Here is a 279,998-nt window from a genome sequence, read left to right as displayed (position 1 = left end):
ATCCTATGCCTTTAAGCACCTTTTAAGTGTCACACGCACAGTTACTCCGATGGGTGCCATTATGGGTTCACTATTTTGCCCAAGGACACTTTAGCAACCAAAGTGGAAGAGCCACGGATTGCACCACAGACGTTCCGATTGGTGGAGAACCCACTCTACCTCTGAAACCACATCCAAACAGAAAACCAAAAGCCATCAGAACATTACTGAACAATACAAACTTTGAGATAAAACTTGTGGGTTTTACAGTAAAATATTGGCAGCGGGGTCTCCAGCACTTTACTTTTAAATTGTACAGTGACCACACTGTAATTTATTTGACTTTTTTTTTAAACTGCTGCTAAAATAAATATAGTTACAAATGGTTTGGTATTATTTTCAGCACATCACGTTATTTTAGTTAGAGTTAAGACACATTTTGCTTGTAAACTTTTGCACTTGCATAGCAAGAGGTTTTTGGTACAGGATGTGTTCATGATGTTTCAGAGATAAGCGTAAAAAGAAAAATAACAGGAAACACCTGGGGGCGTAGACGGTGAAAGCGGCTCGTTAAAGGTTGCCAAAAGTGTCGTTTACACACATAAATAATATTGAGATTAAGTATATATAAATGATAGAGCCCAGAATATGATAATTTGAACCAATTTTGAATAATTACGAGAACAATTGATGAACATATTAGATTATTGAGGCGTAGCAGAGAGAGGTGTTTTCGTTTTCTGTCCTTTACAGGAGAAGGTTCCAGAACCACAGCAAAACCACGAAGGGGTTGGCGAGAATGTGGGAACCAAGAGAAGGGTCACCCAAAAGAAGCACAGAGCACAGAGAAACCTCTCAGAAGAGTAGTTGTTTAGATTGAAAAGAAAATTAAAAGTTTGTTAGACAGAGATTACAAAGTGAGCATAAAGTAATGAAGAGTAATGGGAGGATTAGCTTTAGTAATAGTTTGTAGGATTTCTATGTTATGTAAATTGCCCAAACACAGTGTTTAGGCCGGATATGCCCTACCCGTTAAAGGGAGGAAGGGACAATTAACTGAACTGTAAGTTGTGTGCTTAGGAATCAGGAGTAACTTATAAAGAGGAAACTGGTTAACTATATGGAGACTGTTTCCTAAAAATTGATAGAAGTAATTTAGGACGTTTTATTAGGAAAAGCTAATTATATCTGATGGGATTTTAAAGTGAGCACTGAGGGAAGTCAGAAGTGGGTTTAAACTGGGATTCTGGTTAAAAAGGGGGTGGTACGAACGTAAGGTAGGACGGCTCACAGCCCGGCGTAAACGCGAGGTGCTGTCTAAGAGCGTGATTGATTTGTTTGATTTATTTGTTGTGGAAAGAAGTAATTATGCCACAATAATAAGGGAACATTGAAAATATACAACCCGTTGAGGGGACGGATGACATACATGCTTGGGCAATGGAAAGGTTTTATTTTTCGGCATGATTTCTTTTGTTATACTTTAGCTATTATTCTCACATGCAAGTAAAGTTAAGGGGATAAATCAGGAATTATGTCGTGTTTCTTAGGAAACTGTCACGAAATTAATATATTGTTAGTGCTTATTTAGTGCTTATTGTTACTTGTTTTTAATATAGTTTGCTTCCAGTCTAAAAAGGGCCAACTCTGAGTAGAATCTGAGCCAAAAGTAGGGGAGACCGGGGATAGTTGTAACATTTTTGACATTTCTGTCTGTAAATTGGAGCTCTTTTAAGGTAGTGGATTCAAAATGTAATGCAAAGTATTTACATGTCTCTGCTATTAAATAGTGCAGCTATTTCCTCTGCAGCACAATTACCCATTGCATGGTATGGTCTCAAACACAAAGAGTGAAATGTTACAATTAACCCCATAGTCTGGGTTAGTTGTAACATATCCTGAGGTGAAATGTAACACAATGAAATAAGGGTACTGACAAAACATTAACATGTAATCTTTGGTTATTCAACACATGAATGCACTTAGAGCCATTTATGTAGCTATGTGTGTGTGACAGAATGCAGAAATCTAGCTATTGAACATATTCCAACCCCCCAAAAAAGACAAATTATGGAATTTTCTGCAACTGAATATTTCATTAATTTTGGTTGGTCTTCCTTAAGTTTGGCCTCATTGGCTCAGTGGGCATTATAACCTACAACTCTTGCACCAACTTTTGAACATAACAATGAAGCTGAAAAAAATGTAGTTGTTCACCAGCATCACAATTCCATTACTTTTTATCATGGCTTACCTTGGTGTGGTTTGCAAAGTGCTTCAGAAAGATGAGGAAATCTGTTTCTTGCACCCATCCTGATTTATTTCCACTACCAATACTTCCTACTGGTCCATCTCTGACACAGTGGTCTGCATAATGTATGTGTGGGAACACAAACAGTGGAGGAATTGTGTTGCCAATGGCATTAACCGCATATACACAAGCGACCAGTGAACCTCTCTCTGCTGATGTCGTTGCCCCAACTTGTTTAATATAAGTTAAAGTAATAGTGTGGTAAGTTGTACCATCTGCATTATTGTTACAACTAACCCAGACTGTTGCTGTTACAACTGACCCAGACTCCTATAGCCATGAACTAGCTAACATTACAGCCAACGGCTAAAACATTAGAACTAAAGACCTATACAGAATATATCCCCATAGACATCCAAATAACATAATTTAAGTTTGATGAGTTTAACTGCAACGCAGATAATGCTATTAGAAATTGAAATAAAGTAGAAAAACCTACTTTTTGGCATACAAATTACTTTTTCTCGTGTTAAATTGTCTGTGTTTGACAAAATGTGCTGATTTTTCACATGTGATAGCAGAACTGAATTGGGCATGCACAGGATGAGTCACATCATTTGAAACTTAGCCCCGACTGGAGAAATTGGAAGTGTTACGTTACAACTATCCCCGGTCTCCCCTACTGACAGGAAACTGCATGCTTTTGCAGAGAACAGGAAGCGTGCAGACAGAAAGTGAAACTAAGCAGAGTTGTTTTGATCGAAACTGTGTGTGACGTATAGCAGAACTATATATATGTATTTTGCTTGCTATGCTTTCAGAACTGGGGTACGTCTTCGTCTCTGCAGTTCTCCATTTCCGGAAATGTAAAATAAAGATCATTTTTTGAACTTGACCACTCTGAGTTGGAAGTCTTTCTCTGTCGGCAAAAGAATTTCAGAAAAAGAACGGAATTTAATATGATCCATACTGAATGCTTACTTTATGTATCAGTGCCAAAAGCTCCTCAGTGTTCACTAATGATTGCATTAGCAACAATCAAGCTAACCTTAACCTTGCTAGCAGATGAGAAGCAGTGATATATGTTTAACATTGCTTTTAATAATGCCAAATTTAAAGTTTCTAAACATAAAGACTAAAAAATTAAAACTTACCACCACTAGAAAACCTTTCACTCACTGCTGAAAATTCTCAGGACCGTTAGAAACCCATTATGCATTTGTAAACTTTAAATTTGTAGTATAGGCTCTATATTAACTAAACTGCCACAAGCTCCCAGAATGCATTGCTATTTACAGAATATGACAGTATTTTTGAAAGACAGCCTGCTTACTGTAAAATCATGTTAGAATTCATACAGCAATTTGTTACGGTACAGATGACATAACAAAGGGAATACATGATTAGGAAATAGGAAGGGAATGAGACACAGGCGTATACAATCGATAGCAATAAAAAGAATAAGGGAGGAGAGGACAGCCAGAAAGCAAAACTAACACAGGACGTGAAAGAAAACTAACCTTTAAAGTTAAACAGGCCATCAAGTAGACAAATCATGAATGCAACGAGACAAAGACGGGCACAAACAGAAGCACTAAGGAGACCAGTACTGCTACTAAAAGACACACAAAAAACGAGATGATGCAAAAACTAAAACTCATTACTGAAATACAGATAAAACGTACAGACACCAAAGGCTAAATAGAACTGAGACTCATAATATCCTAAAATAACAAATTAAGAGAGAGCAAGCAGAGATTCAAATCAGCCAATCAGATGATGAAATTCAGATGCATCGTATGTCATCACTCTGTCACTTTGACTCAGTTAAGCAGTAGTCGGTTACCATGGTGATGGCTTTCTGTGTGACTGACTGTAACCAGCTGTCATAAGTTCTCTGAAATGGGCTTGGCACTTCTCTTGCATAACAGCTTATCCAAACTGTAACTCAAATCGAACTAGTTTAATAACCCAGAGTACCCTAAGAAGTTGATCTGTGTTTTTCCTTTTTTTGTGGGGGTTAGAGTCCCTCGTGTTAAAATTGTGGTCATGGGTTGCGGTCTCTAAGAATCCTCGATCGAATTATAAATGATCTCTATGGTTAGTTAAATAGCACTCCTCTAACTCAAATGCCTACAGATCACAAATTGTAAGTCTGTCAGCTTCGAAAAAAGACATTGTTTGGAAGAAAATGAATTTTCCTTCAATTTGGTGCTAAAAATTAAGCCTGCAGAGTAGAAACTGTGGGCTCAGCAGCAGGTCAGAGAGGAAAAAAAAATGAAAATAGATATTCTGCTTCTCCAGCTCTGTTGGTTAATTTGTCCGTAGTATCAGGTGCAGTTTTAAATCTGAAAAAATCAATTGGGACTACTTCGATTTCAGTTCTTAATTCATGAGGCAAATAAGCAGAAACGGATGGATAATGCATCCACACAACCAGGAAAATATAACCAATCAGAATAGAAGTCAAAACATTTAAGATTGAACTCATAATACTTGTATCAACATAAGGTCTGCTAATAAGGACAATACAAAACAGTGGCACATTTACTATGGCAATTACACATACAACAATTAATTAAACATTCCAGTGAATATAAGAGTTTATTACTGTATAAGTGAGAAGCGCTTACTTGCATACTGTGTATTATTTATGTTCAGCCAGTTATTAAAAGTCTTTCAGAGCTCAAGTTGTAATTATATATTATGTGGGGTGATGACTTGCAACGAATAAATTAATAATTGTTTGTCATTATTATCGCTTTCGCTCCCTTTATTGTTATTTAAGTCCAGCTTTCACGCCCTTCATCGCTCTCCCATCACTCCTTCTTCCATCTTCTCACCCTCTGCAGCCTTCTCTCTCCCTGCCTTTCATTACTTTGGCTCTCTTACACTTCATCTCTCTCTCCCATCATGCCTGAAAGACTTTTCACTCGCTAATCACCAAAATGCACACAGGGCAACATCTACTGAAAATGCAACTTTAACTGAAGCAGTTTTCATATCATGTAACTCTTCAACAGTCCTTACAAGGGCTGGTGGCCGCCCCAGCTGACACTGGACACAAGGCAGGGTACACCCAGGACAAGATGCCCATCAAGTCATTATCCTCGCATTCATACAGACTTCTAATTTAAAGCCACTAACTTCATCTAACATGCATGTCACATACTGTATGAACTCCTGCAGAAATAAATGCCCACTACAGCGGGGAAAGCACTCCACAGGTTAGCGCCCCAGGTTCAGGTTCACACCCAGGTAACGGTACTACCCACTGTACTGCTGTTAAATAAAATACATGAATTTAAATTTCATTTCCCAGCGAATGTGAGCGACATTTGTTTATCCTTCTCAAAGAAGCACATGCATCCACACCTCCTTATTTTCGGTGTCCTTGTGAACTCACAGTTCCTGTTTGAAACCTTTGCAGTCTAATGATTAAATTATTGCTCTTCACCCTCCACAAAACCAGCCACAGGCATGCATGTTATGACACTGTGCACACCAACAAGCCAGGCTGGAGGAAAGCAGAGTGAGGAAAAAGAAGCTGGAAAGATTGAGATGTGACTCAGACCATGAGTTTGCAATCAATTAGGGGCCTAATAGATATTCCCCGGGCCTCTATGTTTCAAGGAGAAAAAGGGAAACTTATTTTCAATACCCTGACAGCTTGATTAAACGTTCCACCCAATGACATTAGAAAAGGAACGGGATGGATATTTTTGTGTTGCTGTAAAATAAGCAGCCATTATCCCACCAATGTAATAATAATGTTCCACAGAAACGCTCATTACAAAGCGTAATTAATGAACAACCAAATCCTGCCAAGCCCAACTCCAATGGATTCCAGGCTTGATTTCCCCATGCTGTTCCATGTGGGCAAATTTAACTGAGATAAGGCTAATGAACTGCTCTGCTTTCTGCTAGAGAAAAACAAAGCTCACGCTGTTTGAGACTTCTTTTTACACTTTCGACAGCCAGAGAATAAATTAAAGGAAGTTATATTGTGTCTGGTTCGCTTTTTTCCACCCGACTGTAGATGAACCAAGTCCAAGTCTGACTGATCAAGGACCAAATCTCAAATATTCCCTTCAAAATGTTAAAGAGAAAGTGTAGACTATAGTCTTGATGGAGAAAATTAAGAACACACTTAGATATGATGAGGCCTGAAAGTTAGAGACTGCTCACAATGATACTTAAATTTTATTTTTTAATTTAATACAGAATGTTTAATTTTATAATATTAACCTATCAGTTTGAATAAATCTGTGGAGGCGATTTCAGAATACTTTTTCCTTTAATAATGAAAGCGTGCACTCAAGCGGCATCTTCTCCAAAGGTCTGTGCAAAAGCTTTCCCAGCACGATGTGAGAATTTTCTAAAGAGCTTTGCGTGGTGTCAGGAATACTTGACTTGCTCAGATTTTAAGTGGCACCCAAAATGATCAGCAAGGTTTAGGTCAGGTCACCGCGACTGCTACTTGTCCTCTGAGATAGCTACAAGGCAGACTTCTCGAGTTCTTTAGTACTAGTCTCGACAGCGTAGACAGAATTGTTTTCACCTTTTGAGTTTGTGTGTGATCATATCAAACTATGATGAGGACCCGGGAGGTTTGAAGTACTTTGGCAGGTGTCTTTTTCTCTCGCTGTCTGCAAACAGATTTTTCTCAACACAACAGGGCCACAAATATACAGTCATGAAACTTTATGTTAGGGTGGGTAAGATCAAAAGGAAGACAGTTCAAAGATTTGTATAGTCTGAGCCATGTGTACTGAGCACTCCTCTAATAATTTAGTAATGACTGCTGAGTACTCCAGAGATGGTGAGTTTTGGTTAACCAGAACTTGAGGTGTTCATTTTCTAATGCTGTGATTACTTTGGGCTGCCCGATTGTTTCTTTGGATGGAACTTTTTCAGTCCTAGAGGGCCCTGTAATGCTAGCTCTCAGTCCAGCCCTGATTTGACAGTGACCAAGCCCCGTATGACATTCTGACACTTTTACTTATTTCTGATGCCACATTATCTGGGTAAACTGAGGACAGGTCATATTAAAAGTAAGTAAATAATGGCTACAAGTGGATGGGAAGTGCCCTCAAGAAGCCTGTCATTTTAAAGTTTTGTGCTTTTAGCGCGATAATTAATCTATTAAAGTTGGCTGAACTAAGAGTTTATAAGATCTTCGTGTCTCTACCCTTATTTTCTGTGTGGAATGGCTATAAGAGTGCCGATTGACATCTGTATTATGCGATAAGCCAGTGTGTGGGAGTTTAAGGCAACATGCATTGAATCATATTTAATAGTAGGACCTTTGCCTGTCTAAATTTTACATGATGTCTCTGTCTATATGATGTCTTGATCTTATGAAACACATTCACACATTACTACACATTACATTACTAAACATTTATATCTGTTCCCAAGGCACCATTTTTCTTCTTCTTAGCAGCATGAAAATCAGCTTGACCCTTCTATACCCTAGATTGCTCATCATTAACAGTATGCAGTGTGTTACCATTGTGCGGTATATCCTGAATAACAGCCATGCAATTTACTGCACTCAGGTTCTATTTAAAGGACTGCGAGTCCAGGTTTGAGAGTCCAACTGAGTTGTATAACTGTAATTTATAGGAGGCAGGGTTGGAGGGTCAGCTGCCAAACAGCACTGCATTAATGAGATTTGATCAAACCCCCAGCACAGACGGTAAGCACGCACTGACATTAAGAAGTTAATGTTATTTGAGCAGTTTTCAGCAGCCTTCTTTTCCCCTGACTCTGCACGTAGTAAGGTCCACAGCTATGCACTGAGCTGTACACTTCTAATAAAGGTTGAAGACATGGAGCAGGGCTTTGAAGTCTTTATTTGAACCAGTTGTCAAACTGCAAAAGCAAGAGAAAAAACTGGCGATGGTGAGATTCAAAGAGCTAGTTCTGATAAAGTAGGATTTGCAAAAGTAGCTATTAACTGCCACGGAAACACAACACGGTAATTAACTACACGGGTAAAAAGAGTAATTAACAATTAACCCAACATTAATGTAACAGCTACTTACATTATAACACTGTATTCACAAAACAATAGTGACATACAGGTAGTTGTTGGCTTGCTTAGCGGTAAATTGATCAAAAAATGGCTAATCAGGAATCACATAACACCTCAGCTATAACAAAAAGAGTGCCTCTAAAGACTATTCTAGTAAGGGCATTCAGGGTTGGAGTGTAGATGATTTGCTGCTTAATATTTCATTGAGATTCCCTGCTTCTGCTGTCTGAGTTCATGAAGGTTTAGCTTTTAACAGAAGATTAAAAATTTAAAGTAAATGAATGAGCAAGTAAAATACTACACTTAAATATTAGGCAAATCTTTAAAAGGCTAGAATTACTGGTTATATGATCGAAACAGAGAAAGGTTAAAAAGAAAGGTGGAAGAAACTATGCTATTTAAGCTAGCTAAAATAGTTAGCATTTTAAGGCTAGCTAAAATGCTGAAAAAAAAACCCAGTTTGAATAACTGGTAGACCTAAGAAAGGGTGAAAGGGATGTTAATGTTTGTATTTTGGAGTTTATTAGAGTTGTGGAAACAAGTAGTTTACATTAAATTCATTTACAATACCAGAATCCCCACCATTTTGCTACTATGTATACCTATGGGGAACAAGATTTAACTTCTGGTGCTTTCAACATAATTATAGGCAATTTGTTTGTCTTTTATGTTATCCTAATTGCTTCTTTCTGTAATTGTTGTCAAGGGTTTTAATTTGACGTGCTATGCTTCACCCCATCTATCAACACTAAACGAGATATGGCAAGATTAAAGGTTGATACAATAATTTACGTAATGTAGTCTAGCAGATATTTAACTCAACTTTGGCCAGATATTTTATCTAAACACTAACTTTTCATTTGAACAAATGTCCACTTCATATTAAATAACATTTATTTTAAAGTCAGTTCAAACGAACATATCTGGATTAGGTTAAGTAGGACTGTGTGGGTACACTGGACTAAAAGATGGAAAACCTTGGTTTGCAGTGGTAACTGTTTTATGTAGGAGTAAAGCAAGATGATTTTAAAATCTAAATCTGCCCCATCCAGCATTGCCCATAAATTAATCAGAACCTACTTCCTCTATTGTTTATTCCATTGTTCTTGAGAATTTTAAATGAGCTGTAAACATGAAACTGAAAAACAAGCGAGCCCTGTGTGATCGATAGTACGATCAGCAGCCAGAGGAGATCGGTTTACACTATCACAACTGGCTCACACATTACTGAGAGATCTCAGTAGGTATAGCCCACTACACTCACTGAAACCGAATGAAGTTAAATGCCTTGAAAGATGACAAAAGACCAAAGATCAAATATTAAGGAAACACGCTTTGCTTCAGAGATTATATTCATGAGATTTTCCTTCCGCTCCACATTTGTTCTGACGCTTCTTCCTCTTTGTCTGAGGTGATTCAACCTAAGTCTAAGTTGAATTAAGGACATTCATTTCTTTTTCATTTCCCTTTTTCCTTCTTAATAAAAATGTACCTTGAAATCTTTGTTTTTACCTGTTTGAGAATTCATGGTAGATAATCTTTTCTTTTGAATGGTGATCAAGCAACTCTCGGTGGTGGAGATTTTTTTTCTATTAAGAGGATGAAAGATTATTGTACGATTCTTGCCACGGTGAAAAGAGACCTTAGGCAGCCGGCGTTATTAGTGTGAAAAGTGAACATTGTCTACCTCAGCGTGTCTTGACTGGTCAGTCTCAACCACAATCAGTGAGGTCTGTAAGCCCTTTCTTTCACCAATCCTCCGTAACTCTAGTTGATTTGGCTGTAATCGTAATGACCGTGAAGAAAGTACTAGGTTTGCATGTACTGAGAAAGGCACAAATCACAGTGATGATGCATATGCAGAGTTGTGCCCAATTACCAACACCTCTCATGCAAATGTGGTTGTTGCAATTTTGATGCTCTCTGAGGCTGGATTGTGCACGAAACACCTCATTAAATGGAAGAACAAAGAAGGATAATCATGGAAGGCCTGAAAACACCCAAAGAATGTTTAGTTCATTATGTCACTGCTGGTCATTTTAATATTACATTGCTCATTGCTGATGTTTTTTCCTACATTTTTGTCCACATCATCTTTTTGTACCCTCCAAATGCAGGTACTCACATATACCATTAAATTCCTATAATTAGAAGTTAAAGCGCAACTTTAATGCTGTGTTAGATGCTAGAATATTCCCTTTGGACCTATAGTGGTGTTTGATAATTACAAGTAAAGTAAGGAACATTTATATATGTCACATAAAAACCCCCAAACTGCATTCATCTCAGATGATCTGCAGCCTTTTTAAGCTTTACTTTAGTACCTCTAATCCGATTTAACCTATGGCGCACACAGTAAGTTACATAGTGTCTCATCATCTCACTATTATTGAAATCAGTATGCAGTTTTAAGTTCATCTCTGTTTATCAGACCAGCTGAATGTGTGATGGCTTTAAGTCTTTATATAGTTGATGTGAAGTTTCCTTTGGCGATTTGTGTGCGAACTTGAACATTGACAAGCTGCCATGAATAGACAGCTGCAGAGCTCCTTAGCTACATCAACATAAATATATACTAGATTTTCTTCAGGCAAGGGCCAATAAAATCTCCTGAGAAGATTTCTGCAAATGTACAGATCTGATGTCTAAAGCTGCAACAAGTTGCTCACTTTTTGATGAGACTCCGATGAGCTGCTTAATGTTGTAATACCAGCACATGGTCTAACGTTAATACAGCCTAGCTTGTCAGTCCTGCAGCTAGTCTAAAGTGATTCAGCATAGACAGAACACTCAATGATTATTAATGAGTGGAAAAAATATATATATTCCTCTCTTCACTCCCTGTTTGTCTCGTCAGTGCAGTAGAAATATCTGAAACATTAAAGCCGTCCATAGTGACACACTTTGAATGTCAAATATTACTGCGCGCTGATGAAATGTTTATAGCCTTGCTGTCAGCTTCATGTATGTACAATAGCCAAATGGTTACATAAACATGTAAAACAATTTATGATGCATAACCAGACTCGGTAGTATATCAAATTTTAAACATAGCATTTCAAATGGGGTTTTATGTTCTTATATAAGTAATATAAGACCACAACTTAAGAAGGCACAAGCAGACAGAGCAAATACAAATTAGGAAAACATAAAACTGACAACATATTACAGAAGTGTTCACAACATCAGCAAATAGGAGAGCTGCAAGTTTAACAAATAAAATTCATTGGATGCAAAAACTGATAAATCGATTTGGGTTTGTTATTCAATGCTTTATGACTCCTTAAGTTGTCGGTTTATTAGTGTAGCTAAAAATATGTATGTTTTTTAATTTAACATATCTTATGTGTGCCTCCACAGTGGACTTGTTAACATATTCGCTTGGCAAGCAAAAGGTCGTGTTAAAATCTCAAATCGAACACGAGGAGCTACCAACTATCGCAACCCCTTGTGAATAAAGGAACAGCTGCTACTACTGATAATTAACATATTTATCTGCTGTAATCCTAACCTTGCTTTTTGTGTATTATTGGGCTGCCAATTCAAATCTTCATTTTACGACATACAATTAAATGCTGAAAGTTGTTAGATATTGTGTGTTGGAGGACATGAAGCTGTGAATTTTCACGACACATTTCTTTTTGTAGCAATTTTAGTGGATTTTAAATAAATTTGACTTGTGTCTTAAAATTTAAAAAAATACTTTGAAATTGCGACGATCAACAGATAGCAAAATCGATCAGTCTGTCCTTCTTAATAACTAATTAATATTAAACTTTTCATCATTACTTCTTTTCCCTATATTTACTACCAATTTGCAATTTTCTCCTTTAGTTTCATCAAAAAATGTTGCCGTTTCTGCTCGACTCAACTCTTGAATGATATTTGGTGTTAGTTTTGAGTCAGCTTCCATATTGATTAATTGCCATTTAAATTGTTTCATTTACCTGATTGGTCAGATCACATTGCTGTGAGATTTTTGATGAGATTTCATTGATTGCATACCTGATCTGCCATGACAAGTAAGAAGATGAGTTATTGGGGAGCACACACAAAGCCAAAGAAGTAATACTGTACCTAATCACCTGCTAAATCGCTACAGTTTTGGTTCGTTTCTGATGCTCTCTAATCGCTTGCTACATCTTCTATTTAAACTGCACAATCTCTTTCCAGGGTTTTTCTAATCCGGTTATATGGAGAATGACTTGGCAAGCTTTAAAATTCTCCTGTGGGTTAAATGTCTAATTTTACTACACACAATACACATCCCACATTTTGAGAAATGCCCGACACATTTAGCAGAACAAGTGAAACACTTTGAACCTCCCGAAAAGGCAAACTGGTGCGTTAAGGAGTTGTTACTTGGCAGAGGATTGCTTGAGAGTCTTACATTCTCCCACAGAACATGCTGTTAACTTGTGCCGAACTACACAATGTGCCAATGTTATCTCTTATCCAGTAAAAAGCAGCATTAAATCCTCCGAAAAATGAGGTGTTTTAATCATTAACGCTTCTCCTGGCAAGGTCTACATGCACCTCCCTTCACCGGTGGCCTATTCTTCAGCAGCGTGACTTTTCCCTTCCTTCTACATCAATTTCAAATTCTCGACACTTAACCTTGTCAGGATGGAAAAGATTACCAGAAAGATACCCCCACTGAGTTGCCAAGGGCAGCTCTGTTGTGGGTACAAATGGGATATTTTTGCAATTGTTGGACCTGATTTCATCCAGCAAATGTATTAATATCTGTTGTCTGTTATCATAAACCTCATTTGAAATGAGGATGGAATAAAGCAGTGAAAGAAAGGAGGTGACTTGCATTGTAATAATTGAGCTGAAACTCCAAAAGATGCTACTAATCTCCAAATTTCCTCTTTACTGAGAACAGTTTGTACCAAAAAATAACCTTTATATTTAATAAAAAAAAACAGTTGCTGCAGATTTGTGAGCTGCACATTCATGATGCAAATATCATATTCCACCAAATCACAGGGGTGCTCTGCTGGATTCAGATCTTGGAGGCTTGGAGGCTAAGTGAGGGCAGTGAACTCATTGTGATGCTCAAAAACCAGTTTGAGATACTGTGAGCTTTGTGACATCTGTGTTATCCTGCTGGAAGAAGGCAGAAGGTGGATACACAGTGGTCATACAGGAATGGGCATGGTCAGCAACAATACTCAGATAGGCTGTGGTATTTAAAAAACACTCAAAGGGCTCAGAGTGTGCCAAAAAAAAAATCTCCCCACACTGTTACATCACCAGCAGCCTGAAGCATTAATGCAAAGCAGGATAGAGTCATGATTTCATGTTGTTTATGTCAAATTGTAACAGCACGATGCAGGTGTCACAGCAGAAATTCAGACACATCAGAGCAGTCAATGTTTTTCCAATCGTCTGTTGGCCAATTTTGATGAACCAATTTAAACTGTTATTTCCTGTTCTTAGCTGACAGGAGTAACAGGTGGTGTGGTCTTCTGCTGCCATAGCTCACTGCCGCATTTTGCACATTTTCTCTCTTTTGGACCATTCTGTAAACCCTAAAGGTGATCGTCCAGGAAAGTTTCTGAAAGACTCAGACCAGCTCATCGGTTAGCTTTACACTAATAAGGTGATGCAGAACAAAATAGTAGAATGTTTATGAATGGCCACATGAATCATGTTTTACTTGGTGAAGGCATCATAGGGGAAATTACCCTGGAGCATAGCACAGACAGCTACGCTTTGCCGCTGTTAAATTTATACAGGACTGAAGAATCTTATATCAAGCACTCATTATTACTTTTTCCACGCAGAGCTCTCTTTATTTGTTTTAAATTGACAAGAAGTGCAGCTGCACACCGATGAATGTGTCACGTCATTCTCATTTTTCTCTACAACTTTATAAAACAACTCGCTTCTTGTTGTTTTACCGCAGAGAGGCACTATCGCAGTGAAGCTATTAGTACCCACATGTTGTCACTGCCATGCGGGAAACCACACTTTTCACCTGCAGTGAACTCCGAATGGAGGCAGACGTGTCAGCTCTTTCATATGAGGGATTCTCGCGACCAGCTTCTCTCATCTCGTCGCCCCTGTTGCCCCAGATTTCTGCTCTGGCTTGGCAGGCGTTTTCCAAACCCTGTAGAAAATTCTCTGTGAAAAATGACCAGCAAGAAGAAATTAAAGAGAAAAAGAAATCACAGAAAAGAGGTGAGAAAACTGCCTGAGGGGAGCAGATTCATTTGACTTGAAGATTAAGCTGACCAGAGTTTAAGCAAGCAAAGCATACCTGAATTGTTAAGAAAGCACAGAAAGATCTCTCTCTGCATATGGACTACCCAGCCGCTATCTATTCTTCTCTTATGCTTTATGTTGAATGTCTCTTTCGTCGGGCTCATTGGGAATGAATCAGATGATCCTGTTTAAAAGATCACTGAACCAACAGAGAGGAAACACACTGGCTGATAAACGCGTAGACTCAAACTGTTAAACGTCTACAGTGCAGTGTGCATCGGTAGTGATTCGTCTCCACAGTAGCCGCAGCACTCCCTCCCACTAAAGTCAGAGCCCAGCAGAGTTCCTGTGCTGCCCTTCAAGACATTTTACTTTCCACGATCCTTCCACAGGTGACTTTCCTCATATCAGCCCCCAGCTGACTTGACAGGAAGCAGACAATGTCATTAAAAACACACTGCATCTGCCGAGGGGGTGGGGGGGAGGAATGTTAAGTGTCCTGAGATCTGCCACTTAATGTGACAAGGGCATTTCAACACCCGGCACAGAAAAGGGACTTCAGCCTAAATGATGCTGCACTGTAGGCCATGCTGTGAGCTTTACCTCTAAATGTTCTTCAATTATCTTTTTTTTCTCTCACAAGTTCTGTATTCAGGGAGATAAATTAAAAACACAGTTTAAATAACCTTGTAATTTTTAGGCCACTGCGTCACTGCTAAATCTGGCCTACATGGTTAATACTACAAAGAAAACTACATTTTTTACTTTTTTTGGTGCATATTAATTTTTTTCCCATTATCTCTAATGACAACATGTAACAGTGTATTAAACAACTCGATTACACAGCTCAGGACATGAATTTTGATAATTTCCAGCATCCCAACCTCTGCACCAGGACCAGGAATAACACAGTTGTTATTATCAGTCAAGTTAACCTTCCCTGTCACCTCCTCAGCTGCTTCTTTTGGGCCTCTGTGCTGAAATCCTGGCACAACTAATGTCAGCATTTGCATCTGATGAACACATTATCTCACTAGCACAACCATTTTTCCAATTTAGAGTCATTCCACAAATGTAATCAATCAATAAATAAGCCAACCTTAAAGTGCAAGAAATTAGTCTTCTCTAACTGTTCTGCAGTTATATCTTTATGGGTTACTGGTGAATGGCTGTATGACTCTTTTATTTTTATTTTAAAGCTGTTCATGACACCCTCTGATCGCATCAGTTCATATTTTACATTCAAACTGTTAAATTATTGAATTTTATGCTGTTTGTAAGCCTATAAATACAGCCTTACAATAAATACATTTACAGCTATGTAAATTAAAGTTACTTATTTACTTGCTTTGCTACGTTACTAAGTAGTCTGGCTCTGCCTCAAGGCAACACATTTCTCTGTCATTGCTGAGGTTTTCAGGTAATCTGGAGGGTATCGTGAGACGAAGTACTTCCGGCACTAACCATCCATAAAACTTTACATTAAACAAGCAAAGTATAACATGTTGATTCATGAGCTTTAGTGGATTTAGTAAAGAGCCACGCCAGCTGTTTCCCCCTGTTCCCAGACTTTATACTAAAGATAAGCTACAGTAATCTGTGGCTGGCTGTAGCTTTATAATGGGCACATATGAAAGAAGCTATACATTAATCCTCTCATCTGACTCACTCACATGTATAATGTTCAAATTTTTTTCTAGAGTAGAACGAATTTACTTATCAAAAGTTAATATTGTCCTGGAAATATATAAGTATGTATATATGTAAGGATTTTTCTTTACTGTAGTTAGCAATTGCATCTTTATCTAAGTCTATTTATTTTGTAGGTATACTGCTGACCTTTTATTTGATCTTACATCTTTATTAATTCTGCTTGTGCCTATCGTGAAAGAAAGACTGCATGTACGATGTTGACATTTGGCATTTAGTATCGGAATGCAATTCTTTTCACAACCATACAATTTGAAGCTTAGCTCTAGAGGAATACCAATACCATTTTCCCCCCAGGTCTGATGAGAGTACCTCATACTTCCTTCTGTGGATCTACTGATGCTGAATACTGATCTGAGTGTATATATATTAGTCATGCTGCCATCAGGCGTGAGTGAATTTACTGAATGTGAATGCTAGTATGTATAGCAGTTTATATTTAGCATGTAGGGTCTCAAGCTGTCACTCCCAGTGAGCAACCTTCCTTAAAGTTACCTTTGGTTAAGGATTTAAATAATCCTAATGCTGGCCCAACAAATGACTTAAATTAGAATTATGCAAATAGGAATGTATACACAAATGTTTTGTGATTTTCTTTTTTAGTCACTCTCCACATTCATATTGATAAGAAGCTCCTCAGCTGTTTTGGATTTTCTGCTTTCTAGACGCTTCCACCATGTGGCCTTGCTGATATCTTGAATTCTAGCCATGCACGGAGGATGAATCAAGGTCACACTCACATCACATGGAATTTTCTGTGTGTGCAAAAGCATGTGGCCATTCCCTGTGCCCATTAAGTACAAGGCACTATCAAGTGAATCCTATTTGTGCCCATTTCTTTGATAGTCAGTGTCCAGATGTATACATGTATGCAGTGCTCAGAGGTCCTGCTGGTATGCAGCATTAAGATAGCCAAAGAAGATCGCCTTTCAAAATGAGAGCATGAAGAATTTTCTAATTGCATTCACAAAATCAAAATAATAAAATATCAAGGGTGTAGTATGTTAATGTCAGATGATTTAGCTTAGCATTAGCATTCCGCAAACTCACTTGTCTCTCAATTGTTCCCGAATCAGGATTAACCACTCCACCTAAGTGAAATATGACATTGGTAGTCATTTTGCATACTACCCAAGCTTTGATGCCCTCCTCATCTGTGTCACTGCGGGACAGGAATTGAGTTTCCTCTGGAAAATAGACACATGCTGCTCCCTTTCATGTTTGTCAACAACCCCTACTGATACTGCAATGATGGGATATTGCCAATCTTGGGGAGACTTCTTCGAAAAAGGATTTTATGACCGAATAAAGAGATCATCCTACATATATGTGAGCATTAACTAAATCGGTCAACGACTGGAATATATCTTCATAGGTTAAGCTGAAAGTTGTTTTCACATGACAAAATTATTTGACTAGGCCAACACTAAACCAAGCTTACAAAGGTAAAACCTAGTACTGGGTTTGGCCCAAAAAATGACATCACAAGGATGCTGCAGACTTGTTAGAAAGGAGTGGCACCTGGTGTGGCCTTCTGCTGCTTCAAATTTCAATGTGTTGTGTATTCAGAGATGCTCTTCTGCACATCTGGTTATTTGAGTTACTTTTGGCTTTCCTGTTTGGCCATTCTTTGTTGACCTCTAATGTCAGCAAACCATTTTCTGCTACCTACTGAATATTTTCTCCTTTTTGGACCATTCTCTGTCTGCAAACCAAAATGCATTGAGTTGCTGTAATGTGATTGGCTGATTAGGTATTTGCATTAATGCGCAGTTGAAAAGGTATGCATAACAAAATGGCCAGTGAATGTATAAACCCAACACGGACCACATGATTAGTTCAAAGGACAGAAATTTTTTAGTTTGTAAACAGACTTCAAAGGCAACAAAAGGCCTCTTTTGAATTTACTTGTTCCAAAACATAAAGTGTGGATCTTACTATTGTGCAATGCTGCTGCATCATCAGTTTAGTCAGAATTTAAAAAAAAGTCCTGCTTCTAATTATTGAATGATATGAATAATCTACACAGAGGGATGTAATTCTGTAATAAAAGCGCCGTGCAAGTGATTATGCGAGAAAAAGAAGCTTTGTTCTGTATTGCGATCTGAGCATCTCAGTGTGAGTTCTGGAGAAAAGTTGGACTAAATCAATTTTATGTTTGTGAAAGGACAGCTTATTAATCGAGAAAGCTCATGTAAGCCATTCACATCTAATGCCTCGCTAATTCCCAACATTTGTTATCATGTGACCTTCTTGTTTCTGTGTCATATCAGCTAAATCATCACCATGACAAATGATTACCCTGATAGTTTTTTTTCCTTCCAATTTCATCTGAGCATCAGTGCAATTGGAGAGAACCTTATGTTCCTGGAAACAGTTTGTTTTGAATAAATGACAGACTGCGTTTATGAACTGCGCTGAAGTTGTTACCGAGTGGTTGGAGTGGATTGAGGGCCTACAAAGTGCATGATCTCCAACAGAGATTTTTATTGAAAATCCTGTTTGCGGTAAGGCAACAAATTATTTTCAAACAGAATATAATGCTGCTGCGATTAGGTTTCCTTTAAACCACGCCGCCTTTTGTTTTGCAAATTGTGATCAAGTAGCCTTGTTCACCAAAGGAGATAATATATGGCTAAAGATTAAGTATAAATCATTTTCTGTTCTGTAAATACTGAGGGAATACAAAGAATGTTTCAGATCTTCTGCAGACTGCAATTAAATCTAGCATAAGGAGAGAACTGTAAAATGTGATATAGAAATGCAAACACATGTGTACTCTCAATATTGCCATTAAATAGAATAAATGCGCTTTCCTGCAACATCTGCTTTAAAAAATTAATTTGTTTGGTAAATTATAACTTCTGGATAAATATAACATTAGTTCTTGAGAAACCTTTTTTTTTGTAGCAGCAAATAACTCGTAACAAATCGGCTACAACAAACTCTGTAGAGCTATCAGTCGAATGTTTTTGTCATTGCTTTGTCAGTTTTTCTTGTACTTCACTGAGATATACAGCAACGAAACATGAGTGGAGTTCACTGAAAGGATCAGAGGCATCTATTGACCCATAAGGGTGCTGTTCAGCATAACCATGAAGGAAGAGGCTCTGAGGGTCTGCTGGCACAGCGGCGCTGACAAACTTCCGATTGCACTGGTGACAGAATTTATCATTCTTCAACAGAAAAATTGGATCCCATCCGAGATGACTGTTGAGGAGATGACAAACATGCTGGTTGAGCAGAGCAAGAGCACTCAGAGAAGTGCAGCTCAGGGAGTTTGAACTTAGAGGAGGCTGATGATGCTGATGCTATGTCCCTTTCCATGCTAACGTGAGAGGTCAACGAGAGCACTGCCATGACAGACAGTGACTTCAAACCGCAAAAGTTGCTCAGCTCACCCAAAGTGAACTCCCTGTGTTTACAGCATAACAAGCTCAGAAGTGTGGAGCAGCAGGTGTCTAGATAAATACACTACCAGATAAATACACTAACACGGAATTATGCAGCAAAGAAAAAAATGATAAGTAAATCAAAATATGTCTTATATTTAGATTCCTGAAAGTAGCCACTGTTTGCTTTGTTGTCAGCTCTGCCTTCTCTCAATGAGCTTCATGATATAGTCACCTGAAATGGTTTTCACTTCACAGGTGTGCCTTGTCAGGGTTCATTTGTGGAATTTCTTGCCTTCTGAATGGGGTTTAGACCATTAGTTATGTTGTGCAGAAGTCAGGTTGGTACACAGCTGACAGCCCTATTTGACAACTGTTAGAATTCGAATTATGCCAAGAACCAATCAGCTAAGTAAAAAGAAATGACAGTCCATCATTACTTTAAGAACTGAAGGTAGGTCAGCCCGGAAAATTGCTAAAACTTTGAATGTGTCCCCAAGTGCAGTCGCAAAAACCATCAAGTGATACAGTGGAACTGGCTCACATGAGGACTGCCCCAGGAAAGGAAGACCAAGAGTCACCTCTGCTGCTGAGGATACATTAATCCGAGTCACCAGCCTCAAAAATCGCAAGTTAACAGCACCGTAGATTACATCCATTAGGTTAATATGATGTCAGCTCACTTTTTACAGTTAGTACAACTTCAACCCTTCCGAAAAGGTTTTCCAGAACATTTACAACTATGTTCATGGGTGATGTGTAGTGCCGACATGGGACAGTTTGCAATTTCGTTGTACTATTGTATAAGGTATGACTGTGCAATGACAATAAAGAGGTATCTTATCTTATCTGATCTTATCTTATCTTAGACCATTATTCCAGAAGAGCATTTGTGAGATCAGACACTGATGTTGGATGAGAGGGCCCAACTCACAGTCTCCGCTCTGTTCTATCGGGTTGAAGTCAGGACTCTGTGTAGGCCAGTCAGTTTCTTCCACACCAGACTAGCTCATCTGTCTTTATGAACCTTGCTTTGTGCACAAGTGTGCAGTGATGTTGGAACAGGAAAGGGTCATCCCCAAACTTTTCCCCCAAAGCTGGGGGCACAAAATTGTCCAAAATGTTTTGGTATGCAATGATTGACTCGCTTTCACTTTGTTATAATAGCAGTAATAGTTTACTGTGGAATATTTAGTAGTGATGAAATTAAATGACTGGCCTTGTTTCACAGGTCACGGTCACCTATCACGGTACCAGGCTGGAATTCACTGTTCTCCTGAGAGTGACCCATTCTTTCACAGTTTGCAGAAGGAGTTTGCATGCCTAGTTGATTGATTTTGTACAACTGTGGCCATGGAAGCGATTAGAACACCCGACTTCAATGATTTGGATATGTGAGTGAATACTTTTGGAAATATAGTCTATGTGGTGAGGAGTGATATCTGTGAGAGGATCCTGTCCTCTTACACTATGGAGTGCATGACATGATATGGGTCCTATTCCCTTTTAGGCATGGGACACTGCAAATCAATAAAAACTTGTATGGAATGATCACCTTTATCCTTAATGTTTCAGCCCTCATTGGACTGGTCTCTTCCAGGAGAAAAACGACCTTATTCAGACCATTAAACAGCTTTTTGAGAATGAACCAAACATTATGCTCAGAGTAACCAGATATCAGCAAAATATTTGACAGCACTTTGTTTACCACAGGCATCTAAACATCAAATGAAGGAATATCTTTTGGAAGAATGGTTTTCCATCCTGACAGTAGCGCTCCAAAAACTCGGAGAATCATCACCAAGTCGCATTAAATCTGTCGGTGCAGCTGGTTTTACCTTCGCTTTGTCACTGTTCTCCTTACACCGGTGATGCAAATGCAGAGCGAGTGCCTTATTACACATTTTATAAACACCTTAAGGGGTGTAAACACGGGAGGATATAAGCAACAGTGTGGCGTTCAGAGAACATAAAATATTAATGCAGTTTAACAATATGCAGCTAAGACAGGTGACTGTTAGCAATATGAAGCGGGCAGGGACCAGGTGAACAAATCTAATTATAATCTAGCGTCAAACTGTCAGCAACAAGGAGACGGGCTCCAAGGAAATCTCTTCATATCTGAAAAGAGCTTTTTTCACATATACAGTACATAAATACTGCAATGTAAAGCTTGTAATGTACCTTACTCCTATGATTTTTTCATTCTCTTATTATTTAAAACTTGAAATACACCATAAAAATTGATATTAAAAAAAATAAATATATAACTAAAAATCCAAAGATTATTAATCTGAGACTGGTCTAATGAGTTCCCAGTAAACAGCATCATGAATGATTACTTCAATAGGGAGAGATCACTTGGAAGAATTAAAGATGATTTACTGAGATAGAGAAATGAACGTATTCTGCAATTAGATGACCCATGATGGATCATCCCAGCAGTGATATGATTTAGGGCAGGGTCCCCAGGAGTCTAGACGCTGGTGGTGGTGAAGATGAACACTGAGGCTTGGAAGGAGATCTGGCTGAGGTGTCTGAGGTGGAATGGGCTGCATTTAAGACAGTCTGAAAGGGAGAATGACACGTGTGAAAGCGGTAGTCATGTAAAGCAAACAGAAAAGCAGCCAAACACCCAGGAAAGTAGGCAGATTACAGATCTTCATTATTGACGCTTCAGATCAGCATTCAAACTCTAAAGGAGGCCTAAAAGTCACGAATCTTAAGCTATTTACTGTTGTACTTGCAGATCTTCTGTATAGATGACACAGGGGAAGAAGGTAACATGGTAGCCAAGTAATTAAAGCCTTCATCTCCCTGAATGATTAAAAAGGAATAATTCTGTTATAAATAGCACATTAAAATAATCAGCTCATATTTCACACCTGCAGTGTTACAACTCTGTTGACAAATCGTGCATGTATAAAGTAACTTGTCTGAACTTGTGCACTTTAAAGGATGCCTCTTCTAACACTGGTGGCTTCTTGCACAGTGGCATGCAGCAATGACAGTAAATTGAAAAAGCTGTCAAGCTGTCAAGCTGACAACATATCAGCCTTTCAGTACGAACAATACTTTTTAATGTAGCAGGGTGACGACTATTTTTAGCACTCGTCTTATATTTGTAGCTCTCGCTCCGTAAAAAGGTACCACTTCCTAAACTCAGAAAGCACATAGCAGACAACTGCTTAAATAAACATGAACAAGGGAAGCCAGCGGCACAAAAGGAGGGAGCAAAGAAAGGGGAGACGCACTCGAGCTCACATAGGTGCAGCTGCATGTGTATTCCAACTTGTGCACCACAAGGGATGACAATGAAAAATCCAGACACAGATTCAGCATTTAAAATATATTAAAAAGAGACCACAGGAAAGGAAAAAGATATCACTACACGTCTAGAAAATAGAACCAGATTTGACTGACGGAAACAGACTGCGACACATACAACATTTTGAGGAATATCCTTGAAGTTATAAATAAAAACCAAAACGCTCAAGTTTGCTGTATAATGCACCTTAAAACTGCAAGCTGCGTGGCTGGGCGTGTCAGGATTATGCATGTAATATGCATTATCAACCATCCAAAATGGTGTGACTTGTGCTGCTGGGTTAATGGGTGGTGTGTCATTGCAAAGTAAAGAAAGTGACTCCATGGGAGACAATGCTTCGGCTTGTATTGCACTGTGCCATCTGGGTTACGTCTGATTGCACTCAGTTCATGCACTGTGGCATCCCCTGTTCCCTCTCCTGGACTGATTGATTCGCTGTGGCAGTGGCTGTGTAAGCCTTAAAAAAAGTTAGCTCAGGTAGTACACACCACAGGTTCTCAGTTTGGCTCTTGCTTTATTTATGAAGGTGACTTATCAGTTCCTATATCCTCATAAAATCATACTAATTTCCTGTCTTCTTCTTATTGGGTCACACTCTATTTGCATGGCACGTTTGTATTTTACAGTTAAGAACTTGTAGTTCTGAAGAGCCTCCACTTGATGCAGTCTTGTAAAAAGTGAGTGGCTCAAGCTGTAATTTCCCTTGCAGACAAACAGCAATTGGTTCTATGTGGTACAGTGTAAGATTGCTCACAAAAGCCTTCCATCATACATCCATTGTGACATGTGGAGTCCAGGGAATGCAGCAGGGCTTTTACAGCCATCTAGAGTGTGTGTCCAGCACTTAAGCACACGGCCATCTGATTTGTGCTTTCCCTGTCCGCTGGCAGTGATCCTACTGTACCCTTCATTTTCAGCACTCATTATTATCTGCTCTGAAGCAGCAACATCTGTCATATTGATCCTTCTTAAAGCGAATGAGCGAAAGGCTTATGTAGTGGAACTCTGTCAAGATTTGATGAGTAGGAAGTTGTTATGTTGACACATTAATAAAAATGGAAAGAAGAGAAAAACTGCAGTTTTCAAACATATATATATACATATATATATATATATATATATGTAAAGGTTAAAATTATGGATGATTAAGGATGCCACTGCTTTGAGTGACAAGGAGGGCACTGACAGATGGCTACACCGCTATCTGTCTCCAAGGCGCTTCTCTCAAAATGCAGTGGCTACGTCCATCGTTTATCTGTGACTCCCACTCCACCAAGCAAAAAAGGGAAAAAAAGCTAAATAAATTCTTTTTTCTTTGCTCACACCTTTTCCTCTTTTTAATTCCACGAACTGCCAGTGAGATAATCCCTCTTCAGACTACTCTAGACCTTTGTCTAACATACATTAAGCATCATGAGTGTAATTGACCACCTAACCACATAAAATCCATTTTCGGCTCGGTTCATATTTTTGTAAAAGTGCTTGAAAATGTGGTCATCACTGCTGAACTCAGTGCATCTTTTTTTTCCCCCCTGCAGCAAATACAAAACCTATTTCAAAAGCAGATTCAATGTGAAAATGTCCTAATGCAATAATGATGCAGCTCTTCAAAAATGATTTATTTCTTCATGATAATAACTGTTAATGAGTATTTGGAGTATATATACTGTATGTCTGCTGTGGTCATCAAAATAACAGTTTTCCCTTTTATAAATTAGCTTCTGGGTCTAAGTTAATAAGGAAAAACACATTAAATTAGTCTGTGTATTCACTTGTGAGATTGACAAAGTCTGATAATACTCCTGATTATAGACTGACATTAAATCAACACAGCTCCAGTTTGTACAATTTTCATGTAAATGTAACATTTAGTAACACCTTCACACATTTGTTATTTAAATGAAACCCCAAAACTCCTGGTTAAAATTTGATATTGCATATTAAGTATATTGGTTGCCGATAACTCTGAGTCTCAGGGTCTATGGGTCAGATCAGCAGGTGAAGCCAAACCTACACTACTGCTTATCACACTGTTTTGATTCTAGCACTGAGACTCACCCATGTCAGTAGTGTTCCTGCAAATACAGGCTGTATAGCAGATAAGCGTGATGGAAAACTCGAACATCAGCTGCGAGCAGAGGAGTACGGAGTGAAAAGAAAAGAGTGATGGGCTGCAGATGAAAACTGAGGGGAAACAGATTACCCTCGGCTATGGACTACTGGAGAAAACTGGCTGAAGTTAAGCAGCATGAGTGGGCAGGTTGCAGAGGTTAGGTCACATACTGACGATTGGAAATAGAGACTTATGCTCAGTATACAGCAGTTTAAACAACAGCAAGACTTGACAACCTGACAAGAAGTGCCAGGAGATTCTGCCTTAAATAGACTCGAGCAATTAGGAGCAGCTGCTGAGTAATGAGGACAATGCAGGGCGGGTGAGGTTGCGAAAATCCAGATAAACTGAGGTGCTATCATGATGTGCGAGGACTAGATGGCAGCATGATTAGAAATAAAGTTTGTCTTATAAGGACTCCTGTATGATGGACCCAAAGCAGACAGCTAGCTTAGCAGAAAAGCTGGAAATCATAGACTGTATTTAAAAGATGGCTGTAGCCCCCGTGACATCACCTAGTGGTTGCTGAAGTTTTGACTGTTTTTATATTGAGTATTTTATAACTAAAGGTGACATATGAGGGGTAGATGTGACCAATAAATCAAGCTAGTTTGACTCTAATAGGGATTATAGTTCACCACATAACCATTTTGTTCTATTCATTAAAACCGGCACTTATTCATTAAGTATTTTCTCACATAATATATCAAGGGTCATTTACTCATGGCCTTCTTTTTGCAAACAGTGGTCACACTCTGCTGGCTGCTAAAAGCAAAGGTGGTTTAAAGCACTTTTGCACTGGCATAACTTTTCAGCTTGCTAATTTTTACCTTTTTAAAAGAACAAAAAAAAAGTATGTCTGAAACTGAAGTGCAAAAGTAACAAGCCGTGTCTTGTTATTTCTTGACTGGAAGCAATAATGTCCTGAGGTCCTTTTTGTCAATGTTTTGCAAAGCTTGCAATGTAACCGGAGGAGCTACATCCGCTTGCTGTTGGTTGCAGCTTTGTAATTACTAGACGAAATTGACACTGGTATCAGTCTTTTTCTTTGAAAAACAAGGATATTTCTCAGAAATCCATGCTTATGTTATAAATTGGTTATTAAAAAAGACTCTAAATGCTGAAACAGTAACGATGCACTGTGAAGATTGATACTGAATTTAGCATTGAGCCTGATTGCATCAATTAACACAAACTGCCTCCACCATGAAACAGTTGCTAGAAATAACTGAATGTAGAAATACAGAATTTGACAGAAATATTTCCACGCCTTCTCTCTCTCTGATCATATGACCTCACTCCACTTTGAACTCAGCAGTTCTGAAGTCTGCATCTTGACAGCCTGTGCATAGGGAACATCCTGATTATAGCACAGCCCCAACCAGAGTCTGAGGTCAGGACCACAATCTGTCTTGCAGGCTGACTTCGGAGTCTCTCAGGATCAGAGGGATGTAGCTTGTGGATGCCCCATCAATGACAGCAACCCTAAGGGTTTCTTTGTATGTGGGGGGGAATACATGAAGTGTCCCTGTCATTCCTGCACATCAGAAGTATAATAGAGTATTAAAGAGTCTTCTGAAGAGCGATTTTTCTGGGAAAATTCCCTTGTGGCAAGCATATGTAGTCTAAACTCCTGTATTAAGTCTGGGCATACATCTCCCAGCAAAGCTTTGGACTTACCGATCGCCTTTCATTTGAATGAAAAGCACATTTGTTTTCATCTAAACTGATCAAACATCTTGAAAATAATAAGTCATAAAATAATAGAGTTCTTAATGTTTTTACTAGAACGTCTTTGTAGTTGTATAGAGGTGCATTTTCAGCATAAAAATACTCCCAACAATGATGCATTGTTACCTATTGCAGCTTTATCACGTTAAAATGCTAACTAAGCACATTAACAGGAGTAAAAACAGTTTCTTACAAAGTATAGCTAATACCTTTTATTCATGTTTGAAGGATTGAGGGCTGTTTCATGCACAAAGTTTCCCAAATATTTCACATGAGAATGTGAACTGCTCCCTTTCCTTTTCCAGCAAAACTTGGCACCTTCTGGTTTTATTCAAAACAGCTGCTAGATGACAACCTGTGAGGCATTTGTTTCTCAGACTAGAGACTCTGATATATTTGTCCTCTTGCTTAGTTGTGCAACTCTGGTTAGAGCCAAGTTGTGCTGTTCTGTGAAGGGCACAATACAAACTATTATATGGAAGCTTCACTTTTTTTTTTGGCAATTTACTCCCTGCGGAGTAGCCTGCATTTTAAGAATACTGTGATGGGCTTTGTGATGGGAGATGATAGTTGAACACACAAAATTCGATGCGCCAGACACTCAGCTAGCCAAATTTATTGCTTATTTAATCAGCAGAACAATTTTCAGCTGTGCTAACATAATTGGAAAATGTTTTTCTAATGATCAATCAGCCTTTTAACAATGATAAACTTGCATTAGGTACCACAATGTGCCACTGGAACACAGGAGTTGATTGCTGAAAATGGGCCTCTGCACTGCGTAGCTATTCCATTAAAAAAAAAAAAGAAGCTCTATGATTAATGATTCCTTTAATCATGAATTGTCATTTCCAATACTTGTGATTAATTTCAGATTATATTAGATATAAACAAATGTTTTCCTTTACAAACACAAGTGTATTTCAAAGTGACCCAAAACTTTTGAGCGCTTTGTGCTTAATTTTAGTTTTAAATAAAAGTATTTATAATTTATTTCCCTAAACAGTACCTGTCTTTGTAAAGGTAACAAAATATAACAGTGACAACACTAAAAAAACATCTTAAAGTACCACACTGGCTGCATATATGGAGCTAATTGGGAAAAGAGCTTTGTGGGTATTGATCCAACCTCTTGTTAATAGCGTGGCCATGTAAGGATGAAACACACTACTCTGTCTGTCAGCCTTTTTTTTTTCACCTTTGTTATTTCTCCTTTGCCAAGAGAATATTTTACACTGGTGGAGGTAGCATACAGTCATTTGAAAAATAATTCAGTAGCTTGTAGAAACACCAATAACTTCCAGCAGTCGTTTTCTGTATGACTTTATCAGTCTCTCACATCGTTGTGGAGGAATTTTAACTTCTTCTTCACACTGAACACACAGACGTTCATTTATGCAAAACTCTCTGCAGCATTTCAGTCAGACTGAGGACTTTGAGTGGGCCACTGCAACGCTTCTTCTTTCACCTTTTCTTTTTCAGGCATTGTGTTAAAAATTTGCTGGTCTGTTTCGGCTCATTGTCCTGTTAGATACCACCATTCTTAGCAGTTCGTATGAGGTTTTTGTGCTGATATCCTCCATTTGTTTTTTGCAAAGTAGTGATGTGCATTATGGCCACATATCTCCACTTTGGTCTTGTCTGTTGAAAAGACATTTTTCTAGATCTCTTGTGGTTTGTTCTTATGCAACTTTGCAAACCAAGGCTGTGCTCCGTGTTCCTTTTAGAGAGAAGAGGCTTTCTCCCGGCAATCCTTCCAAACATGTCATACTTACTCAGTCTTTTTCTAGTTGTACTTTCATGAACTTTAACATTTAACATGCTAACTGACGCCTGCAGAATCTTAGATGTAGCTCTTGGGGTTGTTGCAGTTACTCCAAGCATTGCACACAATGCTCGGAGAAACTGTGACAACTCCAAGAGCTTGGGGTGTATTTGGGGACATCCACTCGTAGGAAGATTGTGGGATTGAGCTAACACACACCTGAATGCTCCTGACCAGCAAACTGAGAAAGCTTCTACTTTTATAAGAGTGCTAACACTTGCTGATGCTTAATTAAGAAATTGTGTTTGATTAGCAGAACTTGGTTAATGCTTTGACTCTGATTCTTATGGAACCAGTAGGGGTCCATAGAGTCCCGTGAAAACTTTGTTTTGGATGACTTCAGACCCACTTTCCACCTCTTTGGTCCACCTATGTTACCCAAATTACTACCTTGAGCCTTTATTCCTATTCTTGTAAGGTACCTTGTAATTATTATGTTGCTTGGCTTTGCAGCTAACCGCTAACAGCAACAGCACACTGCAGGCTAACATGCTCGAGAGCACCCTGTTTGGCCTTAGATGTAATATGAACATGGACCTACCCTAGGACTGTGGCCTGATGAATCACTAAGGATGCAACACCTTTATCCACAAGTATTTACATACCTTGAGAACTGATTGACGTGCATGCTGCTTGGTATGTCACTTGATGATGCATGTGCCCGTAGGAGCGTCATGATTGAAAACCAGCCCAAAAACGCTGCACATTACTCAAGATATACATTTTTTGAGGACCCATTTTTTACCACTTTGGAAGCAGGAAATTCAAACTGTCAACTTCAAGGAAGCAGCAGCGTCCAACCAAATGAACCAAATGAACAGTGTGTTTTCGGATGTCTTAATTAGTTCTCCACCATCCATATGTTTGGGCTGGTCATTAAGCGAGTGTAGTGTCAAACTTTGTCTGAAAAATAGTACATGATATGACAATGGTGTGCCTAATGATCTGAGCGTGCGTTAAGATGTATAATGTTTTTGCACTGTGGTTTTTAGAAACCTCCACAAAATAAGCCTGCTGTTTTTGTTCACTATGGAGCTCATCACTCACACTCTCCCTTGATATTACTAGTGCATGAATGTCATTTTTTTCTTCCAGAGGAAGAAGTGTAATGCTGCAGTGGCATTATTAAAACTCCTGTCTTGACTTTTGGTTTGAACAAGTGAACCAAATGATCACATACATTTTACTTTACGGTGTCACACTGAAAGAATAACAGAAGTTTTGCCATCAGTGTGAGAAATTTTGTGAAAAAAAAAAATTTTGCTTAATAATTCCGACCCGCAAGGTCTGGGCAGCAGTGTAGCAAGGGGGAGCAGATGGACTATTGTTGCTAACATAACAATAGCACTGCCCCATTGATAAACTCCCAGCATTTTAGCAGCTACATTGTTCTGCTAATCCCTCTACATTTAAATGGAAGACTACACAAGATGATATACTGCAAGAATGCCTTACGGGTAAAAAACAAAAAAAACAAGCCCTTGTCTGAAATCACATGGATAATTGACCAAGCTGGGATATCACAGTGACATAGTAGCAGGACAGCTAGATTACCGTTTAATAAGGAGAAAAAAAATCAGCTGTCAAAAACCATAATTGTTAAATGCCAAGTCTTGTCAGCTCCTCAGACTGAAAGAGAAAGGTCTTCTCTCCGCTCGCCATTTTGGGCCATTGTTCAACAATCATGCAGTGATGCCACCTCTTATGTTAATAGCAGCGGACACAAAGACAAGATTGGCTGGGTTTTGTCACGCTGTCTTATCTTGACTCTCTTTTTCCACTTATAATTCTAAATTGTAATACTCTGGCATTGTTTATATGTGCAGCATAAAACATTCTTGAAAATGACAACTAGGGCTGAACAATTAAGCAAATGCCAAAGTGGCAACAATTACGATTCTGGGAATGACCACTTGATCCTGGAATCCGTAAGTAAGCCTATCCTCAAAGAATGCTTTTATTACCTTTAGATTAATTTTTCCCCTTTTTTAAAAGTAATTCACCTGTTTTAATTGTACTTATTAAGCAATGCATTGCAACTGTAGCAGGTAGTCATCTGCTCAACATCACCAATGAATCTGAGTCAGAGCTGCACTTTGTTTTTGGTGTTATTGACTTTTTAAGCATTTTTTCATGCAGTCATCAGGCTAATAGGACAGCTTGCTCTGTGGTAAACACCTGACAAATCACTTAAAAAGTCTGTTCTCCTGTTTATAGGTGAGTGAATTTTTAGCATTATTAGCACTAATTAGCTCTTCATCTATGATTCATCTGTATCAATAAGCTGAACTCAATTCTGTTCAGTGTTAATTTTATCTCTTTATAAGCTTACTTGTGTGGCGCTCCAGAACATCCCAGTTCCCTGGTGAAAACTAATTGCCCACTCCTGATCAATAGACTCCTTTCTAACTCTCCTCAGTTGTTTATTAGCTCTGCAGCCCACTGTCCAACCGTAGACAGTATGAAAGATAGATATAGCTAGCATGACATCACCCACTGGTTACTGAAGTCCAGCTGAGATGACCATTTTCACCATCGCCATCTTACAAAACAGCCATTTGTACTGAAAACGTGGAGTGTGCCGTAGCTAAGCGCTATCGTGAAGCTAAACATAGCTCCCCTGACATCCTGCATTTGATTGGTCTTGAACATATAACTCTTCCTGCCATACGGGGCAGTTTATCTAAACTGCTGTCTCAGATGATGCATTGCAGTTTATCGCTCAGCACAATGACACCTGCTTGTCTGAATGATGATTTTTACTGTTAAATGTATTTTATGAACAAGCTAATATGACACCCCTAAAAATACAGATTGTTTCTGATAAAACTTCAGTTATAAACTCTCTACTCTGTTGTAATATTTATAATTGTTATATTGTTTAGAGGATGATTACAAAGGGGAATTTGGTTCTTTTAAACAAATAATGAACAGATTGAAGTATATAAACATTAGCAATGTTAGCATGTTTGTTAGCATTGCTAAATAAACTGTCAAAGTATCAAAGTTTTGTGTTTGTGCTACATATTAGCTTTGGGTATTCAACACTAGACTTTCATTAGCCAGTGAGTGTGCGCTTTCTTAGCACAGTGACCCTCCATCCTGAAACATTGTTTCACCAAGATTTATAAAACAGACATTTTTCGTCGTCCAATATTACCCAAAATGAGTGATTGAGTCAATTAACTCAAGAGAAAAATGTTTACAGAGGTCAAGGCAGAAAGCTGTTCTCCCATCGAACTTGTATATGTCCAGAAATCTTTTGCCACAGCTTTTCTCTTCTTGTAGCAACAGGAGGTAGATTGGCCCATCTACTAATCAAAAGGTCAGCAGTTCAATCCCCGGCTGCTCTAGGCTACATGCCAAAATATACTTGGTCAAGATACTGAACACTAAGTTGGCATTCGTCAGAGTGTGAATGTGTGAAGGTTAGTTTAAAAGCATTTAAGCACAGAAAAAGTCATTTCTATAAATGAATGGGTGAATGAGGCGTTTAATAAGAAAGCACTTTAGGTACTCCAATAAAGTAGAAAAGTGCTATACAAGTATCAGTGCATTTACCATTTGCATAATTATGATTGCATTCCATTTGGGTTACTTCTGGTCTTGTGCATGCCAGTTCATTGAAACTGTGAGTCCTTATGCAGACATTAAAAACAGATACATGAAGCTTCAGCATTCATATGAAACATACTGCAGGAGATCCTGTCTTAACTACTAAATCTGCTGCATTCACAATGTCAGCAGCTGTCACTTAAGAACAAACAAAACATATTTCCTTTCAGGAGAGAAACTGCCACTATCAACATGGCCACTGGCAATGTTAAATATCACCTGATATCCCACATCGAGGGGAGCCTGTGAGAGATGCTAGGAGACATCCACACTGGGAGCTCTGCATTACACATGCTGGCCTGCTGTCGTCATAATCTCCGTGCCATCTGGCGGGGAACTTCACAGTCCCCTTGCACCCCTGGCTCATTAGTATTCCTCTCACACTGAGCAGGAGAGACCAGTGTGTATGTGACATTCCTCAGAAACATAAAAGAGTCAACACCTGCGAGGATTAATTGAAGAGTTACAGGGTAAGGGCCCACCTCCAACAAACCCGACTCATTTTAGGTAATGAGAACACTTAATTTTTCATCCTCCTCATTTTTGTGCTGCAGTCCCTTCACAATGCCGGCGTCTTCTCCCGTTTCCCACAAAATGGATCCACTACTTTTGTTACATGTGGACTACTGATATTAGCTGATTAAGTATATTCCTTTGGGCGAGTGCTGCCTGGATCCCTGGCTCAGATGTTTTAGAGGGAGAACCCAGTCTGCAAACAGTGAGACTGCGACTCTAAAAAGATGCTTCAAACAGCGCTTCCAGCATTCACTGTGAGCTGTGATCAAAGACTGATCCCGGCCTTTTCAAATCCACACGGCCTCTCATTAGTGCCACATGGGAAGAGCCTTCTCTGACAGCAATCTATTATTTCCAGCTTTATATTTGACTACAATCGTGAGCTGTTTAGAAAGCTTGCCATTGTGTCGTGGTGATTTTCACATTGGTCGTTATGTAATTTTTTCAATAAGAAGATCAGTTAACATGTGGTTCAGAGCTTGTATGTAAGTAGCATGGCCTTGCAGCTGGCAGTTTTCCATGAGATATGATCAGGGATTTTCAGAGCTTTGGTGTCCAGTGGTGACTGTATCCACTTCAAGTGTTTGGTGGATTATTGGGTAGAGACACTTCAGGCTTCTTTGTTAAAACAGCAAAACAGTATCTACAGATTTTTTACCCAAACTACCTAAACTAACTTAACTAAAAAAATAGATGCTACATTTTCACTAACAGAAAATGTGCAAAATGTGACAAACTAATCTGCTCAACATCTAAAATGGTAGAATATAAGGTATAGGTGTAATTTGGCACTCCCAAAGTGCTATTCACAGATATTAGACCATTTGAATTAGATACGGGAGACAAATTAGGGCCATGGTAAATTCCTGGGCCACCACTTCCTTGGTGTGCCATTGCACTGATACTCTGCTGAAACACCACTCTTCCAAAAGATATTTCCCACTCTGCTGTTTTGCTGATGGTAGTGAAGAGTGTGCCTAAGACAAAATCTCTCATCGTATTCATCTGGGTTGAGATAGAGTGACTGCAAAGGCCATAACAAACAATTCACATCATTTTCATACTCATCAAATCATTCAGTGACCCTTTCTGCCATATGAATTGGGGCACTGTCTTCCTGGAAGAGACTATTCCATCAGGATAAAAATATTTCATCACGGGATAAATATAATCACTCAAAACAATGCTGCATTGATTTGCAGTGACCATTCTAAGTGTAGCCAAACCATGCTAGCAAAATACCCCCTTAAGTTGATAGTTTTCCCTTCTGTATTATTTGGGTTGTTCCAGTGTGCACCCAATGCCTGCATTTTAGCTTAATGATGACTCTGCGTACAGCGTAGTTGTTACTTTAGATGGTAAGGGTAATATACTGCATTTGCTTCACGCTATTTCCTGCACATATTACTTTGTTCCTGATGGTAAAGCATGAAATAAATGTGCATCCGAATGATGCATTCAGAAATGTGATGAACTGTATTTTAGTAGGCAGTTGTGTTCCATTTTTGGCAGTCCTTAGTCTTATTTCATGTTTAGAGTGCTGTGAAACATAATCTTTTGCTATGAAGGAAACAGCATGCACACTATAACTTATACCCTGTATGGAAATATCAGCATTTAATGTGCTCTTCACTTTATTTATTCACTTTAAAAATAAGAAAAGAAATACAACTGTATTCGCACACCTGGGGCACCTTTTGTGATCAGGTAAATATCCTATGCATCCATCAGCATCTGAAAATTCAGTGAAAAGTATGGTGAATTCTGTCTTACCAGCTTTTACTGTATGCATTTGCATTTAGGATGCAAATTATTTTCTATTTATGGTAATTTTATCTTTCCTTTGCAGCTGCCTTGGCTCTATTTCTCATCAGGGATCAATGAAGTTCATTTTAATCTTCACAAAAGCCTTCTTATAGACTCAAGATAGTTTTATTCTGCAAAAAAAAAGTGATGAAGAAATCTCAATAATACCCATTTGTAAGTGGTGTACAATCTACCTTGCCAGCAGTCATTGCAAACCTGAAAGGGAGGAAAGTGAGATATAGTGAATTTGACGTAAATGAGGCATAAATAAAGAATTGCGTTCAGCTTGTATGCTGCCGTGCTTCATTTCCATCCACCAACCTCATGGCCATTGTTAGAATTCATCACAGTGGAAGGTCTTCTTTTGTGCTCATAGCCTATGGATACGGCATAAGGTTTATCATAGGAAATAATGAATAACGAGTATAATTCTGCACTCAGTGAGAACATGGAAAATCTTTGAAGAACTCTTATCATTCACAGTATCTGAGTCACCTTTTTCTTCACATACACAATAGTTCCATTACCAAAGCTTTCCCCATTATCCTCGGCTCAATTTACATCTTTTTTTGTGAGATCCATTGTTGAAAACTTGCGTGCACACACATGCACAAGCAAAAAATACCAACCTAAAAACACGGTAAATTTTAGATTTAAAGGGAAAGGTACCATTCATCACCACTGATACTTTGTATATTGATACGGCAATCAATACTCCTATACCACTCTCTATATTTTGAAGTTTCGTGGTTGTGGCTCCACCTATAACACACTGGCAAGTTCACCAGTCATCTTTCATTTCAACATCATAGGGTATGAAGGTGTTTGGTTATATGCCTCAGAGGTAAAGGGCTGTGGTAATATTGATATGGTTCAGCACTTGTAGCAAGAGAAGTAGTAGCAGCTTAACTGTGCTCTGACGTTTAGTGTTTAGTTTGTGTTTTGTGTTTTGCTCTTCCTGTTTGAGGGTAGTTCTTCCTCCCCACAGTTGCCAAATGCTTGCTAAAAGTGTGGTTGTTGTATTGTGTACTAACAAAGCACTTTTATCATATTAAGAAAGCCTTTATTGTTAACCAATGAGCTACATAAATAGAATTTCACTGAACCAAACCAGAATCCTTGTACACTTATTAAGTTTGATGATTTCTAGTTCCAAAGGCTCCCGTGGTTTGCAAAATCAAATCAGCTCCAATAAAATGATAAAATATTAAGTTTAACATTTGAAAAAGGGGAGTTAGCTCACTAGTTTTTGTCTAAAGGTGATGTACGATAATTTTCTGACTGAGTATTTTTTTAAAAACTGAAATGTGCAGGCAACATCTGGAAGGTTAGTAGGTTGGCCTAGCTGACATATTGTCATGGCTTGGGAGTTATGGGTTTCATGAACACAGCACAGTAAAGATGTGGAATGATGGTTAAATTTTCCTTGATAAAACCACCAAAATCGGGTTGGTCATCATTGTGTTACTGTGTGGTTTGGATTACTCGCTATGCCAAAGGTGTGATCTTAAGCTAACACTGAAATCTTTTCTGAAGCATTCAAGTATTTGGTGTCTTGGACACTGTGAGCCCAAAGGCTGTAGAGTTTTAAAAAGATGTGTCGCACGTCTGTAAGGGGGGGCTTTCCTCTATTAAGTAAAACAAAAGATTGCAACACGTTAAAAAGCCAACAGCTTAAACAAGTGAAGCAGGAGCTTGGACCCAGCGAAAGCTTGATATCTCATCATTCGACAAGCGGATTACTGAACATACAGTACCTAAACCAACTTGACCCTTCTATTGTGAAGGACGGATAATCCCTCACAAAAAACTTAGTGACAGCCCTGTGACAGTCTGGTACTTTATTTCTTGTTTTGCCACATCTGCTGATTAAGAATGAGATTTATGTGCCATAATGCTATCCACAGGCCCAGCTGTAGTTGTTGCTTATCTAATGGCAATATTTAAATAAGTTCATTAAAATGGGCTCCCAAGTTAACAACTACAAACTTTAAAAACAACAGCAAGTGTTGCCATTTTTAGTCTGGCAAAATCCCATCAGCAAGAGACCAGAAGGCTGCACGATGGCTTACTAAAGCAGCCAAACATGGTCCAGTGCTTTTCTTATAAAGAATCTTGTTTTTGGTGCTTCCTGCATTTTCTGGTGATACCCTGTTTATTATCAACTACCTGCTTATTTGCAACTACAATTTCACATACAGTAGAAAGTGCAGCAAAGAGAACTCGTACTTTTGAAATCTGATGTATTTCCAACAAATGCAACGATCTCCTGACAGCTTTGTCGTTATTTGTAATCGTTCGACTCGACTTCGATATTTGTCCAGATTTATTTCAGAATGCCGATTAAGTCACGAAAATGGATTAAGATGAATAAAGCCCATAATTAACACTGTTATCTTAGTCTTTATTTTGTCACAATTGTATGTCAAATATATATATGTCTATATGACATATATTATATGACATATATAATTTCATTTCTTTACAATAGAGAAACAACATAGAGATAACACACTATTTTGGTTTCTAAGTAGAAGCTCCTTGTAATAGTGGCATTTTTTTCAATACACTGTTTAAGTCAAGCTCCCACTCAAGTCATGGTTTTGTTTTCCTTTTGAGTCACATTTATTCACAATGTGTGTTTGTTTGTCTCTTTTCCTTTTGTAATTTGATGTCTTTTGTGTCAATATTTTTTTTTTCCCCCTCGGGAATTCAATCTGTTCGTGTTCTTTCGAAAACTGATGGCCATCTGTTATTGGTCCATGTGGCCACACAGATGGTCCCACCTGCTAACCATACTGAGCCACCAGCAAAGGTATACATTTATTGGAAACGGTGTCTTCTCTTTACAGAGTTAATCCAATCAGCTCGCAGAGGGCTTGGCATAAGTGTTTCCAATTCCTCTGCAGATGGGTCCTTTGGTGGCCAAGTTTGCCCCTCCGTACACAAGAGATGTCTGACCTTGGCTCTGTCCCCGGGCTTCTCTTTGGCCTGCTGCCTTCCATCCTCTGGTCCCGCTGCCTGTGTGCAGAACTCTGGGAGAATACTGGACACTTTTCCCCTCTGACTCCCGCGCCGTCTTCGTCTCAAGAGTGTTTGTGCCACCGTGGTGGATCTCACTGTGAGACCCAGACCTTTTCATGGGGCTGCAAAGGCTTTTCTGTTTTAACTCCTGCGCGAGTTCCACTGTAATTTCAAAGGAGCAGGGTGTTTGCGGAGAGCCGAGATTCTTCTCCAACCCCAGGAGAGAAGCGGCGGCGGCGGGGGGCTAACGCTGGTGGGCATGACACTGGTCGCCAGCACGACGCTTTCAGGGGGAGAGGGAGGATTGCTAACGGGGAGGCCCGTCTTTCCAGCCAGCACGGGGTGCCACTTAAAGAGCCCCGCTTGGTTCCGGTCACTCGTGAACGGGTGGCCGGCCTCAAGGTCACACGCTTGGAGCGAAGGGATGATGGGCACAGATCGGGTGCGGAGGGAGGGTGGCAGGAAGGTTGTTCCTTTATCGAGGCGGGTGCAGGGGACCTCAGTCCATCCTTTTCTGGCTGTGAAGTGAGAGAGTGAGGTCCTGCTCAGGAGGGCGCCGACCCTTCCGCCGGCAGAATCACACCTTTGGGCAAAGAGAAAAGGATGGAAATGTCAGGGTGAGAAAGTCATTTATAGTTTGACCTTTTCATCCTAGACACTTTCCTAATTTTAAATTAATAAAAAACCAAGATGACATTCGTTGTGTTTTAGAAAGATGCCAGTCTGTCAAAGCTTCACCGTATCATTTCACACCGGCACAAAAATATCTTGTACCAAACAAAATGATCACTATTTAGGTATTGTTGTTTCATAATCTATGTGTAATTATGTATAATCCTTGGCATGAGCGGCGTCTACTGTTGCTGCATGAATGTTTAACTGAGAAATCCCTCTGCTCATCACTGCCTTATCAGAGATTTAAGGCTTTAGCAGCACAGCAGGTGGATTCCTGACCCCGCCCTGTGTGACTGTTGTATGTAGAAACAATACACGGAGCCACTTTACAACGCTTCACACGTCTTCTAATTTCATTTTATTGTAGTTTTCACACAGACAGCAACTAATCAGATGGGCCCACGATGTAGCATTACGCGGGGATGAACGGGGGAGTAAGTCTCAGCAGGTGCATTTGCATGATGATGCATCCTCCTTCAAACGTAGAGAGCGGAAGCAGATAAGCTTGAAAGGCATTATCGTCGGCCATGACAGTAACACGGCAGAGAGGGGAAACTTATCAAGTCAAGTGGGCAAGTTTGTGTATGTTTGTTAATGTTGTTACCGAAGCCTCGGCTCCCATTTAGGATCACATCCAGTGTTATTGTCAGCCTTGAGAGACTGTTGGTAGCGTAACCAAGTTTAAATAATTGAATTACCCCCCCACCCCCACCCTTGGTATTAGAAGGGCAAATGCAAGCTGGAGGTAAATCCGACAGATCAAAACAAAACCTAAAAATAACTCCCATAGCAAATTTGCCTTCAATTCTTCCCCTAACCGTGATGGGTAAATATGTTTTGACACCAGATAATGAAACTGACAATACTCTGTGGGGATTTGTTGTCACAAAATGGAAAACGCGGAAGAGTGTTCTCGTGTCTGTTTGTGGTTCTCGCCTCTTTATTAACACTTTCCACCGCGCCGCACTCGGTGCCTCCATCTTTACTTCTCGGCTCAGTCCTCCTCCTCCTTTCCTCACTTTCCCCTCTCGCGTTCTCTCACTCTCCTTTCCACCTCCCGTCTCTCATTTCCAGAGATGAGAGGGTGTATCCATGGCAACACGGGAGACGTGGGGGCTGGAGGAGGAGGAGGAGGAGGAGGAGAGGGAGGGGGCTGTAAGCTTGGTGTTGCGTGGCTTGTAAGTCGAGAAATAGGTCATTTCAACCTCCAGAAGGCCAGCGAAAGCCATATTTGAGTGATGGATGTGTAGGGGAATTATCAGTGGCTAATGAGATCTAAATTGTTTAACTACACAAATGCAATCTTATCCCCAAGAAGATGACAAGCCCTCCTATTTCAGCTCCTCTCCCAAACACTTGACAAAGCGCGGCAGATTTAATTGCCTATAGCTTTACAGATTTCGCCGTTGTGAAAAAGAATTCTCGTCAGCTTCTTTATTAGTTTGTTTCGTTACTCCTTATAAGTGCGAGCGTGCATGTTTGTGAGTGTGTGTGTTTAGAGGGAAACTGCTCCTGAAGGATCTTTCTGCACAACCATTTGAAAGAACTGCTGAGCTCCGTGGAGCTTTGTTTAAAAATGTAAATTATGGAAATAGGTCACATAAAGAGTTTGGCAGCTTGCAGTGTAACTTACAAGTCACTGTAATGCTCAATCAGGTTGGCATGCTAATAGGAACATTGCTAGGCACTTTAAAGTGTGTGAAATGCACAGGGGACACTGCTGCTTTAATGACAGACGTTTCTGTTAACAGTGCTATTGCTCAAGTTCCACACAGTGACAGCAAATTAGGCTGCTTCTGAGTCATATGCTAAATAGGACTGTCTTACTCAGGATTAAAGATGCTCTTGTCTGCATCTGTAAATAAAACCTACACTTATTTAATGTTTACAGTGTTTTGAAGGAGAAATGCCAGTGGAGCTGCTTGACATTATGCATCAATGCACCGAGGAATACAAGCACCTCAGTGATAAATATTTTCCGTCTTTGGTGGCCGTTACGCAACAATCAGCCTGAAAAAAGGCCAAAAGAAAAGTTATAACTAATGTGAAAAGCTTTGTTTTAACATAAAAAAATCAGTATGTCAGAGAGGATTTCACATCGGGGTACATTTTAGCAAGCGTGACCAGTCTGTACTTTTTAAATGTGTTTTAAGTCTGCAGACTAGGCTGTGCCAAAAGTCCCTCTCGCTTCTAATGCCTCCTGAAACACCACCAGTAGCTGCGCTTCGCTCGGGATGGCCGTCAAAATAGGCCGGCTCGCTTCACTCGACATCAGCGGGAGCATGGGGGCAATTCAAGATGTGCAAAAGCCTGGAAGTAATCCATTTCAACATGTAGCCTTGTTCTAAGAGGCCGCAGTCATCTAATGTGGCTTTATACTCAGCTTGTAAATTACAGAAAATTAATTATTTTGTTGATATGTGAACCATGACGCTTCCCATGCTTGATCATTAGCCAAAATCAAACCGTTTTGGATAGCTAGAAATTTGTGTGAACCCGTGCATCATTTGGTAATTAGCTTTGGCACAGCCGTTGTATTTTTAACCCTGTTAAAACATGCAGATAAAACAAATTTTCATTCACAGCAGCAGCCCAGTGGCAGCGAGGATTACACACATCTTCCCCAGCACCATGATACTGTTGCGCTTTTGGGATCAAGTGTGTTCTCCAAATTAATTGTGACAGTCCCAGCTGAAAGAGGAGGGGGGGGGGCACTGCAGATCTCATTTATTTCCCTGGATCACATTTCATAGGCTGGTTCACGGATTTGAACTGAGAGTCTTCCAGTCATAAACTCATTTCTCCCTAAATTATCCCTCTGCCACTCCGACTTAACCTTAGTTAGTCCAGAGGTCTGTATCACTGAACCGGCTATTTGACCTCGGCGTGGAGGGAGGCGATGAGAATTTCCTCTTTGCTGGCTCAAACAAACATGACAAAACTAATAACGAGACATAGAAATAGTTTCACCTTCTTATGGACTCCATGTCCGATGACTCATCCTCCTGCAAGTGTTTGTAGACATGCCCCGCCACTCTGGATCCGTCAATAAGATTTGTGGATATTTTGTGTTTCCCTCTGGAAATGGGTGGAGTCCTGAAGTAATTAGTCTCTCTCCGTTGTAGGGCTGGGCTGAGGGAGAGCGAACTACTCCTGAAACCAGACAGCATGCAAAAGAGATGGGTGAAAATCATCAGGTAAAGACCGTTCACTAATTCATCTGTTGTATCAGCTATAGATGTCCTTTCTAGGGTTTCGTGATGTAAAAATGGTCCGGAGTAAATCGACCTTTGTGCTTGAGACTTGAAAGGGAAAAAAAAAAATCCAATCCCACATTCAACTGACTCGACGCGGAAATTACCCCGGTATCGAAGCTTATGAGACAGATGTATCAGATACACGTGAAAGGAATCGTAAGTTATCAATAAGCAATACAATTTACATAAGAATGGAATCATTTCCATTCATCCATCCATTTTCATCTGCTTATCTAATTCAGGCTGAAAGGCTCGGTACACGGCCGACAGGTTGCCAGTCTATCTCAGGGCTAACACAGACAGACAGACAAACATCCAACCTCACATTCGCACCTATGGCCAATTTAGAATAACCAATTAACCTAACATGCTTTGGATTGTGGGAGGAATCCGGAGCGCCCAGAGAGAACCCACGCAGGCACAGAGATAACATGTAAACTCCACACTCTTCCCACCCCCGCAAGAGAGGAGGGAAGGAACTATGGGAGAAATCTCAAGCTGTGCCTAAAGGAAACGTGAATGCGCTTGAAACGACACCAAAAAAAAAAAATCTTTAGTGTAAATGTTTTAATTTCAAGATTAATATGCATTCCCTACGCTTTCCTTTTTTCACTCCCTTCTACCTGTTGAAAAGGGGGCTTAGATTAATTAACATTCACAAAGAGCACATGTAGCATAGAAAGATGGTTTTCATGCCAAGCATTCATTCATTCTTGGAATCGGCTCACCTAAGAAGAATACAGCTGTTTTTTCATATTAAAAAAATACACCCGTGCTTTCCCTGCAATATGTGCTGTGAAAAGGTCTAATCCCAAGGCAAATGTGGAGGTTAGCAGAGTGATGATGCTCTGTTTTTGTTGCCTGTGAATGTAAAGATGCAGGACTAGTTTCTCCCTGGGTTTTATTGAACAAATCTCACAGAGATTTTGCCTCGAACCAGGTGCTGGAGAAGAGGCTGTGTACTTACTGTGGTGCATTCTAGGAGAGGTGTGCTACACTATTAAACAAATACTTTTTCATGTACTTTGAGGGCTGCTTTAAAATTAAAAGATTAATATAAAAGGTTTTGTTACATACATGCTTAAATGAAAAGCCCTGTGCTGCTAGAGAGGAAACAGTGCAAAAGTCTTGAGACTCTCCTGGTTTTTAATGTCAATATTTTAAGTCGGTATTTGGTACGACCACCTTTATTCTTCAACACAGCAATAGGGAAGCCTTCTTTGAGTAACCTCACCTATGGTTATGAGCTTTGGTTAGTGAATGAAAGAACGAGATCGCGGATACAAGCGGCGGAAATTAGCTTTCTACAAAGGGTGGCTGGCCTCTCCCTTAGAGACAGGGTGAGGAGTTTGGCCATCTGGGAGGGGCTCAGAGCCGCTGCGCCTCCACATCGAAAGGAGACAGTTGAGGTGGTTTGGGTATCTGACAAGGATGCCTCCTGGGCTCATCTTGGGTGAGGTGCTCCGGGCATATCCCACCTCTGGGCAGACCCAGGACATGCTGGAGAGATTATATCTCTCGGCTGGCCTGGGACCGCCTTGGTGCTCCCCCGGATAAGCTGGAGGAGGTGGCTGGGGATAGGCCGGTCTGGGCTTCTCTGCTCAGGCTGTTGCCCCTGTGAGCATCCCCCGGAAGAAAATGGATGGATGGATTCATGGACTGAACATTCAACATTTTAAACAATCATTTTAGAATTAACATCTGTGTTTACACATTTCATCACTTGTCTGTGATGGATGCTGGAAGCTGGGAATCACCAAGAAGACAGTGTCACTCCTTGTAGAGTTTGATTATTTCACTAATTTTTGATTTAGCCATTCAACGCAAATTACAGGACAATCACTGCAGGTTTAATATTACATTTTAAAGTGACATTTTGATGCAAAGAGCCATGCACTAGCATGGATAAGCAACCGCTAACATGCTAACGAAGTTTACATACAGACCTATATCGTTCAGAACATATAGAAAACATTGCTTTAGTGTTTTCTTTCTGTGAACTTCAAATAAATGCCATGTATTGTTAGGGGTTATCCTGCACTTTGAAAATGACCTCTAGCCTACATACTGATATCCTACTGCTGTTAATGATAGAAGCAGCTGCCTTTAGAGACTGAGCTTCCTGTTTAGGCACACAGTTTTTAAATTGGTCTGTGGGCAGTAGGTGGTCTGCCTCAAAGCAGATCCCTGAATTTCTGCAGTAATGAAGCAATGGTATTAAATCCAAGGTATACCGAGCCATAATGCAATCTGATGTGTGAGCACATGATGCAAAGACAAACAGCTCCCAATGAATATCTAATCATAAAATACACCAAATTATTTTGAAGTTATTATGAATTTCTTTAAGACACCGTGGCTCCCCTGATCGTTTCCTACCAGCAAATCCTCTGTGATCAATATATCACTTGATTGTGTTAGTTAATCTGAACCACTGAAAAGAGCTGAAACATATTATTATTGTCGTGTAAATAACTTTTTTTTGTATTGAACCATTAAACAAAAATCAGCACCACACGCTCTCACAGCTTGATTTTGGCTCTTGAATAATTTGGCACAGCACAAAAATGGCTTGTGTATGAAGTGCTGCATTGTTTGATTCTTCTTGTTGTTGAAATAGTAATCAAGATGTTCAAACTTTAGGATTTTCTTTTTTTTCAGTCATTAAACTGAACTCCCTGATTCCTTTTTATTTCATGCAGTAAGCTAAATAGTCCAGTGGATGACTGCTTAATAATTGATAAACGACTAGAACACTGTGGAAAAAAAAAAAGCTCAGCTACAGTAATTTCCTGATGTCCATGGCTGTGGAACAATAAGCATACATAATGTTGGCTCTAGTGTTTGCTGGCTTTTATATCGACTGATGTTGTAAAAAGTTGATATGAATACAGCTAAATATTGTCCGTTTTGTTGGCTATTAGCATGCTGATTTTTTTTTAATTAGGATTAACCGAGAACTGGAAAAAAATTCAAACATGATTTTTTGGGGCTGTTGTAATTACTGAATAAGAAAAGTTGAACCTTTTAAAACAGAAAGGCAGCTGCTTATCTCCACAATTCAACAAGACTGTGCAACCCCCTGATGTTAAATGGGTAAGCCTGGTTGGTAGGGTAATCCAGTACTTTTTTAAACCACTTCCTCCCTCTGTTAATGCCTTCACCGGACATACTGCAGAGAAAGAGAAACGGCAGGAGAACAGAGGGGGATGGCATGTGACAAAGAACCTGAGATGAGTTAAAAAAATCGAAAAAGTATGCCACATTTTCAGAGTAAACACCATTTTCTACTAAACCAGCAGGAAACACCCACATAGCACTTCTGATATTCACTATGGATACTGATTATGTCCCCTACTCAACATGTACAAGTCACACTTGCTGGCTTTCAGTACATTGATTAACCTTCTTACTACAATTTTCTCATAATACAGTCATGACAAACGAATCACTGTAATCAATTAAAATTTAAGTGAAAACAGCAATTGACTTGTGGCAGCAAGAGTCCACTGTTTTCATCAAAGCAACTCGTACATATTACCGCATTCAATAGGACACGCAAGTGGGAAGTTACGAATCGAAATGATTTTTTGACCTCTAAACCTTTGATGAATGATGGTTGCCTTAAGCTTTTTTTCTGCAATCAACAATGCGAATCAACAGGCGTGTAGTTCAGTTAACTGCAGGAACAGAAGAGCAGGAAAAACAAGCTCAATACATCCTTTGTCAAATATTATATTAGGTGAACAAAAATAAAGATCTAATTGCTTTTGGCATTGATTTGCTGGAGAACACATGGCACAAGGTTTTTAGTTCATATTTAACCAGCATTGTATTACCAGTCATTTTTGGGTGAATGACTTAAATCGTGGAAATCAGGGCTGAAAAATCTCAGTTCTCGTCAGAGCCAGAAATTCCCAGCTGCCATCAAAGGCAGCATATGCCCACCAATAGGCTGAAGAGAGTGAGCTATGCTGTTTCGATTATTTTCCAGCAATGAGATGAACCACAGTTCAGAAGCAAGAATAAGTAAATCCACAACAACACGTTTCTTTTGCCCAGAGACATTAATCTAGGGACAGTCATGGGATTTTGTGCAATGGCAGCCAACAAAGGATTAATTCTACTTACGCTGATTTACCTTACAAGACAACTGGATTCACACGAGATTCAGAATCACCAGAGAATCCATCTTACTAAGTTTGTCAACTACTGCATGCAGTCATAGCTGAAATGAAGTCGGTACGGTGAAATAGGAGCCATATGAGGAACTATGGGGTGTATAAGGTCAACTAAAGGTCTTTTTTACCTTTGATAATGGATCTTATATGTAATTACCTAACAAGGAGTTTGTTAAGTACCTGTAGGAGTCCTTTATAGGCATATTTTCTTTAATAAATCTTGCTAGCTTTCAAAGCTTTCAAGCTACTCCAATTATGTTGTTTTTTCCCCTCTTTGATGTTCCTTGGCTGTCCTTTGGTTTGTTGATCTGCTGTTTGAGTTTAGTCCACGGTGGGACTATTGCACAGATGGTTCAACCAATCACCTGCCAAGTCTTTTTTGAAGAAGACTGTCCTTTTCTAACTATTTTTTACGGAGAAGCTCTCTGCAACAAACCATGTTTCACAGATGTTGATAAGATCTTCTGGATTTTCCACTAGTGCCAACATTGGATGATATTTGTGGGTTTTAAATAAATATCTTCTAGAGCAAACACTCACATCGACTTCAAGGCAAGATATTGCTAATGCCTTTGGTGACGTGTATTAAAGGATAACGTTTGCTTGTGCAAAACTACAAATCCTGTCAGCCTTAAATATGCTTAATGCTAATTACCGAAAGTTCAGACGCACAAACGTATCAATGCTAAGTTGGTTAAAGATTACGTTACATCTGTTTTAAAATCGTATTGTGACATTTAACAAAATCTCAGCTCAACAGAGGCAGTCTGCATTACAAGTGAATCAGTTTGCATATAATGAAGCCTAATTATAAACCAATGAGACACAGGTAACCATTTTCAGCAGTATTGATAGGCCATATTGACACATTTTTATGGTGCAGTTCTCCTGATAGCTCACGTTGTGGTCCACTTTCAGGTCAATAGCTGAAAGCATCTCAACATCATCCATCACAGTCTAGTTCTCCCCTGCCTCGGCCTACTTTGAGAGCAAGCTGAACAGATGATTGACTGTCAGCTGCCCTTCATGAGGCACCTGCACGACACTGCGGAGAATAAAACACCAGAGGGAGATGGTACCATCCCCGCAGCCACATATGACAACCTTTTTTGTGAAAAACTTTCCTCTTTGACACAGCACTGGTCCATTAAAACAGAATAACTGCTGCCACAGTGGGGCTTTCACTAAAGGTGGCATCGCAGGCAGCCACACATAAAAAAAAAACTTGCTCGGTATATAGACACAAGCTCACCATTCACCGTTTTCTACCCTAACACAGGCTCTTTTAATCACTGCACATGCTGTATTCTGTGTTTTTGATGCACAATATGGAAAATCCATCACGCTAAACCGTGATGTTTGATCTAAAATGAGGTTTTAAATAAATATGTTAAAACTTATGCACAACAGTTCTGTTTAAAAGTATTGAGTCGCCCCTGATTTCTTTCTATTTCACTTTTAATGAGCCAGATTTTCTTGTAATTTTATGAAAGTGGTGAGTTGAGCAACAGTTCTCAGTTTTCAGAGGTTTTTTTGTCTAGCCACAACACTGACCTATAAATTCATTCAAGCATAAAAAAGGCACCTGACTCAAGGGGTGAATCAGCATTTCGTCCACACATAACAACTTGGCAAAAAACTACTAGCAGCCTGTTGCAAAAATAGATAATTTGCTTCCCTTTCTTTTGTTGAATCTATGGAAAATGTCAACGCTAATGCAGTTTGACAAGTCATAAAACAGTATTAGAACTATTTAACTAGTATAAATGGAGGAGATCCGGAACATTGAGTGTCTACAACCATCTTTAAAACATGGTGGAGGCTCTGTGGTGGTTTGGGGCTAAATTTCAGCCAGTGGTGCTGCTGATCTTCTCAAAACTGATTGAAAAATAATCAGATTTTAATCCAGCGTGTAATACCATCTGGAAAGCATCCGATTGGTAACGGCTTTATATTTCAGCATGAAAATGATTCAAAACACATTCCCAGTGAAGTTAAAGTATACCTGAAAAGAAAAAGCACACAATGGAGCACTATCAGTCATAGACTGATCTGGCCAGAGCCCAGACCTCAACAATACTGCAGCAGTGGGAACATCTTGACAGAGAACAGAACAAAAGGCAGCCAACATCCAAAGATGAGCTTTGAATTTCCTTCAACAAGCCTGGAGAACTATTTTTGAAGCCTTGACTGTTTGTGCTTCATTTCCATGCATGTTTGCAAGTTTTAATCACTGCAATTATTTACCATTTCCCTCGCAAAATATAAAGACAAGGGTGGCTCAAGACTTTTGCACAGTGCTATATCTTGCATTGTAACATAATGTGCAGCTCCAACACTGTTATTCAGATTTGGTACCAATCATCTCAGGTAACAGGCAACAAGTATGAGGATCAAACATTGTACGCGATTTGGCAACAATCAGTGTAATAGCTTCTAAGGAAAATAAACTTCTTTGAAAAGACGGCAGGCTTACATGTCGTGTGACTGAATGGCATTAACTGTCAAAGTGTGCCTGCATCCATATCATCAAAGCAAATGAGACGTCTCTGTAAACAGCTCAGATGAGGCCATTATAGCGCGGCCTATATCCACATCCCTGTGTTCTTCTGAGGATTGGAAACGGCAGCATTTGATACTGAGTGCTGTGATCACAAAGCAACCCTGCTTGCGATATCCCTCGTAGCAAAAGCGCTGTTAATTTCCTTCAATCTTCTGTCATTTGAAGGATGGCATAAAAATTTGGTTGAGTCAGTGTTTAACTCTGGACATTAAATTCACTTCTCCTTGGAGGAGTGTTATTATGTTCGCTCCTATCTGCGTTCAACTAGTCATTTCAGGAGATGCCCGAGGACACATTTAATTACTTTGAACAATTTACTCGAATGCCATGTAAATAAAGACGTCTCCATCCTCAACTAGTTTGACAGCCTCTACTCTGTTTTTTCTTTTTTATGTCATGCTCGCTGAGCCAATAATCATACAATAAAATGCACACAGATATAAGATCTAACCTCTATGTGATCTGTTTTCTTTTGTCAGAGGCCTCGACGATATACATATTACACTACACGGGATGATTAAATTTCTCACCTCACTGCCCCTTATGGCTCAAACATGCTGACTCAGCACCAGATATGAAACAGGGCAGGAAAAAAAAAAGAGCATGTCATAATTGTACCTGAAGCGTTTCCCTTTAGACAGTGCTTTGCTGAGAATAGGTGGAGCTACTGTTGATGCCCCTGGTGCCACTTTGCCGCCCTTAACAGACGATCCGTGAGAAGTGCAACTCTGCAAGAAATGAAGAAAGTTGCGCAGGCAGTTAGTGAAACTCAGATACTCAATTAGTTATACTCAGCAAAAGACCCGGAAATGTAGCTAGATTCCACTGCTGTAACGATTAAAATGAAAAACAAAATGTCCAATGTAAGTAGCTATGTAAGTACACAGAAGTGAAGCTTAGGATATAACACATAAGGCTGATAATTCTCTATGAGTTTAGCAGCAATCCCCAGTCAGGTCGAGCGTGTTCTCTCGCTGATGTATCCCCGGTTAGTCAGGCAGAGCGTCTTTAATTACATTTTACATTTTAAAGCGGCAGATTAGGAGGGGACACTTTGTGAATAAACTCCACACTGGCCCTCACAGCACTCCTGATTCACTCAAGAATTAATCCAACACAAGATTACATTAATGGTTTCCTAAAGAAATTGCCCTCTCAATTCTTCCCCTTTATTCTTATCAAAATTAACACTATTATCTTACAACAGGCCGCAGTCAGAGCTCTGGCACAGTGACCGTGAACGCCCCGAGAACCCCTCCGTGAAACACTAAGTCATGAGATAATTCTGTCATTCCAGTTACAGAGCTTCCTGTGCTGCTCTCTCTCTCTTTCGCTGTCTGATTGTACATCACTAAAGCAATTGCATGTGACTTAGTGCTGGGTTCACGGTTCTCATGAATGATAAGCCTCTTTTTTTTCCCCATACACCGTTTGGTTCCCAGAGGAAGCTGTTACCGCTGCTCACTAGTTGTGCAAGAAAATAGTATCATTTGGCCACCCCTCTCATATACCCTGCGGGGGGAGAACACCTCACTTTGTGAAACAATTGCCATGGCAAAGTTTCCTGGGGGAAGATATCTATGTCAGGGGATAAAATAAATAGCTTTTGGCAGTCTGCCATGCCATGCAGGCCTGCCACTGGCAGGCAGTGGCGTAGCCCATTGGCGTAACCCGTTTTGCTTGTTCCCTCCCATCACAATTTTACCTTGTTTCATGCCACTTGTGAACCTTGGATGAACAGCGCAATGTGGATTTACTTCAAAGAGACGCACAGGGAAAATACAAGAGAAGGAGAGAGTGACAGAAAAAAACCCTTCCCCATCAATATGTTGACTATCACCTACATATTAAGATGTAAAGCAAACCTATGCATTCAGAGCAGCCATAATCCCCCTTGGATTACGATCAAATCACAGGTCCTGAACTGTGCATAATAGGATATTTGACCATTCTTCAACAAGGACAGTCTTTGAGCTAGCAGCTCAAAACTGCATGTACGTTTACTGAAAGAGCATGTCTTAACACTTCAGGCCAAGGTGTGAAGATTTTTAATGGACAACAAAGTGTGACTCTACCCCGTATTTAAATGTTAACGAGTTCATTCAGAATTATGCACTGCCATGCTCAGATTTGGATTTAACATTCAGGCTGCACTGTCCTTTCCTTTTAATAATCACTGAGATACCTGTAGAAGTTATCATATCTCCCCTTCAGCTGACACAACACCCCTGCTGAACATGCAGCTAATAGTCCTGATCCATTTCCTATTCATAATTGTACTCTGCTTAATTATCTGATGGCAGAACCACAGCTTCAATACTTTATACTTTCATACTTTCTTAGACATACTACATGGGTGCTAATTGAAGCTGTTCCATCAAACCTTTCCCAGATGTTTGAAGTTCATTAAACAATGTCAATCTGATAAAAACTAATGAATCCAAATGAACGATTCTCTAATTATCTCAAGAACGTCTTTGACAAACAAATTAGACGAAAAACGTGTTACTTGATAATAATAAAAATAATAAAATAATAATAAAACCGACTATGGTTCAAGAGAACGTAGCCTTGAATTACACCGGAGCATTCATTAAAATATTCTGATATGATGAAGTATTTATATAGCATGCTCATTCCTGAGGGGGACTCTTCTTAGAAGACTAGTTAGTTAGAACCACTCAAGCTTCAAGCTGATGCAAATAGAGTTGGTGTCACGTCCTCGTTGCCTGTGTGACCCTATTCCTTCATGTCAGCGCATGTCTGTTGCCATGCAGCCTGTCTCATGGGTGTATAACCCATCTCTTTCATTTGAGACACATTTTATTACCACAGAGGTGTTGATTCAAATAACAGTGGACACAGAGGGGTGTTTCAGTATGTACTTACAGTTCATTTTCTCTTTTTCGTTTCATTTCCTTTCCTTTGTAAAATACTTGATATATACAAGTCCCAGCTGTTTACAAGTGTGTTCATGTGGAAATTTATACTCTGAATTGCAGATGGAAGAAACATATGCACAGAAATAGCTACAGATGTGCATACAGTATATATAATGCTGCATGTTCCACTTCAGGTGCCCTATCAAAACATCAAAAAATAATAATCATCTGTATTTCTTAAGGGGTGGTTATGATGGCTATTTACTTATGCAACCTCCTGTAGTCATGTGAAGAAGTAAAATATAAACCCTTTAATCTTTTCGGAAGGATGGTCATCGCCTCAGGCATAAAAAGGAAAATGGAGGAGAAGCTCGCTGTCAATACAGGTTAGCATGCATGTGCTTAACATATAGCTAATACACTATTCTTACACGTTCACAAGACATTTTATTGGCTACATCTTGCTAGTAGCGGTTTGTTTCTTTTGCAAAGCTACCTTAATTCTTCATGGCTTGGATTCGATGAGGAGCTAAAAACATTTCTCTGACATTTTGGTCTATATTGATGTGAAAGCATCACACAGTTGCTTCAGATTTGTTCCACCACATTGCAGAAGAGTTCTGGTGGCTGTGGAGGCCATTTGAGTATAGTGAGTACAGTACAGTTTGAAATGAATCAAATTGAAATCACTTTGTACTAAGGGGCCTAAAGTGTGCCAAGAAAATATCTTGGTTTGAAAGAGAGGCCATTTTTGAACAGAGGCGGTGGCTTACGACACCAGCTGTCTGCCATCTATAATCCAGTCCTATCCCAGACCCCTTAACGCCCACTCACATACTGGGCCATCTGACCGCAGGAAATCACATGATAGGGTGAGGCTAGGTTTCACAATGAGCTCACCTGAAACCTTGGCTGATTGTGACCTACACCCGTTTTCACCCCTTGGCTCATGTGATTAGGTAGAGGATCATTAGGGGGTCCTTTTGTCCCTCTTGGGGGGGATACTCCCACAGGGTTTAAATCTGGGACTCTCCACCATTTAACCCTAGAACTGAAGAAGCTTCTCGGATGAGAGGTGAAACGTCTTCAAGCAACTTAAAAAAGTCCAGGCGCTTTTCTTTCCAAGCTCCTTAGACTACGATGAGCTGGATGACTGAGAACCTTCACAGACAAGAAAATATCTCCCACACCATTATACCAGCAGCCTGAACTGTTGATCCAAGGCAGGTTGGATCCATGCTTTCATGGTATTTACGCAAAATTCGGACCCTACCAAAAGCAAAAATCGAGACTCATCAGACCAAGAAACACCTTTCCAGTCTTCTACTGTCCACTTTAGGTATGCCTATGCAAATTTTATGCTCGGTTTCTTAACAGGAGTGGCACCTGATGTGGTATTCTGCCGTTGTAGCCCATCTGCTTCAAGGTTCAATGTTATGTGCATTCTGCATACTTTAGTTCTAACGAATGATTGTTTACTAGTGATCAGTTACTGTTGCCTTCCTGCTCAAAGCAGTCTGGCCATTCTCCTCTGCCCTCTGGCATCAACATCATCAATTTTCACCCAGAGAACCGCAGCTCACTGGAGGTTTTCTCTTTTTCAGACCTTTCTCTGTAAACCCTAGAGATGGTTGTTTGGGAAAATCCCAGTAGAGCACCAGTTTTTGAAATACTCAACCATGCCACATTTAAAGTAACTGAAATTGCCTCACTCAGTTTGATCTTCAGCACGTTGCCTTGACCATGTCCATGCATGTTCTTAACATATGGCTAATGCACCATAAGGGTCTAATACAGTGGTTCTTAACCTGGGTTCGATCGAACCCTAGGGGTTCGGTGAGTCGGTCTCAGGGGTTCGGCAGAGCCTCCGCCGTGACCAGTAAAAAATCATATCTATGTATTGAATTTGAAAAAAATCGTATTTTATTTTTCACTAAAGAGGGGTTCAGTGAATCCGCATATGAAACTGGTGGGGTTCGATACCTCCAACAAGGTTAAGAACCACTGGTCTAATATAACCCAAATCATTATATTTTCCTAAAGCTAATCTCTCCATAATCTCCACCTTGATGTGGATTTTGTAGGTTTTTACACAGCTTTACTGGCGTCGCCACCATTTACATCAAATGCACGCCGTTTCAAGAGTGTGCCTCTTAGGAGTGACGTATGCTTTGAATACAAGAGTTCAATTTATTCTATAAGGAGTGTGTAGGTGACCAGGTGTATATTTTTAAAAAGAGCTGAGGGTTTAATTTGTCTTGCATATGCTTTCATCATGTCAGCATATATGTCTTTAGTGAGCACACCTAGAGGGGAAATGCCTTCCTCTTTAATCCCAGAATTCAAAGAGTTAATAACAACTGAGCGCCGCATCAGTTTATTACAGACTTCAAATGGAAGACAATGACTAAAAAAGGACTTCAGTTTTATCCTCCCCTCTTGCACCTGCCTTGTCAGAGCCAGCCATTTTTTTTCTAGCTCGCTGCACTCATCCTCCATCCTACTGCCTTGAACACATGCACAAAAAACCCCATTGTGCTTTAATGCTGGGTTATGCTGCATACACCAAATGTTTTGAGCCTATTTAAGAACACTCTGCTCTGTTCTTCCTTTGAAAGTATTTTCATTTTGTCTGTGTAACTTTAAAGAAAATAGAGATATTGTAGGACTACACCACCCACACCCACATGTCCTCTCCCTAGATGGTTACAAGCTGAGGGAGTGGGTGGAGAGAAGCTGTGGTCTGGGGTCATTGTGTCAAATCTGTGGAAAAACAGGTTTCACTTGTTAATCTTTCCTTGGTCTCTACAGCTCATGCCCCCTCCTGGGTGCTTATAGCCAGTGATCTTTCACATCCCACCTTAAGCTTCCCTCACACTGTTCTATTATAGCTTGTGTTTCTGTGTTGTCTTTGCCTTCCTCCTGGCTTCCTTCCTTTGTCCAGCATTCAATGCATTTCGTGGTTGGATGCAGGGCTTCACTGCTTCACCCGCTGAGCCCTAACACATTCCCGATACCACCATCTGAGTCTCCCCTTTTTTAGGCTGCTATTGTGCTGGTTATTGTGCTTATATGAAAGCATTTTTTTTATATTACTTAAACACAACTACTTAACAGCTTTTTTAACATTTGCATCAAAGGTGGTACAGCGTCTTAGCGATCAACTGCCCAGAGCCACGATTTTCAAATGACACCCTCGAAAAGCTTTCAGATGGTGCCAACTGCAGATCCGTGGGTGGGGTTAGCTTAAGGGGTGTTTGTTTCAGTGGGTGACACCAGACAGTGTTGAATTATTAAAGAGCCTCCATATACAGTGGTGTGAAAAAGTGTTTGCCTTCTTACCGATTTCCTAGTTTTTTGCATATTTGTGACACATTGTGTTTCAGATCATCAGACTCATTTTAATATTATACAAAGATAACCCGAGGAAATACAAAATGCAGTTTTTAAATGATGATTTCATTCATTAAGGGAGAAAAGGTTTCCAAAACTACCTGGTCCTATTGCGAATTAACTGTGATAAACCACATTTTTTGAAAAATCTGAGTTCAGTTTCACTAAATACATTCAGGCATGATTACTGGCAGACCTGTTGAATCAAGAAATCACTTAGCAGCAGCCTAAAAGATCTCTGAAAGCAACACATCATGCCACAATCTAAAGAAACACATGAGAAACAAAATCACTGACATCTACCAGTATGGAAAGCTATTTCTAAGCCTTCGAGCTCCAGTGGACCACAGTGAGAGCCATTACACACAAATGGAGAAAACTTGGAACAGTGGCAAAGCTTTCCAGGAATGACTTGCCTACCAAAATTACTCCAAAAGCACATCAACGACTCATCCAGGAGGTCACAAAAGAAAGTAGAACGACATTAATGAACTGTAGGGTTCACCTGTTTTAGTTAAGGCCAGAGTTCAGGACACTGGGCAAAAATGGTATCCATTGAAGAGGCTTGTCTCAGATTTGCCAAAAAACATCTTCATTAATGTGGCTGAATTACAACGATTCTGCAAAGATGAGTGGGCCAAAATTCCTCCACAAGCGCTGTAAAAGACTCATTGGCAGTTATCGAAAAGGCTTGATTGCAGTTGTTGCTGCTAAGGGTGGCAAACCAGTTATTAGGTTTAGGGGCCAATCAATTTTTTCACACAGGGACCTGTAGGTTTGGATTTTTTTTACCCTTAATAATAAACAGCTTCATTTAGAAACTGCAGTTTGTGTTTGCTTGTGTTATCTTTGATTAATATTTAAATTTCTTTGATGATCTGAAACATTTAAGGGTGAAAAACATACAGAAAATAGGAAATCAGCAAAGAACAAACTGTCTACAATTCAACTGTATACAGTAAGCTTATGCCTGGAAGACACATTTTCACATCATCTCGTTTTTAATCATTAAATCGTGTTTTTAATAACCTTGCTACATTAGTACCCATGCATATTAAAATGAGATTTGTGGAAGCTGTAAAGAATTTATGTTTGAGCAGTGGAAACTTCAAATCTATAATCCATCTTTTATCAACAATATACAGGAATAAATGCATTTTAGCATCGATACATGATGGACTACTACTCCTTATAACTTCCTGAAATGATAAAAGAAAGACTGCACACTGAACTTCTTTAAAAATAAAAACAAAAAAAATCCATCTAATTAAATAAAGAAAGTAGGAACGCATTATGCCAAGTGGTCGCACTCTTTGACGAAACCTTTACAAGTGTGCAGTAGAGTGCAATTACCCCTCTGTGGAGACATTAGCCTTATCAGTGCCATCCACGTCTTCTCTCTGCTTTTTCTAAGAATGTCTGGGTCACTTGTTTCCTCTGCAGTGTCTGCTGCTGCAGGCTGTGGTGGCTTGTAATTAATTCTGAGCCACTTTTTTTTCTACGCTTTGCCATTTTTTTTTTCTTAACCAAGAATTAGTTGCCCGCTTGGATGAAATTTTCTTCCTAGAGCTGATGCTATGTGTTTATTAGTTGATAAATGATTATATAATATTAGTCTCCTTCAGTTTTTGAGTTGGTTGAGGGTTATGTGGTTCAAATTTGCAAAATCCAACTTTTTAAACACATGAACCTGCTGTAATATATGTGCTCATTATGGATTATAACTGTGTTGCTGTGCTTGGATGTTGAATTCAGGATTCATGATCCAGAGTATGGGCACAATTTTACATACTTCTATTTAAAGAGGTCAGAATTCCAGCAACGTTTACTATGTAGATCAATTTCATTGGCTGGGGACATTTACTATCAAAAGAGCCATTTTTAGGCAAATGTAGAACACCCAAAATCTTATTTTATTTAGCCTGTTATGTATAATTGAGGTAAATCTTTTTGTATTTTGTAAGTATTTTGTTATTGTTGTTAATATTTATGATAATACGGTACTTTAAATTGGCATTTTGATTATAATAGCATCATATTTCTGCCATCTGGCAGTGGCACAAAATTTATTTTTTGTGCCCTTTGCTGCTTCAGTTTTATTTAGATCTTTTTTTTATATGTTTATATGATATATTGAAGAACAATCACAACCACAATTCACAAGTTTCACAAACTTTTTATTGGCAAATAAATAAAAATTGCCAATAAAAGTGCCCAAAACTTGCAGCCATGAATGTAGAACCTCAATAACTAAAATTGTTATTTTTTACTCTTTTTAACCACCAGAATGGAATAATTGTGAAGTGAAGGAAGAAATATCTGGCAGAGCAGCAATAACCTGTGTTTTGCAAATTAAAAGAATCTTGCTCTGATATAAAAAAAAACAGCACCCAATGAAAGTGAAAGTAAACAGACATTTCGTAATATTTTACTTAATTTTAATTTTAGTTTGATTTAAGTCCAGCAGCACATCAAACATACCAGTGTACCAGCAAATATGGTGAAAGCCAACAAATTTGTCCATTGTTAAATTCTCTATTCCCCTCCACAACTTATTTTTTTTCCTCAATTTTTAATCCAGAGCCGGTGGGACTCAGGACTAGACATTTAAGTGCACACATTCATGCTAACCACCAAAATTGAGATTCTGCATAACTGAGAAGATATATACATTTATACATTAAAAAGCACCAATCCCATATGTAACCATCATAACCATATACACCAGTGCCCTTCCTTAGCCAGGGTCAGCAACTGGCCTGAACTTACATGACTTATGTCTAATGTACAGTGCTGTGCAAAAGTCTTGAGCCACCCATCTTTTCTTTATATTTTGCCTCAAAGGAGCGACGCTTGGTTGAAATTGCAGTTGTTCTCCATGATTTCTGAGGTTTTCCTTTCATCACTAGTTGCTTTTTAACTTGTTTCCACTTCAGTTCTCGTGCCTGATCATTTCCAGAGGAATCTTTCTTTGTCCGTTTGTTTATTTGTTAAGCCACTTAACTCATTCAAGCATGAAAAGATGCACCTAACTTAAGGAATGAAGCAGTGTTGTGTCCACTCATAACAGCCAACTTAGCAAATACGCATTTTTACATTGCATCTCTATGCACTTTTTTACTAGGAGCCTGTCAAAAAGAACACCCGATTTCTTTGGTTGAATCAACAAAAATACCAAAGATAACAGTTTGACAGGCACAAAATAGTAGTTTTGCACAAACAATGTGATTCCCAGGGGTCTGTTAGCCAAATACCTGGCATAACCCGGCATGGTGTGCAGTGTGTCCTTAAAAAATGAGGAAAGGAGACAAGTGGCTGACAAAAGAAGAAGTGACAGGCCTAAAAATGATCTACAGCAGATAAACAGCATCTAAAGGTCATGTCCTTAAGGAAATACTCCAAAGACCTTATATAGGACCTGAGAGAGGCATCTGGCCCTTCAGTTGTTCCATTTACTGTTCACTGAAATGATCTCGATGCGTGGCTGTCGAGAAGCCATTCTTAAGGAAGAGAAACCAGGAAAAAAGGTTGTATTATGCCAAATTACACAAGAACTGGACAGAAAATCAGTGGCAGAATGTTGCACAGTACTGTATCCTTGTACACCGTAAAACAATGTTCATAGTTACTGCTTACTAAGTTAAATATTTTGAGCTTTGTCACTTCTGACATTTTCTACCTTTCCTTGATTTGATTTGCACCACTTTAAAGTATAATTTAACGCACTGTTTCTACTCCTTCAACATCAGCATACAGTACGTGTCTGACGTCACGATGTCAGTGCGTGTGGAGAGGGATAATAGGAAAGCAATCAATCAATCAATGTAAGCCCCGTTAGGCTATTGAGAGTATTATGCATGCAGGCGTAGATTGTATTAAGTATTATTGCTGTATGTGGTTGTTTCTGGAAAGCACTGGTTTTCGAGGAAATTTAAAGTAAAAGTAAAAAAAAAGACATCTACGAGCAGTCGGCTTCAAACCAATCGCTTTCAAATGTTATTTGTGATATTACTAAAATGAATATGCACAAGCACAATCACATTTAGCTATCAATAAAGTTCTTCCATTTACTATATAAGTCTTGCTGGAGTTCTTTAGAATTCAGGATCCTTGACACCAAAACAGATTATAATTTCTACTCTGCAGTTTGTCACAGGAATCTGTCACAGTGAACATGGCAGGCAGATTCTTCCTCTGTAATGTGTGATGCATTTATTTTAAGCTATAATTCCCCACTGCCTCTCAGCCTATGTCAGATACGAGTGTGAACAAAAGATTCGAGCCAGTAGAGAGATTATTAAGACGTATTGTACATCATAAATCATCCTGTCAGGAACTCAAAAGACTATAATGTGTATATGAAGTACTGTATATATAAAGAAGAAGATGGTGACAATGACGATTAGGGTGTGACTGGAAATGAATAAATACATCATTGATAAAGACGCACCTTTTGGAGCTGAAGGCTGTATTGAAGTCTGGGGGTAGATTTGGACATGAGGCCGGAGGCATTGACGGTACAGTCTCTCAGGCTGCGGCTGTCGGAGAAATGAGCCTGGAGTTTCTCCCTGTGTCTCCTGTGGAGGAAAGCATGTGCCGGTGAAAAAGGGAGAACAAATGTAAGTCTACAACAAAACTAAAGAAATAATCCAGAACAATGGATAGACTGATGACAGTACAGCGTGCAATTAGGAAAACAAAGGGATTTCTATGAGGCAGAAAAAAACCTCCCTACAATAGCTGCATTTGCTCAGCTGAGGATTCATTCTTTTTTCTCCAGTCGTTACACAGTTTAATAACGGTTTCTTTTTAGGTCATATTTTTCACACGCATCTAATGGCAATGTTATTACATTTATTGACTTGTTACCATTTATTTCTGAGACTCACTTACAGATCACACATAGTAGACAAGATAGGCCCTGCCAATGAATTTCACATCTACTCACTGAAGACACAAACACACATGTGGGAAATGTGATGATGAACTAATATATACATTTTTTTATTATGCACTGATAAAACATCCTTTGACAGTTTGAGGTTTTTAAAACGGTGAAATTTAACATTTCTCGAACACATCATAGCTGAAAGTGACATTCAATGTTCAACTGTGATTACTTTTCCGAGGTGAAACTTAAAGTGGTAAAATTTCACATGCAGTGATATCCATACATACAGCAAGAAGCCTTAATTTATAGCAGTGGGAACAGATATAACCTAAGGAATTGAAGTAAAGTCAAGTTTGCTGACTTGAGCAGACATTCCAGTTTTCTTAAGCTACTTAATTTTAGTTGTTCTGCCACATTTTTACCTACTGTGTCTTTTCCCTTTACCACACATACACACAAAAAATGAAACAGCAAAACGTGACAAAGAAAAAAGTCAAATTCTTCTACTATGATAAATTTTTTAAAAGAAAGAAAAAAAGATGATACCGTTTCTTTCATTTTGGATTAAAATTTGATTGGATTAAAATTTAATTGCTGCTTAAGACTTTGGGATTAAATGTTAATTCACCATTAAATGTTCATTTTTAAATTCTAGAATGCAAAATTCTGTCTGCAGCTGAGACTCATTAAGTGTTTCCTGCGTAAAGGACGATGGCGAGAAGTAAAAAAAAATAAAATAAAAAAATGTGGAAAGCAACAAATCATTGCATTGGTTTATAGGGTTAAGAAACTATAATCCAACTACCTAATGGCTTGGAGGGATTAAAACGTGCTGCAGGAACCCACTCTACTAAATAATAATAATGAAGTTATACCACCTAAAAAGCAGCCTTTCTGAAAACTTTACTAATCTTTTCTGAGAAGTACTGATACAAACAAAATTTCACGTTTTTTCTTGAGAGGAAAAACAACCACAGAGTTTGAAAAGCGATTTTTTGAAGGAAAGAGACTCATTATCACAGGATTTGTGATTTTGGATAATTTTCAGTACATTAATTCTATCTGTGAGCCAGGACTATCTGTTCATGTTGACCAATATGTGCTGCACTGCTCAGAGCACTACACTGCTCAAAAATAACACCACCTTTTTTGTTTTTGTTTAGCAAGCTTAATTTAGTCAGCACAGCATTCATTCACTCCTACTGAATGAATATATACACACACTCTTCCAGTACTTTCCCTCTGCATTCTTTTTCCTTCTTTGGTGCCATGCATAATTGACTTTGGTGGTCTGCTTCTGAGCCACCAGGAAACCCTCTTATCTTGTCACACACAAGTACACGTGCACTTAGGGTCTACTGTACTTGAACTTGTTCTGTCTGTTGCCATATCTAAGTATTTTGTTTTGTGTGAAGCATTTTGTGACACACCTGCTCGCTAAAACCACTTTCAAATAAATCTTACATGAGTATCTGTCCCAAATGCATCCTACACTATTTAGATTTGTTGCCTTGCTAAAACATCCTCTAGCTGACTCACACTTAGAATTTCATTGGGCTCCATGCCATGATAGTAAAGTGCTCTTTCTGCACAGCCGGGGGCATACGCTACTAATGTGGTTCTCGCTGGCATCACTCACTTGTTGTGGCGGTAGAGAGCCATACATGCCACTCCAAGAAGACAGATCCCCGAGGCAATGCTGAAGATGGACAGCACCTGCCTCTGGTAGGTGTCACCACTCTCTGTGGAGGAGAGAATACAGTTCAGTCCAATGAATTTCTGCTGTGACATAAACGATATGGACTAAGGTTGCGATTGAGCTGAGAGGAAGAGATGGATCATGATGAATTAACATACCAAATACACATAAACTGTGGAATGACATATACTCGAAACCGCACACAGACATCCGCCCACAATCTGCATTTGCATAAAGCGACCAATGCTGCTGTCAGTAAATGTCACTGTTTGAGCATGGGATAGGGACATGGCAGACACAGGCAGGGCTCAGTGACGTGCTAACTGAAGTGTGATAATCATTTCGTTCAGACAAACCCAGCAGGGAACACCGATGGACTGTCTGCGCAGCAGGAGCAGCACTTGGTGTGTACGTGCATGCAAGGGTTGCATATGTGTCAGCATTCAGAGACTGATGGCGACAGGGAATTAGCAGCAAATGAATGCTCCCGGAGCTTCTTGTCAGACCCCTGCACGTCAGCGGCAGAGGCTTAAGGTCACAAGCAGCTGGGACAAGTTGTAGTTGATCCCAGCAAATATCTGTCTCACTGAGCGGCTGGATTGTGGCGCCGAATACGCCGAATACACGGTGCACGGTGTGGCGTTCAAGGGCACTCACCCACTAGCTTACCAGAAACTCTCGCGACGATACTATCTCATGATCAAAATGAGCACAATCCATAACCAGCAACTCGTATCACTAATCCACAAACGTCGCTGAGAGTTTGAGACACTTCTCTGATCCACCAGCATCCATGACCTTACGCGCAACTTCCTGTGGCATTACTCGATCACTCAAAAACAACAAATCCCCCTGTGTCTGAGTTTACTACCTTGACAACTGCAGGGGAAAGTGCAGAGAACATCACCGCAACCTGCTCATGACCTTTAAGGGCTTGTCTGTGGCTTTTGATGTTGTCAACAGAGAACTGTCCTGGGAGGTCTTCTTCATCCGTGCTTGTCGGTCCAGGTTTATCAACTTCCCTCAACTCTCGTTTTTGAGGGCAGATACCGCTGGAGAGCGTTTTTGTTCAAAGCTAACGTTTGAGTGCAACCATGCGTTCTGTTTTGCACCGTTTTTTCTTCTCGCCCCACCGCTTTCTTCCTCTGCGTTACATCAGTGCTGCATCAACACAATTTTTGATAGTATGATGTAACTGAGTTCAAACAGGAGAGAAACCTTTTTAAAATTAGAGTGCTTCTGGCAACAGATAAAGATAAAATCTGAACATATCCTGGGGTGACAGTATGTGAATATATATATAAACATTGGAGGTCCAAACTACCCACTCAGCTCCCATAGAAGGGAAGCAGGATGAATTAAATATAGAAGTGATCCATAGAAATACTGCAGGAGTGGCCTGCTGTGGCACATGATTGCTTATTTAATACGGTCAACCAATAAATAGTGGGGGTTAGCTTGGTTAGGCTGGATCACATTTTTTACTGTTAAAACAATAAATGTTCTGAAATGAGAAATTATTGAGTTGGAAAAAATAGTCAATCGACAATATACTGTGTAATGACGCAAATATAACTATGTATATATATATATATAAAAAAACCAATATAAGCTACTGAATTACTGAATTGTATAGTCGGGTTCTATCCTATAATTTTAAAGGGATTTAAAAAAAAATGTGTTTATTTATTGCTGTGCAGGTAGAAGAGGAGAAATGTCCTGCAGCTGCTCAGCAAAAGTTGGCTTTTTTCTTTGTTTATAAGTAATGTGCCACTTGGAAATCCATGTCCCTGTAAAGCCTCCGGCCTTTACCATCAGTGAAATGACCTCTGCATGGTTGCATATCTGAAAGATATTGAAAACATTTTTTCCTTCTCCTGCATTATCAGTGCTCATGTGGAGCACCACCTGAGACAGGCCTCTGCCTTTTTTTTCTTGTTTTTTTTGAGGGATGAAACAGGCTTTTCCATAATGTGAACATAAAAACAGCTGTCTACAAAGCTCTGCTGAATGGCTGCAAGGAAAACCGACATGCAGTCTGTATATAAAACCATTACAGGCCTTTCATGCCAGATGCCTACAAGGCATTCTTGAAATTAGATGCAACAGCACGTTATAAAAAAAACCACCAAAGTGAAGAGTCTTAGCTATATTGGCTAAGCCGTGTTATTTTGACTCAAAGACAAGACAATCCCATATGGCTGCTATGCCAGCGATGCACTCTACACTTGACAAGAATAACGTGCTATAATGAAGTCCATGCTAAAGAATCCATGAGAAAATGGGGTATTCAGCCTGCAAAACATCAGAGTCAACTATTCTGAGTCACAAAGAGCTTCAGTTGCTGGGCTAAAAAAAAAAAAATGCAAGAAAATCAAAAGACAAGATTACTTTTAGAGCGCTCAATCCTACTTCAAACGGAGCTTTGCTGTAGTCTGACAGGCTGTCTCAGACTGTCACATATCAGACTTATATACCAAGCTATCAAACAATTAATTGATAAAGCAAAGACGAACTCATGATGGAACACAATGAATAAGAAACCCAAGAAAAAAGAAAAAGAAAAAAACAATCCTATCTGCACCTCTGTCTGTCATCTGTCCGGCTATCAATCGATCAGTCCTGCTCTCATTTTCTCTAATGCATCCGCCCACCTCCAGTAGCATTCTGAACTAATTTAGTCCCCCAGATTAAAGTTACTGAAGTGAGGAATGCTGTGTGCAGGGCATACATCCTCTCCCTCCCTCTATTTCCTGGAGCAAGTGTGTGATGTGACAGCAGTGTATGAAGCCATGTTAATGGAAAACTTCATAGCATGCAGTGTTAGTTTGGATGTATGCACAAAAGCAAGGCAGAAAGTGGAAAAAAAGATGGGAAAAGAGAAAATGAAAAACGGTGTTGCAGATAGAGTGTATGTGTGTGTAGTCTAGGGTGATGAGACTGTCTCTTCCCTCCCTTGTTTTTTTTCTTTTAGTTTGCTGACAGTCTGTAGGAAAGTAGAGAAGTGCCTAAAGTAACTTCAATGAAAATCCAAAGAGTTAAAAAATCTATATGCACTGCTTCTCATTGAGTATTTGACCCTCTGTGGATTTTTATATCTTATATTATACTTTAGATCCTTTTGTTAAACTTGACTAAACATCTATACCAGAAAAAGGCTCAGCCTCCTAATTGAACTTGGTTTGGTTTTAGGTTATTTAATATAAAAAAAGAATAATGTACTCATGAATACACACTGATTAGTCTGTAATTATGTCCTCTAACAAAATAATACATTCTCATAAACTTCGGATTAACCCATTAAATATATACACTGGGTTGAGATGGCCAGGAAAAACAGCAGTGCCTACTGAAAGAAAAGTTCAGGATATCTTTAACAACTCAGCTCACTCTCACTGCCATTGGACAGACGTGACCTACACCGACTCATCGAACCATATCGAACCACATCAGTGAGTAGACGTGGACGCTCGGTCTATTGATAGCTGAGGTAAACAGCTGACAACCTACACTCACTGCAGATGAACGGCAGCCAGAGGTTTTGAAGTCACTAAGCGGTAAAAATGTAAAATACAACAAAATATTTAATTGTCACATATCTATTTTTATATGTGGTTTATTCAAGTGTTATTATTCAAATATGTTAAAACATGCCGGCCACGGCAGTTATCGAGTGCAGTCTAAATGTGACATTTTTAATATCTCTTGGCTAACTAAAATGTGTTTGGCCTAAAGGGGCCACCGTAGTTAGGGTTATGGCTAGGTGCTTGATTTGGAAGAGGTAAAAAAAACAGAATTCAAATGACTGCAATCTGTGATCTACTGACATCTAGTTGTGAGATTTTACACACTGTACCTTTAAGAGTACTGAGGGAGACTTGCTTGAACATGGTCGACACTATCTGAAACTAAATTGCTTCTACTTTTAAAACGAGGTTAAGTTCAATTTTAACTTTCTACAGAACGACTACTAAATTTTTAGCAATCATTAACTTCATAATGTGGGGCCTTTTGTCTTTGTAACTACTTAACAGTTTGTCAGTAACACTGTTCTTTTGCTGTATGTGCTGTTGTGTGTCCGAAAACTATCCGTCCACTGCAAATGAATCAGTTCAGTCATGCAAACAAAATATTTTGTTCATTATAAGCATCTCAAAATTCAGAACGCTGTAAGCTTCAATACAAGACTTTTCTGTTGTTGGGCTTCTTGTTTTACTATCTGCTTAAGACTTAGAGAATTATACATAGAGATGTGTCTTATATTCAAACACAACCAGGATAGGAAACCAAATTTATTATGTAAATCTGCAAATCACAACTGCAGATTCAAGTTGGAATATTTTTGTTAAAATAGAACTTGGTGATATTATTTACTTCTCGAACATTTCGACTAACTTCGTGCTGTACCGCGATTACCCTGGAAACCGGGATCATTTTGGACATCACTACCGAGATATGACACGGCTTTATACAGTACATGAATCGCTTTCTTTGCTCCATACTCATTACATCACTCCTCTCTAACGGTACTGTTCTTCATGCAGACAGAATACACCTAATTCACCACCACGGTGTTTCCATGGCGACTAGCCCACATTAATTTTCCAAGGTGAGCGGCCTTGTTGTGCTGGTTGTGTGTGTTTTGTATGCAGTATTTCACAGACGTGAGGCACACGGAAAGATTGAGCACTCGGCACAGTCAATGAAAAGTTGTCTTACCCATGAACTCGATCCCAAGTTCATCCGCTGTTCCATTCAAGGCGGGATAGCATGAGAAATGAGGGCGGGGAAAAGAGAGAGAGACAGAGCATAAAATAATTACAACATGATGCGCCTCAGTTTTTTTTCTCAGAATTCACCTTAGGGGTAAGACACTTGGTGCAACTACACTGTAGAGTTGGCTTTGCTGGCTTTTTCTAACATGGCTTCCTCTTTTGCACCAGGTAATGAGCCAGCCAGGCAGCCTCGGATGCTTGGAATGCTTTTCCGTGATACTCTGAATTCACACAGCCTGCAGTGGCTTTGATTGAAGCAAGAAAACAACGCAGATGTGGGGGCTGAGAGGATTAGAGGAAGGATCATGAAAATAAAGTTGGAAATGACATATCATGTGGCTTTATGTCATTGATGTTGCTTTGCACAGGCCTTTTATATTGATTTGAGCCTGAGGCATTGCAGTAATTGTCCTCTTCTGTCTCCAAGCATAGCTTTTCACTATTCACAATCTGGTTGCTTTAGGATGCGTCACTCTAACACACACACACGCTCAAATGCATGTGCACCCACACAATATGGTATAAGCTTGCACGTATTTTTGGTCTTTTTCTACACAGGCACACACTTTGACATTCACCCTGTCTTTCACTCTCCTCCTAAGACACACAGTCTTTCTTCATGCAGTTATGTCTTTTCCCACAATCCCAGCGCTGGGGAAAACAGATAAAAAAGGAGCACTCGTGTTCTTTCCATCCTGGCAGTGCCCCCTTTTCATGTCACTGTAATGTAATCTTATTTAAATTAAAATGAAACCCTCACTAGTAATTGCTTTTCTGACAGAGGTGGTCTGAGTTTTAAATAGAAGATGGCTTGCCAAGCCCTGACAGATTATGTGTTGGAACCTCTAAAAAAAATGTCTATAAAATAGGGGGGAAAAAGCATTTTGATTGTGCCACGGGAAAAATTCTGTCATTGCCATGGCTTTTATTTAAGGAAAAATAAAAACACAGCCTGACAGGAGTGAGATCCATTTAAGCAACCAGGCAAGCATTTAGGTGAATGGATTAAAATAAACTGTCCTGCCTTATTAAGAGGTGGAATGTAAACGATTAAAAAACAGGACCTTAACACCTCTCTAAACTGCATAAAGGGAACGCTTCGGAGGGCATTTGGACTTGAAAATGGTAAGATAAGCGCTTAAGTCAAATTATGCTATTTGCTCTAAGATTGCTTGACAGGTTCTTAATGAGCCAAAGGGATTTTCATGATCACAGAGATAACAAGAAAAAACAGCCTGGAAAAGCAGGTCTAAGATTCCCAAATTAATCAATGAACAAATGAGTTTATGTTTGTATTTAGACAGGCGGCAGGTGTCATTGTGTTGTTGTTGAGCAGGATGCAGGGTCTGCATTTTCCTCCTGCAGCCTCGAGGATTATTTTACATGCCAACATTTATTATGCGCTCCTTCTGAATCATAGTCAGTCTCATAGCAACCTTGCAAACCAATGATTAAACAGTTAAGAGCCAATCACTTCTGACTGGGGGACTTTATGCTTTTTGCCACAAAGAGTTCGGAGATATAACTGTAAAATCGAGATATGGCTACCACTTTTCTTACTTTTTTTACACTTTTCTGACTCGCCCTCCTTACAAATAAAAAACCACAAAAAAAATGAATGCAGCATCTTCCTGACGTTGCTTGATCTGTATTATACATTCAAGCCTTTTCCTGTGATTGCCCATGGCAACAGCCAACCCTTCTCCACTCTAAATCGCCCTGACTGTCATAGCCTGTGCAGATGATGTCATTACAACTCTGATACACATCCCTTCCTCTGGCATTGCCTTGTCTGGAGACATTCACCAATCATAATATGTGCAGGCTCCCAATCCTTCGCACTGGCAACTCGAAGCACCCGGGGGAATCATTCACGGCGTCTTGTGGGAGCCTTGAGCAAGCTTGGAGAATACCTGTGCATCATGTCAGATGCTTTTGGCCCGATTAAGAGGCAGGAATCTGGCTGGTGGGAGAGACAATGGCAGGAGTGAATCAAATCCTTAATCCCCTCCCTCACTTGGGTGAGAAGGGAACTGCAGAGTCAATGTGTGCGTGTGTGTGTGTGTGTGTCTGTGTCTGTTATTGAATTCGATATCCTGTGTAGCTACTTACTCCAGGCATAATATCTACAGAAGATCAATAGTTCAAATTAGAGGATTGCCTCCTTCCTCTTTGTGAGTAAGCTGGGTAAAAACTAAAAAGGCCCATCTTCCCTCCGCCTCCTCTTCAGTCTTCTACCGAAATATCCCCTCTGTAGCCTCAGAGGTGCAACTTGCCCAACTGAACACCATTAGTGGGATGCTCTAAACTTTTTCATGGTTAAAAAAGAAACTCAATCCACATCCTCAAGCAGTTATAAACTAAATTGCTGCCTTCCTACTCCGCCATGGCTCCACTTAAAGACTCCACCACTTCCCCTGTGCACCAATATGTTAAACTCCAGCATTTTCTCCTCACCTTATTTCCAAAGAGTTCACTGCAGTACGGCTGGAGTGTGTTACAGAGAGGACTTAATTCTTTTAGTCCATGTGGTTTTGTGATGTGCAGGACGAACTCAATTATATATATAAAAAAAAATGTGATTATTTTGATCAATAGCGAGATTACTTACTACTTATTATTCATCGTTAAATACATTTACCTTTTGTTTTTTTACACTGGATTATTTTTCCTTTATCAATCTATATCATTTAAGTAAATAACTAATTTTTAAAAGTCCCTGTTAACTGTAGTCTCCATCATGGGAGTTTTGTGGGTGCAGACAGTGGCAACAAGAGCTCCATGAGGCAATTTTCTTATGTGACCTGACAGATCTGCACAAAAGCCACAAGCAGAGAGCGAGGAAGGGCTGAGTGACGCGAGTGTATTCCGACTATTACTTTGTCTCAATAGATCTCGTTGACCCAAGACTCCTTTTTCCGCCATGTTGCCTGGAACTGAATTAAACAATGAGCAGGTCTGGGCTTTCAGGGAGGGGCCACAGCACTGTTGTGATAACGACTGATGCATAATAATCGCTTTATCTCAATTACCTTGTTTTCATAATGATTGGAGCCAAAAATCCTAATTGAAATTAAAATTTGATTAAACCCTAACCCGCCTTCGCCTGTGATTCTCTATCTACTTCTGTGAGGACGTGTGAATGAGTGAGTGACTGAGCGGCACTGTGGGCAAGCCGGTCCAAACTGCTCTTTTGAGTATTTTACCAGTCGATACGAAGAAAAAGGATAAGGGGCAAGAAATGATTTGTGACTGTAAGGTGCTCAGATATTGATCCAAAATGAAAGCTCAAAGCAGAAAAGCGTGGCATGGCACGGCAAAAAACCTACAAAAAAAAAGTTGCTTATTTGTACGCACGCTGAATTTCATTGGCGCTTAAGATTTAGCTGTGGTTGGTATATGCATGTATGTTTGTGCTGTATGTTATTACGTGATTTGGATTTTGGAGGCAGGATAATCCTCCAAACCCTTGGTAATCTGGGTAAATTTTAGATGAGTATGTATCAACACAGATCAAAACTAGGCTCCATTTCCCCCCGACGCTCAAATCTTCCTGTGTTATTGGTCACGGTCACTGGAAGCTGTTTTCTGTGGATAACTGTTGTGGCCATTGAGAGGTGATACAAGACAAATTTGCAATAAAGCTGTCAGTTTCTTTCTTTTCCTTTCTTTTTCTTGTGAAGGTCAGGGGTGTACTCGGTGCACCGTCTTAACCTACTACTGAAGATTTCTTCAGTAGCTTGTTTGTACAAAGCATTTTATTGATTCTTTCTTTCAGCACAAGAGAAGCATTCTGATTAAAAATGCTAAGCAATTTTTTGATTTTCCATACTCCCTGATATATAAATCTCTTCCAGCACTCCTCTGATCATTTCTATTTGTAGATTGGAAGCCTCTGAACAGTGCATTCAGTATGAGGAAAAAAATAAAAAGGCTTTTGGCCCATTGTCCACATCTAATAAACATTGACGCGAGCTTGCTAATGGCTAATACATTTGTCTAAAGGGTTCACAAGATGAATGAGGGTGGATTGACCACCAGAAAGATCAGTAATTTTCCCGGTGGGTTAGTCTTTTGCTGATTAGTCCTTTATCTTGAACCTGCCATTAGCCTATTTACACTCACTGGCCACTGTTTTAGGTATATCTATTCAACTGCTTGCTAACACAAATATCTCATCAGCCAATCAGGTGGCAGCAACTCATATAGGCATGTAGACATGGTCAAGATGACCTGCTGAAGTTCAATCAGAACATCAGAATGGGGAAGAAAGGTGAGTTAAGTGACTTTGAATGCTGAACAACATGGTTGTTGTGCCAAACTGGTCTGAGTATTTCAGAAACTGCTGATCTATTGGGATATGACCACACAACCATCTTTAGAGTTTACAGAGAATGGTCTGATAAAGAGAAACTTTCCACTGAGTGGCAACTTTTCTGGGTAAAAATGTCTCATTGATGCCAGAGGTCAGAGGAGAATGGCTGGACTGCTTCGAAATCAGACAACATTAAGTCAAATAACCACTCATTGTGACTAGGGTACGCTGAAGTAGATCTCTGAACACAAAACACATTGACCCTTTAAACAAATGGGCTAAAACAGCAGGAGACCGCACCGTAGCGCTCCTACTCCTCTTGTCATGTAAAAGCAGGAAACAGAGGTTATAATTTGCGCAGGCTCACTAAAATTAGATGATAAAGGACTGGAAAAACCTTGTCTGGTCTGATGAGTCTTGAAGTTGGCTGCAACATTTGGATGAGAAAGTCGGAATTTGGCATAAACAACATAAAAGCTTCACGCTTGGATTAATCCTGCCTTGTATCAACAGCTCTGGCTGCTGTTGGTGTAATGGCAAGGGGGAATATTTTCTTGACACACTTTGGGTCCCTCAGTATGATATGAGCCTCTTTTAAATGCTGCTGACAATGTTTATCTCTTTGTGACCACAGTCTTCTGATGGCTCCTTGGAGCAGAATGTCACAAACCTCAAATCATCTCAAACTGGTCTCTTGAACACGACACGAGACATGACATGAGTTCAGTGTACTCACATTGCCTCCACAGTTACCAGATCTCAGTCTAACTTCGGGATGTGATAGAACAGGAGATTCACATCATGACTGAACAGCCTACAAATCTGCAGCAACTCTGTGATACTATCATGTCAATATGGTGCAAAATCTCCGAGGAATGTTTCCAACACCTTGTTGAATCAATGCCACCACATTAGCATGCTATACCTAATAAAGTGGCCAGTGAGTGTAGCTTACAAATCTTCAATAGGTCAACAGCTGGTGCAATCAATAACAGCACAGACCTGAAAAATCTACTAAATATTTTAGTAGTTACTATGAAAGCAGTCGTACAGCCAAACATGAAGGAGCATGTGGCTCGTGTTCAGATATAGGAGAAACAAAATTTAAAAAGAAGAGGGCATGCAAAACCCTGCAATGTGAGGTAATGGGTTTATTTAAGTGATGGGGTGCAGGTGATGACAGCTGCAAGAGGCAATTTTCTCTTAAACTGCTCATCAGTCTTTTCCGCATTACAGCCTAGCATATAATGCTAGGATACTTAGCCGACGATGTAAACAAACAGGTGAACGTGGCTCTGAACAAGAATGGTGATCCATCAGATCCATCGGCGGTGCCCTGTTCATGTCTGTTGTCTGTTTATCAAGTAACAACATCATTTATATGATCAGGTTGGACAAAGGTACCTTTTGCATTGCAAGAAATCAAACATTTCTATCAATGCAAGGCAATTTATCACAAGTGTAATGAATGCACATATCAGAGGTAAGTCAAATTAGATATGAATTAATTTACAACCTTTAAGCGATAAATATTTCCAAACTGTATTTTTGACAGAATTATTAATAAATATTTTGCTGATTTCATAAAAATCAAAATGTGGCCATTTGCATGAGCTTAATTTTGTATTGTAAATTTTCAGATGGGGGCAGTTCTCTAGGTGGCTTACTGTTGCCGGTTGACTCCTGACTGAATGACACAGTGAAACTGTTACAGTAAGAGCAGCAACTCCACAACAACAGCTTAACAGCTCAGGGATTGCTTCTACAGCCTGGGAGATCCTTGCTCAGACGTGTTATGCTAATTAAACTGATTTATAGGTTTACCTATAGCCACTAAAAGATGCTCGCCCCTGAAACACAAGTTTTTGTCTTCTGAACGATACAGTGTAAAAAATTCGCCTTTTTGTTTCATATTTTGCCTTCTGAGGCATATTGTCTTATATATTCCAATAAATCTAGAAGTACCACGGCTGTGTTGTAATTCACTGGTTTGTTTGAGAGTCCGTTTTTATCCAAAGCACAGTAGAATTCGGCTTATTTTAAATAGCATCATAAAAATCTCTTGAGCTGGACACGCTGGAAAATTAATGTCTGCCTATAGAACATAAAACAAATCCCAGTGTGAAAACTGTGTGCCATGCGAGAGCATAAAACAAGCTTTGTGACACTGGCTTGTGACTCCATTAATGGACTCTCAGCGGGCCTGATGGAATCAAACAGACGGCAATAGGAGTTAAGTTTTCTCTTTGACTCTTGATGCGGAGGAGACGAGTCACTCCATAAAACAGTGTGAATTTGTAAAGCTGCACTCTCACGGGAAAGGCTCTGGGCCTCCAGTTTTTCTTCTTTGTACCTGTGACTTTTGCTTTATTTTATTTTTTTAAGTACACCACACAGCTGTCATCGCTTTAGGGGAACAGTTTTTCACGAACACCAGAAAAGTGAATACTTCCCTTCCTTTAGGCTAAATGAAAGCATGATTATAAAACATGCAGGGGATTTTTCATGCATCTATATGAGGGACATTCATGTAGGCCAATGAAAATAAATCTATCGGGATACACATTTTACCCGGTAACTAAATAATATCTTTGACTGCAGTAATAACTGCTTGCATTAATATTTAAATGAAAACCCCCACGTTTGACACAATATCCAATGTGTGATCACCTCTGTAGATATAGTAGGAGATATTAAAGTAAATGAAAAAATATCTTTTTCTTTATTGAATGAATTCAGTGCTGTAATACCCTTGCTTTTTTATTTTCAATGCACACGTAGCAGAATTTTTTTTTTAGCATGAATCTTAACCTTTTACCCCGCTAAGCTGAACATTTTTCTTTGACCACCTTTGTCAACTTAAGGAGCGCCTGGAGGTTCTCTGCATTTGTATGCTTCAAAATGACTGAACCATATTGGAAATGTTAGTTTTTTCAATATAAAGTCCCACACTGTACTGTAATCACATAGTATTACTGTAGAAGACCAACAGACTTAAACAGATAACAGTTAATCTAAGGCTAATCTCTCTTGCTGATAAATATAGTACAGTAAGAGATTTGCTCAAGGGCATGTAGCGTGCACTTGTTATGAATTTGGTTTTATGTTTCAGATCAATACACCAAGACTGAAAAATAAAGGGTAGAACAGGGAGCGTACTTGGGTCTGACAAGATAGCATCTGTCTTGGGAACAAACTGGTCACAGCGTAGTCCATGGTAGCCCTCTTTACACCTGTCAGAGAGAGAGGGGAAAAAAAGAGACACAGAGCAAGGTTTGAGATTAGAGGCAAGACAAACAGAGCAAAAAGTACCAGCATGAACTATCAGCTGAAGGGACTTTTAGATAAAGAAAGTTGAAAACAGGAAGAGCCTAGACAGATGAATGAATGGATTGCTAAAAAAAGAAAAAAAGAAAAGTGGAGTGGAGTGCTCGCTAAGGACCGAGGTGGTCGAGGGAGATACACAGCAACTGTGGAGAGGGGTGGAGTGAGGACAGAGAAAGAGAGGGGAAGATAGTTGGGCAGGCCCAAGAAGTGCCTGCAGTCTCACTGATAGCACATGACTGGCAGGAATGCCACGTCCCAGAGGAAGAAAATGGGGTACTGGGAGTGGATAGTACTTGGCGTGGATGCAGCAATGCAAGATTTTCAAGGGAAGGGAAGCTGCCATAGTTTCAACAATCATATAAACAAAGTCCTGGCACAGTCCAAATATTTACCTTCATCATCAAATAAATATGCCTCTACTGCTGATTCCTGCAGATCCTTGAGCAACTGTCACTTATCTACTGAAATTATGACAGCTGATGACTGATTGGGGATATTTAGCAATACAAATATCACTTTTACTTATTGGCCAAATCGGACCTGTAGAATGCACAAATGAATGAATGAAAACATACATATAGTTTCATAATTTAAAAAAAAGCGTGACAAACCATATTCATCAAGTTTCTCAAAACAACTCATAGTTATGAGGAACCAAGTTTGGCACAATCCTCAATAGCTTTTGTCTCCAAGAGACTTAAACACTTTTATTTCTGTCTTCAATAGTGGCCACAATGCGGGGACATTCAGTGGGCTGATCCATCCCTCTGCTCTTTCAAAGATTAGGCGAGACAATTGGAGGATTTGCTTTGATGTGCCGTTTCGACATAAACTTGTACATGAGCGAGTGACATGTCAGAGTTGTCTATACTTTCGCCATTCCATCATTCGCTGCTTTATTGTTGGTAGACGATGGGGGATTAACACTGCCACAATATCCATCAATATCTGTCCACCATGTTTCCAGCAGTGCCAAAGAACCTCCCTGCCCACCACCATGAGTGACAAGCAAAAGTGGACCATTCAGTCTCTCTGAGCTTGGCCTGACCTGACAACTTGAAATAAATTAATAAATAAAAAGAAGAAACAATAAAAGTGAACCATGTTTTTGAGGAAAAAAAAGAGTAAGCAGCAGTGGCAATAGCAAAGTCAGAAAAATTGTTATAAGATTGTCACAATTCTCTGTTTTTACGTCTCAGGTGGACGTTTATGATCCATATCTCAGCTCAATAGGTGCAGTTTGCCATCTTTATGCAAATGCTTCTACATAGTAATGTTTATTTTGTAGCCAAATTATTGAATCTGCACCGATTTGGTGAGACTGCAGAAATGTACTACTACCATTAAGGTTGGAATGACAGACAAGGCCAGTGAAATTTCTGCATAATTTTAGGACACAGAAAATAAGAAGCAGTGTTTTGCAAAACATTAAAATTTTATATGTATTTTGAAAATAGCACAAAAACAGTATATCAAATGCCGAAAACATTCATTTGAATTTCTAAAAGCTGTGTCTGAGGCATGTTTACGCGTCTTTCTAATGCAAAATATTTCCCTATTCTTGCTTGATGTAGAATTTCAGCTTTTCAATACTTCAGGGCTTTCTTTGTCATATTTCTTGTTTCAGTGAAAGCAGTGTTTTCAACAGGTTGCAGGTCTGCACCTGGATTCTACTAAAGTACAGAGCCATTTGTCATGGTTCTGGGATTTTGAAATCTAAGTTTTAGTTTGTTGGGACTAGGTTATTATTAAGTTCTCTCTTTGATTATGGTTTTCTAATTTTGCAGTTCTTATAGCTGTTTTTTTTTTCTTTTCACTTCTGTCAGTCTAATATGGTTTATCATTCGTTCTTTATACTCCAGTTTGTGTTTGTATTCTGTACCTTCATTTTGCATTAGGTTCATGGTCATCATGTTTAGTCCTTAGTTGTTGTTACTTTGTATTTTTTGTTATTCATGCTAGCTTCATCGCTTTAATGTCTCCTTGTATCTTGTTGTCAAGTCTTTGTCTCAGTGTCATATTACTTCCTGTTTTATGCTGATAGCCATATGTCTTTTGTGCCGTGTTTTACTTTCTCTTACCAATGTTTCACTATCTGATTAAGTTCAGCTGTGTCTAGTTTCCCAGGCGTTTTCATTCTAGCTCAGTCACCCTTATGTTTATAAATCGTTGGTGTCTCCCTTTGTCAGATTGCCTGTGTTCCCAACTTGTTTTGTTCCCTCTGTTTGCTAAGCCTTATGTGCTTTTTGCTTAAGCCTTTTGAACCCTGCAGTTGATTTTCTGTTTTGGACCTCCACAGTCTTGCTACTCAACCTGAATAAAGGCTGATTTTCTGTTTATCAGGTTCTAGATCAGCAGCCTGCATTTGGGTCCTTTTCTACACCGCATGACACTATGCTGTTGCAAATGTGTACCACTCAGCTTTAATGGGGCCTTCACAAAAGGTACTCATGCTGTGTGCACTAATCCGATCTAGCTATCGAGCTGTTTACTGTTAACAAGCAAACATGTATATGAGAGCCTAGCTTAATATTCTTTTAGGGGTGGTCATCCATGATTTCCAAAAATGTTTATATATTTTTATTCATGAGATCATAGGGCAGTTTTCTGCTTCACCTCAGTCCATCTTTACCAACCTCTGGCCCAGTTTTGTCTTAATATATGCTTGTTTCTTTGCACGGTAGAGACAAGTATCCACTTGCAGGTGAAGGCAGAAGGACTTACTGTGTTCAATGGCATTGGATTTCAGAAGTGGTTCGAGAGCCCATGCATTGATTTCCACCACAGAATTGTGTTTTGTTTTAATGCATTGCAGCCTGGAGGTATACAGATGATGGCTATTCAATACTGGTCTTCGGTCTTGGCCTCTGCGTACCAGGATCGACATAAAATTCTAAATTGTTTATTTTTATTTTATTTTATTACATTTTATTTTCAATTCAGACTTTAATGATTTTCAATTTTCATCACAGTTTGTTTTGGGTTTTTTTGCACATCATCTCAACTATTTTTGGAAACTCCTTTTTTGATTTGTTTTGCTGTCCACTGAATTTATCTGTAATTGCTGCTTTATGTGAATGAGCTAATTGCTAAAGTTTTTAATCTGTCGTTTGCAGTCTGGACATCTGTAATTGTTCAACTTTTTCGTTGTAAGCTTACTGTAGTTGTGCACTGACAGATGCCCTGATAAATGGATCTTCACTACAAACCATCCCTTTCAAAGTTATTATTATGCTGAGTTGCACTGAAATGTATAAAAACATCTTGAATTATAGGGGTTCTCAAAAGTGAGTTTGAAAAGCTTTTGACATCTGTGTTTCCTTCATAACGAACAACATCGCTGTCAAGCTGCAAGGTATGATCGTTGAAAGGGCCATTTTGGTGTTATGTGGCAGTAAAAATCTCTCTAACTGCACCTTTAAATAGCGAGACTCATTACCGTTCAAATGATGTGTGAAAAATACCCTTGAATTAAACCCTCTAAATCTTAAAACTCTGACTCTTTGTGTCATTTCATTTCCAGAGTAATAAGCAAAACACACAAAACCTCTATAGTCCTCTGCTCAAGAAACCAAAGGAGGATAAAGGACTCCATTCTCTCTTGTCATTGTCTCTCCCACAGCCAGACTCCTGCCTCTTAATCAGCCTGAAAAATGACTAATGCAAAACTGAGTATTCTCCAAACTCTGCAAATCTTTCTTTCATACAAATATACACAACTACACAAAGATTCTCGCAGCGTGGCTCACAGACCTATCAATACCCTGCACTTGCACTAAACATCTGAAACATCGAATACATTAGGCAAAAACCACAGTAGAAATGCTTGTATAACTCCCAAGAAGATCTTAGGGAAGAACTATTCCGTGATAGATAACCAGATGCAAAAATGTTTGCGGTGAAGAGCATCAGGTGGATTCTTACAATCATCATCGACTCACTATGCATTTTAGGAGACAAAAGAGACAAAAGCCAACCTAATTTAAGTGATCACAAATGAAAGCTTTGAGAAATCATATTAAATCCAACACCCATCTAAAAATTATCATTAATCACCATAGAGATAGACTATTAAATCTGATTGAACATTTTACAGTGAAAATGGAATATGCAAAAGAACATGCCATGCGATGCGTAAAGCACCAGTCCAAATGACTGATGCAAACAGCTTAGATTTATTACCACATTAAAACAGCTTGGTATGTGAGGTTTGAAATGAGAAGGGCGTGGACACGAAATGTTATTTTGCATCAAATGTTAATGTGACGTTTCCATTACCTTTATGTTAGGAACTTATTAAACACATACCAAAGGAAATGAACCCACTCTCACTCCAACAGCGTCAAATATGACACTTTTTCAAAGCCGCTTGTATAAAAAAAATATGCACAATGCGTCCAGTGACACTGGTGCTGTGACTCAATAGCTAATAGTAATCTTCCTGAAATGCTGCGTAGGGGAATTTGTGAAGGGCCCTTTAGCATTACATTAAAAATGCAAAGGGTGCCTTTAAGTGTGCGAGGGTTAATGCTGTGAACGGATGTGTTTTAACCCAATCCATGAGCTTTTTCTAAATGAAATTGTTTTGTTGTATAAACCAAACAGCCAATAAAAGCAAAACTAAACAGAACTGTGATTTGCACTACAGCTATTCCCTTCTACTTCTTTCTCTGGACCTTGTCGCTCCATCAAACAGACCATTAGCTCCAATATTAGTCCAATATTGCTGCGACTGCTGGATCAAGGAACTATGAGAAACGCTTCCTCTCTCCAACGCCAACGCCTTTTGATAAAATGACAGCATTTGACACCCGGAGATGAGAAAACGTTGGTGTTACAGATTGTGGCACATTTTTAGCAGCCAAACAGAAACTTAGAGAAGAGCTATGTTCTTGATTTCCTTGTTTAGGTGTGAGCGATATGCACTGTCCTTTTGTTTTTGTCAGTATGACAATCTCAGTCAAACAATGATGTTCAGGGAGGGACCTGAGATGGCGAGCAAGATTTCAAGGGTACGTTTTCCCTCCCCTCCCGCCGCTTGGCTCTGCCCTGCATCACACCTTCTATCCCTGGGTGTGAGCTGAGACGCCTTGTTAGTATTCTGAATCACAACCCCAAAGGCAGAATGCCTGTCTGGCTATCTGTTTACATCTGGGCTTCCTGTCTGTTTGTCTACATCTCTCTCTTCCTGTCATCTTTGTAGTACTGTGAAATAAGCTCAGCATTCCTCAATGAAATGTGAACAATGCTTTGTAAATGTGTTTGCAGGAAAATGGCGTTGAATGCCTGAATGGATGATAAACAGTGTGAGATAATGACATGCTTTGAGTATATGTCTGGGTTTTGTATCTCCAAAGAGGGAGGGAAAAGGGAGGAAAAATCTCACATTTATGTTTGCGTGCGTTGTTGGGATTCAAAAGGTGGGAATATCTCAAAGTGAAGTGTGTGTCTGTGTGTGTTTGCTTATACCCTGTAGTCACTGTGTATATGAACAGCAGCTATAGACTCAGAGCGTGTTTTCCCCTACTGCTCCAGAGTTGTCTTTGACTACCCAGCTGCTTTTAACACATGTTCCAGTCACAGAGAAAACACACCTCTGAGTCTGGAGGATGACAGGAGGGTGGGGAGCTCTGCCTCATAACTAATCACCATTCTGCCTGTTAATTAGCAGGAAGAAAAATGAAGGATAGTTTCAGTGCAAGGGGAGGGAATGGAGGTTCAAGGAGGAGATAAGGGAAAGGAGTGTGATCATGTCAACCAAACTTCATTTACCTTCTGACACCAATGCATATTAGCTTCCGCATGTTCTATAAAATAACTCCATATGCCACTGCTGATGAGGCGCAGAGGAGGTGCCAAAGCCTACTGTCGGGGGATAGCACTTTCTGACACGATGAATGATTAAGGCTTTGAACCTATGTTGCCGCTATATGTCGCCTGGCTAAGCAGGTGAGCCACATGCCAAATGGCTGCAGGGGCTTGGGTTTGATTTCACTCCAGACTGTTTCTTGTGAATCATTGGCCCTTACTCTGGCTTAATGTTCTTAAATGTTCTGCCCAGTAAAGGCAAAATAACCCCCAAAAAGAGGATTTCAACTTATATGTGGTTAAAAACCAAAACCCATCATGTATTTTCATAAGCACACTGTCAGTAATAGTTTTAACTAGATAAATTGTTTATTACTGAATTTAACAGGGGATTAATAGCTTGATTTTTTACTAACATCTGTTCACAGGCAGCTATAATGACACGGCAATTTCTGTTGTGCAGTTTATGGTGTTCTTTAATTGACATTAAAGTTTTACAAGTCATTTTAGCTGAAATTACCTTTGAAGCTGCAGTTATGAGTGCTAATGCAACCGGCTAGCTTTTATTGCTGCTACATCCTCTGTTTAGCGAAGCTGCTAAGCTAATCTAACCTGCTGTAATCTGATATTTATTGTACAAACACAAATGTGGCGATTTGATCTAATGCTCAAAAACAAGCAAGGAGTTCCTGAAATACACATTTCAGAAGATTTCATTCCATTCTTGACTGTAACAACTGTACGTTAAGAATTTTGTTGAACTCCATCCAGAAAAATGGAGGATGTCTTAAACTATACAAATGTAACATTGCTTCTAGCAATGGACTAACAAATATACATGATCTTTTTTGATATGTATTCTTATTAACTGACACCCCCCCCCCCTTAAACCAACTTCTTTTATAAGGTAGCATACAACATTCTGTAAGGATCAATACTATGATTGTGTCTCCTTTCACCTGAAATCTGGGGCTGAACACACCTATAGTCTCCAGCTCAGTACAAAACGTATCTGTGCTTGAGACAATTAGTCTACATGTGACTAAAGCTGGCTAACCCAGAACTGCAGGAAATTACAATTTCCAGCTGTTAGATGTTGGATCATTTTGCCTCAATGAAATTAACAACTTTTTACGCTGGCATGAACAGATGCCTTAGAAAAATTAGCAAACATGAGAGGGAGAGACACTGCATGTTACCAAAATTTGGCGCTTTGTCTCATCTGTTCACAATAATTGCGTGTAGACTTAAAGTATCTACATATAATCTGAAACTCAGGTAATGTTGGACCGAACCAGGTTTTCCCTAATTACCTGACTTCTTGGAAATGATTTTCTTCAGGCTCACTATCAAAGGCAATCATTATTTGGCAGCAGGGGTTCTCGCCACACTCAATAGACACATTTATCACACTGCACCGAGTCTTTTGACTCGCTGCCACATTTCATATGGCACACCAACTGGTGCGGTTGATGTTTTCAAGTATTACTGAATTGGGCGTTACCCCTAATTTCCATAACTTGACCTACAAGCCATGCATAATAAAATCAAGATTTGCATATGCATTGAAGCACAGATGCAATATGGCATTATGTTAATTGCTAAATATTGAAATAAATTATTTAGAATCTATTCACTGTGTGGGGCTGGTGAATGCTGTGGTATTTTAATTTGCTCAGTTTTGAGATACAGCACCTGCTGCAGTCCATGATATAGTCCTGTTGAGTGTATGAATGCGGTACAGAAGGAGGCTGGGGGCATGCGGCTGATTTAAGCTGCATTTGCTTTCCACCACATCTAATTTTTACCACTGGGAAGGTCAGGATGACTGACAGAAATCCATTTTATAATCCATTCTTATGAGAGGAAAAAAGCAGACCTCAGTGATGTAATTTCTTTTATAATAAGAAACACACACACAGACGCACACTCTCACACACACAAACAAACAAACATACACACACCCAACCATCACTGCTTCACTCTCAATATCAAAGCATAATCAGTGGCTGACACTTCTCTCATTGTTATTGATGAGCTATGAGGGAAGAATAGGTATGAGCTGGCTGCAGTGTGCTCCGATTGTTCTAAGCTGAAAACTAAATAACAATAATGCCAAAACGTCTCCAATGAAGACAGTCTTTTGCCTGTATCTCATGGCGCAGGGGCACACTGTGCGATCTGTCTTTTGCAGCGGTGGAGCAGAGCAGGTAGAGACATTATTTATACCTTGAGAGAGGTTTTATAGATGTCTACTGTTACATGTGAGCTGTTTACATACATAAGTAATATGCAGCTGCCGGGATGCGCCTATCCTCAAAACGAGTTTTGTTGGAGTTAAAAAAATGTATATATTGCTACCATTTTGCACAATGAATGTAAACAACTTAATTAAGGTGACAACATAACAATCTGTTAATAAGCTGTTTCATTGTCTGTGGACATGTAAAGTCTGTATGATGTATAATATAATGGTGTGATTAGGATATACATTGTCAAGCCAAAGAATTACAGGGTCAGAAATTTCACATGAAAACACAGCCACAGTAATTACGGCTTCATTAAGGTTCTCACTAACGAGCCACTTTACTGCTGAAGTAAATACATGGTGAATATAGTTGAGTGAGGTTATAGTGTCCTCATTTCTCTTACACCCCTTTTTGGATGGTATCCTGAATACATTTTCCATCCCTGCTAAATAGTGTTTACAGTACACTGCATTTCCTTGAGCTGTACCCTGGTGTAATTGCTGCTGCGATGTCCCCATTTTGCTGTAGGCACCATTACATTTTCATCAGCTAAGACAGTAAACAAGGGTGCCGCGACCATCTCATCCATCAAGTAAAAAAAGAGAAAAAAAGAAATCTACCCATCAAATGTCATGTGAACTAACAAGCTAAGCAAAACATTGCAGTAAGCACGGGGGCATAAAAAGAAACCCAGCACATGAGGCTCTGGTCTGGCGTGCCCTATCCAAATGCTCCAACAAGTCATTAAGCTCTTGGAGGATGAAGACATCCCAGCTTGTTTGCCTCTCACATAAGCAGGGCTGAACTTGAAACCGGGAGCTGGCACTGTATCACGCAGGAGTGTGCACTACATCATAACGGAGCTCCCAAGATGCAAGGCTGTAACAGGTGCTGTTTCAAAGCACTAGAGATAACAGAGAGGAAGAAAAAGGGCGAGGGGAGACGGACACAGTGAGAGAGAAGGGATGCTACTAAAGGAGATGTATTCCTCTTCATCTTCAGAGATGTCTTTTTGCTTTTATTTGCGAACGGGTGTATGTTTGTGCATGTGCACGCAATTTGAAAAAAAAAACAAAACAGAAACAAACTGGGAAATTCTAATTCTGTTCTGAAAAGATGAATATTTTAAGCTATACTCCTCAAGCATAGGGATGGATTTACCAGTCGTCCATATGGATTAAATATTCATAAGATTTGCACTTCTAGTCCTAGTATTATTAACCCTTAGGTCTTAAGGTTTTTGCACTTTCAGTGATTAAAAAATAGACATTTACTAGAAAAAAGCTATGTATTTCCATTCTGAACTAAAGGAAAATAAACACAACCAAGTCCATTGTTTTAGCTATCTGGAACATCGAGGAACAGCCGTGTTTGAATGCATTTTCTTATGCTTTCTTTTGCGAACAGATCAATTTTTGAGCAAAGTTTAGAGAGAAAACCAGAGAAAGGGCTTTGTCATTTGGCTCTCGGGGGTAGGGTTTTGCATTTTACAGGCTCAATAGTTGGGGCATTTAGAAATAAGTGTAACAGATTTCTCCATTGAGTGATTTCATAATGGAGCCAGGCATCAAATCAATTCATAATGAATTTACACACCAACCATCACCAGGGAATCGCCACCGGGGTACATCCACATTACATACTTATTTTCATTCTTGCTACTTAACCCCTCCCACCCCTCCGACTCTTTGATATCCAGGCCACTTAGTCACCACAAGGCTCCATACTATGGGTAATAACATGTATTTTTCCTAACAAGAAAAGGGTAACAGTGGCTAAAATGCACAAACAATTTCAACTTCAACTGTGCTTGTTCATACAGTATGGCACATTAGGACTTCTAAGCTGTTAGGAGCGATAACTATGTGAATATTTGGACTGAGATAATCCTTGCTATTTTAAAGATACCACAGAGCTTGAGAGCCATCAAAACAATATCTCCCTGAACCACCAGAGACGTGTCTGTGACTTTTATTATTCATTAGGCTTCTCTTTCTCCTCCTGCAAGCGACTGCCAGCACCAGACAGCCACAACACATCCTGTTGGCTGTCTCCACTTCTGATGCAGGGGCATTACAAATTTAGCAGAGGGGTTTGAACTGTACCTTGAGAGGACATAATGTGATTATTAAACAATAATAAAGAAAGATGACTAGAGAGGGGGGAAAACCCACTCAGGGCCTGCGCTGTAAACGAGGTGTGTAAAAGCGTATTCTCTCTGATATTATTTACATGCCCCTTTAGGAACGGTGCCAGTGAAAAAAAGAGATTAAGTTCAACTGTGTTGCTTTAACCCAGCAATTGGAGAAAGGTGCCAAGAATCGTAGCATCACCACAGCAGGAGTGAGAGTGACCTAAATAATTCACCTCCTCTCTGTAATGGGTAGTCAAAGATGTATGTAACATCATAGTCTTGTCTAGACAGATCATATGAAGTGGGAGAGCTTTGTCATAAAGTTGGTGATACTTTTAGGATTGAGAGAAAACGTGATGGGCGGATTTAAATCTTAATGTGTTTAAAAATGTTGGAACTTGTGTACATTTTACAGGCATTTACATGTTTTAAACTAAAACAAAGTAGTAGCTGTATTAAAAAAATATTATTTATGTTTAAATCATTCATTTAAAAAAAAAAACACACTTTGCAAGATTTTTTATAGGATGGTGCTCATTGTTGTGTTATGAAATCTTAGCCACCACATCAATCTTTAAAAATCTCTATTTCCCTGCATTATCTTTTAATAAGCTGTTGCTGCAAACAAATAACGGAGAAGAAATTACCTTTATCCGATAAAGTGCTTTAGCTTGTAAATAAGTACGACATTAAATGCAGATGTCTCTCGGATATCATAGCCCGAGAGGGATGTTTTGTTGTAGACTAGCAATTTAGTCTTGAAGAAGAGGGCATTGCCATTTAAACGTGATTATACTGTGATTATAGGATGAGAGAGTATAGGGAGGAAAACTGATCTTTTTATACGTTACATTTGACTAACACTTGACACAAAGTATCAGCAGTTCTTTAAACACTGTCATCTCCAGGAGACAAAACATTAACCCCCTGTGTATCACAGCTTATTTTTGATTTTACCTTTTTATAAGAGATTCATTACTGGCTCTCCTGTTTTACGCTTTTTTCCAGATATATAGGGAGTGCAGCGTCTCTCTTTTTTGACCTGTGTGTGTTTCGGTATGACGCTTTAGGCTGTAGAAATGTTACAATGCCAACAACAAAAGCAAAAAGGTAATGTTTCAGGAAGTAATCAGACAATTCCACCCTAATCGAAACTAGACACAATCAATGGCACTAAATTCTTGGATGACTCACTACACCAGATAAACATATGATATATGGATACTGTAGTTACAATACATTAATCTTGCAAAAAAAAAAGTGCTTAAGTAAGTACTTACAGTAAGCCTAGTGGCTATCTTCAGTCTGTCATGCGCTTCTGTTCCATCTTTATGTTTACACTAACATTCATGCTTCTAATTAGTAAGTATGAATGCAGTCACCATCATATGCCACATTTAATTAATTTTTACATTAGAAATAAGTGGAAAAAACCTGACACTTAGAATGCACTCAAGAGCTTTAAGTATCATCTGTACAGGATTATGCTGTGGTTTTCTCTGTAAACATCAATATAATTATGTATGCTTAGTTTCCCTTCTTGGCCTACACAGTCCCAAATTTGGCTCTGGGTTTTAGATCTGCGGGATCACTCTGCTCTGTCATGCGCAGCAGAGTGCAAAAGCCACAGTGCAACATAGCTCCAGGTGCTAACGCTAATCGGCATTCATATCAGAAGCTCATCAAGAGGTCAGGCTGAGTTAACCTTTTCCCTGAAACAGCCGAGCAGCTCTCTTCTTATGCCGCGCGCAGGCCAGCCTTCTCCTGAAGATGGATATTGCATTTTCAAGAGCTTTATTAAAATGTGTTTCTTAAAGGAAAGCGGACACTGCTGCCTTTGCTGTCCAGCGTTTTGGATGCTGTTGACATCCACCTCTACAACCTTAATCCTGTCGGTGGCATTCAGCATGATTGAACTCAAATCATTGTAAATGCTAATGGACTCTAAAGGGCCTCTGCATACTCGCCATAAAAATAAACGCGCGGTGACAAATACTCAGCCGCACACTGAAAGTGTACAACACTGTCAAGGTAGAGCTTTGTCTGTAGATGAACTGTCTTGAAGTCAAACCCTCCAGCTCAGCTACAGTATCATCTGTAAAAGATGGATTAGAGTTCTCTATAACTACGCTCTCACTGAGGCACAATGTAATAATGTGACTGTGTATGTGTGTGTGTGGGTGTGCTAGAGAGAAGAGGGCACATCTTAACGTGACTGCACACAGCTACTGTGCCTGCTCTGGTATGTTTACTTCTGCAACCTGCCTACAAGTGTGAGAGGTTTAAAGGAGTCTGCTCTGATAGAGACAACTTGAACAGCTTACACTGCTCCCTAAAAAAAAAAGCAAACAAGTGTCTGGGGGGAAAAAAAGAGATTGCTCCCGTTGTGATCAATCTGACTGCCTTAGCCAACCAACCTTGAATAGATGGTCACATTTCACCCTGCAGACAGACACACCTATGCAGCACAATGTCGCGCAGACTGAATGACATCCCACCCCGGCTTAAAATCAGTCATCAACCTCTTCTTTTCCCTTATGCCCATACAATTGTTTACACAATATCTCACGGCATAATAGAGGCTAAATGCATCCTAAATGTGTCGAGATCATAAATGTGTGCAAGTAAACAACACTGTTTATAAGACCTGGATCTTGTTAGCCTCTTTATTACACCTGTGGTTACTTGAAAAACGTCCGTGACGACGGCTGCAAATAGAAAACACTGTCAAACTCCAAAGACCGATTGCTGCAATCACCCAGCGAGAATTATAGTTATCACAAACAGAGACCTTTCATAGGCATAACAAAGACTTTAAGAGTCTTAGCAACAGCAATATCGCTGCCAGTGTGAGAGGCCCAAAACAATGTATCAAAGAAATATGAAAAAATGGCCACACGTTTCAGCTGCTATGGGAGAGGCGAGATATCAAAGAAACTTCCAGATCAGTGAGGCTGGGTAGGTGTTGGCGGGGTTTAGACCAGACGGCATGTTCTTAAATAGCTCCATTCCCGAGAATTTTCATGTCATAAGGAACTGTCAGGTTCTTCGATGCAGAACATGGCATTCCCGCTGTGGAACTAGTGAAACCGATCTCACGGAGGGAGCGAGATCCGCGTCGTATATGCACGATCAGTACTTCTTGGCATCGCTTTAAAAGCAGTGGGTACAGTACCGGTAATTTCCGGTCATTAAAACACGCAAGATTAAACAGGTGTGCTTTAACACAAACCGCAATCTCTTCCCAAACATCACCAACTGGGTTTGATGCTTAAATGTAACCTAGCAACAAGTCAGAGCAAACTAAACAGCAAATGAAAACAGAGCACAAGAAAAGAAGGAAAAAAACAAATGTTCTGAACTGGTTACAGTGTGTCCAGTGTTACCACGGCAGTCAGTATGTGATACTACTGTGTGCTGTTAGAACTGACGCATCTTTATTTTATTTTCCTCATTATCCATTCTCAAGCTTGCAAATTTTTAAATATAGACGTTGTACTCAAGATGCCGCCTACTGTACTTCACTGAAACCTGTAAGAAATGCACATAATCTAATGGACTTGCTGTATTCAAAAATCACACATCCGTTGCTTACTGATGACCTTTCGATAAACACTGATTGCTTAACAGTTGGCATTTATTAAATTTAATGCCAGTATGAATAGTACTGTAGCTCACAAATGTTGCATAAGAGCAGGAAAAGATGCAGGAACAGAGCATACTTAGAACATCTTGTTTGCACTCTTGCAGCGGTCTGAATGCCCTTGAGTCGACTTAGATAACGCCTAAGGGATGTTTTTAAAATGACAGGTATGCCTCCTTCTTTGTTCATACCAGCTCTTATAAGCTCTTTTAAATATTTAACATCATGCATCGACTTCATTTAGCATTCGGACAGTGTATTTGAAGGATTCCAATTAAAAAAGTTTAGACTTTTAGCCGTAGTAAAAGACTCATGCAGTTAGAATTAACCATGCTGTAAGGTCAGTGGTTTTTGCACAGCACTGAGCCCCAAGATGCAGCTGGAAAACATAACAAATATGGTCTTTAGGCAGTGAGAAAACAAATTCCATCTAAAAGATTTAAGAAATGGATTTCATTCACATTTAAAAGTGAAAAACAAGGCACCAGACCAAAGTTATAGCTGCAAAGCTAATTGGAGGAGAATTGAGCTGGAGAAATAACCTCACAGTCTCACTGCCGATGTCAGCCATTATAGATTTTCTGTGTGGACAGTGATATATATTTACTATACACTCTAAATACACCAATGTTTTATGATTTACCTATTGGCGAGTTTTTGTGTGAGCAAAGTCTATTTTTTAACTCGAGGACGGCTATGAATTGGTATTGATTAAATTCTAATTCAATTCCCCTCGTTTTGCTGTTATTGCCAGCAGAAGCTCAGATGCACCGCCTGTCTAGGCAAATGTAGCTCGAGCACAGAAATAGATGACCTCTGTTGCTTTAATTACCCTCAGCCCATCCAGTGTGGTGAATCTGACTTGCTGGACTATATATTTACATTAACAGCATTAAGGATGGAAAACTGGCATATCGAACTGCCCCCCCCAAAAAAAGAAAAAGAAAAGAAAAATCTCAATTATCTTGCTTAGAAATAATTCAGCTGACAATTATCACCTAGTGAATGTTTCACAGTTGATTTGAGCTGCTTTTCAATGAAATTACACCATTCTGTCAGAGAGCATTGCACTGCAGCGAGAGCCAGATGATTCTCTCCTCCGTTTGTTTCGCTCCCCGGTAGCAAAACAAACCCAAATCCTATATCCATCTGAGGCAAGCTGGGCTCCAACTATATAGTTGTCAGTGGATTCGCTTCCATGTTTAGCCTTTGGTTAAATTCATTATAACCATCTCTCTCGTAGTTTGAATCACGGCTAAAAGGAAGAGCATGAAAGTGATGGGCAAAAGAAGTGAAATTGAAGGCTGGGTGACTCTGGGAATTATAAGAGGGAAACCGTCAACGTAGGGTGCATCAGTGTCAGTCAAGCTCCATCCCCAATGATGGCGGCTAATTAGATTTTCCTATGCTCAACAAATCATGCTGATGGGGAGAAACATTTTGCAACTCAATAGCCAGCTGACATGTACTGATAGCATTGTCAACAGAGTCAGCTGTGCTGCCTGCTAACATGGTTCGAGTGGAGGATTATGGATGATATTACAGATGCATGTTCTGTTTACATGCAGTGACAGATTCCATGAGGGGAAAAATGCCTATAATGAGAAATGAATGAATAAATGGATGAGTGATATCATACTGTATGTTCAGAGGCATCAGCTAATTTCTTTATATTATTGGTAGTATTATTTCCTTACATCATCTGTCTGTCTGTCTCTCTATTCGTATCTATCTGTGCTGTTTGCCCTAAATTATTCATCTCTTCTCCAGTCACATCCTTGTTTGACCTTGATGATGCAGACAGTGTTTCAAACGCTTTAAAGGAATTTAGTTCAAAATGAGCCCAAAGACTTTGAATAATCTGCCTGGCTGGATGCACTGCACTACCGGAGTGGTAAAAATCTTCAGTTGTAGCACTGACTTGGCTTGAGTTTTCATTTGGATTCCAAGATGCGGCAATTCACAACAGATACTTGGCTTTTCCTTCATAGTCGCATTAATGAGGACAAATAAAAATAACAGACACTAAAATGGTCAAATTTACAGAAGCCAAATGACCGGGAAATTGTGGAAGGACAGACTCTTCTACACTATACAGTACATTCAAACAATAATATTTATTTCATAGCTGATGGTATTTTAGAAGGGGCACGTCTGCAGAAAAGCACTGTGTTTTTCAGCTTCAACTGCAACTGTCAACTCATGCACATATTTTCTCCCTCAACTGCTTTATCATGCTTGTGAGGTGCTGCCTAGGTACTAATTACTTTCTTACGCGCTGCTGATTAGCTCTGCCTTGAAGTCAAAGCTCCAGAGTGTGTATGTGTAGATTTGTGAGTGTATTCATATGTATGGATTCTAATCGCTTCTATTTGATTGCAAAAAGAAAAATGGCAATTTTTTAGAAAGATGACAAATCAAGGTTTGTTTTCTGCTACGAGTTCTGCAATTTTTGATGCAAGATCATGTGTGACTGGGGGGAAATCGATCATGCTGACTTAACAAGAAGTGTCCCGAACTCAGTTCTTTCACTTCGAACGGGTAATGATGAGATTACATTGTCTGGTAATCAAAGATAACCTTCAGTGTGTCTCTACCAATCTATCTGTTTGTTCACATTTCTGACAGTGACTTATAAACCTAGAGTAGCTGCAGTGACAGGTATCTGATTAGCAACCAAATTATTCTGAAGGCTTTTCTGTTGTTTTTTTCATTGTGTAGGATGATTATTTATTTATGTGAGCAATTTCTTGGCTTTCTTTGCTATAGGGATGTTTATAATATTCTTGTAGGCTAACGTGCTTCCTCAGGCAGTTGGCAAAATTCTTCTACTTAAGTTAAGCTACCAACGTATTTATACTAAAATAAACGAGCCTCTTTCCTTTGCAGGAATTTGGCATTTCTTCTGACAGTTAAGTATTGTTATTGCACTAAATTACGCTAACTAAAAAAACTTTATGGTACTGTGGAAAAGTCTTGAGCCACCCACCATTTCTTTATATGTATATACATATACATCTTTATATTTTACTTCCAAAACTGGAAGTTTTTCTAATTTTTTTCCCAAAGTGATCTTAAGCTTTTGTTCTCCAGACTTTCTGAAGGTCTGAAGCTTTCTTTGGACAATAGCTGCTTTTCCCCTTATTTTCAGTCCAGTCCTTTTACCGGACCATTTTCAGAGGAATGCCCTTTGTAAAACGCCTTAACACTGACGTAAAAAAAAGGCACCTAACTCCATGGGTCACAGTGTTGTGTCTGCACATACGACAAAACACAATTTGGTCCCATTTCCTTGGTTGAATCGACAAAAAATGCCAACAATAAGACAGTTTGATAAGCGTAAAATAGTATTTATGAACCAGCATCGTGGTTCCTGAAGAGGTATTAGATGAGAACGTAGCATAGCTTTTTGTCTTGTTTGGTGTTTCCTTAAATTACTGGACAAGTTGAGGATAAATGAAGAAGTGATAGGGCTAAGAATCTATCTGCAACAGATGGACACTATCTGAAAGTCATGTCCTCAAGAAATAGGAAAGAAATCCAGCTGAAAGATACATCTGGCACTTCAGTTGATCCATCTACTGTGTCTCATCAGAAATGGTCTCAGTGGTAGGGTGGCTTTTAAGAAGCCATTCTTAACAGCCACCCTACCTGAGCTTTTTTTTTTTTTTTTACCAAATTACAAAAGAACTGGACTGAAAATTGGTGTGAGAAGGTGAATCCAAATGATGAATCCAAATGTAACATTTTTGGTTCAAATCATCATCAGTATATATGGAGGAGGTCCGACAGTGAGGCCTTCAGCCATCAGTGAAAAATGATGGTGGCTCTGTCTTGGTTAGGGGTTGAATTTCAGGCAGTGGTGTTGTGGTCTTGTCAAAACTGATGGAATTATGAGTTCAGAAAAGTACCGTCAGATTTCAATCTGCAATGGCTGCATTTTTTTCATACAACAATGATCCTAAAAACTCTGCCGATGCAGTAAAAGCTCACCTGCGTAGAAAATATACTGTCAATCATGGACTGGCCTCAGCAGAGCCCAGACCTCAACATTATTGAAGTACTGTGGGATCATCTGTTCAGAGAACAGAACAAAAGGCAGCCAACATCTAAAGAAGAGCTTTGAATGTCCTTCAAGAAGCCTGGAGAACTATTCTTGAAGACTACTTAAATAACCAGAAACCTTCCCTAAAAGAGGCTATGTTGAAGAATAAAGGTGGTCATATTAAATATTTCTCATTAACTGCATTTCCATGCATGTTTACACATATTCTAATAAACAGCTGCACCTGTTTTCGTTTTTTTCAAACAAAAATATAAAGAAATGAGGAGTGTCTCAAGACTTTCGCAAAGTACTGCAGCACATGTGACTTGTACTTGCTGATAATGTAACTGTCAGAGGGAATCTGTCTCTTTCTGGTAAGCAAACGCAATCGCTTAAAAATAAATGGTGACGTATCGGGCTGATAAAAAAAAATGTTAACTACAATTTCTGGGGTGTAAAAGTAATCACGCAGCGCATTAACTATGAGGTGGGAAAGTATTCAAAATAAGGTCACAATGGAAAAACACAACAATCTCTTTCACTGAAAAGCAAGATTATCTCAGAGGATTTTCAACCATGTTATTCTTTACATGACAGCCTCCGTTAAACAGGTGAGCAAAATAACAAAGAATGCTTTATCAAGGCAATTATCTGAGCAGAACTGCACTGGCGAATGTATTCCACTCTTGACTTCTCTTTGATGAAAGCAGCAGGAGCCTTCTCACTCCCTCCTTCTTATCACACTGTCAAGGCAGCTTGCCTGCTCCCACACTGTGCTTGCCAGCAGAAAGGGCACTGCTCGTTAATGCCAGTGAGCTGGAAATGAGTCACAGCACCTTGTCACGTGGCTGTTCTGTACCCCGACGGCGCCCTCTGCTCAGGAACTAAAGAACATGGTTTTCCCCGCTCGTTGACATTCAGTGCTGCTTTCATGACTGTTGTTCTCATCAAATTGAGGGAAAAGAGCAAATGCGCACATTGAGTAAGACGTGCTGAATTGAACTGCAGGGTTGGCGGTGTGGCTACTGGATCCTCTGGTCTTACATATTGCAGTCTTCAGTAAAACATATCCACTCTACGGACTTCACAATGATAATGTGTAAAAGGTGAAAAAATAAACACTTCTCTCTTTTTTTTCTTTTGGGCTTCATCCGAGCTCGTATATGGTACAAACACCGGGGAGTCGTGCAACATAACTTTAGTTGTGCGTCGGTGTGCTGAGATTATATAAACATTCATTCTCTCACAGTCGATTTGTTTCAACCGGCTCCGTGTTTTCATGTGGGGGCTTGGGAAACATTTGATATAATCAGGTTATCTTCCACAGTTTTCCAATGTTCTGTGTGGAATATTGAGACAGTTTTCTCAGTGACTTCACACCAGCGGCATCTCTGGTATCTGGCCCCGTACTTGTGCAGGCTTTGAGGGCCCACGCTCACCTTGCGCTGAAGACGAATCTGCACGATCTGAACTTGGACACTGTTTCTTAGCCTCTCTTTTCTTAACAATTGTGAAAACATTACATCTGTCACACTAAGTCAAATCTTCATTAAACCCCAAGCATAACACAAAGATAGAAAGCCATCTAACGGGCCAAGCACTGAAAAAGGACTTCTATATTGCTGCGTCTCACAGTAAAAGACCTCGCTAGAACCATGAGTATGAATTAATGTAAATTACTTTCCAAGTGCTAGTCCTGTCTGCTGCAACATAAAAATAGCATAATAAAAGTAGAAGCCTAAAGGCAGAGTTTAAATACAGAAAGCTCCCGCATTAAAGCAGAAAACTCAGGATTAGAACCTGCTATCATTTCCAATGTTGGCCTGTTCTTCTGGTCTAAATGCAAGTTGATGCTAGAAAAGCATTGTGTAATATTTTGCAATGCAATTACTGCAGATAGTATAGTATTACTTGGCATTGCTGCTGCTAACTTAAAAATTAGGCTTTTAAAAACATCTTTATGAGCCCAGCTTGTCTGACATCCTTACTAACGTGAGCAGATGGCGATGGACTCACAGCTGATTCACTCTGTGTGGCCATTTCTCAAGCTGAACACAATGCCTTTTTATTAAATTCAAACACGACGTTAGAATTTTAGCTAAGCAGTCATGTTACATACTAATATTAAAGCATTCTGAAGCACTACTAGGAAACTGTGTTTGTAGACACTTGAACCAGCGTCTTTAATCTTGGCAACTTTCTCATTTTCCCAATTTCACTGCTTCATAACATAATGACTTTACTGTAGTTTGCATCATCCACAATTGCAAATCCTGTTTGCAAACCAATATTATTATTCACCTTACTCCAGGAAGCCCTAATGTTGCTTTAAATCCAGGAAATAGTCTGCCACAATGATATATTTAAATACGTATGCATGCATGTGTTTAGTAGCCATTACAGACAAACATTGTTGTAATTTCATGGACCCCACTGTGTTAGGGCCCTGGTAAGCTAGCTACACTATTCCACTTCATACAACATCCCAGTTTCATAAAGTCACATTGCCATTAGAGAAAGGCCAGGCCCTCAAATTAATACATTGTATATTCTCAGATATGAGACAGCAATTAGTTTGATCATAATTGTAAATTCATAAAAAACTACTTAGACAAATTATTTTGTGAGTTTGCATTCATTGCTTTCTAGAAGTTAATTTGTGGTAAATGCATATTTAGCCCTTTTTTTTTGGATCAATTTCCTCTAAGTTTAACTGATTTTCTTTCCATTCTTTGAATTTATATTCAGAATTAGGAAATGAACACTTAACTTTAACTCTGTCAGTGCTCCAGTGTAGCTGTCAAGCACCACTCAAGCAAATCTGTGGAGATTACCAAAAAAGAAGCCTTTTCATTTTTATTGTGCACCGTCCTCTCTCGGGAATAGGTGACCCAAATTCTGAGTGAGAGTGTAAGCATTCTTTGATAATCTGTTAAAAACATTGTTATATAATCTTTAAGAATGCATAGGTTTGATCATGGGAAATTTGTGAGACTAACACAGCAACATTTATAGATTTCCACCCCAGGAGTTTTCCTAATGACACAGTTATTGAATAGAATATCTTAGTTAAATGCTAAATTATGCACGGCTAACATGCTGATCCTTTCAATCTGTTATGGCAGAACGTTATCAATTGCTAATTGATGCTAATACCAAAATACAGCTGTCATTAGCTTTGTTGGAAATTGGTCTTAAACCAAAATTTTGACATTCTTGATTAAAGTAATGTTAATAATAATTATATACCAATCCGGCTATTATTGTTATTGAGATCTGGAGCAAAGTGGTGGACAGCTGGTACATGGACTGGCAGTATGACTCCTAGAGGCACACTATTAACATGCCACATTTTTAAAGCCTTTCAGCAAATTAAAACTATAGATGTCACCTCTGCTTAGTGGTCTAGCTTGCTTTAGTCCTCAGAAAAGTGGCTGTGTTTTGGCATTGCTTCCATTTTTCAAAGATAACTTTGCCTGTGATCTTTGTTTGTCTTTGAAATAAGCTTACTACACGCAGCAGATCAAATACGCTTACAGTGGGCTTACTGTAAGCGGACTGTTAAGAGGAGTACTACTTACTTTACAGACCAGATCAATTTTTCTATGCTGCGAAATATAATTTCTTAGATAGAAGAATCAGCAGTGGGTATAAAAGAGTTAGGGTCGGATCATAAACATTCGAAGAGACTGGAAAATATAAACTTGCTATGGCTGAGTGTAAACAATTGCAGCAGGAATTTCTTGATCTTTTGACATCTTTTGAGATAGTGGAGGTGAATCGAAATCAAGCAAAGTGCCCAGTTTAAAAAGATAACACAGGGAGCTGTTTAAAGGAAGTATGACTGGTGTAATATGTCTTCTAAATTGAGAAAGCACTGTATGCTGTGTATTCTCAGCCAGGTGTAATGGAATGATTGAAGGATAAAGGCCTTGAATCGTGAAAGGCCTGTTTGTTAGAAACAAATTCAGTGTTTGTGGTTAAAAGAAGCTGGTATTATTTTAAAATCTGCAGCACTTAAAACCGTTACAATACTGGTAGTTTTAAAGGTTATAACAAAACTACACAGCAACTCGGATTACTGCTGTAAGAAAAATGAAAGTTTGCTGTATTGTCTGGTTGCCTGTGCCCTTCCAAAAATGAGCTCATTGGTCCTAATAAAGTCTGTGCTTTGTCCTTGAGCTCTTTCTTGTAAAGCAGGAAGGCAGAAGGTTGAGGGACAGTAAAAAATAAAAAAATAAATAAATGATAACAAAATTTTTTAAAGAGACTGAATAAACGGCCCTTAACTCATCTTTCTTAAAAACTATTCAAAACAAGTAAACTATGGTCAAGGACTGACACTCGGCCTATATTAAAAATATGTGTATTTACTGCATTTAGTATCTGCGACTGCATTATAGTTAGAAATATTTAACTACATGTAAAGTGCTTAGGCTATAAGATATATAGCAAGAACTAGTGTTGGCTAGTATTCACATACATGCACTCACCGGCACTAAGACACACTAATAGTTTAACAATACACAGCAAGCATGCAAGGTCAGCAGAAAGTCTGTGAAGTACACTGTATGGACAGAGTCTTATTGTTATTTAATATATGTATGTTAGGCTCACATTCTTGATGTGTCTGTGGCCTCTTTCCTTTTTTTAAATCCTCCATCTGTCTTTATTGTTCTTGAATATAGCTGCAAAACGGAGGGTCTCCCATATAATAACAGACTGTATGCTAATATGCTGCTGCTCTAGAAGTTAGAAGATGGTTGAAAGGCCAAGCTAACTGTGACGTGAAGTACAAAACATAATGCATTATAACGTAACAGATAGTCTGTTTTATGATCCATGTATGTAAACATAGCAGGGAAAGCGGGCTAACATGTTTTGATCCACATTAATCTGCATTTAGGCCCTAATCACGTGTTTTAAGCGAGCAGTACAACCTATAAAACCACCTCAGTAACTGGAGCAGATGGGGATAAAGGCTTCACTCCCATTGTTTTTGAGACACCTTACATATTCATTTCTCCCACCTACAGTATATTTTCAAACCTGTACAGCTGGGCTCAGCAGTCTCATAGTGCGAACAGGTTTCTCTAATCATTGTGTTTCTAGCCAAGAGGTCACAAAACTGAGAAACTAGTGAAACAGCTGAAAATACTGAAACATATAACTATGGTATTACCGCAAAGCAGCCACAGCATGAGCACGCCATGAGCACTTATATCTCTCTCTTTTCCCTCATAGTGCCTACAGTGTGGTAATAAAACAAGCCATAACATTTAGAGTTAACTATCAAATATGTGCTATACATGCTTCTCTACATAAATTACATTGAGGGCTCTACAGAAATACTAAAATAAATGAATATGTGTAAGCAGACTTCAACAAAGTCACTCACATGCAAACATCATTAAAATCTAGGGCTGTAAACAGAAAGCCAGCAACACAGCTGAAATGGAAATCCCAAAGGCATCCAAACTTGCACGCATGGTCCACAATAGATTGGCTCGCAGCTTAATTGGTCAGTAAACAAAAATAGATCTTTGTTTTGAAATGAAAGTAGGAGTCTTTCCTTTGCTGTGCCATAATGTAATGTATATATAAACTAATTAATTAATACATAGATTCTTTACTCCAAAGAGGATAAAAAAAACAAGACAGTCTAAGGATGCCATACGTCATGGTGGTTTAGGTGGTCAGTGTAACTTGATAATTACTGATGAAAACAAATGAATTTAATCTGATTCTATTTAAACTACATGTTTGAAAATAAGTTTGGCTGCTTTGCATAAAATTAAATTTGCCTTCTGATTAGAATTAAGACACTAAATATTAAGCTTTCAGTACTCACGCACGTCAACATTTAGATGCAAAGTCTGTTGAAATGTGAGTTATTACATTATCTGAGATTATGTGAAGGTTAGCCATAGAAATCTGCTTGATCAACATTACACATCAGCAAACGGAATCAAGCTTTGTGCAAATTAGTAATGTTAAATATTCTGAGCTGCTAATGATCAGATTACTAGATGCAAACTCAGGATCCCTGTGGCATGCGTTGAAAGTACGGGATTGGTGGCATGAAAGCAGATGAAATCTCATTTAAGCAGTGAGGCGATTATTCATGGGTTAACCTAGCTTAATGTAATGCAAGCAAATAATGCTTATACAATCAGCTAATTCAAATGACCCAAAACATCCTTCTATACACATGAGGATAGCATGCTCAAATAAACTGCATTAAGCAAACAAACAAACAAAAAAATGAATATACATGTATACAGTTATTAGATGATATGTGTAATTGTGCCAGACCCCTGGGGACTAGAGGACTAAGCATTAGCACTTTAGGGATCTACTGTATTTCAGTGACTGTTTTGGTTATATGACCTTCGACTTTGGTTTTGAGTGCAATCAAACCTGATTCTAACTATGGCAGACACTAAGCCATGTAGCTGTCCAAAAGCTAATCAGCAAACACACAAAGTCAGCGGGAAGCCTGCGAATTGCATTAGCCTGTATACGCTTACTTTATTAGGCACACCTGTTCAACTGCTCATTAATGCAAATATCTAATCAGCCATTCATACGGCACCAAGTCTACATGCCCAGTGTATCTAGGCATGCAGACATGGTTAAGGCGATCTGCTGAAGTACCAGAATGAAGAGGAAAGATGATTCAAGTGCCGATCATCTGATATTCTGATGTTCTGTAAAAGAGAAAATATCCACAGAGTGGCAGTTCTCTGGCTGAAAATGCCAGAGGTCAGAGAAGAATAGCCGGTCTGCTTTTAGCTGATAAGAAAGCAACAATAACTGAAATGACCCCTTGATACACCCAAGGTATGGATAAGAGCATCTCTGAATGCACAACACATTGTTTGGATGTACAACAGCAGAAGACCACACCAGGTACCACATTCAGATGGCAAGGTCAGAATATGATGTAAACAATGTGAAAGCATGGGCCTAATGAATTGTCCAGGGAGCGTATGTTAATACTTTGTGTCTGTCCAGTGCACAAAAATGTGATAGCTTGAGATCTTAATTGGCCATGAAAAAAAACATTTTCTGTCAAAAGCTGAATCAATACTACAGTTTTAGTTTTTTTTTCTTCAATTTTTAAAGTGGAAAATCTGTAAAGGATGTTTTCTTTGTGTTTGGCACATACTCATTATGTTACTGACAATAGAGAGAGAGACTTATGAAACTAACTATAGCCGTATCCCATCTTGAAAAATCTCTGGCCTGATAATTAGAAGTGATGTGGGAAGTTGCCATAGCAACTCTGTAATCCACATCATGTATCTCTATTCACAGGCACAGCACAGGTGATAGCCAATGAAATAATTATGCAAATGCAGCCCTGCATATTTAACACCTACCAAATTGATTTCCTATGCACCTGACGAAGTCAAGCGGACAGCATTCTTGTCTTGATAGACTAGTGAAGGGAAAAAAAAGTCTTTCCTAGGAAATCATTTGTGAGACGAGGTGCTAGAAAAAAAACATGTTTGAATATAACATGGAAGCACTAATTGAGCAAGAAATACTGCATCAGTCAGAAAACAAAACAAAAAATATATAGTTGAGCATGGTCTTTCTTTCCCCACCACAGCCAATATGATGAAAAATGTGAAAATGAAATCTTCCAGCTTCACTCAATACTCCTTTACACACAGATTGGAGGATGTAAAGTGAAAATTAATGGGATAAGAGGAAACCTAATTAAGTACAAAGCCAGTGGAGGGTGTCTGGGGGATTGCATGGCTTCTACGCAAGAAATTTGCTTCACATCTGCAGGTCAAAGCTTAGTTTTAACCTGACAGGGTGATAACATCAACATGACGTCCATATTTTGGAGCGCTGGTTTGCAATTTTGTCTTGGTGTGACAATATAAGCAAGCTCCCAAAGTATCCTCTTATCCAGGAGGTGACACAAATACCCACTCCATCAACTCAATGTGCAGAGGGTGCCCCAAGTAGCTCTTATCAGCACCCTAACACATCCCCTTTTGCCAGCCTGCACTATGGATGCAAACCCCTCAGTCACCTCACCATGCATGGCGCACTGCCAAAAGTGTCAGCAAACAGCCTGAAGAGCATCCAATTCAGGAGGTTGAAGCCACACTGGCTCGTTTCTGGGTGGCGACAGGTTAGATTAATGTTGTTTAGATAAACCCTAATTATTTTATTTCACAAATATATGAAAAAAACCCACCAAAAACCTACAACTAAATCTATAATAAGTTTTTGCAACTGTTATTTTTAATAGCCTGTTGCCATTTGAATGTATGAAGTGGTCGAACAAGGAAAATCCTGGGATACTCAATATTTTCTTCCTGTCAATAAATCCCGGAAAATGACTCTTAACTTGTTCCAAATGCGCACCGCACTGTTATTTTATTTGAGACATTCCCACATACGCTTTTCTTCTGCCGGGGAGGAGGAACCATACTGGCTATACTGTATCTTTGGGAGTGATAACAGCTTCTAACAGCCATTCGGTGGGCTGATATAACTTCTGAAAAAGGTGACTAAATATGTATTAAACCACAGTGCCAAACAGACGGCGCTGTGCACTCCTCTTTGAGTAATGTGTGGTAAAAACTACAGCGTTCAGCTGTTTTAGAAAATTACTTTATACTGTATCTTGTGAAAACATCCATCCATCCATTTTCTTATCTGCGTAAGGGGGCTGGAGCCTATCCCAGCTGATGTTGGGCGAGATGTGAAGAGCACCTAAGAGAGCCAGCCCGTTAAAGGACCCCGTCTGAAAACCAAGCCATGCATTTTTGACCTGTTTTAAAGACTTATGTGATCAGAAACAGCATATGATGAGAGGTTTAACTGGCAAAGTTAAGCTGGTTTGGTTTGCTGACAAAAGCAAACATTTTAATATAACATAGGCTTATCTTTGAAACCCTGATAATAAGATAACAAAACCGCTAAACAGTATTGACGCAAGACAGATAATTATGACAAACTGAATTAAACTAATTACTTATTAATAGTGAAGGCAACAAGAAAAAGGCATAATTATACATGACTGACTGACTGGTTTATAATACATTAATAACTACATGTTATTTTTGGCCAGGAAACTACGCCAGACAATTGATGTTGCAGCTCTGTGTTTTGACTTTAATGTGGGTGGGGTTCTGCCTGGCTTGGATCGCATGCGTATAAGTTACTTTGAGCTTGTTTATTACTATGTGCTGATGTGCCCGTGCCCATCATGACTGATCTCTTCCTTTTTCACAACCTCCCTTTTACTGGCAGACAACCGGCTAATGAATAATTTAAACCGCTGCTAACGTCCTCAGCTTAGACAGAGAAAATTGTTTCGGAAACACATGAATGTTTAAAGACAAGTCACTGAACCTCTGTGGTGTCTGGAGGGGCCTCACTGGTGTCATTAATTTGTGCCCTAACTGCTATCAGAAGGTTGAAGCAACATGCAAATTCAGCAGAAAAAAAAAAATCCCTTTGATTTGTTGGGTGGAATCATTTGTTTGTGTGCTGATACCTTTCCAGACTGATACAAATGAGTGAGGAGCTTTACATTTCAGTGCAAAATGCCAGGCTGCAGTCGGCTGCAAGGGGGAGGGGTTGGTGGGCGGGTGAATTTTAAGCCACCTCTTAGCATTGTTGGCTGCGTATCTGCTTGGTTTGGCAAGAGTCCCTGTAAGCTCTGCATACAAGGATTCAGTGTGCATGTCCATAAAAACACAAACTTTTTTATCACAGCCCCACTGCTGTGCAGGGTATTTATGTCAACATCAAATGAAACGAGAAATGAGATGATAAAATTAATGCTTGCCTCTTTCGCCGCTTGACATAGCGCGCATGCATGATGATGGTGATGGTTTCAAACGTGATGCATTTCGGCTTTTATTGCAGAAAAGCTTTGTATAAATCAGATGTTTTATTTGAAATGCAAACGAACAGCTCTAGATTAAGTTTAAATAAATAACTGGATGAGAAAAAGTGAGCTATAGAGTCTGTGTTAAGCTTTCCATTTGTCAAAAGAGAACCGGATTATTATTGCTATAATATAACTCTTGCATACGCTGAACGAGGCCTGCGCTCTTCTACTGGCATCTGTAAATACAGTGTTTAAAATACACACATAACACGAGCTCCTTTTATGTCATTTCAAACCTTTAATTAACAGTCGGGCTGCTCGGTCTCAAGTAACATTTCAAGCTCCATCCTTTTTGCCATTTTCGGGCCCGAAAGTGTCTCGAACTACACAAAAGTCTCTGGAAAAATTTCAGAGCTAAGATGAGCATCACTCCCGGCGTATGTTCTCAGATATTTAGGGTGTCTCCCATAAATTATTGAGTGCCTTCTAACCACTCACAGAAGGTAGAGCAACTTTAGAAAGCAAGAACACTATTTTTTTTAAAAACAAAACTTTGTGTTTACTGAAGTGATGATCTTTTTTTAAAATACTTAAAAAAAATAATAATCTCTGATGCCATCTGTATATAAAACTGGTGTTTGGAGCAATATTAGTGTAAGCTGCCCGAGTGTCTTATATTATGCAAAAATAAATACTGCTAGACAGACAAGGACACAGAAGAGAGTGAAATTATTTCGATTCCTTGAATAAATCATTGGGTTGCTTCAAGTCTTTACTGATTTAAATGAGCTATTTCTATTGCTCTCCTCCCCCACTTCCTCCTCTCCATCATGTAAAGGTGCTACGATTGCACAGCTATGATGTACGGCAGAGCTGTCACAGTAATGACTGTGCATCACTTAGAAAGAATATGGACTGGATTTTTGCCTATTTTGGCTTCATTAGTGCAGACTTTAGTTAAAAGCTTTCCGTCTGTACCTCAATTTCCTATCAAAGAAACATTTTCCTTTTCCTGATCTTTTGATCTTTGCAATTCAACAACATTCTTTTATTCTATTGAGCAATTTTTCTCACCAGCTGCAACCCCAGCTATTACTTCAGGGTGCACAAAAAAGCCCCCAGGAAACAGTTGACACTGAAACACTCTGAACTCGGCAGATTAACCTTTCTTGGCCTAATACAGTATAAAGGGCTACGGGGCACCGCTGCCCAGATGTGTGTCTCACTCATCCACGCGTAATTTTTGCTGTAAGAAGAAGAGCCCACTGTAACTTTGTGGATATTCACATCTGATTATAACATTACATAACTACTGCACTGCTTCTGTGTTTAATACCATTCCAAGAAAAAATATTCTCTAATCTTACCAGCATGTGTGAGTGCGGATCAGAGGAATAACAGATGACATGAGACAAGTGTGCCTCATATTTATATTCTGACTAATCTTAGTCGTGCCGGTTCCTTGCACTGACTATATGTAATGTAAACTGTTTGCTTGAATACAAAAGTAAAAGAATCCAGCGATTAGTTTGAAATCATAACAAAAAAAATAGTTTCTTTGTTATTGCTTTTTGAAAAATACTGATCATTTATGATACACTCTAATGACTAATCCTCCTTTTGCTTGTTATATTTTAGCAGTAAATATATAGAAACTTATTTTGTCGTATCGCAATTACTGAGGACGGGGCAGATGCCGCTTTGTGCAAAAGTTTATTAAATTCTCGGCTGTGCTGCTTTGTGCTGTGTTGTTGTCTAGTCCCAACAATAATGAAAAGCAATTCCATCTGATCATGGTCGTCTTCTAAAAAACTAATTTCATTTCTCCATTCCATTTGGTTTCAGTTAAAATATTCATCATGTATGGATGTCCCAGTCATATTTTTCTGGCTTTGATTTTGGAGTGAGAGTCAACTATAATAAATCACTGTGAGAGCAACCTTCTCTGTAAAATACATAATCCCTTGCAAGCATATGCACATATATGAAAAAGGCAAATATCTTCCATTGTTTAAATAACAGCAATTCGATACACAATATTTACTGATAAAATCCAATCTAGTCTACATAAATCGGCTTCTCGTTGCATATTCTGGTGATTTTTTTTCAAAGCATGGTTTAAACATAAGCGTATGGGCTCACTAATTATATTCTGTTAATGTACTGTAACATAAAGAATAACTTTCACTGGTAAACACTTTTAAATAATCCAGATGTAATCCCAGTTGCTGCTCACAGGATGATTTCGGCATACGACAGATATCAACTTACATTATGGACTTCATGTGCAAGCAGACAAAATAAGCAGTGATAGAAGTCCATAATTAAAAATTAAGTATAATTTTGAAAGAAAAAAATTACTTTCAATTCAATAGTATCTAAAACAGTTGTTTCTTTACGAGTGAAAACCCTTCATGTTAACATGACAGTGAGACCATATATGACCATTTAAACATATAAAATTATTTTCAATAATATGACATTCAGCAAGTTAAAACTGATACCAGCCAACAGCAAATAACTAAGTAATATTATGTCAATGCCAAAGTAAGCGTGGTCATGCGTTATCCAGGGTTTTTTTCCTTCATTGTGTCTTTATATAACACTGTAGATGGCTTTAGATAAAAGGTGAAATAAGAATAATCAGCATAACTCATTTGAAAATTACATTTTTCTTTCAACAGCAGAACTATAGCTGAAAGAGCATACTATATTTCACATATGTTCAAGGACATTTACTGAGCACAGATCATGACATTTTTGACATTTTAATGCATCTAATTTACTGTCTTTACATTGATGTCGTGCTGATACAGTCACCTTTTCCACATTTCGGTTTCCTTTCTTTTACACTGACGATCAACAGGGCTCCATGAATGCTAAAATATTCGGTGTTTATGAAACCCTTCAAGAAACTCCGTAGAGTTTTTGACCGCTATCTGCACTGGGAAACAATTACTAATGGGACTTTTCACAAGTGCATTGCCATGTTGTTTGTCTCTTGTGCTCAGCCAACACAAGAGTAATGTGATGGACAGTTTTGCTGACTGCAGAGGCGGCATTGGAAATGCATTACGGAATGTAAATGACAACAGAGTCGAACAGAATAAATGTACAAAATTCACGTCTTGTATAAACAGTAGGTTGGAGAGTGCAAAGAGGACCATCTGCTTTCCACTAGATAGCATACAAACGCTATGGTGGTAAGGGAGAAGGTCTACAAGCTGACAATTTGTGTCATTTTGACAGCAACTGAAAGTGGGTCACGGAAACCTAATGAGAGGACAGTTTGAAAGATGAGCTATATTATACAATCCAAGCAGTTGCTATGGGGAGGGCATCTAATTTGACAGCAAAGTTAGGTTATACAGTACTTCCATATAAACAGAAAAGTAGGATCCCTTACTGAGACGTGAAAAAAAATCTCTTAGATGACACATACAGGAACTCTTCCACCCGAATATAGGACTTCGAGTTGCACTACATGGTACATTAACAGAAGAGTGTCTTTTCTTGAGCAGAGGCTGAAAGAGGCAGACTATAGGACAAGGATGAGTGGGTTCCAGGAGGTATGCTCCTGCCAGATTACATAACAATACAAGACGAACTCTGGCAACAGTGTTATGTGATTAGGAAGAACATTTTCTCCTGTATGTGAGGAAGATCTTTGGGTTTTAAGATAACCTTCTAGTGTAGCTTCCGTGCTATTGTCCACATAATCACATGCTTAACCAGTCAAAGGGAAAAAGGTTGATATCTCATTGTTGCAGTGATGTGCAACTGTGTAATTCTGTTCAGTTGTATTACAAAGGGATCCTGTCACAAATGTGACTCTGGAGCTATAGATTTTTGGGTCAATTTTCAAGGCAGCCAGAAACTCTGCTCTACTTTAATATTTCCTCAGAGAAGATTAAGATAAGCATCTTCGTTCGTGTCCTAAATTCAATGAAATGACAGCCCCTACTGTGCCCCTGGTTCTGAAGGGAGAGAAAAGCAGGGCTGTGATACGCCTTGCTTAAGCAAACGGGGACTGAATTTTGAACAGATCTGACCTAGGTCAGACTTTGCTAAGACTACCCTCAATCCAGGACTTTATATGAGGATAACCCTCAAAAAGGATGGGGATAATTTTGATGAGTGGAAGTGTTTTCACAAGGAAGTAGTTACCCTGTGGTTCCTTTCAATATGAGTTCTTTTCCACAGTCATGCCAGGATACATTCATTGACAAGTCTCGATACATAAAAATCGGATTTTGCTCGCAGCTTTACTGCACTGTCAATATCAGAAATGAATGAGACCGGGCTCGTATTTGTGATTAGAATCCAGTACTGGAGCACAATGTGTGCAATGTGTGTGTGATATATGTCAAGATATCATCACACAGAGCAGGAAAAATAATAAAGGAACAAACTCAAAGGCGCACTAAATTGTGGATATGAAGTTCAATTTAAATTCATGTCTCGCGCCCCATAAAAGAAGTTAAAGTCACGTAGGAGCTAACAGCACCATGAAAACCAATTTATTATTAAAAAAAGAAAAGAAATATCATCAACAACAAATCTAAAACTATGAGATCCAAATATATATTTTTTGTTTCTATTTATTTTGAGCATAAAAAGCTCAATAGGTGACGTGCAGAGACATTTCACTTGCTCATTACGTGGTTTTCAGCGAACGGTCTCAACATCTGGACGTCACACAAATTTTATAGAGAGAATCAAGGAGCTCTCCGGGGCCAATTCAAACTCCCCTGCATTGTATTGATCTGCCACTGACATGGCTGTAATGCAGGACACGGCTCCTAATGGAGGGTGATAAAGTAACTTTAAACCTGCTGTAACCTGCCAGTGTATCACTGTAAAAACAGAGAGTGGCAAACGAGAGCAGCAGGGGGAAAGCAAAGAGATGAAGATTTCTAAATTTTTTAGTACTCCCATTAAAGAGACCTTTTATGGATTGTTTTTCTTTTGTTGCGAGGATGACAATAGCAAAGCATTTCACCACAGAGAGCAACAAATGGGGAACGTTGAGGGGGGTCTTTTGTGATCTCCTGAAAATGTAAGCTCAACGTGGTGGTTACTTTCCACTCAAGCCTTAAATATGCATGCGCTGAGCTTGGCGAGGGAAAAATAGTTGGCCTTTTTGTTTGTTTACCATGTCTCACGGGAATTTTTGTAAAATGGCTGAAGAAAGCTAATTGCCTTTTTTGTTACTCCTAACCTTTCACATTTGAATGCATGTAACTTCCTGCAATTACACTGTGTGCCAAAGGATATGTGATTTTCCCATTAGAGTTCCGTAATCTTTTCCCTTTGGAGTAAACCTACAGTGATGAGAGGTATGCAAGCCCAGCAGCGTAATGCAATTAAAAACCAATGTTATTTGAAAAATTTCTGTCTTTACAAAATATTATAGCTGTGAGGGGCCGAGTTACCATCACCAATCAAACGTGTCACTTGCAAAATAGTAGTGTAATTATTATCGATTCCCACAGAGGAAGTCAGATTTCAAATTTACTCTCCCGCTGCAGGGATAAGCGTCTTGTTCAAGGATGCATAAGCTCTTGTTTGTCCAGTTGAACAATCATTTCTCTGACCCTCCAGCTATCCTATATAAAAATGACCACATATTTATTTCTTATATAAGAACAATGTAAGAAAGGAAAATACTTGTTTACCTCTTTTATAAAGCTGGAGAACTGAGAATAGATTAAATAAAAGTGGTCAATATTGAGCACACAGAGGCAAAAAAACATCCCAACACTTCATCAGTAATATGGGCCGAGCTGTATAAACATTTCATCGCACATTTCCCACGATGTAACTTTATAACATTTCATGTGTCTCAAATGCCCAACTGAATAACTCTGTTTGTAATATAAGCTAAACATTAAAGTTCCAACCCCAAGACAACATATTATTATCTTTTCATAGGCAGTGAAAGGCAAATAAAATAACAGTATGGCTCTTTTGACATTCACTACACGCACGTGAAAAAGAGAGTTTTTACTGGACTCCATGCAGTGCTATGAAAAAATACTGCTTCCGTTAGAGTTAAGGGGTTAAGTAGCAGCAAGGTGCAACTAATGAAATACATCTGATTAACTGATCATCAGCAAGTGCAACCATGTCTGTAAAAGCACAAAGTCTGGCAGTTTGCCGCACTGGAGCATCCAAGTGTGCGTTAACACGATGCTACAATCTTCCCAAGAGTGGGCGTCCCAGCAAATTCACCCCAAGGTCAGACAGTGCAACGCTCAGAGAAACTCCAAAAACCAAACAGCTACATCTCAGACTCTACAGGCCTCAGTTTATGACAGGACAATTAGATAAAGACTGAACAAGGATGGCTTGTTTGGAAGGGCTGACAGGAGAAAGCCTTTTCCCGATAAAAAGGACATGGCAGCATGGCTTAGGCTTGCAGTGTTTCATCTACACAAACCACAAGACTTCTTGAATAATCTTCTTTAAACAGACGAGACCAAAGTGGAAAAGTTTGACCAGAAAGCACTGTGCCACATCATGTGAGCATAAACACCTCACACGAAATGTGATGGTGCAGGGGTAATGATCAGGGTATGTTTTGTATCATTTGACAGGACAATGATCCCAAGCAAACCACGAAATCAGCAGCAGAATGGCCAAAAAAAGAAAAGAATGGAAGCGTTCCAGTGGCTCATTTCGATTAGGTTGGAGTCCAGACCTCAAACCCCTGACATTGAAATGCTGTGGCAGGACTTTAAGAAAGCTGTGCATATACGAATGCCTGCAAACGTCAATGAGCTGAAGCAACGTTGCGAAGAAGAGAGGGCCAAAATTCCTCCACAATTACTTGAGACACTGATAAAGTGAGAGACTGATACAGTGATGCAGAAACAGATAACTTCAAATTACTGCTGCAAAAGGTGCTTCAACAAGCTAATGAATCATGAGGTGTACAACTGGCATGTTAAACACCATTTGATGTCAAACCCGAATGAGTCAGACATTTGCCTTCCCCCATGCATCTCCACTTGAGAAAACTCAGGGATGCGGTTCGTGTGTGAAAAAGGCTACTATATAAAATTACAGGGTTTTTTTTAAACCGCACACTGGGTACCCAAAGGTACAGTTAGACTGTATCCTCAAATCTTTCCTCAAGGATAATACACCATATCAGCAGGGGAGCATTAGTTTTATCAACAAATACAGACTTTTGGGGGGGTTGTAGGAGTAAGCTCTGGATGTAACAGGTATTTCTGCAGACAGAGAAAATGGATAATCAAGAAATTATCCCAAAGAGTAATATGTGGTATAATCACAATGTTGTTTTTGCATTGTGCAAAAAAAAAGAAGAAGAAGATACACATGCAAGCATAAAGACTTTCACAATTATACGCAGTTTTAGTAATCTAATGGTAGGCAGAATTTCATTTTGCAAGAGCGTCAATTTGTTTAAGGTTACTACCAATTATTCAAAGGTCACAGCCATTCATTTAGCATTTTTTTTAAACAGAAATGAATTGTGTCACTGAAGCATAGTTCTAAAGAGGATGGATACCGGGGAGCAGGCGTTTCATCGCTCGAGTCAGAATTAGTTCTGTCATTAGTTGGGTAAAATCATATAGCAGAGCTCTGATACATCTGCAGTAGCTCACAGTGAAAAGCACTTAAGTGAAATAAATGTTTGGTACGTGTAGCACGCACGTCATGAATAAATACTCTATATGTGTGTGCACATTAAGCCTGCTGATGATGCGTTTTGGTATGAAAGACTGACAAACATTTGAAAATGAATTCTCATGGAAAATGCAAAGAAATGAAACTGTTCCATTAATTTGAATTTTTTTTTACCTGTAAACTGTTTAGCCCGATAATGCAAGTGCAATAATTCTATTTATTACTAGGAAGTCAGCAGAGGTGTTTTCACACATGTATGATATGACTGTCAAGCAAATGCGCCACACTTTTCTTCAAAACCATATTTCTTCCATATCTCCCAGACTGACTGCTGACTGCAAACACTTTTGAAACTCAAACATTCATTGAGCTTTGCTTGAGCATAGAAATAACACATGAATCCTTAAATTGACTGCTAAACACAACCCCACCATTTTCTGCAGTGCTATCGATGGCACCCACTCTTTTTTGTGCATGTGTAGTTTTCCTGCAGTGTTACACGGACGCCTGATAAACAGCAGATTTCTATTAAGATGGTGTATCAAGTTTTTATTTGTCCTCTACACCGCTCTGTCAGGCTCTTTCACAGCGTAATAACATTCACTTTGCTCGGTTTAACTTCCAAAATGTTTAGGTTCAATATACATCATGCTTCACACTATCACCACCTGGCAAAATAGCCTTGAGCATCTTTCCATCCTTCTTACTTCTTGTCCACCCTTCTCTCGCTTCCTCCACTTGACACTCTTTTTGTAAAGCAACTACACTAAATCCATATCTGCCCCACCGCCACATTTGACCTTCTCTGCTCGCTTTCTTCTGTACTTCCCTGTCAATCCACCTGACTCCTTGCTGTCTGAAGCCTTGCAAATGGAGTGAACTCGAGTTCATGTTGCTGTAAGTAAGTGGCTCAAATCTGGCTTGTCTGATGACCTGTCTCACTCTCACTTGCTCCTTACTTTCTTATCAACATTTCTTTCAGATGGCACCTTATCCCCCTTTGTGTAATTCCAATCCCATGCTTCTAACCCCAGCAAATTAGTCTCCATACTGTATATCTCTCATGCCTCTAAACTGTCTTAATTCTGGAGGCTGTATCACCCACACTCCCAAGAAGTTTAACAATATTCAAGGCTTTTTCTACCAGCTACCCACAACTCCTGTCCTCAATTCCCCTCACCACTTCCTCTGCTGACCTGACTGACTTTGGTGTAAATTATCTACCTTCTTTCTCCACAGATGAGGTCCTGAAACTGATCCGCAGTCTTGCCACTCTTCCTGATTGCTATCATCAGCACCTCTTTGATGGCGGACCGATTACAATCTGCCTTCAACTCAGGTGAAGCGCTACTATGGGAACACTTCACAAAAAATGGAACTTTACAAGCTTCAGGAAAGTTATTGAATATAAATAATACGATTCTTATTATACACTAAAATATTTCTAGTAGAACCTAGTGGCATCATAATATATCAGCCAGCAGAGAGAAGAAAAAGCATATATTGGCAATCATTTATAGACTATATAGTCATTTATTTTAGTGAGACCTACATATGTTGAATGAATGTTTGAAATAATTACTAATAACGAAAAAAATATTCATCGCAAGTAACATAAGATACTGTACCATTGTCAAGTTTGATTTATGGTCCTGAATTTGTATTAGTTTTTGCAGCTCCCCAGGTATGCAGAGAGTTGCATTGTGGGAATTCAAGCCATGCAAATGTTACAGAGAGGCACTTGTGTGCAGTCCTCCAACAGCAGGTAACCCTTGCATTATGCAAGGGTTACCTGCAGACTGGTTGAAAAATTGGCCTGATCATGACACGAAAGGAACACAGCAGAGCTCACCACTGATGATGCTGGTGATGAAGTGCAAAAAACAGGAATAAAAATAATAAAGAACATGAGAGGAAAGCCGATACAATGACTGCAGGGGACTGTTTTAATAGCTTTTTTATACTAGATTTTACTTTGCTTCAAAAAAGATCATTGTAAGTTCGGACCTCTGTTTTTCCCTCAGTAGGCAGTGAGCTAAAGGAGAGCAAACAAAAGTGGCCCAGACTACTGGGTGTGCTACATATTTCACAGTGTCCCCAAGAGGCAGTACCCAAAATGCAGATGTGGGTCTGCAAAGCTATGTACCACGTCTGGACCTTCAGTCACACCAGTATCCAACCCTTACCAATTACGCTTGGTTAACTTAAGCAAACGGCAATATTAGTGAGATTTTGTCAAATGTCGCGATCAACCTACGTACAGATTGAGTCTTTTGGTTTGCTTCTTCAGCAGTCATCCCTCTTTGAGATAGCTTGTGACATACTTTAGCATCACCTGCATTAAGGACTGGCCTTTTGCTACAGCAGCATGTTTCAGTTTAGTATTGGGAATAAATACATCAAAAAAGTACAGGCTCAGAAACCGACACAGTCGTTTCAAGTCTCAAAAAGAGTCACAAGCTTTTAACATTGTAAGATTCATAAATGTGGTATTTCTTGCTTGGGTGTTGCATTAGATTGCATTATGCACTATATTTAAGGTCTGCGCATTCTTCCATCTGCCACCGTAGCATGCAGTTCAGTGATAATGACTTCCCTCGGTGAAAAGCTCATGAATGAAAAAAAAAAAATCTATCAGTTCAACTCAAGTACACCTTGAGATAAAATTTCAGCTTTTAAAAAAAGGGCTGTGGTAATATTAACCATCTGCATGGATATTTCCATAATGATAAGACATGATATTATGTTTAGGAAACTAAACTAAATATCGACTTGACCCAGCATAGGTAGGTTGAGGTGAAATGACCTGTTAGGCGTTCGAGCCCAAACAGCTCCCTCAGAGAGAAAGAAAAAAGAAAAAAAAACATAGCTTATATAAGGAATGTTAAGCAAATCATACACCCATCCAAGCAGAAGTCTACAGGGAATGTCAGTGGCCTACGGTAACCATGGCTCAAACCAGCAAGGACCATAACCAACCACCAGGAGCAACTAGTGCTTGTTTGTCGGGCACTGTATTAATGTTCTCTTTCACCCACAGTGTACTGAGCAACATGAAAACAATCAGTGATTAGAAAACAATACAGCAATTTGATGGCAGATGCTACACCGATTTATAGCTGTGAAACATACTGAACTTAGCCAGCACACTCTCTTAAACACATGCTAACAATGGCTCACCACCGTGTAGCTATTACACATATTTTATTTTCAAAAATCTTGTTTTTGTCATACAAATGTTCATTATATTATGTTCATTTGAACAGTCACATGGTCACAATCACACAGTGTGCCTTTTCTTGCATCTAACAAGCGCGATGCTTTTTGAAGCCATGTGTGATTTTGTTTTCTCCGAGTTATTAGTAACTTGCTTTTTATATCTGTGTCATCTCTGCATTTTAAGACACTGGCGTCTGTCGCATTTTCATCACTTCGGTTCGCTCGCACATATTTTGAAGAGAGGTTTCAAATATTAAATTACATGTGGTTAATTGGATTTCAGAGAACACACTAGTAAAAACTCTTTTGAAAAAAAGTCTTGCCTTTTTGTAACACACTAAAATGCATGTGTATAAAAATGGAGACGTTATAAATGTTTAAAAGGAGCAAAAAAGGAAAAATGTCTGTGCATATATCCATGAGAGTCGTGTGCGCGTGCAATACTGTGAGATTCTGTAGAGGCGACTGACAGATACACTGCATGGCAGTAGATAAAAGAGACCGCCTCACAAGGTGGGAGTTAAAGTAGGTTGTGCGTTGTGCTGAATAAACGGAGACTGGACTTAAATACTGAGACAGTGTCTGCTTCCCTAATACTTGTGGGAGGTTTCGGGGGACAAGGGCTGGGCTATTTTTTTGTTCCCAAAATGATCTTGCAGAGATAATCCTGCAAGAACACAATCAACATGTGGATTTGCAGAAATTTGTCGAAGAGAAACGACGAGTGACTACACTACGCATGTATTTTCTGGTTTGTGCAGATATTAAGGCTGCATATTCGTGCATGGCTGATTTATGTGTGTGGGTTTAGTGTTCAAGAGGCCACCGCAGCAATTCCCGAGGATTCAGCTTCTGAAGAAAATGACAGAATAAGTAATACAAATATCTTAAATTGTAACCAGGCTTTTGTATAATGCTTAGATGCAGCTGGCAAAAAGGCACTGTTATTGAAAGAAGTGTATTGCCACCTTTCATTATGATGTTGCATACCACAATTACAGTGAAAAGAGCACATCTATGTAGTGTATATGACTGAAAGGAAAGAGAACCAGCATAACAGGATAAAGCTAAACTTTCATGACTGTGGAAAATAATCAAAATTTGTATAAAAGTTCTTTGTTATTTGGGTTTTAGCAAAGCCAGCTGAGGGCAGAAGAGGAAAAAGCTGAAGGTTAGTATGACCGAGAGCAAAAAAATAAACTACAAGTAAAAGCTACACTTGAGCCTAAGAAAACAAAGACTAATGCAGATCCCTGGTCAAAGTAGAAAGTCATTTGTTAGTTTCATTATAGCTGTCTCAGTGGTCCTGTAGACTGCACTCTGAGGCAGATTCGGCGAGGTGATAGATACTGAGAAAATAAGTGGGCTCAAGATTAGAAATTGGTCTGTCATTTTTCAGACTTCACTGTTGCTGATGAGCTCTTTTTTGTAACAGCAGCTTAAACTTGCTACTTTTTCAATTAAGGAACAAAAAGGACTTCTCGGAATACTAATTATTTATTTATTTTCTTTAACTGAAAAATGTGAAATATTTCTTAAAGCACATCTGGGAACAGCAACCGTAAAGTTCTGGACGATTTGCAAATCATCTACATCAACTGATGTAGAAAAACGGCTAAAAGAAAAACAAATCAGTCTAAGTAGAAACTCAGTAGTATATATCGCAAGTGTGTAAGTATTGAACAGAAGAAAGAAATGTCAAATTGATTTTGTAGTCTTGCTTGTGAGAATGGAACCAGCTAAGCTCCGAGGCAGCTGACTGTATTCATAACTAGGGGGAGACTTCCATCTCCCCCTTCTTGTCGCTGCCAATTGACACTCGACGCTGCAAAGGCTGCTTTTGTCTCTACTGACATTTCAGCCATATCAGTGATGTTACACCGCCACTTAATTGTTAACTACAGCTGGGCACTAACTGAAGCTTCATTGTGCCAGTTTCTACGAGATTTATCCATCCCAGCAGTCAAATGTGAAATCCCTTTTAGAGGCTTGGTTGGGAGTGATGGTTAGTGTAGATTATCTGGTATAATAAAAGCTTTACAGATGTATCCATCTATCTTATTCACTCTAATTGACATGGACTGTTCTGGGCTATACTGATAATATGACTGCTAGTTATCAGGATCTGAAAGAGGCTTTTAAAGAGAATCGGTGCATCTCACCTGCCACTGCAAAGTCTGCTGGTTTTTCCCTTATCGCTGCATATTAAGTCATGACATATATAATATGCATATTAATGCATACTGTATGTGAGATCAGAAGTCTTGACTTTATTGCATCAGTGACATTTCAGGAGTCAGGAGGATCATCTTCAGTATATAACTGTGTATGACAGCTACTTTTTTCTAATTAGTGAGCGAGAGATTTGAGATTGAAGATGTTAAAAAAAAAAAAAAAATCTGGATTCTGAGACGCAATTAATTTTGAGAATGGATTTTAAAATTTTCCTCATGTGGCTCCAGTATTTAAAAAGCATCTGTTTTTCTCAGTCTACCATGAAATTATGTGCTCTCTCTGTGCTCGTACGCCCCCCATCTCCCTTTTTGTGTGGAACCATTATTCATCTTATCACTCATTTTGCCACACAGTTGTTAACTATTTTGTTTTACAAGCAAAGTTTTATTAAAGTAGTTAAGTGCCGCGAAATGGATTATTTTGCCATCTTTCTCCACACTGTCTATGGATTTATGTGTCAGCTAAGGTAATTGGATCATTGATCTGTTCATTCATCCCTTTATTTGTCTTGCCACATGGTGGAAAACTGTTCCCTCTTCAAAGTTTTGCTGAATTATAAAGCCCATGTTTTGTGTAATTACGTTCGGGCCTATCGAGCTGAAACTTAAGTAAACATTTTGGGTTTCGTACGCACAGATTATCATCATAACTCAGCATTAATTAAGACTTTGATTCTGTTAGCTGGGCTGCTATTAATTAAATTCATAAAAGCATTTTTTTAAAGCACTTCATATTTCACTGTTAAATGTGAAATAAATATTGATCACACAAACATTTTGGTGTTTCCTTATGCTACACATGTTCTCGTAGAGTCCTGTACAGTCTTATTTGGTTTCTGGTGATTTGGACAACTACTGTGTTAAAAACACTCAAACTTGCCCAAACTTTCACTATTTATAGACAAACACCAGCCCAGAATTTTGCTCAGCTTCAAGTATTCAGCGAGAGTTTTAGAGGGTGGGTGCACACTCATTTGCACACATTTGCATGTGATTAGCACTTCAAACCTACAAACTTGAAAGGCTTTCCTTGTCAAGACACTCTAATCTTCCTCTCTCTCTCCGTCTCCCTCTCTGTCGTACTCTTTCCCAGGTCTCTGCTCTCTCACACAAGAAGCGATTAAGTAGCTTGGGACATCAATTAGAAAGTTTAGCCTTCTGTTCACACTTATGACAGTTTCTAGGATATTGAAATCAATAATATGCTGGTTTTTGTCTTCAGCGTATTTCAGCTTAGAGCCTGAGCTGCATCAGAATCAAAAAATAAATAAACATTTGAATTTCAAAGCAACCCAGTGTTTAAGTTAATATAACCAATAGGCAGCTGAAATGATTGCCTCCTAGAAGCATAAATGGCTAAACGGTACTGTCACAATGTAGCCTTAGTTCTCGGAGTTCCATATTCCATAGTTATGGGTTAACTATTAAAGATACTTTGAACTGAGATATTGCAGCCTGATATCCCAGTCCATTAAAAAGTAAATAAATGAATTATTTAATGTACATATTTCCAGGTCAGTGCCCTTGGCTCTTGTGATGGCCAAGCTGAGAGACCCACTTGCAAGATGCTAAACTGACCAAGGAAATAACACCCGGCTGTCTACTGCCGAGACACACCCAGCACTTGCAAAGAAGAGGCTGGCTGCCACATTAAGTCAGGAAATCGGAAAAAAATGGACTCAGAAAACTTCGTTGAAGCTGCACAAATGGCCAAGAAGGAAGCTCCCTTCCCTAATTCCCATGAGGTGGCTACACCTTGGGTTGAATGAGCCCAGACTCCAGACAGAATGGGAACACTCGAGAATGCAAATGCCTGTTCTCCTCAAAACACCAGGGTTGAACCAGATGAAAAGTTAGTCGGTTTTCCTAATAGTGTGAGAGCACCTGATGTACTCTGATCCGAACAGGGCACAGAGCAGCCTCATTTGGCTTCCAGCTGGGACTGCAAAACTGCAGGATGGTCTGCACTGTAGCCTTCTGGGGTATGTCTGGTGAACTGAACACCAGGTGGTGAACACTGTCCAGTGGTACCAGTCGGCAAGCCAGGAGACCTGTGCCTGAGACTTGTGGATAGTTCAGCCTAGCACCTGTAGGCTTGAAGTGTTCCCTTCACCAGATCATTGTCATTTATTTAGCATGGACTCGACAGAGAACTTGCTTTAGGACAGTGAATAAAGGAATGTGTAGATGATAGTGTAGGGGCAATGGGTGCACTAAGGCTTCCAACCACACAGGCGGACTGTAATACACCCTGGATGTGAAAAGGGTGGACATCTGCACTTTTGAAAAGATGTCACATCTATTCAACCATCTGAGGATGGAATCTGTAAGTTGGACTAAATACTCAGAGACGTACAACAATCTTTCACTCACAGGTCAACACATTTTAGATTGACACACCCTGTATCTAACTCAGCACAGGTGCTTTACAGGTAAGCCATGGGGCGTGGCCAGGAAAGCTGTAGTGTCTTAAAGAGGTATCCACATGGCCTTGAATAGCAGGATGGAATATGGTTTAAAATTCACCTAGTAATTTCAAGGTGAATTGTAATCAATTATTTTCTGTTTTTCTGTTATCAAATTTCATTACAAACTTGGTATTCAGTCGGGCAAGATTTCTGATCTATTTTTTATCGCTTGCAGACAGTTGTTTCAGTTTAGTATCTGAGTGTGTGGTTTTTATCTCATGCTTTCCTGCAAAACTTACTTTTCTCTATCATGATCTACAATGCAAATTAAGTAAGTCGACTCTACGCGTGTGTCTGCGCATGCGAAACAGAGAGGGACTGTATTGCAGTACTTACTTTACAATCAACTACTCAAGATGGCCTAATTGTTATTACTTTGTAACCATCATCATTTTGCAACTCTGATTAAGTATTTCAGGTACAGTTACCTGCTGCTTTCTTTAATCACTTTCAGTTTAAAACACACTCACACGTACATGCACATGTAAATAGAGTATATAGATTTCTTTTTACCATACTACTGGAAAACTCATTAAATCCATTATTGCACTGAGAAACAAGTATGAATATGATTTAGCTGAGACACATAAAAACCCAACTTGCTATCTGCCTTTTTAAAAAATATCATATTATACAAGATTTGGGGGTTTTTTGGACAAAATGACAACATCTAATTATAATATGGCAGGAACTTACATGAACTGAGTTACACTGAGATTAACAGGAACTGCAGTGACAAGCACCAGACTGGCACACTTGATGGAGTTGAAGCTTTGTTGGTATTTTTTCAACATCTAAAAAACCCCAAAGGCATTTCAAGACATGTAATCACTGTCACGCTCTCCTGAAAAAAATGTTTCCATCCACTGAACTGTTTGAAAGATGCAGACTTTGACAACATTACCCCATTTCTTGTCACAAGTTTAGACAGCTGCTTCAGCTGAAGATAACTTTTCAGCAAGGACAAAAAAAATTGGTCTTATGGTCTTTATGTGGCTTTTACAAAAACAAAGAAATGGGGGAATTCTCCTTAAACTGTAATGAACTAATATTCATATACTACATTGTAACTTTATTTTGAGTTCTTTCATAGAAATTCAGTATGCACTCTATGAAAGGCACTTTAGCGTAACTGATTAAATGAAAGTAAGCATCTGGTGCACAGTACATGCTAAGTTAAGCTTAAGTAACAGAATCACCAATAAAAAACAAAAACATACTGACAGATTACCAGTGCAGGGCAGTCCCAGAGAGGCAAAGGCAATCCCTCAGTTCGCTGATAACTATGTACTGAGGTCAAGCAGAACACGGACCATTAACTGCTATCTCCATTCATCAGAGATCGTTTGTAACAGGTAAGCGACCTGGAATTAATTCTGAGCTTCTTTATAACAATGAAGACAAGCTCAGAATTTCCCCACTCTCAACAAGCATACAAGTATATTCTCTGATCCCAGTTATTGATGCAATGTCACCCAAAATGTCAGCCTTAACAGTAAGCAGGTTGCTGTTATTACGAGCTTGTTTTCAAACCCCTCTTTAGCTTGTTTTACCGCCTGTTGTGCTTTCATTTTAACCACAATATAAATGTACTGCGGTCAACAATATTAAATGTTTCTGGTGCTCACAAGCTGCTAAAACGAATAACTGACTGTTCAAATAAAATGTTACCACGCAAGGTAGTACACTTTGCAAACTGTCCTGCATTGTTACAGAAAAATCTTATGTAACACTGAATGTCATTCATGTGGACATAGCGTTAATCTCTGTCTTTATGCATAATATTGTGCGTATGCATTAAGTGCATATTTGGACCCCCTGTAATAAAATGAGTGAGATAGCAACAGTGTTTTCACCTAATGCACAAAGCTAATGGCACCTTAATGACCTACACTTGATAAAATCTGCTAGTGACAGCTGGTAAAATCAACCATTGTCAGATGTAAAACGGAGGCCTAAAAATTCTAGGTTGCATAAGCGCCACTGCCATCATTGGACACTGAAGATATAGCAACCCTAACTTTAGAGTAAGCGACTTTGTAAACAAGTCCTCTATGAATATTACAGTGAAGCATAAAAACATCACACTTTAGATGGCATGCTGATAAACTTACTACAGACCTCTTCTTCTGTTGAGTACTTTGTAATGACACACATGAAATACAGTGATGGGCTCCCTAGTAATCATTAACAAGAGCTGCGATTGCTTAGAGTGATATGTTTAATTAAAATTCACTATGGCTTCTTCAGATGTGCGGAAATCGGCAGTCTTGGGTGTTGTAAGATTAAATCTTTAACTTACATTGGTAATTGCACATAATCAATTTCAAAAATGTTACCCGTATATCAACCAGTATTACATTCAGTCCCGTCCTTAAAAGTTGTTGCAGTACAGTGTTCACATTAAAATAAGTTGTGCTTCCTTCTCTAACTTCTTTAAATTCCAATAGTTATTATATAGTAATTTAGGTAAAGTAATTTATTATAAATGTGTGAAATATGTAAATCTGCTGTAAGAGAATCTAATCAAGAGCTTGTTTTTTCATGCAACTGGTTAAATTAGGTTATACCATACGTTTTTTCTTAGATTTCTGCCAAAATTTTGGTTTTTTATCTTGAACTATTTAAAAAAATTACACATTAAAGACATGTGAACACAGTAACCTGCATATCTTGTCTTGTCGCTATTTAACTGCTATTTCCTCTTCTCCACGTTAGCTTTGTTAGTCAACATCAATCTTGTATCGACAAATAATTTTCATCCCCAGTTTGCTTGTTGTTTTGCGGAGAACATGTATTAAACTAGTCCGTTGCTTGATAATTGATCTCAGGCTGAGACAGGTTAAGGTGGAACAATGGGATTTCTTTCTCTCTCTTTCTCACCATCTTGTTGCGTGTGCGACTTTCCTTAATTAAATTCAAATTCAATTCAGGAGTGTTCTATCAATAAACATGGACGGTTCTCGTGGTGCACTACCAAAGCGAATCCTCTCGTGGAAATGTAGCATGCATATATCAGGAAAAATAAAGAAACATTGTCAGATCATTTGATGATAAAATACCTCGTTGGGTTTCTTTTTCTTTTTTTCCCCCCTCCTCAGTTTGCTCAGTCCTCTGCCTTGTGTTTCCCAACAGACTGATGTACTTATCCTATTTGACATCCTTCTGAGGATAAAATGTGCAAGTTGCAGTTCAGTTAAAGTCCATAAAGATGCTACAAATAGGACTGTACTTTACTTGTGACAGGGAGGGAAAAAAGTGAATCACAAGGGAGACTGTAGGGAAAATGAAGGTGGTGTTTATCAATATAATAGAGGGAAAAGAAAAGCTTGTTATTTTTATGCTGTTTAACTTAATGTTATTTGATGGCCCCTCACCCTTATATAATGGAAAAAAATACAACACTTTATGGACATGCACTTGAAAATATTACTATGTCAACATAAGGACACCCCCCAAAAACAAAGTAGAATAGGTCTCTTCTAACTATAATTATGAAATAAGTGGAGCTCCCTCTGCTGGGGTACAGGTGGCAATTCTTAGCACAGTTGATGAATGTATTTCAAGGTTTAGCATGCACCTGAATCCCAAACTATCATCTGATGCCCATGTGATGGAAGGGAACTACATGCATACTCCCACTGTTCTCCTATTAAAATATTATAGATCTACATGTAGTTATTATAACACATGTCCCTTTCCATTGCTTTTCCTGATATCCTAATTACAGAGTATTATACACAGAAGCCTAGGCAACCCTTCAGAAACCTTCAAGAAGACCCCATGTGCATGCAATGGCTACAGAGATATCAAAGTCTGCTGTCAAACGATCTTCTGTGCTCAAGCATGATGATGCAGCCAAACCGAGTCTACGCTGTGTCCACTGCTGAAAATCATTTAGTCTAAACATCAGTAATGAGAAGCAGCTGTTATCCTTCACCAGCTGAGCTCACGTCGAAATTGCAAGTAAAGAGCTGCAGGCAACTAACTAGAGCTCTACTGCTGCCTTCAAATCCAATACAGTCTCTTTGCAGCGGTTACAATCAAATGCTCTGTAATTGCTTCTTTATCAAAGGTCTTAGGGTTCATTTGATGTGGGAAAGGGAGAGTGGAGAGAGATGCTGTGTTGATGTATGCGTTGGTTGTTGTTTTTTTAGTCCTCTTGCTTCTAATTTAGCTTTTGCAAATATGATTGTGGACTTTCTTTTTTTTTTAGATGCATGTTTGCAAGTAATGAAAAGCTATAGTGATGTGAGTTGAAAGAAATATTTCTATTATATTAGCTTTTTTATTATTTTGAAGGACGGCGTGCATTTATGCATTGTCCGCGGGTAAGACGTCTTAAAGTCAAAATGAAATTTGTTCTCGCCTCAAAAGTTCCAAGAGAAGAACCATTTTAGCCAAAAAAAAGTAATTCCACCAAGATTTCTTTTCAAAGAAATGCCCAACAACTTCCAAACTCGTTATTCTACTCTGCTGTGCTACCAAACTAACAGCCAGCTGCTTGAATGAAAGCACATAAACACTGTAATAAAAACTTGCTTGATTACTGTGTGATGAAATTTAACATTAAGCAGTGCAGGTGGCAGGTCACTGATACTGGACTGTGCTTCCCTTGGGGGAATCAGTACCACAAACCAATACACTTCACTTAAACACACGCTACCAGCAGCTCTTGTAGATGTTCATTTACTATATATGGTAAACTGTAGCTATTACATAGAAGAAGACTCCTCACACCTGATGAGTCACACATTAAAGCCTTGTTACTTTGGATTCCTCTTCTCTGCTACCCTGGAGACACGTGTTGTTAGTTAAAAGCTTTCAGCAGCTGATGGTTAATGACTGCTTTGCATTTTGATTTGCAGACCTCTAAGGTATGTTTCTCACACATATGAGAAACCATATTTATGTTAATTTACCATAAAAGTGCAGATACTGTGATAATTTCATTGATTATGTAATTCAAGTAAACCTATGTGTCAAAGAATTATGAGACATTCAACTTAATGTTCAAGTAAAACAATGAAATATATATATTTTTCCACTCAATATCAGAAAATTGTGGCATATCACATTTACCTGTTATGTTAGCAAACAGACATATCTCTCAGCTACTCATTTTTACGCCTTCCTGCAAGAAGGTAAACACTTTTATTTGTCTTCTTCATCTTATCTTTATTTGCTTAAGACATTCCCAGTTTGGTTAATTCAACTTGGTTTGTCCCATTCTTTCCTACTGAACAGCAGTTTTCTGAATTTAAATAACCCTCAGAAATCAAATCATCACTGCTGAAAAATGTACATTTCTGACTTACTGATGACGAAAATATTTACCTATTAAGTGCAAAACCATAAAAACAAACACCAAGGATATATATGCAGAGTTAATGAAATTCATATAGCGTCATATCTTTATCGCTTCAGTTCAAAATCAGTCCTCGAATACCATATTAAACTAAAAAACATATACTGCTTGCAAATGTGAAATCTAAAAAGCAAGTTAATTAATCTTTAAACTGAGCTGAATATGTAAAACAGCAAATGTAGATTAACGTTTTGTGAAAGCTGTAACTGACTCCAGCCTTGGTGAATTATCTTAACAGCATGTCTGTCCCATGCTCATTAGTCTTTTATATGGAAAAAAACAAGTCTTTGTTAGCTGAACATGGACATGTGAGTCTTTTATCTGCAGCGTTTGTGATGGGCCTGCATAATTTAAAGAATAATGCTGAAAGAAGCAAGACGAATGCAAGGGTGGAAAAATTAGTCATCTATTAGTAATAGGATATATGTAGAATGACTAATGTCTGACTTGGAGTCGAAGCCAAATGTTTTGGAAAAAATATCCCTTATTATGAGATAATGAGAAACAGAAACTGTATTTCTTCCTGGTCAGATATGGAGGAGATATAACACATGGGAAGTCTAAATATACTTTCAGTTAATAGATGAGAATTTATTAGTGTTGCCAAGCGTTGCTGTTCAGTACTCATGTTCTGTGTGCTTTGTAATCCAATTCCTCACAATTGAACATGTGCAGAGAAATGACACTAAATAAAGTTTTGTAGTCAGGCGATGCTGGTCTAAACTAGTTTTACTGCCCTTCGTCAGTTTACCCAGGAATCAAGCTAGCTGGCATGAGAATCAAGTCTACAGGTTCACAACACTGCTCATAAAAAGTACAAAACATACCTGGCAGAAATCTGGCCAGTCTCTGTTTCAAGGTTATGTTCTTGGGCAGCGCTGCATGACTTCCAAGGTTATTCCTATTTTGAGATTGTGACTACTTGGTACTTTTGCATCTGTAATGGAGCCTGGATCCCAGCTTGGTTATAATTTTGGGGAGCGGACAAAGGAAGAGAAACGTGGAGTGCAAAAAGATTATGTTGGCATGGCAAGAAACCCTGCATTTTCAATGGTTTATAGCATGTCCCATAGTTTGGGTCAATACAGCTGTATGTCCTTCCTCATTACAGTATAGTTGTATTTTAACAGTCTGACTATAGGAGACAAATTTCGACATCTCCTGAATTAATGTGCCTTCTTTGATGCTGAAAACGTCTCTTTACCAGCAATGATCCTTCAGTGAGTTTAGTTTGATGTGACCTTTTAGAGAAGATCGATCAGTGTACTATTTTTAAAATATCTTTACAGGCTTTGTGATCACACTAAATGTGGTCCGTAGCTCATTTCAGAGTTGGGTGGCCCGGGAGCGTACTGATAAACAGAGCCGAATTACAGTTTTTCTACCTGACAGTTTGACTCTGAAACTCAGAGGGGACGGCCTGTTTGAATCAGAAACCTGATGTGCCAATTGAGCTGAGATCCGAGGCCAAGTGATGGCCCTGTCAAGAACTGTTGCCAACAGGTAAGTCTGCTCCCATGTGTGGTTGCTTTCATACAGCTGCTAGGGGTGGGTGGTGGTGGTAGGTGTAAGGGGGGGGACATGGCCCATTGGCTTTAAGCCTGGAGTACGTCCTCCCTAGCAGGATGGATCAGCAAAGGAATGGCAGCATCGTGGATTAGTGCAGCCTGTCAAGGTCTGACGGTGCAGTGACAATTTAATCGCTGAACTGGCTCCCCATAGAAAAAGGAAGATGAGAAGAGGAAAAACAGGAAGGGAAAGTTAAGAGACTGTGGTCTTCATTTATATGATTCATTTTGTCATATCAGATTCTGCTAATACTGCTGTCAGCGTCTCCCGGGTCCTGGAAGGAAAAAAAATAAACAGGCTCATGGAGACAGCAGACAGTCTCAGCCTATTCTTAAGCTTAGCCCTACAGAGAAACTACCAGTAGAAACAGCTTTCTTACTCATCAGGAACAAAGAAATGCATTTCATTTGTGAGACTTGCTGTTCTTCGTTATATCAGTATAGATGAACATTCAGCATGAACGCACACAAACACACCGAACACATCTTTTATGAAATTCTAGCTTTAAAAGCTGCAAATAGTTCTCTGTCTGCACAGATGGGGTTTGAAGGAACAGACATAAAACAAATCAATGTTCTTTTAAATATGATCTAATGCCTTATGCCAGCACAGCTTTGGATGAAGCAATCAAATGTGCAAATTTTTCATGAATTATTTACGACAGCAGTCATTCATACCATTAGGGGGCAATTATTTTAATGTCTGATCAGTCAGAATCAGTGCAGAAAGTAGAATGCAAACAATAGAGCATTTGAATTTAGCTGCCATTGCAGTCTCACTATAAGTGAGTCAACAATTATTTTTTTCAGCTTCTAGCTTCACACTAATGAGGCAAGAAGTTACCATGGTAATAGTAGACACGAGCTACCTTTCCTTGCCAGGCTTTTAAAGCGCACGCTCAAGCACAAAGACACACACACACACACACACAGAGACACACACATGCACAGGGGATAGTGACTTCATTGTCCAAGCTGAGGAGAATAAAAGCGACACCATTAAATACGTACTAGTACTGAAAGGCGTGGTAAAACATACAGACGTGGGCTGCAGTCTGATTTTTTTTCCCTCTTGATCATCATTATTAAAAGCAGCAATTAACAGCTTTTTGCCTTTTCAGTGTCTGACATCCAAACTGAATTTCCTTGACTTTAACTAAACATAGAATTCACAACAAATCTGAACTGCTGAAATGTATGCATTTAAGCCTTTCCATCACATTAATGTCTTAGACTCTGTCTGGAGATGTTACCAATTTAAATCCACTATATACTCAATAGAAATAATTTTACTATATTAAATTAACGGGAGAAATTACACTGGTAAACAGCCATTGTTTAAATGACCTATTAGAATATATATATATATGTAACTGGAACAATAACAACAATGCAAACCATTTATATATTTACTCTCATGTTACTCTTCATTCTGTTTCAACTATAAAGCTAACTTGCAGTAGCTTTGCATCATCTGTGCAACACAAGCCAGCCTCTGTGTAATGTGCTGTTGAAACAATGCCCATACAAGTTAGGAATCATTCTTTTGAGAGGAAGCAATTTTTTTTCTTTCAGTGAACATCGACTATTGCTGCTACTGAAATCTGCAAGCAAAACCTTCTATCCAGAAAAGAAATTGGTTTCGACGCATGGGACAAGAACGCAGCAGAAAGAATACTGGTCTGAAAAAGCTGATGTACTGCACGCAAGTCCACATACAGCAGCCCGGAATCCATGCTTGCTGTATTTCATGCCCAAAGCATGCACAGCATCCTGAATATTATTCCTATTGCTGTGTGTTACCAAACTATGACACAGTGCTGCAGGTGGTGGCCAGAGAACTGCATTGCATTTTCATTGCAACTAATATATTCCGCAGTGCCCTCCAACCAAACAAACTCTCTCTGAGCGAGGAGAAGAGAGAGAAAGTGCTTCCAAGTTTTCAGTCATAACTATATACGCTTGTGACTCTGTGTTGTGAGTGTTACTCAACCCAGAACAGTTAGCATGCACCATTATTCATGGAGTGTGGTTTGTTGAAGTAACTGTCAGGCTCTGGCAAGTCCATCCTGCACTGGCATAGCCTAAGTATCCCAAAAGTCTGCAGTAGGGCCTATGTAACACTGAATTCTTCCACTGCAACATCTCTTATTGGTTCACTGGATTATGTACTATCATTCTCATGGTCATCCTATACTCTAGCACAGTACTTAAGGTGCAGTTTTATTCTAAGACCTACACCACTAACTGCCCAACTGCTGTGGTGCTGAATATAGCACTAAGAAAAAGATGACATGATTGCATATGACAGCCATCTCTGCTACACCTCTTGATAATGTATTCCTCCTCCTTTTTTACACAAAGTTCTTTTTTTGTTACAGAATATATATGCTTTCTACCTTTGTGCACTTAGTGAGCTTGACATCTCATGGTTAAAAAAAGTGTGTTATCGTTTTCATGTGGCAATTCATGTTAAATGCTAAATGTATGAAACAAGTTCCTATGAAACAAACAAACACTGCATAAATCTTTTTCAACTCGAAAAAAATGTGGCTGTCTGGTGTTTATATGAAATTTCTTTTGCATTCAGCAACCAACTACAAGTGGTTGTGATAACCAACTGGTTACCCAAACGTTGTATAGCAACACCCATCAACTTCTGGGCAACCTTGCAAATGAAAGTCAAGTCAAGTGTCCAAATCACCCAGTAGGAGGCAATCTGTATGGTGGCCCTGAGAGGTCAAATGTAATACAACTAAAAAAAACACCAGCAAATAGAAAAAAGCTGCAAAAGAACACAAAAGGAAAGTGTTTTGAGATGTGCTTGAAAGAAGCGGAGGATTCTTTAGTGTTGTGAGGGGGGAAAAGGATCGAAGGTAATATGTGATTTAATCACATGATTTAAATAATACAGTAGATACAGGTTTACTGTTAGCGTGTCACCTCCGCAGCTGAACTCTTCTGTTGTGTTTCATTCAACCTCCAATTTGTTTTGTGCGACTTTGAGGCAGTTTTTTTATTCACTGGTCCTTTTCTAAGTTGCAGTGCGTTTGACATCTCACGGCCACAGTAAACCTGTCCCAGAACAGTGATTGGCAAAGTTCACAAATAACTGCAGTCCAGTTTAAACACAGACTGAACACATTATAATTAATCTGAGTTAGATTGTGCAACTTGTCTGTGACACATTTCTTTGGAGTTGGGGACTTGATTCAGCTGGTTGCCAACTGATTGTAGTCTGGATATATGCCTATATGAAAGCAACGTGAAAAGTGCCTACCTCATTTGTGGTTAATTTACAGGAACTACAGGATTTCAGTTTCTTAATTTCAAAGGATAAAGTTTACAAGTTCATTGTACATGAATGCAATAACTTTTTTATGCCATTGTTTTCCAGCTGCTGTTTTCCCTAATGTGACTGCAGGACAACACATACCATTTACCATTGTTGGAGTTTGAATTCAGGAACTGTGAGAAGTAAGCATATTTTAACTTAACTCAAATCACATTTTATAAATGTTTTAAAGCTTCATCCCATCTAGAAGAAAAGATACCTACTTCAGTATATTTGTCATTTGCCTGCGCCACTAAACCAAGTAAAATTTTTTGTCCCCTTAGGAGAAAAGGGCCGCTGATCTATCAGCAACATTAAAATCGCTGACAGCTGAAGTGAGTAACATTGATCATACTCAATGAATTGTTCTGCAGGGAAATTCTGTGCCCTGGAACTCATGTGGATGTCAGTTTTACACCTCCACATCCCCGTCATAATGCCACTGACATAGCAGGACAATGCACCAGCCACGCCCCAAAAACTGACCTGGGAAAATGAGTTCAAAACAATAAAGAGTTCCAAGATTTGATCCAGCTTTCAAAATTTCCAAATCTCAACATAATTAAGCATTCATGAGATGCCCTGCAGCCACATTCATGGAGGTCCCAACCTACAGTCCACAGGATCCAAAGCATCAGCTGCCAAGAACCCAGTGCCAGACACCGTACCCAGAGGTCCTGCGCTCTGTCCTGGCCGTCACAACTTTTCCAGTGGTGGGCCTACAACATATCAGGCATGTCACAGTAAATGCCAAACATGTTCTGGTTTGATCTGTGAGAAATTCTTTTGCCATCTTCTACAAATAAAAGAAGAAAACCTTTTGCAAGGTCTGTCTATAGAAGTAGTGACTTGGTTTTTAAAATGCTTAAATTCCAACAACACGCTATGATTTTTTTTTTTTTATCTCTTCTGTGATAATCCTGAATGTGACTAGGCTGTCATGTGTTGAGCCTCACAAGACTTTTGAATTCTTGTACATTTATTGTACAAAAGGCACGGCACTGATGTGGAAGTAGGTCTTAAACTCGCATTTGCATGTTTATTTTGGGAGCCTTATTAGCATTGGCAAACATGAACATCCGGCAGAGAGTGGTGGGAGAAGGGGCTAGGAGGAGGAGAGCAGAGGAAATGTTTCATAACAAAATAAATTGATTCCTAAGTTCAAAACGGTGTTTTCCTACAATGATTCAAATGTTTAGAGATGATTCTGACATCTTTAGCTGTCACATGTTGGAAAATATCCAACTGGCTCTGAGGCCCTGGAGGTCTGGAAGAAAGCATGACATCAAACAAGGCAGCGATCTTTAAACCTTTCCTTTTTCTGTATTTCAGTGGGAGAGGTCACAGTTCTCAGATCAGGACACTGATCTGACCTTCCTTGAAGGGCTGATCGATCAGCAGCAGCATCTCCAGCACCTTAAACCTGACTGTGAAACGCCAGCCTCATATTTTATTCATCTCTTTTTCTTGTTTTCTGCAATAGGGATGGACAACGTCCGAATTTACTTTCATGAACCATATCTCTGACAGGAAGAAGGCAAGAAGATAACTCCGTATAGACTATAAGAAGAAAATGATGGAATAGCAGCATCTTTATGTGTCTTTGTTTGTTTGTGTTTTTTAGCTTTCATCTGGTTTTTATGGTTTAATCCTCAAAAAATAAAACTGTGGGCCACCATTTTCAGCAAACAAGCTCACACAAGCTTATTGTACACTACATCTTCAGTATGAAATGGCTGAGTAGAAGATCAAACGTGAACAAATAACTTAACAAGCCATAAAAGCAGTCACACGGAATCTGAAGAATCTGTGCATTAAACAGGAAAGAAAGTATTAGTAAATTTTGGATTAACATTTGTTGTCACAAACAATGGGATGTTCCTGCTGTGAATATTTAAACACATATTTGCTGTATTTTATGTAACGTTCTGTATCATTATAAGTTAAAAATTGAATTCACTTTTCTTAAAATGCATTTAAAAACATCTGATTTCAACTACAACTTGCGAATTTTGTCTTTATGCCACCGTGCTGCTTTGGACTTGTTGTGACCCCCCAAGAGTTCAGAAATCACCTTATGCAGCTTTAATGAAGAATGGGAGTTTTCATTTATTCCAAATGACTTCCTACAAGCTTTGATGTAATTTCTGCCTTAGATCAGAAGCCCACTTGGACTCCCCTCCTAGTAGCAATGTCATTAAAACACAACCCACTTGGCAGTGATTTTTTTATTTTTTTTTTGTGAGTGAAATGATCATATTTTTTTCTGACTTACTGCTTGGACTTCTCTCTGGAAAAAAACAACCTTTCAATAAAAGTACTCACAAACCTGTAATCATTCTTTCACACAACAGGCACTCAGCTCAAGAGAAATTACCAGACAGTGTCTCTAGGTCAGGCCCTCCAGTCATTCCTGAGTCCTATATTCATCATTCAGCTGTCGCTAATTATAGCCCAGAGTGTAGTTGCAACAAGTCTTCAGGGTGTCTTGATGCTGTCACACAGGTGACATGCTCGAAATTGTTGTGGCTGCCACAATAATATGACATGAAACACACACTGCATTGAGCTTGCATCATTAAATAATTCCCAGCATCAGCTGTATACTTTTTTTTAAGTTAACACAACTTATAATTACACTATCAACTAAACTGCCAGTATATTCTGATATAGGAATAATTTTACATTTAAACACTTTCTAGCCATTTCCTACGAACATATAACATCATATGTTATATTTTACAATACATTGAAAATATTTGGCTAAAACCTGATGTAGCTATAGAAATTTGCAAATTCGTCAAATTCTGTAGCTGTTTAATGTTTTAACAAAATGTTATCAATATTCACTTTTTTTCTAATTTATGGAAAACCTTTTAACTAAAGCAGGAGTACTAATGAGATTTTTTAAATTCAGCACCTTGACTCTCTAACTCAGTTCTCTGTGAAATTTCCTTACATGTACATTCTAAAAACCAAAAACCCAAATAAATGTTAGGCCCTCACTGAAGGAGGTTCTGCCTATGAAACGGGGATAGACAGCTGCCTATTCCAGCTCAACACAGCCTTCACCAGATTTGCAGGTCAGATGGGTGCGAGGCGCAGCGAGAAGCAGAATGTGACAGGATATCCACACAGAAGCTGTGGGGAGAGTGATGGAGGGCTTCTGCAGGTTCACCTGTGCCTTAACAAGATTTCTCTGGGTCCTATGGAAATCTTGTTACAACTTTTTTCCCTCTAGGTAGATATTGATTGCCAGAGGCTCTCCTTTGGCACAGCTGAACTAAACAAGTAAGTTTGGGCTTTGCAGATATTTAAAGCACAGAACAAAGGACGGCATCGTTACAAAAAATGTATTATGCTTAGTAGCCAATATCAATTAATGGGTTATTTAAAGCCAAAACTGATATTTAGACTTTCAGTTTCTTTTTTTTTCTCGTAAAACGTTGTATGTTCTGTTTTGAGAACACCAGTCAATTCTTTATATTTAGCTTCCAAGAAGCCAGACTTTCTTGTAATAGTTTAAAGTGGACTAGAGCAATAATTCTCCAGGCTTTCTAAAGATCTTTCAGAGTTTGTTCTTTGACCATTTTCAGGTTTTTTGTTCATTTGTTAAATCACTTAAACTAAACTGTTAATCATTCAGGCAGAGAAAAGGTACTTAACTCCAAGGATGAACCAGCGTTTTATATATAATAGAAAACAAAGAACCAATTTTAAATTGTAAGTTTTGGCACTTTGTTAATAGGAGCCTGCCACAAAAACACACAATTTGTCCCAATTTCAAAATGGCAAAGATAACACACCTTGGCAGGCATAAAATGGTGTTTTTGCATCAATAAGGTGATTCCCAGACAGCTGTTAGCTAAAAACTTGGCATATCTCAACACTATGCAGAGTAAGTCCTTTAAAAGATTTAGGAAACTTCAGGACAAAAGAAATGGCAGCCCTAAAAGCAAGTGAGCAGCGTCTTGAAAGTCACAAGGTATGGCACGTTACAAAAGAACTGCACTGAAAATCAGAGGCAACAGGTCTTACAGACTGCTAAATCCAAACTGTGGTCAACAAGCATGGAGGATGTCAGGAGAGAGGTAGGTGCAGCCATCTGGAGTTGCATTTTAGTCAATAGTTTTGAGCATTTTTTCAAATTGGAGTTATGAATGCAGAAAAGCACCATCAGATTTTGATCCACCATGCAATGGAAAGCTTTCACTGTCGATGGCTTCTTCTTACAAGAGGAGTGGAATGTCCTTCAAGAAGCCTCGAGAATAATTCCTGAAGCCTACTTAAAGAAATTACAAGAAAGCTTGCCTAAGAGAGCTTTGTTGGAAAATAAAGGTGGTCATACCAAATACTGGCATTCAAGTTTGTTAGAACTGTAGAAACTCTGTTTTGCATATGCGTGTGTGCAGATAGTTCAATAAATTGCTTCACCTGTGGAAATAGACACAAAGAGGTGGCTCAAGACTTCTGCACAGTACTGTATAAATAAGTGATACTTTTTATCTATCACAAATATGAAGCAAATTAATTCAACTGCATGAGAGAGACACACAGTAGATGCTTTCTGATGCAGGCGAATAATTTGTAATGTCAAAGGCATTAAAAATACCCTGGGGCTGCATTGATTTCCTCAATAAGTTTAATTGAGTTAATTGACAGCAGTTTACTTATTCCTGGCTGATTACATGATGTGTCAAGGGTGTACTTGCTGGAGTTACCTTTATTTATTCTCTTGGGCAGTCACAGTGTGAGTGCCAGGCAGAGTAAAACAAAAGGAATACGGGAAAGATGATCATGTCACAAAAGAAAGGCAAAAAAGAAAAATCAAGGAAAAAATCCATTTCTTTCAAGTGAGATCAAAGAAGGATATAACAAGAGCTCCTTCTTAACACTTACCATTAAAATGTGGTGCAGACTCAAGGGCCATGTCAGACAAAATTTTTTTTCCAAGCTTAATACGGAAGGAGAAAGGCATTTTATAAGATTGCTATCATTATTACTACTTTTGTCAGAGCAAAGTGAAGACCATGGTTTCGTCACGTTCACTGCTCCGTGGTTGAATCTGCAACTTTTTTTCAGAGAATCAGCATCTGGTTCAGCTAAAGTACATCCGATCCCTCTTGTAGTGGTTCAGGTGATAACAGATCTAAATTTAATGTGCATTTGCACATTGATCTTCCCGTTTCATGTGTTTCATCACTTCCAGAAGTAATTTAGTTGGACTGAGTGAAAACGAGTCGAGACTAGTGATTGAATTGGTGATGGATTGTGGGGGACAAAGAGAGCGATTCAGTGAGGAGACAGAAACAAAATGCCACACAGAAACACGGTGCAGCCTTCACACTCACCTGCAGTGTCTGTGAACCCCAGCCACCGTTTCAATGATCGAACACTCTCCCTCGTTCAGACAAAAGGCTAGGTCCTTGTCTTCCACACATGGCTTGAAGACCTCTGAACGAAGGCTGGGATGTGTTGGGGCCAGTGCTGGAGAGAGACAAGAGGAAACCAATTTATTCAAATTGAACAGTTTTGTATATTAAAAAAATCCCCTCATTCTTTAGCAACTTAAATCAACAGGAACATTTTTCTAAACTTCTTTCATGTGAAGCGGCAAATGTCATTCAGCAGCGATTTACTTATTTGTAATGAAACAACCACTCTTGTTAGATTGGAAGAGAAGATTTCATTCCTCGCTCCCTTGCGAATCTCAGTGGGCTAAAAGCAAGATAGCCCAGGGAATGATTGTGTTTTATTAAGGACTGATTAAAATTGGTGTTTTCAGCTTGAAGAGACAAAGAGAGGAAAGTAATGATGACTGAAATAACACACTTGCACTGTTTTTGGTGTATGTGCTCGCATCATTATTAAATACCATGTATTCTGCTTGCTTTTATTGTTTCAAATGAAGCCGTTTAACCACAACTTCTAAGTGAAATTCCCTTTCTGCTGCTTTAGTAAACACAGCTGAAAAACCCGGGAATATATTAACGAGGTAAGGCAGAGAGATGTGAATGCGTTAGCACTGCGCTACCCAGAGACACAACACAGAGTGATGGGCTTGGTGAGGCAACTTTGATTTTCTTCTTCTAGTCTGACCCTGAGCTGCTCTCACATAAAGAGCATGGCTGCTGTGTACGAGCACCGCAATGCAGGGTTCTCCACCCTGTGAAATATGCACAGCTGTCAGACATGTCAGCACCGCAACTGTTATGTACAAACGCGTGCAACCACGTGCAAAATTTGTCCAAACACTCTATCGGAATTACCCAAGCACACATGTGTGCACAATGACACAGAGGAGCTCTCGCTCCGTGTTCAAGCACTGGCAATTGGATTGACTGGTATTATACCCCAATACCTTGCCAATACAATTGGATTACTCATCTGATTCTGCTTTCATCCATTTATGTGGTGCACAGGCACACCTTTTTAACACCATGTTCGGGTAATTGTAATTCCTTTTGTATGAAGCTCCCACATCTTTCATGCCTGATCCTCTGTACACGGCACGCTTTGGCTGGCAAGTGGCATTTTTACAGCTGTGCCTCTAGTCACCATGTGCACACGGAGGGCTAAAAACTTGATAATCTGTTTGTTGTGCCCCAGTGTCCAGTTCAATCGATGTTTTGTTTATGGCTATTGATTGATAAATCTGGGGCTCTTGATGTAAGACCCAAGAGCTGATGAGAGATCAGAGAGAACACAAGGAGATATGTGTTGCTCCTGAGGCTACCCGAGACTCTTCTATGTCTAAAACTTTGGAAGACATTATTTAAACTAATTATTGTGGCGGTTTAAATGTAGACTCTTTAGCAGTAAAAAAAATACCACTGGTCTCTTCTAAGGTGGATACAAACACAGTAGAAAAGTAAAACATGAACATTTTTTTTACTCTACAAAAGTAGGCCTCAAACCAAAGCTGACTCTTTCACTCTCTAGGCTTTAAAAGACACAGGGATTATATGTTGTATTATTAATTCCACAAACTCCCAGAGTGAATCATTAAAAGGTTATCTATTCAAAGATGTAACTTTATTAATAGAAAATAGAACACAACGTCCCCCTGTGGTATGCACATCCCTCGCAATAATTGTCACGGCTTTTAAAGCCTCCTGGATATTTTATTCAGAAAGCAGCAGCCAGTGACTACACGTGAGAAGTACCACGATTGATATTCAAAGACAACACCCACTATGCCAGGTCAGTGGTTCAGCTCTAAGCATGTGAGGCAGAGGGTTCCAGCTAAAGAGGAAATTGATTTTGTGCTGTAAGGCTAACCGTTGATATATTTACATTAGAAAGCCAAGGTCATCCAGATACCAAACACCTCCAAGTACCTGCAACACAAGGAATCCGATCTGTGCTGGAAAAAATTCAAAAACTTTATTCTTCAAAGTTGCCATTGTATTTTATGCGAAGCAGTCTGTACAGCAAGCTTTTCCTGATATATCATTAGTTTATCATTTCCTGCATGAAAAGTGGCTCAAATATAGCACTGCTTCCAGCTTCCAGTTTGGATTTGGGAGATAGACAGCATCTCTACTTTTAAGATTAGGCTTAAAACTTTCCTTTTTGCTAAAGCATATAGTTAGGGATGGATCAGGTGACCCTGAATCCTCCCTTAGTTATGCTGCCATAGGCATAGGCTGCTGGGGGACTCCCATGATGCATTGAGTTTTTCCTTTTCAGTCACCTTTTTCATTCACTAAGTGTTAATAGACCTCTCTGCATTGAATCTTACTTATTATTAATCTCTGTCTCTCTTCCACAGCATGTCTTTATCCTGTCTTCCTTCTCTCACCCCAACTGGTCGCAGCAGATGGCCGCCCCTCCCTGAGCCTGGTTCTGCTGGAGGTTTCTTCCTGTTAAAAGGGAGTTTTTCCTTCCCACTGTCGCCAAGTGCTTGCTCACAGGGGCTCATTTGATTGTTGGGCTTTCTCTGTATGTATTGTTACAGGGTCTACCGTACAATATGGATTACCCCAGAAATTAAAGCTGTCCTCAAGCAGAAGAGGAGGGCCTTCAAATCCAGAGACAAGGAGGAGTTGAAAAGGGTGCAGAGAAAGCTGAGGGGACTGATAAGGAATGGGAAGGACAGCTGATGGAGAACCAGCTTCAGCAAAATAACGTTGGTGAAGTCTGGAGAGGCCTCAGAACCATCTCAGGCCACAAACATCAGAACTCTCTGCCTGGGAGGGATGTGAGGTGGGCAAATGAACTGAATCATTTCTTCAACAGATTTGATTCAGCCATGAGGCAGTCTCCAACATCGGCTGCAGACTCACCCACCCCCACTGTTGCTCCTAACACCCAGGTTAGGAGGGAACTGAGGAGGATTAATGGCAAGAAGGCAGCGGGCCCAGATGGCATCAGCTCAAGGGTCGTCAGGTCCTGCGCGGACCAACTGTGTGGGGTGATCGAGCACCTCTTCAACCTGAGCCTGAGGCTGGGAAGAGTCCCACAGCTCTGGAAAACCTCCTGTGTTGTTCCAGTGCCAAAGACTTCACGCCCCAAGGACCTCAACAGCTACAGGCCGGTGGCTCTGACATCCCACCTGATGAAGACCCTGGAGCGGTTGGTCCTGGCTCAGCTTCGGCGCCTTGTGAGCTCATCACTGGACCCACTTCAGTTTGCCTACCAACCTGGCATTGGAGCGGATGATGCCGTCATTCACCTCCTACATCGTTCCCTCGCGCACCTGGAGACCGCTGGGAGCGCTGTGAGAATCATGTTCTTTGATTTCTCCAGTGCCTTCAACACTATTCTTCCCTCGGTTCTGAAGGACAAGCTGGAGAACTCGGGAGTGGACCATCACCTCACTACCTGGATTTTGGACTACCTCACCGACCGACCACAGTATGTGAGGACTCAGGGCTGTGTGTCGGACAGGGTCGTCTGCAGTACGGGGGCCCCACAGGGAACGGTTCTGGCTCCGTTCCTCTTCACCATCTACACTGCAGACTTCTCCCACAACTCCACCCAGTGCTTCCTGCAGAAGTTCTCTGATGACTCTGCAATAGTCGGCCTCATCACTGATGGGGACGACAAGGAGTACAGAGGACTGACTCAAGACTTTGTGGACTGGTGCCTACTGAACTACCTCCAGATCAATGCCAGTAAAACCAAGGAGCTGGTGGTAGACTTCCGCAGGCACAAGCATCCTCCACTGCAACCACTGAACATCCAGGGTATGGACATTGAGACTGTGGACAGCTACAGGTACCTTGGTGTTCATCTGAACAACAAACTGGACTGGACTCATAACTCAGACGCCCTCTACAGGAAAGGGCAGAGCAGGCTGTACCTGCTGCGGAGACTCAGGTCGTTTGGAGTGGAGGGCCCACTCCTGAAGACCTTCTATGACTCTGTGGTGGCTTCAGCCATCTTCTATGGTGCGGTCTGCTGGGGTGGCAGCATCTCTGCTGGGGACAGGAAGAGACTGAACAGGCTGATCCGAAGGGCCAGCTCTGTTCTGGGATGCCCTCTGGACCCAGTGGAGGTGGTGAGTGACAGGAGAATGGTGGCTAAGCTGTCATCCCTGTTGGACAACATCTCCCACCCCATGCATGAGACTGTGACAGCACTGAGCAGCTCCTTCAGTGGGAGACTGCGGCACCCACGGTGTGGGACGGAGAGATTTCGCAGGTCTTTCCTCCCCACTGCTGTCAGACTCCACAACAAAGACTTTTGCAGCTGATCAAACACACAAACCCACACATGTGCAATAAGACTGCTATATGTGCAATTCTTCTTCTGACGAAGTTGTATTTTTGTATTTTCCTACTCAGTTGTATATAGTATTTGTATTTCTATTTTATTCTATTGTATATATTATTCTATTCTATTTTATTCTATTGTATATAGTATTTTATTTTATTTTATTGTATTTTATTGCATTCCAGTGTTTTCTCATTTCTGCTACATAACTTTGCACTTTTGCTGTAACAAAACAAATTTCCCACCTGTGGGACTAATAAAGGTCATCTTATCTTATCTTATCTTATCTTATCATCTTATCTTATCTTATAAAGCGCCTTGAGGTGACTGTTGTTGTGATTTGGCGCTATATAAATAAAATTGAATTGAATTGAATTGAATTCTTGAATCACATGTTGGTGACGGAGCAGAATAGTAGGATGTGAACAACACAAGGTCACATATATATAATATATATACACATACATTTTTATTTTATTTATCCTCCAAGAGAAAAAGCTTTCAACAGCACCTTCTGTATACTATTATATAGACAATGTGCCAGTTTCACACCCAGAAGGGGAGAGGCTGACATAAGCTCCTAAAATTAAATATATTATGGCAAAAAGTTTTCCATAATAGCTGATTTTCAAAATTTTGTGTGGGCTGCAGTGATTCATCCAAACCTATAAGATGCGGCAGTGAACGCAAACATTTCAACACGTTGTCCGTTTCTTTAAAATACAATGAAAAATGTCTCACCCGTCATTCTACAACTGCCTAACAAAAAACAAACAAACTAACAAAAAAACCCTATGTGCTTAAGTCTTTAAGGATTACATCTACTCTCTTAGCCCCCTTGTCCAAATCAGGAAACAAGTCATCTTCAGATATGTTCGTCCTTGAGCGGTACACGCTGTCAATTTCTTATGGGTTTCCATTTCATCATCCTTGACAGGCAAGAATTGGTTTGAAAAAAATCTGCAGCATAGCAAGCACAACTCAGGGACTTCTGAATGAGCACATGTCAAGCTGGAAACAAGAGCAAGTTAATAAAGGGATTACAGGGTTTCTTGTTGTATCAAAACAAGAAAGTGATAATCTGTGTTTGATTTTTCCGATGTTATGTTTACTGCGTTGCCATTCCTTGACATTCAAAGGATTAACCCTGAAAAAGTCTGTTTAAATTCTGAGGCTGGTACAAGTACTTTAATGAGTTAAGGACATTTTTCATATCAAACCAGTAGTGGGAGCGTATCACACTTTTTTTCACATTAATCTTCATCTTCATTATAGAGGTAACAGCTGATAAATGAGGTGTCCCTCGCTTTTAGTTTTTATTAAGATTTAATGTCATGACTAATTATGACAACCACACAAGTTAGTATGACGTTCATTTATCAACACTTTTAATGAAGCCTTTTACAAAATAACCCCCCTGCAAAGCAAGCCTCTAGCAAACTCTATGAACCTATGTATGCTAGGTAGCTGTAAAAACCATGGTGGAAAATGTGCTAATAAATGGCAGCTGCAGTGGGAGCATGATTCATCCTGGACTCTTTGAAATCATTTTCACGTCTCTCACTCTCCCCGTTGCACAAAGGCAATCCAGATTGCTCAATCCCTTGGTAACTTTCAAGGAATCTACTGGCTGGGGATCACAGATTCAAATGATGCTTGAAAGATCAGAGTTATCTGAGAAGAATACCAAGGCTAGTGCTTTTTTCTCTCCCTCAATACAATTAAGTTGAAGTGTATAACTTCAGTAAGTTCAAGAATTTGCACATAATTGTTCTTCATATTAGAAAGCATGCCAGGAATGTAAAGATATGCTGCTCTAAAATAAATGTTAAAGTAACTCCACTTCCATAACAAAAGCAAAGTCTCTGGAGCTAACATTTAAACTGTACAATTCAGACACATCATGACTTTAGATGTAGTAAAACGGAAAGTTGGTGTTATAAACACATACATCAACTCAAATTGCACTAAAACTCGGGCAAAGTCAGCCGTCAGATTATATGCTACACGTTGTAGCATCCACATTGGCATGAAAAGGGGGGTCTCAGGGGTTTCTGCAGTCCTGTGCAAAGCTAAGTACACCCTTACTGCTTCCATAGCAATTAAGAGGGTAAGTAGCAGCCAGGCACTGCTAATCTAAAGCGCTTCATTTTTTGGATCATCAGTGAGTGTGACTACCTCTATAAAAGCAAAGATTTTGGCAGTTTGCTGGTCTGGAGCATTCAGGTACGTGTCAACACAATGCAACAATCATCCCAGCAAATTTACCCTAAAGGTCAGGCCATGCAATGCTCAGAGAAACTGCAAAAACTGCCTCAGTTAGCATATTAAATGTTATGGTTCATTACAGTATAATTAGAAAAGTACTGAAGAAGTATGGCTTGTCAGGAGAAAGCCTCTTCTCTCTAAAAAGATTATGGCAGCATGGCTAAGGTGTCCAAAGTTGCGTCAAAACAAACCACACGACTTTTGGAATGATGTCATTTGGAAAGACAAGAATCAAAGTGAAGATGTCTGGCCATCACAAACCCATCACAGCATATCAGCACAAACACCTCAGACCAGCTGTCAAGCACAGAAGTGCAGAGATGATGACTGGGGCTGGTTTTGCAGGCACAAGACCTGGACATCTTCTAGTCACAGAGTTGACCATGAACTCTTTATACCAAAGTATGCTACAGTGAAGCATGAGGCCATCTGTCCAAGAGCTAAAGCTTGACCCAAATTAGGTCATGCAGCAGGTCAATGATGCAGCAGAATGGCCGAAAAAGAAAAAATCAAGGTGTCGCAATGACCCAGTCCAGTCCAGACCTCAAATAGAATGCTGCGGTGGAACCTGAAGGAATATTGTTGAAGAATGGTTCAAAACGTCTCTACAAGGATATAAAAGCTGTAAAAGTCATGCAGAAAACAATTATTTCAAGCAAAAGGTGATTCTAGCAGCTATTGTATTATATTGCATGCTTAACTTCTCATGACTATAAATAAGCTTTCTGGGGGTAACTAACATCTACAATGTTTGCCTTTACTCTTTCATAGTAAGCATAACATAATGTTCCATAACATAAGCATCATTCTTAACCAGTGCACTCACCTTGACATATGAAAATTTGACCTGCCCGTGAAGAATGAGCTCTAACACCGTTTTTTTTCAGGCAGGTAGAATTGTTCTGCATCACTTTTCTATGCCCTATAATTATCTTAAATGGAATAACTGGAGAATGATTCATTTGTAATGGTTTGCTGCTGTTATTGTCGGTGGCATATGTCACTTCAGTTTCACAGTGCCATGTTCATTTTTTAGTTCCAATGCTTGAATCCCCTCAACTGTTAATTATAGTGCAGCTGAAAGCTGTGGTTATATATTTCGATTTTTGCAGCTTAGCTTCAAATCCATGTTTGCACATCGTGGCTTCATCAACTTTAAAAAAGGAATTGCACTGTTCTGGTCTCCATATTTAGTATATACTCTGTAGACATATGCAAGACTTATACACACAGTGCAGTGGAATGCATAAACACCAGCACGTCTCATAGTATAGACAGCATCTTTGTTATAGACAACACAAGAGACAATTCTATTTACAACTGTAGCATTTTCCTTCTATGGCTTCCTTCTAATGTGCTCATTAGTGTTCTTGTGCTGAGTCTCATCCCTCAGGAGACTGTGGTTGGGAGAGAACCAGCTGTGTTTACTGCAGCACACATCAAAGAGGGCCTTACAACGTAAAGGGAAAGTCTTAAGGGGGCCTGCTGATTGCCTACCCACCATGCACTGCTGCCTTTTGGACAGAACCATATTCAAGACTGTATACAGTAGAGTGCAGTGTGTATGGACAGCACAATGGCTCTGACAATGCCATCTGTCATAATGGTTTGGTGCTTGGATTTTTTCCCTCGGAAGCAGCACTTTGACCTTTGAAGCAAGAATCTGGAAAAAATATTAATTTCTAGATTAATTCAAGAGAATAAATACTGATTGCACTGCTTTACCTCATGGGATACATTCAAAGCCCAGTAGCTTATGTTTAAGTAATACAATAAGTATGAAACTGGCCACACTTGACTGAAGGTTATTCTGACTATATCACCAAATGATATCATCCCCAGCCATTCATTTTTTTAGGGTACTGCCTATTTTGCTAAACCGATTAGCATTAGCGCTACACAAATATAGATAAACCAACTACATTAAACAATGCTTCAAAACTTTTGCAAATGTATATATTATGGAGGGAAATATGAAGGGAGATTTCCTTCTTTGTGTGAGTTTTTTGTGGTGGGTGGATCAAGGCAGTTAATCAAAAATGATTTTCAATTGTTGTGTTTTATTTAGATTCCAATGATGATGTGTTGTATGCACGTCTGAGCTTGAATAAGCAGGTGAAAAATATTGATTTGAATAAACATAGCTTTGGCAGAGAAATTAAACATTCCTGTCAGTTGTTATTGATTAATAAGTAGTGTAGGATTTTTGCCTGCTACCAGAAGCTTGAGAAAGAGAATCTGCAGATAAAGCCGCCGGACCTGAGCCATCATTCGCTCTTGTGATGGCCCGTGCAGGTGTCTGAGATGAGCAAGGTTGCCCCGGGCCTTGCTTGCTTACTGCGGAGGAGACTGTGGACACTGACAGTTGCCCTTGTGAAATGAGACCCATTATGCAAAACAGAGTAAGTCAGTTTTGTTTTCAAGCACTGTGAGACACAGAGTTGTTTTTTTCTTCTTGGATTTATTAACTCTCCCCAAAGTAATTTATTCCATCTGCAACATATGATAGAAAATATGCTGTATACTGTTTGTTACATAAGCCTAATATATGCATGGACAGTGAATACAGCAGGATGATGAAAAGTACAAACTTTAGCCATTTATTTTTGTCATAAAAAAGCCCTGATGAACACATATTCAGCTACAGGTCAGAGAGACAGCAGAGGTCACACTCGTACACAGACAAATGCACATACATACTGAACTATGTCATGCATGATCATAAGATTACAAGCCTTAGGAGACCTTCTGTTCCCAACATGACAGAAAACAAACAGTAGTTGACCCCCGGGACAGTTGGTTAAAGGTGGCAGTCACTATGTGTAAGCAGGGTTAAAGAGCACAGGGCCTCGGTTACCATGACAGCCCAGTGACAGGCACTTGGTGGAACATTTGTCACAGGTACTCAGGCCGCCCTTCATTCTAGTCCAACGTGAACTGACCTTAAAGTCCCAAAGCTGTGAACCACTATAAACAGTGTGCAGTATTTGTTTCATAATGTAAAAGAAAAATCCACTTATATACATCAAATATTCCTTTATTTTCTGGCCGCTGAGACATTTTTGAGTCTAGTCATTATCTACATGTAGTAGCATCGCTTCTTGAAGAACTAAAAAGGCTTTTGAAAGTGTGCCAGGCCCAAAGCAGCAGGTTAATAAAGTAGACTCCAGAAAACATCACACATGCATTAAACCTCAAGGGAGCAATTCAGCCCCTAATGAAAAGCTTTAATAATCTACATTATCTTCTGACCCTGTGTCACAGGAAGCTTGATTAAACCGCGGATGACCACACGCAACACACACAACAACTCGGCCTCTGCAGTTTCAAAGCCATCTTTCTCCCAAACCAGCTCCAAACAAGTCATAAAGTGCCGTTAAAAATTCACTCCACATCACACGCAGCAAAGTGCAAGTGTTTTGCATCCAGGAGATTGAACCCGAAAGTCCAAATTGCCTATACCGCGCTCGACCCTTGTTTGTTGTCTGATGTGTACTGTAGCTCCGCTGGAGTTGAATGTGTCTGCACTGTCAGACATAAGCAACATCTCCAGCAGACGAGGATGTGCAAACATCAGCGCAGCCAGGACCGGCATGTAAAGTATGCAATCTCATAAAAGTATGTGTGACAAAATCCAAGGAAAAGCAGAAGGGTGTCTCAGAATCTATCTGAAATTAACAGGCTTTTATCGGTATCGGAAACCCTGGCTACGTCGCCCAAGGCCTTAATTGGCTTAAAAGATCATTTGCCACCTCAGTTGCACAGTTCTCTCACTCAGTGATGATTATGAAGCCTCAATACAAACCAGAGGATGTGAATCCATGATTTCACTTCTTTAGGCCTGCAGTTCTTATTGTAGCAGTTTCTGAACGGAATCTGCCAGATGTAACCGACTCCCCATTTAAGACTGGAATTAGTAATGATGTTTATAAGAATACTCAAACACAGAACAATATTATTAGATGCAATTCCTCCTGAGCTAATTTGTCTTCACAACCCATATGCAGTAATATGGAAGGAGACAGACAATTTATCCTGATTCATTGATTGTAATTTGGGGTGTAATTAACATAATATACCACCAGGAGGGACAAAATGATCTTACTGCTTATGATCTCATGGAATGAAGCAAACATGCAACTTGCTATACTGTAGCTGGTACTTTATTCTAATGTTTTAGCCATATTTCTTTATTTTGAGACAGAAAAGAGATGGAGATTAACTCCATCTGAACTGTAATAGCAGTATGTCCTACACATCACATTAGCTAAAGGTCCATGAACACGCAGAGAAATTGATATGTGCCTCTACCTTACGTTGTGGATGATGTACTTATCATTAATGTGTCATTATTTCCATTATTTACAGAGGAAAAACAGCAGCTGGGGAAACAGATCTGAATATTTCAAATGCATATTTAATGAGGGCGAACTCCTTAGGGCTTTTGCCACAGCAATAACATTAAGATTAAACTTTGGATTCCAGGAAAGGACCACAAAAAGTGACCCAGAAATCAAAGCTTGCTGGAGTCAAGATATATAATTGTGGTGTTGCTTGAGGAAGGATTAAGTAATTAATATTCATTTTTTTTACACATGGAAAACAAACAAATGTGCGAGAAGGCATGAACGCAGTGTGTGAATGAGACATCTTGAAAGAACATTAGATATATATTCATGTTTAAAAATGAGCTTAGGTATTACCTGGTGTGGCCTATTCATAACTAAAAGTTAAGAAAAAACAGCCTTGAACTATGAATAGCACAGGTTTAATTTGGCAATTGCCAGTGTTAGTCAAAAGTTACAAATTAAGATATCTAATTAATATCTGCAGTCGCCATGTGTGTAATTTTGCACATTACATGCCCATCAATGGGTTTTTAAAATTTATTTCCATGAGAAGTCCTTTTGTTTTTCCACGACAATTCATTAGCAATGCTAAGAAAACCATTTATTAAATGCAGAATATTTGGCTTGTGTCTTAATGTGCAGTTAACTGTTACCACACTACGTCCTGTCTTGGCAATGTCTGTCTCCATCTGCCTTTTTTTTAAAAGACTATATTTAAAAAGATACCATAAAAATTTAATCCTGGGGGTTCTAGAGGATTATGCTGTGCCAGCAGAAACTGGCACAGACTATGAGGTGCAGTCGGACAAGTACCTAATTGTGTCTTCATCAGCTTACTGTAACATCTTCACTGACGTGATGACTGAAGCAAGAAAATGCTGATTTTTATGAACTGAAGCAATGTTATCAGCATTATGATCACTACACATTTTAGGATAATGCTCTGCAAAAATATATATACATGTACTTTATATATATATATATATCTATTTCTCTTCAATCAGTATTCACTGCGCTCTCTCTGTGTGCCCAACAAGCATATTGCTTTGAAAATAACTCAAAATACTGTGTTCTTCCCCTCTCTTTGCCTCCCTCTCTCTTTATGGTTAATCCAACAAGATGCAAGCAATTATTCACACCTGAGAGGGCAACATGAAAGGAGGGGCTGCATGCAAAGCATGAGAATATGATAAGAAAAACAACCAAACACCATTTAAAAATTCTCCTTGGCCTCATCACCATACTGCACTCTTTCCTTGCCAATCAAGCACCTCAAGGAAAATCTGTGAAGTTAAAAATATCTAACATCAACATGCATCCCCATCGCCGCTGGAATACGAGTAAGAGAAGAGGAATTGAATGATTCACCTACACAGACCAGAGAGTGGCTTCCTGTCAGTGCAGTTGATTAAAATTCCTGGGACTAAGAACGCAGGGTGTGATGTACGACGAGCAGGTGGTGTGGGTTTAATATGCATGAGCAGACAGCTCCTGCATCTGCAGATTGGCAGTCACTGAGCTTGTCTGTCCACTCCCTTGGCATCTCTCTTGGCATATGGAGCTGCTGAGGGCATACATGAGCATAGCAGGGGGGCTGGTCTTAGCGCCCACTGATACACATTTCTCTTTTTGTGACTCTTGAGATCAGTAGGATGGCCACTAGTCACTTTCGGTGGCTTTGGTCTGCTCAAAGTAGCTAAGATAAAGGTGGAGAAGAGCATTTTTCCTCCTGTTTATTTTATTGATTTTTAACAAACAGCAGGAAACATCAAAAGGGGGAAGGATTAGAGGAGCCTGTGTAAAAATTGACTTAGATGTGGTTTGGGACTTAGGCTTACTCAAAGGAAGATGTGATTAGCCCCTGCACCCTCTCGACTGGTGATTCTGTTGATATGAAAAACAAACACAGTCCCACTATACAATTTGAAGAGTGGAAATATGAGCATAGTTACTTCTTTGACACATAAACTGTGACTTGGAAAGGTTGTTTGAGTAGTTCAGACAGCTGTATAAAATCTGATTCACAGGCTTCTTTGTTTGTGTAGACACACTGAAAAGCAATATTTTTCAGCTTTTTTTCCCCTGTCCCTGTTATTTTGGTCATTTGCTGCGAGATCCAGTAGGAGGAGAGGTGCAGTAGGGGGTGTGGCACTGGCGACGCAGCAGCGCACTGTGATTTTGATGTCAGGTTTGTCCACGGTTTTTGGAAACAGCTGCCTGTCTGCAGGTCAACAGGCCACTGCGTATGCCACACCCATATTTTGTTATATTGTCATTAGATTGTGGGAGAGCATTGTGACAACTACCATCAAAATCTGAAAATCACACAAACCCACTTTATTCATGCCTGAGTGACCGTTACACTTTGGTATTCTTCAACTAGCTGGAGATGCAATGAACAAAAAAAAAGCACTGTCAGAAAAAATGTCTTAAGCTTACGAGCTTATATCACCAGTGTTTGAGCCCGAGATACGAGATAAAGCATTATAATAACTATAGTAACTTGTTGGTTGCACATTATGATGCAATTTTCCTGTTCCACCACATCCCAAAGGTGGTCTATTAGATTTAGAGCTGGTGGCTGTGGACGTCATTTGAGTAAAGCAAACTTAAAGCCATGTTCAAGAAACCAGTTTGAAATAATTTGAGGTTTGTGGCATTGTGGATTACCCTGCTGGAAGCAGCCATCATAAGATGGTCCACTGTGGTCATAAAGGGATGGACAATGATACTCGGCTAGGGTGTAGCATTTAAATTATGCTCAGTTGGTGCTAATGGTCCCAAAGTGTGCCAAATCCACACCATCACACCAGCAGTGCCAAGCCTGAACATTTGACACAAGACAGGATGGATCCATTATTTCATGTAGTTTCCCAAATTCTCACCCTACCCTCCAAGTAGCACAGCAGAATTTGATACGCATCACATCAGGCAAGTTTTTCCATCCATGCAAACTGTAGTCTGACTTTCCTGTTCTTAGCTGGCAGGAGTAGCACTGCAGGTGGTCTTCTGCTGTTGTTGGCCATCTGGTTCAAGATTATACATGTTGTGTGGTCTGAAATGCTCTCCTGCATACCTAACTTGTAACAAGTGTTTATTCGGGGTACTTTTGCCTCAGTTTAAAGCAATCTGGCCATTCTCTTCTGATCTCTGGTATCAATAAGGGATTTTAACCAGAGAAATTTACATTTTCTCTTTTTTGGACCATTGTCTATAAACTAGAGATGGCTGCATGAAAAAGCCCAGTAGATCAACAGTTTCTGAAATAGTCAGACCAGTCTGTCTAGGCACTAACATCCATGCCAACATCACTTAAACTACCTTCCTTCTCCATTATGATGCTCTGTTTAAAACTCAGGAGTTTGTCTTGACTATGTCTATGTGCTTAACTACACTGAGTTGCTGATTTGTATTTGGCAGTTGAACAGGTGTCCAGCCTGTATTTGGCTTACAAATCAATTAGCAAAAATTATTGTGTCATTTTGTTGCAAAATGTAAAACAGCAGTCTACAGATAATGATGGTTATTATAAGGCATTTTCAAACTTTTTTTCTTACTACCACATTAAGCCATCGCACAACATAAACTAGCATACATATAAAACTGAAAAAATGATGAGGCCCGCTAGCAGTTTTGATTCTGCCCTTGGGGAACTGTTCGGTGCAGTGAGAGTTGAGTATTAACTCGAGAGCTATGGCTATAATGATGCCGTCTAACTCAAACCCTATCTCATACAGAGCAGCTAGTATGCTATCCAAAAGTTTTCCCTTTGAGCTGATCAATTCCCTTTTCATAGGAAGGGGCATTTCAACTGAATGCATATCGAGTGACTTGCACTGTGAAAGCATGTGATCCATTTTGACTACTGCTGTAAGTAAGTTTGGAAAAACAGCCACAGAAGCCCTTCGTGTTCTCATGTCCCTTGATTGTTCTCTCAGGAAAATGACAGCGTCAGATGTTTCGGGAAAATAAATAAATAAATAAGTTCACCTGACAAAGCCATTAACGTCAATAAAGCGAAGCGGTCAGGTGAATGGATCTGTCAGCAAAACGTTAGACTTGATACAGAGTGCTGTCCGTTTTCTGTTTCCTACCAACTGTCAACACATGCCAGACCATGACACTAATCATCCAATAACGAATATGGTTCGCCAAGTATTTGAACCCAAAGAGATAAGTCAGGAAACACTTTGATGAGTTTCTTTTAGAGATGATTAAAAAGAACATACTTTGTTGTTTGATGTGGAAGATTGGCCCCTGCACCTTGATCAAAAAATTGTGTTTTTTCTCCAGTAAAGTGGTCATTAAATAGGCAAAGGTTTGCAATGTATAGTTAACAAAAAATGCCTATTATGCCTATACATTGGAATATTGGGCACTCATGGAAAAACCTAACATCGAGTTATATTTCCCAAAGAATCCTAACCTCGATATAAACATAAAGAAGTACATGATTATTATTATTTTTTGGTGAGCCAGGTATGTGAAATTAGCCACATATATAAGTCTACACCTGCAAATTAGTCCTTCAGAAATAGATCTGTCAATACAATGAATTGGAACTAATTGGATTACATTAATGATAACTAGCTTGGAAAAACTCACCAGGGGACATCAGTTAATCCTAATTATAAATCCCTCTAACTGTGTGGCTCATGGACAAAGCAGAGCCCCGATGAGTCTCGTTTTTCTTTAAATGAGGCAGTTTTCCCCTGTTACCACATTCTGCCTGAAACAGCCATCCATATCTTTGAGGTGTCTTTCTCCCTCTCTCACTCACTCTCTCTCTCACACAAGCAGTGTATCCATCACTGATGAGGCCAACACACTGACTTACATTAGTTTTCAGGACACTTACTATAACCTTAACCCTAATTGCTACTTGTCTAACCCTAAACTTCACCTCAAGCTAACCTTATTCTAACCTTTAAAATTGTGTTGACCTTAGAATTTAATGATTTAAGTTATGTGCTTTTTGTCCCCATAAGAAGACATGTCCCCATTAAGTGGCCATAAACACATTTAGGTCCCCACTACATGAGTAATCCTTGAACCCCAGGACCACACACACACACACACACACACACACACACACGCACACACAAAAAGAAAAATAGTCTCAGGAAATTTGCCCTGGCATTATCGCCCCAAAGCTCAACAAAAATAAACACAGGTAGGAAAAAAAAGCAGAAACACCCTCACTCGCAAATGCCTGCTGCTCTCAATGGAGCATTGGGAACAGGATTACATGCCTTTCAGACTGCTCACTCACAGCAGAAAGACACAGCTCTGATCCAATCAGGGTGACACAGGCGGAAACAAGGCAAAGGATCTGGCCTGGCCTCCCTCAGGAGGGAACTTGTTATCAGTATTACTTGACAAAAAGGAGAAAACATTGACAAAACACTGATAATGTGACCGTTTTAAAATGATATAGCAAAAAGATATGTGGGAGGAGATGATTGGCTGCAAGATTGTGAGACATAGTAAAGTAATACTCACCACTTTATTTGTGCATATGTACCTAAAGGCACTACTTTGAAGAAAAGCTGCCAAACGCATACTGTGTGGTATCGCTAACTGAATAGAGAAGCCAGACTGGCACTGGGAATGTGGTGGGTATGCAGTGGGACTGGCAGTGCTGGCCCTGACAGTGGATCAGTGAAATCCTGTTTAGCCCCCCCCCTCCACCGGCCTTCAGGGAGTGTCTGCCATCTAATTCAAGCCAAATCATGGCTTGTTTAACACCTCACCACCTGCTACAATTATTTGTATTTATGTGTATGTGGAAGAGAAAGACAGAAACAGGGTGTGTATGTATATGTGTGTGTGCTTTAAAAAAATAGCTTGGTAGCTGAAGGTCTAGTGGCTTTTTTCTCTAAGATAAAGAACGGCTGTTGGAGACGCGCACATTGTCAAAAATGTCTCTTAATTGGATGGTTTCAGCTTGGCTAACATGGGGATTTATTCTTTCCATTTTTTATGCAAGACATGCAGCTTGAAAGCAACCAATGATCAATGGAGATGATTTCACCTGTCACATAGGAACTGTTAAAAATCCCTGTAAAACAAATCGCTTCCCCAAAATATTCTTCTCCCTTCCCCTCTATGGTCCCCATCAAACGACGTATAAAAACATTAAACCTGACCGACAAAAGAAATTTGTACGTGAATGATGGTTGCTTTCAGAAAGTGGTTCTCTTTGGTGCATATCATTCCCTAACAGACATTCATCAAAGAAGTTTTGCTTAGAGCCATTTGGGGAAACATACAAACAGTCCTCTCATTCCTCCACACAACAATGTTTCCTCCGCTTGATGTGTCACATTCAATGGAAGCCACAGGCAAATATATTTTAACGACTGGATGTCTGTCGTCAAATTACAGAAAAAAGGCTTTCTCTTGAGGAAACAAAAGGTAGAGAATCCGAGCTTCATGGGTATGCAATCTTGTTAGGTTTACTGCATTTTTCTTTCTTTTTTTTCTCCATTGAATTTGGCACGTTTGCAGCAGAATATAAGGCAAGTTGCTCAAAGCTGAGAACAGAAAACTCCCTAGCTGAAGCACAAGATAAAGTGCTTTGAATAGCAAACAAACAGCTTTGCAAGAGAGTGGCTAGGGATGAATCAGTGCAGGAAATAGCAGTGATTGCAGTGACAATTGTTCCTGACACTCACAGTCACCTTAAACTGTGACCATGTAACAGGAAAATGGTTTATCCTAGCAAAGTGCAACAGAAATTTACAAATCGACATTTGTTTCATTCCAGGATTCCAGCATCTACATTCATACTAGCAAAATATAGCACAGTCATATATATACTATAAAAGTAATCATAATAATAAATAAATCCTTATATACTATAATGTATGAGTTAATCTAAATTATGCTTGAGTAACAAAAGAACCATTTAAAAATTGTTTTTATCAACTAATTGTGGAAAAATGAAATTCTTAATGCTCAATGCTCAACAAAGTGGGCTGTATCTCTACATTATTGTAATTGCAAGTACTTTTATAAGCTGAGAAATAGGAATGCAACAGACGAAAATACAGAAAAAGGGCAGCAAAGAGCAAAATGGAAAATGGCATACTGAACTTTCGGTAAACAATTACATGAGTCAAAATTGACTGTAACATCAAAATGCTCTTAAAAACTGTGTTAAGCATTTTTCTTTGTTAACATTAATCTTATCCCAGCAAATAAGTGATGCCAACATTGCATTATTGAGGGAAAATGCTCTAGCTGAATCTCACTTTGTCGCTACTGACAAACAGGAAAGCAGCACAGCTTAAGAAATGACAAAATGTGCAGTGCACCTCAATCCAGTTACACCACAACAGCAGCTGACATTACCAGCCTGAATGCAAAATAAAGTAGGGCCTTCCTTTGCACCTCCAGACCAATTGCAGCAATTTTTGTGGCAAAAGACACATTTAGAAATAAAAGCTTCCATAAATAAGCCATCAAGCCTGATGCTGATTTTAGTTAATGGTTAATGTGGCCTTTGACTTGACAGGGCTGCTTTACTGTGACACCCCAACCAGCCTGAAGTCTTTATTCCTGTCAGACGGGTGGGTGGGGAGGTGGGGTGTTTAAGCAAAAACTAGGAACTTCTGCCAGAAACTCTACTTGTCATGTTTACTATTTTCATTCCAGCAGACATAAAGGTCAAGTACGACTGCGCCATGTTCAGATAATAGGCACGGGTGTGCACTGGCTGGGAGCAACTACATGCAATCAGTTTCAAATATTGCATTGATATTTTATTTACTGGGCCACGCTTTTTGGCAGCAGATAGAATATAAAAAACACACTAACTGTGGTTGACACTACTAATAAAATAGTAATATTTATGAGTAAAAACAGTGGCAAAGTAAAGAAAGAAATCCCTTTCAAGGCAAAGCCATGTAACAAAGGAGGATGAAGCGCCAGCACATTGCAACACTACTGTGTGCCTTGCCCAGGCTCAAACAAACAACAAATACTGCTGGTGGTAGTTACAGTAATTCCCATGCTTCAGGGGTCTTTTTTGGGTAGTTTTTCCAAACTGACATTTTTAGCGTTTGTAGCAAATCAAGCTTTTAGTAGGCTTTGACTCCTATTGAATTGTTAGAGTGCTTAAGCTAGCAAGCCTATGTATTTATTATTGTCATTTATTATTACACACAATAATAAATGACAATAATAAATACACAGGCTTTATTATAAAGGCTTCTTTCTTGAAAAACCAAAAACAAATGATATGTACATTTTCTCCCATGTCACTCTAAAAGACATATATACTGCCTTCAAACTATGACAGCCATCCACAGCTAAACGCAAGTAAGACAGACGAGCTAGTAGAGGATTTTCACCAAAGCCACTGACACCTTTCATTGCAAAACACGAGACAGGGTGATGGTACACATAAATAACAAACTGGTCAGACTGACTGGGTTGACGGAAGCGTTAGAAATTTCTGCTTGGGAGGTTCGGTCCTTTCAGTGTTTATACAATGCTAAAGACTGTCAATCACTAGCTGCCTGTGTCCCAGAAGTGTACTAAGGATGCAACATAAAAACTGTAAGTCAAAGGAAGGTTTGTCAAACCATGTAAAGGGGTTCTGCACACTGTTGGTAGGATTACTGAACCGTAAAAGAAAAAATAAATAAGGTGTTTATATGAAAAAACTGGGTGTAAGTATGCTTTTTGAAAAACAATCTAACTGCAGTGTGTTAGAACACTGTAGCGTGTCCGCCTCACCGAGAACAACACACAGCATATTACTTGCTCGTTTGTGTTGACAGCAATCAGACTGCGCAATGGTTCCAATCAAAACAGCCCCAGACTCAGCCAATTAACAGTGTGCTGAGGCAGGATGCTTTCAGTGCCTTTATAAACTATTCAGAATTTATTCTAAGTTCACAGTTCTAAGTTCTCTGCATCTGCACCGAGGCTGCATTGTATTCATTCTCCCAAATCTTAAAAGTCTCGTCTGGCTTGCCGCACAAGTACAGGATATATATAGGTCCTAATCTTTTCGGTACATTTCAGTTTCTTCTTTAGATTACTGTGCACAATGTTTTGACACTTTATGTCTATGGGTTCTTATCGTAGGTATCTGACATTTTTGTTACTCTTCTGAGTTATTATTAATAAGACTTTTTGAACAAAGGTGCAAATCAATGACTTTAGCTTAGCTAAAAAATACTGGCAGTGAACATCAGCAATATGTACCATAATGGTTGACTGAGGCCTATCACATACAGTACAGTTTGATCTATATAAGCAAGCTAAGGCACAATAGGGTAATATGTAATAAGCTTTGAGGCAAATACTGTATATGACATATAACACTTAACTTATGTACTTGTTGTCTGGCCATTAAGTACAAACAAAAAAACCAACATCCATTGATGCCTTTACAGCACAGTCATAACAAAATTGAAGATAACTTTGCATTAATACTAGCATAAAGGTTCCTGCATACAGCGTGTGTGGTACAAGAACCAGTGGGACAAATTTACAGGGAAATTTAGACTCTTTGAAGGTCCAACAGTTCAAGCAACTGACTGAACTGCATTATGTACTATCTAGCATTGTTCCTCGGTGTAATGGTAGATCAGAGTGTGGCAAAAACGGACACGAATAACATCACATTTCTGCACTGTGAGGTATATCACAAACGCATTACTTGCAGTCATTAATTTTTAATTTCATATAATTTTGTTGCTCGGTGCCTGGAATGAAGAAAACCAACACACTTAGTTTAATTTTATCCAGTCCCACAGTCCCATATGAATCTAGTTAGCTGCTGTAGAAACTAAATCCTACATTAACAAGCTTACAGCGTGTACTTCATGCCTGAAAGTGGCTCTTTGAGGCAACATTCGCAGCATGCTCTCAGATGATATGCATTACTTTGACCACCAGCTGGTATCGAAATAAACAGGGCTAATGTATGTACACTGTTCAGCTCGAGAAATCACACAGCACACAGAAACGTGCAGGAACGCGGCAGTGAATCAACAGAATGCCATTTGCATCTTGCTTATGGCTGTTGTTGTAGTTCAACACATATCTGTCAGAGTTGGACATAGTTTCTAAATCACAAAGAATACACCCTACAGTAAAGCTGTGTGCAGCTTTAAGTGAACCAGATCTGTGCACAGACACACACACACACACTCACACAGCAGCCAGGCCCTCTGCAGCCATCAATTCACAGCAGTGAAGCAGACTGCAGGCTGCTCCTCTCTCTCTCTTCCCCTGTACCAGAATTAATTTCTCCCCAGAGCTGATAGGCTACGCTCTACTGCAGCCAATCCATATAATTAGGCCGTCAGCAATGTAAACCCCTGGCTCAGACTTCAAGTCCATTTCAATATTAGGTGCAGACATGACAATGGCTTCATCAAATGTGAGTTTTTCCTGCAGTAATTTGATAAATTGTTCTTTCTTATCCTTCTATAGTATGTGGTTTATCTCTTCACACAACTGGCTAATGTTTCAGTTCTGTTACACTAGTTCCACTTTTTGGGCTACGGGGAATTGTAATCTTCTTCTGCTACACAGAACGGTAGATGTGTCCCGTCTTCCTTTGGGTTTTATGATGCATTTCGATGCTCATAACTAATGAATCACTTGAAAATGTTTTAATGGGCATTTAATATCGGTGGATGTGGAAACCAAAGTGTCCGCCCTCAACACTTTCTCCCTCCCCATTCTCAGCCCACTTACATAAGTATTTTTCCTTGCTGAGCCAATTATGTTGAGTTTTGACGGCTGATCTCACTCCATATGGCGACAGCTCTGTTAATCGCCACCTCCAAGAGAACTGCTGCATGACAGTCTGCGTGTCAAAATCACCATCAAAACGGTGAGGCGTGGAAAGGGGAGGGTGGGAGATGAATGGAATGTGTGTTTGTGCATGTGTGCACGTGTGTGTGTTTGTGTGTGTGTTTGGGGGGACAGGAGGCGGGTAGCGAGGAGAAAGGAAAAATTAGCCAGAGAAAACAAAGTCAATGAGGCATGAAGGAGGCTCCCCTCTCCTGTGTTTTGTCGAGGTAGTCATGCCTCCTCATTCACCGTTACCACCACTCCAGTGGAGAGGGGAGAAAACTGCACCCTGGGAGGAGGGAGGGGAGGGCGGACTGGTGGAGAAACAGTGAGGCTGTAACGGGATTCCACGTGTTTGGATTGTACTTGGTCTGGTTATGGCTGTTGACTGAAGCAACACTTGACAGAGCAGGCCTCCAATCCTCTGTCCGCATGTTTGAGCAGAGATTCACTTGTATAGTGCATTTGCATTTCCACCAGTCAAAGTGGATCTCCTTGGATTGAAAAACACCTTCGGGATGGCGTGTCAAGAGGGCATGTTGAACACAACACTACGATATCATGGTTCGAAGCTATTACAATCACAATGGCCTGCTTTGTGCGTTGACTGATTACCACTGGAGAAGTGGGAAACAGCCTACATCAGCTTAAATCGGCCTCCTACACATATTTGCTTATACAAATCTATGATAATAGCTATATGATACTTAGCGGACAAAAGATACAGTTTCATCCAAGAAATGCAACATTGTAACTATAGGCAAAAAATTGTGGCTGCTTCTAAAATCCACTACATGTTTTTGCATCTTTTTTGCATCTTTTTTTGTCTTCTACTTTTCCCTAGAGAAAATGGACATCTAATACAACCTTTACTTAAAGAGATTACAAAATTTATACTTGTCTGCACGTGTATTTCTGTACAATTCCCAGTGAACTTGCTTAGTCACAAAAGCATTATCCATATCATAAAGGTCTTGCCTCTGAATGTGATGCGATTAAAGAGAAACACAAGAACATTTGCATAATTACCTCGACGGGAAGTTGATTGGTTGGTTGTTGCATGCTTAACAAACTACGAGTCGCAGCTTGTGCTTCTGATTTGGATGGCAGCGGGGGGTGGGAGGTGTTTCCAACATATACATAAGCATGACAACGATTTATTTGGCTTCTAATTATCATGACTGTTTTGATAAGCGTAACCTTTAGAGGCAGCTGGCAAAAGATGAGCATAAGTCTAGATACTTCTACTGACACAATCGAGTTCTATTAGCATTCTGATTTTGCAACAACTATAACATAATATATGCAGTATATGTAAGAATTAAAACTGAAGAAACCAAATAAGTGGAGGTGAGATTTGAATATAGTTTAGTTGATTGGTATGAGCTGCACAGAGTCCGAACCACTCGAATTAGTTTAACTGCTTTGATCCACTAGTCTGTGGGCACTGCAGATAGGAATTATATGTTATACCCATGAGGTGTAAGGTGAAGCAGCAAATACATCAAGATACAGCACGAAGTTTCACCACAGAATAAAGTGTTAACCTAGGATTGGTAGAAGGTGATATCAGTTGCCTGGCAACCTCAAAGCGACCACTAACCTCTAGGGCTAGTCTCTAAACTCACTTACTACATACAGAAAATGGACTGTTTAGTGAGTTTACCATTTTCCAATTCCAAAAAATTAGTGTACACCTGAACACATTGTGTATAGAACTCTCATGCATTGTGCCGAACTCTTTAGCCTTTGAAAACCTATTAGGAGTAACCTTTGAAGGTATTTCCTGAACCAAGCAGTTTCTGTCATATTTCAGGTTTATAGAACAAAACGACAGGGTTTGCATCAGAAGTTAGTGAGGATGGTCACTGCCTATGCAGCTACCATTGCAAAAGCATTGTAATAGTTGTCAAACCTCGTCTTTATTGACATATTTACTGATGTGTCAAAACTCACCACTAAAGGTACTTGGGAGGATGTCAAATGTCTTCTTTATGGGAGGAAAGAGTTAAGGAAAAAGAGTAGACAGATTAGAGGAAAGAGAGCAATGCATCACAGCATAACCTGCCACAAACTATTAGCATTTATTAATTTGGAAAAGTATGCATGTCACTATTTATTTTTTACTCCATCACTTTTATTACTGATATAATTAACAGCATTTAGCTCGATAAAAACTACAGCTGTAGTAGCAAAAATTGTACATTAGTTCTTTTATTCTTTGTAGACTGTAAATGTTTTTAATTTCTAACAGAGTTATGACATCTTTTCCAATGAATTATTTTTTTAGCGGTAGCTTTTTAAGCTACTGCATTATATCATTTCTATTTTTATTCTTTTTTTTAATGTCAGGTACAGTAGAAGTATAAAAGTACACTACAATCGCACAGGACACAACCTTCCATTGACTTCATACTTTGCCAACTGCTTGTGGCGATTTCCATCTTTAGGCTGTTTGAACATGAATAATCATTTTCTCTGAACCATGTCCAGCATAACCTTTCTGATTCCGTGAGTGAAGTTTACTAAAAACACCCAGAAGCGGCTCAGTGATGTGAACACTTTGAATGCTAGGTAAGCAGAAAGTACATGACACTGTTTAGTCAGTGCGCACTGAGGGTTAAAGCCCGACTGAGTCACTATGGCTCATGTCAGAAGGCCTTAGAGTTTGCCACCTCACACAACACAGGCGTAAGGTCAGTGTCAATGCCCTGCCAAGTGTTGACCTTTGATCAGTTAGAGGAGTGCAAAAAACTGCCCAAAGGTCTCCCTGGGTATATCTCAGAGCAGGGGAAGGAAAGGACAATGACAACAGCCTTTAACTATCCCAGCAAGACTCTCCCTGCCAGTAAAAACATTAAAATGCTTTGTCAACATAGAGTAGTGGTCTGAATCAAAGCACAACATGAGCCTAATGCCAAAGCCTCAGAAGTACTACACATCTTTTCTCATTACCAGCCCATCAAATATTGCCATTTTGTCAAAGCTTATGAAATCACTGCTAAGATGTCCTTTGGTGTCACTGCTTTTTAGTTTCACCCGGTTTAGTTCATGTTAACCATACGCACTGAAAAATGGTACTAAAGGGTGCAAAGTGCATTGGAATGTGGTGTCAAGGGGTTCTGCCCAGGCTTATCTGAATTCTTGAATCTGACTGCAACAATGTAACTGTGCGCTTAGAAAATACCACGGTGAGCTTTTATTTTTGGTGTTCATACGGGTGTTTTTTCATATACTATATTGTAAGTTTTTCGATTTCTCTGAAATATGATGCATATACAGGGAGAAAAGGGAAAATTATACATGTGGCAAGCTTATGGCGGCTATAGCGAAGATATTTTAATTGGATTTTCTTTGAAAACAGATGTTTCAGTCTCTTGGCCCCAACACAGTGTGCTTGCAGTGTGTGCGGTACATAATTTCTGTCAGTAAGAGTCTCTCATCGGAAATAACAACAAAAGGCATTGTTTGATGGTGGAATTGTGGGAGTCACTTCTTTCATTACCACTGCTGACAGAAATCTGATGAGTCTCATTTTCAGTTGGATATTATTTTCACTTTTCTAATTCACTCATTTTCGTGTGAATGTTCGTCCACTAGCCTTCGATGTCACATATTAATGCAATGACTACCACTGAGAGTAATTTCTAATTGTGGAGAATTAACACTGCAAACAGTCATAATATAACAGCCACGTCCTTTAACTAGCAGGGTTGTAAACATTATGGACAGATTGTTTTTAACCCAAACTATGACCTTTCCATAGACCTAAACAGAAAGAAAAAGTCAAAGCAGAGACAAAATAACAGCAAGCGAAAACAAACCTTCCAAAAGAGAGATGAACCACAGCCTCCTAGATGGCAATCAATTGGTTTACACCACCTCCACCCCTCCTGCGGACTTGATTGTGCTTTCAAACAGGACTGTTAGCTTTCACTGTCCAATATTGCCGAGGCACAGACAACAAAAGATACCCTGGGCATAGCCCAGGGATGCTTCGAGAAAACATCAGAATTAGCTGGGACAGAATAGGTTTTCTGATGTGACTCTGGCAGAAATCATCTTCTTGAAAGCAGTAAGTTAAACCCTTATATTCATGTTCTGTCAACAAAATATATAACACTGGCCTTTTTTAATCAACTTTAATGCCAACATGTTACATATGAAACCTTTAAACTGCTTTAAAGAGTCAGTCGCAGAGTGACTGCTGTTAAAAAAAAGCAGAGTCATATCAATTTCACCTCACACACTGTTTAAATTCCCATTGCACATAATCAGATAATCTCCCATCCACAGCAACTACAGCAGGGAGGCATGATATTGCTCCCCATGTGCAGCTAAATGAATATTCACCCACGTTTCCAAGTTTTTTTTTGGTTGTTTTTGCTTGATGGGATTTTTACCGGACCGTTGCGACACAAAAAGCTGCACAGGCAGGCACCTGTAAGCATTAGCATTTGAATATTTAGAATAGGAGTGGAATTTCCTGTTAGTTAGTTATTTCAGTGGGGAAAAAGGTCAGCAATTATTAGGAATAAAGCATCAGCTCAATTACATTTGTAAAAGCCTGATTTTGAAAAAGTATTATAGTTCAGAATGCCATGTTGTAAATGAAATGACCGGATCTCCTTCATCTCTCATGCTAATTATTGCTTGCAGCTTCAAAGTGTTCTGCGTAGTGCTTTTGCTGTTTAGTGCTGCTGACTAGACACCAATAAACCTCAACTCTCCTGTGCTGCTATCAGAAGCTGTCTTGACCAATCAAAATGTCTCGTTGTTTATACTAAAGTGGTGTACGAAGCAAAAGTCAGCATTTCCTGCTGTGAGAGCTATTTTTAGACTCCACTGGAGAGAGAGAGAGAAAAAGGAGAGACCACAAGAATGCATGTGATATTACATTTCCGATTTGCAGGGAGAGTGAGGAGGAGGGAGATGAAAAGGGGAGGGGAAGGAAAGACATTGATGTGAAACAGAGGCGCGGGGAGCAAGGCAGAGAAAATGGAGACAAAAAAGAAGAGATGAGAGAGAAAGAAAGCAAGAAGGAGAGACAGTCACACTTGGTTTGCCTCATCTCTGGGCATATCATCTGGCTTGCAGGGGGAAAATTACTGTACCAGTCCCCCAAGGGCCAGAGTGACTTCCTTAACCACTTTAATAAACTGGAAGAGTGTGATTGCCCAGACAGTGCTGCTGTCAGCGTGTTAATTAGACACACTACTTTATCAGAGCTGGCCACTCATGAACCGACCAAGCATATAACCATGAATGCTTTACTATCAGCCTACATGGGAAAAAGCTAAACTTCAGGCATATCATCTAAATTCTTTTGTGAAATTTAATGTTACCTGCTGAATGAAAACTTATTAATATCCTACAGCTCGACATGGCTCGGCTGTCAGCTAATTAAACAATAAAACAACGTTCAAAGAAATGCAAGCTGCATTTGTTTTGAAGCAAACATTCCAAATGAATGTAGCCTTTGAAACATTCCATAGTTTGCAATCCTCATTTCCAAACCACCTCATTATACAGTGGAATCCAATTATATGTTCACAAACTCTGTTTGCTGGGTGCTTTTTCACCTATAATGTTTTTCTACATCTGCTTATCAGCATGTTTTTAATCCTCAAATTATCGCCCTTCTAATTTGAGACTCATAACCGGAATTGTATAAGCTGTAAACCAAGCGCATGGTGTGTATTTCCCACTGATCAGCTGTTAATTATAAGTTGTATTTATGTGCATAGCATGTACGGTAAAGCAGCATGCAAGACATGGAGAGCATCTACACACGTGCTTTTTTATTCGGCTTAAAATGTTTACCATTTATGAAAGAGAAAATCTGACAGCGTTTAGAGGAACTCATAAAATCTATAACATTTTCAGTAAATCATCCCAGGGAAATGCTTACATTCAGGTCTGATCTGTAAATGCCATTTTAAGCCTTTAATGTTGGCTTTTAGTTTTGCCAGTGGGAAAAGGGATAATGCTTGGGATGAAGCGAAATTAGATAAGATCAGACTAATTAGGCAATACAGTCGACCGACTCTATACGTTCATGTTTGATAAACAATTTAGGGGGACCAATCCGAGCGCCTCTCCCCTCAGAAAACAAAACGAAACACAACAAACTAGGAAAAAGGAGAAAAAAAGAGAAAAGCAACTTGCATGGTCATTTCTCCCGTTCTACACTTTTGAAATCACACCACACAGTATGTCAACACAGCTTGCAGCTACTTCACATTGTAGCTGATATATTCGTCGTCTTCAAGCACAAGAGTATACAATGGGTGGGAAGCAAAAGCAACAGTGTTTATTCACCCTGAAGACAGTAGATATAATAATCACCTCCAGCCCAAGTTTTTCACAAAAAAAAAAAAAAAAAATGAAACTAGGCTAGTGAATAATTCATAAGCTCTGAGTGTGTGTCACCAGCTCAGCATTTAGCTTGAGGAAACTGTGGGAAAACTCTGCGAGGGATACTATTGTTCCCCTTTCATCTCTTATGTGTAACTCTGTACTTGGTTTATTTGAAATTCACATCCTCATAATGAGAGACAAAAGCAGCCATCCCAAATAGAACCGAACGTCACTGACACAACTGCAGATGTCCTCCAAAAGAAAACACTTACAGTTTGTCAATTTCTGCTGAATACATTTTTGAGAAATGCTTGGTAGACCCTCAGTCATCAAAGAAAGAAAAAACAGCCAAATTTATACTTTACAATTCTCTTTATTTGGTCTTCTTTTTAAAGTCAAAGTTGAAGCCTGCTATTCTGCATCATTCATAGACATTGTTCTTTGGGCTAAACCCGACTGGTAAGTAATTTCTTTTTTAAAAGGTGCTTCAATTTGGGTCAAAAGAAGCAGTATTAGGCTTTTACAGGTTTGAATTCGACTTAATTTCACCCATTCAGTAATTTCCCACTGAGCTATTTCCTGTGGATTAGAGCACTAAAAGAAAAATGTCTAAAAAGGCGCATACCTTTGGTTCAAAGGCAACATCGAGATCAGACCTACCCATTTTCTCAAAAGTGAGAGACTGACTTTTTTGTTTTTTAATCAATTTGATTAATATTTGGCTGTGAAATGGTTGCGATTAGATGGCTACACAACATCCACTCTAGGTACACTGAATATTTTCTATCAACCTTAAAAATGGATGCATGGTTAATATAACAGATCATCTGAAACATTATAATACTGTGAAAAAGTTTTATTTTTTTCTAGAATGGTAAGCTTTCATGTATTCTCAATTCATTAAACATAAAAGGGGGATTTTTCAAGCCTTTTCGTGTTTCCACTGAGGTTGTGTTTAAGAGTCAACAAACACAATCCACCTGGGTTAAGGAGGAAAAGAACTGGACTGTTGCTCAGTGGTCCAAAGTCCTCGTTTCAGATGAAAGCAACATTTTCATTTCATTCAGAAATCAAGGTCTTAGAGTTTAGATGAAGAGTGGAGAGACCCAGAAAGCAACGTGTCCAATGTGAAGTTTCCTCTGTCATGATTTGGAGTACTATGTTATCTGCTGGTGTTGGTGGTGGGTGGCCAACTGTGTTTAGTCAAGCCCAGACTCACACAGCCATCTACCAGGAGATATGGAGCATTTCACACTTCCACCTGCTGACAAGCTGTATTGAGATGCCGATTTCTTTTACTAGGAGTTAGTACCTGACTAGCATGAAATGATTTGCTGATCATGTTATTATTGTGCTTGATTGACCGGTCAACTCTCCTGGCATGAATCCTGTAGAGAGGGGGTTTGGTCCAGAGGACGAGGTACTGAGTGTCTACATGAACTTTTTTTTCCCAGAAGTTTCTGAAAATATTTCTGCATTGAAAATCCTTTTTTGATTAATCTTGGGAAATGATAATAATATTTGGATTTTGATTTCCAGAAGCTATTGGTCATAATAATTACAAAAAACATTATTAAAACAAAAAAGACTTAAAAGATAGCAAGACGTAAAGGCACATTTTAATATTTTAAAAACAAATGACCCAGTGTCGCTTGCAACAACCGCAAGAACATTGCAGCTGTTGGACAAAACTAGGCCCACTTTGTAATTGCCTGGCAAAATTAGATACTGTAGATTGCATCCCCCCCTCCTCCTCCTTAAGGAAAACAGTCTGAGAGCTGCAAAATGAGTGACAAAACACACAGAGGTTTGACGTAGTGAAGAAGTGGTCTGGGAAATGAAAGGGAAGATTATCCCCCTGAAGTGCGGAGAGGAGGTAGAGGGGGTGGCTGTGCAGGGCACGTCTTAATCTATTTCCAGAAGCATTTGCCTGACTGTTTGCCCTTGAGCCCATTATTTCCCATGTTGTGGGTGAAAATGAAAGATAACAGTTCATAAGCAAGATACCTGATGGTGTAGGAAGTCAAATGAGGATATGGCCCATGCTGTATTCAGAATAGGAATATCTTAAAAGAATGGAAATGAGAATATACTGTAAATCTTAGACCGTGATGACTTGGAAATGACTTTCAGTCAAAAATTGAAAAGCCAAAAAATATTGCCGCGACAGGCACCGAAATTGAAAACCTTTTTTGTATATTCCTTCATGTGCACCTGGTGTCTCAGCTACATACTCAAAGCCTCGTATAGAAGCAATGTGAACTACTCAAAGCAATATTTGAAGACAAAATGTTCAACCAAAACTAAAGAGTGATGTGATCTAAGTAGCAATAAAAAGTACTAAGAAGTCATCCTATGACAAAATGTATTAAAGGTTTTAAATATGGCACAATGATCACTATGAAAGGGACAGGTTCAGCAAGTTCATCTGAGTTTGGAAGGTAGGGATATTCTACATACATGAGGGGATCACCAGATTCTAGAGTTTAAACACCAGACAGTGCACATATTTGCAGAAGATATTCTGAGGCTTAGAGATAGTGAACTTGTCGAGAGTGGAGACAGTTGTACTAGAGGTTCTGGAGTCACATTCATGCTGTTTATTTTCCTAACAGTTTCAAATGTCTTAAGTCTTAAGTTTGGAGGGTTACTCTCACAATGAAAACTGTTCCAATTTGGCCAGCAAGCGGGAGAGGTCTTTATCCATCCTCTCCGCTCGCTGTTCTTTGCCTTGAAACTATTTGTTTGTCAAGACACTGTCTAAGAGGAGGCACCACAAACAACAAACACCAAGTGCATATCCAGTCAAGAAGTGGAGAGTCAGGAGTGGACTAGCAGGTCACAGAGGTACATGTACTTAATTAACCCTACTTGAAATCTGGCCCTGCCTCAGTAGGTGGTGCCAAATGGGCTATGGAGATACAAAGTGATTTGATTAAGTGTGAAGCTGAAGAAAAGATTGGAAAGGAAAGTTATTCCTGAGCTCTAGAGTACTGTGAACGCTGTGAGTCTTCCGTTTTAGCTGCGTGTTTCTTTGTAATGGTGCAGAATGAAAGACAGACAGAACAAGAGGCACATTTCCTGTGTCCTTGCTTCTATTTTAATGGCAGTTTCTGGATTTTATAAAATGCATTGCCCACTTAAAGGTAAGGCCACTATAATACTTACTGCATTACACTTTATATCTACTGTATGGATGGGTTGTATTTTGTTGAAGTGTGGGGGTAAATGTGCACTAGGACTTCCAGGAACAAGCATTTTGAATACTGAGAGTTGTGATTGTTATATGGCTAATAAAATAGCTTGAACCCAGAAACTTGCCCAATGGCGTAGCTCGAAGACGAGTGCAGAGCAGAGTCTGATAATCTGTGACACAGTTCACACAAGGGTTAAACTAATTCTGAAGCCACGCTTGAGACCTCGGTTAATAACAAATTATTTCATTTGTTTGCTAAAGTGAACTATGTACTACATACAACAAATCTGTCTGCCAGACGCTCATTCGGGCAAGGCATTTGTTTTCGTAAATCTCTCTCTCCATTACAGCCTCTGAAAATACAAAAGACATTATCATCAGTGTGCAGGCAGAAAATGTATTGTGGGGTCCCGGGCTGTGATGAATTTCACTAATTAATGAAGTGTAAGGGCATCAATACTCACAAATATATTAGAGTGGATATGACATTCTGCCTTCATGACTGGCCTTACCCACTTTCAAGACACTTACTGTTGAACTTCCTTAACCGAAAAGCAAGAAATGTCCTTCACAACACGAACAATCAAGCTTTAATTAAAATTCACAGCAATGGCAAGACAACGCTTTGTCTTTACAGCCCTTAAACAAACATCACGGTCAATGCCCCATAAAACAAACACTTGAATTTTTAATCAGTCATAAACATTAATTGTGGCAGCTTTCGTTTGGCATAAACTGTAATTGAGCATAGAAGTCAGTTTATGCTATGAGGACCTGGGAGAGGCGGATGTGAATCTTTTATTTTCTAATGGGTTATTTGCAGTTTCTGCTCCCATGACCGCGAAAACGTAGGGATGAAGGAAACCTGGAGCCTGTTCTCGGTGCAAATCACCGCCACTGTTTTCTTTGATTTGTTGAGTGACAGAATCTGCACCAGCTCGTCACATCAGCCAGGCCGTAGGCCCTGCACGCAATCCGCTGTCTCTGCCCTTTCAAATCGTTGCGTCTCTCTCTCTCCCCAGCACTCCCACACTGCTCTCAAGTGAGATTGCTGCTTGCGGGGTGGGTGGATGAGACATGATCTCACTCTAGTAGGTGATGACATTGACAGGAGCAGCCAGTCACTCAAAATTGTTTAAACAGGGTTGAAGTGCGGGCTATCTGTGGCTGGAGGAGGGAACTGAGGGCGAGAGGTTGATGATCCTCTGGACTAGTCAGAACAAACATGTCCACTTATGGCTAGATGATATGATGTGATGCCTCCCCTGGCCATGTGAAAGTAACATGCAGAGTCATGACCTGAATTCGTATCCTTTGGCGACGGACAGCTCTGCAGTATTTATCTTGAATTCCCATTGTTTGCATAGTCATATTCACTGAAACTGTACTTGCTTGTACTTTCCGATGCCAACACTTAACTTGATTTAAATTGACTTGAAGTTTTGAATAGATTTTAATTTCAAACTTTTACTCGAAGGCAAATGAAATTAATAGTGCGCCAATAACTTGCTCCAAAAAAGGACTGGTACCTTTTCTCTTACAGTTTCAATTAATTTTCCTATACTGGCCCAAGTAACAGATTTCAAATTTAATCCAAACTAATAGGGCTTAGAAAGAACAAAGTGTAGGTTGATAACCGCAGGCACACTTGCAGTATCCGTAAGATAAGACAAAAGCAAGCTTCGGTATTTGAGTTATAATATGTAAGAAATATAATATGTAAGAAAACCTTTGAATGATTAAAAATATACTTTATTATCCTTGAAAATGGCTGTGTGAGCCCTTTCAGAGCCTTCTACCTGTTAATATTCATTCAACGCTTGATGAGTTGCATTTCCTGGTGTTATAGCAATCCTGGATTCTACTGCAGGTCAACAAAGGACCTGGCTTTAAAAACAATGTATCTGTTTTTAAAATTTGGCAATGCCCATATTGGTAAAATAACAAAGCTGCACTTAAGAGAGCATTACTGAGAGACTACACATAGAAGGATGATTTCTCCAGGTCTCAGCAGCTTGCTACTGAAAGGCTTATTTCTGCCTTTGGGATCAGATGGAAACCCATTGAGACTGGGCTGGCACGGCCCCGTAATTGGAGAGTAATCATAATCCTGTTGGGCTAATAAAAGGGGACAAATTTGAGGAGCACAGACTGGATGAGATGCATTTGGACAGACGAGAGAGTGTGTTCCTTCACAGAGGATCTATTTTTAAACCATGACGTCTAATGGTGAGTAGGGGGTAGCTTTCTTTTCTAAAGGTGCTCTGGTTTTTTTGGTTTTTTTAACTGGAGTCAGCACTCTGTTTCAGATCGCATGGATCAGAGGCCAAGATTGAACAATGTGAGCAGAGCTCTGGCACAGAGAAGCGTCAGGACTGCCAGCACACTTCATCCATCCACGCTGGCACCCCGTCTATCATTCACACTCTGCAGTAGGCCCCCGCCTTCCAAACACATCACCAAAGCAGAGATTACTTTTAGAAACATGATACTACAACCAATGCCATGCAACACCCGACTAAAACAAGCATAATCACCCACAAGCACAAACATCGCTGTGGCTTTTCACTTCAGGAGCACGGTCAGCTCTCTGCAGTTCCGGTCACTTCCATCATTGTGTCTAACAATCTATTGGCACAATCATCTCCAGTCAATGAGAAATTTTGACAGCAAACCAGCCAGCTAGCCAATGTGCTCTTACCAATAGCCACTTCAGACCCCGCTGTTGGAGGGTGAAGTGTCACTTGACTGCTTCGAGCATCTATTATCGATTTTTTTCCCCCCCTAGCTCTCATTTGCTTTTGCTACAATTTCCAATGGCATCAACACAAAGGTTGGCATACATGCAACTCAAATTAGTGCACCATCTCTACAACCTTATTTGACCATTACCATCTCCTTCACAGTAACTATAAGTAATACATAATTTGGTGCTTACATTTCCTGTGTGTTCCCTTGTGTTCTCATTATCTGCCTTTCATAGGATGCAATTCTGCAGCTCAGCAGCAAACAAATTCACTGAGCATGTAATAATAAAAAATACAGGCGACTTGCTTTTCATATGAAAAAAGGATGTGTTCTCTGGTTTTGGTACGGTGAGATTTCGGAATTTTTATTTTATCATTTATTGAGATTTTTGCTTCAAAATGTATGTGCTTCCTGGTTTACCGATATTGGAAATGTCTTCAATATTACATAGCGCAGGCATCTGTAAGACTATGTGAGTGTGACAGCAGTGTGAGAGCTAAGAAGTCTCATATTTCTGTAGTATTTCCTGTATAATAATCATATTTGAGCTTGGAACAGAGTTGAGTCTGTAGGGGTGCAAGAATTCTTTCTATTTTCCTGTTTCTTTATGATAAGAAAATGACAATTTAACAGGATAGATTTTTTTAAAATCCCTAAAATTTAGACTGTTTATAGAAAAAGTGCATTCTGCTAAACTCAAAAGTTGCACATTTGATGCAAAATGCTTGTAATTTTGTTAGTGAATGTTCCGAGTGCTCTGTGCCTGAACACATCTAAAAGAGGTAAGCGAGTACATCCTGTGTGTTTCCCGTTGCTAACACCCATGTTCTACTTGACACTTTGTTCACAGTCCAAGAGCTGCACTCAAGAAATCTCCACATCCTTTTCTCTTCATCACGACCGCCTGCCCACTGTTGGCGACACCTCGTTTCTTGCATCAGCTCATCTGCCCTCTAAGAGCATAGACTCCTACATATCACATGAGATAAAAAGGCTGCCTGAGGAAACAGAACAAGTTTCAAGTTACTTTAAAAAAAAGAAAACAAAAATAAATCACTGAAATCTTAACCACTGTTTTTTCTCGAATGCTCTCTTGGGTCTTGTACTGTTCAGAAGCTAACCCCTGAAGATGGATGATTATTATTTCCTCAGTTAAAACCTGACACTTGTGTTATGTGTCTTCATATCAGGTGTTCACTCTCATTATGCACATTTATTTACATTGTCACGGTATGAATTTAGTTTTTTATTGTTATGGGTGAAATGGAAGCGAGTAAGTATGTAAGTGAATACACATTAAACTCATATAGATAGTTTCTAGCAAGTGAACCAATGAATAAAATAAAAGGCGTAATAAATTACACATTCAAAGGACCTACTCTGTCTGCATGAGCACACAATTAACCACACTCTCCTGCATGTGCCACAATCCTAAATTTACAAGCAGAATAAACAGGTACTATAATTCAGATTCTGCTTTGTTGTGCTAAACGGTTTAATATGATTTTTTTCCAGAAGACTTTCACTCTCTTTTGTTTTAACAAGCGTTATTACTTACAATAAAACCCATTTGGCTGCACCCTTCAAGAGTAAGACACTATTGATAATGGGTTTGATTGAGGGCTAAAAGACTCGTTATTTCACGATGAAAAGTTGTTTTAGAACATTCAGTAATGATTTTTGTGAAATACAGCAATGCCTCCGTTCAAACTGAGTATTTGCTATCAAGGTTTGGCGATTTATGCTGAGCTAAAATGCCTCTGTCAATAGCATGGACATTTCTTTCATCTGTGAGAGCAAGCAGCGGTATGTCTACACACTCTCCGAAGCTCGAGCTGACAGCTGTGATTAATTGACAAGCTGACTGACAACTCAAATGCCAGTGACTGTCATTGCATTCAATGTTCACCTACAAGCTGGGAGACATCTCCCGTGCTCTTCAGGAGACAGAAATACACTTAACAGACTGATTTTTTTGTTCTCTCAACTATTTTAGACGAGGTATTATCACTCGTTACTCCTCACAAATGTCTAAATCCAATCAAATTTCCTGAAGCAAATTAACACTTCCGTCGCAAACGCATCACTAATATATTTTGTCTCTTGAGGGATTCAGGAAGAAGGTAAAATCCTTTGAGTTTAAGGGCACAGTCTTTTGAAGCACATTTAAAGCTGAAATCTGTAACGTTTAGTTTTTTTTCAAAGGAAGAACACTTCATCTCTGACTGAGTGTCAGACAAGAAGAGGATATTATACATCCTGTTAAGTAAATATTTGGCCCAGAAATCAATCAATTGAAAAGGGAATGAATCAATCAACAAATAAAGTGATCTGTGTGCAAATACTGCATACAAGGCTCAAAAATGAACACGTCGCATCTTATTTATTTAGTACATACAAAAGTATGAGTAATTAAAGCTGCAAGCAACGATGATGGGGGCCCTTGGTGCACGTCGATGTCCTCTCATGTGGAAGTCTTGGACCTGGAATCTGATTGGCTGTTGCCCAAACTAGGTCCCTATTATTATTATCCTGTAACCACTAGGAGGCGGTAGAGGACATCCACTAATTGTATATCATGCTGGTTTATAAAACCTGTGGAACCCAATTAAAATTTGATGTGATCCCATGGTGTTTAGGTGTCTCCAGATTCAGAATGATATAAACAGAGTTTTGCATGTAAATTTTTTTTGCCCTGTGGCGAATGATCGAAATTTTGTGCCAGCACACCCACACCCTTTAACAAAAACTCAGAAGATTTGCAATTTAGCATCACCAAGGTCTATAGATTAAAGTCACCAGAGATCATGTTTGTTAAATTACAAACCCAGAAAACTGTGAAAATGACACCAAAATTGCATTTAAATTAAAATTTTGTTTGCCACATTTGATTATTATAACCAGACTAGAAACTTTTTTATTTCTGCTCTAAAATTGGGTAATTTTTCATGAAAATGCATGAAAAGGATCTCTTTAGAAGCAAGCCTCAAGTGACCATTAGGGAAACCGTGTTTTAATTTCCATGTTGGCTCCATTTTTCAGTCCCAACAGTTGCTGCTTGGTGTCACCTTTAGACAAAGCCAGACAGAGCTCAGATTTTCTTATATTGCCAGCCAAGTTAACCACCCACTCAGTATATCTTTATACAGTTATGTATGATTTAAATTTGTACTCTTCTATCTGTCTAAATTCTGGTAAAAAGCAGATAACTGCTAAATAATTAAAATAATAACTGTATGCTAATGGAAAAGATGTATATATTGAGGTTGGAAGTGGTCATCCCAGCTATTTGCTGTCAGGAAATATAGACTGATATAATCTAATCATTGGGGATGTCACAATACCAGAAATTTATTAGTGCCAGCAGAATAATATTGTTCTCTATATCTAATTCATACCATGGTGAAAAAAGAGAAAAAAACAAAACAAAACAAAATGATTCTCCCAAGTACTTAAACACAACAATTTCATTAAACCAGGAAGATCCCATTAAGATTAAAAACCTCTTTTTCAAGGGAGACCTGGCCAAGATAGGCAGCAGCAAATACTGGTGGTGGCCAGTCGTACCCCTCAGCCTCATAGTAGATACACCTATGTTATCAGATTCAAACTCCAATGTTGCTTTGTTCTCGAATTATTGCATTCGTAAGATTTTCAGAAAACTTGACCTCTCACCTTGACATTGAGGTTGAGTTCACCGAGATTCAAACTCATCCCAAATTTTTATTGGACGCAAATCCCAGGTAACTTCCTTCATTGCAAACAATTTAGCATATGGAATAAATGGCAAAAAAACCCAACCAAAAAACGAAAATTACTCTAATTGCCATTTTCATTATCTAGTTCAATTAAATTCAATTCCATTTTATTTATACAGTGCCAAATCACAACAACAGTCACCTCAAGGCGCTTTATATTGTAAGGTAGACCCTACAATAATACATACAGAGAAAACCCCAACAATCACATGACCCCCTATGAGCAAGCACTTTGGTGACCTTGGGAAGGAAAAACTCCCTTTTAACAGGAAGAAACCTCCGGACGAACCAGGCTCAGGGAGGTGCGGCCATCTGCCGTGACCGGCTGGGGAGAGTACACATATTGTGGCAGCTGCACTAATCACCATTTTCCTTGTGTAGTTTTTTGTGCGCTTGTGGGCGTACTTCTTCAGCGCATAAGGATAGATTAGAACACTTGTACTTTAGGCATATGCTGCCCCCTCTCAGTTACCGCAGTGCAGAATTTTGGTATCAAAATGTATCCATAGTTATTAAAACGGATCAAAACTATCAGTTCTGATGATCTCCTTGCTGCTCACACTTGTGACCTTCATCAGCTGGAGGTATTACAGTAATGGTTTAGATTGAAAAAGCAAAATTGTAGCCACCAAAGACACTCGGGTCTGGGTTTTAAGGTGAGTTGCTCAGTTTGACAAACAATTAAAAAAAAGAAAAAGAAATCAATGTGTATTTTTACATTGTAAAAGAAAAAAAAATCCACATAATTTTAGATTGTCCTAAAATAGACATAACAGGCACTTTAAGATCACTTCTTTCTTTTTACAAGAGCATCAGTAGCGAGGCTCAGACAGTAGTACTTTTTACCCTGCAGGGTGAATTTCACATGACATTTTCAAAAGCTATGACTGTCCATTTGATGTTTGTGTTGTTTCAGCGTTGACATAAAAAGTCCAAATAAACATAGAGAGGATTATATGTCTTGCAGCTTGCAATGAAAGCAGACTTCCTGCTCAATACTACATTTCTGAATATCACTTCAAAGTCCCTGAACATGCATTTCTACAGTGCGTTACTGACATAAAACAAAAAAAACCCCCATTGATTCTCAAGCGCAGTGAAACACAAAAGGCTCATTTAAGAGTACACCATGGGAGCCTCAGTTGGTTACTGGCATTTAGACCTGAAGTGCTTGTCTACACAGAATTCTGATTGCAAGTGCATTTTTCCTTAAAGATCGCTCGGTGTTGACCAGAGCAGAAAGCTGGCGTGATTGAAAGACTGAGAGAGCGATAGATGACGGGACACAAAACAGACAGCAGAGAGGCAGATTAAAATAGGAGAGAAGGGGAGCTAGGGGCTTAATCTTTTTTAATAAGAGGATTCAGGTTTAATTTTTGAATTTCGTATTGCTGTGCCCCATGCCCTCTACCCATGCTCGTGTGCAATGTATTGTTGTTGTTTTTTTTATTTGCCATGCATGTGCATGAATTCATTGCTCAGATGGAACTATGCTTAAGAAAATTGCCCCACACGGGTCACCAAGTGGGTGGTTTTGTTTGTTAAGAGCTTTTGACTGATATCAACTTGTGCTACGACAGTTCGCTGCTGTCCCATTAGTCGAGGGCAGGTTGGCACAACATCCAACTACGGAGATGGCGAACAAATCCATCCGTGTTCTCCAGACAGTGATAATCCCCACTGATCTCCTCTTCACCTCTCCTCGCCATTCTCCCCGCCCATCAGACAATAGGGAGGGAGGAAGTGAGGAGGGAGAGGAAGGAAGACAAAAAAGCTGAGAGAGGTAATACATAGTAAGAAAACTGTTGTGTAAGAGACAAGTAGAGATGTCATGAAAGAAATGTGGACTGAAAAGCCTCACATCTGCCTCCCCCGTGATGTCACAAAGGCTCACTGCGCTGCCATGATGCACATGATATGCTGGAGAGGATTAAGCAGTAATCACAGGGGTTTGGCTGTCCTCATAAGGGAGTATCTAAATCCCTCCTTTCCCACTAGCAGCTGAGCCCTCTGCTGGCTTCTTTGAGGGATGTACCTGGGCAAACAGTCAGTGGTGTTAGAGGATTTAAAAGACACTTCTAGGAAGCATTCTGTGGCACCTTAATCACAAACACAAAAGGGGCTTCGGTCTGGAAGCAGAGAACATGCAAAACGTGAAAGGCGTGCTCTTCATTTACAACCTAGATCTTGGGTATTAAACAGATTGTAACTCTAATGTTTCTACTTGTAACAGAACAATTGGCACACCTGAAATTTCTTTGAAACCTATTTTTTTTTAATCTCTGGAACAATTTTTTTAAACATTCATCCTTAATTTCATCTAATTTTGACAGATTTTTTTTTACCACTTACTTGGAAATGTAAATAAAAGTTAACGTTAAAATCCATCTTATTTAAAAATCTCACTGCTTGAACTCCACTCTGTGTTTAAATAAATCATTTTCCATTATCTATATTTCATAGAAATGCTTAAACAAACAGACCAAACAAACCAAATCTGCCACTGCATTCATGCCAACCAATTTGCTTTCGCCATGCAGTTGAACTGAGGTAACACTGTAGTTGCATTAAGAGTGTTCCCAAGAATTTGCACTTTAAGGAGAAAGCACTTCACTGAGGAGCTTCGTCATTCTTGGTGGCAGGGAGTTCACTGCAGTAATGAAACTGTTTTAGGTGCAGTCTTCCTCAATGGTTTGTTTTGATCAGAGTCATTACAGAAAAGGAGGCCTCGTACAAATAAATGGATTGCTTGTTTCACTGAGTTTTCAGCCGAATTGCTGTTACATTGAAACAAAAAAAAGAAAGAAAGAAAAAAGAAATTTTGTGTGCCAATAAATATGTGAAACTGGCTTCCAGCTCAAAGTGATTACATTTCTTGGTCTGTGATGTTTTTGACAGGTTATGGCTGTCACACTTATTTAACATTGTTAAATCTCAGTGTTAAACTCACTTAAATATAAATGAAATATTATATTATACATTCAATATTATATTAAAAATATATTGATGAAAATGCCTATAGCGGCTTTACTGGTTCTTATACACAGTAGTGCTTTTCTACTCTACCTGAGCACTCAAAGCGCTCATGCATCCATTCACACAAGCACTTCCTTAGTATCACTGGATACTGGATAGCATTTGCCATACAGACTGAAGCACCAAGGGCTACATCCTGAGCTATAGTCAACTCATGGTTGCAATAGCCAAATATATGTTGAAATTAGCACTAGGACTGGGCAATAAGGTCTCAAAAACAAAATAAATATTCCATTATTTCTAAAGAAAAAATACTGAACTACTTTTTTATAGACGATTGCACCTTGTGTGTAGTGTGTGTGTATTACGTAATTCAAAGTGTGAATCCATTTCCACAAGGTGCCACATGAAGCAGTAGCAGCATTTTAATAAAACAGTAGTGTCAGAAATATATAGAGTGACACAGCATAAGTCAAATGTAAGTACAAAAGTAAGATTGTCCCTTTTTAACACTGTAGTTTAACAGCAACTAAAGTAACCTAATCTTATTAATCTTTAGAACCGAGCACAATTTTGTCACATAAAATTCAAATTGAAAAATATATTCTACCTGGGATGTTGTAACCAGGGTCCAGCCTTGTAATCAGCTGCTACAAGCCCTGGTTCTCCATCATGTACCCACATTAGTAAGTTCCATCCACTGTTTTGCACTTTTATGTCATGTATGTCATATAAAACGGCTCTAAGCACAAGACTGATAAACCCTGGGGGCATGTAAAGATGCTCCTGAGACCATTGCAGCACATAACAGACGGGTGCAAGATGCTAGCAGGTAGGGCATGCATGGAATGCCATAACCAAGTGGCGGGCATAGTATAAAGGATCATTTGCACCAAGCAAGTTCTGGTATTCCAAAGTTAAAATGTGACCCTAATGTTTTAGGATGGTTGAAAATGAAAGAGCTACGATCTTGATCTTGGCCTTATTGATAGATGTAGCTACACTGAGTGATTGTAGCATCATGAAATCTGAAAACATTTCAAAGGCCTAGAGAAAACGCTCGAGAAGATGGCAAAAGTGGTCCTTGTGGTATTCGGAGCAATTCCTGTCCAGAAGAGTGCAGTCATAGGATCAGCAAAGATACTGCACAGGACCATCAAGCTCCCAGGCCTCTGGTAGACGACCCTTACTTATTTTTTCATATAAATAAATGTGTACATTGATGACATGATATGGCACAGCTCTAACATCTAATCTCCCAAATGCTGTATGTTTATTAAACTTTGTACTTGGATGAAATAAGTTTTCTTCACTTTTGTTTCTGAGTGAAGTTTAAAATCTCTAGGATAAGGGGGTTTTAGAATGACTTGTCCCTCTAAATTCATTTCTAAAAGTCCGCCTACCTGCATGCTCCATTTTGTTATTCACTGCAGGGATTGTAAGTCCTCATTCTTTCCAGTTGTGCACTGTGATATAGTGTGGGATAGTGAGGACCAGACAGCTCAATCTGCTCATTTTTATATGGCATGTAGGTGAAAAACACAGCAGCAAGGCAAAAGATTGAAAGAAGAGATTTCAAGCAAAGGTGCATTTTGATAAAAAGTTTTATGGTTCCTATTTCTCACTGTGCTGAATCAAGCATAGCAGCTAGAAAGAAGCACCCATAGCCTGCAGAGGTAAAGTGAGCACACACAAGTGAACTATCACCCCCCACATCTTCGCTGTCAGCTCAAATCATGATCTCACAATTTTTCCTGCAAATAGAATAAAGTCGTGAAATGCCTGCGCAGCGGAAATTGTGACACAAATAAAAAGACTTTTAAGTGGCATGATAAATACATAGATTTATTGGCTTTCTATGCATCTGGTGGTTCTAATTCCTATTTGATCTTTCTGGCATTTCTTGAAATTTACTTGACATTTAGCTGTGCTTTTATGAGAACAGAAGGCCTCCTATCCACCAAGTATGTTGTCTGGGGCAGCACAGCTGGCAGACCCCACCCCACTGACACTGGCTTAATCACTGATCCCTGGTCGCCAACATGACCTCTGCAGTCCCCTTCGTGCTTCCTGCTTTCAATAGTGTGCTGTCTGTCAACCTTTCTTATCTAGCCTCTACTTTTCTAGCCCTCCTTCTGCTGAGTGTTGGCTTGCTCCCTCCTTCTATTTATGAGATCCGTGTTTACCCTAAATATATTTTTAATGAACTGCGTCAATAAATCAACATCTAATCATACAGTTATATCACTCTTTTTTTAAAAACTTTAAAAGATCAAAGCAAGCACAAAAAGTGAAAGACGTCATTATGAACCATATTGTTTATCTAACCTCTGAAGCAGAAAGAATCAAGGCACAAAAGGGAATAAGATGATCCCCAGATGGAAATTTGTGACGTTATTCCCTAGTCACTAAGGGCATTTTGGAATTTGATGTTATTTGACGAATCACATTTTTTAAATGGTTAATTTCTTTATTGAGATAAAATGACAATCAGAGGATCCGATTGTTATCTATTGCTTATATACTATGCCAATATCACTGGTTTGCGAAGCCTAACAGATCTAGAATTTGTCTGTATAGATAATGTATTTATATTTATCACTGTATAGATCATTTAGCAGGTGCATGCAGAGCAGCTTACACTTCTACTGCTTCCCTTGAGTAGCAAGGCCCTCATTTAAGGAGGCCAAGCAAGTACAAGAGAAAAATTCTTTATGCATCCATTCCCACTTTCATATTAAAATGATTCTGATTCAAGATGTCATTTTAATTTATTTCCCATTACACTCCCATACAACACGTCCCCATACCTAAATGACAAAACAGGTCGACTGCCAGTGACTTTAGAAAGAACACGTATGAGTGTTTCCACATTTGCAATGCTAACATCTCTATTGTGGATAAAGGAGACAAAATTCACATTTAAGATGATGTGTAGTTTGGAATACGCACAAGAGTTTTGAATTAGAAACTTACTCTTAATGATTAAGATTTCAGTAGTTTTACCAAACACTTTCCACTATATAGATTTTCTTGGAGTCTAGCATGTGATGGAATTGAATTGTTTCAGGTGACAGCGTTTTAATAGCAATGCTAAACTAAGTAATTTATGGAAAAGGCAGGCGGCTTTAGGTAATGAAGTTATGCACATCCATCAGTGCTACTCACAGCTTTCTATGGACTCTGTTACGTGCAACCTTAAGACGTCAATCCAGTCATTGTTTTGTGGTGTTTTGTTGTCATCCTTATTAACCTGCTTTCTTTCTCTCTCTGATTGGTTGCTGAAGGATTGCTGCAGGACTATAAAGCCAGAGGAGGCGGAGCATGGGGTTGGTCTGGTGGTTGGTTGAGGATGAGTCGTGTCCTTTATTGGGATTTTTTCTCTTTATGTAAAAACTGAGTTTATTCAAGATGAATTTGTGGCCCAGCTATACTTTTCCCCATGCAACTTTCATAACTGCACTAGAATAACTGGACAAAAACAGGTCGTGTACATTTTTTGAGGTAAAAATGTTTTATTCCACTCTTCTGCCTTCTCCCTTGATGCAGTCTTTGTAAAGAGGCAGGAAAGAAGCTAAGCACAACACACTCCACAACATAACAATTTGGGGTGGAGCAGCCCAAAAGCAAACAGCAGAGCTCATAACAGCAGCGCAAGCAGGATTTGCATCCACTGTAGGTCTGGAGGTACAAAAATCATTCTTTTTCCTTCTGAATGAATATTTTGCTTTGCCCATGAGTGCGTGGTGCAGCTCTTTTTCATAATAGTATCAATAACAGTAAAGGAGAGGCATCCTTGTAGTGGTTAAGGTAAGAACTGGTAGACGAAGACTTAACCTATTGCTTTCAATCCATCTTCATAAATGAAATACGAACAGTATTGAAAAAGAAAGGCAAACTGTCCATTTCGGTGAGTGCACAGTGGAAATAATGAGGTAGACTGGGGAAGAATAGCGAAGCTTAATGTGCCTCACTAAGACATGCCTATACCGAAATACATCAGACTCTGCAACAGCTCTGGAAGCCCTCCAGAGAATGCAGGCTGACAGAAAGAATGAAACTGGCAAGGGAAAAGCAATGTGGTCTTGCCTTTTTTTGACAACAACAGATGTTGTAATCCCAGCTGTATAACAGTAAAGGCACATATCTGCAGTCAGGATTTTGCACTGTTGGCCAGGGGTTTAAAGCAACACTACTTTCACAAGCCATTGCTCTCATTGTTACCGCTCTGCAGTCACTTCATGCAGATGTTCCATGTAATGTTGCACAGTAATCGCAGGATTATGAATACTGTAACCAGGTGCCATCGCGGTTTCAACATGCCTCCCACTCTTAACATTTTTCAAACTTTGACAGACACATTTCTGTTTATAACTTTAATCTGCAAATACAGCGACAGCAGGGCTTCACGTAGACATTCGTATTTCTTTTGTACCTGCTGTCAAATCACTACATTTATGACATCTGCCCTATTTTTTGTCCTATTTTTTTCTGTTGCAGTGACTAAACTTCCCTGCTGGGGTCATTCAGACTCCGGCTTTAGTGGCAAATCAGGGAGAGAACATATGAAAGCGAAAAGAGAGGTACACCAAAAGACAGAATGACATAGAGGCACGGAGAGGGAGAGGAACACAAAACATTATTTTTGGCAGCCCCTCCAAGCGTCCCCGTCAGTCACTCTCATTACCATCCAATTGTGAGAGAAGGGCTACTCCATCCAGCATAGTGGAACACAACCTGGCAGCTGCAGCTCTGTAGGACAAGCCAGAGCTCCTCCACTGAGCCAGGTTCGTGCTTTTGGCTCTCTTTGTTCTCTTACCTATGCAAGTGTGCCACTTAAAAAAAATTTCAAGTAATTTCACAGCGATGCATATTCACAGTTTTCATTATCTGCAAATTAATGTGCATCGAATGACAACTGCCCTGTTTTAGTTCCAGTTCAACTCTATTACTTATTTAAATGCTTTCCACAGTTTTTGTATTTAATTGCAAAACAACTTTTACCTTCAGCGAGGCCTTCCTCTTGTGACCATTTTTCATCGATACTGGGCATTTGTAGGCTTTGCCACAAGGTAACGCTTACTGTTATGTTTGAATTTAATAGTGCATTATTGCAATACTGCTTTTCTCAAAGAAGTAGGGATGACTTAGATATATCCATCTAAAGTAACGTAACAGTATTTTCTTTTGTCAATAATCTGGCTATAGCAACAGACACCAACCAATACAGATTCAATATACAAGGCCAAACATAGATGGTTAAGTATTTCCCAAAGCCAAGAATAGTAAATGTGGCACCCCTCCATGCCTTGAATTAGTTATTTAAACTACAGCCCCTTTAGTGGAGCTGTTCACTGGGCGACTGTAGAAGACTGGGTTTGAACTTGCTTTAAACTAGGCCTCCCTCTATAAAGCCTACATTTCACTATATGAATAAATAGCAGGATGTTGCCACTCAGAGATTAATATGACTTTACCTCGAGGAAGATTTTGGTGAATACTGAAAGAGGCAGTTTAACTAATTCTGCTCAAGAGAAACTTGTCAAACATGAAAAAAGATGCATTCAAAAGGTCACTTTATTTTGCAAAGCTCTGGACATTTTTTCTATTCGTTTGCCAAAAAAAGAAATAAATAAAATAAAAATCCTTTATCAGGCTGCGTGTGATCACTTAAAAGATGATCGGGATCACCGACATAGCTCTAGCCAACAGTCAAGTAAATAAAAAGCTTGAGACAGAAGTGAGTCACAAAAGGTAATGTGACCACAGCGCTGCGTGAGTCAAGAGCTTACTTTGCCTCTGTTATTTGGAGCATCATTACACATCGTCTCTTATCCTTCTGTTCTCAGACTAACTGCACTGCTCCGGCTTCTTATCGTCCCGGCATTACTGATACCCAACACGACATCCGCTGTCTGCGCTTGTTATATCTTCACTGGTAATAGCGGAGCGAGGCAGAGGCAAACATGAACAGGCGAGATGGCGTGTAGTGAAGGAAACCCGTGAATGTGTACTTTGCATTGGCGTGAAGCACTACAAATAACCAGAAACCATCCGAGCTCAATTGCCGGTGATTACCCCCGCTGTCTGGAGAATTGTTCGGGGCATTTCAAAGATGATGAAAAAAAATCTACAACCTCCAACGTCTATAAATTGTTCCATTAAACTAGCTTACAAGTAACCAAGATCCAAGATCACCTGCTAGCTGATCTGAAAATGTGCATGTGATAATGCCGTAATTGGCAGGGGTAAATTCACCACCATCATAATATGGGTAGTCGACTATGAATTGAGATTTGATCTGATTTAACCGATGAAGGTCTTGTCGTGTTTGTCATTTCATCATCTTTTGACATACAGACAGTAAGCTTGGAAGCCATGAAGTTTTGAAAGGCTTATTTTCATCTCTAATATAGACCCAGCAATACACAATAAGGAATAAAATATAAATTCAGCCACTATTTTACCAAAGGGCTCTAATTAATGTTTTCTAAAAGACAGCATTTCTATCTGTATATGAAAGGCTCCCACTAAGACAGGGAGTGCCTGAAATGAACTAATTTGAAGATTACTGAAATATTCAGTTTTAACTATATTTTTTTTAAAATTTGAATAAAATTTAGACTAGAGCTTCCAAAAGAAATCATTTGATATTTTTTTTCTTCTCTTTTTTATTTTTCAATGCTAGTCTTTGAGCCGTTCATTTATTTCTTGCGCCAAAAGGATTAATGCTCTGCAAGAGAACTAAAGAAATCAAGGGAAGAAAATGGTATCCAAGGATCTCTGACTAGGTCTGAACTGATTAAAGCTGAAGAAAAAGCTTGTTAACAAAGCAGCATTCTGCTCCAGAGGCTTTTAACCTGATAAATAAAGGAACTTGTGTGTTTGCCAGTTTTAATTCCGAGGAAGGTTATTGTGTGGGTGTGTACAATTTTTAATTTACTTTGTCTATGCACATGTTGGGAGTCTCTGAATTCCTGATGTGCAGTACTTTGTCTAAAAAGGATTAACATTATAAAGAACCCTGATATAATACCTATTATGCCTATTTTCATATTCTGTATATACAATGTCAAGTGTTGATCTGAAACCCCATATTTGAAAACTAATAATGAAAAGTGTTTAAAAAAAACACCTTTATGCAAATAGTAGCACTCACTCACAGCTTTCCAAGAGCTTACACAGCAGTAAATTAACTGTAACTGCTGCAGTGATATTTAAACCTAGGTCATCTAATTTCATAACTGATTTTAGAGTTGGATAGTTTACAAAGAAACTAGCAATTTTTGCAGACCACCTTCCCTGTAATCAATTACAGAGATAGTTGATTTTCTCAAGCGCACGTCTTTTGTGTGATTATATGCATAAGAGTGAATTTTCAAATGCTTGAATCGAATAAATCCACCCTCGCCGTCAGTTTCTAAATGGTCTCTGAAACTTCAGAGCCATGTAAGGAAACCAATGACTAAAAAGGCGCTTTTGGAACACAGAATCAGGAGGTAACGATGCAAAGGGGAATTTATTTTACAGTAAATTTCACAAACAGTCAAAGAAATCTCCTGGCTACATCATTTCTGCAATTTCCAGGTGCCACTCATCCAAAGACTGGGGGTGACCTTTGTTAGAAACATTCCATTTGCACTTCCAGCGCTGTAATGTTTAAACCTTCTCATCTTTACTCCAAAAACCTGAAATTGTCAGGGCAATCCTTTTGTGATCAGTCAAATATCATTTCTCGACTCTTCCTAACCATACTCTACCTGATCGCTGATCCATCTCCTGGCTGACATCTGAAAAAGGATTGAGGTTCCATCCTTGACAATCAAATTAGAACAAAAATAGCTAGCCTCCTGTGCACTGTAAAATAGTCACTGTGTGTTTTATGTCTAACAGCCTGATATGTATACGCCAATACTCTTTGTACCAAAGCATAACTAATCCTAAATCAGTTGTGCTAGGTTACTGACCAGGTCAAAGCAGATTCTGATGAATAAGGTAATAACCTGTCTTTAAATCAATAACTGCAGTAATTAAAGGTGACCGATTGAATCAGGTGGAGGAGGGAGTGTGCACGCAGCCAAGCATGCGCAGTCATTACTCAGCTAGTTAAACTGTAGCAACACATACTGCATCAAAGACCCCTGCCTGAGATAGCTCTAATTTAAGACTCCATTTAATTTAAAATAATGTGTAAATGTAGCATAAGTCTTGTTTATTTACATTGTTCAGTCCACTCAGTTTGCAAAATGAGTAGCTCACCAGCTGGATTCAACCGGATTTACTTCTCTGTTCTGCATGCCAAGTGTGTGTGTTAACCGTGTGGCAGAGCCTATGAGACAGGTAAAGAGATCTTGTAATGGTAATACTGTGCGTGCTCTGCATTTAAACAAGGTGCAAGGCCTTCACCAGCCCTATATTATCTTGTGTGGCGCATAATAATGTTGCATTTACATCGACCCGTTTGACAGCCATCAAAATTGCATAACGAACTAGAAGCACATGCACACAAAGGTGGCGCGGAGCACAGTATAGATATTTAAAAAGTCCCCGTTATAGGTATTCCCACTTATATATTATGTAGCTAATTAAGACTGAGGAACGCAGCGTTGACGATCCAAATTTGTCTGTTTCCTACAGCTATAACTCCGGTCTTCACATCTCACTTCAAATGATGTTACTGTGGGAGTACCCTTCTTGCTCTTCAGTTGCTGGGTTGGAATCTGTAATTTTCACTTCTTTCTTTTCTTCACTTTATTTTTTTCTTAGTGTGGGCGAAGGGAAGGTATTTGAGATTTTAAGGGTGACTAAGGGCTCCATGCTGAGAAAAAAAAACACTTTAAATGTGGTTTCGGTCTTGATTATCCTTTCAGAAAACACTATCGCAGGAATGCATCCACTTGACAGGTCTACTGTTGTGCATTTGTGATTTGCAAATAGATGAGAAGCCATTAGCTGTATATCAAGCTACTTGCTGCTCTCCATGAGGTGTCTTGTTTTAACTTACTACATGATTAGACTCGAAAACACTCACATGGGTTTCAGCGTTTCTGCAAAACATTATCTAAGGACTAGTTGGACATTTTTGAAAATACTTTTGCCTTGTTTTTGTGCCAAGAGTTATTTTAGAGGACTGACATTACTCTCATCCCATGTTTTAATTGTAAATTTTTAAAAAAGAAAACAGAGCTACTGGCAGCAGCTGGTTAGCTTAGCTTAACATAGACATATTTTTTAAAGGAAACAGCTGCTGTTTAACTTCTTATAAAACCACAATGTTATGTTTTTGCACACAAACCAAAAAAAGGGAAAAAAAACAATGGATTATAATTGGATAGCTTTGTGATGCTAGTACGTAGTTGCAACCTGGTATAAGGATAAGCAGCTCCCACTCCAGGTCAGTAAAACCTCAGCTCCCTGTTTTTCACTCTCCTAATCCACTCTGACCTCAGGTCAGAAGTCTCATTCCCCCTCCTGACCCTCTCTGATGGCTCTCTGAGCACAGTGTGGTGTGCTCACAGCAGACACACAGAACTTATTTCTCACAGCACCTACCAGATTTCTCAGTAAGAGAGAACATGACATAAACCAAGTAATGTCAAGTTTTGTCTTTTCCCAAACTTGCTTTTGTCAACAACAGGAAGAACATAGCAAGCTAGCGCCTGATGCTATTTCTCCAAAGACATCAAAGTAGCAACTGTTTTTTTGTTGTTGTGTTGTTTTTTCTGACAGGGAAAAACTAAAAGTCTAACCGACTATACGTGGACTATAACTCTTCCCACCTTATTTCAGAAATAACCAGGTCAAGCGAAGTAAATAAACGAGCATAGCACCGCACAACACAGTTCATGCATAACTACAGACATGCTCATCCCAAATCAGTATAGATGCAATCATAAAGTTTATTTATGATAATGTTGCTTCGTATTTTCAAGATTTCTTGGCGAAGGTGATATAATTACACCTCGCGCAGATGCAGAGTCTTACATGCCAACTAACCATCTTCTTTGCTAACCAGGCACTGTAATTAAACATGGACCATCCAGTGAAATGACTTCATTTTCCTCACAGGTGGAGAGGAAATTTGATGCTGCCCACACAGTCCTTTCTTTTTTATTTAGCACAGTGTGCAATTTGTTTTGTTTTGTTAATATATGCTACTCTACTTAATGTTGCACTATAAAAATCAAGAAATCCTTCAAGCATTAAAAGGTACGTGGTTTCCATGTTTAATCGGTGTCCTATTCGTCCATAACAGGGTCATTTTTGTTGTAGTTTAGTTTAGTTTATGAAACTGAAGAAGCTTGCATTCCCATTTATTTGTACTATTTTAATTATTCATGACAATTCCACAATATACAGTCAATAACTTATCAGAGCAAGTAACTGATTTATCAATTTTCCTTCAATCAATGAAGATACCCTAAATTATTCAGACTTTACAAACTGATGACAAGTTAAAAAGTTAAACAAGCTTCGTTATTAAAATATTATCTTAAGACGGTGATTCCTTCCTGAGACATTGCACTGTGTATAGGGAAGGGAGTACATGAAGGCACTGGGAAATCATGAGAGTAATGAAAGAGAATTAGGACAGAGTGCAGCAATACACTGCAGTTTTGTGTTAATGGTGTGTTTATGGCTCTTGCTCCAGGCACTGTCTAGGCTACTTTACAAAGCAGGTAATGAGTCTACTCCTAATTTACTTACCTTAAGCCACCTTAACCATTCATGAAATGGCAACACTCTGTTTGCCTACATAGTTTGGGTAAAATTCAACTTGTTTACATAGGAAAGGCGGGGCTTCATGGTTTGTTGACAGCTACGGTTAGTAGTTATTGTGAGCAGGTTTGCAGAACGAGAAAACACAAGGGTAAGCGTCAAGCCGAGTGGCGTAAATATTGAGACGTGGAGTTAAGATCCTCTCCTAGTTTGCATAAAAATGAGATGACATGAGTAAAAGGACGTGTGACTTTACCAGTAAAAACCTAGGTCTTTTGTCTTAATATAACAGACACCAAACAGCAACCTCAATTTGCAGTTCATCTTCGTGCCACTCTCATATTAAAATGTCCTTATAACCTGGTACAAAAATAGTTTTGGCCTCTATGGATAGTTCTCCCCCACTTAATTAGGAGTTAGACGTTGAGAGTCTGGAGCATGACTGCTTCGATATCCCTGACTGCTAGGTCTAACTGCTAACTGGAGTCAATAAATGTATTTTTTGCTGTTGGTGCATTTTCAAGAATGCATTTCATAAAATAACTAACAAATGTGTGCACATGTACAGTTTATGGACATAGCTTGCAAACCCCTGCACCCTTTTATCCAAATGAGGTCAAATATGACAGTGTAACACCGAAGCTTGAAAATATTGAGATAGTTAGCTGGTGGGTCTTTTTTTATTGCTGCCTGCACAAGCTGATCTCAGCAATCTGCACTATATTTGATATATTTTCTATTACATGCATGAAAGTGACAGCTATATTAAAATTTGCTGAACACTTGCTTAGCAGCCCATTTCCTCTGTTGGTCATGCAGCCAATTATAATTGTGCCAATTTTAGATATTTAAGAAAAATATGGTGAATATTTGTGATTTGTTTGGAGCAGCTCACCAAAGAAAAAGTTTCAATAATCAATTTTTATTGTAAATCTGCCTTCTGGTTAGTAGCTTGTTTCTTTGTGTAGTGTGTTGGGCGTCTGTGTAGTGTAGTGAGTGGCTGCTGGACCCCATTGTGGTTGCTGCACTGGTCGTTTCACTTGCAAACTGTAACATCACCGCAGCCCCATCACTATTTATATTGGACACAACCTCTGCATCAGTACCGGTGTAGGAGCAAAAGTTGAAACCAGAAGCAACAAAATCAACAAGTTTTCACCAGAAAGTCTTGTTTTTTCACACTGTTGCAGCATCTCCCTCTGTACAATGAGCTTCTGGACTCATATGTCATTGAGATGAAACACTCATGTCTTCAACCTGGCTGAACCAGCCATATGAGCCGAAACGACACCAAAGCATGGCTTACACCAACAGATGTGACGTCACTTTTGGCGCGCAGCGCTGTTCAAGAGGACAAGGACAATGAGGGTAATGGACCCATCAGGAACCGGCTCACAGCGTAGGCAAAAGTTACATCTGAACCACTAATTAACAATTCCTATTTTGTAAACTCATACTGCTTTTATGGTTTGACTGAGAGCATAAAAAAATCTCCACACGCTGAATTTCATCTTTACACCCTGTGCAATTAATTATCAATATAAAAGCATCACCATTTAACAAATAAAGGCGTGTTGGACTTTAGAATTAGTAATCATCTACATACTTGTGCCTGTGCGAGACTAATTTATTAGTGCAAGCTCTTAAGAGACTTACAAGCATTGTTACAAAAAAAGAGAACATGTCAGCATCCACCAGCAATCTCTTAATGAGTCCTGATACAAAAGACCTGTGTTAACAGACCATGTAACTACACCATGATTCTCTGTTTTTTTTTTTCAAAACATTTAAGAAAACAAAAAATGGTGTGAACAGTTCTTAAAGACATACTAGATATTATTCTTAAAGCCAATGGATTGCAGAAATGTTAAGTAGTACGTGCTCTCTCAAGAAAAAATGCAAACATGTCCCCAAATACCTGCACCTAGACTTATTGTGCATGCACTGTAACCATAACTTGCTAAGCCAGCAGTGTTCACCCAAGCATGTCAGGACTGGCTGTGATGTAATTAAGACCTGCTGGATGGGGCTTTCACCTGCCTCCTCCATGATACTACTGTATAAGTTTGCTATCACGCTGAAAGCAATTTATTTTGGGCACTCGCATGTCCTATTGCTTTATTCCCCATGTGTGCATCGTGCACTCGGTGTGCATGAAATCTTCGCAAACACCAACACGCACACACAAAAAAAATGCAAACATATATCCAATGTCAGACCTGTGGATGCACCCACACGAAATAATATTCAATAACATACCAGACAACACAAATGTGCAAATAGTACCACAAAACTGTCAGCCTACACGCACAGTGCCACAGCCGCGGGCCTCATTCAGCGAGGAACTCCAGCTGTGCTCAGAAGCTTCCTCCCTCCCTCTCAATCACGCCACACTGATTTTAAGAACCTGCCGCTTGGCAGCTTTTCATTTCATGCAATTACGTCTGAAAGCACTGCTTATTTCTGCTAAGCTAAAGCCACAACTGGGTAAACATTTTGTCCTGTTGCATGATGATTATCATATCTTGCATGAAGTCATACGACCGTTGTAGCACCGTGCACCGTACATGAATTATGCAAAATGTAAAGAAAACAATTCATGCTTCCCTGAATCCTTGGGCATTAACAGAGACGTGAGGTAAAGAATGAAATCTCTACTATAATTAATGTTCTCTTGAGAGGCATCAAACGCTCAGGCATATTTTGGTACAGGAAAATTATTGGAGCTAACACAGTGAAGCTTAACTGTGACCAACTCTGACCAAAAGGTGGAAGAACAGCCCACTGCTAAAACAATATCAAAAGTTGGACAAAGCACAACTTTCCACAGTTGAATGAGAATATTGTTTGGCCGTGCAGCTTTTGTCATCACCCAGAGCTTAGATCTGTTATCCACTGATGTCAGGCCACATGGCAAAAACCTTGGAGTGATATTTGCACTCTGAAATTTGACAAACAGATCAGCTCAGTGAAAAATGTATTCAGACACTGTCTGTCTTTTAGCGCATTCATACCCTCGCAGCTACTGCGGTTCTCTCTATTTTCATATGAATCAGCTGCTGGTTATTGTTCAAACGTGAAAAAGGCACAACATTGCACAGATGCTAGCCTCTTTGCACTTGTTCCAAATTCTAAAAATTTACTGTTTGTCTTCACACCTCTGCATGTTCTCTGAGAACTTCCCCCACAGTAAAGTACAATCCCCCACAGCACCGCTGAACCCCTCAGATCCTCCCACTAGGGCTTTCACCATAACAATACTGAGAATCCAATAGCTGCCCAAAATATATAATGTTGGTCCCCTTGTATATGTAGTCAAATAACATTTTTTGTAATATTTGAGTATCTCAGCCCTTTCATACATCATCAAACAATCACACCTCAACACAAAATAGCTCACGGTTCATATTCCAGGCAGAAATAAGGGGTAAATTAAAGTTTAAAAGGAAAAGATCCCAAATTATTCTCAAGTTTAATCTGCATTCCCCTTTTCTTCATGCAGCACCACCTCTCCTTCTATGTGTGACTTTAAATGAGGATGCTGAGGTCCACAGCGCCTTTGTTATGTCTCTGGTATATGTCCAACAAACAGAACAACATAAGCAGCCTGTGGACATGTATAGTCATCTCTCTTGACCTTCTAGCTTTCTCAGAAAGCTTTCTTTTATCCCCTCGCAGTTTTTGGACATCTTGAGGTAAGATAGTGTCCTATATGTGGATTGGCTGAAGCAGGAAAAGACAATTTTTTTTAAAGCTGTAGGAGGAAACCATAATCAACTGGCTGAAAGTCATTTTCAGAAACCTTATTTGACTTTTGAGTGAGTTTTACCATTTCTGGTCTCTTCCAAACCTTAGGCAAGCCTGGTTTTCTGCTTTTAAAGTTTACTTATAAAGCATCACAGGACTGAGATTTGAAAGGAGTGAAATCCACATTTTCTTCCTGTCCATCTGTCCTTAGACTTTCCTTTTCTTGCAGTCAACACAGAAAAAAAAATATTTTTTCCTCCAATTCACATCACACTCAGTTTTGTTTAAGAATTTATTCATGCTGAGAAGATTACGCTCGAGGCTTTAGAGAGGGGTAAAAAAACATGAAGTCCAAATGTATTCTATCAGAAGTTGTAAATAATATGTTGACAAGAATAATTTATATATACATATATATATATACATATGTGTGTGTGTGTGTGTGTGTGTGTGTGTGTGTGTGTGCGTGTGTGTGTAGCTTTATAAACCACTTGAACCTGCACTGAAAATTAGATTTAAATTAATTAATTAAAATTAATTTCTTCTGGGATTAATAATGTTTTCTAATTCTTATTCTGACATCAATAAAACATTAATCACAGGGTAAAATGTACCTGTTTCACTCTAACTAGTATATTTATTTATCAGGTAAAAAATAAGAAAAATAGTAAAAAAATGGGGTCATCTAATGCAATCATACTTTTGGCCACCGCAAAGATTTAATGCACTTCAACATTGGTTTTAGTGTTTTACTGTTCAAACCTGGAGGCTACATCAATATTTTCCAGTAAACACAGTTTCTGCTTTTGCAACAGAAACTGTATGTTTTCCTCAGATACCGCACTCTAAAACAAGCTAACTAATAACCTACTAATAACTTAACGCTACAGAGTATATTTTTGATCCAATCTATAAAAATGTTGAAGCGTCCCTTTCCTCACCACTGGATAAAAAGTCCTTATATTTAACAATTTCAATTTTATTTTATTATTATCCTTTTATTATTGATTTTTGCACTTCACAAAGATAAAATGAAAAATGAAGTGAAGTAAAACACTCACCCTTTCAGACCAAGTATCAGTCTAGTGCTTTTATTATCTGTCATAAAGTTAGCGCATTTGGTGAGAGTAATTGCATTACAGATATTTAATGAATTATATATGGAATTGTGGTTTGCCTAAAAAACTATAATAATTCTTCTGGCTATTGCTTTGTGACTACACAACAGCTTGAGAACAAAACCTTCATTATGGCCCGAGGGTTGCATGCCTCCGCCAACCAGTCTCATATAAAATGCTGTTTTTAATGGAAAAATTGAAAGAATTTAATAGGTTAGTCTTAATGTTAATATCTGACCAAATGTCAAATATGGTTCCAATCTCCCTTTTAGTTGTAGAGAAGGTATTAAATAAAAACTGTTTGCACGGAACATTATGATGTGATATTGAAGGTGACCTTCAGGGTCCTGGATAAAGGAAAAGTCATTAATTCATAATTCAATCCATTTAGACTTTAGAGTGATTTTTTCCCCCTAATTCAGCAATTAAATGAAATCCTGTGTTAAGGTCAAAAATGTGTTTTGTGACGTTATGTTGACTTCTGAGCACCAAATTCCACACAGCTCATCCATGAGTCAAACTGGACCTTTGTACCAAAGTTGAGGAAATTCCTTCAGGGCATCCAAGCAATATTGCAGATGGACAACTCAAGAACATCTCGCCTATGGCTAGAGCTGGTGCGAGAGGGAAGGCATAAAAATAACACAGCTGAAACCTAGCTTAGTGGAAAAACAAATATTAAATCAAAGGTAGCTGGAACTTACTAAAGTAACACAATGCTGACCTTTGTGGCTTCTCAGGAACTTTGAATCAGCAATAGATAAGACTAAAACAAACGAATAAAACTGTATAATGTAAACTCTTTGCACACTATGAAAAAAGTGGTTAAAAGTCTAAAATTTCAGGTTCAAGCCTTATTTGAAGAGCGTTTCCTGACTACAGAGGATCAGTCTACTGCCATTTGTCTGCATTACTCATTCAGTAATACAGGGATCCCCTGCTTCATATCTGTTACTGAAAGATTACATGAATTCACAGTAACTGGAGCTCTGCACTTTATTTTTTTAGCAATAATAAAGACGGAACGTTAAAATGCTCAAACCTGTAGAGCTTGCATTGATCTATGATGCCTGGAAAGATTCTGCGAACGTTTTATTTGTGCAATCATTGCATCCAGAAATTTCTTTAATCAAAAAGTTTTGGTTATTTCGTTGGTATAATGGTGATTCTCATGTCACGGTCCTTGGTCACAATGCTACATTAACAGAGCTCCTTGATAACACACAAGTCAATGACCCTTGAAAAATGCCCCAGACAAGCTGCCCCCTTAGTGCTTCGGTGACAAACGATGCAGTCACCAACCGAGGCCAACCAGACTCAACATTCATTTAGGCTTGCCCACAGGCAAATGGAGGACATGGCACTTTCTGATTACTTTATATTGACTCTTTTCTTTTAGCCTGGAGAGGTGAAGTCCACTGAGGCCACTCTACCAAAAACCAACAATCTAGGACTTAGTGTTAGGTACCACACACCGTTAGTTACTGTAGCTGATCTAGAAGAAAACCCTTAATGTTTTTTTAACCACATCTCCAGGCTAGGCTGGCAATTTGTAGGTAATATCTAGCTTGATGGGTTCACAAAGTTGTGAAATGTAAGTTTTGCTAACAAGCTAACTTTTTTTTTCCCTTTTTGCCTGTTTTGAGACAATTTCAAATTGTGTTTCCAACAATTACAAAAACCTCTATATTTTCTTATCATGAAAAAGTGCATCTTACACTTCGGAAAGGAATATTTTTTCACCTTGTGTTGCATAATGACTAATTCTTTTTTTAAGTATTACACATTGAATACAAATATTTGAAAATTCCCTGTTCTTACAAACTCATCAAAAGAATTATGCACTGTAATTTTGGAAAAACCAAAACTAGAAGCTTGGGAACAGATACACATCGTACAAAAGTGCGAGTATATTGCAATAAAGCTAAAAGATTTGCAAAGTAGATTGTAGTTTTGCTGGTTTATTGGCACATTGGAATCAAACAAATTTGAAAGCTCAATTTTCATAATTTCCTCTGGCAGAACGTGGTTCTTCCTCCTGACCTTTCCCGTACTGAGCTAATGACGGCAGATTATCTAACATTGGGAAGGTTTATACGATGACTGACATTGCTACACGCCGTCTTCTCAACAACATCCTGATGTAGCAGCTCAGTGCTAGTACTGACATATTTCATTGCGCTGAGTGATAGCAGGTTTATCCCGTTACATCCAGACACGCTTCAGTGTGGCCCCATTTATAATGCCCCTTGGAAATCACAACTGGACATCAGCGTAATAACCTTTTTCAAATTTGTTCTTGTTCTTGCTCTCACAACAACTACAACACCCCACTCACAGCTCTTCAGTTTACAGTTGAGAAGTCGTTTTCTGAAAACGAGGGAAATCCTCAGGAGTGGCAGCAATTTGTTTTCCATATACTGTGTGAAATATTTTATTCTGAGGTTTCATCGCAAGAGATTTCGCACTGACTACAGATGTGCCATAATAAAAACACTACAAATCTATATTCACTCAACCAGACTTAATATATTGTTGCAGGCAAGAAGAAGTCAGTGAGGTCTGAATTAACTGCCCGCAGAGGCCTGTGGATGCCTTCTCCTCACACTACCTTTGATTACTGCATATCTAACCTTATGACCTGCCATCACTTTAATCAGGCCGGTCTCCAAGATTCTTGATGTGTGCACCCACATCTGCTGCCAATCCACATCCACTCCGTCACGCTTTCTGACAGTAAATTATAGATTATGTTTTTATGCGTGTACGGGCACACGTGTGTGTGTGTGTGTGTGTGTGTGTGTGTGTGTGTGTGTTTAAAGCTGCAAGGAGACATTCTCAAAGACTGGTTTCCTTCCTCTGCATAGGAATTACCCTCCACCTCAGCACCTTTGGAGTTCTTGTGCATGCTGACTGGATATTTTCTATGTAATGTTGGGATCAGCATATGCTTGCACATACTGTAAGACTTAGACTCTAAGAATTATATTTTTTTTTTTCTACTAAAAGCAGCAGAGATATATATATATTTTTTAGCAATGCACACATTTCGTTGCAACTCTACCAAGTCATAAACTGTGAAGGACACATTTTAGACGGATGCGCCAGCTGTATGACGTGCCTCTCATCTGCTCTATAAACCCTGCAAATGGCAGGCAAAATCCCACCAAGATTTAAAACAGAGTTCACTCAGACTTTCATTGCTGCACACTTAAATGAATATCCAAAAAGGCCTAAAAATGCATCTATATTCTCTGTATCTACAGGTGTGCATAGAAAAAAAAAAGAATGGAAAATATGCCTGTATACAAAATTTAACAATACATGCACTCTTGCATTCTGGTGGCAAAGGTGTTCCTCTCCCATTGGTATTCAGTGGTTGAGATCTGGTAACTACAAAGGCAAAAGCGTATGATTTATATCATTTTACTGCTCATCAAGCCATTCACTGACCCCTTGTACCTTATAGATGGCTCTATTGTTACCCTGGAAGAGAGCACTTCAATCAGGATGGAAATGTTTCATCATAGGATAAAAGTGATCAGTTCAACAGCAATTCTGTATTGATTTGTAGTCACCCGTCTCTCTAACGGGATCCCTTCACTCGTCAACGTTTTTTTCCTTTATTCTGTCAACCTTCTCTATTTCAGGGCAGTTATCAGAAAAGGGACAACACAGAAGATGTATGCTCTATTTTCTAACCCTGGATTACATAATGCTGCAAGTTAATCTCACCTCCGGCAGCAACAATGCACGAATGGTAGCAGTAATCCTTGAGTGATTGCGCTACTGCTACATTTAAAACTTTACTTACAGGGCTTTTAATGTTTTTTTTAGGGCATTGTAATTAATCATGAGCTGGGATTCCCTTTGGATAATGTTAAAAGCAGTTCTTTTAGGCTGTTAGCTTGAAAGGGAGAAAAAAGATATCAGGATTTGGCAATATTAGTGGAAACAAGCAAGTATGAAGAGAATTTGCTTGGAAAACTATTCTATATTCTATAGTTGGTGATTTAAAAATAGATATGAGGTAACCAGCTCTATTTTATTATATACTAAGTATCTCAAAAAACATTGAAGGGGTTGTTCTGTGCCAAGCTAGATTAGACTACAGTGCTTCTGGGCCTCAGACAGATCCAGACTGAAAGTGTACTAGTGCAAGCAGTCAGTGTTTCACCCTTTGAGAGATTCATTATCTTATCAGATGCATACATTATGTTGCAATGCCCTTCTGAGTCAGGAAGCATGTGTGTGGGCAATTAAACTGAAGTATAAAGAAATAACATTGTCACTACATGACGAAGCAGAATTGCTCCCAGTGGTCCCACCAAGAGTTCAGTTTTACTGTTAGTACAGCAATAAAACTGTGAAATGAAAACATATGCAATCTTTTGTTTACAGGGACTCACATTAAGACCCCAACATGAAAAATAAGTAATATGGTTTAAGGCACAACAGGAGATAGATCTCTGCATTTACACAAGCGTGACCGCGTCCTGGACCTTTTCAAATTGATTATTCAGTTCATAGAATGAAATGTTTTCATTTACATCGAAACAGTGAGAGATGACTGACTTCGAAAGTCTTGCATTTGATAACTCACAATGGTTAAAGTTGTTTTTCACGCAGAAATACAGGACAATCAATCGTCCCAAGCTTCGGCATTATGAAACTTGTTGATGCATGAACTATTAATGCAAAGCAATTTAAGGAAAAACATTTCTTTATTTAGTCTCTTTTGTTTTCTTTATCATGCGTTGCTTTGGCTCAGTTTGCCATTTTAAGAGTTCTTTGTATTAGTGTGAAACATCCATCCATCCAGCAATTTAGCCCTGGATGCAGCTTATGTTATGGGATATTCGTGTAATTTGATTATTTTTCCAGTGCAAAAATTCTCCCATTCCCTCAACAAACACAAATTTTATTCGATTTTAAAATATGAACAGCAACGCCATGTTGTGAATAAATCAGACAAATAAAATGGCAACACAAACTGGCTTTATCATAAGGAAATTAACATAACTAGGTCTTTATATTGTTAGTCAGCTTAGTTTTGTATGATAATTTTGTTACATGGACCACTAAATAAGAAGAAAGACTACAAGCCGCGCACATCGTTCCATTACTTCACAGGAACTACATTCATTTCCTGAAGTCTTCTTACTAAAATAGAAATATATTGCAATATGCCTTTTGTGCCCAAAAGGGACTCTAAACAGATTTACATGCCAGCAACCTTAGAAATACCATTATACTTTTTTATGTTTTTAAATTATCTCTTGCCCATTGAGCAGGGATGAAAGGATATTTTCAGATAAACATGAATAATGAAAATTGAAACTGAGGCATATTTCCTGAGAATATTAATTTAATTTAAGCCCCTTGTTTATCTTGTTTACAAACTGTGTCATCCAGCGCAGTATAGTAATCGCACCATAATACGTGTTAGGAGGATGGGGGCACGAGTTCGCCTTTATCGTTAATTTTAACTGGGACAGAAGTGCTGGTGTTGAAACAGACCTTATGAATAATTAATTCTGGATCATGCAGATGAAGGGCTGGCTGCCTGATGACTGCTAGCAAAGTGAACAGATTATTCTCTGAGTCACCTACCATGAATTGAACGGTCTAAGCTCCCTCTCTCATTCAAGGTCACTCCGAGCTCAACATAGCCGACATCTAAAATTCCTCAGATGTCTTCAAAGTATTGACCCCAACCTGCATCCGCATCCTGCATGCTTCTTTAAATAAGTATAAAGTCTGATGAAAGTTCATAAACAGAACATATCAAACAGAAATCGCATAACTTTGCAGATTTAGAATGACTTTAGTGCTAGACAGAGAACCAAGATCAGCCCTTTGAATGACAATGTACCTACTGCTGCTTCTTTATATTTATTTCAATTGCTTTTGCAAAAATCTCTGCATATTTCTATATCACATTGGTTGCCCATTTACTTATGCTCAAGTTTTTTTATAGTAAGCAGTATTTGCAATCTTATTCATTATGTCTTAACTTATGAAGATTGCATTTGATCTGCAAGTAATTTCCTCTTCATTTTGTGATCCGACTGGTCTCATAATCTAGTTTCGTTGGCTGTCATTAATGTAAAAGGGTTGTGGGTGTAAGGCAGCCATTTTGAGGGAAGGTCAGGCATCTGTTGCACAGAGATTAAGAAAGATCAGAAGATCACAAATGCTTTCAATCTAGGTTTCAGAAGGGACTGAAATGACCTCCCTCTTTTAGCTCAATCACACATGAAGTCCCCAAACAGCCTTTACCATCCACCTCCCCCCTTCTCTCTCTCCATTTCTCTCCCTGTTCCTCTCACACTCTCTATTACTTTCACCTCCCTGGAGCTCATCAGTTTTTCTAGGGAACAGTACTCAACAGTATCTTCAAAAAGCCTCTACAAAAAGAACCTGCTTTATTCTACAAAAGCGAATAAAGCAGGTTTAGGTTTGCGGCCCACATTTTTGAGAGCCTATGTGTGATTCTTTGTCCTTTAACATGCTAAAACATGCATATTTTCACCCATATTTTTAATGCTTTTAAGTATTTTGTTGTTGTTTTTTTTGCAATACTAGTAATTTCCCCTAAAAGTAGAATACTGCAATCATGACATACAGCAGCCCTGTAAAACTGCCATTTGTTCTATACCATCTTCATCTGATGTGGAAATGAAAATCAGTTGGCTTCTGCTAAAACAAAACAGAACAGTGCTGGAGGCCAACACTTGGCACAAGTTCTATCGTTACTGCTGCTTAATCATTTTGGCCGCTGATTTTAATAAAAATGCATAAATACAAAAAGTTTAGCCAGTAATTACAAAAGCATCGTACCTTTAAAAAAAAATAGTAAAAAAATAAATAAATGCTTGTTGTTTTTGCTGCTTTCTGCTGTCCACAAGAAGGTCAGCTACAGAACAGCTGGTGTAAAGCTGGCAGGGATCAGTGTCTTGCTCAAGGATGCTTAAGCAGGGTGAATGCTTACCAACACTGAAGCTTAAACCTCCAGTTGAGGGATGGTGTCCTTTTCACAGTGGCATCCAGCCACCTCTAAACAACATGCATCAGAGCTGGGTAAAGTGGCTTTAGCCTTTCAGATCCTAGTACATGAAGACGAAAGTCCAGTTGTTTACAGTATCCTTTCCGTGAGACTGCTTAATGTAAATGTGTTTTATATAATATTAAATTAAAATTCTAATATTTTCTTTTAATTTGTAACCCTAAAATCCCTCCTCGAACTCCCATGTCCCTCATAGTTTCAATGTAATGCATGAGATGGATAGCAAATACCGGTATTGCTGAAATCAGTACCACAAATGCAACACCAAGCATTGATTTTATCCATTTTTATCAATCTAATGACCATTCTCTAGCACATTTACCTTAGGATAAAGTATACAATATATTATAGGATCTATAAAAGAGGCAGGCTGTGAGGCTAAAAAAATGAAGCCAAAGCAGAAGTGCCAAAAACAGCATTTCCACAAGTGGCCGCTTGAGATTAATCAAACAGTGAGTGACTCCACACAGACTCCTGTGGTAAAATGTCAAACTTTACAACAGAAACAAACATGTTTACAACCTGGGAAAAAAAGGAAGCACTTTTAGGCTTTATAGTTAATGTTCCTGTCCCCTTTACAACAATTGTACACTGGTAATTTATTTTTTATGAACTCTGCCTTTGAAATTATATTAGTGCTTAAAGTTATGCATTTTTAGGGGTGTTGCCGTTTAGACTGACATATGGATCCTGACACGGGCAGTTCTACTCAGTAGCTTTTTTTGTTTTGTTGTTATTATTTATAATTTAGAGGAACCTGTTAATAGACATTAATATAGGAAAATAAGAGATGTAAACATGATAGACTTGAGCGAAAATGTTAATTTACACCCCTAGTCCCTGGGAAAATCATATAACACTACCCAGTGAAAATAAAACAGATATATAACAAAAGACACAAACAACCAATCAAACACAAAAAACACGCTCAAAAAATGAGTTAAAAGATGTCTGTTAAGTTTCACCTCATCTGATTTTTTTATTTCGTTTTACTGAGCTGAGCTTGTCGACCATGTTTGTGAAGTTTAAGCCTTTCGGTGCATTTACAAAGCAATCATCTGAAAAATAACGCGCTTTGTCATGCAGCAAATTGTATAAACAGCCTGTCCAAGAAGTCTGAAGTCTAGTATTTCCACCGAGTGAAATTCTAGTATTATATTTGAATATTATTTGTCAGTGAATCCATCTTGATAATAAAGCGTTGTAGTGTTAGATGATAACTTAGCATGCCACCCTCGTGTCCAAATATCTTCACTTCTGGATGTAAAAAGATAAATAAATAAAAAAGGAAAGAACATGACATCACTGTACTTCTGTCCATCTCTTATATACAGTCTGTGTATAATCAGGGCTTTCATTTCACTGATTTCTTTCCGTGCATAAAACTCAAGACAATTCATAATTTTTTGTGCACTTCTACAAGCTATAGGCATCTACTTTTCTCTCTCATATTGCCAGTCTTTTGGCGCTGTGTTTGCTGAGCAGACAGACGCTGTAAAGTGCACTTTACATACATCTTAATCTGTATTAGAGTTCTTTTTTCTAATTGCTGAAGTGGTCTTTGTCATCATTTTATTATAGGTATCATTTGTATGTTGATTGTAAGAAGGGCGAGAGTTGTCTAATCTAATCTCTCTTTAACTCTCATTTGAATATTAGTCATAATCACTTAACACTGAGGTTCAGTGGTGTTCTCTATAATCTACCGCATCTTAATTTAATGTCGGTCTTTTGTGGGGCTGACACTTGTTTTCAAAGTGACAGAATAGTATGGATGGCTAGGTAATCCTTGTTTCTCAGTTATGGGTGAGATGCGATACAAGGCTTAAGCATTTTGTTTGAACAACAGCAAAAAACCCATTGTGCTTCATTTCTGACAGTCTACATGGTTTTTCATTTCGTTTGACATTTTATTTGACTTTCTATGTCACCCCTCATGTCCCAGTAAAAGCAAAAAAAAGTGAAATGAACTGTAAACAAAACCCTGCTACTTTAGCTGCAAGTAGTGCAGTTTTGGTGGTTTTATGTATTCTAAGTAGGTTCCACTTGACATATTTGTCTAAACCTCTTACTGAGGTGTTAATGCAAGCTGCTTTCCAGTGACTCTCTTGTTACGCTAAAACATTTTCATATTTCATCATTCAATTTCCTTCCCTGAATCATTTTGCAAGTAATTCGTGGTAGTTATTTGTAAGACAGATTTCTTACGTTCCCAAACACAAACTCAACTGCATTACAATCACAGAAACATACTTTTTGTTTAGAAATATGTATTTATTTTATTTTTTAAAAACACTATTCTGGTTACTGTTCAGAATTGAATGTGCCATCTACACAGAGAAGAGTGAGCTTAGTACCCGATAAAGTGGTTTTATACCAAAAAAGGCCACACAAGGGGTTGTGTGTTAATTAGTTGCTTAGGCCAGAGTCATCTGCATCATGTCGTAGTTAATTTGGCATATTTAAGTGAAATTGGCAAAAGTGCTCCATTTAAAGGAATGTTCATTTTCAAAGGCCAGATTACTAAAGAAAGAAAATCAGAATTGGCAAAACAGGACTAATATTGTTTAGGGTTATCTGTGTACATATGACAGCATACTAAATGTTACAGCATCAAACCTTACATATCCCATAAAGCATTGTTGTTGTCTAAGATTACAATAAATTACAGGAGTACAGTAGCAACAGAAGGTAGCAGCGGCAACAACAGTAAACAACAGTTTGTTATAAGCAGCAGCACCAGAAGCAATCAGATGCAGAAGGGCCTTTAAGACGCTCGACACCAAAACATGTTATCAGTTATTCTCAGTTATTAGACCTCTGCTGAGGCACTGCTGTTAAAAACAGCCTTATTCATGGCGCACAATTTGTATTGGACGAGGAAACACAGGTGAGTCATAACAATGATCATTTCTGTAGGTCTCTAAGCCACACCAGTGAGCTGGCATGGTGAATATTGCTGAAACTACATGCAGTGCACCTATCACTAACAAAGAAGAAGCTACTTTTGGCTGCTGTCTTATTCACAAGGGGATTGCTACAGCAGGAAGGTCTGCATGTTTGATTTGAAAGAGTTATTCTACCTTTCCTAACATGACCCAAAAGGGATTTGTGTCTTTTCTTATGATCGCCTTTGGTAAACCACTACACTATGGAGCAGCTTCACTAATAAAACGTATAATAAATTAGGTCACCTAGATTTATATAAACACTTATGTATGTGATGGGAATAAATAAATGCCTAAAGGATTCATTGAAAAAATGACTCCATTATTTCTACCTGTGTGTTTCATAGTTAAAACTGGTTTACTCAGATATAAAGATACAATAAATTGAACAATATCAGATTATTTTTTTAGATGAAGAAAAGAGAAACCAAAAACATAAAGGGGAGATGAGGGAGGTTTTCAATCAAGCCCAGCCCTCTGCACAGAAAGTCCTATAAAGAGGTCTAATGATCCAAAGTAAGTGAAAACACCAGGTGTTGGACCTTTAAATAAATTACATAGGTAAATGTGTGTGTAGGCGAAAAGATGGCATTTAGGAAGTTCAGCCAATGCTCGGCTTATATGGATGGCATTAATGACTGTGTTCCTGTCTGAACCTACGCTATGAGCTCCATTTGTGCTTCCTCATCTACTCACTCCTCTTCCGTTCTCCACTCTGTGACCTATGAATCGATCAAAGGCCACCATTACCGAGGATGTTCCAATCAGCTAAATGTAGCTCGGATGAGATGAGCAGGAAAGGAAGAGATCTTCAAGAGGATCTTAGAGGCATAATACACAGTTGTATCATTTTTTTTTTGTTTTTGCAGAGTCACAACACAAGAGTTGAAATCTGCTTATTGATCAGCCACTGCAGCTCATATGATCCGGCTATAAAAGCAGTGCGACGGTTTGATAAAGGACTGCGACTGTACAATGCTTGCTATCAGGGCAAAACAACAGCATCAACCAGAGTGCTATATTACTTCCACTACCACACTACAAACTGCAGTGTATTAGGTGTGTGTTAATTTAAGTTGTAAATGAATGATAATAACAATTTTCACATTTTCTTTTACTAATTAATTAACCAGCCCTTTATCTCTATAGTTGCACTGTACTACAGTTATGTGAAAGCAAATCTTAGAAAACTCCACTTTTATCCTTTTGAAAACCAGAGCATCGTGTTTCAAATGACTTATTGATGTTTGTAATTTTGATTGCTTACATGTGTCCACACTGACAAACATGGCTACATGTACTGCACTACTAGCATGCCGATGCTATACACGTAACAGTCAAAAACTGTGTCTAACACTGTGCACTTCTCACCACTTACTGTTTTTATCTTGATTACATAGCAAAAAGGAGGGAGAACCAATCAGTTTTTTGGCCAGCAGATTTAGGACACATTTGCAGTGCAGCTAGCTAGCTAGTAAAGGTCTCAGTCACGCAGGCTTAGAAGACCGGTGATCTCTTTGAACCTTCCCAGGAGTTGCTGGAGGTTAGTGGGTGTTGATGTGTGAAATCAGTTTCAAAGTGTGTTTTGCATTAAAAAAAATCCTCATTGCTTCCTGCTTTGTTAGCTAGCAGCTTGTGGTGGTTGACTGTAGTTTGCATTGAAGATACAGACTTGTTTGCAAAAACTGCATTCAAAACAAACTTCTCTTACTGCTGAAACCAACATGTTTCAAATGGTGCAAGTTTTACTTTGAAAGTGAACAGTCTCTGCTTCCACTTAGCATTGTACTCATCAGTTTTACTATAGAGAAGTCAGTGTTGTCTATAAAAGCTACAAATGCAGCAATCTCTTATTGACCAAAGCAATCGCAAAAAGTATTTTCATTGTATGTGACAGCGTGACCTAGAGGCAGCCATCTGCAACCACCTGCCAACCAGTAAACAGGAGTTCCTAAGGTGGTTGCCAACCACCTTAGGCCTGCATGACCAGGACCCCAGAGACTGAATTTATCAGGCACTGGCGTGAAATGTGTGGTGGCATCATTTGGTGTTTATGGCGCTTAACTGCCTTCTTCAGCTGAGAAGACTTTGCTGTTATATTTTGTCAGAGGGAGGCCAAAATGTAGCAGCTGCTGTGTCAATTAGTTTCAAATACTGTAATCATCATTTCTGATGAGGATACAACTTGCCATGTTTGATATGAGACTAAGAAACCCTGTTGAAATTCACCAAGTAAAGTATGTTGTGTACATAGTGAACGACATGGGGAGTGTGTCTCAGCTGAGGCAGAGGAATGGACTTGATTTAGAGCTGGGAGTGCCATATAAGACCTCATGCCACTTCTTTTTGTGATACAAGTGGTTTTATTTGTGTTATTTTTATTTAATCACAATCTGTGATGCCTGCATTTGATCTGCCATCAGTATTGAAGCGGAAACCATAATTGATCACCGCCAAGCGGAAATGCTTTTGATGTCATTTTCCTACCTCTTTTTTTAAATAAACTATGAATCATTCACACAAGAAGCATCCTGAGATTAATCAGAACTAATAAAAATTAGAAATGATGAAAACAAAAAAGAACAGCTTTATTCTCACAGCTGTACGCATTTAATATGAGAAGTAAATGACTTTCTGATCTTATAATTCAACCTGCATTGCTAACTCATGGCGCCGATCTGCTCACAGTTTATTGAAAATCGACAATCCTGATGATGGTCTGTGACATTTTTAATGTGCTTAAAGTTTAATCACACAGCATGCCTATTTGAAAAAGTATTGATGGATGGCCTTTACAAGTAATTTCTTATTACACAAGGTTGAAAACACAAGCATGACCTGACTGTTTTTTTTTTTTGTTTTTGTTGCTCTTACAGAACTTTCTGTGCTCGTATAGTAGTAAAATTCGGAGGTGAAGATTAATACTTCCAATCAGAGCTTCAAAACTGCCATATTTATGTTATAAAATGAGAAAAGGAAGCTTATTCATACATACATATATAAATATATTTGGATCTCCATTTGCTTTCACTGTGTGGTTACTACTCACCCTGGACCCCAGGGAGGACAAGCTACAACAATAATGATTTTATTGCATCATTATATTATGTGACATGACATTTTTTGACTTTAAAGCATTTGGCATCTTTTTGAGGATGAATTCTAACTATTCAAATGTCAAAAAGTAGCTTTGTCTGGGCTTGAAGTGGAAAAATACAAAATGTTGACAGCCTCTCAGGAGTAAAGGCCACGAGCGATTAAGACCTTGCCTGCAGAAATGTCGTACCCAGGTCTGATCACTTTCAGTCTTTTCTAAACGGACCACTATGAATCGACTCTTAAAGGTCAAGCCACCCCTGATATAAGGACAAACAATCAGGTTTATGCATTACTGTGCTCTCTGATCCCCTCGCTTGTCTAAAATGATGTATTCATTTACTGTTATTTGCCGTTTGCAAACAACAGAAAACAAAGTGACGAGAAACACAGCAAACATAAGGGAATACTGTATCATGACTTCTCTTGCTAATATGGCTAATTAATGAAGGTGACACGAGACCTCTATGGCTTTAAGCAATGTTATGGCTGAGCTGGCAGAGGAAGAGGGAGCACTTCCCTCTTCTTTATTCCACATTAGTCAGGACTGTGACAAGAGCAATAGATCTGGAAACCCTGTACAGTAGCTGCCCGACCACAAGTGCGTTTGAAGCCATTCTTTATCTCATGCCTGTGGGGCCCTTCTGGTTTGGATGCTATCCCTCTAATCACCTGGAATTAGATAATACCTGCCAGTTAAATACAATTATCTTGCTCTTTTGAATAGAAAATCTTAGTAATTACTGCGTCATTCATGAAGATCTTCTCTCACGCCTGTCTTGAGCACTGTGTTTTCAGTATTTTTAGCCACGTTTTCTGGTGTCTCATTGCTCATCCCCTGGTCAATTTTGCTGGCCACTTTTGAAACACCTTGAACTTAGCGCTAATGAGAAATCTAAGTATGCTAACAAGCCCAATTTAGATTTGGATAATGAAGAGGCAGAAAATGACCTCTTATCACTGTTTGGTTTATTTTAACTGAAAAATGCTCACATTGCACTAAAGCCTGACTGGTACTGGATTTGCAGGGCTGATATAAATATCCCACAAATCAGTTTTCATATTAATTTATCTGTATACAAAATCTACATTGCCGTTATAGTGTCTTTACTTTATTGTGTTAAGATAAATGCACTTTTTAAAAATCCCTTTTTCATCGTTGTGAGCCTTTCTCGCTGGCTTACATCCCAAATGAAGTTCGAAAATTCAGCTGACTATGATTACAGTTTGAGTTGTACTCAAACGTGATGGGGTCGTTTTATATTAACTTTCCAGAATTGCATTTCACAAACTATTTAGCAAGCTACCCCCTAACATACCACTTGATTCCGCACCACCATCTGCCCAGCTGTGATGTGCTGCTGAGTATTTCTAGCAGACTGCATAAAATGGGTCCACTTCAGTGTGCCCTCAGCTGCATCACTTTAATCAAAACATCGCCACATACATTCAAACAAAGCTCAGCGCTCAAGTGATGGAGAAATCCTTCGAGCTTTGAGGTCAGCAAGACAGTCCAGTTCCTCGAGTCACCAAAAATTATCCATATACTATAAAAGCAAGCACACGTCGAGACATTTTCTTTTAAGGAGTGGTGGTTTTAGAAGAGGTCCTCTTCACAGATTAGATTTGGTGAGCTTATTTTCTCATGAGCACTCAGTATGTTTGTGACAAATTCCTGGCAGAATGACTGTGCAGCTCAAGATTCCCTCACACTAGAAAAAACTGTAAAATACTGCACTGTATTGTTTTGTTCAGTCAGGAACTGCAATATATATGATTTAACACTTATTAAACTTGACTTGTACTTTCCTCCTAGTTTTCATTACGGAGAATTGATATGAAAGTGCTTTGGCGTATGCCATTTAAAACATGGTCTTCATTTAGTGCTCTGCCTATATTCTACTATTGAGAAATGGAGACAAATGAACAGTGACAGAGGGCCAATTACAATTGCTATACTAAATGGCCATATTAAAATGATAACTAGTTATAATCAAGACATCAAGGAAACTTGACAGCAAGAGAGAAATGCATTGATTATTTCCCACATTTCTGTGTTAACAAGATCAAAAATATTGACACTGCGGTCAGGAGCGTCAGAGCTCCTCGCAACCCAGAATCTGTCAGCAACCACAACAAATTTGCGTTTGGATTCACACTCAAAAATAATGGGAAGAAATCCACAATGGCAATGCTAGGAGATAAGGTGCACTTTTTCTGAAAGTGTGGGAGGATAAATGACCATCTGTCCTCTCAAATTAAGATGTACAGAACTACTTCAGAATGGAAATGGCAACTCCCTATCTGCAGGCCAAGGAAAGAGCACATCGCACTGGCACAGCAATCAGAAAGGAGCTGAAAAAATAATTGAAAAAAAAAAAAAAAACTCCATTATGGCCTCCCATTGCCCTGTAAACCAAATGAGAATATTGTTAAGGTGTTTGCGGTGAAGAGAGCAAATCTGAGCAGAGGTGTGCCATTTTTCTAGCTGTGGCAGACTGATGTACAATAGCAGGAATGAGCGGCTCTGGCTTATATAAACTGTCATGGCTGTTTCAGTGAAAAAAATCACCAAGAAATGAATATCACAAAAACTTTTTGTTTCATTTTCATTGCTATATGGTTCTCACTACTCAAATCTGTGTTTATACTTTTTGTAAGTACGCCCAGTATTCTGGAATAAAATGTTTGAGACACAACATTGTCGTAGGATTTTGAAAAAACTTTTTTTTATATAACTTTTTCCAACCAGAAACTTTCATGCATGCCTCTCTCTCTAAAAAAAAAAAAAATCACTGACCTATTTAAACTCCTCAACTAAAAAAATAAATAAGCTCCATGTATCACTACTGTATAAACACATAGTAATTTGGCCCACCATGACATATTATTTATTCATCATAGGCAAATATTCAAATCTTGCAATTTTTATCGTGAAAACTATTCATATTTTACACTGACTTATAGTCGACCTGGTTAGTAAAGGATTTATTGCTATCCCTTTGCAAAAAAATCTTTAGAGGCACACATGTTTGAAATGCACATTCGTGACCATTTGAGACCTCACCCTGTGCTCTCCATTTCAAAAGGATCCCACTGTTGCCAATTTAGCAGCCAAGCTAAATTGGCAGCTAAGCGCCCAGATGTGGGGATTATCATAACCCTTTAAGTTAAACATATTCCAAATGTTGCAGGATATTGCAACAAAGACACCGCATATCCTTTAATGTTTTATTGTAGTTTGCCAACTGCGCATCCTGTAATAAAGGTTACATGATATTTATGCCATAGTCATATAAGGCTCATCACAGCCATTACAAAACTACCATCAGGACACTCCCTCTCTATTAGGTTAATAACCTGATGTTGCTGCGTTATCATCTATTACACTGAAACTAAAGACCTTATGTGAGTACTTCTGTATGAATAGCTTTGATTTCTTTATTTCATCAGCTCTGTGCACAGCTTGAGGTTAGACGGGTGTAATGAGGTAATTTGAAAAGGTTTTGTCTAACCTAAAGGAAACAAACACATTTATACCAATGTGGAATCATTCTTTTAAACCCACACGGCAATGTTAAGCCATTAAGAAACTCGAGCATCGCTTTAAATGAGCTGATGTAATGCGACTATATGCTGCTGTATAGCTGATGTTATGTGTTGTCATCCTGGGTTGTGTGCGGAGTCTTTTATTGTTTATGCCAAACCACCTTTTGTAAGAAGTCACTAGCTAAAGCTCTCCAGAATTATGAGTGTGGTTGCCATAGAGCATGGCTTATACTCCACACACGTACATCCCTCTGGAATATTAATCCCATCCCAATGGGGCAGCTCAGAGTATGAAAACAATAAGATCCCAGTGCTCGAAAATCCTTAGGAATTGACAGGCACACCCATTTAAAAGAAGAAAACAGAGTGGAAAAAAAATAAGACAATAAGCATGCAAAGCCATCAGTGCTTTTCCCATAAGAGTTAAGGTTTTAATTCCATCAGCCACAGACACAGAGGAAAACACTGCAAAGCAGTAAAATACAGATCAATAGCCGGCAAGAAATTAGAAGAAGCAAATATTGCAGCCAATAACACATGAAGCATGCATGTGTTAAATTGCTTCACATTCAGATTTAAGTGAATCCTCTTTCAATTCTTAACTGCTCTGTAATGATGACGCCTGAATGGGCTCATAACCCCTGTAAGCACCTGCTGCAATAGCTGGAATATTACCATTACCACACCACAACTCTAATGGTTGCCACTCTACGTCATTATGAAATTGCCCCCAAGTGCACCAATGAATGGCGTTAATGTGGTCCCAATTTCCTATTGCAAGGTCTGCAGTGTACTGTCATTGTGGTGAGCCAATGAGGGGTTTAGTGGACAGAGATAATTGTGTCTGCTCATCATGACTACTGCAGTACTTAATCTATTGTATATGTTGCAAAACAACATACAGAAAGCTTTTTGCTCCTTCAGTAGACCGCTGCTCTCCGAATTCTCATCTTGTTACTGAGTGATCGCAGCGTGTTCCCCCAGACGGTTGGCCCAGGCGTACTGGGTGTCATCACCTCGCTGAAGAGCAATTTAACAGTTAACTTACTCCACGCAAACCCAATTACAGGTAAATCTAATCCTGGATTAGACAATATGCAACTAGTCTTTGTTTACAAGGCTGGGGAAAAAAGGGACGCCCGATCTGGAAAAATTCCATTTAAAGGCCCCGAATAGATCTGCCCCGACTTACCGCTCTGATCGACACCATTCCCTATTGCATTTACTTTGAGAAATTGGAATATTATTGACTTGCTAGAAGCGACAGAAACGGAGAAACAGCACAAGTGCATTTCTTCTACTTCACTGCCACCAGACTTGGAAATAAGGTCATATTGTATAAGCAGTGCATTGAAGCGGCTTGATTTGACTTATCAAATCTACCGCCCTGATCTGTTTCAGGTATTGTCCATTTGCCGCACCAAACGTCACATTCTGACACTGATAGGTATTAGTGTTTTCCTCGTATCTGGACACATTAACTTTGAGAGCCGACCCTGCCTCTCTCTGCTCTGCATTATTTTCCTGCATGCCAGATGAGAGGAGGTGAAGTGCAGTAAATCAAATCGGTATTTGACACGCTATCATTAATGTGGCAACTATTCTACCATTGGTATATTCCCAATCTACTTCTTCTGAGCTTATTTGAAAACTTCGCATAATTATTCAGTGGATTGGGGCTTTCTACAATTCATCTGTCTCTTTATGTAACTGCTGATTTTTCTTTACAAGAGTGACTCAAATTTGGAAGCAAATTTATTTCAGAGCCAATAAATTAAGTTAAATTATTCCAAAACCATTTCATTATATTTTGAAATCCTAAGCAAGTTGGTTGTTATTCAATTTTTTATGGACTGTTAAGTTAAAGAATACAACTTTGGGATAGCTGAAACCTAAATATTGCAACTTTCCAGTTTTTTATCTTCACGTCTTTCGTGTGGGTTTTTTTTTTTTTCTGTCTGTACAGACAAAGAGAAAGTAGATTCAGGGAAAAAAGCAGCAACATCAATATATTAGAAACCACTCCAGTTGCCCTCCAATCTGCTCCACACATTCAGACACATGTGTGTTTACTCAGCATACAAGGTCATGGCTCCAAAGACACAACTGTCCACAAAAAGAGAGAGTATAGAAATGAAAAGCTGTGCCTAGAAATGAAACGCATTATATGAATTATAAAACAGCCTAGCGACATTAGCAAAATGACATCAAATGTGAATAGCAGAGTGCAAAGAGAAATTATATTTCAACTGAACTGCAAACAGGGACATGTATGCACACTCTACATCATAACCATCTGCCTTTTTCTAATATTTGCAGAAGCCTGTATGTTTTGGGAGGAGTCCATTTTGGCAGCCGTAACCTCGCTCAGTCTTGGACTAGAAGCCAACCTGCTGTATATCCCCACATGCAACGCATTTGTATCATTTTAAAACTACAGTCTTGGGCAGGTTGTTGGGCAGGAAACCAGCTTTTCTTCCACCTCCATCATTCTTCTCCCCGCACCCCCTTGTGGATACAAACACACAACAACAAACACACAAGTGGCGCACTCGTGCAGCAGCAGTGTCATCTGGTCCTTTCAGCATCACTTCTCTCAAGGATCTTTAGCCAAGGCCAGCAAAGGCCACAAGGGATGGAACGGGTGCTGTCACGCACATCTAAAAATCTTTGATCCCATCCATGTGTTTAAAATTTCATACACAGCCATTAGCTTGTGGTAAGTTGGCTTTTAAAGGGGACCACAGAGGAGGAACCATTAAAGTACATCAGGGAGGTCAGGGAATTCGCTGTCGTGTGCTTTGAGCATGCCCTACTTAATTTTCCAGCAACAATCAAATTAAATTAGATTCAGACATTTTTGATGTTTGAAAGTCTTGCCTGTCAAGGAACTCAAAAAGTAAGCAGCACATATTTTTCATTTATGCTGCAAAATTTCCTTTCATGCTGACTGATGTCAAAAGATGTTGGTCCTTTGACATCAGCGTATCTACAGAGTCGAATATTTTTTAGACAAGACCGGAAGCTATTAAAGATGGCCTGTCTCGATGGGCTGGGTAAAACCTCATCATTAATTTACTTGAATATTTAAGGTATTGTCAGGATGTCTTGCAGAAAGCCGACACAGTTAATTCATTATTGTATGCATGACTTTGGCACAGCCGTTCCTTCATTCATACTTTCTGTTAGTTACTGCTGCCAGATTAATTCGATTTCCAGCAAACATCTTTGCTGTATTTTTGTTGTCTGTTGCTGTTATTTAACACAGAACTTGCTCTGTCCTGATTAGATATCACTGATTATGTGTTTCCATTTTTTTCTTCTTTTGAATAGAAATCTGTGAAATGCAATTAGAATTTCATTTAATTTGGTGATGAAAATTATATCGTAGCAGAGGACAGAATTTGAGCGTTTTGTGCCAACAAATTTTCTTTTCATTGCTAGCACTGCATCTTGATCAGTGAATATCATAAGCATCCCTGACTCTTTTTTTTAATCCAAAGTGATATTAGCGCTACCCTACTAGCTTAAATCTTTACTTCACCATAATAACAAGCAACATATTACTATAACATAAAATCAGTTTTAAGCCTACAGAACTAACACAATGGAGAAGAACAGCATCAGGGAAAGAGCATTGGGCTTAAAAGTAAATAAAGGTATAGAGAGAAATAAAGGGGATTTTACTGTGGGAATAGAGGCAAGCATGATGCAGAGGCGAAAAGTGACAGTGAACCACCATTTGTCATGGTTGTCAATTAAAGACTGCGGAGCTTTTTAAACCAAATTCGCATCCAGTTAAAAAAACTGAATACAGACGCTAAAACGGAAACGGATAGAAAAAGAACTCTGATTTCATTTATCGGATTTAAAAGTGAATTCACAATTGCCTCTGGTGCCGTCTTGCACTTTGCTGTAGATGCGTATAATTTATCCCCAGTAAGGGTCACCCCATAGACACGTAAGCCTATACATACACACAATTTCAGTCCTATTGAGGGGATGTTTGTGGTGCTTGAAGGTCACACTCAATAATGAATTTAGTGGAGTTGTGGCAATTATGCACACAAAGTGTTCATTCACACACACACACACACACAAGGGGGCACATGCACGCACATGCGGGTGCATGTGTGTGCGTGTCCCTTGACTCCCTTCACTCCAGTGCAATGATGATTGGGTCTCTCCACTGGACTGACTCCACTCCTGCTCTGCCATTTCACTCAGCACAGTGAGAAATCACCTAGTCAGTCTAGGACTATTACAGAGTAATTGGCCTTTTAAAGAGGGGTTCCACCATGTGAAACAGTGTAACTGAGAATGATACTCTTGTTGCTCCATTCTCCATTTTGTCCTCGATTTCTCTACTCTTACATTCCTCACCCCTTCTGCCTTTCCTTCCCGCTTTCCTCCCCCCTCCACTCTCCTGGCCAGCTGCTCTCGGCGTGTCTGTGCCTTTCAGCATCATGTTCGAGCTGCACCCTGTCTTCTGCTGACTCTCGCTGACCTCTAAAAACCTACGTTACCTCTTTCAGCACCGGACAGCTCCACACCAACTTTTGAATTTTGAAAGAAACATCAAAAAACAGATCAGAGCAGAAATTCGCTAGCAACGACATGCCACTACTGCCAGCCACGGCACTAGTATTAAAGATGACACTGTCCACGCAAAATGGCTAAACCAACCAAAACAGCAACAAGAATAGAGACGGGAGAAAAAAAAGTTGATGTTAATAAAAGAGGAAGAGCAGTAAAAAAAGACAAGAAAAATGCAACAATGGGAAGATTCTACAGCCATGCTTCTGGTGCAGTGAGGCTGGGAGCTAAATACTAAATTATTGAGTAGTTGTTGAGACATTTGACTCATACCCACAAATCAACCTCATGCAAGTGATACCGGAAATATAAAAATGTGACTTACAGCATAGATTAATGCAAATTTTATTTTATACTATGAAGCAAAGTGGTCCAAACCAAAACACAGGACAGAACTGTCACAATGCTAAATAGTTATCATTTTGAATCCTCCTGAAAGTATGACTGAAAACATACGTCTTTATGCAGGTGAGAAAGTCCTTTATGAGACATAATGCAAAAATAATTGACTTAATAAAGATATAACTGGATCTTTCAGAGCTTGTAGCTGACTGATGGCAGCATGATTTTTTTAAATATAATTTTTAGTTGAAAAACTTTAAAGACAGAGTTTGGACAAACTGATTCAATATTCAGCTCAATAATCAATAATCACTGTTTATGTTTGAACATTCAGAAAATAAAACTCGCACTTGCACTCGCAACTAAATGATGGTAAGTTCTGTGTTTTACAGCAGCAACTGCATTGACATATAGAAAATCGGAGCAGAATGAAGAAATAAACACTTAAAAAAATGCATTAAATGCTTTTTGGTGTATGATGCTGATGCTACTGCTGCTCATAGTCATGATATTGAGCTTTGTTTGTGCCGAATTATTATCTGGAATAATCTGAAATTATCAACCGGAATTTCAAGATGGTTTTCTTGTCGTTACCCAAACCTTTTTAGTCTTCATCAAAAAAAATTATATATGATTTTATTAATTTATCTACTTATTTTTTATTCATTTATTTTTGTTAAATGTGTTATGAATCAGTGTATGTTTTATGAGGGAGAGTACAAGTTGGTAATGCAGATTGTGTTTTCAGTATTTATTGATGCGTTTTTAGCAGGTGGGAAAATTAAAACCTGGAGGACTTTGCTTTGCACTCAGTTTCTTGACACTGGTTAAAGTATCTTCATTACTTTTCCATAATATGTGTTTGCACGTGCATGGCTTGTGTATTCACAGAGATAGGGCCAGGGAGAGAGCTGTGAAAAAGTGATACGGGGGAAGAAAAGGGAGTAATAAGGGGAAACAAGGGGAAGGGGGGGTGTGTGTGTGTGCATCAAACACATCAGCACATTAGCAGACTGTTTGGCTTAGAAGGAGGCAGGAGGGCTCCCAGGAGATGAATCACATAGGTGTGTGTGTCTATGTGTGTGTGGGAGAGAGAGGGGAATGGAGAGAATGGGGAAGACAAATAGCGGGAGAAACAGAGAGAAAAACGCTGTATCTGAGAGTGGGTATAATGAGAGTGTGACCACGTGTCTCTCCGTGTGCCTAAGTGTGAACATGTGTTCTTTTGTGCGTGTGACATGTGAATCTCTGGAAGTGAGGAGGAACAGGATTTGGGCCCTGAGAGAGAAGGTGAAGAATGACATCTTTAACAGTACACATCAGCTGAAAACCATAGAAAAAAAGCAAGCACAGTGTGAACCTGCCAGCACAAGCTCCATATTTTAACAGCACTGAAGGCATAGGTTTAGTCTGGACACATGTAACCTCTCCCTTTGGAGGTTTCCTGGGCCGAGAGGAGACACAAAGGGTCTGACCCAAGGCACTCTGCAGGGAATACGTCTCCCAGTGGCACCAGAGGCTAGACTAAACCCTAAGAACCTGCAGCAGAAAAGCAGGTCTGGGTTGCTTTGTTGTCATGGTGACCCTGACCTGCACATGCTATATATTGGGGTGGCTGGTAAATGGCATCCAGTGACGTGAAATGATTATGGAGATTGTACTTTGAACAGGATGACCCAGGCAGTAAGCATCTAACCTATTGATATGTTGTTTTGCAACAGCTCAACATGGATTAACCTGCTACAACATCAAACCAAGCCTTCATGTGCGGGGATCAGAAGCAATTTAGGCATAGTGGTTGTGCCAAAAGATGCAAAAATAAAATGCATGCGTGTGTGAAAGTGTGTGTGTGTGTGCTATAGGGCAACTCTTTAAGAATTTTCATTCAAAATACTGAAGTGCAGATGCATCATTTACATTAGTTTCCTGTGTTGGCAGTAGTGTGTTGCTCAGGCATAAGCTTTCTGTGGGACTGTTTTCCTACCGCAGCTGAAGAATCTTATGCTAGATTTCACCAGTAGAGCTACTGACCTGCTCTACCACAGCTTAAGTCCAACAGCAAATTAATCTGCTGGCATTTTGCTTTCTGGAGGTGGCCTTGGGATGTGCTTGAACTTGGATGTGTATTGTTCATTTATTTGTGATGTAGATTACTTTGTAGATTACATGAAGAACAGCCCTACTTTTCATCACAGCACCCCTGACCCCCACTCCAAACAAAAAAAAAGAAAAAATGAAAAAGGTACAAAAAAGTCACATTCTGGCAGAAAATGCTACTCAGTACAGCTACAAAACTGCCAACTTGTTCACTTTAGTATATATGAAAGTAAATAAATGAAGTACCCCACTGTTCGTGGGAAAAAGCAGAGCAGATAAGAGCATATTCAGTGCTCATAATACTTTTGTTTGTAATCATTTCTGGGGATTTACCTATGATGACATCACTGTGTGATCATTAACCAATGCCTGGACTCATCATTGTTCTTTCATAGACCAAAATTATTTGTAGTTTCAATGGTTAACTACAGAAAACAACAACATACATGCAGATGAACTGCCAGAAGGTACTGCAAAATGCTGTTCAACTGTTATATTACTTAAGTTACTGCAGTTTTACTAGTTCACTACTCCGAGCTGATCAGATACATGTGGTTCGTCTGTTTTAATCTTCTTAGGGTGGATTTACTTTCCAACAGGCATGTTGGAAACCTATGCATGATGTAATATATGATATGTTGCGAACTTTATCCAGGATAGACGTCAGAGAATCAGATTAAAAATGGATTTTTCTGACGTTTGAAGACAGTAGCCATCTGGCCAATGAGGAATCGCTGGTTGTGTTGTCTTTTTTAAAGCAGGTTTCTCATCAGAGGATTGTGCAGCCCAACCTCACCTTGACTCCGAAGCAAAGAAGGATATAAAGTGTTGCCCAAAAGACAGATAGTGAAGATTGGCTGGAAGGTCGATAACTCTCAGTGCATGTGTGCGGCTCTCCCGCATAAGAAAAAAAAAGTAGGGGGAAAAAAAACTCAGGGATTCATTTAGATTAGTCGCTTGCTGATCTTCCACTTCCTGTCACAATGAGTAGACAGGGTGGCTTTCGGACAGGGGAAGCTACCTCTAGAAAACACATTCATGCTGCTAGCCAGACAGGAAGACATCAGAGAAAGAGAGAGAGAGCCAGCAAAATTCCGGCCTACTCCTAGCCAGAGAGCGACAGAGAGAGAGAGAGAGAGGGAGGGTGGGTTGGGGTGGGGGATAGGAGAGGAGCAGGAGAGCAGTAATATGTTTTCATCTGAAATATTAAAGCCTCTGCATTAATCTGTCTTCGCTCTCCCTGGGGTGCTGGTGAAGGCTCTCTCTGTCCTAGAGTTCCCCTGGAAAAGGACAGAGGCTGACTGCCACACCTCCTGCTTCTCTTCAGGACGCAACTGCCTCTCCACCTCTCCTTTCATAATGGCCATTTAAGTGTTTGAGTGGGAGTGGGCAGCGTGCTAAGGTTTTCTGAAATGGCCGCTACGGGCCGCAAGCGCCGACTGACCAATTTTGAGCTTAAGGACAATGGTGATGTTTTTTTTCCACACTTTGAAGAGTTAAAAAGCTGATGAATAATGGCTGAATATTTATAGTTTTTAATATCAAGTAAAACATGTTCTAAGCTCTAACATTTGCTGATTATTTTTATTATTATTATTATTTAGATCAATATTAGAAGTTGATAAATGAATTATTTAATTTGTTATTAACTAATTGAATGAACTATTTTAGCAATTTACAGCGAGCAGATACAAACTGATATATATTTTTAAATTTTATTAATTTCTAATTCATTTTTTATCTATTTTTTATTTTGTAAAGTTGCCAAATTACTTGATACTGGAAAAACTATTTCAATTCATCATTCTGAGAAATATTAATAGATAGCCAAAATTAATTAACTTTTACTACAGCTGAGTAAGTAAGTGTCCCGTCTGATGCATCAACGGCATAATTAATATTTTAACCTTAAATGGACGCCGATGCCAAAGTCAGCAGGTCAGTTTAAGAGTCTTCATTAACGACTTTAAAAAAAGGCAGGTCGTAATGAGTGCTCTCTCGGCTGGATTTTTGGTCCATCAAAGCCTTCAAGCTTTTAACACCTACTCTAAATGTTCTGCTGGCATCTCATGAAGGTGGTGGCACCCATCTAGTCTTTATCTAGGCCACCAGATCTGCAGCTGGACCCATCTGGCCCAGCTTTCTCCTCGTTCTGTCGCAGCACATACACACTTGCACGTGTGGGCACACATGAAATCCATCACGTACATACACACACACTCACACACACATACACACACACCAGCTGTTGTGGATTACCAAAGAACAAGTGCAGTATTTTCTGACTTCTGGCCAGTGTTTGATGGCCTCACCCTGGATGTGACCCAACACAAAAGCACAGGCTTGGTTATTATTACATACAATAACGCAGGGTGCTTTGCTTCATATGTGCACTGGAGTCAAGCTTGTGGAAAGAGTGAATTGTGAAAAATGGCAGGTAAGAGTTTGTAAAGAAGTAGTTATCAGCATCCATCACGCTCACTGAAACCCAAAGACTTTGCAAGTTAGCAATAAAAAGCACATCGTATAGATAGTACCAAGAGACTTCACTGTTTGTGGTGCAAAAATCGGACAACTTAAAACAATCCCAAACCCTCTGCCAAGAAGAAGCCCATGAATTATGCCTTGTGCTTTCTTATCTGATGGAGCGCTAACATGGCCACTCAGAGAAATGTGGGTTCTTTTAATCAAGACGGTTTCCACTTCTGAGAAACAGGAAATCTGTCTGGCCTCACCTCCATCTATCTTAACTTCCCTCCAAACATTGATCTTTGCACACTGACCCTCCAATCTTCCTACTACCCGATCTCAGCTTAATCTTCATTATTCTCTCTAATGCCACAGACTATTTCTGGATGGAGTGTCAGTCCCATCTTCACTAACCCTCACAGCATCCAGAGGTCCCATGCCACCCTTATTTGAGACACACACACGCACTCCACAAATTCAAAGACTACGCAGTCCTTTTGTAAAACAGACGGTTTAGGAGTAACAACATGCAAAATAGTCACTTGGGTACCCAGCTGAGGCTTTAAAGCTTAAGTTATTATGAAGGGGATAGGGTGAAGCCGTTGGACTGAGGCAACCTCACCAACTGCTTTCCCACAACTGCAATAAAATATTCCGTCATATCCCTCAAGCATCCCTGACTCCAGCTGGGATCAAAGAGTATACTTGATGACTGAGAGAGGAGTGCATATTAGTGCCAACAACGGCGCTGTCTCACTTGCACCGAGCCCTTCATTCCGTTCCATTAATGGCCGTCATGGAAAAACACATGATAGGGTTTGGTGTTTCCATTTCCTCAGTAAGTACAGACGCATTAGAGCAGAAGACACATCGGAGCACGGAAAAGTCTTTGCATGTCACTCGCGTGCTCTTTCATGGAATTATAACGATGGGAATTTATGTTTCTTGTCTCTGCTGCTGGCTGGTTTGTTTGCACTGACTTAGCAGTCGAAAACAGTGAAAATCTCACTTTTAACGCGTCCTCCCAAGCACTGCAGTAAACAGAACAACCTTAAAATTATGAAAGGCTCAATATGCACAACTTTTGCTATTCAAGAGATCAAAACAGGCTCCACATCTCACTGTGGCTGTATTCCTTTCAGGCCGACTGTGACAGGTGTTTTATAGGAAGGAGCACTGTTGTTGTGGATGTCCTATCAATGATTCAATGCGGCACATCAGATGGAAGGGAGAGACAGAGAGAAAGATGTCTCTGCCTGGATGTTCGGAGGCGAACTTTCAATATATAATTCACTGAGTTGTCTGACGGATGGGGTGCGAATGTGATGGATGCTCTTTCAGTCTAGTGAAGATTCAGCGTACTTAAACCTTGGATCTCTTAGGCCACTTTGAGTATGAACTACACCACTGCCAAATGTCCTTTTATGATCTTTTGATCCTTACACTGTACAGCTGAAGAACCGAAGCACTACACACACGCACACAAAAAGCACGCACCGAACAGGTAAGTCGCTCTCGCACACGTTCCTACAGAAGATAACTGACAGCCAGTTCTTCCAATTAAACCAGGAGAACAGCAGAAACTCTCCAGTAACTCTCCAGTTGAGTAATCAAACGCACACAAGTGCAGTGAGTAACAAAAACACTTCATCCAATTTAATACTGGCAAGTGTGACGTGTGATAAATGTATTTACTCCCCATTGATTTTATTGATGTGCATTACAATAACAACACCTCCACTGACTACGCACTGTTTCCATGAAAGCCTTTGTGGGTCAATCGCGGATTTGCAATTGTGTTTACTCAAGCAGAAAAGGGTGCTTGACACAATTTAAATGAAATAAATGTCATTTCAGACCACCTTTTTTTTTGTGATAAAAAGGAACTGAGCAAAGATCCACAGTCCAAAGAGTGTGAGTGTTTATTGTTATGTTTAATCGGCAGGCTCGGGCAACAAATCCATGGAACGGAACCACGTAAGATGGCAGATTAGGGGAATACGGAACACACTCTGGAGTGATCGCTACGCTAGGGCTTTTGTCTTGTTATCTTTGGGAGAGAGTTGACATTATCCCCATGGATAAGGTTTTACCATGCATGGATTACCGCATGAAACAAGCTGTGTACGCCCCCAGGAAAATAACACGAGAGGACCTTAGTTGATCCCATCTCCCTCTCCACTCGGGCTCCATCCCTCACTATTCATCAGTGACATGATCGGCACACCTGGGGCTTCTGACACTGTGTTTGAAAATAATGACATCTGCTGTAGTTTCACAAGGGGCATTAGGCCATTTTTCACTGTATACTGAACAATGGGGTGTGCAAATACTTAAACAAGATTTTGCTTAGTCTTTGAGGCCACGTTAATGTACATTCCTGCACAGATCTTTTCATTAACAACTTTTCATTCAATTTACACATATCAGGCTTGAAACCATAAGGCAGGAAAATGGCCGAGCTAAAAAGAGACACGATCTAAATTTTGTATGAGCGACATAATACTAAATAAAAAAAGACAAGACGAAACGTTATTGAAAGGGACGTCCTTTAAAGCGCTCGACTGAAGTAGCCTCCATACAGTGGTATTCCACTGTTTGCAATCTGAAAGCCTAGTTTTCTTTCTTTCTTTTTCCTAGTTTTTAAGATCTAATGCAGCGAAGGATCAGACTGACTTGTGGACAAACATAAAACAACACAGACGCTTCCATGCAGGCTGGTCCTCAGCCTCTTAAAGCTTTGTGTACAATGAGAAGTACTTTAAAGATATGCCCAAACGATACACGGAGCCAGTGCTCTTCAAAACACAGTGCTGCTCCACTTCAATTAGCATGACGCGCCGTCTCGTTTTAGTTTTGATCAGAAGTCTTGCAGCAGAATGTTGAATATTCTGTAGCTTCTCAAAAGACGAAGGCGAGTAAGGCATGCTATCAAGACAGCTTCTTCTACATAACATGTCATCCATTTGATGAATGCACAAAAAGTTGTTGAAAATAATTTCATGAGACTTGAAACAGGACCTTAACTGAAATGTTCTTCGTGACAGCAAAGTCTTTGGAAGGTTTTAAATAGAATAGAGGCCATTTGAACCTCAATGTCTAGGTCAGGTTTGTGTAGGAGAGACTCAACGACTGCAGCAGCTCTGCGTCTGGAAAAATCCTATTGTCAGGGGATGTGTTTTTAATTTTCAGGACATTATCTGACACTCTGTTATAGTCATGCTTAAAAAATCTAGTGAAAAGACAGCACGGAGAGGATTTCCTTTCATCTTTAAAGACTTTTTAAGGGAGGAAAATCGATGCATAAACTCCTGGAGTATGAAGGTAGTATTTCTTTGTGAAAATATCTATGTTTGTGCAGTAATTTGATTGTTGGAAGAATTTGGTAATTCCACCCCTTGTGCCATTTGGGGCCTTACATATCACCATTATGTAATGCCTCACAAAATAACAGATGAATTGGATAATCTATTTGTAATTCCATTTCACATTTGCGGTAAGGTGCAAAAAGACGTGAATGGAAATTATTACATAAGGAACTGAGCTGTTATGGAAAGCAATGGCTGCTACACCTGTGCAGCTTAAAGGTTTAGCACAATATGAACAACTAAAGAAATTCAGGGTCCTACTTTGAGCACAGCAGATATCAGCGATGAAATACGCTCGATTTCTTGTCATAATTTCCTTGGGAATTCTTTGGAGGAAGTGGCGACAGTAGCTAATATGGAATGATGAATGATACCCTTATCTCTTCCGGTACACTCCTCAGATAAGAGCTCTTATTGGCTGGTAGTCATATTATCAGGGATGTGAGGTGACTGGAAAAAAAGGGAAAGAAAGCCTGCAAAGAAGAAAGGAGACAGAGGAGAGAGGCGCGAGGGTGACTTCAAATAGAGGACAGAAGGATGAGAATTTCAAAAAAAAAAAGAAAGAAAGAAAGGAGAGACTAAGTTTAGAGGCTTGAATGATAGTGGGAGGGAGACGAGAGAGAGAGAGGATGAGAGAGCAAGAGGTGACCTCCATCTTCACCTACACCTCCACACGCCAAAACAACCCTCTCCATCTCAACCAGGGCATCATGGCACGTTTCCCGTCACTGGGGGTGGCAGCAGGCCACACATTGCAGTGAATCAATCCGACTGCTGCAACCTCCGCAATCCACACTCTCCTGCAGGCTCGTCATGTACCCAGATGCTATGTGCGAACCAGGAAGTGAGAAATCATGTTCTACATGCTGCACGCGCCTCCGTTCAAAATCGTGATTTAAACATATCTCTGTGCTGAAACAGCTGAGGTCTAGATACAGATAACTTTGGAGGAAATGATGAAACGCTGTCTACTTCACAGCAGGGGGTTTATGTTTATACCAACAAGATTAGTGCTAGTCGGAAATTAACAAAGCAGTTGCAAATTATTTTTTCTCTTTTTTTTCTTTTTTTATTGAGTATCTATTTAAAAAGTAAATGTAAACATTAATAAAATCCACAAGCATCCTATCGTATGTCTTACTCACAGTGTTCTCCTTTTATAACCCCTCATGCAGCTTTAAAGGATTTGTAGGCCGTAAAAATGTTTTTCATAATAGTTAATGAAGGTTTTATGCAACCACTACAGCTGTAATTTATCCAGAATGGAATCCATTTATCTAACAGAGTAGGGAAGAACTAACCTAGCTAACCTAAATCACAAATGGCACTGCCACTTACAGTCCCCTGGCAGACAAAAATTGGACGTTATTAGATTCATCGCATCCCACCAAAACCTGCCTCAAAGCCACCATCACCACCAACGCGTCGCGGCCCCACTTCCCTTCTTTTCTGCCTCTTTTGTTTGCAAATTGATAACAGAACCAGAGACCCCACAGGGTCTGTAATTCAATATTGGGATCTAACAGTCTCAGATCAGATATGATGGACTGTAATCCTCTCTGCACTTCCACATCCACACACGCTCCTATATCTCAGAGCCCCTCGAGCTATAGGGAAGTAACTGGGTTCTCTTCGCATCGATGAACGAATAACTAACTGAATGAATGAATGAATGAATGAATGCGTGAATGAATGATGGGTTTTTTGAGAATTAGAAGCAGACCTAAGTGAGTAAGTGAGTACCCACTGTGTTAGACTTGCATTTGACAGCTGGTGATTGAACTGAGCGTTAATGAGCATTCCCTAAGTGCATGCATATCACCACTGTCGCTAAACCAAGCCTTTAAAGCTGCCCCCACTACTTACTTCTTTCAATTTGAAAGGATATAAAGTGGGAGACGCATGGTCAGAGACAATAATGATCCCACTGTTTACTTTTCATAAGGATTATTCTATTCCTTAGGCTAAGAATACCTTTATTTCTCTGTGGAAATATTAGTAACAACTTCCTCTGTGGGGAGAGATATTGCCACAATTATTAAAAACAAAGAGCAAAAATAAGCGAAATCCTAAAGTTTTTTTGTGTTTGTATCCAGGGCACTTATGAATACTGATGCTGTTGCCTCTGAATAGCAGCCTATTGAAGCTAAATTCCATACACTTACATCCTTTACATGTTTTTGCCATAATAGGATCAAGCACAGGATGGCTGAAGTGCTTTATAAAAGGGAATCTTCATCAGTTATGCACATTTCCGGCAATATACATTCCACATGCTATTCTTTCTATATATTAATATTTCACCTCCCTGAATTTAATGCTACTTCTCGCAGCTATCTCCCAGTGGACATTTTGTCCACATGAATCACACAGTTATATTATGAACCACTAAGATGGCTTCATTCAGTACTTAAAGTAGAAAAGTTTCTCCACAGTGGATAAACAGGATATGGATGACTGCAGTGACACACCGAAAATATACTTGTACCCAGACAGAAATGGCTGATAGATGAATCACATTTCAGGGCAGCTGAATAAAAAACAAAGCAAAACAAAAAAGAAATCAAAAGATTATAAACAGTTATATTTTTTTTGCTTCTCTTCAGCTGTTTTTTTTTTTACTTTTCTGTCTCTTTAAGGTCTTGCCTGTATAGCAAGATTGACAGGGAGTGAGATACCTGTCTCGAGCCACATTCCCTCAGGAATCACTGACCTTTTACCACCAGCACGAAAGTCATGTATAATTTAGGTTCCAGGAGCTTAAGGTTAGGGTCGGGGACATTGTTGCAGTTAGGCTCATATTTAACCATCAATGCTATCTCTTTTTCTAGAATGTTCTCAAAAGTCGACACTAATAGAAGCTGCCGATTGATCAGTTGGGTTACTATTATCAGCTGATACTTTCTATTTGTGGCACAGTGCTGTGGTGGTTAGCAATGCTGACTCACAGCAAGAAGGTCCTGGGTGCAAATCCAGTCTGACGCCATTCTGTGTGGAGTTTGCAGGTTCTTCCTGTGTCTGTGTGGGTTCTCCTTGGGTAGTCTGGTTATCTGGTGATTCTAAATTGATTATAGGTGTGAATGTGACTGAATGGTTATCTGTCCAGGGTGTTCCCTGCCTCTACTCCTATGACAGCTCCAGGTAGCCCTCAGAAGAAGACTGATTAGATATTTGCTGATCTATACTAATACTGATATTTATGACAATTGATAAACATTAAAAAAGTAGACCCTGGAGAAACACCCTTCAAGTATCTTATGAGCGTTGATATTACATAGTTTGTCCACTACGGTGCAGTTTGAAGCTTCGCTGTTAGCAACACAAGTGTTTGAAATATCACAAAAACCAGTTTAGAGAAAAAATACCCACTGATACAGACGAATATCAGATTTTTATATCACCAAATATCACTATCGGCACTAGTCTTTAAAATCTTCTATCAGTCAGCCTCTAGTCGCTAGCAGCAATCCACAATCCAGCTTCATAAACTGACCATTGTTTCCTGAATTTTGACATTTTTGTTTCATACAGAAAATCTCAAAAGTTTCAATTTTCTACAACATAACAAATGCAAACATCGAAATTCCTTGATTCCTTGTATTTGAAAAGAAAGAACTTTTGTTATTTTTCTTAAAAGGTGAATCTGTAATACTGGCCATTTTTCTTGAATGCCAGAATCAACACAAAGAGTTGCACACTCTTACCAGAAGTTGGTCTAGTGCATGCCTTTCCCATTTATCTACATAAAAAAAAACAATACAGCTTCCCACACATATATGCATAAAATGTATGTGTACTGTATAAAATAATACACTGATACACTGATAACTTTGACTGATTTGCATTGCTTGCTGATTCAGTTCAGTATAGAACAAACCATGCAGACATTGTGGTGACAGGACTGAAATGAAATACTTGTAAAATTCAAATGCGGATAATACCTTCAGGGCAATCTGCATAAAAATGAGAGATAATAATAGAACGGCTAGAATGGTGGTCTGAGATATGTAAAATGTCTGGCTGAGGCCCATTCAGTTAAGTGTGATGTCTCTATGCCTTTAACTTGTATCTGGATCCTCACTTCTGGAGCATGCTCTTGAGGTTTTTGACAGTTTTTGCCCCAATAAATTAATTTTTTTATTTTTCTCTTTTGTATCCAACACACCCCGTTTCGCTCCTCATGCCATCTTTCTCTCTTTCTCTCTCCTAGCCATCCTTACTCGAGGCTCTCTCTCCCGCCCTCTTCCTTATTGATTCTTTGAGGTTCAGTGAATAGAGCAGAGCACCAGCAATGGAAAGGGCATGGGATCAATTCCCACAAAATTTCAAACATTCACTGGGCTGTCACTCTAGGATAATGTGTCTGCAGGCTTACCCGACTGAATAGACAGATGTATTCTGCTTTGTTATTGGTGCCCATCAGTGTCAAGTGTCTCTGCTAGATGTTCAGGGCCACCACTGCACAATACTGCACACATCTTTAACTGTCTGATGAAACCAGATAATTCTAAATTCATAATTCCCTGATATTTTTTAAGATCTCTGCTTGATTAACTTGATAAAAAATAAATAAAAGATTGTTGTTTTGATATTGTAGGTGTATAGTTGTTTGCATAGTAGAAACACTAATGGAAGCCATTTGGTACAGTGTCAGAAGAATTATAGGTAGTGCAGTGTGTCTGAGTGCATGGCCTTTCTTAATGCCTTCTATAGCAGTGCAAATATGAATAATTTCTATTTGTGTCATCTTACCTTTCACACAAACAATCTATGGATACAGAAACAGCTCCCCACTCATTTTAATCAATTAAGCATCTAAATAAGTGTTTGGTGTACAGCTGTGCTAAACAAAGCTTTCAAAAAGCTAACTAGCATTCACTGTAACAACATCAAAGTATTGCTACCTTAAATGGGACTGTCGTGCTGCTCTTCTGGAGCCGACTAGCTGGACTAAAATGTAACTTAATGACTTTCAGCCTCAAATGATAGAAGCTGGGGCCATATAAGCCTGCCTTCCAACTAGGAAGATATTTGTAAATCGGTGCAGCTGCACGCACTGTGCAGAGCCAGCCTTGCTTGGGCCGGCCTCAGCGAACAAGCAGAGCATGTCTCGGGAGAGACAGAGGGGCCTCAGAGGCAGCCTGGCAAATCTGAGCCTGACCTCCCTGGAGAGAGCGAGAGAGAGGCAAACTGGATTTATATCTTTGTTTTTAATCCCCCTTACACGCATCACTTGTCCTACAGTAATACTTTGTGCAGGCTTTGTGTATAGTCAGGAAGCAACAGAAACAAACAAACAAACAAACAACAACATCAATAACAGAAAATCAGGGCTTGCATGTCAAAAAAACCTTTCTACTTTTTTTTTCAGTAACATCAGAGAAAACATATCATTTACGGTTATGGCCTCTTTTTTATTCTTCCTACATCTGTGAGGTACTGTAACTGGCTCGCTTTTAACCCTAAAATCATATTATGATGCTATTCTGACTAAAATGAAGTAAGTATAGTTTATTTGCATGGCACATTTTCAGTTCAATTGTATTTTTACAGCCCCAAATCACAGAAACAGTCACCTCAAGGTGCAAACTTAAAGACCCTACATTTAAAACCAAAGCGCTTTACAATAAATCAATGATAAAAACAATACATGAAAGGCAAAAGTTGAATAAATATAAAATAAAAACATTCCTAAAACACACTGTTCACATAAAACAGCATGGCACTACCAGCCTACTCTCCAACCATATTTCCAGAGATCAGCTGATTCCAAAAGCCTGACAAAAAAGGCAAATCTTTAGTTCAGATTTAAAGACAATCACAGCCTTTGATTCTTGTCTGAGGTCATTCAGGAGATCATTACTGAGTCTTGGCGAAACAAGAGCAAAGGCACGACCCCCCTTTTGAAATAAGCTTCGATCACAGGATGGTTAAGGCTGATTTGGGACTAAACCTTAATGATTTTGAGCAAGTGTATGGACGGAGCATATCTATCACATGCAAGACCATTGAAGTCTTTAAAGGCTTTAAATTTGTGTTGACATTTACTTCTTATTAAGCTTTTTGTGCGTGTATTTATTTGGCTGGGGCCCGTCACTGTAACTGAGATGCCCATCTGTTTAATGACATTTCCAGGTAACAATGAATCTGTCGAGGCTGCTAAAAATAAAAACGTCCAGATTGTCATTTATCATGATCAGAGCTTTTTATGGCGAATTATTTCGTAAGATATGTGTTAACAAACTCAAAAAATCTGTTAATTGCATACAGGAAAAAAAACTCTGAACAAGCAGCTTCAAGATGAAGGACTAACTAAAATTTCATTTCCTTAAGTGACAAGGGAGCCAGGCTGATCATTTAAACCTATAGGGAATAATAACAACAACAGATTTGGGGGTTTTTATGCCTTCAGCGCTCAGCTGTTTTGATTTAATAGCTGCTGTTTTAGCCAGTTAAGTTACAGCTGCCTTGATGGCTGAATTTCTGGCTTTAACACACTTTGATCATGTTCCCCAAAATGTAAAAAGTGCTGATGCAAACTGGGACACTTCCCACATATAAAGGCGCTGACTGACTCTGCTCTTTCTCTAAATGAGGAAATAGCCATTGATTGCAATAAAGAGCAAGAGAGACCTTTGAATCGCTTGCACACAAAAAAGAAGCAAAATTTGAATGTGACTGGTGATTCACAGGTCTGTAATCAGGCTAGTGAGATGTGGACGGAATTACAACCACACTTTACTGAAGATTTCTTACAAATGAGGCGAGAGACGCATGGGCCCCGAGCCAACACAGAGTCTCATGGTTGCCCAACAGACATTCATTGTGCACTGCTCCATTTGCCTGTTATATCCCTGCTTGTGTGTAGAGAGTGGAGCTGCATACATAACCTCACATAGAGAAAAACAGACGAGGGATTCATGCATACGGGCACACACATGCTGCACGGTTTCCTTTGTGTTCACAAGTACGTATCGGCAGTTCAGCGACTACTCATGGATATGAGCTAAGGAGCTAAAGTAAAAGGGGGACAGAAAGCACAAAAGCAAAGCAAAAATAGATGGTGGAATACAATGACACAGAGAGCGGACACAATAACCACGGGGAGAGAGGGAGATGGGGGGGAAAGGGAGGAGAAAGGAATACAAAGAGACTAGGTAAAATATGTCATTATCCTCAACAGACAAAGATTTTCTGTCTTCCAGGACACAGCGATTCATTTAGATCTTCACCAAACGTAGCAATGGTAGTGAAGTAGAGGGAGAGAAATGCTTTTGAAAACCTACCTCCTATATGTCGTCAACCTGAAACCAAAGACTGTACATTATAACAACTTAAAAAATGAAATCCCTTTTATCTGAAGTCACGGTTTACAGGGCATTTTATCACCTGCCAAGAATTTTCCTGCGTGTTCTTCTGCTGTACTGCACAACTAAATGCTCCTATAGCAAGCGTGATACAACTGAGCCTTAGAAGAGGCGATGTTTTCCTTTTATGTTAGGGTTTTGAGAGAAATAAAGCACATAAAGACGGAGCACAAAGGTTATGGAATTAAATGTAATTAGCAGAAGGGTTGTGAGAATACAAGTAATATCCAGTAAATAAAATGCTTCAATATTTGAGCCCATAGCAACACCGCAGTAGACGATGCATAGCAGAATAACGTAGCAACAAGAAGCTTTTTAACACTGAGTGCAGCCTTGACTTGACAGAATAAGCATCAACAGTGGTTGAAATAGACACTGAGAACTAAGCTGTACATTCCTGGTGTCTGCCATGAAGGTTACAGATGTTTGTGTTACACTTACTCAAATTTACTTTTACATTTCAAAGTATATAGATATATACGCACATATATTGGCAATACTGTGACACTATGAAGTCCATATGAACTTCATTTCCTCCATAATGTCATTGAAAAAGCAAACTTTCACATTTTTTACATTCATTTATTCTGAACATGTGATATCGGATATTTCAAACATTTATTGCTTTAATTTAGATGAATATAGCTTATAAATCATGAAAATAAAAAAATCCAGTATCTTAAGTTGGTGAAAGGTTGGGTATTTCTCATCATTCTTTAACAGACTCTCTAATAGGTTCAGGTCAGGTGATTTGGCTAGCCAGTCAAGCAGAGTTATGTCGACACATGGTGAGCAAACCATTTGGTAGTAGTTTTGGCACTGTGGGCAGGTACTTAGCCCTGCTGGCAAAGGAAATCAGCATCTCCGTGAAGCCTGTCACCAGGTAAAACCTCCTGGTAGATGTCTGGGTTGATTTTGGACTTAATAAAACATAATGGACTAACTAACACCAAGACATGGCACACCGAAGGATCACAGACTGTGGAAACTTCACACTGGACTTCAAAACCTTGGCTTATGAGGCTGTCTGCTTTTCCTCAAGATACCTCGGACTTTGATTTCTAAATGGAATGCAACATTTACTTTAATCTGAAAAGAGGACTTTTGGACCAATGAGCAACAGTTGAGTTCTTTTTCTCCTCACTCCAAGTAAAAACCGCTGATATCACTGGTTCAGAAGTGATAAGATATTAGGAATGCAACAGCACAAGCCTCAGTGCACTCCCTGTCAAGTTCTGGAACTTTTCGTCACAATCAAGAAAATCAAGATTGTACTCATCCACGTTACTTGTGCACCTCTTCCCACCACACTTTTCCCATCCAGTCAACTTTCCATGAATACAGAAAGCTTTGATATGGCACTCAGAGAACAGCCAGTCTTTTCACCTTCTGCAGCTTGCCCTCCTTGTGGAGGGTATCAATGGCCGTCATGTGGACAACTGTAAAGTCAGCTGTCTTCCCCATGATTGTGTTGTGTGGACAGAACTATACTATGAGACAGATGCTATTCGTACGGTTTAAATAGTAATGTACTCAAACTTGAAAAGAATGTATCACGATAGTGGATTTCTGATTGGCTGATCATGGGCTACAAGCCGTCATTTTTCACACAGGCTTCATTCAAGTTTTGTTTTAGGAGAAAATCACTTTTGAATTTGTAGATGCTCTGACAATGATCAGCTGCTGTCATGGTTTGATAAATCTAGCTGTAAGATTTTCTGGTGAAGTATCTGGCTGTTAAAATGGCATTACTCACTGTAGAAGCGCAACATGTTTTTCCTTCAAATAACACTATTTCTGGCGTTATCAACTACTAGCAAAGAGCTTTCTTACTATCACAGTGATTTTGATAAACACAACAAGAGCTTAAAGTTTGTAACCTGGATTTGTTATTCAAGGTTATAGTTTGCATTATTATTTTGTAACACAGAGATTCCTAAAACATTAGCCAAAATCCATGCTTGTTGCTTTCAAGCTCAATAAGCCCCGTAGAGTTGTGTTTTGGTGCCAGTGAAGTGCCACCTGCAGGCTTTACTAAAGGATTCAACAAGTGGGCCAAAATGTCAGCCCACTCTGCATGATGTCAACAAGTGGGCTAGAGCATCTATAAAAAAAAAACAACAACAAAAAAAACAGCATCAGCCACCAGCAAAAATTACGTTTACATTTCAAAGCTTCTATTAATGGAAGGCAGCTTTACTAAGTATGCTCTAGCTTGTGAAGCCTGCGCCCTTTTATACTATAGAGTACAAACAGATGCTTCCTGATGTTCACACAAGGGGGTTGCCCACTTTGGCAGCTTTCAGCTGTTTGGCAGCTCTTTGTGGAGTGATATAATTGACTCTGGAGCAGTGGATTATTCTGCAGGAGAAGTCAGAAGACTGTCTTTATGCATTTCCTGGCCAAACAGGCTTACCACAGTGCCCATATTTGGGAAAATGAGAAAGGTAGCACAGCAGGTTTTTTTGTTTAAAAAAATGGTTTAACATCCAATTTCCAAACAGCTACGCAGGAAATATGTTGCCCTAAGCTAAAGAAAAATATATCACTTAATCACTGTCAGTGGAGTATTAGCCACTGACGTGTCCGGTGACGAACACGGAGATAAGAAATAACTTGTAGTCATCCGGAACTGCTGTCCAAACATATGAGCCATAGCAGAAATGTTAAGAAATGAAGGTTCAAGTTGTCATCGTGATACTCTGTCACTGCCCTCTAGAGAAGTAGGCTGAAAAAAAGAACAGGAAGCTATCCAAAAATACTCCAATGGTGAGCCCAGTTATCGGAAGTGAAAATGCAACTGAGCCAGAATAGGGCACTGAAATGAAAGACCCCTACTTAAATCCCAAAATGCTCCCAACATCAGTGAGTTGAAGAAAAAGTTACATTTTACGTAGTCATACCCAGTGCTAATGATTACACACACATCATGCTCCACCCACATAAAAAAAAGAAAATCTGTGTGAAGTTCAGAACATGTCCCTTGTGGAATTGATCACGAAGCCTTCATTCTTTACACAATGCAAAATATGCAAAATTCACAGCTCCCCTGCTTTAAACCCTATTTCCCTAAAGCCCTTCCCTCACTTAGCCCTCTCCATCTGCCATCTCTCTCTTCTCACAACTCCTACTCTTCAATTTCCTGCTTTGTTGTGCTTCCCGCATTCACTTCCTTCCTTCGCCATCCTCTTCAACTTTATGTTGTTTTCAAAGCATTTCTCATCTTTTAATCCATTTCCTACCACATATATTTCCACTTGTCCTCGCAAACGTCATTCTCATCCCTGTACCCATCATATTTCCCCCACTCAGTCTCTTTTTTTATTATTATCTCCTCCTCCTTGCCTCCCTGCAGTGTTAAAGCTGTACCTGCGGCATTCTGCTCCCAGTATCCTCTCATCTAAATGGGATGTGTGGCCTTGTTATATCTGATTCCTCTAGACAAGAGGTGAGAGCTAACCTTTCTCCTGCTTCCACACCTCACCCGCTCCTGTTATTTGTTTTCATAACACAAATATGCTGTCCTCGGTCACAGCATCCATCAAAAAGCTTTAACATCCCAACTCTAGCAGACAAAACAAAATAAATTCTACGAAATGGAGCTCTGTCTTTAACGGTGCTTAAACCACTGTGTGAAAAAAAAGAAAAACCTCCTCCGGAGGTAAGATTCATATCGGATTAATGCACAAGTGAAAGATAAAGACAAGAGGGGTGAAAATACTGAGAATATCCTCGGATATCTGTCTGTGCTAATGAATATGATTAATGTTAAGCTGCTAGAGTATCCACTTTCCATGTGGATATAGAAGGAAAAAAAATTATATTCTCAGGCCATGAGTTACAACAAAGCATATCAGACGAAATAGGTTGTCTTTACCAAGGCACACAGGTAGAGATGATAACTCGTTACTGTAATCAAATACCATCCTTCCTGTTATAAAGGCCCAGAGAAAAAAGAAGCTCTTATGGTACACTCATCGGGAGACTCACACGCATAACCTCACACAGCAGTACTCACTTATACAATTCCATAAATTCAAAAAGTGAACTTACGCGTCCGGAAGCGGTGGTGTGGGCGTGTGGCCGGGCCCTTGCCTGGGCGTCCATGATTCCAGCGTGACGTGGGCTTGACAGGGGCTGGCGGTTGAGAGGTGGTCGGCTGTACCTTAGCAGTGGCCTTCAGTGTAGCTGTAGTTGTAACAGATGTGGTAGTGGTGACGGTAGGAGAAGTCTGCCCTGGCTTGGAGTTGACAGCTCCATTACGTCCATTGCTGTTTCCCTTTCTCACATTACTTCGAGGGGTGACCTCCCTACCGCTGGATGGTGGAGTGAGTCGGGTGGCACGAGTAGCAGAAGTGGTAACAGTCCCGCTAACGCGGGTGCCAGCACGGTTATGAAGGTGTGGGGCACTGTTGCCATCTCCATTGGCAGTGCTGCCATTGGCCGAGTGATTAGCTGGAGGCCCTGATCTAGTTCTTGGCGCTGGGGCGGTACCGTCTGCAGCTAGTGGCGTGGTAGTTGACACCATTGCTGTCGTAGAGGCTGCTAAAGTACTGGTGGCAGTGGAAATGTCAGGCCCCTTGGGCATGGCACTGGGTTTAGAGAGAAATATAGGATCCTGTCCAATACTACCTTTAGGATCCACTAGATCAGTGGGGACATAGTCTTGGACGGATCCCACCACAATCCATTTTAGCAGCATGAGACTGAGTCCCAGTCCCACAAAGCCCATGACTAGGGGCACGGCACAGAGCCAGGTCTGCTGGCGAGGCCACACGGCACAGGGGCCACAGCGGAGAGGGCCCGGGGCTCGAGGAGATGCCTGTTCTGCCCCTGGTTCCTCCAGCGTCATGGCTGCTAGAGTGCTTGCACCAGAACGATCGCTCATCCTGCTGGAGGTTTTTTTTTGTCTCTTTTAAGGTACTGGGGAGGTCAAACAGGTGGCCAAATTACACAATGGCATGTAAGAGGAAGGACAAGTGGTGCAGAAGAAATGCTGTGCATTTTAAGTAAATAGTACCCACACAATACCCGGTCTATATGCCTTCATGCAGCAACATACAACACGTACTAATGCACAAGCACCCACAAGCAGAGCAGACACGAGATAGCCGAAGTTACTCAGTCACGTACTAGGTGTAGGCTTACTAATTAAAAGCTGGCACGGCACTCAAACGCATACACGAGCAATATAACCTACACTCCCTCTGGCGGACAACAAACCAAACGCACATAAACTCACACAGACACAGAAATGCACAAGAATATACACACAAGCACACAGGTTATGGACAGGTGAGAGAGAGAGAGAGAGGCGGGGAAGAGGGAGGGGGGTCGGGGGAGGGCGCCTCACTGTAGTTCAGCGCTAACGAAGCGATGATAAATCCCAGGATGCTTCACTCCCTTGTTAAAAAGCCGACGCAAAAAACCGAAAGATATCGATCCGTTGCGTGGCGAGCTTCAGATTGGAGCTGTAAATCCATACGCGTGTGTGTTCGTGCGCAGACCAACAACCTAGGCTAAAGGCAGCACCCTTCTCCACTCAGCTGGATGATTATCGGCCGAATAAGGTCGGCAAAAGACAAGCCACAGATTGTTCTTCAAATCACTCTACTCTTGGGTCTCATCGGAGTTTACTTTACATTAGAGCCTGTAGCTTATGTGCAGCCTACTAATGGGTTCCCTTTCCCACTTGCAATGTCTTTGTAGGCTGCTCCAACTTTGCCTCTCACAGCCCTTAGGAACGGCCACCCTTTCAGTCGCCCCAGCTGTCGATAATCCAAGCCGGTGAAAGCCACCGAAACTGAAACGAGGCAGGGCAGAAGGGGATCTGATGTGATCTGCCAATGAGACTGGGGCGGTGTTGCTGTTGGTGGTGCCCTGAGAAGCGGGCTAAATCCAATTGATCCTGGTCTAATCCATACGCTGACCACCCCGCGCTGATTTCCCGGAATGACAGCGGCGTGTCTCCAGAGCAGTCTGACTGCAGTCCGTCCCTGTGATAATAGATCCGGTGTTTGGTGGAGGAGAGAGAAGAGAAAGAAGAAGAAGAAGAAAAAACAGGAGCCCCTTACGATTCGTTTACCTTCGCTGCATTCCCACAGTGGTGCAAGCAGCAGAAAGGGAGACGGGTAGAAAAGAGGATGGGGAAGAGAGAGAGAGGGAGGAGGAGGAGGGGGTGCTGCTGCTCTGAAAAAATGATGCGGCGGCTGTTCTTGGAGGCTGCAGACTAGAGAGAGACAGAGAGTGAGGGGAGAGAGGAGGGAGGGTAGGGGAGGCTTGCTCAATCCGCGGTGAATGATGTGGGTTTCACGGCTCCTATCCCATCCGGCGCTCTCCTCCGGTTCATCGCCGTCCTCAATACTCCAAAGTGACGAATAGTGAGTGCCCCATCTTTCCCCGTAGACTCCACGGCTGTAGGTGTGCTCTGACTCCCTTATCAGCAAGAGAAGAGAAGAGGAAAAAAAGAGGAAGAAAGCGACAATTGTGGTGGGCAAAAGCAGAAAGGTAGCGGGGAAAACAAGACAGAGAGCACAGATGCGTGTTGGCTAAAGCTCTGCAGCAGATGCAGATAGGAGGCAGAGGGAGGAGGCGGCGGCGGCAGCAACAGCGGCGCGCACCACACACGCACGGCAACGAGAGAGAGGAGAGGCGCTACCATAGACACACCCCAGGGAGCGGTGGAGATAGAGCGAGGGAGGGAAAGGATGAGAGGAGGAGGAGGAGGAGGGAGGCGCCACCCCGATGTCTTCCACCAGTGGCACACAAGAGCAAGCAAACCAAACACCGGGCTCATAATTTAGGCTATGAGAGTTGGAGCACTACTTCAACTTGATACTTCCGCGGGCAGTAGATGAATCCCGTATTTAACAGTTCACAGGGGACAGCGGTGCTTTAGGCACACAGCCAGCGTGGTTTTATGGCCAGTGCGACTTAGTGAAATGAAAAATGTGCGTTCGTACTTTTAGAAAGCCTACAGTTCAGCAATGAGACGTAAAGTGCCCGAACCATCAAGGCCTATGGGACCTGCTGTATGTAAAGCATAAATGCAACGCAAACAAACAAATGTGCGCGGACGACATAGGTTAAAGACATTCTACGAAGTTGTTTCGTCTTTTGAATTCTGAGAAATAACCACCATTCGGCATCACTTGGAGCCCACGCAGTCGTCTGTATTCTCTTCTTCGTTTTAAAATAGCTTGCAACTTTGTGGCAATAATTTCCTACTTGCGGGAGCTTTGGTTGTCACCAGAGACACATCAGTGTTGCTGTTATTTTGCTACAGTACTTTTTCCCTGTTCTCCCTCAATTAATTTCAGTTGTATTATCATTAATCAGAAAAGTGGCTAATTTTACACAGGTTGCACTCGGTTAAGGGTTACTCAGTCAGTTAGATGTCTCCAAGCCTGCAAATCGTCTCAGCTGTCCCCTTTTGCTATGTGCAGAGAAAGACGTTTGCAAATACAGAGACAGTCTTTAGTTTCACACGCACCGTTGCTTGAAGTAAGGACTGTGGTCTTATTTAAGGCTGCCATCTGCTTCTTTGTATCATGATTGATTCTTTTTTAAATAGAGAAACGGGAGTAGTCGACAAAATCAAGAAAACCGTTTATCATTTCGAAATGTGGGTGCATCTATATTGCTGTACATCTGAAAAGAAGGCTGAAAATGTGTGTGTGTCTTTCTCTAAGTATAAATGGAAGTGAGAAGGAAAGGACCAAGATAAAGGGGTGTCTTGGTCCTTGATGTGATTCATCAAGTAGCCAAAACTCACAACAACTCAGAACCCCCCCCCAAAAAAAACCTTAAACATCTGATATTGCATTCTGTCTTCTTACAAATGGCAAAAAAGTCAAATTTTAAACTTCTTTTTTTTCTTTAAATATTCCTTTACATTTTAAGCTGCTGCCAAAGCTGTTCAACTTTTATATGGACAATAACAACTTCCGTGACCCCGAAGTTTGCTTTTCATTTCATTTTCATAAACAACAGGAAATGACACAACCACAAGCTCCTTTTATATTCTTGCAGTGATCACATTTTTCATTAGTGGCTTTGCTAATGTTCACGATGAGTCTGACTGCACTGTTTACTGCTTTAGGCGCAGAGGTAATGTCCCGCTCTGAAGATGCTTTTGAACTTGACAGGCTGTCGACAGTCATTCTCTCTCAGGAATATACTGTGCTTCTTACAGCTCTCAAGTATTTGAAGATTCTTAAGAAGGGGGAAAAAATGTGAGGATTTCCAGCAGAGGAATCTATTCAAGTCATTGAAATGTTGGTTCCATTTCTGTACGAGTTTCTTTTTGTTTTTGAATAAAGTTTCAATGAGACTTTGCTTTATTAGAGTATTATAACACCACATAATATTTCATATACTGTTTCATAATATTCACTCATACATTATTAATACTGTAAATGCAAATACATTTTAAAATAAATAAATTCAACCTGTATAAAGCTGTTGTCACAAATGCCACAACTAAAGCATGTGCTCTAGACCTTAGCTTATATTATGTAATGTAATTATAAATTATTGAGTAAAAGTGGGAAAATGAAACTTTTAAACAACTGTTTATTTATGTTTAATTTTTTTTTATGTTTCTTATCAAAGTCAGTCTTAAAAAATAAAAGTGAAAAACCATTACACATTACAAACTCCACACATTAGTCGTCATGACAAGCTGCATATTTTTGCAATACAAAGTAAAAAGATTGCATTTAACTATGATGTTAAGCATAGTGGATATACTGATGCTGTCATTTTGGTTGCAGTTCTGTACGTGGGGTAGGTACCAAACTATACACTCTATAATGAGTAACGGTTCAAGCCCTCTGAATACAACATCCAGTGATTTCCTGTACTTGTGAACAGGAACCAGAGAATTTCTTTTTTGCTATGCAGAAAAGGGCATTAAGCTCACTGGCTGTGATGAACATCCATTGACGTAAGTTAAAGTTCATCTTGTTGCCATTCGGCTTATCCTGGCTGTGGAGGTTTGTCGTTAGAAGCAGATATCATTTTATCTGGTGTATTCCCCTGGGTATCTCCTTGCCCAAGAATATTAGTGGGACTATGAACCTTTTGCTCAGATGCAGGGTTATGTATTGTGTCAGTCATCCTGTCTAAAACATGTCTAGTCTGTTTTCCACTCCAAGGCCGCCTTTTCGGTCAGTTTGCCTCTTGAGCATGAAGATGTGTGTGCAAGGTCAATAGGTAATGGGTGAATTTACACTCTCTGCAACCTTCACACCACTATAAAAAAAAGCTTATAGGCTTCGTTTACTAACCTTCTTCACTTTGAGAGCATAAACTATGGCAACCTTTATCTCCGTATTGATTATTGCTCTCTGTATAATATGAAAAATCAATGTATTTTCCCTCTGAAAGTGTCTGCATTCGAGGATCTCTAGGGAGCTACTATTTAACAAGACTGATCAGAACATACAAACACATTCTATAACACACTGAGAAAGACTTCTTAAACCAAAATAGAGGAAATACATTTATAATGTGGTGTCTTTTCCTTTGATAGCTTCCTGTGCAGCTTCCTTCCTGCATGTGTGTGGTGCCAGAAAAGATGAACGCAGTCTTAGAGTGTCCCCAATCCAAACCTGTAAAATAGGATTAGTGCTTAATGGGGTTCACTAGTTTCTACTAGTGGTTCAGTGAGATGCTTAGTACTATCCCTCTTTGATTAATGCATTTGGCAAGATCCCTACCTGACCTCTGGAAGCAGGCTTTCACGAAGCACAAGAAAAGTTTTCCTTGGGTTATGAGAATAATTAGCTGGCACTTATATTGCAGGGAAATTCAATTTCAGGACTTCCTCTCTTAGCCACAGAAACCCATGCAAGTCACTGGTTACAGCGTCTCCTAAGTCTGCCCCTCAGTTCATCTCAAAACATTTGGACTTTTCTCATCTATGTGTCGCCGCATTTTACCCCACGACCTTCAACACTCAGTTAAACAACCTTATGAGCGTTAATCAGGAGAATCCACATTGTGCTGCTTGGCTACATGCATTCCTAATACTTGGAAATCGCAGCTCTTGTGGGATCAGTGCACTTCAAATATACTTGAGATTTTGTTCACAGGCAAGTTTTCATTTGAATGTCAAATGGGTTACCTGTCAGAGCAGAACTTAGAAGTGGGGGTGCCCACTGCAGTGCAGTGCAAAGTACCTCGTTGGGCAATCTCCACATCTAAAGAATAGCTGGAGAATTCCTGCTAAATGGGAGGTCCAGGTGATCTCTGTTATTAAAAAACTTGTGTGATATACAACAAAAGCGAGTAAGATTAGAGCTTTTTAAATTTTTGTTGTATTTTTTAGTGAGGTTTTGCTTGCGACATTAAGAACATAACACGCAGGAACTGTTAACAAGTAGACGAATTTAAAGCTTGTCATAGCCAAATCCATGCCATTCAAGCTACTGTTAGTCATCCCATAACCCAACAGAGAAAGAAAGCTTTTTTAGTACGTTGTTGAACTTCTGCATCATGCTCTCAGTTGACAGTTTATTAGTGGCGAGTGTAAAAAGTCCTTACATATTGGCGACAGCTAAGAGTTGAAGATTAGCAGCAGCACCTACAAGAGTACATAAAGAAATATCAAAAGCGCTGTCCATGGTGCTGATTCTGAAAAAAAAAAAGTGACCAGCAAATAATCAACCAACAGCCATTATCAGTAAATAAGCTATAATAAGACAATGCACAGTCTCAAGTGCTGTTTCGTCTTAATTTGACTTACTATATTATATTTTAATGATGCATGTGTGATTAAATAACAACATCAGCATTATCGTGCCACAATAAATACAGTAATATCGCTCAAGGCATCAAAGTTCATTATAAATACATCTTAGAAACATGATGTGGAGTAATCTTATCATTGGGGTGCAGCAGGCAGACGATATTACATGTGTAGGAGTAATTAAATCATCTGTCCCCACCTGCAAACACCACATCGTCATCATTTCTATATTGTTGAGGCAGCCGAGTCATAAGCCTACAAATGGGATCAGCTGTTCTCAGCTGTTGTTGCCAAATGCAGTGGACCTCCAACATTGCTGCCAGTGGGCACATTGCGTCGTTCAGTTCCAAGGCCTCCTCTTTCCTCCGAAATGAGAGGGTGGGGAGGTGTAACCCAGCTGGGGACAGTCGCACATGCTCCGTGATTTCAATTTGACTGTGTCAACAGTGATATGTTTTGCCCATAGTGAAATTCACTTCTGTTAACATTGCAACTCTATGACTTTTGCCAGGGTGGATGGATCTTTATTCCCTCTGAGTATATATGCATTTCCAGCAAAACACTGGCTGAATAGAGAAGGGAATGGAACTCAACTGTGGTTCTTGTCTCATCTGGCATTTTCTGGGCATATGCTCATATTATCTTTTTTCCAATAAGTTCAAAAAAGAAAACAGAATCACAGCACTGCTAATAGGATTTCTCGCTGTTTTCTTAGTATCATTAGATATTAGTACAAAGCACAGACCATTGATGTTTCAGTCATAAAAAAAACAGCAGGATGGTTTTTTAAAAATACTAAATACTTTTAAAAATCTATACACTTTTGTTATGTTTCTAATTCATGCATTGGCTTTGCAGCACTGATAAACAACCAGGGACGTAAAGAGCAAATTGATTGCAATGTAGCAAACAGTATCCTGTGTTTTTCTTTAAAGACAATTAACAGGAATTTTGCTTTTTGCATGCAATGTTTATGAGAGTGTCCTTCACACATAAATCCTTAAAAAGCCAATACTTTGATTCTCTTCCCTTGATTAGCCACCAGTTTCTTACCTACTAATGGTAAGCCGACCTTCAATGACTTATTGATGAAAGCTCTATCTGCAACTATTTTGTGTCTTACTCAAAGGGCGGCCGTGTCTCTGGGGAGCGTAATCACTGGATGGTAAATCTTTAGAGAGAAGCAACTGCATTTCCTTGAGGTAATATTAGGCTCTGCATTCTGTCACTTCGTATTGCTGCCTTGATCTTACCCAATGGTTGACGGAAGAAACAATTTCCAAGACAATAATTTATTTTGATACCAATGGACTTTAAAATCAACCAATTTCCAGAGTCATGATTACAAAGAAGCATGTTAAACATGTCTTTTTTCATAGATTTGTTTCCAAGAATGCAACCTCATGTCGTGCATATGTCAAAGTTTACCATGAAGAAAACAACATTACTGTTGAAAGCATAACAATCAATCCTAAACACCATTAATTCAAGCTGGAGGACAGCACCACACAAATATGTTCGCAGTTCACACTTCCCCTGTGAGAATAATTTGGGAAACACTAGCATTATGTTTTATTCAAATCCTGCTTAATAATACACGAGATATTGCATGATTTGCTTGTGTGATTCAGTGTGTGTGTGTGTGTTTCATGGATTTTCTTAATTGGCTAGAGAATGTAGCCTCATGACCACTGTGACTGCGATACTGGAGATATAATGAGAAAAACTCATGGACTGAAGTGTAAGGCAGATTGGTGCTCATTGAAACTAGACTGATCCAGTTTTCAAAATCTGCTGTTTGATTCAGGCTGGTTTGAACTGCGGAAATACTGGACAACATGCCTTCAAAGAGTCCAAGAGCTGAGCTGTCTGCCTTGCCAAATATACATTGTTGAACAGTCATTCAAAGTCTTTCAAGCCAGGAAGTGACTGTGTTCATCTGAACAAATTAGTCATTTAAGCTACACAGTATGTCAGTATGATTTGTATTTCACAACTACCATTTGAGGCGAACCACCTACGCTCTAAAGTACCTGTGACCGCTTTCTATTTTCATGATAGTGTATATCTACAATTATTGTACTAAGACATGTCAGTTGGATTGTGAGTAGATTTATAGTTTTATGATCAAACTGTTAAGGACTTATAATATAAAAAAAAGGCACCATGAAGAGAAACAATGATGATGTATTATGGTGATGTTGAATGCTAATGGGTTGTTGAATATGACCAAAATATGAAACATTTATTTGTTTGTTGTCACATTGCAATTTATTCTATCTTTTGCTTAGCACTACAAAGACTCTATAGCTATGTATGCAACAGCACGACAGTACTGTGCCCCTAATGACACTTCTAACAGGCTACTATTAGCTGCTACTCACCATATTGACTTAGTGTGTCATTATTACAGCATTTGCAAATTTGCAACTAAAACAAAGGACCACAGAAGCTGATGGGAACGCTATCAAGTTTAAAGATATTTGGTTATTATTAACAAGACTTTGACAAAAGCTGAACAGTCACTCCAAATTAAACTAGGACAGTTGTTTCACGTTGTCATTAAACTGCGTTGTGAAAGGGGCATAATTAGCACTCAAAGTGGCATCTTTTTCATGAATTGCACTTTCATAACGTAACAGGAAAATGAGGAAAATATATTTTTTTTCTGACAAAAAATCAAATTGGTTTTGAAATGTTAAATGAAAGCTTGTTTTCTTACAAGTTTCACACTTTTCATACGAGCAGTATTGTGACACTAAATGTTACTACTTTTCAATGGCGTAAACCATCAAAGATTCTCTGTCTTTGTGCATCCCTAAGAAATGTCTCAGTGATACACAAAGAATATACATCATTCTAATAATTGCACATACGTTTCTGTAGGGAAGCTACATAAAGCTTCTACTGAAGGGCTGCTGGTTTGCGGAATCAAAATGACATTTCACACATACAGTCGCCAACCTGATTCATAGTGAGTTTCAATGGCTGCCCCCCACCCGCCCACACACACACACACACACACACACACACACACACACACACACACACACAAATCCCACCCCAGAGTGTGTCACCTGTCCTCCTACATTAGAGTCTGTCATGTTGCCCATAATACCACAGCAATCCACAGTGTGGTATTAAACAGCAGAGGTATGAATTCGAGCCTTCCTGTTGCTATGTAAATTTACAGAAAGAATTCCACTTACTGGAAACATTCTGTACAAATATGTCACACAATCAGTAATAAAATGGAACTGCAGTTATGACTTTTTAATACCATAATACTGTTCAAGATTAGATAAACTCTTTTTCTGCATCAACTGGAGTTTAGTGTGTGTCTGTTTTTTGTTTAGTCCATGTAAAATGATTTTCAAGCTGAACTAATGTCAGTTTTCGTCTTTTTTTCTAGACTTGTACCTCAGTCCCAGATGAGAATAAGATATAGCAATAAAAACAATAACAACACAAAGAGAATCGCCGGCTAATCAAACAAACCTTAGTCAACAACAGAATGAAGAATATCTGTCTGGGCGATATAACCCACATCACACCAGTTGATGTGAAGTGGGGCAGTGTTTAAATCAGCGATGTGTTTAATCAATATTATTCACTTCACTGGTCGATGGTTAAATGCTGGGAGCTGGTCGGTGTTTATTATAATGAAGTTTGAACTTCATATTTTCTAATAAATAAACAAACTAAAATCCTCAAATGAAATTTTGTAAGCTTCACTGGACCAACAGAATCTGAATACCACAAAATAAATGCATCTGACTTATAACACTTATGAAAATATAAAAAAATAACATCACTATGATGATGAGTATTGCTAAATGATGTAGTGATTATTTTCACTTTTTGCTTTAGTTTGTTCAACAGTCCAAAACACATGCTGAGTTTACAATAACAAGCCTACAAAGGCAGCAAATATTCACAGTTGGCTCTAAAACCAAAGAATGACCAGGATGATTAACTCTTTTTTGAAACAGCTGATGATTAATTAATATTTTCTAGTAATGATTAGTTAATCATTTATCCTCAGCTGACAATTATATTTATTATACCCTTATCCCAGCACTAAATAATTTTGTACAACTAAAATGCTAAAACATTCTCTCATGATTCACGTACCGACTGAGGGGCAGATCTTTAAAACTCAACCCACAGTTGTAATCAGCGTAATTCAAACCGTTACAGCCTCGGTGATCATCACCTCGTCAGCTGCGAGGAACGCTGCTGCTTTACATCTACAGCAGAAGACATTATTATTTACAATCATTCTCCTACGTGTCTCCTACACGACATCGGTTTGACGTAAAAGCACACATGCAGAGAGACCAGTAAAATATGAGTCATTCTTTTTCCACACTTGCAGTCTCAGATCGGCCATATTAAACTCTGCTCACTGATGGAAGGATGAAACATTAAACAGAGTATTACTGATTAAAACCATGAGAATAATTTAATATGCAAGTGTGATTTTTTTTCCCTTTTACCTTCTTGGTGCTCGACTAAAAGAATGACTGACTAACTTAATGACTGACTGACTGAATGAATGTTGAGTTTGCTTTTTTGTCAAAAGCTTCTCTTGGCAGTATCTGAAGTGTACCTCAGTGTGCAAACCTGTGCTGTGTAAAAAAAACTTGCAGAAGAGTTTCTGAAAAGCAGATTCACTGTAGAGAGGATTAGGATATATACATTCACTAACAGCTTTATTAGGTTAATCATGCTAGTACTGGGTTAGGCCTCCTTTTGCCTTCAAAGCTGCTTTAATTTTGGTGGCATAGACTCAACATGTTGCTGGCAACATTCCTCTGAGTTTTCAGTCCATATTGACACGATAGCATCACACAGCTGCTGCAGAGTTGTTGGCTGTACATCCATGGTGTGAATCTCCCATTCCACCACATCCCAAAGGAGCTCCATTGGATTGAGATCTTGTGATTGTTGAGGCCATTTGAGTACAGTGAACTCATTGTCATGTTCAAAACACTGGTTTGACACCATTTCACCAATAGCAGCAGTCTGAACTGTTGATATCATGCAGGGCGGATCTACAGTTGTTGTTTACACCACATTTTCACTCTATCACTCAAATGTTGCTTCAGAAATCGAGACTCATCAAACCAGGCATGAATTTAAAGTCTTCCGATCTCACAAGTGGTTCTTTGAGTTACTGTTGACTTCTTCTGATCTCAAAGCAGCCTTGCCATCTTCCTCTGACGTCTGATTGTCATGGACTGTGGGAGTGTCCGGGGTTTTTCCACCTGTAGGCTGCCAGTCTCCTCTCTGCTTGTTTGGGGTGGAGCTTCTTATGTCTCACCTGGGCCTCATCTACAAGCATTCAGCAGGAGGAATTCTTAAACCAGAGCAACCAGCCAATCCTCGCCTGTTTATTATGTGCCTTCTGGTGGTAACTAGGCAGCTCTCTTCTGAAATTGTGTTATCTGACTTTTCCTTGTGTAACCTTGTCCTCCTTGTGTACAGAGGGTGTCGATTCCCGCAAATTTGACTCACCTGGAGGGAACTTTAATTCCTCAGCTCTGGAAATATCTGACTGCTTTCCCTGCCTGTTTGTCTACTCTCCAGCCTGCCACTGCACCCTGGATACTCAGGCTGCTGAACTGCCTCTGGATACTCCGACAGACTTCCCCTCCTCAGTGCTTTCTGCACCCGGACCTGCAAGTTAGGAGAACAAACTCACCAGTAAACTCTCCTCTGTGATCTGCTCATTACCTCAAAACAATAACCACTTCTCCATCCTCTTGCAGACCCTTCCTCGTTCGTCGCTGCAACCCCCCGTAATTCTGTCCCTGGAGCCCCCTTTCCAATACCAGTTGCCATCTTGCCCCGCAACTATACCTAGCCCAGGTCCCCTCTCCCTTGTAACTTTCAGGTTTTAATAAAAACTCTTTTCCAGTGTGTAGTGTGTCTGCATTTGAGTCTACTCCTTAAGCAAACTGCTTGGTTTATGACACTGATATCATTGAGGCATTTTTAAACATTTTGTTTGGACTTCTTGTTTTTAATTCAGTTAGTTTCCAGAGTAGGTTTGCTCATCTCAGTTCAGTTATTATTGCTGTACTTTTTGTTTAGTTTTTTAATATTAATGTACGGAGGGCATATGAGGAGGCAGGATTTAGGATCAGTGGTATTTCAATAGAAACAGAACTTTCTGAAAGCAGCTGATTTACAGTCTTGAGGACATCAAAATTCTCAATGAACGTGTTATTTCACTATCAGGGGCCACATTGTCAATTACATTTGACAACATGTTTTGTAAGAGAGTGGCAGATGGAATAAGCATGGATCTGAGGCTGCAGTTGGGAAACTCTGTGAGGACTGGCAGTGGCTCCCGGGCTGGGCAGACACCCATATACTAATGAGGGGTGTCAGAACTTAGGAAGGGGGAGAGAAGATGGACAAAAATGAAGACAAACCACCTGTACTCCTGGAATGCTAATATAGTGTAAAAAGTCTGAATCTGAAATTCAGGTCAATTATTTCCAAAAAAGCTTCAGCAGGAAAGCTGTGAGAACAAATTTAATCTATCAGTTACCAAAAATAAAGTGATTTTTTCTATAGTTTTAATTTTATTGTAGTTAGTTTCACAAAAACACACAAAAAAATCTACTTTATTTGAGTTATCTAAAATACTTTTTCCACAGCTAATTTCAATTTTTACTTTTACTACTGGTTTTAGTTAACTATAGTTACAATGTTGGGAAAATCCCAGTTGTCACTTTCACAATAATAATAATAATAATAATAATAATAATAATAATAATTACAGGGTTAAAAACTGTTAAAAAGAGTTAAAAACAATAAGAATATAGAATTCCTATCAAGTGCAAAATGCAATATTTATAATTCAAGTTGGTAGTTTATGTATGGACTTGAGAGGAAAAAAGAAGAGAATTAGAGTAACCAAGGTGTGAACAAGCTTTGACAGTACTGTTGGCTTAGACAGCAAGATGGAGCGAATTAATGTTGAAGAGGGAAGAACACAGAATTAGTGATGTTAATGCCAGATTTATTTATTTATTTATTTTTACCAGAATTTGATTTCCTGGAGGCAAACACAGAAGATAGTGGTAGCAGGTTTAGTAGACGGGTAGAGCTGGGTGTCATCAGCATAGCAATGGAAAATTACACTTAAAAAAATCACCGCACTTCACAATTCTGGTGCGCTGTTGTATTTATCACCTCCACATGTCTAAGTGTGTTTAGTTGATTCCATGTGACTGGCTGATTAGATATTTGAATTAATGAACACTTAAACTCATGTGTCTAACAAAGTGGCTGGTATGTGTAGATTGTAATATAAAGAATATTATGAGTATTTTGTGGTAAAACATCAACCATCAATAAAACTTGAGTCAAACCAGAGCAACAGCATAGTATTTAAGAAGTTCAATAAGATGAGGTCAACCTTATTTAAAGTACAGCAAGTCAATGTGTAATTCTACAGACAGAACAAGTGCTAATTCACCTGAAACAATCAGTCTTTTAAATCAGAAGCTAGCCCAGTTCACTGGATGTCAGGGCACAGTAATTTCCCACATGGAAGAAGAAGTCAAGGTTCTCTTTTAGCTTATTGCACTGAAGCAGAAACATAATCAGTGCAAAGTACATGATTATTGTGGTAAGAGAAACATTATCAAAAGAACCGTGGGGATAACAGCACAGATGGAAGGAAAACTAGCACCCTGATGCATTTTCAGCTGTCAAACTGTCACATAGAACGCTACTGACACATGGCCCACCTGCCTCCTATGTTTCTCTGATATGACAGGCAGCAAGCTAATTTGCTCAACACTCTGTGTCTGAAAAGTCTGGAATCACTGGGAATTGGCCAAGTGAACAGCATTTCAAAGACGCTTGTCATGAGTGGGAATTGAACAATAGCTCCATTCAAAGACTAGAAATCCTCAGATCATTCAGCCATTGTAATGTATGCAGGGGAACAAAAAGATAAATAACGATATACTGCTCATCCCTAAGATGCTTGAAAATCCAGACTCCCCGATACCGATAGCATCAAGGTAGCTCCCACTGCTGACTTCTCCTTCTGTTTTCAATGAACTTTTTTTTTTCACTGCATATCAAGACTACCTCCAGCAGGGACTTCACACATGGATAGGAATTCAAAGTTGTCATGTCAAGTAGGCCTGCTTGCAGTAAGGTGTGATAGTGATTCCACACGCTATGGTCTGGCCTTGTCATTTTCATTTGGTCACTGTAAGGGGCTTTGCTCCTCCTCGCCAGCGTCCTCTCTGGTGGCAGTGACATGTACAAACCCAAACGGAGGCCGCATCAGTGTGCGATCAGTGACTTGAGAAAGTGTTCAGTCTTTTCATATGAGATGCACACACATACTGTACAAAGGTCTTTCAAGGTAACCCTTAGTGATAGCATGACTGAGATTTAACTTAGCCCAGAGCTGGGGCTAAACAGAGGCTGCCTGGGTTTTGAATTTTCAACAGTTTGTGGTGGAATAACATTTCTTTTTCCAGTTCAGAGAACAGAGGGCCCTTTTGATAGATGTGTGTAGGCAGCAAGAAAAGGCACGCCTGAGCACACACTCATTTGCACGCACATACACACCGAGCGGCAGACAGAGACGGGAGCTTTTAGTGACTGAGGCACTCTGCTTTTCCAGGAATGCGCGGATGAAAACAGCACTTCAGTGTTAACCTTGAAGCATTGAGCAGTGCTGCCTTCAGAGTACGTGAGAACCCAGAAGGACCACAAAACAAATTATTGGACCTGTAGGCTGCAAGTAAAATTACTTCCCTTTCTGCCTCTTTATTTCCATGAGTAACCCTTCATCGTTTATGTTGACAGAATATTAAAGAGCCTGGTGAGGGAGGATGAAAAAAAGGGTACATTCATCACTCCATCTCCTAGTCAGAATTTATTTTCCTTTCTCTGTGGACCACTGCTTTTATGAATGACACCCAAGTGAACAGGCTCACACTTATCTTTCAGCCGGGATATCATCTTATCACGGCGCATATAGAGAGGACGAGGTGTGTTGTCATCTAAAGTCAGAATGTGTTTCTCCTCAATCGAGTCTATCAGCGTAAAAACACACAGCATGTTCTATAGTGTTGATGCACTCACTCGTCCATTTAGTTCAATTTAATTTTCTGGATTTACGCAGCTTTGAGGACTACAAAGGTTTTGCAGCATATACTGTTAACTGCAAAAGGTTAACTGCATCCAGCAAAAATCACAACAACAGTTGAGCAGCAAAAAAGAGCACGAGATGCGATGTCTCCCAATATAAAATCCCATCTAACATTTATATGATTTCATCCCAAAGAAAAGTACACAAGGTTTGTTTGGGACTAAAATATTAACACTGAGCAAAAGGAAAGAGGAGACAAGCTCGTGAACAAAACAAGACAAGGAATGAGAGATTGGGCTAATTTTACAGAATATAATTCAACTTAAGCAGCTTGTGATATTCACGTCAAAGCCTGACTGAATTTAAGACAAATACCTTAAATTAAACAATTCACCCGCTTGACATACTGAGCGATGAAAGAGACCCATGTAAATACTGCTAAAAGTAACCATGGCGCTAAATTTATTCTGTATGCATTCATACTTTAAACATACTCTCTAATATTTCTGCGGTTGGCTTTCTTTTCATTCGTAGCTTAGATTTATTATGGCACATTTTAGAATTGGTTTCATTTTCTTTTCAACCTGTAGAGTCAGATAGGGCCAGAGAAGCTTAAAATCAGCTTATCGTATTCTCTCAAAACTCAACCCATCAAAAACTCAGACTTATCTTGTAAGTGTCACACATCTCCATGGTATGAGTTGTCATTCTCGGGGAGGTAGTTGACCCCCGGTTGCTCCCTTCTCCTCCACTCCTCAAGGCTCCCCGAGGTATCGCTTGTCTGTGATTCACGTTCTTATCTCCTTGGTGCATATAGCGAGGTAGACCGCACAGACACAGGTCGCAGGACCAATCGCATCCGCACATCTGAGTGAATTATTCAAATTGCCGAGAGCAAGAGGAGCATGCAACCTTTTCCCGTTACGTGAGAGGAATGGCTGGTCAGGCACCAGTCACTGCAGATCAGACCGCCATTTAGATTGGACAAAAATGTAATTTGCTCTCTTGTATCTGATTTTATTGTAATGGCTGTAATAGTGACTTGGTAATGACCTGGTGTCCGTCTTGCGCTGTGTGCAGCCTTAGTTAATGAAATCACCACGAGCAGTAGCTCATGTGTTCTAAATGAATAACATAGATCATATTTATCCCCATTACTGTAATAAAGTGCATGTATGTGTGGAGGTGTTGACACAAGGCGGCGGAAAAAAGACAGGCAACGGTAGCGCTGTCTGAGCATCACAAAGACCGGAGCTAAAGGTAACAGGGTGGAAATCAATTACATGGTTGGCCCACCTAATTGATAGCCACTTCAGCATGAACATAGATAGCACCCTGAGCAATTTAAAAGCCGAGACTTCCTATGAAGAAAAAGACAATATTTATGTGCCACCTAAACAATTTTGACTGAATACAGAAAAAGGTACTTAAGCATATCTTGATGAGGAAAAAAAATGTTTTACTTGAACACATTTCCAGCATAACCATACATTCTGGTTTGGTGTGAGTCTGAGAGGCAGTCTGGAAAGAAAAATGTTCACATCTTCAAAAGGTATTTTTTCCAGTGCTATTTCAGAGTTATATTTCAAAATATGTAATAGTTTTGCACTGGACCATTTGCCAGGAATGGTAAATAGCTGTCACTCTGTCATGTCTAGCTGAAAACAATGCCGATGTTACGCAGTTGCAGAAACCATAAATTTGCCTTAAACGGCGGTCGGTGTTTCCTTAGACTGGACAAGGAATACTTTAATGCCAAAAGCACCTCTCTCTTTAAGGAGAGGAAATAATCACCAAAGTTACCAAAAGTGAGTATCAACTCTCATGCCAGGCAAGTCCCTATCTGCATGTGTGTCTTACTGATCTTTGCCCGAACCATTCAATTACAACTATATTACCATTATCACACTGCAAATGTTCAAGTGCCATTAAGTTTAGAGTGTAATCCTTTTGTAACCTTCAACATTTCGATTGTTTCATTTCCACTTCTCATTGTAGTAATAAAGGAAATAATGTCTCTATAGCTACTCTTTCATAAGAGATATCATCAGTAAATGTAAGCAGTCTTGCACACCTGATTCGCTAATGATGCCAATGCCCATCATTCAAACGATGAAATCAATTGAGCGCTTTCTGAAATCGGGCATCGGTACCAAATGAACAGATCAAAACACTTCCACTTATCTGTAGGTTCGCCGAAGATTTAGGTTTGCTTTCCTTTTCCCCCTTCCTTTGGTAGTGTTCCACCTTGCTCATTAGACAGCACATCACTGCAACTTCTCTCTGCACTATTAAGAGTGAAACATATAAAGGATAATCCATTTTAAATGTTTGCTTTCGAATCTTACTGAAGGTAAAACACAGAAATTAGTGGGCCGGAAAAGACATTAGGGATCTCCATCTTGCGGCCCTGTTCATCCATGCACATCGGTTTGTTTATGTGTTCATGTGTCAAGCTGATTAGTTTCTGGAAAGCAGCTACATGGAATGGCAGATTACCCTACAGACCATTATGAAGGTGTTAGCAGTCATTTCAGATTGATGGCTGCCCATGCTCACTTGGAAATGGAGTCCACAGAAGGGCAACTAAGGCAATTGGAAGATGAGCTACGAATACATGAAAAGGTGGAAGAAAAAAGGGCAACAGGCCTGCCGTGGAAGACAACGTGCTTCAAAAAACTGGTTGTGTTCCTCTGCAGGCACTGCTCTAGTTTACAGACTAATGAGGAAAACTTTTGTTTTGGGCTCTGTTGATGCTGGACTCAAACTCTCTGTGCATGAAAATAGTTCCAACTAAGTAAAAAAAAAACTGCCACTGATACCCTAGCCATTTAAAAATCAGTAAAAAGAAAGTCCAGCATGGACACACCAGTCAACTCTTCATACAGTAAGTATAAGCTATTGCAGTGAATAAAATCGCAGTTCACGTGCTAGATATCTTGTTTTTTGTTTGCTATCACACTCTCCTAGACAAACACATGAAGAAGAACATTATCCAGACTCACTCAAGTCACCCAGTGAATAAAGTCCTGATGCAGTCACAAATAATTCGCGATGCACGACTTGTAAAACCAATAATTAAAAAAATAAACGCACTCTATCAACATTTTCTTTAAAATGACCTCGTAATATTTAAAACAAGAAAAAAAGAGCTGAACTACCCAAAATCATCTGAAGAAAAGTCCCAGCAAATCTTTCAATTGCTCTGGCAACCATCTTTGAGCCATTGCCTCCACTCAGTGTGAGTTCAGTATAATAAGCTGTTAATTTGCAGAGGTATTCTGCGGGACTGAAATCTAATTGCTCACCTCCTTGGCTATCCTATAATGCAGCAACAGATATAACTAAATGTGACAGTGCAGTATTCACCTTAGTCCTGCTTTTATGTTTGTTGTCTTTAAATTCTTTGAAAGGGTGCCAGGGTATTCCAAGGTAAACTCTTGCCCTCCATATGCCTGAAAACTGTTCCAAAAGAGCTTTATCGCTCATGGCAAGAGCTTTAAAGAACTGCCATATATCTATATACTGGTACTAAAAACCTCAAAAGACGTGCTGTGATAGACGTAAGAAAAGCCAGACAGAACACAGATGTGATCGTCTGCGACCTTGGTGTAGCATTTTCTTTTTCATTTTTTTCTTTAAAAATGTGTTTTTCTGTGGCAGTGAAACAATAAAAGACACATTAGATCCTATTTTTAAACTCTTTTAAATTCATTATTTTTTTTGTATGTTACAAACATGACTGTTTTGCCAAGATTGCAAAGTCACTTAATCTTTATCCATCCAGTTTCTTGGCACTTTATCCAACTTAGTGTCGCTGGGGGGGCTGGAGCATAAGCCAGCGAGTCTATCTCAGGGCCAACTCTCAAATCCAAATGCATGACCAATTAAGAATTGCCAATTAACCTGATTAAAAAGAAACAACATTTTTAAAAAAACACTTTTGAATTACAGTCAATCACAGAAGGTGCATATTTAAGAAAAATATGTTCTTAAGATGATTTATAAAGCTGTAAATCCTCATAACTAGATGGGGCCACACACGGACATCGAGCCAAGAACATCAAGACAAGTCTCATGTGCGCTATTACCATCATACATACTCTGCAGCAACCTTTTTAGATTTAAATGAGAGCTCTGGATTCTTGAAAAAAAATCCTGGACCTACTGGACTGCAGGCTCAGCATGGTGGCCCAGCAGCAGTGAGCGTCTATGGGGATTTGCGGTTTGGGATTACAGCAGAACACAGACGTTCTTCTGAAGCAGCCAAGAGGAGCTGCCAGTGACTGATTGAAAAGAAAAGACACCAGCTGGAGTGTAAAATATGGAAATCTATCTCATGACTATTCCAGGAACCATATGATAGCACAGATAAGAGAGCTAAAGTTAAGGCGTATATAATAATTATATAATATTATACACCTTGTGCAAATATTCCTATTTTTAGTGATATAACTAAATTTGCGGAGGGAAAATTCTGTTCTTTTGCTTCTTGTAAACACACGTGAGTCACCCCACTCTGAGTGCTTTTATATTCAGACAGGAGATCATTTCAGCGTGCTAAGTTTTGATCAGCATCACGAGAAACATTTCAACATTAGAGAGTCCAAAACAATGTGTGTTCATGATGGACAAGTCATGTTTATTCTGCAGGAAACAGTGTGGCTTCCATGGAAGCAGGCAAGAAAAATGTGTGTAGGCTGTGGCGCCCATGTGGAAGACCTTGTCACAAACCTGCTAATGATGTGTATTATGTAATTTAACTGCAGTTTCTTCTTAGCATTTATTAAATATTTTAGTGGCTTAATCAGTGGTGTACTGACTTGTACTGAATTGTAAGCAATCAGAATAATTTGTTTTTCATTTGCAACTACAGACATTTTGTAGAATTATATATATATCTATATATATATAGATATATATATATATATATATAAACACGCACACACAAACAAACAAACACAGTAATACAGCAGCTCATTCTTTTGGTAGCTTTAAAAGTAAAGGAGGGCCCAGCAGTTTCAAAAGGAAGTGCTCCCATGCACAAATATACATATCGATGCCAAACAGAACAGGAAGCTCATTATTTCAATATAAAGAGGGCGTGTGACCCTCTGCAAATGATGCCATTACTTTACAGTATCTGTGTATATTGAATATTTATATACAGGTCTCATGTATAAAACAGTTAAATATGAAACAATAGGTTTGGTCATAATAATGATATTTAGAGAGGTGCATATGGGGGGGGGGGGGGGGGTATTTACATACAAAAGGTTTCAGATAAGATACAAGACAAATGCAGCTGCAGTAAAGACTGTGCCTAACAGTGCCTGTGTGGGCCCACACACAACAGCATAGCCACTAATCACATCCAGTCAGCCAGCAGTACTAGCACAGTTTGCAGGAGAGGAAAGTGAGGCCCGAACTGCAGGTTGCAAGCTGTGCTGAATTTCAGGTCTAGAGTGTGGATTTGAAAACTGTCGAGTCTGAATCACTGACAAGGACAAGCGTTTGTTCCTGAGGTAGGAAGGCCTATAGGAACAGCCTCTGCTCTCCACCTGTTTTCTTTTTGATATATAGATTTCCTTGCAGTCCTGCAACTTGAGACTGAACAGTACAGTCGGTGAACGAGTCAATAAGTCACACAGTGTATTGAGAAGCAGGGACAAGTAATATCTTCTATATTTGGAGTTGAATTTTGCAAGAAGCTACTCTAAAACACAGACGAGAGGAATACGTGGCATGAACTGCTCATTCGACCGAAAATGATCATTTAACAGACCTGAAAACGTGTTTAACGACTGATCAGTAATAGCTGCTTAATCATTATAACTGTATCTACTTAGGATGTGCCTTCCAGATATTATCCATTTATTAAGTTGTTAATTTCCATTTCATAGTGCAATAACATCACATTTTAAAAATAAGGCCCCACTTTATCTTATAGACTACATAGTACGATATCAGTCCAGTGGAGCCAGTAGACCAGCTCCCAGTTTGGATTTGGGTTACAGACACCCACTCTGCTTTTTAGATTTGGCATAAAGGTTTTCTTTTTGAAAACCGCTTATATTCAGGGCTTTATAAGGTGACCCTGAATGTACTTAGTGATGCTGCAACAGGCCTATAGGCTTGTCGGGGGCTTCCCATCATGTACTGAGCAGTTCTTCTTCAAGCATCTTATTTCACTCTCTGTGTGTTTATACACCACTCTCCATTTAATCATTAGTTTTTATTAATCTTTAGAGGCCAGAGGTTACTTCCTGTTAAAGGGCAGTTTTTCCTCCCCACTGTCGCAAAGTTGCTCAAAGTGGGTCGCCTAAATGTTGGGTTTTCTCTGTGTTATTGTACGTTCTTACCTTACAATATAAGGTACAATATTTTGCAATATAAATAAAATTTAGCCAAATTGAATTTTGTAGAAAGACAACAATACACAGTTTTTTAAATGGACTGGATAATATGATGTATGGCCATTAAGCCTTTTAGCATTTTTAACTGTGTTGCCTGGGAAACATCATCTAAAACAAAAAAACAAAAAACAAAAAAAGGCCTAATCTTTTAAGAAGTGGTTATGATTATGGCTGATTACAATGATTTAAACACATAGATGAAATTAAGTTTCTGACTATTTATCAATAATCATCTACTTTAGTAGTTTGACTTTAATTCACTGAAATGTGTTTGTGTGTGTCGAGTGCGGCGGTGGGGTAATTTGGCCTAATGCAGTTCTGAGAATTTGGTTTCTGTTGTTGTTTGAAGAGATTTCTCACTTTTTAAAGCCTGTTTTTTCCCCCTATTTCAAAAGATCCAACCAATTATTTAAGTAATTATTTTATTCCAGTGGCATATAAATAATTCAGTATGTTCTCAAGACGAGTATTTATTTTGTTAGTTAGTATTTGTACTTGAATTAATTCAAGTTTATGCATTATATGTCTCCTTTTCTGGTTTGCATACATACATCTTTGATTATGTTGAATACTGTATGTGTGAATTTGGAGTGGGTGTACACTTAACAATATCCAGCTGTGAGGCAGACAGATCCGTTGCTCGAGACCCACAAATGACATGAAGTACATTCTGTGCTAAACAGTGCTTGGTTTTACACGCGAGTCTCATCTATGCAAGTGCTTTGTGCTTTCTGCCTTTTTTCCTAATAAATGTCAGTATATTATAGCTGTGCTAAAAACCAATTTGGAGAGATTTACAACGGTACTGATATGCCAAAAAGGGTTGTTTATGTTTTTCACAATCACGTTAATAAGGCAGGTGTCATTTTCTGATACTGTGATATTTGCTTATTGAATTGTCGGTAGATGATTTCACACTTAATTCGTAACTGTTTAAGCATTTAGAGTTTCATCAATTAAAGTGCTTCACTGCAAGCACTGAAAAACTGAGACTGAATCTGAGTACACCAGGTCTATTCCTTCATTTCAGCTGGTAGCTGTTGTACAACAAAACTAAAACTAAATATACCATTGAGTATATTATCTAACTTTTAAGCAGAAATAATTTTAATTCCCAACATGTTTGGCATGTTGCTACATACTTCTTTAGCACTTAAGGGCAACTTCTTTCTGAATGTTTTAGGAAGACAGCCAAAAGAGATTTTTCTCCAAGACAGGCTTTCAGCGCATTCTGCTGAGGTTTTTTTTTCAGCGTTATTCCTCGGTTTGTTTTAAATGTTCACCTCTGTCCTGCCATCTTCTACAACATATTTTAATGTACTATTTTTTTTTCAAACAAATTCCATTGTCAGTAAGTGTGTGAGTATCCTGGGTGCGTTTTGTGCATCTTATCGTTTCAGAACAATGGGTAAGGCCTAGATGTGCCACCTAGAGGCACGAGAATAATTAATATCTATTTGATCATTTTATGTTGTACAGTAAACAGGGGACTAAGGCTTCTGTCTCACAGAGTGAAAGATAAGGAATTGATAAAGAAAAAAGTGTATTCCTTGACCATCTGGCGAGTTGTTACCGGAGGTTTCTGATCGTTGCCACGTGAAATTGGTCACAAAGAGGATGCTGCACTAAAAATCTCCTTGTGGTTGCTTTAGTCATCAGCGAATTGCCGTGATCACCTCTAGTTTGCATCAAAGATGCTGACACTTGCCAATTACTAGCATGAAAAAGAGCAATATAAACCAAAAATGCGCCTCACCACTACGACGACGCGCAACTTTTACTCTGAATGGAAATGGTGCCTGTTTCCAGTTAGTTGGCCAATGTTTGAAGATAACTTGGTATCCTCAACACAAATTACAGGGAATTCTCCAAAGCAATCAAAAGGCGATCTTCAGTGCACCGCAATATACCGCTTTGCAATCAATTTCACCTTAAAACCAGCAGCAACCACTCTCCAACCAGTGGGAGAACACACATTTTCTCCAAAGTCTAGGTCTGTGACTGTGTCTGTCTAAAGGTGTTTTTCACACCTGCAGAATTTACTCTAATTAAATTGAACTCTAGATCATTTTCCCACTTGGTACAGTTTGTTTGTGCAGTAACACAGTAATTGAACTCTGGTGCAAACCAAAACAACCACATCGAGACCCGTTGGAGGAGGTGGTCTTGATACAGTTTGAAACAAAGTCCAGAGCGGTTCATTTGAAATTTCTGTAGCAACATATGCTTTTTATTCTCAATGCGGGAACGTACTATAGATGTGCAAATGTCTGTACAGGCTAGGAACTAGCTGTGAAATGAACATAAATTTTCTGTGTTCTCCAATAGTCCAAAATACCGCACATTCTTGTATTTACTTTTGTTGCGCCCAACCCAGACACATCTGGCCAATGAGTGGACTGAACACTCTCATGTGGTTTGTAGTGATGCATTTTGGTTCACTTGGAGTTCACTGAAACCAAACCAAATCACGGGAAAAAGGTTGCAAACTCATCAACTGATTTGTATGGCGTTATTTTTGTGCCACTATTCTGAGCGCATGTAAAAAACATTTGCAGGTGCAAGTGTCGCATTTTGAGGAAAAATTTATTTTGAGCGAAGAAAAGCTAAGCGAAATACAGCTGATCATTGATCAGTTTCATGATTGAAGTAGCAACAGGAGAGGGAGGGGAGAGAATGAGAGAAGAAGAGGCAGCTGACAGCGTAAGTGACCCAGAAAGAGTAATATTTCAAACTCCGCCACTCTGTGTTCCTCCGCTACTGCCTCGTTTGAGTTTTGGACGAAATGGATTCTGGGATATTGCATTTCGTCATTTCGATCTGATTGGAGACCAAAACAGCCAATCAGATTTTTTTGCATCCAAGTCTGTGATTGGCTGGTTTTGTGGCACAACTATAACGGTGTACAGAAAGAGTTGAGCGCGCACGGGCAAAAATGTTGAGAGCGCAAGCAACACATTGCGAGCAAGCGCAAATGCCAAAACTGAGTGAGAGGGGCTGCTATTGTGTGTGTGTATGGATAATAGCAAACACTGAAATACATTTTTTGCACGCAGCAATGAATTTTGTTCACTCAAATTTAGCTTTTCTTCACTCAAAATAAATTTTTCCTCAAAATGCAACACTTGCACCTGCAAATGTTTTTTTACGTGCGCTCAATTTTTTTTACATGCGCTCAGAATAGTGGCACAAAAATAACACCACAGATTTGGACCAGTGTAAACGAACTATAGATGTGAAAACACCATAAGATGGCGAGAACAGATGACACAGACGATCAGAAATGTTAATATTATTAGAATAATTTGTACAGACGTTCCATGTAACCACCATGCTGAAATATGATTAGAATAAGCGTGACTGTGCATGATGATGTTTTGCTCAAAAGAGAAAACAGTGGTTCTACCTTTAATTAAGTTATCGCTCTGAATGGCATACTCATTAGTGAAATTACCAACATATGAACCCAGCCCAAACACTCAGTGTTGATTCTTAGATTGTCAGTATTTGCTTCCAGAAAAGTCTGAAGATGAAGTAAAAAAAAAAAAAAAAACTTAGGAAAGATGAAGCTTTAAAGCAAATTCATGAAAGACAAGTTTAATGCGAACTGGCTTTACTGTACACTTGCTAATGGCTTAATGGCCTTAGTGTCTGCATGTGAGTGCAATTTTCACTGCTATCATCATTTAAATAAAACTAGAGAGTCATTCAAACTATAAAGTGATGCCTTCCTTTACACAGTTCCCTCAATCAGAACACCAGACACCTATGTGCCAAATGGAGTCTAGGTGAAAAAGCACATAAGAGCAGTACCAGACACGATTTATTAGAAGCGACATGGGATGTCACACCAAGGTACAATATAAATGGTAGAAGAAAGTCACATCCACACTGGCAGTTGCTGCACACAGTAAAGCTGTTAACACCATTGCCTTTAGAGCAGGCTAATTCTAAGGTGTGATGTAAACAATGAGCCAGAGCAACATTGTTAAACTTGCTTTAATCTTCTAGTGATAGAGCTGCCTCTTAAAATAGGTTGTCACAATCACAGACATGTGTGCACACCCACAGTGGCAAGTCACTATCAAAACTGGTCCTAAAATGTGCCAGGAAGTAGCACAGTCATGATAAAAATAGATATATGGGAACAGTTCATAATTTGAGTGCCAGCATGTTTGGACACTGCATTTATGTCACAGGCCAAACAACTCATCGGCTCATCCCAGTATCCTCGGTTCATTTTATCTTTTGTGCTGCATTAGAAAATGTCCCCTAAACAGCAGAAAAGCAATCATTGTATCATTACACAGAAGCCGCTCAGCTGAGTCAAAGACTGTGATCTTGCTTTCAGTGTTTGGGATTGAAAACAATAATTACTGTGAGAATGAATGTGAATTTGTGCGGCACATGTTACAGCACAGACGAGTGAAATTAGAACTTTGTATATGAAAAAAGCAAATGGAGTAGTATTTCTCCTCAGGCACATCCATATGGCTGTGAACACTGCCGGTAACCATAGCAATGGTTAAAGTGTGGAGAAAAGAGATGACTTAGTAGCCAAATACTTACGTTCACATAGATACAGGTATGCGACTTTAAAAATGGAGCTGAGTGCTGGACACATTTGCAGCATCTGCTCTCAGATGAAATGTACTGTATCTTGGCAACCAGGTAAACAGGCAAACATCTGAAACTTGAGCTGAAATATTGCATTAGTTGATCACATAACTGACAGGGAACAAACTGGACACTTATTTTGTTAATGTGCAAGAAAAGCATCTCACATTTGAGGGTATTCAGCATTTCTTTGTTATGTCCTTGCAATATATTTGCTTTTTAAATCACTGAACAACTCTAACAAACAATAATACTTCACCTTGAACAGTGGAGCATTAGATTAATACAAGCAATACCTCCTTTTCCCAAAAAAAATCTTAAAGGAAAAAAAAAAGGCGACTAAGAAAACAAAACTCGGTGAACCTGCGATGAGAAAGGACGGAGGAACAGGAGGGAAATGACACGACAGACAAACAAATATTCGAGCAAAGGCGTTCAAACTAAATACGTAGGTGAACTCAATCAGATGATAACAGATGCAGGAAATAAAAAGCACAGCAAGCCACGCAAAAAACGCGAGTGAAAAGAGACAAGAAACATATCAAAATGGCTAAAGGGAGTACTTAAAACATAAAGGAAGAGAAAAATAAAAACTAAATGGTACAACGGAGACAGTGGTGATGTTAGTGTATCCAGATTATTCTCCAAGATAAAAAGAAATGAAACTAGAAATGTTCAACAGAATTCCATCATTCTCTGATACTCTGTAGACAAATAATTAATAAACTGAGGAAATAATGTGCAAATTACTTTTTGCTGAAAAATTTATTCCACCAAAAAAAAAAAAAACACCAAGGGAACATTTCTATAATGTTTTCTGTGCAAAAAAATAATAATAATAATAAAAAAAAAAACACAGCAAATGCCTCCTGGGCGGCACAGTGGGGCAGTTAGCACTATTGCCTCACAGCAAGAGGCTTGGGTCTTTTCATGTTCTCCCCGTGCCTGTGTGGGTTGTGGATTCTCTCCAGGTACTCTGGCTTCCTCCCAGAATCCAAACACATGTATGTATGTTAGATTAATTGGCAATTCTAAACTGGTTCAAGGTGGGAATATGAGCTTGAATAGCTGTCTGTCTCTCTGTGTTAGATTTGTGAGAAACTGCCAGCATATCGGGGCATCCCCCAATGGCAGATGGGATTGGCTCCAGCATCCCCTTTCTAAAAATCAGTTAAGTAAGCAGACAAAAAAGCCATTTAATGGTGACCCACCTATAAGTTTCAGTGACACCACCAAACCAGTGGTCACCCAAACACTTCCCTTTTGATTCTGGTCTAATTCAGATGGTTGCTTTTAGTTGTATAATGTTTTCTTTTAACAAAACAATGTTTAAATTTGGCATGATTTAGCACTCCCAGAGGTCTGTGTCTACAGAGTGAGGCGGACACATTTCTTCTCAGTGCACATCCTGTTTTTAATTAATATCTTTATCAGTGTGGAAAGTGGAAAGAGCCTTCAGCATGTGTGATGGACCTAATTCACTACAATATCCAGCTGAACGTGCTTTCTTGATAGCGATGGAAAAAAACCAGGGTTAAAAAGAATAAGTTTAATTAATGTGTGGTTAATGTGACTTGATCATGACCTATTTCCTGCTTGTTCTCAAGAATGAATGGAAAAAATACACAGTTAAAATCTTGTTCATGTGTTTGTGATCTATTTAACTTCCATTTCTCTGTTTTGTATTATTTCAAGAGGCTTAGTGCACGAGGTAAAGAAGACCACTGTGTAAATATACCATCCATCGCTGTGTGTTATTTATTTTCCAGATAACAAAAATGTTTTGTAAAGCAAGAAGAGGGCCTTTGAGATGATTAGATACTTTTATTTCTTCCTTCCGGCAACAAATTGGAAAGAAAATGATCTCTCGTGGTGATAGATAAAAAATAAATAAATAAATATTGCTCAATGCCTGCTGGGTGATTTCCTTATTTTCTCCCTCATTTCAAACACTACACCTAGTAAGTGAGCTGGGTACTAAAGACAACATTCAATTTTGCTTTAAATCTCACAACCGTACTCTGTTTTCACATCCAAGGTAACTCCGGGATGATGTCCCGCGGCTGCTGGAGATGAAGGCTTTGCAACATGCAGCTATAACGTTCACACCTGGATGAAACTTCAGCCATAGTTACGACTGAGGAGGCTTTTCCTCTTATCTTTGTGTCTTTAATGGTTTTGGAGCGTTCACCTGTGTTTTCATCCACTGTGAAGCACCCGCTTAACAAAATTTGTAATGCACTGTTTCCAAAACACAGCTGAAGCTCAACGTAATTGAACATTTTGTCAATATTTCTTCAGCAAAGCAAACTTCTCTGTTAATACATCACATTCTGAATGCTGTATAATACCTTTTCCCTGTTATATCTCTGTTCAGGAGTGCTCATTATCATCTGTCATGTCAAATGCCTCAGCAGACTCTGTGCTTTCTGTTATTGTTCTTCCACAGCCTCTGATTTTTTGCCACAGAGGCTTTTATGCCAAGAGGAAGCTGCACATCTTCTCTGGTGTGTTTATTCCTCTTTTTTATGCACTTGTCTGTTCATTAAGTCCTGTTTTAAAAGTGAAAACTGATGCCTGAATTGCATGTGAAACATTCAAGACACTTTGCTAAGAACAAGAAGCGGTGTAGCGTTATGCCTCTGTGTAAAATGTTTTGCAGATTGAAGCAAGTCATTCAGAATTTAATCGCTTTTGACAAGACCTTATTTTAAATTAAGATCATCCCCCTGTGTACTTTCAGATGCATGAAGACAATCCAAAGCTTCTAATCACAAGCAGTTATTCAAAATGCAAATGATTGGCTGTGACCTCACTGTAGCTGCACAAGAAAAACATCACCATGAATATCTTAAAACCTTAAACTGACAAACTTGGACACAATATAAAGAGAAACTTTGGAGAAGATTGAAATAAAATAGCTTTATCGATCCTTTACACTAGGCCAGAGCAAGATGAAGAACTTCAATAAAATTTTCCACTTCTGCTCATACTAATGTCACTACTACATTTTTAAATAGTAGAATTATAACAAAGGCACATTATAATAATCATAATAACAACTTTATAATATCATTATAATGATGAGCCAATACACTGGTATTATTGAAACTACCTGTTTGGGGAACATGTGTGCATCACTACTGGTTGCCAGGTGGTTGCTGGAAGATGCTGGTAGTCGAAAGTGATTGCAAAGAGGGATATGGTGCTGAACCAAAGCCCCCATTGTGACTGCTTTTTGTTGCTAGCAGACTGCAGGGAAAAAGCCAACTTGTCAGCAAACAACCACCAGATACTCACAATGCAGTGAAACAGTTCCATCCATCCTCTTCCATGTCACAGGGGGGATGGAGCCTATCAAAGCTGTCTTAGGCCGAAGCAGGATACACCCTGGACAGGTCGCCAGTCTGTCGCAGGGCTAACACATAGACACAGACAACCATTCGCACTCACATTTACACCTATGGGCAATTTAGAGTTTCCAATTAACCTATCCCCACTAACTGCATGTCTTTGGACTGTGGGAGGAAGCCAGAGTATCTGGAGAGAACCCACGCAAACACAGGAAGAACATGTAAACTGGCCTCATGATGGAACTGAACTCGGGATCTTCTTGTTGTGAGGCAACAGTGCTAACCACCGTGCTAACCACCATGCCACAGTTAACTGTGCAACTCAAAATGCAATCTGGAAACAGAGACTGTTCATCATCAAAGTTAAAGTCAGCCTTTTAGAAACATGTTGGTTGCAGCAATAAGGTATGGCTTTTACTCTGAAGGCAAACATTTCCATTTTGCACTAGAGCTCAGGGAGCAGCTGGCGACAAGTTATCATCTTCCATGCAAAATGCGGGCAACTGCAGCAATCTGCTGGTAAACAAAGCAATCAGATTGTAATCAATTTGACTTAGCGACAGCCAGCAACCTCAAAAATGAACTCACCAACTGATTAGAGAACACACATTTTTCCCTAGCAACTGGAGGTTGCCAGGAGGTTGCCAATCAGTCCTGAACTTAACAAAAAAGGTCCAATTACAATTTATGACATATGGTCAAATCCACGTACAGGTGTGGTTTAAGAAATACATGTGATGAGATTTACACCAATTCACAATCTCAATGTAACTTAATAAAGTTAAGTACTAAAGCAAAGATAAATTAGATATTAATCCTAATTCATAAATGTGTGTCTACACACCAATAAGCTTATTAATGAATCTTTATGAATAAGCAGCTAATCTTTTCCTTAGGGTTAATGATTTAATACAAAATAAATAAATAAATAAATAATATTTCTTTATAGTCCTTTATAAGATTTTCAGAGGTGAAGTAGAACATTAGGCTTCGGGTTAAAGAATAAAAGAAGAGTTAATAATACTTTCATCAAACAACTTTATATAAGAATGATTAATAACCAACTATTTCTAGATCTTTAGATTTTTTTCTAGATTTTTTAAATAATAATAAATTATTATTTAGGGATCTTTCAGAGTTTAATTTACAGAATTTTATATCACAAAAAAAGCAACAGCCCCCCTAAACTGTTAAGTGTGCAAGGGTGATGTTCTGTCCTGAGAATACACCAGTGGCTCTGATATGTCAAAAACCTTAGACAGCAGAATTCTCCAAAAGATTTAAATCATATCCAGAGTGCATTTACACTGCATTAATATTCACATCCGTATGTCATGTTATTCAAATGCACTCCTCCACCCCCTCTTTCCTGGAATCACTGGTACTGACAGGATTTGAGAATTTAAAAAGAGACTAAAAATAAAGACTAAAAATAAACAAAGAATAGAAAACAGTGCACTAATTACTAGATTAATATTAACAGGAAAGAGGGATCTCAGCAAAGAGTGTAAGGGGGAAAAATCACCAGAGCAGAGAAATGATGTCAAAGTTTGCCATGTAAACATGTGCACATGCATCCATGCATGCCGACTTATTATCCTGTGCTGTACAATTCCAATTTCAGGAATATTTAATTAATTATGTGGTAGAAAGAGGTCTGTTTATCTAACTATGTGGCCATTTATCTTTCTGTTTTCACACCATGAGGGCATTGACTAATGACTATTCTGTGAAAACAGGAGCAGAAATAGCACGCTCTGACTCAGATCTTCTTAATTGCTCACGGCAATTCTCTCTAGTCTTTTGGCCCTCTCCAACAAGCCAACCATACTTTTAACTCAGCATTTCACACACAGTAAAGTGTGATGGGTCCACGTGCCAAAGTGAAGCGCAGACCTTTCGCTCACCAAATTTTGTTTTCCGAGGTCCCCTCAGGGAACCTGTTGGGCTCCAGTGGAGTTGGAACAGTCAGTACTCCTCACAAGGGTCTTTTCTGAGGTTTTTAAAATGCATGGCCTCGCATCAACCTGCCTGAATCAGACTCTGCATTGCAGAGCTGAGTGCATCGGTCATCCTTTTGCATGATTTTTAGAGTTAAATGGGATAGTTACAGTTGTCTTTTTAAAGATATACAGTAAGTGTGAGAAGTAAAAACGTACAGTATGTAAAAATGTAAAATTTGAACGACTTACATAATTTCTTTACATAGTTAAGGTTCACTACCACTGAAAACTAAAAGAAAAATATTTTCAGGACATGTTGAACTGGTAAAACAAACTTTTTAAATCACAGATAGAAAAAAGTGAGTGAATTTCATCTAAGTGTTCAGTAGTGAGAGTTGTCTCTTCCCAAGTTCCTGACCTTTGACTTGTCCTCAGGCTTTGCCCTAGAAGTGTTTTAGTGAAGAAGGACCAAAGGGGAACTCAACAGAGCTTCAAAGGGGCAAGGCTGAAGATGCCTACAGGTAAGGTGAGCAGTTGGAGGGAACATTTGAAACCCTAGGGAGAGGTACACAGGCAGGAAATGAAGCAATGCTGACATTAGTGTAAGAATAAGGTCCTGGCCAAAGGCGGCTTATAAGCAGCTAGAGGCTTAACAACTTCATTTACATAATGTCAAAATATCATGTAGGAGGATACTAAAGTTCAAAAAATAAGAGATGAAGAAACATAAATAATTAATTTATGAAATACCGCCCATATAGAGCTAGAAGACGGCTTTTTAGGTTTTGCTCTTATTTCCGTTAGATTGTTGTGTGCATGAATATAGTGAGGTCTCCATTTTCATTACAGAAGAATCTTGTGATAACTATGAAATAGCGGTGACTTTGATCTGGGTATTAGTCAGATTCCCCAGTGTTACCTGGGAAACACGAGGAGTTGAAAACAGACGGTTTTAACCTTGGATACAAAAAGCCTGGAAATATTACAGAGCCTCTCTTAAGCAAGATAAAAGTCATGTCATATAACTCTATGTTGAGTTTATACAGTGAGATGGGTTCCCTCCAATATGCTGCATATATCACTAACTATAGGTCAACATGTACAACTATATTTGGATCTAAGCAGATTTAACAGCTTGTTAAGATGGTTTGAGCCAAATTGTTTTTGATTAGAAGCTGGACTAATGCGGGCTCATGACAATATTAAGTCTTAATGGCAATTTTCCATAATTATAAAGATTCCACAGGACATTTAACAAAATTGAAAGATAAATACAAGCATACATGGACATCTCAACCCATGATTCTATGGCTCATTAAATATGTAAAGTAGTCACCTACAAGTCAGAGGCCTGAGCTATGCTCACTGTCAAGGTTCAAGGTAAGGAATTTGAAATGTACATTGTGCCTGGGTTTAGGGGCATTCATTATATTTTATGAACTCTATCAAGGAAATCAGGAAATCCTCTATTTAGGATGGATAGATGAAGTCATTTTCTGCCTTTAAAAAAAAAACAAAAAAAACCCTTTTTATTTTGGTGATTATTAAGTTAGTAGAGTTGGTGTGGTGTGTAGTGAGTCCAATTATCCTCCACTGTTTAAAAAGACAAATTGGACCGATTATTGGACAGTTAAAACATACAGTTTTGCGCTGCCTGTCTCTATACTTGCCTTAGCCATCCTTCATGGTTGAGAAATTATAAACAATATTATTCCTTCTAGAGTTATCATCTAAATATTTACTATTAGCTGATAATGAGATTAGTGGATGAATATTTTTTACTAAAAGTAGAAATAAAACACTATAGAAGCACTTCGCTATATATAAAACTGTATTACTGGCTAATTGTATATAAAGTTCCAAAAGCCAAAGCATTTATTCTGCAGAAAAATGTTCCCTAGCAGTGTTTTATGGCTTAATATTACCGCTGCAGATGTTTAACCATGAGCTCATTTTAAATACTTTATATTCTGTTTAATCTACAGTACAGTAATTCATCATATTCTACATCATATGTTTATACTGTAGCCGTCCTGGGAGAACCAGATATCTCTAAATGAACAATTTTTAATGAGCTCAGGAATACAAGTCTACATCTTGATTAAATAAAATAGATTAAATATTCAAATAGTTGAATTAAAAGGCTTTGAGCACTGTGTGGCATGGTTAAGGGTCAATATCTACAGGGATATTAAAAATATTGAAAAATGAATGAAAAACGAAGGTGATATAGTAGCAAAATATCTGATTAAACTTTGCGATGTTAATCTAAAAATGCTGGCTGAGCCTTCACCTGTTCGGCTCGCCTGTTTTATTAAGCCAGACGCGGCAGGATTTGCGGTCCGCTCTACATCAATAAGGTTTGCTTTTCTAATGTGCTAAAGGACTTTTAATTTTTTTTTTATTTTACACTGCACTCTAAGTCCTCTGTATTATACATCTTGTTAAATCACAGAGGGCTTGTTTACTTGCACTTTTCCACACAATGCTCAGTACATAACTGACCTGAAAGCCTGCATTTTATCTGAATAGAATCTGACCACCAGATGGCGACAGCTATAGTTACAAAAAGATTTGTAGTCCTATAGAAGTATATGGGAAATGGATTTGGCCTCTTTAAACAGTTTTCTGACAATTTATGGACTCATTTGTTTTGGTTCATATTGAATGAAAAATTGTATATTTTGAAAATTTTGCTCATGCTTTATTTCAAAATGGAGAATTATCAAGCTAAATTCTTATTGGCTAACAACTTCTTAGTAACCAGTCAGTAGGTGATGGTGGAACTGCTCATCTCAAGGCTTCAGCGGAGGATTTCAGAAACCAGAGGGTGACGTCACAATAGCTACGTCCATCTTATAACGTGTGCGCTTGTCTCCAATCAGTTTCTCATTGAAAAACAGCAGTTTATCTACAATGCCCATGCACAAACAAGATGGAGGCACTTATGAAACAGAGATGCACTAGAGATTTCAGTAGAATTGGAAGCAAGCGGAATTAAACAGGCTTACAGAGTCAACAGTGGCCACCAGAGGGCAGTAATTTAAAGGATGGATTTAATCAAAATGCTTGAACACTGTTTTAGATCAAAGGAGAGATTGTCTTTACCTTAGTTTGATCTAACTGACATCTATTTTTAGATTTCACTGATTGTCTTTCTTGACCTGACGGAATGCTACTAGTAAATACTATGAAATTTGGAGGAAAAATACAATACAATTTAGGATTTGTTGTTGGTCTGTTGTCGTATGCCTATTTTACAGACCATAGTTTAGAGAAAGAAATACACAATGCAGTTTGGAGCATTTTCAGCTCCAGTTTTAAGATGTTTCTATCTCCAGGAATAACAGTTGGGTGCATTAAGCACTGGCAGGTGCGTATATATGGCTAGGTGTGCTTTATTGTATTTTAGACCAGCTGTCATGGAAGAAATCTCTCACGGTTTTAAGTAAATTAAAAATGCACATACATGCATACCACTACATACAGCACATACACTGTTCTTCAAAGGACTTAATAGGTTGAGATACTCCATCAAAAGACAGCGTGCTGCTTTGAGAAATGACAAAAGCAACCTTGTTACTGCAATTCTTCAGTGCATGTTAATCCATTAGACGTTGGACATTTTGTCTCCTATCAGTGACTCAGTACAAATCCAAGGCACCAGTATTATACAAGCAGTACCTTAATCCGCGGTGCACGTTTTGCTGTGAAATGCAAACTTGTAATTCCAGAGGTCGATAATATACATGGCGGCATGTCAACACTAATACTACCCTATATTAGGCAGTGCTGTCAGCTGACGTTTGTAATATTTCTGTCCAAGTGAAATACAGAAATCTCCAAATAGTTTTCTCCCTTTTCTGTTAAGTTTTTTCCTCAAAAGAAATTTATCCTCTCCTTAATAAAAAAAAACTAATAAAAAAACTTTTTGGTTGACTTTTGAACTGTTTCACTGTTTCTTCCATCTAAAAATCTCTTCCTGCCCTTGAACATTTTTCTTGGTTCTCTTTATGCCATGTGCTTTTAATGAATTTATTCAACCGCGCATTTTGGCTCTCTGTTTGAACCTGAGGCTGCCGTCACTCCCTGAATAAATCTTCAGTTTTTAATCTTAATTGGATTAACCCGGGGAAGAACAGGCAACTTAAAACAATACATAAAATGCTGCCTGCTACCTATACTTTTAGTTGTCAACATTTACAACCCAGTGAAGCGTCTTTACTTATTATCTCTCTGCAAAAGGTTCATCTGAGGTCCACAAGTGGCAGCAGTGCTGTCTGAAAGAAAAAAAGGATTTTAATATAAAGCATGTAATTTCTAAGCCATTCTACTATTCTTATCAGCAGTCTCCACCTTTCCTTTGCTCTTAAAGGAAACGGAAAGCTTTGCTGGTTGACCCAGGCACTGTTAACTTTGATATGCTTTCTTATATTAAAAAGCATGGTGATGTAAGAGGGCTTCATTTTGTTAATGATTTAATCCAAGGTTACCGCCTGATTTAGTATTTTTCTGTCCCTAGCAGCAGGTGCAGCTATTGATAATGATTATACTTTGGTTTTACACTGAAAGTCACTTCATGTTACGATGTTAAAAGCAATTTTTATTCAAAACATCTCTTTTAGTATTAAGCATAGACAGGCAGATTGAGGATTCACATGGATCTGCAACTAAAAGCTTAACTAGAAAATGACTGGCCTTCTGTTTGGACCCTTTAGGCTAGCTGCACTCCAAAGTTAAGGAAGACTTTAAGATTTAAAAACCTCACAGAAACGCATGAAAGTTAAAGTACAGAGCAGAAAAACGAATGCATGTTTATGTATGTAGCTTAACACTAAGAGAGTTGTTTGTTTGATGTCAGCAGATCATTGTTCAAGATATTATATTAAAAGCAGAAAGGTTTATTTAGACCAGTGGCTTCATAGTCAGGGGTGCACATAAGTGGTCCGCAGGTGCGCATTCACTGTCAAAATAAAAGACACGCAACAGATAAGAAGTTGCAACGCGCGTTTGCATACATATAAAAGGCACTGTTTTTGTCCGCTAGAGTGGGGTTTTCACGACATATTCTGCACCACATCTCTGTGCGTTCATCATTTGTTTGAAGCCAGCTCACCTCCTGCAACCAATTTTCCGAGAATACGCGCTTCTTTTGCAGTTCGGACTCCTTCTGACATTTCTTTGGAGGTGGAGGAACATCAAAGTAATTGCTTAAAGGAGCTTGCTTCCTCGATCTTTAAGAGTTCTAAACAAATGTCTGTCCTCCTCCAGAAAATATTATGTACGCAAACGCGCGTTGCAACTTCTTATCTGGTGCGCGTCTTTTATTTTGACAGCGAATGCGCACCTGCGGACCACTTATGTGCACCCCTGTTCATAGTATAGTAGTTTACACATTAAAGTATTAGAGAAAGCTTCCCGGGTTGATTCTGGGAAGAGCCGCAATCTTCTTGGAATTTGTGCCAGGAAAGTCTGGTGTATGGTGTAAAAATCTGCCAAATCAAATATGCAGAGCTGCCTTGGTGACTGCTTGTGAATAGGAGACTAACTGAAAGCAGCATCTTTTTGTCTGTTTTTTAACCAAGTTACAAGACAGTATAGTCATAGTACTGGTCCAATAAAGGGGATGGTTGTGTCAGGAAGGTTATAAAGGTTAAAATCTTTGCCAAATCAAATATGCAGATCATCAAGTATGTATATTTCTATCCTGAAATGGTTTGGGTTTGACCAGTTCTTGGTCACAGGCAAAAGACAACAGAAGAGGAGAGGGTGTAGGCAAGAGTGTGGAGTTGAGAGTAGCGACTTTAAATGTAGTGAATATGGTAAACGTAGAGAGATGGCTGATATGATGGCGAGAAGGAAGGTAGGCTGTGTGTTCAGAAAACCACATGAAAGGGAAGAAAGGCCAAGAGCATCAGAGGTAGTTTCAGACTGTTCTACCATCATGTACGAAGAAAGAGAAATGGAGTAGAAGTGAGGAAGAGTTGTTGAATAGTGGTGGAAAGAGTGTCAGACATGATCATGAGTTTGAAGCTGGAAATTGAAGGGGTGATGTTGAATGTGCTGCTCCACTTTAATCACCACTTACTCCTAGTAAGTGGTGATTAAAGTGGAGCAGACTTCAATGGACATGAAGGTGAAGGGCACAGAGGCGATGAGGAGGTCTTGGGTAGGTATGGTGTATAGAAATCCAGAAGAAATAGTGGTGGACAAAAGGAAAGGTGAAGAAGGAAGAATGTTGAGCAGATTTCAAGGAACAATTGAGACAGTCCTTAGGTGGTAGGGAAGAGTTACCATGTGACTGGGAAACTATAGCTGAAGCTGTGAGGGAAAATGTAAAGAAGACATCTGGTGTATTGTCTGGACAGAGGAAAGAAGACAAGGAGATTTGTTGGCGGAATGAAGAAGTACAAGGGAGTAATCATAGGGAGAGGTTAGCAAAGAAAAAGTGCTATAGTGAGAAAGACGAAGAAAGTAGACAGAAGAACTGAGGTTAGGTGTAGGGTAAACAGAGAGGAGGGAAAGGCAAAGGCTTGTATCCTTATTTCTGTATCCTCAGCCAATCAATACAAGTCTTTATAAAGGACTTGTATTGATTGGTTAGACAGAGAAATTGAGCTGGAAAGGATGTGCAGCAGATTAGCGTGATTAAGGACAGAGATGGAACTGTACTAATGAGTCAAGAGAGTCTGCTGAGAAGATGGAAGGACTACTCCGAGAAGCGATGAATGAAGAAAATGAGAGACAGAGACAATTATTGAATCAGGAAGTGCAGAAGATTACCGAGGAGGAAGTGAGGGCAGCTATGAAGAGGATGAAGAGTAGAGAGGCAGTTGGTTCAGATTACATACCTGTGGAGGGATTGAGATGTCTTGGAGAAAGAGCGGTGAACAAAAGAGGTGAAGAAGAGTGTGCAAAGGTTTACAAAATGGCAGTGACATCATGATGTATGATGTGGCTTTGACAAAAAAGTTACAGGGGTGAAAGGCAAACACTAATGTCAAGGTCTGTTTGTCTCCTGCTGTAGAAAGCCAAAGATACATTGTGACCGTATAAATAAGAGATGCTCCAGCTGTTTAGGGCTTGCCCTATATGTACCTGTACATACTGAGCTCAGCATGCAGCCAATATACCCAGACTTTATAGTATAGCTATGGTTGTTAAAGCCTCTATGAACTGATGCTGTCACTCTGCAAACAATCAGACAGAAAACATTTATTGTGAGAGCAAAAAGCTGACATTAAGTTTTCCTTAGACAATCTCTACATCCACTTAAAATGAAGATTGCGGTAAAAGTAAGGCTTAATACACAGTTATGAAATTTTAGAAGATAAATGTTTTATAGTCTACAACCTACAGACACTCATTTTTTTTCCTTTTTCTGCACCATCATTGTACTCACTCCTTTAATGTTCCACTCTAGATAATACAATAATAATAGTTGAATCACATGTTAAAAAAAAAAAAAAGTACAGCACAATTATATAGTCAGGTGGGGCTTACCAACTCTGTGTAATAGTTGGATTTAGGTCCCAGTCATACAGGCCTAGAGACCAGTTGGACACGGCCACTCGCAAGGGAAAATATTCCCCAAGTGGTTGTGAGTGGTTGCTGAAGGGTACTGGGACTCACTATGAAATCAATGACTAAGCTTCAGTTGCCACACCCATGTAACCCAGTCCATCACTAGATGAAACTGGTTTTAAAGAGGTATAAAATGCAGCAGAAGAAACTCTTTTAGGAGGTTGCTCACTCATAGGTTGTTAGGAAGTCACACGTGTCAGCAAACTCTCTGCAACTACTAACTCAGTGGATTTGAAATTGTAAAGCGCATGATGTAAACCAGAGAATGAGACGACTCCTCCTCAAAGTAAAAGTTATGCCTTACCGCTGAAACCAATCGATTTCAGAAGATGCAACTTTTACTTTGAAGGTGAACATTTTCTGGTTTGCCCTGCATTTTTTAAAATTTAGCTAGCGAGTGTTTGCAGGCAATTGGACGTCTTGCTTATAAAATATAGATGACAGTGTAAAATAAAGAAATACAGCAAAACTATATTCTCGAGGAGGCTCACTTGTGACATTAAACATGATGACTGCATTACCTCAAAAGTAAGTCTGTTAAGTAAACAAATTTTTAAAAATATTTTAGCAGATTTTTATTTTGAACCATTCTGTTATTTTGCAGTTCGACTAATACTGTTTGCTTGCTAAGCTGAACGTTTACAGTCCTTGTCCAGCTCCTCTCAGACACTCTTATACCTGACAATTGGCGCTTTTCACCTCAAATATATTTATGTAGATTACAGTGTATGTGGAGTCAAAACAACTGGTGGCTAAACACTGTCTAATAGCTTCACGCTGCTTGAAGATTCAGACTGTGTATGGTGTATCGCTGGCATTACCATAAAAGTGTTGCCTTAGCTGTTGACCATGCAAGTAATTATGCAAAAGAGTGAACGCCTGTCTGTGACATTTTCAAAATGTCTGATTGATGATTCTATGAATAAATATGCCAAATGACAATCAAAGGCACGGGGATTTTGTATGTCAGTTACAGCACTGTTATGGTAGACTGCTTCCAAATTTAAATACTTATCTCCAGGCTATATAGTTTACATTTGCAACTTAGATTCTTTTAATTAGCAGCAATTCTTTTTGCTCCACTGCAGGCAGAAGCAGACCTGTGTACAATAAATAGAGAACTGTACAGATCAGAGGATGCTTCATGCATTAGCAACATTAAGAGGGGTAACTATCAGTAGAATCACCAGGTGTAAAGATGCGTAGGTGGAAGGTGGGAAAAAAATCATGTATGTGTTAAGGACACATGGTTGAGAACTACTGATGAGAGGAATGTATCACCTGCTGAGACGATTTAGTTCACATGTTAGTACATAAAGAGCACACATCTAGATACACTTATAAATAGCTGACAGGTCAATACAACTTGATCTGGCCGTTTCCAGTAGAAATGGAGGCAGTGACATGTAATGTGATTCAGTAATGACACACACTTTTATGCCGTGTTCCCACTAATAGCGTAGTTAAGTGACTTGTGGCGAGAATAAAATCGACCTGCTATGTTTTAATCATTTCACTGCAATAATGGAGAGAATGAGAATCCTGAAATACATGTTGGCATTTTAAAATCTACATCCTATAGGGTAAAGTGTTTGAAATGGATAATATTAAATGCATTCTTAATGCTAATGCGATGTCACTGACCTTAGCAATGTTAGCACGCTACTCAGTCTGTGACCTGTCGTTATGGCAGCAAATAACTTTGTTTTGATATAGAAATGGGTATTTTGAGTTGTGCAATCCTACTGGTACCGGTATCGATTAATACATGTCTGATATCATGACATCCATCCAGATTGCTTCATAGTTTCTTATTTATATTAGTCTGGGGCTTGGTACACTCCCTCAGATAACCAGACAACACTTTGTTTTAGCTTCTCTCCCTTTAAGCAACATTTTTTGTCTGATTACTTGTGCTCACAGACAAACAAATGTTGGGGGTACCACCTTTCTTTCACTTCATCAGGCTGAAGAAAGTTCTTGGTTGAAACAACTTTTATAAGCAGTTTGAAGCCTGGCCCTTAGGAATTGCTTTAAAACACACAAAAGGACCTTATTATTTGAAACTTTAGCCATATTGTATATGAACATCCACCACTGTTATGGTATGTATGTAACAGAACACAAGAAATTGTGCAATAGGCCCACTTAAGGCAATGAAAGTCTACTGTTTAAGCCATACCATAAATGTCATGTTAGCTCTTGTGAAACTCTATTGACAATTAATATCTTGGGGGCAGAAGGACGGACTGATAACCAATGGATCTCTTGTTAAAGTGTTATCAGGGGGCTTAACAAGCTTAGCCCACGGGCACAGGAGATTACGGAAAGAAAAGCAACAGTAATCAAAGATCTGATACCATTCAGACAAAAGCTTGCAATAAGATCAGCAGGAGCAGCAGGGTTTGAGTTGTTCCTTGATGCTAAGTAAAAACCTGGAATTATGCAGATTAGCAGGTATGAGTTTTAAAAAAGTTTAAATTCTGCATATTTAATCTGATAAGTGTTTTATATGCAGACATATGTCTGACAGCAACTCTTGTCTCTCACTTGTACAGATGTTGTGATTCTTTCAGGGTTATTGTTTGGCACTAAATTTGCACATTGTTCTATGAGAGGAAATTGCATGCAATGTCAATGAACAAATGTAACAAAAACAATCTAGTCCTGACAGTTTTTAAGCACATATTACATTGTCTAGTTGTCCTTGTTTTTATGATTAGATTTTTTGGACAAGTGTGTTAATACTGAAGCAAGTGGCATTTTATGTTGGGAATCCAATGCGTGATTGGTTTAAAATGTGCCATTAGCCACCTGTCACATCATGGCTCCACGCAGTTCTCATTATACTTTGGGCAATATTGTTCAGTCTAAAAAATTCGAACAAGATTGCTCCTGTTTTTAAGTCTACACCCATTGCACTGCTTTGGCAACATTAGAAATAATACAAAGATGCCTTAAGGGCAGACCAGATTGAGGTAGGCACTGCATTCTAGTTGCCATTTAGGTTGGTTTCTGGGCACCTGGAAGACCATGTGGTGAAAAACAGAAGAAGAAAAACAGCATTATGAATACAGGGCACCTGGAAAAGATGCTATTAAAGACAAAGCTGAACACAAAGGGCAGGGGAATAGAGTAGCTGTGCAAAATACCACAGCAAATCTGAGTCCTTTGAGTTTAATCAATTGCTGGGGCCATTTGCTCAGCCTGCCAGCCAATAATACTCCTGTAAGGACCTATTATTACTCACTGCAAAGACAATTAATGATGTCTGAAAAATGGCTACCACTCATTAGCATCAACTGACCCCTGCAGACTACAATAATTGGCCATGATTATTATTTGTAACCCTTCACCAAAATCAGCTTTTTAACTAATCGAATGAAATGATCTGCAAATCTGGAGTTCACTTTGTAGTAAACCTTGTGTGAAGTTTTGGGTGAGGGGTGATGTACAGTATGTGCGAGTCTCTTGCAACACTTTCGCAGAGTAATTGCGTTGGTCACCACATCAGTGTTTCAACACTACAGACATCCATACATTTTTCACAGTCTTGGACTGCAGCTGGTAGTCCGTGTTGTGCTCTGCAGCTTTGGTGAGTGCAGCACAGCAGCAGATTTCACCTGCTTAGAATGGCACTTTAGCTCACAGCAGATTTCCAGAGCAGAACAAAGATTACTGTGACCAGCTGCTGTCCAAGACATTTGAGCTGGAGTCCATCAGACTGCAGGAGGAGAGACCCACTGTAGAGGATCCTGAATGAAATTAAGGACCACCACAGCAGCAACGTACTTGTCCTGCCAGTGGGCAAACACGAGACAGGAATTGCTGGGGTTTGCTGGTTAGCAGCGCCTTAAGCTAACTCCAGCAGCTGCATATGGCATAGTTCTCTTGGAAGGAAGACACACTATTTTTACACTCATTTCAAATATTCATAGCTATGGACAATTTGGAATCACCAGTTAACTTCATTTGTGGGATAAACTGGAGTACCGTGGAAGCCTGAACCACAAAATAACTGCAAAAAAAAAGTATTTTTTTCAAACTGGGATGTTTACTCAGACAAATTAAAACAAGAGCAATCAAAGAGAAAAACTCGTGCCAAATTTTCTTTTTACTCATTTTGACATTTGGTGTGACCTTTTTGACAAAATTAAATCATCTCAAGCTGTTATTGTTATCTACCATCACACAAAATAGAAAAACTGATATAGACTGCTAACAAGCAGACAAAAGCTACATACGCTCTTCCTTTGGGAGGAGAAAAATAAATAAATAACAGTTTGTATACATGTGTTTTCATTTGTGTAGTTTTTGTTACATCTAGGTTTTTTCAGTTTGTTGCTTAAAAATGTATTTATTCAAACGATGCAGAGATCCTAAAAACTCACAAAATTCATGTATCAAACGTGACACTCTGGGCATTATTGGGTCAAGAAAACTCACACGGACACAGGCAGGCTTAAATCCAGTTTCCATTTGAATGCAGAAAAACTGATTATCCTGGCCCATTCCCTGTTTAATATTTAATCCATAAACTGTAATTACATCACAGCCTTATTTTGGAGCAGTTGTTGCGTCGATTAGATAAAATATCCAAACAATAATTGGCACACAGACACTAACACAATCACAAATGGTTCTGCTTGATAAACAGTGACACTAAAAGTGTTCCTGGTTCCACGGTTGTTTTGGTGATTAATTTTTAGTTTTCCACAGACTTTTTCCCACCATTAGTGCACTGAAAACAAAATTTTATGCTCAGTGATTAGATGTTTCCTGCCTAAATCCACCTCAGGAGTTTCAGTTTACTATTTAGATGTCTGGAAAGCTTTCTAAATGATCCAAGCAGTAGAGTACTCCTGCTGTGAGTCTTGAATAAATTCATGGGATTTTTACTTCCAGAGCCAGGGTTGGCTAAAATAGCTCATTCCCCTTTGTAACTCTATTAGCTTTAGTAGTTAGAAAAGTCTTCTACGGGTACATGCCAACTTCATTAACTGTTCAATCTGATCCATTGTTATAACCATTGCTCAGGGGGTAGCAACTTAAAGAAGTAAACAAAATTGGATAAAGCAGCCTTTAAATTTAAAGCGACCGAACAAATGTGGCGCCTCTCTCTTCTGTAGCATCTGCCGGCTAAGAGAGAGGCAGACATTTGCAGTAAAAGTGTTTTAATGCCTCAGGAGACAAAGATTGGTAAGAAACAGTGAATTGTTGGTCAGTTTTCATGAAACAAAGAACCATAGCATTCAATGACGTAGTGTCCAGTTCAATTCTATTCTATTTATACAGCGCCAAATCACAACAACAGTCACCTCAAGGTGCTTTATATTGTAAGGTAGACCCTACAATAATACATACAGAGAAAAACCCAACAATCATATGACCCCTTATGAGCAAGCACTTTGACGACAGTGAGAAGGAAGAACTCCCTTTTAACAGGAAGAAACCTCCAGCAGAACCAGGCTCAGGGAGGGGCGGGGCCATCTGCAGACCGGTTGGGATGAGAGAAGGAAGACAGGATAAAAGACAAATATATAAAAATTAAATGTTAAATGTTGCGTTCAATGAAAATATTTAGCTATTGAAAATTAAAAATTGAAAGGTGAATTGCTTTTTAGGTAAAAGTAATTCATTCTAACATAACCAACCATGTTTGAGCGCTTTAACAAGGTGCCTGAGACATAGTTAGCACTGCTTTTAAGCATCGCTATCCACTGATACAGCAGCAGTTTCATCAGTGAATAGAAGGCACACGTCCCTTTAATTATATTTTGAATAATAAAAGATAAGGTAGAGCAAAATGAGAAAAAATGAAGCATCACAGAGCTTTCTCCTAATTTATTGTGAAAGGATTTCTGCCTCGATAGTGGAGCTAATTAAACTTTTAACAATAAGTATCTTTTTATCACACCAACTGTTAAACAAGCATAAAATATTTATAAAAGCGATATTTTCACCTGCTCCGATTCAATATTGTTCTGTCCACGTCTGAATCAACAACAGTGCCTTAATTTGCTGATATAAGCTGTTAAGAACACGCCAAAACTTTAAGCTATCCACGTATCTTCAAATCTGCCAGATCCTTGGAAACTTTGCTACAGGCTGAAGTAACAGCCACTCTGTCTGGTAGTGATAGCAAGCAAAGGCATATCAGCCTGCACATATCCCTTCCCACATCCCCCCAGTTTGAATTTACTTGGGAGAAGCTAATTCCTGACAATACAGAGATTATAGCACCTTAGCCCCAGAGGCACATGAGGTTAAGATAAAAACAAAATAATAATAACCATCATTCGGTAACTTGAAAATGTGTCAAAAGAATCGTTAATCACTGTTTTTATTTTACACCGAAACGTGGCTGATCTGTCCGATTTAAAACCACGTCATGAAATTACTCGAGTTTTACTCTGAAGTGGACAAACAGCGACAGAATCATGTGAGGCTTGTTTGCCTGAAACAAATACTGGCAAAGAAATCACATCAACAAAACACTATAATCATAATCTTGCTGAATAATGAATTACTAACCGAATACCATGAAAAAGAAACAACTGCTCTTATATTCTAGAAGCAATGAATGCCCATTAATAGCAGCTATATTAGACATGCTGCAGAAGCTATAACTAATTACAGTGCTAGGAAAGAAACTTTAATAACATTTTAATAAAGAAATCAGTCAATAATTGTTTTTCTTCCAACTCACCACAACAAAGTTTTATTTGATTTGATGTTGTTGGTTTCAAGCTGTCTTCTATACAACATCAGTTACCTTACTGAGTTAGCCATAATGACATTACACTGTGGCTAATTGCTAATTTAACGTTGTTTTTTTTAATGCAAAGAAATGACCATGACCTGTTTAATAGACAGGTTTCAATCAGTGGATGCTTTCAGTGCTAAGCTACATAGATTTTTAATTAACTTTTAACTTTCAGTTTCCATATACAGTACCTAAACATGGTTGGCGCTTTAGAAAACCGACTCCAATTTAACTTGGAACTTAATTTATGTTTCAATGTAACTTGAAATGAATACTTTCTTTTATTGCGTGTGGGAGCAGCCAAACACCATGAATTTCCTCTGGGATTAATAAAGTGTTATGACATGAAATAAAATTTAAAAAAAACAAAACATTTTATAACATTTTCCATTACTATACACTGTTACTGTTCCAGGAATCAGTTTCTTCCTGGAATCATGTGTAGAAAAGTCATGCAAAATAACTTAAGACACTCAGACAGTAAAGAAAATCAATAAATAGAATATAAACTTCACGGGGATTGCTGAAAAGAATACAGCCTGCAAAATCTTTAAAAACAAGAGTTTGCATGTTCTCCCCGTGTTTGTGTGGATTCTCTCTGGGTGCTCTGACTTCAACCCAATGTCCAAAGACATGCAATTAGTGGGGTTAGGTTAATTGGTCATTCTAAATTGGCCATAGGTGTTAATGTGAGTGTGAATGGTTGCCCATCTCCATGTAAGCACTGCGACAGACTGGTGACCTGTCCAGGGTGTACCCTGCCTCTCGCCCTGGGACAGCTGGGAAAGGCTCCATACCCCACCCCACCCACTCACCCACCCCCACGACCCTGAAAAAGATAACCAGAAGAGAATGGATGGAATAACATCCAGATGAATAACAATATTAACTAATACGAACTTTAAAAAATGTGAGCATGTGATTTTTTTCAGTATAGTTGAATTTCATCAAACTGTTGAAGTAAAGGAACTTCCTGTAAAGTTTAAGTAAAGTCATCAGAAATAATCATTATTTTTCTACTGCATTGTGACCTGTTGCTACCTAAACCCTAACACTGGTCTCTGCCACACGAACATTGGAACTTTTATCATAAACAACAATAAAGCCCTAAACACAAGCTCACAACACTACAAATTACTTTTATATATAATATATATTATTAAACAGTGTTTTTAAGTATTTGCTTTCAAAAATGTAGAGAAAACTCATATGTAGCAAGTAAAAATAAAGTATAAATTAAATTGCGCTATTTAATTAAAGCAAGAACATTGTTTGCATTTGCTGAGGAGTTTAAAACATTTTTCTCATGTTCTATCTAAATGGGTTGAAGTCTGAACACAGGCATTTAATTACTCTCCCCTCAGTGTGGCCCTCTCACAGATAGACTTTGACAACTCTGACCTACAGTGTTTGACTGACATGGAGGAAAAACATACTTTCCAATTACTTTGAGCCAGTTCAAACATTTTCTTTTAAATGTCATCCAATTTTCTGATCAAAGCTTATGTTCTAATGGTTAAACGTCAAAACTCCAGAAACTTGGCAGTGCTGATTTGGCACATCAAAGACAATATTTCCATGATAATTCTATATTTATCTAGATGACAGCAAAGCCACTGCACAAATGGATCAAGCATGCACACTACTTAAGCGGTTAACCTGTTGTATTAATTAACATTTCTTCCGCCTGGTGTGCTGCTAAAATGAAGGAGTGTCTCTGTAATCAGGCGTGAGTAGTCCCTTTTTAAAAAAAAGGATAATTCTGTAAGTTTTTAACTAATTAAGAGCCTTACAGTTGATTGATTTTTTTAAGCAATCAATACACAAATCATCTGCTTACAAATTAATCATAACTGCTCCTCCAATAGTTTTTCATGTCTCCCTCTTTTATAGTAGTGTTTTATTGCATCACACCACAGCATGCTAACCTTCACTTCTATTTTCTCTTTCTATTTATCATCTATTTATCATGCCATCTGTTTATATATAGAATTCACAGTTTAACCCTCCTGGCGATTCCTCCTGTTAAATATGCAGTAAAAGACACAGCGATGGATCGACTAACCCCAGACTCTTCTTCCTGCTCATACAGCACATGGCAGGAATGGATAATGTTTCTAATATCATCAACATCGAAGTGAAACGTGGTGTGAAATGAGCTTGGTATTTATTAGCGCCACTGTGAATGACATGATTGCACCCTGGAGACTCAGTGTGATGAAGAACTAATCCGCAAATTTGCTTCCCAATGTAGATGGTGCAAGCCTATTTTAAGCATTTGCATATGAACATGTGCATGTTGTGTAGGTAAGTGGACGGATAACTATGTGAGCGCACGCACTCTCTTATAGACGAGTCTGAAGAAACGTGGGGAAAAGACAACTCTGACATTCTTTAACCTAACAAGTCAGCCTTTGTAAACGGAAAGCTCTGACATACATATGGAAACACAGATCCCACTTGATTTTGCTGCTAAATTATGTAAAATCCCAACTTCAGCACAGTTTTGAAGTGATATGAAAGAACAGGAAATTGCATCTGAACATTGCTAATGAGCTTCGTTCATAATTCAACCTAAAAGAAAAAGAATTTATCTTAGTTGATGTTCAATGATATTTTCTGAAACTGATAAGTGAATATATCAGATGCACTATAAAGGAGTCCCAGTGAGCGAGACCTCAATATTTCACTCCGAATGTGTCAACAGTGATCTGATTTCCATATGTGCAGACATTTTTTGTTCACATAGATTCATGAGGTATTTCTGCATGCAGGAAATGCTGTTTATATATCATACTTAGAGCCAGGAACATATGCTGTATGTTCCCATACAGCGCTGTATGCACTGCATTATATGTAGCTAAAACTTGGAAAGAAGCATGTTATGTTATGTTATGTTCAAAACCCTCAAATTTTCAGGAACTCCCAAAATACTACTTTGACAAGCATGAAACTGACCATTTATGCATTTTGCAGTCTATGGTTAAGAAAAAAAAACAGATTTCAATCCATATTTTGTTGAACTGCTCATGCAAGAGCAGAATTATAACACAAAAAACACTACTTGAACTTCCAATGAATATTTTAACGCTCTGTGACAAAACACCTTATTCACTTTTTGTGGCTTTCAAAATATTACCGTATTCTTACCATTATTACTGTATTATATTCTTTGATTTGCAATATTCATCAGCTACCTCCTTCCTGGGGTCCTATTAGGCCGATATGAGTCACCAGCAGGAAAAATTAATGTACAATATGTCCACTCTTATGGGCAATTTAGAGATTAAAGTTGATTATGAGCTGCATGGGTTTGGATAGTAGCAGGAATCCACAGCAGGCAGAGGAATTCCATAAAAACAGGTGGTGCAGCAGCCTACAAAAAACAAGAAAAAAGCAAGGCCATGATTCAAATCCCAAAGCATCTTGCTGTGAGGCTACAGCTCAAACTGCTGGGCCAGCATACCACCTGGGTTAGAATACTTATAGCTTATCTCCGGTGTGTGCCTCAGCCCTTCGCAGGAGAAACAGGCAATTTAAATTAATACATGTAAAAACTGAATGCAAAAATCGAACATGCTTCTTTCCATTTAGGAGATGTATTTCCAGAAGCTTCTAATTGTGAATTCAGTTACAAATTATATCCAGCAG

General features: G+C 39.2%; 1 protein-coding gene across 1 annotated transcript; it reads right to left on the bottom strand.

Annotated features, from left to right (window-relative positions):
• Positions 1–36,885: 36,885 nt before the first annotated feature.
• nrg3b (neuregulin 3b) lies at positions 36,886–232,458 on the bottom strand. Its single transcript, XM_005471251.4, has 9 exons — positions 229,833–232,458; positions 132,450–132,585; positions 73,334–73,407; positions 65,804–65,830; positions 61,025–61,127; positions 58,945–59,071; positions 48,838–48,947; positions 41,189–41,371; positions 36,886–38,126 (listed from the first exon to the last, which is right to left on the bottom strand). Exons 1-9 carry the CDS (start codon positions 230,665–230,667, stop codon positions 37,685–37,687), a joined length of 2,037 nt encoding a protein of 678 aa, XP_005471308.2. The 5' UTR covers positions 230,668–232,458; the 3' UTR covers positions 36,886–37,684.
• Between the last annotated feature and the right edge of the window lie 47,540 nt (positions 232,459–279,998).

Source organism: Oreochromis niloticus, linkage group LG8 (assembly GCF_001858045.2).
Source record: "Oreochromis niloticus isolate F11D_XX linkage group LG8, O_niloticus_UMD_NMBU, whole genome shotgun sequence".
Lineage (NCBI taxonomy): Eukaryota > Metazoa > Chordata > Actinopteri > Cichliformes > Cichlidae > Oreochromis > Oreochromis niloticus.
Note: the sequence above shows the minus strand (reverse complement) of the source record. Positions and strands in the feature narration are given on the sequence as shown.

What these genes read in the sequence shown, in the direction of transcription:
- nrg3b (XM_005471251.4), bottom strand. Translation starts at nt 230,667, where the DNA reads ATGAGCGATCGTTCTGGTGCAAGCACTCTAGCAGCCATGACGCTGGAG. An exon ending in GCTCTCTACCGCCACAACAA is followed by an intron (nt 59,072 to 61,024) that starts GTGAGTGATGCC and finishes TTTCCTCCACAG; the next exon opens with GAGACACAGGGAGAAACTCC. An exon ending in TCTAAAGGGAAACGCTTCAG is followed by an intron (nt 41,372 to 48,837) that starts GTACAATTATGA and finishes GTCTGGTTTCAG; the next exon opens with GAGTAGTTCGCTCTCCCTCA.